The sequence below is a fragment of the Pagrus major genome, chromosome 6 (assembly GCF_040436345.1).
Source record: "Pagrus major chromosome 6, Pma_NU_1.0".
Lineage (NCBI taxonomy): Eukaryota > Metazoa > Chordata > Actinopteri > Spariformes > Sparidae > Pagrus > Pagrus major.
Window position 1 is genome coordinate 35,412,416 of NC_133220.1, and position 288,358 is coordinate 35,700,773.

Sequence of the window (288,358 nt, forward strand, 5' to 3'; positions counted from 1 at the left end):
AAGTGATGTACGTGCAGAGTGTGACATTAGAAGGTTGTTTTCACATCCATTGCTTGAAGTGGAAAGTTTTATGTGCTCACTAAAAAATTCAGATTTTAAGAGGCGGGCCTACAAGTATGATTTGTGACATCACAAGTAGTTTGGAAGTAAATCCTGGTCCACTAATCTGCATACACAAGTGTGAAACTCAAGCCTCCAGTGCACATACGCTGAGAATGGACTTTACAGTGAAGAAGAGATATCTCATGGGAAGTAAACCTTTGTAATGACACATATTTGCATAATCATTTTGCCCCTCTGATCCCCAGACTCCCCAGTCTCTCTGTCCCTGTTGGTTCTCTACATCCTCCTGGGTGTCGTGGCGGGCAGCGTGGTGCTCTGCTGGTGCTGCTGGTCACCTGGCTGGTTCCTGTGGCGTGTCAGCATCTGTCGCTTCTTACCCTGCTGCAACTCGGCCTGCGCCTCCTGCCAGCTCTGTGCCCGCAGCTGCACCCACAGCAAGGAGCACCGACTCGCAAAAGTAACCCCACACACACCCAGCAACGGGACATCGACAGGGGCTGTGGCAACTAACAGCAGTGCTGATGAAAATGTTACCATGGCGGCTGTTTAGAGCAGAAGGTCTGTTCGCTTGATCAGTCTGGCATATGGAGAAGGTAACAGCTGCTGAGCTCTGATCAGTGGTGAACATGTCACAGTGAAACATGACCAAGAATCTTTTTATTGACGGTTGGACTGGCATGGTTCAGTATGCAGACAGGTTCTGGTTAATCTGTGGTTTGTGTGCTTTAAGTGATGATGCAGGTGATGTGACTGCTGTGTTTATGCTGTTATAAGAAGGTAAAGCAGGGTACTGCATGACTATGAATTGTATGAAAAGTATGAATGTAACTGAAAGGACAGGATCAAGGGTTCTTAGACTCACTCAAAGGAACGTATAATGACTGAATTTTCATTTTCAGGCGAACTGTTCCTTGAAGAAACATTTTGCTCACAGCACATTTGACCTGTTTTGACATCATGTCTTACTGTACATACTATGATGGCAGCACATTCTGTTTAAGAGACTGCTGATGAAGTCTGAGAAGTGGAGCCTTATATGCTTTGCCAGTTTTCAGAAGAGACAAGAGTTTTAAGTTGTTAGCGTGAGCAGGTTTTTGGAAATATATTTTTTTCTTTCCTATAAATGTGCTTAGACTTCATAGAAGTAACATTTTAGCCCTGCGATGAAACTACACTTCCAGTCCACAGCTTTGACCTAAGTTGTCCATGGACACACGCTGAGGAGACAGCCACAGAACTACAAAGTCACCCACCTGGTGACAACAGCTGTTCTCCCCTGGAGAAATTCCTTCAAACTTTCCACTCTCCTCCCAGCAGTCCACTGTTGTTCTACGTACTAGCCGATATGAAGTTTGGACAATGCAGAGCACAAAGTTTTCTAGTGCCTATCCAACATTTTTAAGGGAATAACTTGCATGTTGCAGTTGCTTGCATAAAATAAACCGTACAACAAATGACAACAGAAATTCTTGATAATTTACCTTCTTAAATAAATCAAGTACTGTCAGCAGTAGTTGTTGTAGTGAGCAGATTTCTGAGAGTGAAATGAACAAATAAAAATGAAAAACAGTATTTTACTGATCATTTGTTAATGATTAACATTATTTCACCTGAAAATGAAAAAATAGGAGTCATTGACATGACAAAGATAACCCACTGATTTCCTTGTTATTATTCTGTCAGTGTTTTCAGTGGTGTGATTATTTGTCTTTGTATGTGCACTGGCCTTTGTATTGACCAGAAACAACCCCTCTACCATCTCAAGTGTTCAGGTTGGACTATGGTTGTCATCTACTGAACTATTTTAGTCTTAGCTGTTTCAGCCTGCCTATTTTCTACTGATGTGTTGTGAACTAGTAAACTGATAAGCAACTAACTCTCTGTCTGTCAACCTGCACATTTTAGAGTGGCCTTTTATTGTGACCAACCCAAGGCACACCTGTGTAATAATCATGCTAGTTAATAATCAGTATCTTGATATGCCGCACCTGTCAGCAAAGGAGAAGTGCTCACTAACACAGATTCAAACAGATTTGTTCTCAGATGTGAGAAAAGAAATCCTTTTGTGTGCACAGAAAAATATCTGTTATTTCAACTAAAAACTGAGTAAAACAAAAGCATTACATTTATATTTTTGGTCAGTGTAAATCAAGATGCAGGGTTGATCTCTTTCTAGCTCTGTCCTCTCCCAGGCTTCATATACAGTAATGAAGTACAGTAGACTTGACATCCCTGTCTTCTCCGTCTTTTACCCAGATTGATCTTGCTCCACGTTAGGGGCAGCATGTGTTCATGTGTCCAGCAGGCAAACTTTCTTTGTGGCATCCTCTAGATGGAGTAGCTCCATAACCTTTCCTCCCTGTGCCACTGTGTGTATTATGTGGCTACATCACATAGAGCCCCATGTACTGTTTCTTTAGTGATTTTGACTTTTGTCCCTGCTAAGGCATAAGGCCATATGTTTAAACAAACTAAGTATTCCTGACCTCCAGGTTGCCAGGCTGCAGCATGTTGAAGCATGCAGACTTCTTCATCCGTCTCGCTGTCTGCTAAGACTGTACAGGAATACACATGCATCTGTGCACCCATCAAACCACATACACACACACACACACACACACACACACACACCAAGGACAGTATAGATCCACTCAACTACGGCTCCCTCCGATGTGCATGTGCATCAGTCTTTGCAGAAGGTCAGCACTCCAGCTGGAGGTTTTTGCTAACAAGATTTATCTAAAGAGCTCAAAACTCCAGCAACTCTGGTTGTATATAGGACAACTTTATTGTCAGACCAACACACTCCGGCTTGTGGCCTTTATCAGGGTCAGAGACTTTTCTTACATTTTACTGTGGCTTTCATTTAATGAGGATTTAACAGTTTCCTTGTGTCATTTTATTCGAGTCTCACAGTTACAGGCTGATTTTATAGGATCTGTGTTTGATAGACACTGTGAGAATCTCTAAGTTGTACATGATTAAATCCAGGTCTCAAAGCGGCACTAATCAATATTTTTGGAACAATGGATCAAATGTGTAAAGTGAAAGGGGTCACATGAACCACAATCACAAAGAATAATCAACCAGTCTTGTGGTTCCCTTCTACAGTTTTTAGCCTCTTTAAGCTCATTGTTTTGGTTTTCTGATTCTCAGCAACCATAGCAGCTGAAAAACAGCTCAAAAATCCCCCCCATACACTACCTGCTCAAACAAACAGCAGACACACACGGACACTACACACATACTGATGAACATAGTGGAACATTTAGCGGCTGTAGGCAGATATTACCCTCAGGAGTTGATTGAGACCAAATAAGATCTAACACAAGTGTGAAAATTGGCCTTACATGCATCAGGTTGCTCTGTGTCTGCTGGATGTGTAAACAGGCATTATAACTTTACATTGTGGGAATGTGTCAGTTTTTTGTTTGCAGTGTTTCCACTTTACACAAATAGCAAAAAAATCTTTTAATCCAGCTTTTAAAGACTAAATCAAAGAATTCGAATGATTTGATTGAAAGGAATATAGTGTCAATTTATGTAACATATTTTATTATGTAACATCTGACAAGACATGAAATCTCTCCTATAAGCTGAAAAAAGATATTTGGTGTTTTCACCAAACTGCAGCATAATGTAAATAATGAATATTTGCTTTCATTATTATAGAAATAGGAATATTTGTCATTCTAAAAAGTCCAAGGTTTAGTCAGCAGTGTCAGTGTCATTCTGTTGTTGTTGTTTTGTACATACTGTAATGTTTTAATAAATACTGCAAAAAAATGTACTGCCATTTCTTCAGACCTGCATTTTCCACATTTGTCATGTTTTCCTACTTGCAGGTCAAACACTGTTAAACTGTTACAAACATACACTTTAACTGTCTAAAAACAACTGTTGGCTGTCACACATGGTGGTTTTCAAGCTACGCTCACAATTCAAAGCAGGATGTAATCACATCCTTGTCTGCAGCTCGGTGCAGCCTGTTGTTCTTTATCTGACTCACAGGCTGCTTGGTTGACTGGGGAGGTCTTGGCAAAGAGTCAGCAGCTTCACACTGTGTGTGTTGCCTTTGGTATCCACTGGCAACCTTTCAAGTCAAATCCCTGTTTCTATGAAAGAGAGACAAAAAAATCTTTCCCAACCCTTTTGTCACTTTGAGTTGACTGCCTGTAATTGACCTTTTGACCCCTAGTTAATTTATCTGCAGAGGCATTAATATCAGAAAATGATTTTTGATCTTTTTAAACAGATAGTAAAACCACTTTAACTCTTAACTGTCTGAGACGAGACACTCGAGAACATGTATAAAGTCACATCCTTTGGATTGTCACAGAAAATCTGACAAGAGACAAGAGAGAGTTAAACAACTTCAACAATTCTTCTAGAGGCAACCAAGAGAGACGGAAGGTCTCATTTTTCCCATCACGTTACAATCTGCTCACATATGGCCAACAAAAAAGTGATTAAAACACTTAAATCACTACAAATTGTTACATAGAGCCCCTTCAAATTGTATTAAATCCCCCTTAAACTCTGTAGAATTGAGATGTAAGATATGAAACCTTACAGGTCAAAGCAACTGAAACAGATCCTTTCAGACCACCTCTTGATTTAAGAAATATTTACATGGCCCATCGCCAAAGCTTCTACAGTAAGGAAGAACATGGAAGTGATTAAAGGGACCTTGAATCCTTTCTGGTTTTATGTGAATCAGCGAGAGTATAGTTTAGAATTATTCACCAGCTACATTACATCACTGTTGTACTGATGGATGTGCTGATTCACACACAGTTACACACAACTGTTTAAGGGGGCTCACACTCAGTTTAGCTCAGCTGTGTTCAGCGATGTATGGGTTTCCATTTCAGCCCTCATGTAGGCCTTCACTCAAACTATTCTTAGAGTAGAGAGTATCATGTTGACTCAGTGTTATATTGGCCTTACACTCATGTGTGTTCACGTGTCAGGCGGCATTGTCTCATTGTTGCTGTGCTATCTCTGTGAGCCATGCTGCTGGACCTGTTAGTGACTCAGCTGAACCCTCCTGTGACCCTATAAAGCCTGCAGTGAGCCATCAAAACTCCAGGGGCTCAGGCCAACACTGGAGAGCATCTTAGTGAGTGTTTCAGGTTAACACAGGGAACTAAATTCACAGTAGTCATACCACCTTAACTTGGTGCTCAACTGGAGCTCACTCATAATGGATTTACTAATGCTGAGAACAACCAGAGTTGAAGTTAAGGATGTAAGGTTTTTTTCTCAAGCTGTAAACATGTAGATGCAACTCATCAGCCTTGAGTCGGTGTAGATAAGCATGTATCAGCTTCACTCACACAGTCTGTTCTCTCGGCAGATTTACAGCTGTGATGTACTCCTTCCATTTTTAATGGCTGATTTAACTGTACTCCGGGATGTTCACTGACTTGGAAGTGTACTTGTGTCTTCCACTGATTTCTGCTCTTCAATCAGCTTTTGCTGAGTCGTTAGGGGTGTGTCTTTGTCCTAGTAGTAAAGTTTTGCCACAACTCTGACTCAGTAAAAGTTGAATGTTTCAGATACAGGTGTTTTTATACTACAGTATTATGTATAATATGTTTGTGATTCATTTCAACACAATCACCAGAATAAATGTTGGCAATGCAGGATTCTGCACACCAAGGATATGTTGAGACTTTACGTCCCTTTAGGTTCAGTTTATTTTTTCATGTTGTGACGATGCTGTGTTTATGGTCTGGTTGGGTTTAGGCACTAAAACAACTTGGTTAGGGTTAGAAAGGATCATGTTTTTGCTTAAAATTCCTGATTCTGTCCCACAAACACAGCTAGAAAATGTCCCGTCTTAATTTAATCTAAATGTAACAAAGCCATCATTAATGTTAACTTGATTTTATCCACCAGACAAAATGTTTTATGTGAGGACAAATCCATAAGAATGGATGAGTGAGCCCAAAGAAACATGATGACATGTTGGTTTAACACAAATATTGCATATAAAAATGTACATAATGATTATGATTTTGAAAAACAAGCAAAGATAGACTGCTTTACTAATGCAAACTCACTCAAACTCTTTTTAACTTCCCTGATAATCTTCATGCTCCAGTGATGTAAACTTTTCATATCAATGTGTCTCATATCATATGACAATACATTCAGCTGCCACACAGCGTCAGCAACAACTGAGCAGCAAACACTGTCAAATATTTGCCGCTGGGCAGTAGTTATAATATACACCGATCAGCCATAACATAATAACTGCCTGTCTAATATTGTGTAGGTCCCCCTTTTGCTGCCAAAGCAGCTCTGACTCATCGAGGCATGGACTCCACAAGACCGCTGAAGGTCCGCTGCAGTATCTGGCACCACGATATTAACAGCAGATCCTGTTGTTAACAGCCTCCGTGGATTGGACTTGTTTGTCCACATCCCACAGATGCTCGATTGGATTGACATCTGGGGAATTTGGAGGCCAAATCAACACCTTGAACTCATTCTTGTGTTCCTCAAACCATTCCTGAACCATTGTTGCAGTGTGGCAGGGTGTGTAATCCTGCTTGAAGAGGCCACTGTTAGAGAATACTGTTTCCATAAAAGGGTTTGCTTGGTCTACAACAATGTTAGGCAGGTGCTACGTGTCAAAGTAACATCCACATGAATGCAGGGACTCAAAAGTTTCCCAGCAGAACATTGCCCCAAGTGTCACACTGCTGACGCTAGCTTGCCTTCTTCCCGTAAGTGCATCCTGGTTCCAACTCTTCCCCAGGTAAGTGACACACACACACACACACACACACACACACACACACGTGGCCATCCACATAAAGTCAAAGAAAACGGGATGCATCAGACCAGGCCAGCTTCCTCCATTGCTCTGTGGTCCAGTTCTGGTGCTCACGTGCCCATTGTAGCAGCTTCCGGTGGTGGACAGGGGTCAGCCTGAACACTCTGACTGGTCTGCAGCTACGCAGGCCCATACACAGCAAGCTGTGATGATGCACAGTGTGTTCTGACACCTTTGGTCAAGAACCAGCATAAACTTTTCAACAATTTTTGCAACAGTTGGTCCTCTGTGGGATCAGACAACACGGGCTAGCCTTCGCTCCCCAAATGCATCAGTGAATGCCCATGCCCCTGTCGCAGGTTCACCGGTTGACCCAACAAGACCTGCAGTTTTGGAGATGCTCTGACCCAGTTGTCAAGCTGTCACAATTTGATCCTTCTGCTTGCCCATTTTTCCTGCTTCCAACACATCAAGTTCAAGGACAAAATGTTCTTGCTTCCTTATTTTTCCCACCCACTGACAGGTGCCATTGTAATAAGATAATCAGTGATATTCACTTCACCTGTCAGTGCTTATAATGTTACGGCTGATTGGTGTGAATGTTGAGAGGTTAAATTTCTACTTGTTTTCAGAGCTTCTTACAGGAATGTACTTCTCTGAAATGTGGGTCAGTATCTTGACACAACATGTAAGACATCTTTCTGCTCTAGTGTCAAGTCAAAAATGACACTTTTAGAAAATCCTAGTAAGATATTTTGTAATAACAGGTGAAACTATATCTCCTCACCGCACCAGTGGACCCGTTTTTTTTCTTCAGACTGATGTTTTAGCAGTGAAGCTGTCATCTTAACAATCATCTTAAAGTCTGTTCTACACCTGCTGTCGCTGCAAAGTGTCATGAGATAATTTTGTTGTAAATTGGTGCTATACAATTGATCGATCGATCGATTGATTGATTGATTGATTGGTTGATTGATTGATTGATTGATTGATTGATTGATTGACACTTTTCTTTACAAGCATAAAGAAGCATCTTGTAATGCATCTTGCTATATTAGCGTATGTAGGTGTGCAGCAAACTTTTGGAGACAAAGCAGAGGGAAACCTGACTTAATAAATAAAATGAACTTTATTGGTATGAAAAAGTATATTTACAGTATTTGCACATTGCATTATATTTTCAACAAACATTTCTCTCATTCAGCAAAGTCTGTGTGGAGTGGCAGATCAGATATACCCACCAGACAACAGGCGGCGCTACACAGCAGCTTACCGCAGCCCGGCAGAACACTATGCTGCCTTCAGGTTCACCTCATACACCTCAAGTTCTGAAATCCTAGCTTCTGATTGGACATTATGAACACAATTAACCCTGTGGAAAAAAGCTGTTGTTTTTTTTGTCTGCTGTTTTCCTTTTGTAACCAAAGTCATTGTTCCAAGAGCAGAATGAAAAAAAGGTTGACCCGTTTAGGAAGCATGCAGCCGGTTGGCCATGCTCCGTTGGCTGAGTCTGTGAGTCTTGGAGAGGGTCATGGCTTGGGTCATGGCCCCATTTTCATGAGCCAGCTCTTCCTCTCCCTTTTCCTCATCCTCCTCCTGACCCCCCACACTGCGCTGTATCTCAGCCTCAACAGTTCTCTGCTCCCGGGCCAACATGACGACCATCTCTGCGTCCATCATCTCACCGGACGAGAAAGGGTGACACACAGTCTCAACCAGGCCGATGACCGTCCCCAGCACCGCAAACACCGAACCCACCAGGTAGACCTTCAGCAAACCACGGCTGGGTCTCTGACTCAGCATCTCTTTGGCGAAGGGAATCAACTCCTGCATGTTTTCCATTGCCACTGGCTATGCTTCAGCTCAAAGGTAACGTTTGTCTGAAGGTTCTATGTAGACCTGTTGAAAATGAACCGAAATCAAATGAAAAAAATGTTAAAAACTGAATCATGTGAAACGAGCAGACAACAGATGTTTTAGCTGTTTTTAGATGTGCAGATATGTATTATTTGTTTCATAATGCAATACTTTTGGCAGTTGAAACAGTTTGACACAGAATATATTATCATTTAACCTGCAGTTTGGTAAGTAACTCAAACAGCTTGACATGCATGCAACTCCTGGCTATCTGAAAATACACTAATGTAAGTAATCTGATATCCCATTACTGTGTTTAACACACAGTATTTAGGCCTACACATTTTGCCACTGATGTTTTCAAAGAAAAAATCAGAACTTACTGTGATGTGGTTTGTTGTTTGTTCTAGTCACACGGTCGCCCTTCTCTTGAGTTCCAGTTTGTGACAAGGACACACCTTAACTGGAAACTGTGGTCATTTATAGTCCCCCTCTCTCCACCCACACATTGACAACAGCTGAATATTCATGAAGCATGGAGGCTAGTCTGTGGAAACTGAAAAAAGCAGGCTTTGAGCCATAAACTTTGACCCAGTTGTGTGTCGGCTTAATACATAGTCAACAGTTTCACAAAGGTTCTTACTTACAATGCCTTAGAGTGTGTGAATTAGTGAGTTCATACTGACTGCTGTACTTTGAGTTACATTTGAAAGTGTCACAGTAACTCAGTGTTGTGAAAAATTACCCACAGGTCATACTTGAGAAAAAATAAAGATAATATATTTACTTTTACTCAAGTATGACCTTTGGGTAATCAAAATATTACTCTAGTAAAAGTCACCAAAAGAAACCCAGTAAAAGTCTATAAGCATCTGATATAAAATGTACTTAAGTATCAAAAGTAAAAGTAAATAATGTGTATATTTACATGTATGTACCGTATATACTGTATACTGTGGGTCAACTGATTATTAGCCTGGCAGAATCTGATATTCAGCTGATACATTCTGATACAGTTTTATACTATTTTTTCCACCACTTAATCACACATTGCATTTATTTGCATTTTATTTATAAAAACATTGTTGGACATAAAACTTGACTGAATTGTTTTTGTTGGTGGTATTGGCAGTATCTCCAATAATATTGGTATCCCACAATCTGGATGTAATAAGCACTATTAGATTTCACTATGTATATACTAGCATGTATTTATTGAGTTTTAGTTTCAACATTTCACAAATCACAGAAAACCATTGAACAAAACATTAGAAAGCCATTAAGATGTAAACCCCCCTCCTAAAGGAAAAAACAATCATAAGATTTAAGTTTCTAAAGATTCTCCAAGTTCACAATTCTCCAAGAATGTGAGAAAACCTTCTGCATCGTGTATTAAACGCTTCAACAACAAGGCACACAGAGAGCTCGCAGAGAGAACCAGCAGCTCACAGAAGGGCTTTTTACAGCCTTCCAGAAAGGAGAGATTAAGCTTCCTGCTTTTAATAGACATAAATCAGTCATTTTCTTCACTTTGCAGGTCAAAGTACAATCCTTTGGGTACAAATTACGAATACAAAGTTTAGGGCAATGCAGGGACTGGATTTAAGGTTATCTAAGAAATCCATTTTATAACTTAAGCCCAGTCTGACAAATGGTGGATGTGTTTTGTCACCAGGGAAATATTCATTGAGCCCCGTACAATCTGTAGAACATTTCTGTGAATGTCTTTTTTGCTGATGTTAATTGCTTTATTTATATATATTTTACTTTGCCTTTGATTTATGTTCTAAAATAGTTAAAACTATGACATCTATTGACTAAATATGTTTCAAGACTGCTAAAAACGATGGTACTGGAAGGAAAAGAAAAATCTGAATCATTTTTATGCTCAGTCAAAGGTCAAGATGATATCAGAATACAACAAAGAGGAAGTAGGAATGAGCATGTGATGTGTCTAAGTTGTCTTGTTGTCCGGTCGGTGCAGTGTGGCAGTAGATAGGCTCAAAGCCATGCAGGTGACCAGGGGCTGTCCATGTGAATCTTCCAGTTCAACAGCCACCAAATCAGGGGAAAGGTTGTGTCAACCCAGTTACCCTTCAGCATGTCTGCTGCTGCACCAACACTGAGGAGTGTGGTCAGAGTGGAGCCGGAGAGTGTAGTACACAGAGTGGCTCCACACGTACCACACATACTCATGATGGTGAGTAAACTGGAGCAGCACAGGAAGTAGTCTCAGACACATCTGCTGATCTCAGAGAAGCACTGTTGTGACTCTCTGTTTATGCCAGCAGGGAACACATGACAGCACGTAGAGGTGTAGACACTACCTGATCACATCAACTGTTTTGTCATCAGTTTTTTTTATATATAAAAAAGAAAGGTGTTAGCTGATCGTTAATGAAATAATAAATTAAGATAAGCCTGTCATTTTTTGGTACAAAATGGCAGGTTGAAAAGGGCAAACATTTTTAACCATATACCAAAATCTTAACCTACCCTCCTAGTTTAGTGAAGCCAATCAAATTGCTTTTCTTATTAACACTGTTAGAACATGTCAGAGCCTTTTTTATTGCAGATTGAAACAGGTGTAGCTACTAACATCAATAAATGTTTGCATGGATACTCAGATTGGTCCTGGTTCTCCGCATGCTAGCTCACTGAGAAGGCTTCCTGGCACACCTTAATGAAATGGAACCATTATTGTAATCATCAGTATTAGTCACGCCTGTGAATTTGCTGCTATGGCAAATCAAGCACACTGTTCACTCTCCTCCAGTCTCCTCCCCTGGAGTTCTGTGATGTTCATCAACTCTTCTTCGGTGAAAAAGCTATGTGTACTAAAGCAAACAGTGACGCAGTTTTTTTCAACAAAATTAACACACTCCCCTGGGGAAAAGTGTATTATCGTCACCCCCCAGTCTCGGCTTGGCTGAGTTTAGTGTGTCCTTGTGGGAGTGATGATGTCAGAACCTGCATGCCAATTATGAGCACCTATAACCAAATTTGAGCAGTCCTTGTACCACATGGAAAGTATGATAGGTTGATATGTCTTCTTCATCTTTAGTTTTTATTGGTATCAACTTCAAAATGGGAATAAAAAAAACATGTTGATGCCAACAACACAGTATTGTTATTGTTCTAAACGTATTGTTCTATTGTCTAGCAGAAGTGTTTAATGACAATAATAATGATGATAATATAATAATGACAATAATAATAATAGTAATAATAATGATAATAATAGTAATAATAATAATGATAATAATAATAATAATAATAATAATAATAATAATGATGATAATAACGGTAGTAATAATAATAATAACAATAGTAATAATAATAATAATAATAGCAATAGTAACAATAATAATAATAATAGTAATAATAATAATGATAATAGTAATGGACAGATGTATGTCAGTTCTCCTCTTGTGACTTGTTATTGATTAATTCACATTCTTCTGTCAATTCAGATTGTAATTGTAGAAGACAGCGATGTATTACATGCAGACCCACCTGCTACAAACCACTGACTAATATTTAGAAGTCTACAGCTTTTGTCAGTAAATGCATCACATTCAGCGCCAAACTTTTTCTTTTCTCTACTCACCAGTTATTTTATCACGTGTACATTGTAGTTTGCACCTTGGCTGGACACAACTGTTTTCTGACAGCACACACAGACATTGCTCACGTTCCTCTACTTAAAAATAATAGTCATAAATTAATTTCAGGGAGAATATACATCAAAGAATTTCTTTGTTTTTATGATGGTCACCAGCAGTAAAATTTTGACCTTGCCCAGTTGGAACCAGTCCCTGGAGCTGATCCTAACTAGGTATGATTGCACAGGTGTGTGTGTGTGTGTGTGTGTGTGTGTGTGTGTGTGTGTGTGTGTGTGTGTGTGTGTGTGTGTGTGTGTGTGTGTGTGTGTGTGTGTGTATTGTAGTTAATCCATGTCAGTGCAGAAACATGGACACATGTTCAGTATGATGTGAGTTTATTGTTTATTATTATGGATCCCCATTAGTCACTGCCTCAGCAGCGAGTGCAGTTGTGTGTTGGGTCTTTTTCCTGCTGTCTTGGCTTGTTTCCTGCTTATCTGCTTTTCTTTGATGTTTACCACATTTTGATGCCAACAACTCCATGGCAATGTCTCCATCTCTCTGTGACCAAGGGCCAGTGTGTAAAAAGAGGAAACACCGCCAAGAAATAAATCATAGCTGCAGCTCTTATCCAGAGCGATTGAAGGCATGATGGTACTTGCCTGAATTTGATAGTGCAGTAACCTATGTGTGATGGTTTAGTCAGAAGACACACCCTGTACTTGGACTTAGTCAGTGTGTCTGCGGAGAACGGAGAAAAACATAAGGTGTGTTCAGCTGGCCCTCAGGCTACTATTTCTTTACACACAGGTGATGATGAGCCTGGCAGAGCTCAAACACTGCCCACAGGGCATGTACTGTGTCTGGGAGGGAGAGTGAGGTGAGGCGAGGTTGTTGCTATGACAGTGTTTCACCCCCCAGAACTGTGTTCTCTGAATGGAAAAGATCATAAAACAGTGTTTATACAAAGTCAAGTTACATTTTTCAAATGAAATCCTTACAGATAAATATTTCTGCGTTATGTCTCTAGACATGAGCGTATAATGTGACAGAGTTGGAGTTGGACAGGGTGAGACATGCTTGTTTCCAGTCTCTGTCAGCCAGGGGAAAAGTACCAGACTTTCACTGTGTCCATTTGTGTTGTACATACTGATACTTTAAGATATGCACTATGTACAAATATTGTCAGTTTTGGCACTTAGTGCTAGGGTTAGGTAGCCCCCCCCCCCTGTCTGCGTCTACGTCTGTATGTGTCTGTGTTGATTCATGGAGGGAAGGGAGTGGTAGTGAAGGGTGTGACTCTGACACACACTGTATCATACCAACCAGGTGAGAAGGTGTTTATAAAGCAGCAACCTGGCAGCAACTCACATTTTACTACAGCAGATAACAGAGCTGATAGAGTACCACTGCCAGGTGAGTCTCACATCAGGAAATACATTCAGCGGGCTTTGATTGAGTTTGACTGTTACTGCTTGCTGATATTCTTTTGTTTTCTCGTCCCAGACTTAATCGTAGGAGGAACACAACATGAGAATATTTCTACTTGTAGCTGGTAAGATTTCCATCTTTTTTTATCCATCTTGCTTTTATCTGTATATTTTTCTTTCTTTTTTAAAAGTTTGTCCTGGAATTTTTTTTTCTTTCCAAACCACCGAAACAATGCAGCAAAGGATTGAACGGATAACTTTCTAGCAGAGAGAAGAAACTAAGCTGAAAAGGGCAGCTGTAGTGATTGGTCGGACTGAATACCTGCATATTTTGTGTCTCTCTGGTCTGGTTGTTAACCCTGACTTTGTGTCTGTTTCAAGTTCCTCCACCACGACAAGGACATTACCATGGGGGAATACTAAAGACTTGGATTTTTTTTATTTATCTAAAGATACAGCGTATTCGTATCTGTATCAAAATTATATAATTCTAAACACTATAACTTATTCTAAACCACAAGAAATTGTCATTTTGAGTTTTATATATCCTAAGCTTCCACATAAGACACTTTATTTTAGCCTGTTTAGAGTGAGTCACAAGGTGGAGATAGAAAACCCATCAAAATGTGGTAACATCATCTAAGGGTTAGACAAAACTCTTTAACACGGGGTAAAGTAACAGCTCGGAGGAGTTGCAGCTGATGGACAGAAGCTCACTGGTCCATCAGTCTTGAAAGTTGGGTTTAGGCAAAAGCTTGTAAACTGTCATGTTTATGATGAGGTTAGGTGTAGTGAGGGTTTGGTAAAAGTTTAATGTAATTAAGGTGAGTGTAATAATTGGAGAGAAACTGTCCGTCTATAATTACTTTGGGTAAGACTTAACTGACTGCACAGTGTCTGATACATCTTCATAAAGGCAAGAAAAAAGAAACTCTTTCATCAGGAATACAAAGTATTTTAAATGTATGTGTTGTGTATTTTAGGTTAACATAAACAATCCTTATAGAATAGAAATCATTATAGGATTGGTCCGTCTTTGCTGTGACTTGATATATGTCAGCAGTGATTATGATTTTAGGGTACTGATGTAATACACCGGGATGCTGATGTTTTTGTTGACTGACGGTGGTCATTCAGTAAAACATTTCATTTATTTTTGGTCTGCCTTTCTCCTGACAGCCATAGCGGCAGTATCACAGGCCCAGACTGACTGCTCTCGTGGGGCCTGTTACCCACCCAGCAATGACCTGCTCCTGGGCAGGGCTCACCAGCTCCATGCCTCCTCCACCTGCGGCCTTACAGGCGCCGAGGTCTACTGCACCCCATACCAACAGGTAGGACAACAGGTTTACATCAGCATCAACCTCTGTAATAATAGTATAATAGTAGTACAGTAAGAGGGGACATTTTTCTGCATGGACTACTTTTACTTTTGATACTTAATTTACTACTTATTTACCGATTGTACTTAAATATTTGTATTTAAGAAACATTTCAGTCCAGGACTTTCCCTGTTCCAGAGTATTTTTACAGCATGGTTCAGGTTATAGAAGTAAAAGATCTGAATACTTCCTCCACTACTGGGAAAAAAACATGTGAATTCAAAGAGAGAAAGCAGCTTTGATACTAAAATATTGATATTGGTTATATAAAAACCCATATCAGTTAAACCAGAGCACAGTCACTGTCACTGCCTCAGCCAGCTGTGTTCACCCAGGCCACGCATGGGTGTCTACGTGAGGTTTGCATAGCCTGGAGGCGAGTGGTGCAGAGGTTATGTCTGTCCATTTATGAAGCAGTCTGATTTCAGTGCCAGAGCATCATGTTGCAACTGTACTCTTTGACCGACGTCTGAAAAACCACTGACCAGCCCATCTGCTGGCTCAGCACAAATCTCCCATTACTGGATTTAAGTGCTGATTGAGAAAGAAGACCGTTTTGACTTTCAGACCGTTTCAGACTTTTCCACTAGTTTTCACTACCTAATGTTGTTATAGTCTATATTTGGTATTGAGCATTTGATGTGCTCTCAGAATACCCCCAGACAGAGCTTTGAAAGGGATGTTTGAAGAGATATTTAATATTTTAGCTTTGTAACAGTGTAATGATAAGAGGGATGGTGCAGCACAGAGCAGGAGGGCAGCAGAGGCCAGCACTGGTCCCAGACTGTGGCCCAATGGTCCGTTGTCACGTTAGCATGAGAATTTCCTCGATATTGATTGTTAAGTCTTGATCTGCAAGAAGCTAGAAACTCTTGTCTTCAGATAAATGTAGTGGAGGACAAAAAGCAGTCTCCCGAGCTGGAAATATCTACATAAGTCAATCAAGTGCACAATACCCTGCTGTACAATGTTGTACATGGACCCAAAAGTCAAAGGTTACTTGAGTCAAAGTAAAGATATTGTGTTAAAACATTAAGACTATTAGCAGTACTATTTGTTCTGGTGACTTAGAGTACTTAAGAGTGCAAGTAAAATTATACATATGTTTACATCTATGTATCATCGGCCTGGCTGATTATTGGTTTCGATGTTCAGCTCTCTTCTTGTTATCTGAATTAGTGTTTTTTTTTCTGATTGCTGATAAAATAAGTTAATTAAAAATGCACAATGTTGTAAGTAAGTAGTAACTAAAATTATCAAATGAGTGTAGTTTAGTAATAAGTACTATATTTGTCTCTGTGGAGTGGAAGTATGAAATAGAAGAAACCTCAAAGTTGTACTTAAGTACAGGTCCTAAGGTATTCCATCACTACTACTGCAGCATGGAACTTTTCCTCTGCTAAAGAAAAAAGTTGTATTCCAACGTTCAGTGATTTTCATTATAAACCTAAAACAACCCAAATCTACCTGAAAAAACAGCAACTCTGAAAGAGAGGCAGGTGGACGTTATGTAACCTTCATACCTCACAGTGTTACAGTGTTGTGTACGTGCGCTGTGCTGAACCTGCCTCAGGGAATGGATAGCTGTGTTAGGCGTGGACTCTCTGATTGATCGAGGCCTTCCCTGTTTTAGAGGTTTTTTTGTTTGTTTTCTTTTTTTGTACCTGAGCCACACCTCACCAGACAGGGAGGGGCAGGAACACTCAGCTGTATCTCAGCACTGACACATGGCATGACTACCAGTAAAGACCAACAATGATAGGGAAGAAAGCTCACAGAGCAGTCAGAGAAAACTAGTCAGAGCTTGTTGGGTAAGCTTCATCGCACTGCTGCAAGTACCAGATTTTGTAACAAGTTATTCAGTGTCACAACAAAATGAATCAAGAAAATATAAGGCTGTCCAGCAGACTGTAGAGTTAACTGGTTGGCTTAGAGTTACCATGTCCCTGAAGAGTTTAATGATTTTGTAATAGTAATAATCATAATAGTAATAGTAGAGAATAGTAATAATAAGACATATTCTGGGAAACCTGGGAGTTTGTATTGCAGATCCCTGTAAATGTAGCAATAAAGTTTTTACATTGATCAAAGTTTATTTCTGTGCAGTTCTGTCGAGTGCAGTGGACCAGTGTGATTTATAGCTGCTGCAGTGTAGCTACACAAGGTTGTTGTTGTTTTTTGTAATGTGAGGTTATCTTGCTGGGGCTGCTACATCACATGAACCTGAGCTTCCTCTGTGACAGCTCAGAGCAGATTTAGTTTGGCTGACTAATTTATCATAATGTCCTCCGTAGACTTTAGACTTAGACTTAGAATCAAATGAAAGCTCAGTTTATGCAACAGTCAGCTGGCAACAACATAATGCTAACAGTGTGTGTTTGCATGTGTGCTGGAGGTGACACGCTGCAGTGTCAAAAGCCAGAAACCTCGGGGAGAAAGTCACGTTGAATCACTTTTAGCCCACATAAGTTAAGAAGAGTCTCCCTGTCATGCTTTACTGCAGTAACTGAGATGAAGCAGTGGTAAAACTGACATGGACACACCTGAGTTTGTGAGAGTGCTACATCTTTATCACCTGAGATTAGATAATATTCACTGTTTTGCAATAAGAAGAAAAAAAGACTTGCATACTTGCAGTTGCAATGCAGTGGTTGTTATGAATGACAGTTATATAGCTGGGATCAGTGCAGCGCTCATTGACGTCTGCATGTTGAGGGTCAACTGAATGTCAGTTTATCTGCTGGGTTTTATCTGACTGACATGTCTGTGGCCCTCATTAGTGAGGAGAGAGGTGATGATAATTCAGAGATAAACTTTCATTAAACCCATTTATTCTGACTGTTTGGGTTATTGTGTTAAACTCACCTGCAGCATCCCACTTCACATTCATGTAACTCAAACACTCCAACATTTTAGAAGTGCCATTAATCCTCATTAAAAACACATCCAGACTGATATCAATGTGAACACAATGCACTCAGTTTAGCATAGCTTAGCACAAAGATATATGTAGGGGAAAACTAGCTTCATTTAATCCAAAGTGGGAAAAAATCTTTTGTATTTACATGTATGTAAAAGCCAAACATGAGTAAAAGCCAAAAAATAACACACAATACAAATGTCCATTGATGAATGCATTATTTTTTTTATAAGGCTAGTCATGTAAACTTATGAAAGCATGATTTGTAAAATGTCATTTCTGTGTTGTCACAAATTATGATTGCAGTTTATGATTGCCAGCAAGTAGAAGCTAGTGACAGCTGAAATCTGAAACCTTCCAGCTACCAGAGCCTGTGACCATGCTTTATTATTGTCTTATTTTCATCACAGATAGAGAACAATAGAAAAACTAGCATTTATTTCAAAGCATTGCATACTGTCACAGCAGACATTCGTACTCTGTGTACTGTAACTGTGTGGGAGTTGTGGGAACATTTAGTTGAAGTTTAATATGCACAACAGACAACTGGCAACTAACAAAGTCAAAGAGTTGGCAGAAAATTTAGTCTGGCAGAAAGGAAAGTTAGTGCATCCTACAGTCTACGTCTAGATATTTACAGAGGGCAATTTTCCCTCCTGGAGAGTGACCTGGTGGTGCAGGTTTAAAAGCACCACCTACCTACCTGCTTCTACCACACAGTCTTAGAGACTACTAAATTCTAACTGAAAGCCTGTGTTATTAACTTGTGTGTCTTTTCAGACATAAACAGTGTTTATTAGACAGAGGGGGTCTAATGAAAGCCACTATAGGGTTGAATTACAGACATTGTAGTGTCCAACACTTTTTAGTAGAAAACAAATCAAAGTCATTTTGCACCCTGATGTGGATGAGTGAGTGGAGACACGTAGCTGGAGGGGAAAACAGGCAGTGACCAAGAGGGAACTTTTACCTACAGGGACAGCAGCCACGGTCTGTGTGCCAGAATGAATACAGACTGGTGACAGCAGCAGCCCAGCTGTCACTCATACAGATACTTACATACACTTTAATGTTAAAGGAAAATTTCACCCAAAAATGGAAATTTGAGCATTACCTGCTCACCTTTTTTAATTAAGTGCATTGATGTTTTGAGTGGGTGTGGGTGTGTGTGTGTGTTTGCACATGTACATGTACATGCAGAGGTACATTAGTCAACTCTTTAGTTTACTCTTTCCTCTTCTCTTTCTTTAAATATTGAAGAGCTACAATTGTTAAATGAAATTGTGTTGGTGGAAAGAATGAATTTTACCAACTTCAGATTCTCTCAGGTGGACAGATCCTGTAGCAGACTGTCTGTACTTTACAATTAATTTGTTTCCTTTGTCTCATCTGCTACTGGGGCAAAGTTTAACCCCAAATTGCTGACCAGCTCTATCTAAATATTGTTGAACACAATATGAAGCTAGGAGTGTTAGTCATCAGGCTTCCCATCTGAGGCGTATTGATTTTCTGTCCACTGTGTGACCTGCTCACTGACACAGCTTATCTAACTGGCACAGCAGGTGGGCAAAGAGACAAATTTGGATATTGGTCTTTGGCCCATGGCTCAGACACAGGACAAACACTTGACATTCACAGTGACACAATTCCATATATACATACACCAAATATAACAATTTGATTCTGCAGCAAAGTCCAATGTTACTTATTGTGTGTATTTGTGTGTTTTTTGTTTCTTAGAGGAGGATGAAGTGTTGTCCATGTGACTCCAGGAACCCAAGCGGTCAGCTGGCCCACACTGTCCAGGATGTCCTGTCCACTTCTGGACCAAACAGATGGTGGCAGTCCAAGAAAGGTGGGCAAAGGAAGGAAGGAAGGAAGGAAGAAAAAAGAAAGAAAGAAAGAAAGAAAGAAAGAAAGAAAGAAAGAAAGAAAGAAAGAAAGAAAGACTCTAGTGGCAGAAGTGAACTGATATAACTGTGCTGAACAGTGCCCCCTGGCTGCACGACACAAAACAGCATCATGTCTATCGGAAGCTGAATTTAAACCAAATCAAAGTGTGTTTCTGTGAATATATGTGGTGTACCTGATGTTAATACTGTTCTGCTTGTTTGTCCTGTAGAGGTCCAGAGTCCAGTCACTCTAGAGTTGGACCTCGATAATTTGTTCCAGCTTGACAACCTGGTGCTCAGCTTCAAGGTAGGATAGTCTGCATCACCACTGGATCACATGAATCTGATCACTGCTGTCGTTTCTGTTTAAAGTCTGATGAATGTTGTAAAGCATCTTCTTTTGAAAATTATTTTCATTTATCTTTATTATGTAGTTTATGAAACACATCTCAGTACAAACAGTGTATTTGTAGTGTTATTCCTCACACATAATTGATGCATTTGAAACCTGAACTCTTGTCTACATTAACCTTTTCTTCTTTGTAGGGTCCTCGTCCCGGTGCCTTCGTTATAGAGAGGACACAGGACAATGGCAGGACGTGGCAGCCCGCTCTCTACCTGGCTACAGACTGTCAAAAAGCTTTTCCTGGCGTCCCCACAACAACACCTCTCAGGATGGATGACACATACTGCTACACACTGCCCCCTACTGGAACAAACCCATACCAAGATCACATAGTAAGGACAAACAATGTGTTGTGCCTTGGATAATTCATCAAAATGTTTATTTATGGCCGATTGTAAAAATACTGTTTGCAGGAGAATCACTAGTAAGTTTTTATGATTATTACTTTGAAGAAAAACTGGCAGCACTTAACTTGCTTTTGTGTTTTCGTTTCTCTTTCTTGTCTTCCTGCAGCAGAAAAAATAGTTTGCTGCCTGCAGTCTTAAAATTTGGCTGATTCAGTTTAAGATGATATGGTCCTTTTAAAATATGGGAACAACAATCAGGAACAATTTAATAAAAAGATGGGCTGTATTTTTATTTATTTCTTCCTCTTCTCTAGATCCAGTTCAGTCCTTTGCATCAGTATGCTTACGTACCTGTTCCTAACAGCCGAAAAATTGAAGGTAAGTCCCTGTCTGTAATGAATTACTCTGTGAATCATATCTAATGCAGTTGTAGCCTGCTGACTGACAGCTGTCTCATCCACAGATGTGTCTGGGTTAACGGGGCTGAGGGTGAGGATGACAGAGCTTGGAGATGTGCCACGTTTACCAGGCAGAAGTCTCAGTAGATTTTATGCCCTCAAGGAGATGAGGGTGATGGGCAGCTGCATGTGCCATGGACACGCCAACCGATGCCTGCCAGAGACCTACAACAATCTGCTGCCCAACAGCATACAGGTATGCAGGTGTCTTGAGGTTTGGAGGTTTTGAGTAGCTGCCAGACAAATTCTTTGCTTTACACAGCTAGCTGTTTCCTCCTGCTTCCAGTCTTTTTAGGTTAGACTAACACATCCTGGACCTGCAGCACAGTCTTTCTGTACTGGATGCTCAGCTGTATGACTGATATTGAAATTATCATTTTACTCTCTGTAAAAGCAAGAGAATTATACAAACTTAGTAAGTTGATGGAAAAAGTTTACCACAAACCTGTTTGGATCACAGCAGGGTTCCCTCTTTACCACAAAGTTTGGTGCACAGTGTTGATGTGAAACCGAGTCAGAGGCTGCCTGGAGCGCAGATGAGATAAGCAGCTTATTGAGCCCCCATGGCTAACAGAAGGCCTTTCTTTGCTTCAGGCATAGATTTATAATAGAACTAGATGCTGAATGCAAAGAAGGTGCCTATTCAGTCCAATGAGATTTGCTCGCCTGGTGCATACACCAGCAAAGGTGTCTAGCTTCCAGGTTTACTTCCTGGTTGTGTGTCCCACTGAATATAGACAGTAAAATTTCTCCTGCTAACCCCACCCACGAGTTCCCGCTCTGCCCACAGACTTTACATTGTGATGGCATCACAGATATTTAAATTGCTTATATGGGCTTGAGGAAGTTTACAACTATGAAACCCTTATGGTTTAAAAATCCACAATAGAAAGAATCATAATTGAGCTTGCAGTTTGAGGTGTCCTGTCAACAGTTCTATAGACGTCTATTTTATAAAGGTGCTCTGTGGGGAAAATGCTTTGTGGCTGCAGGGGAATTTTTCCTGCAATACCTAAGTGGCCACTCTGCAAAACTGGTAGCATGGCTGTGTGGCGCAGTGTCCAGGTCTAGATAATAGATCCATGGCTAAGGCCCAAAAATCTTTTTGGCCACCCCTGACTTTGATCCTCATGCAGACAAGATACTGTAAATTCAGCAGAGAACCGTCCCCAAGATTACACTGGAGAGACAATATATTTAAAAAACTTAGAGAATTAATTTACATGCATTGTCTTCTGTTGTAACTTATTCACTTTCTGATAAGTATATGGACTTTGGAAGGTGATTTGTTGTGTCAGTGTTCAGTTGACCAAAGCACTCACCAGGGTTATTTAAAGGACATATGGACATAAGGACATAAATGCAACAGTAGAAAAGCTGCAAATTATCACTACAGCATCATCAATTTCATATCAAAACATATTTGTTGGCTGTTTGAACTGAAATCTGCTATGAATTTCATTCTAACTTCCAACCATGTGTTTTCATTGTCGGTGCAGGTTATAAGTGAGATGTATTTTCAGATGCTGATTAGGATATCTCAGTGATGTGATGCACATGTCTGTGGTTTCTGTGTAACATCTCTACATGGGCCTTTTTTCTGTGTCTCTTTGCAGGTGAATCCTCAGTGTGACTGCCAGCATAACACAGAAGGTGTGAACTGTGAGCGCTGCGCTGATCTCTACAATGACCTGCCCTGGAGACCTGCAGAGGAGGGCAACACTCATACCTGCCAACGTAAGACTTCACCCGAACCTGTTAGAACAATTCAGCATGATAATGTCAAAGCACAACAGAGAGGAGAAAACATGGTCCGTCTGAGGGCAACCACCACAGCTGAGTGAGAAAAGCTTAGAAACCTGTCAGTCAGGCAAAATACGTACAAGAACAGACTTTTCTGTGAGCAAAAATATGGAATCAATGCAGTAATGCCTTCAAATGCACCAACAGCAACCACATTACAAGATAAGATAATCCTTTATTAGTCCCACAATGGATTAAATACGAAGACTGATCACAGTAGGCAGACACTTTATTTGCTAGATATATATTCTAATGTATCTATTTATATTTACCATATTCATACACAATCGGTTGGGCATGCCTTTTATAGGAAAAATGTAACCCTATATTTTAGATTTCTTTTACATGCATCTTACATTTTCATTTATCGTGTCCTCACTTATACAGATTTAGATCATTAAATGTAGAACTGACAATTACAGAGGCTTTCTCAATGAAATACTTTTATTTCATATTGACACTTACATTGTGTTTGTGCTTTTAAAAAAAAAAATGAGTAAAAATTATATAAACATTGAAATAAAATTGTAGATTTTTAAAATATTTTAAAAACTATGTTAAACAATATTTGTAGGTATATCCACTCTATCTGGGCCCTCTAGTGGCAAGGAATGAGAACTCTAGAATGCCTGCGCCTGGGTCCATCCCAGGAAACAAATACTGAGACCAGAACTTCCATAAGAGATGGATTGTGGTTATTTTTTGTCTTGTCATTGTCTTATATTACCTGCCCCCTTCGCTAAGTAACAGGCCTGCCAATATTATTTTTTTTTATAGACATTTGTGCGCACATCAAATGAAATGAAGGAGTAAAATTCATGAAGTGTCAGATATCTCAGACTGTTCTGTTTTAGAGCCTCTATCATGTCAGAGCTACCCACAGTGTTGGCATGTCAATGTACTAGTCCCATTCATTTAAATAGTTTTCTGTCTGTTTGTAAAGTGTATTTGGGATACGTAAAAGGTCCATTTATTTTTATATTTTTACTTGATTTATCATCAACCCATGCTGTATATACTGAAGACCAATTCCTTTTACCTCTCCTCAGGCTGTGACTGTAACAACCACGCCCAGCGCTGTCGTTTTGACCAGGCTTTGTACGAGGCCAGTGGACGGAGGAGTGGAGGTGTGTGCGAGGGTTGTATGCACCACACCACAGGGCCAAAATGTGACCAGTGTGCCCCAGGCTACCAGCCAAACCCCCACAGCCGAATGGACCGCCCCGATGCCTGCATACGTAAGTGTTACATTAGTAAGAGCCGTCTGAGCTTTAAGTTAGGCCCCTCATACACCACAGCAGAGAAAATGCAACACATCAAAATGTGACAGTGACATTCAGGATGTAGTGTAACTTTAAAATTCAAAAATGTGTAAAATATTTCAATGTGGATGTAATCTTCTATGAGTGACTCATGTTTGTGTTGTTGTGTTGCTGTCAGGCTGTATCTGCAGTGCTGAGGGGACAGTGAATGGAGGCCGGTGTGACGACAGCACAGGCTCGTGTCAGTGTAAAGTGAATGTTGAAGGTCCCCGATGTGACCGCTGTAAGAGAGGATACTACGGCCTGAGTGCCTCCAACCCTCTGGGCTGCTCCAGTGAGTCTTCAAACACCTTCCTGTCTTTAATAAAACCACAGTCCTTCTCTTTCAGCTCTGTCTGATTTCAGTTAACTGTAACAGTTATGCTTGGTCGGGGAGATGTATTCACTGCACGTACATAAGTGCACAAATCTGACCTTTTACAAATTTTAAATTTCCACTTATAACATAGTTAAGCATACTTGTGTGGAATCTGATCACAATGCCCAGTGCTTCTTCCTAACTCTGTACTTACCCCTGCTGTCCAGAATGTTCCTGTTCTCCAGACGGGTCACGGTCAGATTTTTGTGACCAAGTGACTGGCCAGTGTCCCTGTCGTTCCCACTTCCATGGCCTGACCTGTGAAGAGTGCTCAAAAGGCTACTGGAAACCATTGCTGTCAGAACGCTGTGAGCCCTGTGGCTGTGACCCCACCAGGTCATACAGTGACACCTGTGACCAGGTATTACCTCCTTTATATTGTCTGAAACCCAAATTTTCAGACATTTATATTTTTAACAGAGAACAGCAGCAAATGCTTAAGAAACAATTGAGAAGCTATAACTAGCACATATTTGGCATTTTTGCTTGATAGATAAACTAGATTATAAAAACTAGAGCTGGGTTGGCTGATATTATCGGCTGATATTGGCCTATCACAGATATACAGGTATCGGCATATGTTTTTTCTGATATGCACCACTATATAACTTTTTTTTAAGGAACATAACACAGTGCTCTGTGCATCTGTAAGTTCTAGTCAGTGGTACACAGAAACATTTATTAATCCCATATCAGAATATTGATAAAGCTTGTAAACACATTTTGAGCAGGGGTTTTGCAAATTGTTGATGACAATAAGGACAGACTTTATTGAGTCCTGTATGCTGGGTTGTTAAATAGCAAATAGTAATAAGTAAAGCAAGAGGAGTTCTACAGACACAGCCCTAACATCTTTTTATTAACGTTTACGAGTTTATTCTTGAAAAATACAGTTTTGTACAACAGAATATTGCTAGAACTTAATGTATGTACAATAACAATGAATAAGGAATGTTATTGCTACTTCAGCTGCTGCTGGTCATGCTGCTGTAAGGGTTCACTAGACTGCCAGTTCTCTGAGGTGACAGGTGTTGTGTTGTTGAAGGATTTGTAGTTTGTAAAGTTTGTATCCTTTTTGTACTTGTCCTTTTGGTAATGACGCTAAAGTCAGTTCTGTTTCTTTCCTCCCAGGTGTCAGGCCAGTGTGAGTGCAGACCAGGCTTTGGAGGCCGAACATGTACCAAGTGCCCAGACAACACATACGGAGATGCTCTCTTAGGCTGCCAACGTGAGTCAGCCCTCTGTGATTACTTTATTGTTCAGGAGCCATTTGTTGCCTTGATTTTTCAAACAAAAAAAATACAATGAAAAAAATGTCTACACTGTCCTCTTATGATCTTTTCTTCCTCCACAGCATGCCGGTGTGATGTTGAAGGGACCCTTCCAGAAGGCTGTGACAAGCAGACAGGAGCCTGTTTGTGTCGGCCGGGTGTCACCGGGGCCCGCTGTGACACCTGCAGTCGTGGACACTGTGACTCTTTCCCTGCCTGTGAGATATGTCCCTCCTGCTACTTCACCCTGGACACCCAGAGACAGAACCTCAGCTTAGCTGTAGAGAAACTCTACACCAGCTTCCCCTCTCGTCCTGGAGGCGATGGTGATCTTGGATCTTTTGGACCTCGCATATTCAACCTGCTTGAAAAACTAAACCTGATCCGGAATTCCCTCGCCCTTCCACCCAGTACAGCCGAAGAGGTCGACGATGCCCTGTCCCAACTGGACAAGCTCAGGTGAGGGACAGCTGAGATCTTTAGAGGAAAACATTGTTTTTTTTTGTTTCTTCACCCCATTCTAACTCTTTGATGTAAAGTCACCAAGCCTAATTGAACAACTGTCTCACAGAGACCAGGTGGCCAAGGTTAATAAAGACCTATCACCCCTGGAGAGAACTCCTGGTCTGGACTCAGAGCTGGACAAACTACGGGCTCTGCTGGATCGCCTCACTGTGGAGTACAAAAACAAGAAAGAAGCAACAGACACATCCATCAGTCCCGACAATACAGGTCAGAAACAAAGACACACCAGTCACTGCTGCACTGACTTTTAGTGATGCGTCATTGATCGCATTGTCACTCAGACATAAGTTCTTCTTGCGTATTGATAAGCTGCAGAGTTTTACACACACACACCCTACACACTGCCCTGTTCCCTAAAGGTGCCACACTGCTCTGTCAACACCATACATCCCTGAAGACTCAAAGACTCACATTAGGGAGACACTGCCAGTGCCTCTACGGCTTCTCAGACTTGATCCTCAGTGCGCCTGCGCAAGCTTGGAGGATGACGTAGGACTTGAAGATTCTGCTCTAATCATACGTCATTGTTCCATTTTAGTAACAGTTTAAATTTCTTAAGTTGGAGCAAGACATTTTTTGTCAAAATGTATTTGGCGAACAGTGTGGCTAATCAACATTGTCAGGAAATTACTCACATATCATTAAAATAGCAAAATACACTGGAGTGGGCCTTTAACATCAGTTTGAGCAGAATATCTCTCTGAACCATCTCCAACACATCATAAACTAGAGGCCATCTTGTAGTGGGATCACGCTAGTCGCAACGCTGTCAACATGTTTAGGTTCTGACCCATGAGAATTCAGTAGTGATTACTATATTATTACATGAGTACTCAGTACTCATGGTTCAGACGACACCCATCTTAGAACTCATCCCTCCTAACTACACACCTGTAAAGTTTTGTGACTGTATCTTGCACAGCTGTGATGTTACCACACTGATAAAAATCTGTCCACAGACAGACAGACAGACAGACAGACATTTAAACACCAGGCACTACTCAAAACTGCATCTGTGGTAGTTCAATCTACGATAGGTGTCTCCAGGACCACACAAACTCACAACAACTGACAACATCAGCAGCCCTGCTGTTGTGACTGGTTAATATATGTTGAGTTTCTCTGTCCTTTTCAGGAGTGTTTTCAGCCATCCAGAAGGCTTATAATGAGTCTACAGATGCAGCTAAAAAAGTGGATGTCAGTGGGAACACGGTGAAGGAGTCAGCTGATGTCAGAGAAGAGACTAAGGACCTTCAAAACCAAGTACAGCCAGCCAACACCAGAGATCTGAACAAACTGAACCAGAGCATGGCCTCCAGACCTGACCTCACTCCTGTTGCCAAACAGGTGACTACCAGGCTTCACTTCATCAACATGACGCTGTGATGCTTGAAATCTTTAGCAAATCGATTTCGCTGTTTACATCTTTTACAACTTTGTGTGCATCTGCACCACCTTTAATATTTATTTTTTTAAGAAAATGCAAATCAGTTTATCTCCTGAAGGTAGCACTAGAGGAAAGGGCATTGGGGCAACACAAAAAGTGTGTATGCCTAAATTCAATATAATCTGTTCTAAAGGGAGAGGGTTCATCATCTGGGGAGCATAGATATCATTGGATCATTCACTGCATGTTAGACAATCCAACCAGAAGTTGCTGGGATACCTTTGCAATCAATCTAAAATTGCATCAACCCCTTACATCTAATGGCTAATTTGTTGACCATAGCTCATGTTTTTCCCCTTTAAATCATAACTGTGACTTTTCAGGTATGTGGCAGTGTTCGCTCAGAGCCCTGCACCCCTCTCCAGTGTGAGGGGGGAGAGTTGTGTCCACCAGAGGGAACCCGACCTTGTAAAAAGGGAGAAAAGTGCGTGGGCGCCCTGCCTCTGGGTAAGAGGGCTGATGCTGATGTCAAGGATGTGAAAGACAAGCTGGACAAGCTCACTGGGAAGATCACAGAGTCTGCAGAGAAGGTGCACACACACACACACACACACACACACACACACCCTTTTATGTGTTGGTTTTACCTCTGTAATCTCTTCAGGCAGATAACTGTAACTCTTTCATAATTCAAATTTACTCTATGATTAAAACAGTGTACAGATTCTAAATCATCATTTAAGTTCATATCAATTCCTTACAGCTCCAGAAAACACAGGATACAGCCGACCAGGTGAGACAGTCTACAGAGGAGCTGTCCAATAAGATGAAGCAGGCCAGAGATGAGCTTGAGGAAGACTTAAAGGAGACACGTGACACTGTGAAAGAGCTCAAAGATTTCCTGTCAGGTAGAGTGGACTTACATGGGAGCGAGGTTTACTTGGTTTTAGTAATAATAATGTTTCGAATGGATGCATCAGAAGGTGATGCCTAGGTCAGTCACTCCTTTACTTTGTCGTCTCCAACTCATTCTGTGTCCATCTGCACAGACCCGTCCTCCAACCTCACCCACATCCAGGAGGTGAGTGACTGGATCCTGAAAGCCAAACTGCCTCTCAGCCTGGCTGCTCTCAAGAGGAAGCTGGAGGAGCTGAAGGATCTGGCGGCCAATCTACCAGACAGCACAGCCGTGCTGGACGAGGCCGAGCCACAGCTGGACACAGCCAGGAAACTGCTGAAGGAAGCCCAGGACGCCAGGTGGGCCTTCACACTCTTATTACTGATCATTAATACTGTTTTCTCAAACAGTTACTTAAAATTAAAAATGGCCTGACAGAAATAGCATTTTTATTAATCCCAGAATGAAACAATTGACAAGGGCATGATTTAGACTGAATAGAACATTTTTCATTGAATAAATTGTTAACATTAAAATCTGTTTTAATCAGCATGCCTCCTATGCCCTTTTTTTGCTTTTTGTAAGGTTTTGATATGAATAACAAATCCAAAGTAACCAGAATAGTACTTTATTTTTGAAAAAACATTTTTCACAACGTAAATAATCATTCAAGAGTCAATGTTGCACTTACAGTTTTTATCATTGGAGTTTAGCAGAAATACTTTTTGAGGCTAAATCTAAAAATGCTGTGGTCTGTCTGATGGTCTGTAGGACCCTCCTTCAGCCTTCCTCTCCTCCTCAAGTGAGTCTATGATGATAAATATAACACTGATGTAAAAGATGTGTTCTGGGGTTGCACATTCACAGGGACACAGCACTGGGAGTAAAGACGGACGTGGACACGTTGCTGGAAGGCTTCGGCTCAGTGGAGGGCTCCCTCTCTGACCTGGAAGACAAACTACAGAACAGCGTGGATCTCATGGACCAACTGAACAAGAACCTGACTAAGGTAGGAAGCATGGATACATCAAACTGTCAATGACACGATGGCCCTTTGATTCTAATAAAAGCAGCTTGCGAAGTGTAACTGAGTTTTTGCGTGATTCTCTCCATGTAGGCCAAAGACCAGCTGAGCCCAGCAGAGAAGGCTCTGGATGATGTATCAACACTGATAAAGCCAATGAAACCTCAACTGGAGGAGCTCAAAGACCTGCTGAAGGAAGGAGACCAGCAGGCCCAGGATGCGCAGGAAAATGCAGATGATGCTGAGGGTGAAGCAGCCTCTGCACAGCAGGTGAGAGACCTGCTGGAGTTTGAAACATGAACATTTTTGGTTTGTTTGGATCAGGACTCAGGATAAAGGCTAAGAGTATAGCTACTGCTAGTCTTCTGTGTCTGTGTCTCTCTCTGTTGAAGAGGGCTTTTGTTGGCACCAGAACTTAGTCAGTCCCCCTGTATTTAGTAGTAATGTACCATAAAGACTAAAATTAACTGATAAATTACATTTAAATGGCAAGTTTTTGTTTTTAGTCAAGAGGAAAGGTATCATGGTCCGTTTGAATTTCAGTTGCAAATGTTTGCATTTAGAGTAAGTAACTGAAAAAAGGATGTGTTGAAACATGTGGGAACCATTTTAAAGTTGCTTATTAAATGCAGAGATTTAAAATGAGAGGGAATAAGGTCAGCAGAATCTCTTCATAAATGTACTCATCCAAATATGTGTGTGACTGTAGGACCTGAAGTCTTTGCTGGAGCAGCTTGATCGTCTTAAAGACTTGGCTCCACCCAGTGGGTCAGGTACAGAGGGGCCAGTGGGGGATCGCCTGGCGAAGCTGCAGCAGGATGCTGGAGTTCTGGCCAACACCACTGACACCATGCTAAAGGCTATGGAAGGTAATATAGCAAAATCACTCCACCACAAGTCTGTGTTTTTAAAAACACATTTTTTTCTAATATCTTGGAGGACAAGACCTTAGACAGACAGTAAACTTACAGATAAAGACACCAAAAATATATATTTTTTCCCTTTCTTTTTTACATTTACAGTATCTGTTCAGTGACATTTGCTGTTTCTTTTAATTAGTTACTGAGAGGTAGTTACTTGTCCCAGAGGAACTCTACCGGTCTAAATGTTTTGTTCTTGCTTATTTCTATTATTGACCCCTCTGGGCTCTTTTTAAATACAATTTTCTTGGTCTATAGATACACAAATTCAAAGATATTACATCTAAATAAAGCTAATGGCTGCATGTGTAACATGCACTCAGTTGTAGAATGTACATTAATTTGACACTGGTCATGATATCCCCTGAATTCACAGAAGAAAAGACAGAGGAAGTAAGCTTTGTGTCATGAGTTGGCGCTCAGGTTGTGTAAGGGGATGTCAGAGGATTTGCAGTGTTTTCATTAGATCTTTCATTAGATGAGGTAACTCCCTGTACCCTTATCCTTTTTCCAGGTAAAGGAGTTTCCCTCAAGCAGCTGCAGGACGAAATCCTTGAGAAGTCAAAAAAGCTTGATGGACTTGATGCAAAGCTTAAAGGCCTTTTGGAAACACTTCGAAAGAAAGCACACGACCTCAGCATCTGCCAGGGATAAAAGTCACCTGCTGGCAGGATCCGCTGCTGCTGTCACCACAACATGTCATACCAGCCCTAACATTAGTCACACCTCCTACTGTCTTCACTTTACTACAGAAGAATTCCTCCCTAAGCCTGGATCACTGCTTCAACTCTTCTCTATAACATAACACTGCACTTCTTCTCCGGCAGTTGTCAAAGAATTGTGGGAAATGTAGAAAATCAGTAACTGGTGTTTAATGAGATAGGAGACAGAAATGACTCTTCAGCATAAAATAACTCCTGGAATATTTAAGTTACAATGTTTTTCATCTTTAATCATTAATGACGGTACTGTAAGTTCTATTTACTGATCAGAAATCCACAATGTGCATAAATATCTTTTTGTTTTCAATATTACTTTTAGCATTTTATTGAGAAAAAGACCAGAGCCCTGACTGCCCTGCACAGCCAACATAAAGTCATTTATCAGCAGCGATACGCTTCACTGTGAACATTGCACCACAATTACTGTATTTGTCAGCACTGGAGACAGGGTGAATGATACATTATTTATTTGTCTGTTTTTCATCTGTTTGTGCAGAATCCATAGTATTTAAATAAAAGCCTTTTAATATTTTGATTTCTGTCTGACAGCTTCATGGGAGAGCCCAGCATGGTACTGTAGCTATTCATTCAACACAAGAAGAATCAGGACGACTAGTTACTGCATGTTTATTGAGAAAATAATACAAAAAAACATGATGTGTCACTACATTTGTGATTTCAGAATGATCCATGACATTACTTGTGTTGAGCATCTTTACATCAGCTTGTGGCACTTAATGAGTTCAGTTGTTTAACAAGAGAGCAGCTTGTGTACATGTCCCAGAAAACACAGCAAACAGCCGATTGCTATCTGTCAGTGAATCCACTTCAAAATAAAGTTTAATCTCATAAATGAAAGGAAGATTTTACATAAGGTGGAAGTAGGACTTATAATCCATCATTGTAATTCAGAAAAGGAAAAATAATAATACACATCCAAAGACCTGCCTGCAAGGTCCAAACACTATAGTTAAAGGTGCATACCCAGATTTTGTTATTGTGTGCAATGGTTAATGTGAAGTAATTATCTTTATTAAGATATGTAGGGCATACAAATGATGTGACTGATAGCTGATAAGCTGATAAGCTTTATCAAAACTTAAAAGCCATTAGAATTCAAAATATAGCCACGTCAGTCTTAAAAAAGGGATAATAAATTTGCTCACTTTAATCTATTCAAAATAAATACATTTTAATGGATGGTATTGAGTAACATACAATAGATAATAATAATTTTGAGAAAATAAATGTCATCAGCGTAACAGCATTTTGTATGAATAATGAATTCTGAATTCCTGCTTGTGTCTGTTTTAATAGGGCGTTCACTGCCTGTATAGTCATTCCAAGTGTTTTTCACAGTAAGATACTGTAAGTTTCTGTGGATGGAACATGTTATTTGCAGCAGCGAAGCACAACAGACATGATAAAGCTGAGCAGCAGATGTATCAACACCTTCATACCAAGGTGGACATCAGAATGCCGTCAACTCAAGAGATAAACTGAAAAAAAAAAGAGATTTTTGAAAACGTGTTAGTTACAGGCTGCTTTCGGTCAGTATTATGTACAGTCAACATCTAAATTGAGAGATGACTCTTTACCTGCATGAGATTTATCCCAGGTTAGCCAGCCAATCACATGACAGAACACACTCCGGACTGGAGTGGCTGGTCCTTCCTCTGAGCCACAACATCCAGACTGCAACACATCACACAATGGATGTTTATTACAATAAAAACAATGATGGAGAGTGACATAATGATGACGAATGATACTTTCATACTGATGATACTGACTTTCTCTGGGTTGAGGTATTTCTTATAATTGTATATGCACGACAATTTTGGACGCATGGCATGAAAATGTTTAAAACATTAATCCTCAAAGAACAGATTCACCCAGAGAAATGCACAAAACACAACTCTAGCTTCACCAAACCTCAAAAATATTAGGGATGCATGTTAATATCAGCCGGTCATTGGTATCAGCTGATAAATGCCTTACAATTAAATAATGTATTAGCCTGAAAGGGACATATCTGCCCATGTGACAGGCCATTAAGATGAGCTTTCATTTTACGCACACCATGCAAACCACTGAATGAGTGGTTTTCTAATCTTGCCCAGTGAATGTGTACATTTTTAAAAGCTATGTACTGTATATCTACATCTGCCAGTGGAGAGTATACCTAATAAGGTCAATCCAGCTCAACTGAGACTTGATGTTCTCTGCAATTAGCAATTAGGTGGAAAAAATCCAATATTCAGCATTCTTACAAAATATAGACTTTTATAGCCTTTAAACAACAGTGATATATTTTGTCAATACAGCTTTCAGAAAATGATTCAACCTTATGACAATGTTATGACTTTAAAAGCTTTTAGAACCAATAGACACTAAATTTTGCTTACTAAAATATTCATCACCAAATGGTAATGTTTGAAATTTGTTACTGATTATTTTTATTATAGACTTTATGTCCATGTTTAAAAGTATACCTCTGACACAGATACAGTGTAATCACTTGTGAGGTATCTCAAGGCTCCTTTCTTGGACCATGGCTCTTACCTATTTTCATACACGATATAGGCATTCTTATGTCCAATTATGCAGATGTTTAAAATAATGTTTTACTAAGAAATCCAATGTGATATGTTTTGGAGGTGTAAGAATTAAGTCAATTGTTATTTAAATAGCAGAGAGATCTCTAGAGTATACTTTGAAAATTACCTTAACGTCTGTCAATTTATAGCTTCATCTACCCACACCTAAATCACTGCATTATTGTGTCAACTTTTTCTTGTTTTTCTGGTAAATTTGATGTGCCAAATTTCCAAAAGCTGGATCAGGGCAGCAATTCTCACCTCTTGGATGGCCTGAAAGGAGCGTCTGTCTCTGAATGGAAGTTAGTGACTTTTCTTGTCTCATCATCAGTGAGGGTGTTGCCTGGCTCACTGTGACTCGCGGTCAGCGATGGATAGACACCTCCGCCTGACTCAGAACTACTGCAGGATAGAAGACTGGCAGCATGAATGGGATTCCCGTTTGGGTCGAGGCCGTCAGCCTCACCGTGGCAGCGTCCCAGCATCTCAAGGTCATTCTGGGTGGAGGACTGTACAAGGATGTTGGGCATGGAGAGGGGTAGGGGGGACGACTCGCTGTGGGACAACTGCAGTTTCTTCATGTGGTGGACTACTGAGGCTGCATTGAAGGCTTGCTGTTGGAAATGCACACAAAGAAACAAGGTTGTATTGGTGCTGCCTGCGTGTGACATCTGTCTTGAGTTAATAAGGACAATAATATGTCACAATCAGCTTTACATAATAAGCTCTTATGAACCTTTCTAATGCTCCTGTGACTGTGTCATGAATAATTTATGTGACCAAGAGTAAATTGGTACAGTTTTGAAATTGTAATGATGTAATTCAATGTAAACGTGTCAAATGCCATAACATTCTTGAAAGCCTTTTACAGTGTCAATACAGAGTTTACGGCATTTGAGGATACTTGATACCAGTGCTTTAAGTGTTTACATTTGTCATTGTAGTTGAAGCTTGAGCTTCAAAACTATGTCACCTTAGGTCACTGTAATTTTGGTCCAAAATACTTTCCCCTGTAGGCTTTGAACATCGTTGGGATTTTTTCCCTTTAAAGAGACCAGCAGCTGTGGTCAGCCTGAATTTATGATAGCTGCAATTATGGCGACATGTTGTCATAGTGTAAGAAATATTAAAATGCCCATATAAACTTCTCCAACACTCCTGCAACATAATCCACTTTGCAACTGTTAACATACTAACATACTAAGTTCCAAATGTTCATATTTTGCTCAAATTATAAGTCAAGTTTCATAGCAGAAAAATCAACTTTCAAGTCAAATATGAAGAAAAAAGTGTGATTTAGATTTGTTTTTGTTTTTTTCAATATCCATTATAGATGATTTAGGTCTGGCTCAGGTCTAAGACTAAGACACAGTCATTTGGATTAGTGTTAATTGTCAATGTATTAAACTGAATAAAAAGAGAATGTGCAGTCAGCTTATATATAACATTTTACAGTATGTTGGTTTGTCACTTACCTTCCATTTGGATTTGGCAAAATTTCTCTCCATCTGTTCACAGACAGACTGATAAATGTCGATGCCATTAGCTGCATTTCCAGCAATCCTGCAATCAAGTCAACAACAGTTAATGTGGAAAACAAAAACCACACGTGTGTGTGTGCATGCGTGCGTGCGTGTGTGTGCGTGAGTGTGTGTGCGTGTGTGTGAGACAAAGAGAAAACACTAACCAGGGGTGTCTGAGTGCCTGCTCAGTGAGGAAGCGTTTCTTGGGGTTTTTCTCCATCATATTCCTGATAAAGTCTTTGGCTGTTGAGACATGACATGGACAGCTGTTAGTTTCCGATTAGAATTCAATACTCTCAACTGCTGCATACAATAATACACATTTGATCATAGACAATGACATTACATACGTTACTATTACACAAATTTAAGGCACTGCTACAGTTACTGATTTGAATTTTCAGGCTGTAGACTAATAAATAACAGAGCACCTGTGAACGCCTGGATCTGTCTCCTTATCATGTATCTGAACCAAAAGTTAATGGGATCTTTTCTGAGGAAAGACCCATCCACCATCCAAGTTTCATGGAAATCCATTTAGTAGTTTTTGTGTAATACTGCTGACAAACCAAATACGGCGAAAATGTAGTAATGTTGTGGTAGTTATGTAGAACTGTAGTTTCATGTAGTAACATGTAATAACATGTAGTAATGTTGTAATGTAGCAATGTTATGGCGAAAACATAACCTTCATGGCGGAGGTAAATACAAGCAGAAAGATTCCCTAAACCAGTAATAAAACACAGAAAAGGGACAAATATATGATGAAGTGAAAAGTTCAGTGGTGTGCAGATTGAAGCTCATTTATAGGAAAGCTCAGGCTTGTGCATCGGAGAACAACTGGTATAAAGGAAACATGAACAGCGTCTTATCCTTGACCTTTATGTGGATGATATGACCCTCTGTAGTCAATACTTCAAACAACTTTTTCTTCAGTCCAAAGTTCTTTCAAAATCCAAGTCATCATATAAAACAGTTCTCATTGACCATCATATCAAGAGAAGAAAAACCCAACCTGTCTGTTCTTCACACCTAATATGGCATTTACTTTTACTTAAAAAATACATTTGTACTGGTTCCAGGTTCTCTGCGCTGTGTTTCTGGCTGTGGCCACTTTTTGTTTCGGTGGACTGGAGGTTATGTAACAGTGGGTGGCAGCACTGTGTTGGTGCTGCAGCTGCACAACTGGAAATAAAACAGGAAATGGTAGAAGTAGGTCCTGCAATGTGATGTTTTTTCAAATATTTATTTGCATTATTTGCATTTCTCTTCATCAGTATTTGACCTTTCATATTTTTTTTAATATATAAGCATTTTTGTTTTCTTTTTTTTGTATTTCCACGCAGAGGATTCTTACTCATTTTTTTGTTCTGCCTGTCCTTTACAGAAAGAATTTATCCTCCTCTTTTTCTGTAGGTCAGGAGAACGTTTGACATGTCTATTAAGAGCAGCTAATTTAATTCCCCGGCCAGGCTACTTGCATATTTAGTATCCACGGTGATCCAGCTGACCTAATCCAAACAGGTCAAACCACTATAGTTGTCCTCAGGAGGTGATGTCAGTGGGTATGCTGGTCTATATTAGGTTAAGCTTGAAGGATATATTAACAAATCCTGATCTATACTTACTAACACTAAGGTTAACTATAGTTATGACACTATTTTTGTCACCGTCATGAAACAACCCAGGCTGAATTTAAGTCTCTCGAGGCAGGTCACAAAACAAGTCCTACTAGGTAACTCAAGCATCAACACCACAGGTGTCACAAAGATGATTACAGGTGCTCAGAATTGTAGGTGGGAGCATGCCCATTATTTTAGAAGTTTCAGATCATCAAGCTTTCAAATCTCAGTTCAAGCCAAGTCTGAAGGCAGTCAAATATTAAGTCAAGTGTATTTGTGATTATAAAAATATTCATTATATTTAAGTCTGGCTCAGGTCCAAGACTAAGTCAAGTCATTTGGATTAGCATTGAATTGCAATGTGTTAAAAAAAGAATCAAACTCCAAAGAAGAAAGATCAGTCAGCTTAGATCTCTAAACATTTTTAAATACTAAGATGTCAAATGTTTTTTGCTGTTTTCATACCTGACTCAGAGATGTTGTCCCAGAAGGGTGAATGAAAAGCGTACTCAGCTCGCATGATCTTTGAAAACAGACGAGTCTCATTGTCTTCAAAGAATGGAGGGTAACCGCAGAGTCTGCAACACAGAGACAACCACAGAACTCAGCTGATCCCTTTATATGAACTGCTTGTAAATCCTTTACATGTGGGTTTTGGGTTAATTTTGGATGATGTTTATGGTGCACGTTTTGTTCCTGGTTACAGAATCTGAGTGTTATAATTATACTATCACTCCGATTTCACAAATCTGGTGGGAGTTCCTCTGCAAACAATCAAACACTGAGGCTCCTGGGTATTGTAATGTATAGTACAATTCCACAAACCAAACTGAAGGAAAAATTAGGATTTTAAAAAACAAAACAAAAAAAAACTCATAATATTCCCAAATGAGTGGGGACAATATCTCCAGAACCAATAGATTGTCTCAGTTCTCCAGTCTGCAATGACTATTTATGAACAGTAACATAATGTGCTATGTCATTGTGAAGGAACAGAACTCACAGAATGTACGTGATAACTCCGATGGACCAGCAGTCCACTGCTTTGCTGTAGGGTTTCTGGGCCAAAACCTCAGGGGCTGTAGAATGACACACAACAGAGGCTTTCATGAAGAGCAAGAAGATCACTATCCATCACTTTGGTAAAGGTTAATCTTTGTTTCATCGGTTCATAAAACTGTGTCCCAACTTATGAGCCTCGTCTCTGTACTTTTTGGAAAATTCCTTTCTGGCCTTTCTATTCTTACTGCTAATGAGTGGTTTGCATCTTCAAAATTGCTTGCTTTTCTCCCATAGACAGCTCTCTGGTCTTCATGTTGGTTACACCTTTTTAACCAGAAATGCAGTCTGCAAAGGCAAAACCCAAAGCTGAAACTGAGAGTAGACATTCAGCGCTATTTATTGTTTGAATAATCAATGTGATAGGACGCACCTGGGCAGCAAAAAACACCTGTCAGTCACATGTTCCAATCATTTTGCCCACTTGAAAAATGGGTGGGTTCAAACAAAAGGTGCTTTCTTCTCAGTTTTTTAACTGATCTGGGTGTAAATACTTGGAAATGGAAGCTGACACACTGATCTCTTGTCTCATATTCATCTTTTGGTGTCAAACCCAAATGTTTTCAGTGTACAGCAAACATAAAGGAATTGGCCTCATTGTTCCAATAGCTCTGGAGGGGACTGTATATGTATGCCCCTCCCCAATAACTCACCAACATATCCTGGTGTACCACAGGCTGTGGACATCACACCGTGCTCCATCGTCTTAGACAGACCAAAGTCACTGACCATGATCTTAGAGTTCTCATCTGTGTTGTAGTATAGCAGGTTCTCAGGCTACTCAGAGACACAGAAAGAAAGAGAGACACAGAGACAGAGAGAGACAGACAGAGACAGAGAGACACAGAGAGACAGACAGAGACAGAGAGACACAGACAGAGAGAGACAGAGAGACAGAGACACAGAGAGAGACAGAGAGGCAGACACAGACAGAGAGAGAAAGAGAGAGAGACAGACAGAGACAGAGAGACAGAGAGAGAGAGAGAGAGAGAGAGAGAGACACAGAGACAGAGAGAGACAGACAGAGAGAGACAGAGAGACACAGACAGAGAGAGACAGAGAGACAGAGACACAGAGAGAGACAGAGAGGCAGACACAGACAGAGAGAGAAAGAGAGAGAGACAGAGAGAGACAGAGAGACAGAGAGAGAGAGAGAGAGAGAGAGAGAGAGAGAGAGACACAGAGACAGAGAGAGACAGACAGAGACAGAGAGACACAGACAGAGAGAGACAGAGAGACACAGAGAGAGGCAGACACAGACAGAGAGAGAAAGACAGAGAGAGACAGAGAGAGACAGAGACACAGAGAGAGAGAGACAGAGAGACAGAGAGAGAGAGAGACAGACAGAGAGAGACAGAGAGACAGAGAGTAATATGATTATTTTTGCAGAGTCATACAATATACCGATCAATCAAACTTTCTTTGTATAGCACTTTTCATAAAATAAAGTAACACAAAGTGGTTCACACAGTGAAGCAATGAAAACAATACCTCCCACCCTCTCCCTATCCTGAGTACAACACATAAATAAAACAGCCATTAATAAAATACAGGGACAATACACTGTCATGAATGAAATACATAATTAATAAAAATAAGTACAGTACAGTATAACCCACCCAGCACATCTCCCCATGTCATCTTATAAGTCTTTACTAATAACTATTCACCTTATGAGTGTGTGTGTGTGTGTGTGTGTGTGTGTGTGTGTGTGTGTGTGTGTGTGTGTGTGTGTGTGTGTGTGTGTGTGTGTGAGTGAGTGAGTGAGTGTGAGTGTGTGTGAGTGTCTCACCTTGAGGTCCCTGTGTACAATGCTGTTTTCATGCAGGTAGCTGACGGCCTGCAGCACCTGTTTGATCACCATGCTGGCGTCCCTCTCGGTGTACACCCCCTTGTCTAAAATGTGATCAAACAGCTCCCCACCTGACACCCTAGGCACACACAAATACACAAAGTAAAACATCAGTGCATTTTTCTAGGACAGTTGTCTTCAGTGTCTTTCAGGCCAAAGACCTCTTAGCTTACCCCATACAACATGTATTGTATAAAATTCTGTTGCATATCAAACTGGGCCGATAATGTGTAGGGTGGTCTATAGTGCTACATATGAACATGTCAGCAGCAGTTATAGCATGACTGGGTTAGAAGGGTACGTCTGTATGCCACGATCCACTGTGTCTGTACACTCGGGACAGTAATATAGATAACTGGCTAATATGTTTCAATAACACACAGTTAGCTGACTAGTTCACCATTATGGACAGGTGCTGCGCAGTGATTAAGCAGTTAGGCTAGCTTGCTTACATGATTGCACAAGGAATCATGGGTAGACCATCATCAGTGTCAATCTTTGCTAACAATATGTTAGTTTCATGTTAATGGTTATTTTACAGATTTACATTTTGAAAAAATCAAAACTTTAAAATATTATCAAACATTCATTTTGCAGACCTTCTGCAGTAACTCTGAGGAACCCTGTGGGGTTCTGGACCCCCTGTTGAAGTACCAGGTTCTAGTATGCTGCCTTCGTTAACCCCTTTGACACCACCTGGACAAAAAGTTCTCTTGATCAATAAAGTTTTGGGCTTTTTAAGCAGAGATCCCACATTTCCAAACTATCCAGAGTATGTCAGGTTAAATTTTGTGTACTGTTTCAAATTATGCGGAACACATTTAGAATAACTCTTTTGATGGAATGGTACAGATATGAAAGTCATTGAACTTCATGTAGCTCTGACAAAGAGTTGGAATAATCTGATAGAGAATATTTATGATACTGTCAGACAGTGCGGAATAAGATATGACAACCATTGTCAATATAACTGATTGTCCATATTGTTCTACCCAATGAATTATTTGTGAAAAATGAGACGATAATAATGAATCCACTTACAGTTGCATGACCAGGTAATAGTGTGTTCGACTCTCATAGAAGTCCTCCAGTCCCACCACGTTCTCGTGCTTTATCCTGAAATAGTATAAGAGAGGGTGAGGCATCACTTGGAAAACCAAAATAATTAAGAATTTGTTATTGACAGCATCTTATAAAGTCTATTATGTTTTTCTTAATTCAACAACTCAAAATGTGTGATTTTATGAGCGAGTCTGGGGACTTTTTCATCTCCTTGCTGTTGTTGACTGTGTAGTAGCTGCTTAACCCATGTAGGTGATCAAGTTTGCTGTCTACTGTAGTGCAAAACATTCTCAAATTGTTGTTAATAACTGTTAGATAAAAGTAATCCTGACCATTCATAAGAATAAAAAACATGAACGTCAAACACCATTTACTATGATGTCATTGGGGTGACTGACCTCTTAGCACCCTCAACTGCAGGTTTAGATTTCAAATGAGAAATGTATGTCTTTTTACTCACAGTTTCTCAAACTGGTTCTTATTTAATGTACACACTTTTATTTTGTTGTGTTTTTTGTCATGTATGGGTAACTATTGTGTTTGAAAATTACTTTATATACGATCAACAGTAAAATTCCAGCTCATGATCCAGCTAAGCTGTTTGACAGCAACGCAAAGCACTAAAAATGTTTTAAAAAACACAGCTGTGTGTGTGTGTGTGTGCGTGCGTGTGTGCGTGCGTGCGTGTGTGTGTGCATGCATGTGTGTGTGTGAGCATGCATTACCTTTTTAGTACATTGATTTCATTTTCCAGGTTGGTATGAGCAAGGTGTTTTTTCTTCAGACATTTCAGGGCGTACAGTTTTCCTGTGTTCTTCTCCCTCACCATAAAAACCTCTGAAAAAGACCCCCTGCACAAAAACAGTAAAGACACAGACAGACACAAATTTAGGTGGAGGTTAACAGAGAGAAATGACATGAGTTGTTTGTATTTTTCATTACCATTAAGGTTAAAAGCACTAGTTTTTGTTCTGGTTTAATATTCCTTTACTTCAAGACATGACATGAAGGGAGCTGAGATGCATTGCATCTCTTCCAGTTTCAGGGATCATATTTTCAATTCGTTTTGCAAGAACTTTTGAGAGGATTTCACTGCCAATATTAATGAGACTGACAGGTCTATAAGTGCTACTTTGATCAGGTGATTTGCTTTTTTTATGTATCAAAACAAAATCTGCCATAGTTAAAGTTTGAGGCAGCCTTTGTTTTTGGAAAGAGTCAACATACACCGATCAGCCACAACATTAAAACCACTGACAGGTGACGTGAATAACATTGATCATCTCATCACAATGCGATGTTCCGCTGGGAAACCTTGGGTGCTGGCATTCATGTGAATGCCACTTGACACGCACCACCCATCCAAACACTGTTGTGGACCAAGTACACCCCCTCATCACAACAACACTACCCGATGGCAGTGGCCCCCCAGCAGGACAATGTGCCCCCTGACACACCGCAAACACAGCTCAGGAACAGCTGGAGGAACACAATAAAGGGCCCAAGGTGTTGACCGGGCCTCCAAAGTCCCCACATCCCAATCTGATTGAGCATCTGTAAGACGTGCTAGAGCAGGTCTGATCCATGGAGGTCCCACCCCGCAACATACAGGACCCAGAGGATCCACTGTAAAACACCCTGGTGCCAGACACCACAGGACACCCTCAGAGGTCTTAAGTCCATGTCTTGACAGGTCAGAGCTGTTTTGGCTGCACAAGGGGAACCTTCACAATATTAGGCAGGTGGTCATAATGTTATGCCTGATCGGTGTACATTCTAGTCAAAAGACCAGATATTTTTGCCCCAAACTTCTTATAGAAATCTGGGCTGTACCCATCCGGCCCTGCTGCTTTCCCACTTTGTAAAGAGTTAATAGGCTCTAGAACCTCTGTTTCCAATAAGGGTTTGTATAGACTATCTCTATATTCTTGGCTAACATATGGTAATTACATTTGAAGAATGCATCTACTTTCTCCATATCTTTACAGCATTCGCTTCTATATAATTTCTTGTCTTAACCATGCATGATATCACACAAGTCTTCATTTTTGTGATGCAGTTCTCCTTTATCATTCCTAAGTTGTGATATTAAGATTGTGTTCCCTCTACATGGCAGCAGTGAAGTGTTTTCGCAGTTAGAAACGTTAAGACGCCCAACCATGCCGTTTTCAGAGACTCCAGAGGTGTGAACATTCACAATGTACAACAGCCTGTCCACTCTACCCAATGAGCCTGGAGACACTGCAGCTGCAGGGAAGAGAGGAACAGCAGAAGACCAGGAGAAGGGCCTGAGAGATTAGTGTGTTGACCCCAAGCTACAGCTCGTAAACTGCTGTGAACAGAGCAGTTTGTGAGCCAGACCTACTGTGTGTCAATAAAGCCATAATAAATAACTTCTATCAGACAAATTAAATATCGAAATTAAATTCAGAATCTATCTTGATCTGAGAATACATAAAACTAGGCGTCATTTGTTTTTTGTATCACATTCATAAACAAATAATTAAATAACAAATCATCTTTTCATTTCTGATTTTCAATTCTTAATTGAATTACAGATTATCTGATGACATCCAGACCCTTTTAGCATTTTGTAAATGATAAAATCTCAGTTATATGAAACTCTGCTATGTACATGTTAATGTGCCTGAATGACCTAATTAAGTGGGCCAGTTAACTGACTATGCTTTGAACATGTTGTCAGCCAGGTAGAATATATAGGTCTGATGCTAGTACCTACCAACCTTTGATTAAAGACACCATATAACCTTCTGAAACAGACTGCATTTAAAAATCATAGCTCAGTCACTCGATCAGTCTATACCAGGCAGCCTTGACATGGCTAACAACACCATGTAACCCAGACAGTCGTGGCAGGTTATTAGCATGACACCTGTTTCTTTAGGCTCACCATCAGATGGCAGCCAGGATGTAATCCTACATTTTGGCCAGTCAATCAAGCATCTGTACCAATGCTATCAAGGCTCTGACCTCTAAAACGCGTCAAACCCAAGACCTGCAAATACTGTTATATCTTGTCATGCACTGTGTTCTGAATTAAGGTTAGACTCATATAATGTCATTTATTGAAAGTTACATCTCACTTCCTATCCAATTTCTCAGTTGGCAAGAGCAGGAAATAAGCCCTTGGAGCATATCTGATCTTAAATCATTTCATCAACTTTCATAAACTTGTAACAACACTACAGCCCTTCATACCATATCACTTTAATAAGCCTTTAATTCATCTTCAGCTGAGATTTTGACTGTTCTGTGGACATGCTGCTCTAAATGTTTTTTCTACCTTGAAAAAAGAACTTACTTTTGATAGAAAAAACACTTGGCAATCAATCACTTGACATTAAAACCACAGAGAAATTAAAATTGTACAAACAATCTGTTTATTTACAATTTCAATTGAAAACTGAATGCACCTTTGCAAAAACAATAAGTCCAGCTCTGATGGATTTGCAACGTAACAGATGTGTTGACTCAGACACGTTTGCACACACCTGCACCTGCTTATACAACTGCCTTCCATATACAGTACATTCAGTCCACCCATACACCAATATAGTCAGTCAGACTCTTAATCCTATAATGAAGTGGTGCTAGGATGTTCCCACACTGCTGTTCTGACGTCACTGCTCAGGAACCTCACACACACACACACACACACACACACACACACACACGCACACGATCATTCACAGCCAGTCGAGGACAGAGTGTTTTAAGCAGCTTTGACACTGCAGGACAACTCTGAGGAGGCAACACCTGTAGTCTACAGGTCATTGAGCTGACCAGTGACATGAAGACAAACTGCTCTTCCTCCATTTCTGGAAATAATGCAGATAAAGCAAATAACTTTTTCTGTGCAGGACAGAAAAGAAATACAGTTTGCTAACAATCATATTTATTTTATTTGTGTTTTTGTCATTTACTATAAATGACATATCGACACCACATGATTGTTCAGTCTGGTTTACTTGTTCATGTTCTTTGACTACGTGTTTTGTTACTTAAAACACAGTTTTATTTATTGTATATTGTATGTAAAGTTGATTCCAAACTGCTTGTGTCAAGCCATATATGTCAACGCATTTGCCAGGTTTGGCTTATTGACCTATCCATCCATTAAGTATTGTACTTCATTAAAGTTGGAGCAGGTGAGAGAAAGATCACAAAAAGAAAGGTCAACATTGATGCAGTAGAGGCTGAGATATCCCCACTTTCATTCGCTAGTATGGGACAAGCTGTCAAAGACATTGCACAACTGTTTTCACTGGTCAAGTGACGTTTCTCATGATTGCTAAATTGACTTTGACACTAACCACTTAATAGAAAATATAACAGCTTCCTGTAGATTTACACTCAGCAAACTAAGGTAGTGACAGAGTATGTCTTAGTATTAGTACTGAAACTCAGGTATCACATGGGCATAAATTGCAATTTAAGATCTAAATAAGCTCTGAAATTTTGCAGGCACTTTAGACACAATGTCAATATTAATATCACATCTAATCAACTTTCTTTTACTACAAAGTTGTCATTATGTCCATTATATGATTCATTGTTTGGGCCTCCTGTCTTCAAACAGGTTAACAAAAGTCCTCGACTAGCAGGTTCAGCTGAGAGCAGATTACCCAGACAGTGTAAGAGGCTCCATTGACAAAACAAGCTCTCAGGGAGGTAATGAAAGGGATTATCCTCATCCTGTGGGCCAATCTGAGCCTGGCAACTGGGAGATAGACAGCAGCCCCCCGTTCATTCCACTGAATCCAGTGACAGCCCTCTGAACTTGCGCAAAATAAATTAACAAAGATGTGCGTCCCATCCTTGATGATGGTTCATAGTACTGACTTGTGATACAAATCTGGACTCGAGAATGTTCTATGGGGAAAATCTCCACATTCAAGAGGAGAACCAAAACTAAAAAAGCTGCACAAAGCAAAAATGACGCTTTTGTGAATACAACTGCACCTGCCATTTTCAGTTGTGTCCACTTTGTGTTTCAGAATGTATTTGTTGGTCACTTATTCCAACGAGATTCTATTAAATGAGTTCCCTGTGTGACAAAGGCATCAGCTATAGTTGATAAACTGTCATATAACAATATGGTGTAACGTGGTGCATGGAGCAGACTGATGACTAACCTCACCACACCATGACAGTCAACATGAATACTCTTGCTTATCACAGACTTTGAAAAGAATCTGTTGTTAGTCACAATGGCCCTACCTCCATGCTTGTAAATATCACAAAACTTGCCCATGAACACAAATCAAATCACACCTGTCCAAATGACAATAAGCTAATTTGTTCAACAGCCAAGGAACTTTCATGTCCTTAATGCTCATTATTGTTGAATTGATTGTCTTCAAAAGTAACTTTTTTTGCAATTTGCAATGTCCTTAAATTGTGTTATTAAATATCTAAAAACTTAAAAACTACTTTTAAATGTCAGTTAATTTTGGCACTTACATGCAGGACTTGTCCTTTTCTTCTTAAGGTAACACACTGAGCAATCTACGGAAGAGGATTAGGGCCACTGTAAAAAAAGTATTTTGAGTTCTGACTTTAATCTCTGAGATTGAAGTCAGTATTCTGAGAAAAAGTCAGAATTGTGAAAAAACATTGGCTCTAATCCTCTTCCGTAGCAATTACCATTTATTCCTCATCTGTGTTTTATTTCAACATCAGTACTTACGATCCCATTTTCCCCTTGAAGTCAAACACTTCCTTGATGTTACTGGTGCTTTTCTTCCAGCTGCAGATGATCTCCTTCCGCCCCATCTTGGCTCTGACGTTGCCGTAGACTCCTGAAGCATAGATGAATAAATATTTACATTTCTTACAAAGTTAAAATATCGACAAATTGGATCCAATCATATTCTTAAAAAGCCACCAGAGTTGATTTCATTGCAATGATTTTAAGTTGATCAATATCACATAAATGTTTCTCTTTTCAACAAAACTCTTGTTCAGAGTACTGTGCGCCCACTTTAACATGTCTCCGTCCCTTACATATCAAAATACTACCAAAGTTTGGAACTATTCTGTGAATTGAAGCATCATTAAATTAAATCATGGGCAGAGTAAGAAATATCTGATGCACAGTATCTTTGCATAAAGAATCAAAATGGAATCCTGTGGTGGATTAAAGGATACATTCACTCAAAAATGAAAATTCAGTCATCATCTCCTCCCTCCATGCTGATGGAAAGTCAGGTGAAGTATCGTAGTCCACAAAACATTTCTGGAGCTTCACAGTAAAACAGCGTTGCAGCATTCTGCTAAAAAACTGAAGAAGCTGGGGACTTAAATGTAGTTTTTTTTTGTTTTTGTTTATCACTCTCAGATGATCTCTGCCTCCCTCCCACATCCCTCCTGCATAAGTAACGTTAGCCTAATGTCCACATGGGAGCAACATTGCGATGTAACTTCCAGCTGAGGCCGGACAATCAAGCATCAACATAAGCTGCAGACTATCCTCTGTCTCTGCATCGGTGTCCACATGTCTCTGCATCGATGTCCACATGTCTCTGCATCGATCCACATCTCATAATCAAGAAATTTCCACACCTCTAGAAGATAATGACTGAATTTTTATTTTGGGTGAACTAATGCTTCAAATCGTGACAACCACATTTTTTCTTTTAAATTTCATACAGCTCAGAGGCCTCCCACTGCAGGAAAACTGTCATATGCAGAATAGATAACCTCAGTATCTTCAAGTGCAACAACTTTTGCTTTCTTTTCTTTATATCATATTCTGTGATGCTCTCAGCCTCTGAGTCACATATTGTCCATGTGTTTTATCTGTAGGAAATATGCAGCATGGAAAAATAGATATTTCTTTTTGCAATTAGGATACTGTCTTCATACAGCAGCATTATGACTTCAACACCTGAGACTGCAGAATCCTGTTCATATGGCAGCAGCTCAGAAAATGCTTCCATGAGTTCTTTCGACATCAGTCATTTAGATTGTTTGGAAAGACGCTGTCAATGTACCTTCACTGATGACTGCTTGGATATTTGTAATGAAACAATTAACAAATTAGTTGATGAATAGCAAATTAATCTGCTAAACATTTAATAATCTATTCATCTTTTATCTCTTTAGTATTTATTCAGATTGTTCAAGCTTCTTAAATGTGAGGATATGTTAATATCACTGTAACTGAATACTGAGCTGAGTTTGTTGGTTGTTGGTCAGACAAAGACCATTGTATATAGAGACGTAAATAGATATTCTGCCGAGCTCTGGTAAGCTGGGTTGTGTGTCAGTATATCTAACACAGAGAATTGTTTAAAAATGAATTGATGAGGAAAATAATTGTTGGTGGTAACCAATCAGCTACCAACCCCAATCAGGGCTGCAGCTATTTGGGTATTCTAGGAAACTGAGGCGAATTTGCGTTCCACATTAATGGGTATTTTACAGGATGATTCCAGTATTTTTTTGTTATTAATAATATAGTGATTTTAAAGGTGCAATATGTAAGAATTTTAGTTTAAAACTTTTTAAATATTAACTGAAATTTTCAACAGTTTTGGTATAATGGTGAAGATGTCTATGCATTGTGCTGGAGGGGTTAGGGGTTAAGAGGGGTCTCTTGAAGCTAGCATGCTAACCAGCTAGCCCCTAGCCAGTTTGCACCTCAAGAGTTGATAGTCTGATAGTAAACAACACCAACACTCCCCTGGTTCTTCATCAATCAGCTAATACAATGGCTACCTGCACAGTTAACTGAGCTAAGTGGCGAAAGGGAGCAACAGTTGGCAGCAGTTAGCTGTTACTTTTGTGATATACTGCTCCCTATTTGTTTGGAGTATGACTGAACTGTTGGCCAATTCTTACATATTACACTTTTAACTAGTTTTAGTCATTTATCATTTATTTATGGGTTGAGAAATTGCAGAGTCGCCATGCTGAATATAAGCTTTCTTAGGTATTGAAAGTTAGTTTGGAAATACATGTTATTTGCAGGGCAGAGACAAGTTTGGAGAAAACATGTACAGAAAATAAAACTGAAATGTTTTTTTAAGGTCCAAATAATGAAAATAAAAATGATTCAGGCTTTATTAATATTTTTTGCTCAAATCTTTCTGGGGGATGGCGGACTTGAACTCAGGACCTCAGCATTTATTAGATCCTGGGCACAGCCCTGACCACAATGTAACCTGAAAAAATAAGTAAGTGGGAGATCATAAGCCTTTCTCTCACCTTTGCCTGTTCCACAACCCTTTAAGATGTCGCCCCACCTTCCCCTTGTTTTCTGGTTACATAAACAGTTTCATGTCCATGACTGAGGTCAGTCCTTGGTGGGTAAAGCCCATTTGTACCTATCAGTTACACAAGATTCAAAAAGGCAGAGGATTAGAGAGGTAAATAGCAGCGGTTAGCTAATCTTTCCAGCCGTCCCTCCTGCCCTCCCTCCTTGTGTCTGTTGAAGGAACAGATTAGCAGCTGATTCCCTGACTCGACTAAAACTGGGTCATTTTATATCCTCTGCCTTTGAAAAGCTAATGAACCCTGGCCTTCCAGAAAATATTGGCTGAGATGCACCAATACTGGGTTTTACATCATGAAAGTTAATATCTCAGAAAATAATTGTCATGTTTAATATTAAAATTTCAGAAAACTGTGTCTATCACATAAGGATAGAACATTGTCTTAGGTAAGGGTCTTACAAACAACAAAACACATACACAAACTCATGAAAGACTCACATACAGTCGCATTAGAACACAATGTTTTGAGATTACATTCTGATTATGTAAAAAGCTTTGATAAAATTCAACCATTTTGTAACTTCACTAAATTCTTCTAAATGAAATGACGACATTACATTTGAATTTTGTAAGAACAGCAAATTAAAGCAGACATACAATTTAATTAAGAGGTCTAGTTCTAAGTGTTTTTGTCCTTTAATTACTTCACAAACCAAACACCAAAACATACAGAGTGTAAAGCATGTCTAAAGCTGACGCTGTTTATCTGAGAGCATCAGATGTGATTAGTTTTTAAGAACTAGCCTCCCAGTTTTGTCCACTTGTTGAAAACATAACTCCCACAGATTATGAAATGGAAGTAGAAATGATCAGCAGACATCAAGAGCTGATTCTGTCCTGTTCACTACTTTGTCATCTCTAAGTTAATGGTTCAATTTTAAACACTTGTTACACAACCTATTGTGTGAGCTTAATGCATATTTCTGAAAAAAGTCAGTTAAGTCACTTAAAATTAATTGTATCCATACAGCCTAAACATGCCAATATAATGTGAATATAATGTCCTGCTGTGGCTCTAAAGAGTAATAAAGGTTTGTAGAGTTGTTACCTGAGGAGCGGTGTGTGGATGTTCCCTTGAGGTGCCGCAGATGGACCTGACCGACTGACTCAGGTAGCTGCCGCTCTGCATGCGCAGGGGGCGGAGCCACTGGGCGGGGCCTCGTCCATTCATGTCGTCAGTCTACGCAGTCAGACAAAATGCTGCATTCAAAGACGCCATGCCGCTAGCTGGCAGGTATCAGCACATTAAAGAGTATCCACATGCTAGAGGTTTTTACTGTTCATGTTGAATGTGAGTCGATATCTTTAATCAGTGGAAAACAAAAATCATGTATTTTCTGCTTGAAAACTTGCTTTGATCTTTCAGTTATGCATTAAAAGCTAAAATAAGTGTGTGTGGTATTTAATGGGCCAAAGGAAATTCCTAAATGTTATATATGTATTTTCTTTATTTAAGTGGGCATAATTGCAATTTATTGGACATGGAGTCTTAATGGTGATGAACTTAACTGGAGCCAAAAGAAAAAAAGTTCTTTTGTTGTGCTTGTACTCCATCACCACCAGCTACAGGATTTCAATTATTAAAATAAGTAACCGATTTCACAATCACAAACACTTAAAATCAACTCCGCTGCCTAAAGGAACAGCACAGGAAATCATTCCTACCTGGTGCCATCAGACTTTATAACACACACTCCATAACACACAAATCATTTTTGTGTTTTATATTATCACTGTAAATAAAACTGCACCTTATCCTCTTGTTATCATCTATGTTCCACTTACCTTTACTTGATACCTCAGCATTTTATTTTATTTACTTCAACTACTTAAGCATTTTATTGCAGTATAGTATAGTATAGTATCTATCACATAGGCTTTAGCTGACAATTAGAAGCAACTCACTGAAAATACAAAATGCAGTAGATACTGGACTTAAAGTACAAGCTGTCAAGCTATCTATCCTTATATTGTCAAATGTATTTAAATGTTATTGCCTACATATATATGTGTGTGTGTGTGTATATATATATATATATATATATATATATATACACACATACATATATAGGTAGATAGATATTTTAATCTCAATCTCAGTCAGGTTTGGTCCAACATGAGGTAATATTCACATCACAAGATATGACTAGGCTTAAAACACACTTTTGATGAAAATAAAGGAAACGTTATAAAGGATTGTGAATAACACATCTGACATGATAACATGTTTTATTGCTGGGAACACAGAAAGTTCCCTGTGTGTGGACTGTGGCAGCAGAGAGGCCTGTGGAGGCTCTGCGTGTCTCCGGTCCTCCCTCCGGTCACAACAAAGAGACGTCGCCTGCGTCACATGTTGACGTCGTGTTGATTTTGAGCGGAGAAATAATTTATTTATAAACTGACGTAAGGGCGCTAAATCTAAAATAAACCGTGAATAAAATGTGAAAATACATAAAATATTTTGGTGAAGCAGCTGCACGCATGAAAGGTTCGATATGTTTGACCTTAACACAATAAATTCGTTACGTTAGCGTCAGGTAGCATTAAATCGAAAATGCAGGAAAATGACTTGCTAACGCTGCCGGGTCGGGCTAGCTAATGCTACCTTTAGCTAGTTAGCTAATGTTAGCGCAAGGGTAGTCCTTACTCCTGACTTTACCCTGCAAATACTGTTTGTTGTAATTTATTGTATTTCAGTTCTCTGTGTATTGTTGCGATGTGTAGTGTGTTATGCTCACATTTTTAATTCAAATAGGGTAACGTAAGCGATAGAACTACTAAGCTAATACTAGCTGGCTATCTTAAGTAAGTTAGCACTAGCGCTACATAGCTAACGGTAGGTTGCTTCGTCAGAACCAAGCTAGCTAAGACCCTACAAGAACTTGTTTAGCCCTTGCTAGCCGGCTATGTTAGCATTCCTGGTAGCAGTTTGGCAAATGACAGACCATTGTATAGTAGTGCTTTCGACTCATATGCCTGACTGTGTGGTTAACTTTACATCGTAGGATTATGGCGCCCCGCTTACAGCTGGAGAAAGCGGCTTGGCGTTGGGTGGAAACGGTGAAACCAGAAGACATCAGACAGGAGCATATCAATTTAGCATATCGCATCAATCTCCCGGCCTGCAAGAGAGGAACCTGCAGGTACAATATTAACATTTGTGAACAGCATCCCTCTGTCGTGATGGCATGTGCCAGTAAAAATACCCGTAGCAGATGTTACATTTGATTTTACAGTTGCGGGCTTTGAGGCCAGCTCCGCAGAGGAATGCTAATGTGCAACAACAGTCTGATTGATTCTTTGCTTGGGGACAAGCCTTTACAGCAGCTTTGTAGACTTCGTATGAAAGGTCATGAAAATCAGCTCTACTCTTCACAACAAACTCATGTACAGACTGACTGTAGTCTGTAGGCATCACAGTGAGCACAAATTCGTACACTTAAAATGTTGCTTAACTTAATCTTGCTTATATAACAAGCTGATTTTGAAGGGTGCTTTGCCTGCATAGCATTTAACAGTCTGCTTTTTAGATTTCTGACATGACTTTTGTCTCCGTATAAGAGAAAGATGCGGTTATATGTCACTTCTAAAGTAGGCAGTGGAACAGTAGGTTCGATAATCATGACTTGGTTTTGCAGGAGGAACTGCAAAGGGAATCCCAACTGTCTTGTGGGTATTGGTGAACAGGCGTGGCTTGGGGACATTGATGAAAATGCTTTCCACAATATCGATGATCCAAATTCAGAACGTCGAGACAAGGTAGTTCTTTAACAAGCTACACATACAGTACTTCACATTGTTTACTCACTGACCTGAGATCACACAACTGTTGTAGATGGACTGCTGAAGTCCTGAAAACTTATCAGAAGGCCAGAGATGGAATAATGTCTCTGTCTCTCTCTCTCTCTCTGTCTGTCTCTGTCTCTGTCTGTCTGTCTGTGTCTGTCTCTGTCTCTCTCTGTCTGTCTCTGTCCCTTTCTGTCTCTCTCTGTCTCTGTCTCTCTCTGTCTGTCTCTGTCTCTCTCTGTCTCTGCCGTCTTCCAGAACACATTTGTTGGCCTGACCAACCTGGGTGCAACATGTTACGTCAACACATTCCTGCAAGTGTGGTTCCACAACCTGGAGCTACGTAGGAGCCTCTATCAGTGCCATAATTCCCGAGCACAGGAACACAACACTGAGTCTGGTATAACTGAAAACTAAATACTGTGGATGCTTCTATATGTTTGTTGTTTTCCTAGTTAAAGTAAGTGTTTTTGCAAAGTATTTTAACTTCTTGGTACATAGCTTTAAATAGTGCATGTACCATCATAGAATAACATTGTCCGAAATATGTCTTGGCTTTATTGTTATACACAATATATATCTCAGCGTTTCTGAAATCTCGTCAAAAGCATTTCATAAATGACAAACTAAAATATCATGACAAAGTACCTCAATAACGGTAGTGCACCAATATTTTAGGGACGACTATTGGTATGTTCACAAAATATTAACACAATGAGATTTTTGATGAATAATCATCAATAATGTGGATATAATGACTAAGTGGGTAAAGACAAGTATAAGAAATGAGTAGAACAGTCCGGTGAGTTCAGAAAATGACATCACTTAACTGTAGTGCAGCCTTTAAAACCAGGAAAAGACACTTATGCCATATCACGATATAAAGATATCACAAATCTAAGATGATAGTTTCATATCACAGTAACAAGACTATATGGACATATTGCCAAGCCCTATTCCAAACAAATATAATGTTCAGTAGATTGTTTGACATTTTTGCACAAATTCCAGCTAGATATTATACCCCAGAAAATCAACATTCATCTACATCAAATGTGTTTATTTTGATCATAGTCACTTTGTAAACCCATAAATCTTAAATCTGACAGACTGACAACTTGAAGTAGTTGCTTTGCTCTATCTCTTTCACAAAAAATGTGATCTATTCATGAGTTCTTGATTGAATTTGCTGACTGGCAAACTAACAGCAATAATTACTATTTTGTTAAGTAATAACGGTAAACTAAAAATACTTTTTTTGCACATGGACACTTACTGTTTGAGTGTGAGGTGGTTTTTACATTGCTCTATAGGTTTTTACCTTTTCATATGATAATATTTCAGTCTCTCAGACAAACTGCTCTGTCTTTTGCAGATTATGAGCCTCAGTCCATCTGTGAGCATCTGCAGTATCTGTTTGCACTCCTGCAGAACAGCAACAGAAAGTACATAGATCCTTCAGGGCTGGTCAAAGCACTGGGCCTGGACACAGGACAGCAGCAGGTAAATCACTACATAAAACCTATCATAGCTTAAACTTAGTAGGATAAGGCTGGCAAGGCGCCCCAGTAGCTCAGTTGGTAGAGCATGTGCCCTGTGTACAGAGGCGATTTCCTCGCCGCAGGTGCCCAGAGTTCCAATACGACCTGTGACCCTTTGCTGCATGTCACCCCTCCTCTCTCACACCCCATCTCCTGTCAGTCTTCACCTGTCCTATAAAAAGCCTGAAAAGGTAGAAAAAAAGAAAAATGAAAAGAAATACAGGGCTGGTTTCACAGTTTGAAAGATGATTCTAGATATTTATTAAACTGGGTGCTCCAGCATGTTTGGTAGTAGTTTTCTATGCAGTGCACTGAATTCAAACCTTTCAATTTCAGGATGCCCAGGAGTTTTCAAAGCTTTTCTTGTCTCTATTGGAAGACACTCTGTCTAAGCAGAAGAACACCAACCTGCAGAATGTCATCCAGCGGCAGTTCTGTGGACAGTTCTCCTATGTTACTGTGTAAGACCACTCATTACTTAGTGTGTTGGACATCAGATCTACTCATAATGTCATAATTTGTTTTTCATTAACTTCAGGCCAAAGTGAGCTGAATTTTGTTTACATTTCTGAAATAATCACAAAGAGTTTGTGTGTTTGGTGGAGGAGGAAAGTTTTCAGTATATTCAGCCAAGTTGTGAGGAAGAATGGAGAGAATGAGAAGGTGGCCAGTATATCCCATTTGTAGTACATAGCAGAAAAATGATAATACTGGCTTGTAGGGAGGCAAAGGAAACATCATACAACATTTCAGAAGGATGTTCCTCAGTATTCTGCCCCCACCCTTCATATTCTTGCAATGGTTCTTTTCCAGTGTCATCTTTCCCAGTCTCATATACTCTATGAAGATATCTGTGACTTAACAGTTAATAGTAGGTGTTCACAACTGTTGCAGATCCACAAAATGTGCCGGTGCTATGTTAAAACTGTCTTGTTTTTATTATGCCCCAGCAAGTGTCGTCTGGGCAGCCTCATAAAAATACAAGCTGAACCTCAATTTTGGGTCAGGTGTCAGGCCTTGGCTCATAACTGGGACAGCTGAATAGGTTGGCCTTTGCTATTTTATGTGAAAAATGTCATATATTTGCCTAGTGAGTGTCAGAAAATGCAATAATAAGAAATAAAGGAACAGGTGGGTTTTTGTAGAGAGGATGTTTTCCTGTTGCTCAGAGAGATGTGCTGTTATCAGACAGGAGATTCAGCTTAACAGCCATTTATTTAACATTCTTGAGGGAAATGGAAATTTTGTTGTCAAGAAGCTGGATACCAGGTATTTTTATAAGGCTCGGTTTAGGGAAAGTAAAGGTTATGTTTTTTGGATTGGGACCAGAATCTGACCGAGACATGCAGCTTCTTTTTGGTTGGCTTGATTTTTATTTGAGCAGTTGAAATGAGTGTAAGTGTTAGACCACAGAAATAGAGGTTCAAGTTTAGAAATGACTCTATTGACAAAACAATGTTGGACTATATGAAAAATCTGTTATCTTGGTTTTATTGTTCTCCAGCTGTAACCAGTGTGGACGATCATCTGCACTGCCGTCCAGATTCTACGAGCTGGAGCTGAACATCCAGGGCCACAAGAACCTGACCGAGTGCGTCACAGAGTTCCTGAAGGTAGCTTTCATTCTCTACCACACCCACACTGAATGTGTAACCAGAATCTCTTTATTAATTATTCATTTATTTATTTATTTATTTCAGTTTAATTTAACCTTTTATATACAGGTGATCTCATCAAGACACAGGCTCTCATTCTCAAGAGAGTCCTGGTCAAAACAACAGCGACAATAAAAACTCATAGTTACAGACATTCACAGAGACAAAGTCGAACAGAAATCATAAAAGTAATAAATGACAAAGTGTTTGATTTAATTTGAATTTGATTTTTTTTTGTGTGTTAGTCCCCGAGTTAAATATCTTGGTGTGTGTGTTGTTTTCACAATGGTCGCCCCCTCCCTCCGCAGGAGGAGAAGCTGGATGGGGAGAACCGCTACTTCTGTGAGAGCTGTCAGAGTAAACAGAGCGCCACCCGAAGGATCAAACTGCACAGCCTTCCTCCAACCCTCAACCTGCAGCTCATGCGCTTTGTCTTTGATAGGTCAGCCATCACTTGTACTGCATTGTGTAAAAGGCATAGCATGAATACAATATCACTTTGGCAGGATAGTATATTCTCTAATTAGATAATACTGGTCAAAGTTATTTTGATAACAAAACCAACAAAATATTTTTTCCTGATTTTAGTTCAGGAACTGTGTTACCTGCTGGTGCCAGGTGTGTCTTCTTCCTACTGGTATGAGAAAGATTTTTCTAAACCATGTTATCTTCTTCAGACAAACAGGCCATAAGAAGAAGCTCAACACCTTTATCAGTTTTCCAGAGCAGCTGGACATGGGGCCTTTCTTGGAAGGTAAACCAGGTTCCATCTCTGTGACAACACACAGACGCACACACCACTCATTTAGCAGTCAGTGCTAACTGGCACATGTCAGCTCTACAGAAGAAACAAAATGCCTACACTCCACTTTTATTCATATCTTAATTTAAAGGACAAAGACCAAGTCCTTTTGAATTTTAAAAGGAAGAATGAAATTTTAAATAGTGATCAGGGGGAGAAATGTGGTCAGCGGTGTCAAAGCAGGCTACCTTATCCATGTATGGATATCACCTGTATGGCTGATGGAATGCTTTCACAGCAAGTTCACCATGTTAAATCTATTTTCTAGGCAATCCACTGCTTCCTTATACTACATCTTATCTCCAGGCTACAGTAGATATTTTTTGTTGACGAAAAGTAAACATGTTGACATTTCTGTGTGTTTGGACTGACTGTTTCTCCAGACCAGAAGTGTGTTTATGAACTGAGTGCGGTGCTGATTCATCGGGGCATCAGTGCCTACTCAGGCCACTACATCGCCCATGTGAAGGACGCTCGTACTGGTGACTGGTACAAATTCAATGATGAGGAAATAGAGAAGATGGAAGGCAAGAAGCTGCAGCTTGGTATTGAGGAGGACATTGGTGAGTAGTACTAAATGAACACTATAATGTTGCACCTTTCTGACATCTACAGATACTTTATGTAGTGTTATGCTCCAGCAGTCTTACTGTTACTCAGTGTTATCTGTTTGTATATTTAAAAAACATCATTTTGTAAGCCAGACAAAATTGTTAAATAAAAAATATTAAGTTGGAGAGTCTTGCCTTTTACCCACCTACTGTATATATGTACACTTTCTCAAAGCTGTTGCTCTACCGTCTTCGTCTTCTTGGTCTGTAGCTGAGACAGTGAAGTCACAGACACGAAAGCCAAAGTGCAGTAAAGGCTACCACTGCTCCCGAAATGCTTACATGCTGGTGTATAAGGTCCAGGAAGAGGAGAGCTCAGATGCCTCCAGGACCAATGTCGAGGTGCCAGGTGAGTAGCAGAATTTTGACTTACTTAATGCAAACAAGGATGCAGCGATGATCCCTGATGTCTGCCTCTGTTTGCATCGAGGAATTAAGATATGCCCTGAGAAACATGTTTCATTAATAAAAATACAGCCTATCTGATGTTTTCCTTTATCTTTTTCCTGTCTGCCAGCCTTTCTTCAGAGGTTGGTTGACCAAGACAACCATAAATTTGAGGAGTGGTGCAGTGAGATGGCCGACATGAGAAAACAGAGTGTGGATAAGGGCAAAGCCAAGCATGAGGAGGTGAAGGAGCTCTACGAGCTTTTACCCGCAAAAGACGGTCGGTAAAAACATTCCCTGATCACCCACAGTCCACTTAACAGAAGCAGTAAAGAGAGTGTACACGTTTGTTGTGACTTTCAGTACAGTGTTATAAAGGGACAGTTAACGTAATGGAGGGTATTGCTTGACTAGTACAACAGCTCCCCTGTCTGCAGTAATACTGTTAGTACATCACATCACCTACTTAACCAAGAAGTTTTGTGATTTTTGACAAGGCACATTACTGTGTCTTGGTGTTGTGTATTATGTTAATATGAACAATTTGAAATGTCAGAGTTACAAAAAGAGTCAGGTGTTCATCAGACACTTGTACTTGCATTTGATTTCACACCTTTTTCATAACATGTATTTATAAATGGATATGAGGGATAATATACAGAGAGAAAGTTGTTATCGCAGAATAAGCCTGGCTTCAATGAATCACAACCAGAGGTCCTGTGTCTCTTTGTTTGATGTGGTTCTGTGCTTTCCCTCCTCAGGTGAGCCATATGAGTTCATCCCCCTGGACTGGTTGAAGAAGTGGCTGGATGATTCCACTGCCACAAAAGAAATTGATAACTCCCTCTTCTTGTGTTCTCACGGCAAACTGCACCCAGACAAGGTGGCAGAGTCCAAGAGGGTTTCCCTCCAAGCTGCTCAGCTCCTCTACGAGCGCTACAGTGGAGGGCCAAGACTAGATGGTTAGTCAAACACAGGGTGTGGTCTCTTCTCAAATCATGATCTTCTGCAGAACTGTGCTTCCAATTCAGTATTTACACAGGAGTAAGGATCACAGTGATCAGTTTACTATTCTACACAATTCTTAAAATCAGCTCATATATGTGCGCATGTTATCAACTTAAATCTTCCACATACTTGAAGAGTGAGCCTGTATTGTAGTGCTTATAACACACTTGTAAATATTGAATTAAACACTATACCTACATTTGCAGACTTTTCTGGAGGACATCACGTACACCAGACTAAACATGCTGTGTTCTTTTATCAGAGCCTCTAGATACCTTTATCAGTGCAAAAATTGATCTACTGACAACAGTGAAGTTCTTTGTTTTAGAATGTGAGCATATCTGCGTGGTCAGGGGTGAGTTATGTGTGCAGGCTGTAACTCTACAAAGAACTGGCTGTAAAGTTATAAAAGTGATAACACTGAGAGGAAAGAATAGTTAAAGAAGCAGCAACCACATCAAAAGGAACTGGTTAGTTGAAAATTCTTAACTGTGATTAATCAATCACTAACAAATCATTAACATCATGAGTTGACTGAAATATTAAAAGAGAAAGTAAATGTGCTTTCTTGTATTTCTCTCATTTTAGGAACTACTCTTGTTTGCAGTCAGATGGGACACTTCATACTAAAAGTTTTCTAAAATGACACTGAAACCACAATGTTGGTCTTATACTTGTTTACATATCCCACATTTGTGTGTTTGTTCAGGCTCCTCACTGTGTAGAGAGTGTGTTGGCCAGCGATGTAGGGTTCTACGGCTGAAGAACCAGCTCAATGAAGACTACAAGGAAGTCTCCAACCTGGTCAAACGCACGCTCAGGTAAACACATTCAGGATGTGTTAGGTTAATGGATTGTAGTGTTGTGCATCCTTAAATTGGGCTTAAATTATATTTTAATAGCCCCCACGTATGTTAATCTGATGGCAGTTTATTGTCGGACCTGAAATATTTAGATATTACTTTCAATACGGTGAATGTGATGTGGAAATAGTGATATGGATATGGTCGCTCATATTCACAACGTCATCAAGGCTTTAAATTATGTTGTGGAATCCAGTCTGTGAGAGAACAGAAAACACTCTTCTTCCTCCTCACGATCATCACTTTTTGAACTGACCGATGTGCCTCCCTCCTTTGCTGTTATGCAATGTTACTTATTCTATGTCTGAAAAGGACAAAAGCTTATAATCCGAGGTATTTTCAGAAGACACAATTCCTCAAAAAGAGAAAAACTAAGTCCTCAATGGGGCGATACTGAATCAGAATACAGATAAAGAATCACTGTCTAATATATTTATCACTGTGTGTGTCTGTGTCTCAGTGGTGAGGGCTACTGGGTGGGTAAAGCATCACTGCGTAGCTGGAGGCAGTTGGCTTTGGACCAGCTGGAGGAGGACGAACATGAAACCAAACACAGCAATGGCCAGACCAATGGACAGGGACCACACACAAACAACAGCAAAGGTAAAATAAATGGATATGATTTTGTTTCTCCTTCTGTGTTTGTGTCTTCTAGTTTATTTTTATAATTGTCAACCAAGCTGGAAACGGAAAGAAGACTATAAGTCTACAGCACTGCAAGCAGCTGTATGAGGACTTATTTAGCAGTGCTTTAAGCTAAATGCTGATGTCAGCATTCTAACATGCTCACAGTGACCGTTGCTAACATGCTGATGTTTTGCAGGTACAGCATGGCCATCTTAGTATAGCATGGGAATTGTATGGTAAACAATCAATAGTTGTTGAGACCTCGTGGTACTAAAAGAAAAATCGGGTCAGCTGGGTTCAACCTCTGGAAATCATGAACGTGTATCAAATTTCATGACAATTCATCATGATTCATCTAGATGTTTAGATATTTTACTGATTGACATGGGGTGCTTCAGGAAGTGTCATGGGATCATCAAAGTCAGTCAGTAGGATACATCCTCTGGGCAATATGGATATCTGCACCAAGTTTCATGGCAATCGATCCAATAGTTGTTGACATATTTTTGTGTGGGCCACATTGGTGGATGAACCGACTATGTCTGTCATATTATAACAGGATGTTGAGACACTGGCTGATTTACATCCACTGGATCAATCTGTTTGGTGTCTTTTCATTTTAGTATTAAATTCAACCAACAAAACTTCTGGATTGTAAGTGTTAACATTCTTGGTGAATTGCTTGATTGTAGAGTTCGGCCCAGAGCTCTCGGAGGGCAACGAGGACGAGATGAAGACTTTCAATGAAGATATTGTCTGCTGTCATGGTACAATTTTTAAACAGAAACTGCTTTGCTGCTATTACATATGCATGAATAGTTTACATATTAAATATGTTGGTTTTTAAATGTGTTCCTGCTTTAGAGGGTCTGAGTATTCTAGAGACTGAACGAAAGCTGGTATCAGCTGAAGTTTGGACCAAGCTGAGGGCATACTTTCCCAAAGCACCCGAATTCACCCAAAACCAAGAGCCGTGTCAGCAGTGCCTGGTGAGTAGTCAGTTACAAACCATCCAGTGTTAGACCACACTGATCTTGTATCTCTCTTTTTCTTTTTTGTTTGCACCAGAGTTCAGCAGATAGGGATTTTTGGGCCAGTGCTGATATGTTCATGACGGTGTAAAAAAATGTATATTGATATAACTGATATTCTGTTATATACAGAATATGTACATAAAACCACATTTATGCAACGATCACTCTGTTGTGGTTATCAAACACTCCTAACAAAGAAGAAGAGTAAGAGCACTGCGCCTCTCTGTCACTGTGTTATCATATAAGCAGGAGATTGTATGATCCTTTTTAATTAATGAATTAGTTAATTAATGCAGTTAACTTTGTAAAATAAAAGCTGCGGAGCATTTATTTTAATGCCAGTTATGTTCGATATTGTATTTCAGCAGAATAAGGACACCAGTGAATGGTTTGGCACACAGTATACTGTGCAAGAGACTGAAACTAATGCCCCCTTTTCTAATCATTCAAACTAGAACCGATGAATGATCGGTCAAATCGGACACCAAATAATCAGAATCAAAGAATCTCACAGATTCCCACCCGTAATAATCATATATCCTCAGAGTACACTACTGCTGTTTAGCCATAAACTGCATTAATCCTGTTTATGTCTGTTTATGTATGTGTGAGCCACAATTGGTACATGTGTGATGATAAAGTAGGTGAGTTGTGAAATTAAAACTTCCTTCTTGTGTGTCCAGACATTAGAGCAGGAAGAAAAGGACAATGAGGCAGTGAGTAAGATGATGGCTCTGGACCAGAAGAACCAACTGCTCAACCTCTTCCATGAGAAGAACCGGCCAACACTCACCAAGTGGCCTCAGGTAGACGCAAAGCCAACAGTCAGAGTCATGTGACCTCTTCACACCAATAACATTACTGAAAAAGGCAAGATGAGAATGATGCTTGAAAAATAGAGCAAATGAGGTTCAGTAACCAGAATATACAGTATATATAGTATTCACAGTGCAACCTAAGTTATACTGGTGTTAATACCAGAAGTCGATTAAGATGAAAGCAGTTATTTATATTTATGGTGATATTAATCAAAATCACACAAATATGATATTAACAAACTATGATTTTGGTGAATACAGTAAATCCTCTGTTGTTTGTCTCTCCAGGGCACAGATGTACTTTACATAGTCCCTCTTTTCTTTGTGGATGAGTGGAGAAAATTCATCAGGTATGTTTGTTTCAACAGTGAATGAACTAAACGACATTACTGTGTGTGTTGTTACATTGTCCAAATAGAATTTGACTGTTGCACTCAAGAACAGGGTCAACTTTAAGGAAGAGGAGAAAATAAAAACTCTTGGCATGGACATCAGATGTGTGTTATTAGTAATGACTAGGGCTGTCAAAATAACGCGTTAAGTTCGATTAATGCATTACAGAAATAATAACGCATTAAAAAAATAACAGATTAAACACACTCTGTGATGCCCCTCTACCTTCCATCACTGAACATGTTCCACAGCAGCTTTGTAAACATGATGGAAAAGTACTGAATGGAAAAGTTCCACTGCAGCCTGTTTCTCACTGTCAAACGGTTAACATTCTTTCTCAAACCAAGAAATGGCTGTGGTTAATAGTCGGTCATTATACTAACACTACCAGACACTGTCGTTTCAGCATGATTAACATCAATAGCATGGATAGCAATAGCATGGATATTAGCTTGGATACAAATAGCATGGGTATTAGCAGGGACAGTGATAGCTGTCACTCAAACATGAGGTCTTCTTGTGTATGAGGCAGCTGCAGAGTTTATTCATAGTCAAACTGTAACCTGTACTGTACATTAACTGCCACTAGGCAACTCTACTAAATGTTTGGTCTGCTCCAGTGGCTAACAGCTGTCTGCTCTGAGCTCAGCCACCAACATCCACTCTCCACTCACTACAAAGTGCCCTGTTCTTAAAGGAGCCACACCACTCTTAAGACACCAGAAGTAAAGCTTGGTGGATGACATAAAAGTCCCAGACTCTACTGTAGTCCGTTCCAGTTTAGCGACAGCTTAACTTTTTTTAAGTTCTAGCACAAAATGTAATTATTTGTCAAAAATATGACTGGCAGTAAAATTGCCCATTAACTTTTCAAATGCTAATTTTCCTCCCATCTGTGTGTGCATTTTCTAGGAGGCCCACTAAATCCTCTCCAGTGTCGAATGTGGGCAATACTTTGCTGCTCTGTCCACACGGAGGCTTCATGTTCACCTACGACTCCCTGATCAACGGAGATGCACAACAGTGAGTTCTGCTTATTTAAAATGAAACACAAAAAATCCTCTGAACATTTCAGAAAAGTTTATACTTCTGACAGGATGATAAAATAACTGGAACTGTCCTTTATAATCCACACTAAACACAAAACCCAGAGATGCAGCATTAGCACTAATAGTGTGTTCATGTTTCATGCAAGCACTCTAGAGCAGTGAATCTACACTGAGCTCATGATATGATTACAATTCACCAATTACAACACAGCAATTCTCAATGCATCTTGATCTCATCTTGATGTATTGCATCCTCAAATTTCTATATTACTGCACACAGCTACCTTTTCATCATTTAATACAAGCAGTAAGATAAATCTTAATTCCCATTTTATTTAGAAAGTCAATTATTATATTAATTATTAATATTTAAAAATATTGGGTGCATTTTGTATCACTTGCAGTTGATCACATCCTTCTGCGATGCGATGCACCTAACATAAGTAATGTTGGCCTGCTGTTAGCACGCAATTCAAAGCGTGAGAGTGACATTGCGACTTGACTTTACAGCTTTATTGTCCAGGCCGGAGAATAAACAATCAACATAAGCTACAATCTCCTGATTATGCTCTGCAGTGTTTCTCACACATTAATTTATTTGTAGCGGTCCGCCACAATATCAACATTGGCTGCCACATATTGATTTTCGCATCCCGTTCTCACTCACTCAAGACAGTGCACCCGTCAGTGAATAGCATGATGTTATATACTCCGATACAGTGGATGGCGATACAGTGGAGAGGAGGAGGACTAGTTAACACAGTTGGCTTGACCGTAACTTCCTCTGCAAAGAAGATGGCTGGCCTCATCGCCAGGCCTTGAAGCCAGTTTTTGTCATGGCCAAGCTGTGTAATTACATCGTCATGACAAGACACTGTGAAAAACACATCAGTAAAACGGTAATAAAAGCCGCACAACCCCCGCAAAATGATTCATTTTGCTGTCAGAATTTGAGCAATTCAGTCTAGAAGAGCCGCCCAATTACATTTTATCCCCATTCAAGTTAGCTGGGCGCTAAACTGGAAGTTAGCCAGTTCACGCCCTGTGGCACCCCAGCTGGCCAGCCACCGCCACAATTAAAGTCTGATTCTGTGGGAAACACTGCTCTGTCTCCACATCAATGCAGATTCTTCCGTGTTTGCATCGCGATGCATCTTACAATCGGGAAATCCCCACACCACTAATGCATGCATGCCATTTATTACATTTCCTGAGCTAATCTTGCACAGATTTTATTCTTCACAAAATACAATCATCAAGTCAGATCTGAATTCAAAAAGACGTGTAGCTATTATTTAAAATAGACAGGTTGCATGAATAGGTGAATACATAAAGAACCATGAACTGATGTATTACTGAGTATACACTGCTCTGGTCTCATGTTGTGCTGTTTGTCCTGCACAGTATAGCTCTGCTCTGGCCTAACGAATGGGAAGTAATCAGCCGACTCTTCATCGTAGACCAGCCCATCTCCATCCACTGCTTCAAAGACACCACACCCAGTGGTCCCACCACTCAGTACACAACTCAGCCTGGTAAGAGTTCAAAGTCACGGAAGATTCTTTCATCCAGCTGTGGAAAATGCACTTTTGAGCAACTTTAAGGAGATTCTCAAGACGTTTGTAGCTTGAAGCAGGGAGATGCATTTCTCTTGAGGGAAGGCTGAGGAGGAAGACACCAGAGCCCTAGTTAATTTTAGTTTGAAATATCCCACTAATTACCTTGGAAATAAATGTCCAGAATCTGTACATTAATTTAAAATCCTAGAAGCAGTGGAAATATGTCCCTTCAACAGATTGGCACTGTGCATAGAGGAGCAGGTAACAGGGGCGATGTGCAGCCTGTGTAGACTCTTGTACGGAGTCTCCCTCAGCCTGCTGCATGTAAATGTGGATGTGATCAAATCTATAGCTGCCTTCCAATCATCTCCAATATATTCAGTACCTAAATCTCTTTCCCATAATATAATATTTTATTAAATATTTGGCAGAAGTGAGAAAAGAGTAAGAAGTGAGTAAAATGATGATATCAAGTGTTTTTCATTTTGGCGGGCCAAAATAAATTTTTCAATGTCACTACGAGGGCAGTCAACAGAAGAAGAGGTGAGACATAAAATGTCTAATTTGCAGATACCATAAAAGATGTTGCTTGGGAATATCCAATATCTCGCGTAATTGCCAGAAAGACAGAGAAGCATTATCTTTAAATAAGTACACAAATCCCCTTGTCCTGCCAAGAAGAGAACACAGATGAGCAAGGCCATTTTGTGCTCCATGTTCCCCGTCAATACTCTACATATACCATTATTTAACCAAATTCTTCCAGCTGATGGTTCTAATGCTGTGGCAAAGAGGAGTAGGTTGAATGGGCCCCCCTGACAGACACCCCTTGCCACAGAAAAAGGCTCAGAGTGGCGTCCATTAGTTATGACGACACTTTACCTCCCTTGAGAGTGCATGTGGCTTCTGGGACTTCCTCTTTACTAATTGGCCTGCATAAATCTGCGTTTTCCTCATTGCATGGAGATGGGAACTTTATTTTGTCAAGAAATTCTGTTCTGACCTTGGCAGAAGATGTGCGTTTAGAGCTATAGAGATCTTTATAGAACAGACTTGAGGTGCCTGTAGCCATTTCTATCTATGAGAGGGGATTACATTTGGCTTAGTTATGCCACGAGCGAGATGTGCAAGCAACCGGTCGGGTTTATTACCTGATTCAAAGAGCCTGTGTTTAGCATAGAGAATTTGTGTCTCAGCTTTCCTGGCAGAACGGGCTGCATCCAGCTTTTTTGACACAGAACTATTGCAAGATAACTCGTCCTTAAGAAATTCACCCGGTTTTACACTTTTTCTGGAGAGAGCAGAGTGGGAGGGAGACGTATCAATGTTTTGATTTGACACAGTTTAAGTCACCTCCCAAAAATGTGTAAGTAGAGAAAGATTTTGTTAAGTCTGACAGTAGTTGCAGAATAATTAAGGACTCGTATGTCAAAATGTCCTTCAGTATCAGTTTGATACCTAAAACATTTTGGGTAGAGTGTTGCTTTGACCTTTTATCAGCTTCTCAATGTCTGATTCAGTTGATATTGATATAAGTATGGTTTATGTGTTCAGATCTGTGTTGGGAGTGCAGAGAGAGCTTCCTTTTCCAGCAGCAGAGGGACCTCCGAGAGTATACCCAAGCAACCATCTACATCCGCAAAGTCATCGAAGACAAGAGGGTATGATAAAAAAAAGACATTGTAGTTCTCCAAACATGTGTAAAATGAGATCCACTGATTTTCCATTGTTAATACAGAGTTTTAACTAACTTTGCGTTTTCACTTTGCTCCTGCATAGATGGTAAAGGATGCAGCTCCGGAAATGAACGCCAGCAGCTCTGAAGCAGAGGAGGAGAAGGAAGAACATCCGAAGGTGGATGGAGAGAGAGACCCAGACTTCAGCCAGGTAAGTCTATAGATGTTAACAGAAGGATGCTGCCACATGTACATCACACATTATATCAACGGACTGGTTCTGCTACAGCTAGCTATAGCAACAGTAGTTCAGGCAGCCAAATACTTCCTGGGTAAATAAAGCCAAACGAGGACACTCGCACAGGCTTCAGAGACTGTCTGCCATGTGACTGTCTGTGATTGGTTTCTAATATCACATGACTGGTTGTGTTGCCTTATGGGAAAGCTTTTTTCCCTTGTGGGTTAATTTTCTTTGTTTACACTAGTTTTAGCATTAGACAGGGAAAAACAACTTAAATCATTATTTGTCTTTGTTGCTCTTTCACTGCAGCTGTTGTTTTTTTCTCATTCATCACAATTTCTAGATTCTTTGCTTTTAATGTCATCAGCACTGTTGGAGTATTAATAGTCAATTAACAGTTGGTGTAACAACTGACTGTAAAAGAACCAATAAGGTAGCCCTGCACAAAGATCACCTTCATATTAGATCATTTTTGATTTTACCAAACAAGTATCTTGACAGTTCAGATACTTTCTTGTTTTTAGCAAAGATGAGAAACGGAGATACCATCTAATGTCAGCCCTAATGGCTACACATTTCTTTCAGTCAGAAGATGGTGCCAAGCGGCTTAAGTTGGGTGACAGCAGTGCAGCAGCATCAGCCACTGTTCCTGTGACCAAACCAGGTGGAATCAGGAGAAGCACCCGGCACAGGAAACTCAGAGGGGAGAAAGCACTCATCGTTTCAGCCAATCAGACACTTAAAGAGCTGAAAATACAGGTGAGCTAAATGCTGGATACAAGCCTGAAGCATGACATCTTGAGGATGGATAGATTAATAAAGTGGTTGTTACAGAATCAATGATTCTATACAGGTGTTTGATGCCTCAAACAGGCCTGATGTAATAGAATCTTGTAAGAGAAGTATTGTGAATATTGTGATTACTATACAGTCTTCAACTGGGGGTCCTCAGAGTTACTGCATGGGGACGGCCAAATTACGGTTTTGATGATATTTTGAAAGTTGTTATTTTTTCAATAGTTTCATTGTGTAAATGTGTGTTTGTTTGTATAAATACACATAAACATGAGTCCAATATATTGATAGCAAATATACATTTGTTTTAAAAAAAACAGAACAGTTTATTTACACAGCAATGATGATAGTCAACCCATGATTCCTCGTGCAATCATGTGAGCAAGCTACCCTAACTTTACTGACTTGTTTATACATGGCACTATACTATATATCCACCTACATTATTGTAGGCCCAGTTTTATATGCAACATAATTTTATACGATATATGTATGTATGCTGCTCTGTGCCATGGGCTCCTTAGGGGACCCTGCTGCACAGGTAATGGATATCCTGAATTCACTGAACTAACTTTGCTGATCTTCTGACCCTGTAGATTATGCACGCCTTCTCCGTGGCTCCATTTGACCAGAACCTCTCCATTGATGGAAAAAGTCTGACAGATGACTCAGCCACACTGGGCAGTCTGGGTGTCATCCCCGAAAGCATCATCTGTCTTAAGGTATTTCCTTTCTTTCTTAAAAAAAAAAAAAAGAGGTCTGTTTTACACAGAAACCATAACTACTGCATTATTAATCTTGACTCCCATCTGATCACCTTGATGGTGATTACAGACACTATCCTCTTCATCCAAAATATTTCCTCCCTTGTTTCCTTTCAGGCTGACGAGCCAATAGCAGACTATGCTGCCATGGATGATGTCTATCAGGGTAAGTGGCAATATCTTTATCTTTGCTATAGCTGCTACATTACCTTGATTAAAAAAATCTAAATAAGGATAATATTGTTTTCTCAAACATAGTCATCTTCTTTCTTTACAGTGAGAATGCCTGAAGAGGGATTCAAAGGTAAGCATGCTTTTTCTTCAATGGTTCTGAAAAGTGTTTTCTTTGTTGTCTTTATCCAGGAGGAAGTTAAAAGGAAATGCTGGTATTTTACATCTGGGCCCTATATGTACATGTGTTGGTGTGTAAATGATTCATACTTTCTGAAAGTTTTGGAATTGGTCCAGTAGGTTGCCTCAGCTGGCAGCCAGAAAATGGCTGAAATGTAATCCAACTCCTACTGTCAGTTACGTCCACTGAAAGTGTTTGTTTCTGCCAGTGACAGGCCGAGGTTGTTATTTTGTCTGACAACATTACAGAAACGATTCCCACAGAGAGAGACCTTTTCGTTTAAATAATAAGACAGTGGTTTTTAACTGGAAACACATGAAGAAGTCTCACTCTGTAATCTTGCAAGAGATGAGTCAAAAGTTGGAGAGAAGAGTTTGGAGTTTACCTAGAGGAACTGTTTAGAAGAATTTATTTCCAAATAATTCATGGCTGACTATTTAACTGATTTTGACGATTTACAACTGTAGCAAGTCACATTCTGAGATTTTAGATCTAGACTTCTCACTGAGGGAGACTTTTGTTTCTGGTTATAAATTGATGTTATTATTTAACAAAAAAGTCTATATGCAGCAATAGTTTCCACAATGTTTTCAGACACTAAGAATAACAACCTGAGCCTGTTGGTGGGGTGGCAAAAGCACTTTTGGTGGACGTAACTTTGACAGTCAGTGTTGCCCTGAAGGATTTTGTGGCAGCTGTGTTGCAGCTGCCAGCTGAGGCAGTCTACTGGACCATTTCCAAAACTTTAAGTATGAATCATTCACACACCAAAACATAAGATACAAGGCCCAGGTTTAAAAATACTGGAATTCCCTTTTATCATCTCTCTTATTTACAATGATGCATTAAAGCGAAGACAGATTCCTCCGGACTGAATTCACTTCATTATTCTTTTTGGACTGAAAAACACGTAAGGTTTCAGAGGAAATGAAGAGGTCTGGAACCAGATTAAACAGACACAGATTGCAGGAAACAGACGAGCACTAAACCTTGGCATAGTATTGTCAAATGGTTCTTGCCTCATTGAATAAAAGCACTGAAAGTTATTCATCATCAGGTGATTACATAAATTAAATGAGAGGGTTTTTTAAATTTTTTTACTGTATTTGGTAGCCAATTGTTTGTTTGTTTGTGAAAAGTGTTGAGGTACTAACTTGATCTAATCATTTCTGTCCCTGTCTGCAGGCACTGGGCTTCTCGGGCACTGAGGAAAGCTGTGCTGTAGCTATGCTTGAATTGGATGGACAACAGATGGAAATTTTAAAAAAAGCTTGAATTTGTCAAGTGTCCATATATAAATAAGTGCTTTAATTTGTTTTTTTACGTTTTGAGTAGGCGTTCTTAAAACAAACTGTGACTCTGTTGCAAAGCCGCTGTTTTTCTCTACATAAGGTTAGCTGGCCTTTGATATTTAAACTTCCTAATCATTCTGAAGGACTTCGTGGTAGTGCTTCTGCCTGACCAATAGAAACAGGTGGAGGAAGATAGGTTCTCTGTTTATTCTGAGGTTCGGCTTCAATTAACTTCTACCGTCATTCAAGAAAATGAGCTTTGTTTTTGAATTTTTAAATTATGGCAGAAGAAAATGCAATGTTCTTTCTTTCCATTATGTGGAAGCTTGTGTTCTCACTGCAGAGTTTTCAGGTTTGTCAAAAGAATGCACGAATTAACTGTTAAGTATTGCAAATATAACTGCTCCTAAATGTTAGAACATTTATTACCTCTACAGCAAATCTTTATCCATATACTCCATGTGGCATTTAGAGATACATAGCTACACGGTATGTATAGAGGCTGATTCCTGCACAAGTTTCAGCAGTGCAAACCTCGACAGCTGGAAGTGAGAAACAGAATGCAAGCAATGTATGTCCTGTTATTTTCACTGTTATTTCTTATGGACAATAAAGTTATTTTCAAAGCACCCTGTCCTCATACTCTCAATTATTAGATTCAACAAATTACCAAAGAGGTTGTGGTATTGGTGGTAGTGTTTATCAGAGTAACTTATTGTCCTCTTTCTTTCAGTCACATCAACACCTATGGAAAATTATTCCTGATGTCTCAAGAAGTAGTCACTGTGCAAACAGGCTACTTCTCTCATTGTTGAAACTACATTCCATGTATTAAGTGTTGGTTTATGATCAAATCCAAACAGTCATTCTCCCCTCACAGCTGTTAAGAGTTGCTCCTGTTCTTACTTTCGCTGTGGGTACGGTACGCACTGTAGATACAGTATGATCGAGTCAACATACTGTCATTATGTTTTATTTAAATTCGTGTTGTGCCCACAGGGCAAAATATTCAAATATGTGGGGCATTTATTATGTCAGTGAGTGGAGAGGGCAGAAAATGAGGGAGAGACAGTGATGTAGCAACGGGACAGCTCACAATTATTAACGCGTACTATGGACAGGTGGCACAGCTCATATTAGTGTTAGGGCCCATGCAGATACAGTCATCATCATCATCGTCTGTGCTATTCAAGGTGCTGTTTTGAAAAGGAAAACACGTTGAAACACAGTATCTGTCTCTGTGGATTACTTTGAAATGTATTTGTGATATTTACCTGCACTGTGCTGAAATGTATTCATGTTGCTTTGTTTCAAACATCAACTCATATTCAGAAGTAGATTAGTTTTACATACATTTTCTATTATTTAAAAGAAGCTTTAAACTGTGTCTGAACGGGTGTTTATTTATTACTTTAATTTTAGGTTTAGGTTAATTTTTAATTTTCTGTTTATAACATGACATATTTTCCATCAGCTGTTTTGACCCGCGGTGCTATGAGCTCGGCTTCATTATCCGCTAAGGCTAAATGTTTGAGCCCATAACGCTTCATTTTTGCCACATAAACTGACATAACTGTAGGTAACTTATTAACGTATGATAACGCAATTGTTTTTTTCTGACAGTCTTACTGGATAAATTTACAACAATAAAGTTAGAAAAAGCGAAGTCTTTGGAAACATTCGTAGAAATAGCAGCAGGCCTTTCCTTAACCGGAACTGTCCCCATTTACTTGCCGTACCGTGTCTCTCCATTTTCAAAACGGCTAAGCTTTATTGCGCACACCAGAATTGTTCAGCAGAGAAGTTTAAATAAAGAGCCGGATCGTTTGAATAACTGAAGGTAAAGACACCCACTGACTGGAAGCTGCATGTCGGATGGTAGTCAGGGTTTTTTCAGTGTTTATCAGCTTCTTTATCCTCATGAGTACCACTGACCGAACATTAGTAACCCTTTCTAGATTACATTAGCATTCGTAGCTAAAGCTAATGACGAATAGCCCGCTAGAGAAGGCTAGCTTGTGTGTTATGTTGTAAATATTGACTGCATGTCTGTGTGCATCACTGTCCTCCACCTGTCACCGAGCAAACAGTCGGCTGGTATCAAGACACTTGCCTTGTTGTGTTGTGGAGGCACCGTACCTTACAAAATATTATCTCACATGACACTTTTGCGTATGAAAAATGCTATTAAAATAGAAAGGAAATGCGGGGTTGCTTATTGCTACAGACACGTAGGTTAACTCCATGACAATGAGCTACTTGAAACTTGTTATGAATATTTGTGACCCATAATACAGCATAGGTACATCCAGTAAACTAAACGTGCAAATGACATTAATGGAGTTCCAACTTAAGCTCCTCACTGTTCCCACAGTTAACTTCAGTATGTGGAGTGTATGTAAGTGTGGTCCAAAAGTCTGAGACCACTGGTCAAACCCTATTTTCCATTTGTTCAAGATAATACTATTCTGTCATTACAATTGATAATATCAGCTTAACAATTTAAGTGAAAAGTTGAAACATTGAAAAAATGTCTATGAATTTCCCGCTTTTGCTTATAATGACAGCAACACCACAGCATCCACAGCACCATGTTTCACTGTGGGTCTGAAACACTGGTATCATTGGCTCTTCTGTTTGTCTCCTTACATACACCCTTCTGTTACCGACACCAGTCTCTAACTTGGATTCATCAGTACACAGGACTTTTTTCTCTATCCACTGTCAAATTCTGGTATTTTTTTTAGCCCACCTCAAGTGTTTGTCCTTGTTTTCCTCCTGAGAAGTGGTTTAGAAACTGCTGAGACACTACAGCCTTCTTTGGACAGGACGACTGCTGATTGGACTCTTGTGTTGTTTATTTAGTAAATTCTGTATCTGTGATGAAGCTGCTTTTCTATCTCTTAGGGAACTCATAGGTTACTAATAATGTGTTGATCATCTGATGGTGTGGTCACTTTGGGTCTGCCTTATTGTGCTTTGGATCTGCGTTGTGAGTTTCATGCACTGTCCCCTTAGAAACCTTTAGTCCAGCCATGATGTGAAGCTGAGGAAGCCCCTTTTTGCTTAGAATAGCAATTTGACTTCTGACACTTTGATTTACTTTCTAAATCTTCAAACTTTCTGATTATATCCAGAATTACATAACAATATTAGAGATTTTCAATGCTATCTCAGACTTTTGTACCTCATTGTTTATGTGTCAGGTGTGTGCCATTACTAATAGATACAAATTATATACACAGTATTCAGGTTACTTTCAGTACTGTACATGTTTGCTGATTTCTGAAAATGATTGTTTTAAAGAAACTGACATGATGTCCTCCATAGTATAGAGAACATAACGTTCTCCCCCACCAGACCATCAAACAAAATGATGGAGCTACCCAACTACAGCAGCCAGCTGATGCAGCAGCTGTGGGCCCTGAGGAAGGAGGGCCACTTCTGTGACTGCACCATCCTGGTGGGAGACAGCCCTCACCGTGCACATAAACTGGTACTGGCTGCCTCCAGCATGCTTTTCAGGTAGTGTGAGCGTGGAAAGTTAAAGTTGATCTGTGGAGAACTGTTTGGAAGTGATTTATTAAAGTGACATATTTGGTGGATTCATATTCAGCATTTCTTGCCTCATTCAAAATCAAAGGCGAAGCTCAAGTCGACAGTGAAAGATCATTCTTGACCAAGAAACAGGTCCATGTACAGGAAACTGAACAAAACCTAACTGACATTAAGGTGTGTTGGTAACTAGCTTGCTAGCTAACAGCTCCTTTTGCTAGCTCCTTTTTTTAGCTGAAGTAGATAGCTGTTCCCCCAACAATGAAACATGTCGCAGAGCGATCTTCTTCTTAACTTACAAACACTAAATCGTTTTCCTAAAAGATCGGAGTATTCAATTGGTATCAATGACTCCGGTCACAAACCTTATGTGCAAAACTGAAGTCAAGGAAAGCACGTCCTAGTTAGGTCTCAAGATGAATTAAAACAAGTACCAAGTGTCAAATTTTAACTCAGTGACAGCAAGTCCAGGTCATGTCTCAAGTCCTGTTACAGCAAGTCTCAAGTTAAGTCTTATCAGTCGAGACAAGTCCAAGTCAAGCTTTTCAAAGCAAGTCTTGAGTCAATTGTTCCAAAATTGACAGGCCAACGTCAAGTCTCACACCACTCGACTCAGTAGTAAAGGGTAACTTCACCAATGTTCTTCATTAAGGTGTGTTGACAGGTCACTACTGCTTAATGTGATAAAAGTACTATAAAGCCTTTTGTGGCAAAGAAAGCTCCATGTAATCTGATAAATTGCCTCCAGGAATGTCACTCAGTGGCTAAGTTGCATTGTGGGTAATGTAGACAGCAGGTTTTGAAAAGGAAGAAGAATGTGTTAAATAAAAAAATAGATATAGTTGAGTCCAAGTCCGTGCAATACATATTCTTAATAATATAATTTTGAAGTCATGTGGCTATACAATGCCTGCTTGACATTCTTATCCATTTTTTATTGTTCCAAATTTTTACCAGGTCTAAATGTGACTTGCTGACTTGAATGTTTTTGCCTTTAAAAGTCTGGTCCAGTCTCACAGCATTCAACTCCAAGTTTTAAGTCCTTTCTGTGACTTACATAGATCTACCCTGAGTCCAAGGCTCATATTTACAGCCCTAGTGGTAGACATCCACATTACACCTGTACTGATGAATTTGATGTCCAACTTTATTCAGTTCTGTTGTTTTCTTTCATGTAGCTCATCAGAAGAAAAAGTAATAAATGACCTTAATCTCTGTCAGGTCTCTCCTGGACGGCTCCGACACCATCTCCATCGACACGGCCATGGTCTCCTCTCAGGAGTTTGGCTGTCTGCTAGACATGGTCTACACTGGCAAGCTGCCTATAGGCAAACACAACGTCAGCCGCATTGTCGCTGCTGCAGACAGCCTGCAAATGTTCGACGTGGCTGTCGGTTTCAAAAACGTCCTCACCAGTCTTGTGAACCAGCAACCTCCAATCCCAGCCCCTTCTACACAGACCCCAAGCATGACTGTGATCAACAAAGCCCAGAGCCTGAACCCTGAAGATTCAGCTTCACCCAATGAGGACGACTCGACTTCAGACAAGATGGAGCCAATGGCTGAGCTGAAGAAGGAAGACTGTCCGGGTGACAGTGAAGACGCAGAAGAACCAGCATGTAAAAGAACCTGTGTGGAGCTCTCTGAGTCCTCAGGTCAGTTTCAGATGCTTACAGTGTCACAGGTCTGTTCTGGGGACTTCAGAAATATGTGTTAAAGGGATGAATACACTTACACTTTACCAGTTTATCAGGGCCAATTCAGTACAATAACTCTGCAATATACAACATGGCAACCTGTTACTGTCCTAACACTTCACTGCAATGTATGACAGCACTGCATGTCTTCATATGTGTGTACACAGAGCCTGCAGAAGCCAAAACTAGAGAAAGTGTAGAGGAAGAAAACAACACAACAGCTGCCACAGTGTCCAGTGAACCTGCCACTGGTTTTCTGGAACATTTCTCCCAGAGTGTAGCGCTCCTCTCCAGCATGTCATCTGTCCTGGAGCTGCTGAGCCAAGCAGCAGAGAGCAGCCTGGATGAACAGGAGAGACAGGTAGAACAGGTTTAAATTTCTTGTAAAAGAGTCATGCTTAAATTCATTGTTACTCACCATGTATGTAAAGCAGTTTTTTTTCAGTGTCTTTTTTGGTGCATTGCTGCATACCTTGGCGTGTTACCACCATGTGTCGATCATCAGTGGAAGAGGGTGAAACAATTGGCAGGACTGTGTATTGTGTCACAAGCGCGGACAAACAAGACCCACTCATAGAACAAAAACTCCAAAGCGCTACTAAAGGTCTACAACTTTACTGGCAACCTTTAAAACCTTAAATGTTTGAATATCTTCAACATGTTTTTACAAGAATTTTCTTCTGTGAATGATATTTTTTTTTTTTTACCTTTTAACCCTTTCTAGTATCCTTCACGTTCACATGTACACTTCCTTCCTACTTTTCTGAGGATAATTTGACTTAAGGTCCACTGAGTACAAGATACAATCACAATGCTTATTACATAATGACAGAATGTCAGAGTTTAAGAGATAGATGTATTAGGACTGGGTAATATGGCCTTAAAATAATATAACAGTGTTAACAATACAGTATATATCTCTCTATATTTTACAAATCCATTCTAAATCACTTCATAAATTCTAGGACTGAGTGATTAAATCAAACATCACAATATTTCTGACCAAATACCTCGATATCCATATTGTAACAATATTGTAGAGATGGCTCTTGGTACTTTTACAAAATATTGACATAATGACATTTTTGATATGTAATCATCAGTAATGGGGATGTAATGACTAAGTGGATAAAAACAAATATTAGAAAGGTAGAAGAGACTGGTAAGTTCAAACTTGAGTTCAAAGTTTTAAAATCAGAAAAGGACAACACTTATGTCATATCATCATATAACCATATCCAAATCTATATATACTCATCATGATAACGGTATAATATCCATATATTGCCCAGCCCGAAGAAGTATTGTGACTTAGGCAGCGGTCGAAAGTAACTAATTATTGCATGCATGTATGCGTTACACTATGTAATCTACTTAGTTACTGTTAAAATCATCATTGAGTACTGAGTACAGTTGAATTAATATTTAAACCTTTCATCAAAGAACAAAAAACACACAGAACTGTGCAGCAGGTTTGGACAGGTGACCACGGCCACTGAGCAGAACAGAGCTGGGAGTGATTTAGACTGAAGATTTAAAGAAACAGGAACCTCTTTGATTGAATCCTGGTACTGATTTTGCATTAAACAGCAACGGTTAAAAAGTAACTAATACTCTGAGTAGTGTTTGAGAAGAATACTTTATACTTTTACTTCAGTATTTTGTTAAATACCAGTAGTGTTATTTGTAATTGAGATATATTTCAGTAATGTAAAACTGTTTTCACACTTGAGTACAGATTTTCAGTTCTTTTTTCACCATTTTAGTATTTGATTCATATGTCTGCAGACATATGAATCAAATACTAAAATGAATGATGGTAATGCATTCATTTTGTAAGGAAAACAAAACCTTTGGCACACAAGAAATGGTCGAGGACATATTTGCTGTTCATTTGTGGCTTTTATTCTTTATGGATGGAACAGTGGATGAAAAGAAAAGTGACACCATGTGAGATGGAATTATTCATATCTGTAAACACCCTTCCCAAACCAACATTAGTAAAGTTAGAATGTATTAAGGGGTGTTTCCACATTAATGTGTGTTGGGGAGTTCTACTGCATATGTGCAAATGAGTAAAGCAGTATGAAGCCTTCTTTGGCTCCAGAGGAATCACTGGAGGCATTTGATCAGATTACATTCAGCTTCCTCTACACTACTTTTTACATATGCAGCAGTACTCCCCAACACCTGTAAACACACTTACATGTGTGAAATTGGTGGAGTTACCCTTTAACTGTGACTGCAGTTTGTCAGTAGTATTTTAAACCAACATGTAAAAACAGTTGAAGCAGGTTGGAATTGCATGTATTGTAATGACTCACAACATGAATGAATAATATACTTACACTTCCTGCAGGTATTTCAAATTAAAAGCCTACCAGTGTTATGTGTTTGAGATACTGGAAGCCCTTTATTTTTAGAAATCTGCAGGACATGTTTTTCATTTACAGTAGTTGAAAATTGAATGAAGTAACAGAAAAGTAGAAGTAATTGCAGATAATTTGTCAGTGTAAAGAGAATATCTGCTAGAGAAGAGAAACTGAAAGCAGCAGAATGCAGAGCATGACAAGACTGTTGACTGAATTAGTGCTGTGCAAATGTACAATGTACTGAATGTGCCAATACAACAAGAAAACACAAATGAATTTGTAGAGTTTGCATTAACATCAAACAGCTAATTAAAACAGAGCAGATCAGAAAACTTCTTAAATATTCTTATTGAACAGGTTAGCGAGGAATAAAGGCCTCTCTCTCTGATACAAGCACTTCTTTTTCAAATAAAGGTCTGGTTCTCTCTGTAGTTGAGTAAAATAAAGGTCAATTTCTGCTCCTGCCAGGTTGTGTGTCATTGCTGTGAGGAGGCAGATCCCAGCTCAGCACTGGAGAAGCTGATGACCAGAGTGAAGGAGGAGCAGCTCGGTGAGGGAGCGCTCCTCAGGCTGCTCCGGACTGTTCAACAGAAAGCTCCTTCCTCCTTCCCCACACCACTGCTCGCTCTGCTGAAGGAGGAGGAGGAGGGGAACACGCAGGAGCCTGAAGGAAACCAGAGTGAAGGTGAAGCAGAGCACTTTGTGACTCTGTGTGAGTGGATATCCTCTCTGTTTCTGTTTCCTCCAACAAAGCAAAAAACTGCTGACAGTAATTGTTCAAATCTTAACTTTAACCTTTTTAAATTTTTTACAGTTGACTCACAAAACAAGAATGGAACCATAAGTGAAGAAAAGCAGGAGGAAGAGGCAGAAGAAAACAGTCAGGAGGAGACCGAAGAGGACGAGAAAGTCATAAATGCTACGACGGACTCGTCCTCCCCTGCTCCCTCCTCCTCCTCTCCCTCCCCCTCTAAGCCCTACTCCTGTCGCTGGTGTAAGAAGGGTTTTGCCTATAAATGTCGAATGTTGGCCCACGTGAAGCGCTGTCCCAAGTCTCAGGAGTACGAGCATCAGTGTCCGCAGTGCCCTGCCAAGCTGCCTAACCAGCGGGCCCTGCATCGCCATCGGGCCGAGGCTCACCGCAGCAACGCACGAGTGAAGAAGAAGGTGGCCTGTGACCTCTGTGGGCGAACCTTCGCCCACCCATCAGGTGAGACTCGGCAGGTCCACAGAGAACCTTTACTTCATGCTGCTTTCATGTTAAGAATTTCACTTGATGCCAAGCTGAAATTAAACCAACTGCAGAATGGTGCTGTACAGTGGTGCTGTAAACACCTACAGACAGGAGCAACTCTGCAAACATCATAAATCGTAAATGTTTTACAGACATTTGATTTTTGTAAGTTAGTCGAGCTTCAAGAGATTAAATTGTGCAGTGTTCCTGCTCCCTCCTGTCATATTCCAGGCATGATCTACCACAAGCGCACCGAGCACTTTGAAGAAAAACCGTTTGCTTGTGAGGACTGTGGCGCAAAGTTCGGCGCCAACTCTTCTCTGAAGAATCATATGAGGCTGCACACAGGGGAGAAACCTTACCACTGCAAACACTGTGACATGAGCTTCAGTGTGGCTGCTGCACTCGCATACCACACCAAGAAGAAACACTCTGAGGGTAAGGCACACACACACACACACACACACACACATACACACGACCACAGGATATGTCTTCTGACAGGTTGTTTAAGAAATGAGAAGCTCCTCACTGCATCAGTTAGGGTTAAATAACTTGTTGCCAGCTGAAACATGTTAATCACTGCAGTAATTATCCAGTGGGAGGCTCTTGCCTAAAATCATTTATTTAAGACTTTGTCAAAAAATAACATGATATGTCCATATAATTATATTATTCCACTGGAAGTTGATCAGTAATATGTTTCTTTGTTTATAATACGGCTGGTGATGGTGGTGTTGTCTGCATACTCCACAGTAGAGTTCTCTCCATATCTGGCAGTGCAGTCATGGCTGTACAGTGTGAACAGGAGGGGGCTGAACATTCTGTTCATCATTGACTTTGTCTCTTTGTGTTTAGGGAAGATGTATGTGTGTCAGTATTGTAAGGCTGTCTTCGCCCAGTCCATTGAACTGACGCGTCATGTGCGAACACACACTGGTGACCGGCCTTATGTGTGTAGAGAATGTGGCAGAGGCTACAGCCAGGCCAGCGGACTCACCGTCCACCTGCAAACCTTCCACAGTAAGAACACGCACACTTACACTCATACAGCTGCTAGCTTTTTGTATGCAGCATTTACTGTCACATCGATTAGACTTTCCTCATCGATGTAGACGATTCCACAGTTCCAACAACAATAGAGAATCCTTTAGAGAATAATCAAATAATCACACTTTCAGCTAATCAAAATGCGAATCAAAGTGAGTGTATAAACGTAGGATGTTAAAAAGATTTAGAGACCAGTGCACACAAAGACATCAATACAAATGGGTGGGTAAAATAATAAAAGATAAAAAACAGAAGAGAATACAAGCAATAAAATAAAATTAGGAAATGTTACACATAATTAATTAGAATAAAGAAAATCTAAATTTCAAAATGTCACACTGACAACATGCATGTGTTTCCTGGCACTCCTTGACAGACATTTCAGAGCCTCATGACTGTCAGAAGTGTTGTCTCAGTTTCTCCTCGTTGGAGGAGCATCGGCAGCACATCCAGGACTACCACCCAAAAGAGTTCCACAAGTGTCCCACCTGCAACAAGGTGTTCACCAGCAGCGCCCTGCTGGAGAAACACAAGGCCACACACAGTGGAGCCAAGCCCTTCAGCTGTGACCTCTGCAACAAGTCTTACCAGGTAGGTGGAGATGGTTCAGCAACACAGCTCTAAGGTGACGGTCAGGGGTCAGTAGTGGGTGTATTTTATGTGTATGTCTTTCTCTGTTGCCATAGCAACTCTCCGGTCTGTGGTACCATAATAGGACCAACCACCCTGATGTGTTTGCTAACCACACCAGGCAGCTCAAGACCCTGGTCCAGTGTGATGTCTGCTTCAAATTCTTTCCAAACGCTGCCAGTGTGGCCAAACACCAGGCTGCTGAGCACCAAGGTGAGACAAACACAGGTGCACAGTATAAGGCAGCCAGTGTGATATGGGCCATATGTGACCCTCCACCATAATTATCTGGCCCCAAGACAAATCTGAGAAATCTTTGGCTACATCTCGACCTAAAGGTCTGTTTCAGAAATCTGCTGTAAATACAACAGTTTAAATAGCAGTAATGTGAATGTAAATCCATGTGAAGAGCTAAATAATACAGTGTATTGTTGCTGCCTGGTTCGTCACCATGAGCAATGGTTGTACAGCTCCTGGGGCTAAAATCACTTCTGAGGAGAAGTGGAGAACAAATGAAACATAAAACCAATAACTTGATTAAACAATACAGTAGTTCTGTTCAATGGCAGCCTGTGGGTCAGGTGCAGCCCTTTAGCAACCTCATTTGGCTCTTAGTTCTGTCAATTACCACAAAAATACAGAAGCCCTAAACGTCATGAGTCAAATATATTATTTTGTCTTGTTCTACCGTCATAACGAATATGATTTTATGTTTTTTATCGAGATTAGTTATTTATTTCATTATTACTGAATTACAAATGTTGCTTTTCTCGAGATAACAAGCTTTTTATTATATAATTATATGTTTGACTCATCACCGTTTAGGGCTTTAGTACAAAAATACTTTTTAACCCCGGCTGTTTAAACAGAGGGACTCAAACCTACTTAACTACTAAGATTAAAAAAGATTGAAAAAAAAAATAAAATAAAAACGTGTATCGTTTTTCTTTTACCTCTGTATAATATTTATGTTGTAACTATAATGAACTAAATGGGAAAAACAGCATTGTTTTAACATATTTGAATTGTGAGCTCTGCAGGTTAGACATGGGGAATGTAAAAGTCCCTTCCCTCTTTTTTCAAATCTGGCACTTCTTAAAAAGTAGTTGAATAGGCCTGCAGTACACTATCTCTTTCATTCAAAGACAAAGTTAAACCCTGAGAGAGAGAAGTTAGAGAGAGATTATATTACAACATTTCTAGTTTTCAAACAGCAGCAGATAGTTCTTCTCTAAAAGTCCAATTTGCATAATTCACTGTTATCTTCCACAGTCTTGAGACAGACAATGTTTTTATCAGCAGTAAAGGTGCTGGATTTGACCTTTTATCAAAGTTAATGGCAGATTTAATGACTCGCAGAAACAGATCATGTCTGGTTATATTAGGACTGCACAGGAGAGGACATGCATTGAATTAAGACAAGCAGAATCAGAATCAGAAATCCTTTATTTGTCCCGCAAATGGGGAAATTCCTTAGTCACAGCAGGGTTCAGACATAAACCAAACAGTTTGAGGAATGCAGCTAAAAAGGATGCCCCAAAGTTGTATCAGTGTTTTTATCTCCTGCCTTGATCCTCGAGTACAGTGCTGAGCACTGCTCTGTCACAACATGTAGATTTCAAAGATGAAACACATGTCTAGTTTCTGCTTTTGCTGATTTTTTAAAAGAAACTGTTTATCCCAAAAGTGTTTATCCTAAATTACATAGATTGTTGTAGAGATGATGTATTAGGCCAACCTGGAAGTTAACCTCGCCCTGGTTCCCTCTGTGAGATTTTTTAATTAAAATTTGGATTATTGCAGAAAATAATCTCTGTGACAAACACAAGTTTATGATACTTTGAACACATTTTGTTCAGCAAGATAATCTTCACAGATGAACACCACGTTTGTAATTTTTGAAGCATAAATGAAATCTCTAGCAGTAAAAAGCTAATGTTAGGCTATAAACAGACGACATCACGGTCCCATGACTTAAACGTCACCACCACTAAGCTTCTTACTACACAATTACTATACAGGTTTTCTATAAACTGATCAATGAACAGGTTGTAAAGTCAGAGTTAGAATAGTTTGTAACTAAAGTGGGCCTGTAAAGACGGACTAGTGAGTAGATGAGTCTCCGTGTTCGCTCAGATGACGTTAAATGTCCCGACAACCTCTGTAGTCTCATTTAGCTACCGCTAACCGTTTTTAACACACTGAAGAGCTTTATAATGAAACTGTGGGACATTTAATGATGGATTTTATACCATAGAACAAAACGTGTAAATATCTTTAATCAATCAAACAAACAAAACTCACAGACTGTGAGATGGAGGAACAGCATGTGCAAAAATGCTAAATGATTTCCAGGTCTACAAACTACACCACTCTGTACATGTTAATGTTGTGACTTAAGGCAATATAAATGAATGATTAAAGAACCACAGCGCCTCCTTTGCTGACATAACTGTCTGTCCTCCAGGCTCAGCAGCGTCAGCAGTGCACTGTCCCTTCTGCCCGGCTGTGTTGGGCGGGGAGGAGGAGATGCAGGAGCACATGAGCAGCCAGCACGTCAGCCAAAGCAGCGAGGCATTCAGCTGCCCTCTCTGCTCCCTGGTCTGCACCTCCCAGCTGGAGCTGCAGGAGCACCTGCTCTCCGGCCACATGGAGGCACAGGAGGAGCAGGAGGCTGGCGAAGAGCAGGCTTCCACCTCCCACACAGTAAGGAGCTCTGTACTCTGTTCTCCAGTCAGATGGGAAATCTCGCACACACAAGCTTCCTACATGCTTGTCATCTTTCTCATCTCTCTTCAGCTGTGAAATATAAGAAAATATTGTTCACCTAAGCTCAGATGGTAAATAGTGAAATGAATGAATGAAAAGAGGGTGATGCCTACACATTTCCTCCATGCTTTATATTTAATTTAAATCCTACTTTGATCTTCATCAGATCAGACTGTTTGAAAATTGGAAAACCAAACCCATATTTATACATCATGCACACCAAGAGGCTGACAAGCTCTATGACGGCAGGTGTGGTTAAGCATCCAAACTGTCCTGAGTAATAAACATTGAAAACATCACAAACAGTTAGATAACCAGTCAGGTACATAGAAGAAAACATCACACATACATCTTATATACAGATTTCACATCCAGTTATCTTAAAGATCAAGATTCAAATTGATTGATTAATTTCAGTTATTTAAACAGACAAGTCATCGTGACGTTCTAATAGTAACTGTAGAGAAAATGTCAAGGTGTGAGCTCTGAAGACCTCCTGGCCCGTGTTCATAAGAATCAAAAGAACATTCTTTATTAAGATTCCATAGTTCAACATAAAAACACCAGCCTTCAGTGATGCAATAATAAACAACTACAGATAGAAATTCAGTTTGTTACAAAGTTTGGCCTCTCAAATCTGATTTCACTGATTGAAACTGAAAGCTCATTTAGATTTTTGATTTAGAATGCAAATCGTGACACCACATCAGGTGACCTTTGTCTTTTCTGGGGTTTATCTAGCTCATCGTACTCTGTGAATCCTTTGCACCACCAGTACAAACTTTTATTTTATATTGTGCCTTACAACTGTGGCACGTGTACATTTTATATTTTGATATACTGAAAAATAATTATTATTATTTATTGCAGACATATCATAGCTTATTAGCATAGCATTAAAAGTATGTCACCTTGCATTTCACTGCACTTTGTCCCTCAAATTAGATAATTCCATCTAAAGTCATTTTCAGCTGCAGCCTCATGAAATAGCACCAAAACATGAAAGCAGATGTTTGTGTGTGAGTTTGACCTGTTCTAAAACATCAGTATTGAGTATTTAACCAGCTTAATGTAACAGTAAAGATAACAGTGATGCTACTTGTTCTCATTTATAAGAGGAATGCTGAGTCAGTGGAGTACTTTTAAAAAAAGAAATTACTCTCAAGCAGAAAACTCAGACATCACTGACTGGAGTGTAGTGAACACTGAGCCATTTTTCCTCTTAAAATGTGTTTTCAATTCAATTAATGTATGACTTCTCGTCCAATCAGGCGATTCCAGCAGATCCAACAGGCAGTGAAGGGACGGAGTCAATCATCTCTGAGGAGCAGGCGCAGCTGGCAGCCGCCCAACAGGTGTTTGTGGCTCTGGCAGGTGAAAGAGAGGGCGGATCATCAGCGGAGGTGGTGGAGGTCAACATGTACGACCTGCTCAACAGCTCCGTCACCTTCATCTGTGAGGACAAACCATCAGTTCCAGACTCTTAACCATGAACTTTGAGGATCACGCTGGACACTGAGCAGTTCAGTCTACAACACAGGCTGAGCGGACATCATTCACAAGCCAAGGACTCTTTGTATTGCACGTTCATATCTTGATGCCCAGAAATCTTTTCGCTGGTAGAAATGTTTTGCAAATTTAAATAAATGTGTTGAATTTGTGTTTACTTAATTTATACACAGAACCCAGGTTAACTTATATGGTTCATCCTGAAAGTCAAACAGCAGGCTGCCTTCTCTACATCCTCCGTCACTGCACTACCCAGACAACAAGCCCCTGCAGGTGGAATGTGGACTTGTGGTTTTAATAAAGTCGAGGGTCTGGCCATAATTACAGTGTGGACGTTCTTGTCATTGGAAAAACTTTCATGGAGAAAACTTTCACTGGCTTTTTTTTTAGGTTTCACCTGCAGCTGTGCAAACTACAACACTGTCTCACTGTGAAGCTGATTCATTTTTCAGCAAAACCTATGAAGAGACCAAAACCAACTATGTCTTAGTCTGTCTCACTGCTGTCACCTCCTCCACCCTGTCTGCAGCTCTCAGCCTTCATCACAATGGTTCCTACTGAAGATGTTAATCTTTAGAAACTTGTCACAGTGTATATCATTCTTTTAAAAAACACTCAGTGAAGCTTAACCTAAACCAGTCGGTCACTGTAGTTTTTAGCTATTTTTTACTCCAAGGCATGAGGGTAGAGTGTATTTCATCATCAGTGGTAGATTACTCCACATTTGATGTTGTAGTGCAGTGGTTCCCAACCTTTTTCCTTAAGGGGAGACTGTACCGAGCGTCCTTGTACCGAGAGTTGTTCCTAGAGACAGAATTCTAAGAAAATTCTTACAATTATGAAGTTTTCTAAGAATTTTTCCTTAAAATTAAGACTAACTCCTTGTAAAGACAAAAGTTATTGAGAAAGCGTCTCAGCCCTTAAGAGAGCGAAGGTAAAAATCTGTTAGGAGTAGGGAGGAGGACTTTAAAGAGCCTTGAGAATGTCTTAAACAGAGGAGGAGAGAAATATTCTCCAAACTCAATGAAAATGGGTTAACGAGACACTACAGTTTAGATCGTGCAGGGATAATGTTTGTGGGCGATCTCATTAGAGACACGCTCACCCAACACCTCCGACCCAACACAACGATATAACAGCAGAAATGAAAGTGATCACAACACTGAGATATTTTTCAACTGTGAGAATAAATATATATTTAAAAAATGTTAAATTGCAAAAGGGATTTCTGACTTTCCATCAATAAAGTTTGGAAAGCTTTAAAAACATAATATAAGTTGCCATTTATGCCATTTTATTTTTGGTGCGGTAAAAATGCTCTTTAGATGTCGGATCCCCAATTATAAATGATTTTTTATTCTGAGCACAGCGGGCAGTGTGGCACTAAAAGTTTGAGCATCCCTGATCTCATGAAATATAGATTCATTTGCATACACAAATCTGAGCTAAAAGAAACATCTGGATGTGTATTTTGGATGCTGTCCTTCCACTTGTCTGACAGAAGACATGTAGCTCAAATTAACCAAGCAATGCTTTCACCTGTAGTTACCCTGTTCTATGACTGAGTAAACTGATGATACCTGACTGACATATTTTAATGGATATCATATTATATAAAATGCATAACAAGAACGGTGCAGAACAACTGATTGGCTATAATTAAGCCAAATAGTGAAAACAATAATTGGAGGAAGTGTGTATGAAACAAGCAAACTGTGTGAATTCTAAGCAGATAAATTAGTTAATATTTCATTAGATTAGGTTAGATCAGGGGAGTGAAGGCTCTGTCAATATCACAGAAATATCACCTTATCCTGTGAGATTTTTTTTAAAGTTAATATGTTAAATAATAATTCAAACTTTAAAAATAACAATTATATTTAGTTTTCTTGACAGAAATAAATGAAATGCTGAGATTAAGGCCTACTGTATATACAGTATACAGTATATGTGGGTGGCTAGAGCGGTCATCAACCAATCAGAAGGTCAGCGGTTTGGGCATCCTTGGGCAAGACACTGAACCCCAAATTGCTCCGAGTGGCTCTTCCATCAGTGAGTGTGTATGAATGGATGCTCCTGATGAGCAGCATTGTAGCCTCTGCCACCAGTGTATGAATGTGTGTGCCAACCAGTTGAGGCAGATGACCGCCCACCATTGAGTCCGGTTCTGCTCGAGCTTTCTGCCTGTTAAAAGGTGTCGCCAAGTGCTTGCTCATGGGGGAAATGTTGGGTGTCTGTGAAAAAATTAATCAAGGAGTATGGTTTAGACCGGCTCAATTTGGAAAGCGTCATGAGATGACTTTTGTTGTGAACTGGCCCTACATAAATAAAGACTGATTGATTGATTGTGTGAATGGGTGAATGCTGACGTGTTGTAAAGCACTTCAAAATAGTCGCTAAGACTAGAACAGTGCTATAGAAGTACAGTCAACTTAGCATATATTTTTCTAACCTTTTTCCAACCCTTAAAATCAAGAGGGCCTCATGACCCTCCGACCCCCAGGTTGGGAGCCAGTGCTCTAGTGAGGCTCAGCCATGATTTTTGAAGTTTTGGACAACGACAGAGCTCTACGGCACACAGGAAGAAGAAAAAACAGCGTTTTGGCACACACTCAAGTAAGTAAGTAGAATACAAACTAGTGGCTGCATTGCAGTCTGGGTTATTCTCTGCTACTGTAGGAAGAGAAACTCCTCTTCACTGGATTTCATTCTTTAATGTCAGTGAACGTGAGGGGTCAAAAGTTATTCTCCTCTGACGTCTCTGCAGTCTGCAACGTGTCACAGTGTCCACATTAGTCACTGCAGTTACACAGGAACATTAAAGGACAGCATCAAAACAAATACATGAGTCCAGATAGTGACTCCCTCAGAACAATGCAGTGTTTAAAGGTGAATCTGTCTCACAAAAAATCAAAACAAATCACACATTTTTGAAATGTTTATTATAGAAGGTTCATAGGCAGAAACCTGCTGACAACCTACATTCTGATCGCCTCATGCACATTCTGAACAGGCTCATACAGCAAAGTCCTGAGTAGTAGGATGAACAAAGAATATGTGTGTGAGCGAGTTGTGCTCAGTAGGAAAAAGTACAATATTCTCACCATTTAATGAGGAGGGAAATATGTTCTTTTAAGTCACCTAAAGGTACTACAAGGAACTTTTAACTGGTTATGTCTCAATTTAATACCGATGCCTCTATCTGACCTACATACACAAACTGGACCATCAGCAAGAAGGCTATTTCTATCTGGTTAATATAGCTATTCTTAATAGAAGCCCCATTCACACTGTCCTGTCAGTGCGGGAATCATGCGCTGATACTCCACATCGCCGTCTGTGTGAAAGTTACAGATGCAGAGAGGGAAACAGATCCGCCTCCGGAGGTAGTGTCAGAGTCGCAGCTAAACAGATCCTTCACTCATTAAATGAAAGAGAAATGACCCACACTTCAACCCATAAAGCAACCTTACCGGACCAGACAACAGTAATGTGGTTACTGGTAGTGTCTTTGGCATCTTACATGAGGAAAAAAATACTGCATGTTTTGTGGGTCAGGATCTCAGTCACAACACATTATAACTGCATCCATATGATTATAAACAGTCAGCGGGTACATGTTTAGATTAACAGGTGGTTAACGGGGGAAACTTTTGGATCCACAGCGCCGGCGTGCTGTTTGAATTGACACAATGGTGCGGCTTCACGCCGGAGCTGCTCGGCTCCGTGTGAACAAACAAAGGTGGAGAGAAGGCGAGCCTTTGCTGCGGAGATAATGCGGAGTCTCTGTGTGAAATGGGCTATAGTCTCACAGCCTGAGGAGAGAAGCTGCTCTGTAGTCTGGTGGTACAGCACTAAATCAAAGTATACTTTGTTTCATGTTTCTCCACAGGGGGCGCCAGAGTCAACAAAAAATGTAAGTTCCCTGTAGCAGCTTTAAAAAATAAAAGAGCTGTTATAAAATTCGTATTAAATCTGGAGTTCCACTAAAGGAAATTTTGACTTAACAAAAGAATTATTTTACATTTCTGAACATTTATTGCATTACTGTTTCTCTGAGCTGAAGTGAAACCAGATTGAAAATTTCTTACAAAAGTAGCAACGAAGAACAGTCGAGGAGAAATTGTCTTCCTACCAGTAGAAACTTTGATTTTAATGATGGAAAGCTAATTCTGAATTACATGGAGTGACTGGTCGATTTTCAAATCTTCAAATCTGACTGATTTATCAGATATTCAGCGGACTTGACAGAACTTCAACTTGCAAGCATGATGGGACGGATTCCTTTGTGTCAGCTTGATTCTTGGAGGGACCGACTGATGACATCTTTGCTAGAAGAAAGCTTTTACCTTTGGCCTTGTATGAAAAAGCAACACAAAAGTGAGTACACACTCATTTTTCCTATTGAGAACAAAAGCAAACAAAACACAACAGCCCAGTCGCCTGGATATAATGTTAGCAGTTAACATTTCTGCAAACCACAGATAAGTCCAAGGTTGACATTTGTACCAAACGTGGCATGTCACATTCACATTATATGCTTATTAGCTGACTTTTACATCCGGAGCTGGAGGTGGTGGTGGTGGTGTTATAACAAGCCACAGGGGGAACTGTAGAACTGTGGCTGTGAATGGGTGACCGGCTATTTTTCGTGGGAAGGCGGACCGTCTGCAGCCATATTTGTGGCGACAAAACCGGATGTTTTTTTTAAGGAGACGTGGCGAAATTTATCAGCCATTTTTATAGTGACCAAAACAGGCTATTTTAAGCCAAACCCTGATGTTTTTCTAAACCTAACCAAGCATGGCTTGTGCCTAAACCTAAGCAGAGCACAGCTTCAATAGAAAACTGAACCTAAACAAACATAGGGTTGCAACATGAAGAAACTGAGTTTTAACTTATCTGTGGGTTTGAAAAAAAGTACTTTGCTAACCTTTATTCTGGTGATTGGGTTGAACATGACTCACAAACAGCCACTTTAAAGACAGAAAAGGGTCACATGTCCACACTGACAAAAATGACCAGCTCATGAACCAGAGGTGCCACATGTAGCTTTTCACATATGTGTCATTGTTATCAATGCTAGTATTTTTGCTAGGCCTCAGTGAGGAAACCAATAGTTAACACCGATGATAAAGACAATGCTAACATTCCAATGATCACTAATCTAATAAATCATTTTGCTGTTTGTCCTGATAAACATGTGAGGAGTGTGTTTTTCTATCAGCCCCCCCATGAGAAACTGAGAAACTTATCAGAGCTTTACTGTCTGACTGAACCAAACAGTAGATGTGCCATAACACCAACACAATGAGCTAAAAGAAGCTTGGTAATAATTCTCTATTGGTTTGCCGCTGTGAGTGACAGCACATGATCTGCTGACACCGTGTTGGTGGTGTAATGTTACTCCAGCACTATCATTGAAACTGATCAATCACATTTTGTAGTGTCATAGTTTAACAACTCGTGGGAAAAGAATGTGAAAGGTTCTATTTTAACCCAAAATGTTAAACTAAACTTAACCAAGCATTTTCATTCCTTAAACCAAACAGCCACAAAAAACTGAATGAAACCCGAAAGAAAGAAAAAAAGTGAACTTAGTGTTGAATGAGTGAACAATATAATGATGATTTCCAGGCTGGTTCATAAGAACAAATGATGTTCCTGAGGAAACATCAATCATGATGTTCCAGGAACAACACCAACACAGCAATATCAGATTCACACAAGCGATCTCTTTCACGTAACACTGCTTCATCTGGATCAGTGTTGATATAAAAATATTGACTGATGGAAGTTAAATGGTAAAATGCTTCATGTGGCACCTACAAGCAGCCAGACAGACACAACACAAAAACATCATTAATGGATAAATAATTAAAAATGTACATGCTGGTATATAATCCTCAACCGCACCTTCACCACTGAAGCTGTGTCCTCTCACAAACAGCAGTAGGTGCTTAGTATCCCTTCAGAAACCAGTCGACAAGCATGGTCTTTGACTTTTGCATATGTAGTGCAAATACTCCTCCGGAGAGGCAACAGACGGAGGAAGCTCCGAGGCATCCACAGGATCCACCTGTGCAACTGCCTCCAGTAGTTCTGTCAGGATAACGTACCTGTTGTGTCCTGGGTTTCATGTGTCCACGTGCAAAGTGTCATTGGATTAGAAAATTGCTTGCTTTTCTAATTTCAGTAGTTGCTTGAAGTTGGCTATGTTGCAATGTTTTAAGCTACACTTCTTCTACTGGCCACCAGGTGCTGGCTCTAAGAAAACTCTGCTGAAGTGTATCCAAGAGTCAGGGGAACCTTTTTTTTCATTTGGTGCACACAACCTAGTAATGCTTAACATCCAGTTATTGACTTTGAGCATTTTGAACCCTAAAATGACTTCTTTCATTCCTTTAATTTATCAAATAGAAGACCAGCTACAGCTACTAGCGACTTGCTAACGCTCTGGTTTTTGCACTAGGTATGGAAGCTTTAGTTCGTACTGTGACAATAACTTCCTTAGAGAAATTAAATTATCTGTGTGCACAAATAAGAAATTTGATGGTACAAATCGATCATTAGTGAGATCAAATGATCAAAATCAGATGTGATGTTTGAGATTCGAATTCACACCCTCAGCTTCACCCAGACACTGCAGAACAAGACCTTTCTGGCTCCAGTAACTGACAAAGAGCTTGACAAACAATACAACTAAATTCTAGACTTCGAAACTTCTCTTCAGGTGCCTGTGGGGTACAACCCCGATTCCAAAAGAGTTGGGAAAACATAAAAAAAACATAAAAACAGAATGCAATCATTTCTAAACAAACTGTTTACTGAAAACAGTTTTACAAAGTGTTCCTGAGCCCAGGAACTAAGTCCTGGTGAGGAGGCCCCTTTCACAGTCTTTTGTTGCCCCTTTCTCAACTTGTTTGAAACCTGTTGCTGATATCAATTCAGAATAAGCAGATATTTACAAAAATCAATAAAGCTGATGAGGTCAAAAATTAAATATATTATATATGTCAAAAAGAACTAGCAAATTATGGCTGTTCTGTTTGACGCAGCGTCCATGCTGTTATGGAATCAGGGTCATAAGACTGTACCCGTGTTTCTTCTACTGTCTATAGGACAACCAGCATGTGAAGCTCTTTGCTATACTTATTTTGTCTTCAAAGGCTGCTTTGGTGGAGGACTTTGCTTCCATTTGACTCTCTGAGCCACAGAAGTGAATCTGCCTCCTGCTATGTGCCTCTCAGCTGGTGAGCTTCTTACGAGGCAGGTAGGCATTGGTGATCTGGTTCATCACCACCAGGGCGGGGAAGAAAGGCAGCAGGAGAAAGGCCCACCAGGCTACCCCTTTCACCGTGGCCTGGAACCAGTCTGAGAACATGGCTGACACCACGGTCACTGTGGCCAGCAGGTAGACCACCAGACCACAGGTTGCGTGGTACAGCTTCAGCCTCGACAGAGTGGAGGAGAGACGCAGAAGCTTAGGGAAGATCATGCAGACACCGCAAGCCGCTTGGAGCACTGTGGCGGCCAACGTGCACATACCCAACAAACTGTGCCAGGTGACCAGGTGGGGGCGCTCTGACACATTCTTGCTGGCCACCATGAAGCCCAGCCCAGTGGCTGCAGCTATCAGCACCAGAGCCTGACAGAACCAGTGGAGACGGACTTTACCCTTCCGAGATTTAAAGCAGAAGGGGGATCCTTCAGCTGAGAAGACTAGGATGCCTTCAGTCATACACAGGCAGTACTGCAGGGGGAGAAGAAGCCAGGTGTTAATGAAGGGTTTTCATTATTCTATTTCAAACAGCTAGAGAAACAAAACAAGGTGTTCCAATGTCAGCAAACAAAGGATGATGGATGTGTTCGTTATGTTCTTACATCAGGACACCTTATGTGCATCATGGTCGCTCAACAAAGGAATAAATGCAGGCTGTGTGGAAATCATCATGTGACTGCTGTTTGTAGTCCCTTCAGCTCATACTTAGGTGAAGTGTGAATTAATGGATAATTACAGTTGGGTCTTGTTCTTGTCGTTCCAGCTGTCATTTCTACCACTTATGATAACACTGCACTCACTTAAGTAATGAATAAGATCTGGGAACAAGGTGACATGGCTGCATCAAAGTCTGACAGTTAATTCAGAAGATCTAAACCACCTTATTTGGAGGTAAATGTGAATGGCAGTGCAATTAAAATGCTATTAACAATTTCGAAAAGACCAAACCAACAGTGAATGTAACGTTCTAAAAATACTGTGAATGCATGCTCAGTCTCGTAAAGCTTCTATCTCTGTGCCATAGAGTTTCATTGTGGTCCACGCTGTTGCACTGGGTGACATGTTCTGTCATTACCACAAACACACACTGTAGTTTATTTTGACTCACACAGACACACCGTCCTGCTGCCAGAAACACTCAATTAAGCACAAAACGTGGATTAATTTGCCACTAGAAATAGTCCCCTACATCTACATTGTTTTTTTATTTCCTGTTTGAGTGACATTTTATAAAGACTTTGGTGACCAGCTGTTTTAGTACTTAAAGATTTACTTCAACTGAGTAGAAATCAGTGGTCTTGGTGCTGAGAGCCTGTTTGTCTTTAAATGTCAAGCAAAGGAACACATATTCATATTAAAGATGGCAGCTACTGAGTAAAAATGTTAGTTAGTTATAGTTAGTGAGTTATAAATAGGCCTCCATTGTATGTGCTTTGAATTGATTTCTGTGAAAGAAAACCAACACATCAATCAAAGATTCAGAGCTCTAGGGGAGGAGTTGTTCCTGACAGGAGAGGCATGATGTTTGTACAGTAAGTCATCATCACTCACTGTGATGACGCATTATGACTGACTCATCATGCCGAGCTGCCATGAGCTATGACAAACCCCAACATCAGCCTGTACGCCATGTCAGTGTACAAAGAAGTTTCCGCCAACATATTCTGGGTCAGTTTGTAACACAATCTCTGACTCGGTGATGCAACACAGTCCTCAGTGTTAGTTCTCCCTGCCATCTATTATTCACAGTGGAAAGAAGATGGAGACACAGAGACCAGAGCAGAGGGTGTGAAGGTAAAGGAATGCTGAGAGTTTACAGGAGAGTTAATATTCTACTGAAGAAACACTAGTGAAATCATACACTGTTCTTTTATCTGTTTACATTTGATTTGTTTATGTCTTATATTTATAAAGAATCTCACTGTGTTATCACTTTGTCAGAGAAACAATAGTAATCCCTACAACACTGTCACAATATCGATTAGGGGTGGGACAACATTTCAGCATAGTAATATATGAAATTGATTCCTCTTGCTATGCAATTATCAATACACTGGCACTGAACATCAGTAGTTATATTAAAACTTGCAGGTGCTCTAAACAGATTCTCCTGACAACTGACGCACCAGAGTCACTGCTCCATGACTCCTTGTGGTGTAAACTTCTGTATACTACAGATCAAATTTATACAGATTTTAGTCAGGCATAGTTATATCCTTGATAAAGAGGCACTAAGCTAAGACTATGTGCTTCTACAGACATTATTTCATCTCAGTTCATGTCAAATTCTGTGAAACTGACACCACAGTGTAGTGAATAATACATCATTCCTGCTTTTTGTTTATTAGGGCTAGTCTGTATTCTTCAGTTAGACATATCCTAATGCATCCTTAGATTATTGTCTTGCAAAGTATCAATTATCACAGAACCGCTGTATCATGATACCATCAGTATCGTGAGCATCATATTGTGAATCGCATCCTATCGTGAGTTACTCTGCGAGTCCCACCCCTAATATCAATATCAAGAATCTGGTCTTGTGTCTTTATTGCCCAGCCCTAATTAAAACATCACAAAGTAATAACCACACAGTACACCTTGAACCTTAAGGGCCCCTGAGGGCCTGGGGGCCCACAGATGTTGTCTGCTTTAGCAAACCAGCCAAGATTAGAAAATGTAATATTAGATATGAGCTGGCTACAAGAAAAAAATCTGCCATTCAATTCATTTGTTTCACTTCACTTCCTCCAGCAAGTAACAGTACAAGTGAACATTTACAAAGTACAGTCTATCTATAAGTAATGATTGTCTATCACGATTCTATTAAGATCATGAAAAAGAAAACTAATTTAAAAAAATGCTTATTATCTTGTATTTGTGCAAATGACCTACAAAACAACACATTTAATTAATATCATACTTAAGATAACAAAACGAATGTTCTTGTGTGATGAAGGTATTTGCAATGACATGATTATTTATTAAAATAATGCTGTATCCAAACTCATACAGCACTGCAGGTAAATAGAAATCAGACAGATGGAATTATGACAGAGTAGGTTGGAACCGTAAAGTGTTTGGCTGAACGTGAACTGTCAGAGAGACTGATATGGTAACCAACTGAATAAAAGCTGAACTCCTGCTCAGATCAGACTGCTGACTGACTTATTTTTCACTGTGTGTGTTTGGGTGGCTGTATGCATGAGAGAATGAGATGGAGAGGGTGAAGTCATGTATGGACTGTAAACTTACTGCGACTGACATACACACTGGATGCCAAGAAAACAGACCTGGAACAGAGAAAAACACCAGTCAGCATCTTACAATCGGTAACTAACCAAAGAAAATCCATAGGTGCTATATGTTCACGGATGACAAAACTATTGAGTGATCACAAAACTAACAGTGTTTCTAGCTTTGAGGGAAAAGTTGGACTTCAGTAGGACTCATTTTAACCTTGTTTATATTGAAACTAATGACCAGAATGATAACTAAATGATCCAAAGTTCAGGACCTGATAACGCAGACGAAGGAAACAGTAGGAGCAGATTTCACATTGACTGAACCCTAAATCTGCTCTAATCACCTGAGAAATGAGCTGGATGACAGTTGCTGCTACTACATCATTAACCGGTCCCAGCTTCTCACATGTAAGGATTTCAGAAGGTGTTTCACCAAACGGCACACTTGGCTTTAGATATTATAGAGATGGCACAATTATTGTTGTACCTGCCCTGTTTCATGTAAGTAATGGTGTTCTGCAAGCTGGAATTCTGTTTCCTTTTTTGTATACATGGATGACTAATGGAACCAACTGAACGAGTGTAACATAGACTGTCTTGGTGGAAGCTCTGTCACCAATCATCTGATGTGTGCTGATGACCTGGTCATTTTTAGTCCTAGTGGACTGATGCAAGTACTGAGGGGTGCTCACAGAACGGCAAAGATGATGATATGAAATTTAATGTCAAAAAGAGTAATAATATGACATTCAGAAGCAGAGAGGACAGGAATGAGTTTTTCCTGTATTTCACTTGTGTGATACTCCTCTTATGACATGCAATGGTGTAAAATACCCAGGTCATGTTCTGACTGATGAGTTGAGCGGTGACAGAGATATTCGGTGACAGTGTTGTAAACTTTATGCTCAGGCCAACATGTTGTTGCCTCAGGTTCACAGATGGCACAGTGCCAGTCTCAGCTGTATGCGCTCTCTAGTGTTCCTGCATGTGAGGCACTTCTAAGACATCTGATCTGAATTTAAGGTGTTGCCTAGGTGAGTCTGAGAACAGCATCATAGAGGCTTTAACCAGCCGAGGAAGAGCTGCTCTTAGTACTCATACAGGTGTAGAAAGCTCTGGTGAGACTACATATGAACTGTGTTTGTTTTAACTGAATGATAATTGTTGTGGTTTTAGCTTGTATGTCTCTTTCTTTTCATGCTATGAACCCTCTTGTGAGTCTGACATAAAGTTTGCATTGAAAATATTCCATTTGAAAAATCCATACAGAAATAAACATTAGACATTAATAATAATAAACATTATTAATTGCTACCCTGATAGAGATCAATAGAAATACACACACAAATACACAACAATGGCAGTGAAATGAGTCTAGCATCGGATCAATATTTTCAGAGTGAATAAGTCATATCCTGTGAAGTGTTGAATGCCACGGTCACTGATCCAGTGAAACTTGTTGAGGTACTTATCAGGAGGAAAGTTTATTTTTGAATTGCTCTTTTTTTCTTTTTAAATCAACCCTCATTTTCAGCAGCTACTTTTCCAATAAGAGCAATTCGGGAGGACAGAAACTTGACAAAAAAACTGCCTGATCCTTAAAGGTGCAGTATATTTTAGAGAAGAGATCCAAACTGTAATATTTACAATATTAATGATGGAATAACACAAACTTTTTTCCACAAGTGAATAAACAAGCTGTTCTCAGAGGAAAATAAGGTCCCAGAACACTGTCACTGACACTGAAGCTAGAAAGGTGGCAGGGTCCGCCACATATAAACAAAGTAAAACAGTATAAATTGTGTTGTCCTTTAAGGTCAGTTTGTTAATTCAGTTTATTCATCATGAAAACAAACAGAGGCAGAACAACTCAGCCAATGAAGATCTTTCTCTTCTCATTAACATTTCTCCCCCAAAACTACAGAGTGCTCCTTTAAAAGTCGTTGTTACACAGATGAAAGATAAATGAAGAGGTCTTGTCCATTAATTATAAACTATTAGTTAACCATTAATCCAAACAACAGGCAATGCATTTCTCGACCCTCGTGTCATTTATTTAAACTGCCAGTGTGTAAGTGTGAATGTTATATCGTGTGCATCAGAGATCCATATATTCACTCACTGGTTCCGGGTCTGGACAGCAGGGAGAGGATGAGGGTCAGGCCCAGGCCGGTGACATGAGCTGCTATCACCGCCGCCCTCCGCAGCCACACATAGAGCCAGTAGTCCCGCATCCCCAGCCCCTCTCCCACCGGGCTGTACTCCACATCAGACCGCATGCCGCTGAGCCACCTGCCCGGCTATCTGCCGGCTCCGGCGGGTGGAGAAGGTGCGCTGAGACGGACAGACGCGGCGCGTGTTCTGCCGGAACACTGCACGAGCTCCATAATCATTAAGTGACAGTGGAAGAACCGGACGGACGGACGGACGGACGGACAGACACCAAGCAGATCCGATGAACGTGCCCTACATAGACACAATGACAACACGTAGTACTTCCGGTATGTAGTTTTTCAAACTCGGCGTCCAGGTAAAGAAAGCGTCCAGTCCATCTCCTTTAGTTTACAGTAGTTACAACAATCACACCCGCCTGATCCAACACATGCAGTTATTACATGTGTGACGGATACAGCCTTGCGCTAAAAATAATATGTGTATTCGTTTGAAGAGGTATGTTTTGAAAAGAAAAACCAATTAACTTCCCCTTGTGTTCAAGGCTAGTTCTCGCCGACTTGACAGAACAATTACAGCGGGCGAATGTGGCCTGACTACGGATTAAAAACTAGGCCGGTCGGTGTAATAACTGCAGACAGACCCGCATCAGTAGCGGAGACTGTGCGGTGTCAGGCCTGACAAAGGTCGCTCTCTCACTGTCAGCTGGACAGGTGTTGGCCGCAGTGGTGTGACTGCTCCAGGCCAGGCTGTTCACCTGCAGCTGACTCTGCTGTGGCTTGTTTTGGTTTCACTTCCTGGTTTGAAGTGCGAAACCAAAGAGAATGACAGAAGTGAGATGCTTCACTCATGTTTCCGGTTTCTTCCGTTAGGTCGCCGCTTGTCTACCAAGCGGTTTGCTTACCTCCTCACAGTTATCTCAAAACTGGCGGTAGGATTTATCCACGTTCATATATGATCATTTATTAGGAGAGGGACAAACTATAGTGAGGCTCGTGGGCCAGCGTTGGTTCGCCATTGAGTTAAATGTAGCCTGCATATTTCTCTTGCCAGAAAAGAAAATCACTATATATACGCAGTTTTATTCATTTTAGGTAGAAATGCTCTGTAAACATGTAGGATCCTCAAGTATGAATTATGTTGCACAATCTGAGCCCAGCAGTGACACAGGAAGTCAGTCAGTTAAAGGAACTTGGATCCTAGTACCATTTAGCCCTTAACAATGCAGCAGCCTGGAGTTCAAGAGGTGCTTGCTCCGGCCCAGAAATCCGTTTTGGCTGTTCAAGGGAAAACGTTTGAGCACTCCAGGACTGAAGGGACCATTTCAACACAGTGTAACTGCGCACATTCATTTGAAAGGTGTTTGAAAGAACACACATGTATTCTCCAATACATGTTTGATTCAAGTCGAGAAGAAGGCCAGAGGAGGTCAACACAAAGAGGCTCCTCAGTCAACATTCCCCTTCTGTAGTAACTCATGATGGCCGGCCTGATTGCATTGTGCTTTTGTATCATGAACATTTATGGCGTCTACGGTTATTACATTAAATGCATCAGTTACTATTTCTGTAATAAATATCATGTCACCAAGATTTTGATGTTCAACATATTCCTTAAGTGTATTTATTTTAATGTTCATTCATTTTAAGCTTGTCAAAGCTGCAATACCCAGATGTATTCAGAAATGTGGGTTTTGCTATTTTTGAAAATAATGCATGCTGTTGCAGCTGGTGTCAGGTCCAAAAGGCAAGTCATCACATTGAACAAGGAGGGAACCGTTCACTATAGACACCACACAAAAAAAAAAGTTTGATACCTAAAGTTTTAAAAACATTGACAGATTCAAACTTATTTCAGAATGAGAGAATCTGAACATAGCTGTAACACCACAACAGTAATGATTGGCTGTAGCTCAGGAGGTAGAGCGAGTCATCCAGTAATCGGAATGCCGCTGTTTCATTCCCCAGCTCCGCCGGCTGTGAGTCGTAGTGTCCTTGAACAAGATACTGAACCCCAAATTGCTCCTGATGAGCAGCTGGCACCTTGCATGGCAGCCTCTGCCATCAATGTGTGAATGGGTGGATGTGACAAGTGTTGTAAAGCACTTTGAGTGGTCAGTAGACTGGAAAAGCTCTATAGAAATGCAAGTCCATGTACCATAATCTTAACATCCTGGATCAGGGTTGGCCAATATGGTGCCTCTGGGCCAAAATTGGCCCATCATAAGGTTTGGTTTGGCCTACCAGATGCTTCTAAATAAAAAAGTATTAATAAAAACATTATAATATGAATCCTAGTACTAAGGAAGCCCTGAGCAGCCAATGAAATACAAATTAAGTAACTTAAAACTCAAAAGATTAAACTGGCAAAACATTTTTTTCCACTTGTTCTTAAGTCATAAAAAGTCATTGTTTTTCAGGAGAGAAAACAATTTAATCAGATTTTTTCTCACTTGCTCCTCGGGGCTTCCATATAGTATCATTTTGCATCTCAGAAATATGTTAGAGTGGCTCCATCATACCACACATGTTATGGGGGCACTGTTCAAACCATAGTTCTAGTGGGGATCCAAAAGTTCCTAAATATACCAGATATGTCAGGCTGAATTTGGGGAAATCTGAAATTAAATGTTGCCCACAATATTTTACTCACTGTGAACATAAACTAGAAATAATGACATGTTGGAACAAGCAGATACAGAACATTACTGTAATACTGTCATACACTGGAGTTCACTAAATGTGAACAAAGTGAGACATTTAAGAGAAACATCAATGTTAAGTGCTGAGACAAAAAATAAGTCACAGAAACCAAGTGTAAAGGACATTTTTAATCCATTTTTATAAACCAACATATTTAATTTAGCAGCATAACCGGATGGTCTTGAGGTATTTCTAAATCCATACTCTGAATTTTAGCCCACCCTCCCACTCCCAGTTCTCCCTCAGACATTCATCCACACAAAAGATTCACACACCAACACATCCATACTGCACTAACTCTGCACATACGAACAACCTGACACACACATACTTGGAGCATTCATTCAATAGACAAAAGGCAGGTACACACACACACAAACACACACCCACACCACACACCCACACACACTCTTGAGTCCTGTTGCCTCAGTCTTGGACTGAGCAGAGCTGGCTCCCTCATAGTGGCTTGTAAGGCAGGCACACTTAATGGTGCAGTTTTGGCTGTGGGACGAAAGAAAAATTGAAATCATTACTTCTATTTTAACAATTGTTTTGTATATTCACGTCATAACTGAACTGAACATGTGGTAATAAAACCAACTGACATACACTGCGTCAGAAAAGTCAGAATCAGAAGAGAAGAAGAGGAAACATTGGATGGCTTTAGAAGACGATGGCTCTGTCCAAAATAACTCGCTACTCACCACAAAGTGGACAAAAGTGAGTTCGCCATTTGGTAGTGCTGTCCGCATGTATAGTGAGAATTATTATGCTCCATATAGTTGACTAAAAGTATCCCACAATGTAGTAGTGAAAAGTAGTGTATGACCGATGGTCACTAACTTATCATTACATACCATCATGCATTGCGCTGAGGGGAAAAAACCTGTTTTTTTGGAGAGTCAGAACCCCTGCAAATGACTCGTTTCACTGTCATAACTGGAGCAATTCGGTCTGATAAAATTTGGAAAGTCTAGCAGAGCCGCATGATTGAATTGTTTTATCCCAATTCAAGTTAGCCGGCTCGGTCGGCAGATGTCTCTAGTGGGCACGCTCTATGGGCCGCACAACACGAAAAATCCAGGTATTTTCACACCTGGGAAGTCAAGCTTTTTTGGCTTCAAAACACAATGATGTTTTATCAAATCGTCAAAACGTCGCACACAGCTTCAGTTAGAAGTTAGAAGCTCACACATAGTTCACGCACAGTAGGTAAGAGACTAATGAGAAATCATACAGGAGAGTTTGTGGCAAAACCTTTTACAGTGCTTACAGTTTGTTTGTGTCTTTTACGGCATATGATAATTCATACTCAGTCAGAAAGTACAACTGAAGTGACATTCACTACAAGATGATTACTAGTTAAAACATTTCAAAATGGACCTGCATTGTTTTGCATTTTGTGACTTTCGATCAAATACAATTTTTAAGAAGTTTTCTCAAAAATAGTGTTAAAATATCGACTCGTCTCATTCTCGTGAACCCAATATCTTGTCTTGTCTCGTCTTGTGAGCTGTATCGTCACACCCCTACGAGTGAGTGTTTCAAACTCTAAACTTTTCTGTGATATTTTCCTTTAGACTTACAGGCTAACCTCTACATGATCAATGTTTGTTCATGCCTACACCTCTGGTTTGCCTGACTTTAACATTTTGGGGTGCATACAATAAAGCTGTGTCATATGGCTTGGACAGCAGATAGCTGGTTGTTTCCTTAACAAAATAAAGGAAGGTCACAGGTCATGAAGACATGGTAAGAAAAGAAACCATCAGGATCAGTGTCTGGCAGTGTTCACCTTCTGCCTCTTCTTGCCCTGTAGAGGCTTTCAGAAGATGTTAACGACAGCTCTAAGACTGATTACAAATTAGGATGGGTGTTCGGTCAGGACATTTTTACTACTTAGGAACAAGGTTACTATTAGTTCACTCAAGAAGAGAAGCAGCATATTGTAACTTTGACTACCATATACTTTTTCCTGTTTTTCTGTGTGCTGTTCGATGTCCTGCTCTTCTCTCCTCCAGACTCACCTTCTGTGTGCCCAGTTTCTTCTCCACGCCCCCAGCCAGCCCCCCTCCTTTACTGTCCTTCCAGGGGTAGAAGTTAGAGCGTGGAGAGGAGGAGGTGGCAGAGCTGGAAGAGGAGGAGGGCAGGCGGTGCGCTGAGGGTTTGGAGGAGGGCGAGTGCTCCTCCATACCGCTCCCCTTTCGTTTCTTCACCAGCCCCTGGTGCTCAAAGCCCCTCCCACTGCCCTGCCCATGCAGTCCTGAGTCCCCCACGCCACCCCGGCTGTGGGAGTTGTTGGTGGCAGAGGAGGGGTCTGGGGGTGATGAATGGCCCAGAGGAGTGTGTGTTCGTCTGTAGGTCCACACTGCTTTAGCAGCTGGTGAGTGGGACTCTGAAGGGGAGGGCTGGGGGCGCGGTTTGCTGCTGGGGGAAAGCGTGCCATTGGTCTGTCCATGTGGGAGAGGTGAGGGGATGGGTGGTTTAGAGGAGGAAGATGAGGAGGAGGAGGAGGAGGAAGAGGAGGACGAGGAGGCAGCAGAAGGTGGGCGGCCCCTGTCCTGGAGGATAATGCAGTTCCTGTCGGGGCCTGAGTGCTCCCCTTCCTGGGACGGGGCTTTTCGCTTGCGTAGGGCAGCGGCGGCAGCGGCCTCCTCTCGCAGCTTCAGCATCTGCTTGCTGGGACGACCCACAGGGTTCTTGGGTCGTCCAGGAGCCACCTGACGGACCGCCACAGGCTTACTGGGAGACACCAGATGGCCACCACTGATACTGCTGCCACTGCCGCTGCCACTGCCACTGCCCCCGCCCCCGCCCCCGGAGTTCTCTGATTGTATGGCTGTTGGCGGTCTTCCTGGACCACGACTGGAAGAAGAGGAAGAGGATGCAATTTTGAGGGAGGAGCTGATATGACTTCCTGTGCGGACCTTAGAATATAACGAAGAGGAAGAAGTGGCAGCTATGGAGGAGGGAGACGAGGAAGTGATGGTCTTGGCTGAAGGAGGAGATTGAAGGTCTGTGGCTTGAGGTATTTTCCTAGATTCAGAGAAGATCAATCAATAAATCAATAAACTGTCATTAGATCAGAGTTAGGGATGCAAATTTTAAGCAATTTCCTTAACTGAGAGTTGGCTGCCTTAACAATAGATTATCTTTTAATAATTAATAATATATGAATGAGGCTCAGGAGGTAGAGAAGTAGTCCACCAATTGGAAGACAGGTTTTTTGATTCCCAGTCCCTGCAGTCAACATGTCAAAACCCTTGGGCAAGATACTGACCAGTGTTTCCCCTAGGATGGAGTTGTAGCAGTGGAGGTCTCGCATGCGCAAATTTTATTATGTACTTTTGCAAAGTGCGCCGTGAAGTGCATATGAGCTGTGATGAGCCAGTCTTTTTTAACTCATCTGAAAATTCAAACCTGCAGGGATGAAAATCTGATGTCAACTTTGTAGGGCACAACTACATGAACTCCTGAGTTGGACACCAAAAGTAGTGCTGTAACTCTGCTAACACTCAGCTAACTGTCAGCCAGCCCACTAAAGAAAACTACACTGCTCCTGCAAACGCTGCTACTTGTGTTAACAGTGATATACTGGGGAATCAAGTTTTAATTTTTCCCAGGATTGGGGGTCAAAATACTATTTGAACATACTATTGTTTTCATGTTGTTCTTTTGTTTGATTTAAAAACAGGGATCAAATAAGGGCTGCATGTCCTACACCATCCACCCAATATGTAAGATAATCTTAACACAATTATGATACAGTACTATCATATCTGTTCAAAAATATAGAAGTGGGTAGGGGGACAATCTGATTACTAAGAAGCCACACGAAAGCACAGATTTGCTATTAACTAGGTTACTGCAGGGCTCTGATGTTCTTGTGTGCATGTAAATGCCGTCGATATCAGCTGATATTCATGGAAACCAGTCTCCATCTTACTGCCAATCTCACAGACTCTTCACCAATGCTATTCTGGGCAGCTGAAAACACCATCTGCTTCATCTATTAGTGACTAAGCAGTGGGTTACACTCAAGTTTATCTGTTAGTGTTAACAATACACAGGATCTGATGCAACTATCCCTCATCCATTTACAAGTGGGAAGAATTTACAAAGAAACCTAAATAGGATGGAGGTGGAACAAGAGTGATGCACTTGATCTGGTACAATCCACCAGTTATCATTTGCCACCAAGCATTTCAACACGACACCGTGGGTTGGCAAATTTCAACTGTGATCAGGATGGTGTTAGAGTGTATGTCATTAAAAGTAGCAGCCAATTTGTATGGGGGCCGAACATTTGTAGTGTAGGCACGTCACCCATCTGTCATGACAGCTCAGTTTTGTCAGCGATTAGAAACACATCAATATACTGGGCAGGAAGCAGAGACAATTCCTGCCCATTGAAAACCTTTGGTAACCTTGTGACATTACTTTTGAATTGCTTTGTTCAACTGATATACAAGTGTGTGCATAAAAGCATATTCATACTTAAATATATTCAAATTAAAGGAACGGCTGGATTTTTTTTTTTAAATCAGTGAAACTCTTTGAACCCGTTGAAAACATTCAGCCCTATTTTCAGTGACCAGCATGGGAAAATACAATAAAGAGAAGCATTTAGCAAAGGATAAAGATTTGAATATATAACATTCAGTGAGAAAAGGTTTTTTTCCTCCTTGCAAAAAATGCCTGAAGGGCCAAGCAGTACTGTTAACTTACTTCCAAAGATGGGCACTGATGTGCTGCTCCAGCATGCTGCTGAGAGCCGACCTCAGGTGATGAAGTCTCCTGTCAAACGTGTAGATGCCGTGACCCAAAGCATGGCTGCCAAATGAACACACCTACAGAAAAGACAGAAAGTCATGAATGACAGACAGAAAGTCACGAGTGACAGACAGAAAGTCACGAGTGACAGACAGAAAGAAATAAATAAAGACTCAGACAACAAGTAAAACATACTCATGTAGGCTGAAAAAAAAACTAAAACAAAAAGTACAATCTTTTTCTTCCAAATCCAATTCAACAAATCCTGAATCATGTACAGCCCTATCACATCATCCCAATACACTGGTCTAAAAAAAAATTGTGGTTTATTTCTATGGTATTAACACAATGCGTATCCTGGATGGTCAAGCTTCATCTGTCATCATCGCCATCAGTAAATTCCAAATCAATCAGAGTTGATCACTGTGACAGTGGCCTAGCTAGTTAATTTACCAATACCAAGTTTGGAGCTGTGATTGTTGAAATGAATGATGAAATCTGAAACTTTAACATGGTAGCATTTTCCCCCCTTTTTTGATGGCGAGTTTTCTTTTTAATCATGTCAACACATTTGTTGTTCACAATGTAGCATTATCAGGGAAAATATACAATAGTGAGTTTACTTCAACCTTTTGGATTTGAATGTGTCAGAGACACAGGACACAAAGCTAACAACATCACTGATCATTGGTGTCTTGTTTTTGTGTATAGCAGGGTAAAACAGGATACAACCAAAAGAACAACAACCATTACAACCACTGCAGGGAACAACATGACAGTGGAACAGTTCTGCAAACCGAAAATACCCGTTATCCTCCATTTCCTTCTATCAACCTCATAAAACCATACATGAGGTATTGTAAAATGTAGGCCTAGTTCAGGGTAAACATTAAACCAAAATTCACACAAAGACACTTTCATCCTCTGAGTGACCATCTGAAAATAAATATCATATACATAAAAGACATAATGAAATAAATAAAAAGCAATGGCCTGCTGTAAAAAGATACATAGTCGATCAACCTGTTACCAGTTTTCATTTTCAACTATCCTCACCCACCCTATGATATGGGAGTAATGAGGAAATTAAGACAAGACCTACAAGAACAAGATAAATCTCCAATAGAGCTGACAGTAGCAGCCAGGTATAGAAAGCTAACACCACCATTTTACTTGAAGGACAAGCAGAAAGGCTGAAACTGGAATAGTGGTGCATTGACCCACTGAGCAGCGTTGTGTGCAAAAACATGATTCTCTGTGATCAGTTCTAAAAAGGAAAAGTTACCACCTGTGATCTCATCACAAGACACAATGTCTTCATTGCCCAACATAACACTCACAGCTTTCAGAAACAAAAGTGCTGCAGTCTGACGACACCAAACCAAACTGGTTTGGAGAAAAAACATTTGGAAAAACATCTGACAAAAAAAAAAGCATGGCAGTGGATCTAGTATGCTTTGTAGTAGTGTCGTTTTAAATGGATGTTAATATCAAATTTCCAAAGGATATCTTGGAAAAGCTGATCATAATAAAATATGCCTACAGAAGCTCAGAGTTTAAACATTTAAAAAGGTATTTTTTGCATATCAGGTGGACGGACACACCAGTTCATTGCGATAATCACATTCCTCCATTCTTGCTTTACTGGTATGTCCTGTTACTTGGGAAAAGCAATTGTTTTCCAACTCACTTTATGCTAGGGCCATTTTTTTGAGTTTGATTGAGACTTTATGCCACTGTTAATCCCAAGTACAAACTGCTCACCGCTAGTGGTTTAGGATGTGCAGCAGAAGATGAGAACTCAACAGGGTCTTCTGGTCCTTCTGCCTCACTTTCATCACTGGAGATTCGCCCATGGACGAGAGGTGAGGGGGCTCTGTGACTTCCCTCATCCTGCCGCTGCTTCTCCTCCTCCTGGGTGCTCTCTGACGCAGTTGTAGACCGACTGTAACACAAGCAAATTTAACTAGTTGGTTTAAAACATACTCTATATAGTTATAATATATTAACTATCATTAACCGTAACCCCTTATTGTCTCATAATTATTGGCTGTGCAATGCCACGCCACTAAGATCAGAAACATGATCTAGACAGTCTACAGTCTACAATAACTTGCTCCAACACTCAGCTCTGCCTCCATTTCAATTTTCTAGTTCCTCAGCATATCTTGTCTAAATTTATTCCATTTCCTATATTCTAGCAGGGTTTTGGAGTGAGGAATGTGTGCCATTAATTAGGATGATGATGTCAATGTTTAGGAATGAGCAAAAGAAATACAGAGCACAAGATAGTATGAGTACATGTGTGAGAACCCCAAACTGAACTGAAAGAAGCTATATTTGGTGATCATTAAGGGTGTCATCGAAATTAATTCACAATCTCGAACCTCGAATTAAAAAATAGAAACGTCGATGCTGCCACGCCCCCATGTCACATCCGGTCGGCTTGGCAAGGGGAAAAAAAAAAAACACACGTGTTGAAGTGCTGCGAGTCAACCTCCTCTAACTTAGCTACTAGCTAAGCCAGTAGCTATTAGCTACAGCCAGTCAAACGATAGCATGGTGTTACACCATTCCTGTTCGGCTCCCGGACCGTGATCGGGAAGCACAGGGGAGACGATTTCCTCCAGGGCCGAAGTTTCTGTTTACCTTCGGGGTGAACCCCCTTTCACGTGTTAAGCTGGTCGGGAAATAATACCAGGGAGCTTTGCTGTATCTTGAGGAGCCGTCGCCTTTATTCACAGCCAAACTGCAGCCTATATTGTACACTTTATTGCTGTCGCTACTACTGCTACTCCTTTCGCTTCTCCTTCCTCTCCCAATCATTCACTGTCCGCACGCTCCCGCACGCTCCCTCACTCTCGCTCGCTCGCACACTCACACCTTATGCACCTTGTGTTCAACTGTTCGGAAATAGTTTAATAAGACACTTAATTGTTCAGAGAAGACTATGGAAATGGCTGTTTTATTTTTTTGTTTGTTTTGTTGTGAACTTGAATGTAATCTTCTGTGAAGAAGACTGCAGTTACAAAAGAGAAACTAGATGGCAGGTTATTTTGTTTAAGTTTCCAATTGACTGAAGATATAAGTTATTGTTACATTATGTTGTTAATAAATGTTTTAAATTTGACAATGTAGTGTGGTACATTGCGAACAAAGGTCAGATATTATATTGCATAAAAGTCTAGTCTAAAAATGGCATAGCAACCTGTGCTTTAAAAAAAATAAATGTAAAAATCGAGAATCGAATTGAACCGTGACATTAGAATCGAAAATTGAATCGAATCGAGGATTTGGAGAACCGTGACACCCCTAGTGATCATGTGATATAATTCCTTGTTATTCTGTGGTTTCATAGTGAAGTGACTAAAACTGCTGACTGGAGTCTGGATACTGACAATTACAGTTTAACCTCGACAGTCAATAGGTCAAGTGTGGGTTGAACACTCGCTCAGCAGATTCGCAACACACAGATCAGTTGTATGTTAGTAGAACAAGTAAGCTGGGTAAAAAATATTTCCCTGTTTTCAGTAGCTGACCACACATCAAGCCAAATTCTCTGTTTGATTAACTAGGATGGATAAAATAAACAACTTTCATTAGTGTGTCTGAGTGGGCAGTAGTGTGGCTGTTTGAATTAAATCTTCTCCTCAGTTTTCAAACACAGCAAATCATTTGGTGGCCTTGTAAAATATTTTTGAATCTTTAAGATAAAGGTTTATACTGTCTAGAATGAATGCCCTAGATGCCACCATGCAAACTTGTGTATGCATCACTAGCTACCTTTAGTAAAGCTCACTCACCTGAAAGCAGGGAGGCTGGCCAGAGGTCTCCTACAGTGTGGAGCTCCAGCCTGCTCCCTGGGGGCTTCTGGGCTGGGGGAGCGTCCAGTGGAGGAGCCTCCCTCCAGGGATTGGGCCCCTTTCTCTCGCACCTTGGTCTTGAGTTCTGCCACTAGCTGGTCAAAGTTTTTGCTGCGGCCCACCACCTTCCTTCGCTGGTGGATTGAGTGGATCTAAGCATCACAACACAGTGTACAGGATGTTAGTATGTCAATTTCAAGTCAATGGTTAAAACTTGTACCTGGTGAGTGTCACAAAGTTGTGGACTGGTTGGCAGCAAAGACGGTGGGTTTATAAAGCTGTATTACATTAAGTTTGACCGAAGGTGTAAAGGTGTTTTCCGACAACAGTGCTGTGACAACCACCAAGTGACATCAATGTTTGGTACTTTGCACAGGATACAGCAGGGTGCAACTCCCTCACCACCACTGGCGGTGTTACAAATGACCTGCACCATAACTACTCTAATCTCATCACTTTGCCAAATACAGTGGATTACAGGTTAAAATAAAGGAAAGAGATATCAATATGACACACTTAATATAGCAAGTTTGGCTATATTGTAACTATAATCATCATCGTTTACCGCCTTAACCAGATAATCAAAATTTGGGTCTCATATTACTCCAAAACAGTTTAACTTCTTTGATTTGTTTGTTTTCTGGTAAGGAGATTTAGAATTCAGGGAACTCCGATATCAGTAAAATTAGCTATTTTATCAATTTCTTCGGGGTAGTTTTCTTGTGGTTGCCATGATGAGGGCAAGCTGAAAATATTTGACCATCATAAACTCACAGCAGCACCAAATGCACATTCAAGAAAGCAGCAGTTGACCTCTCTTTCTTTACTACTATCACCATGTTTACATTGTAAACAATGGCACAGCAACTGCTAATTGTCTGACCAAATCTTTGATGAACCATTTAAATCGCTGGAAAGATGGTCTTTTCATTATCTGGGCTGCCTATGCAGAAGAAAGATGCAAGAAAGACTTGTCTTCTCAAAAGTAGAAAAGCTAGAATGATTACAATGCACTGCGCCACACTGGACCGATAAAAGCAAAAATGCTTAAGTACAACAACAACCTTAGGGCCAGCAAAAGTCCATTGGGTGACGAGTTTCTTCGCTGGCAAATGAACAGAGGGGTTTTGGGTGCAGGCAAGATGGACAGAGGTTCACAATTGTTTTTTTTTGTTATATACAACCCACATTGTTATGGATCATATCATTAGATTAATAGAAAGTGGTGGCTGCCATTTATTTAGACAGCTTCATAGTCCACTTGCAGGCCAAAGCTCTGTGTGTCTGGAGATGTCCAGGTGTTTAACAGAGCAAACACAGGATCAGAAATTAATCAAGTTATTAACAGTTGATCATCTGTTATCAGAAAATTGATTACAGATTTATTCTATTAATGACAACAGAATTGACATGCACACCACACCTTGCCACAGTTAAGCGACATCCTCAAAGTGCTTATTTTCCTAAAACATCAATTTGCACTGAAATAAATCAGATAAATGAAGTTGATTCTATCAAAATCTGGATTTTTTTTTCAATGACAAACATTCCAATTTCTGTCAGACAGCTAAATCATTAACTGCTTCTAGGAATCTATGTTATTAAATAGGAGCTCGTTCAAGGTTTTATCAGGTGGCATTACTGTGGTTCCTTCCTAGTAGCAGGTGGAGTAGAAAATACAGCCGCCTACTGAGCGTCTGTGCACCTACAGAGCAGGTATAAGATGCAGGCTGTTTTCCTGCGTGTCTTTCCCGTCACTCCTGTCATTTCCTGTTAATCAGGTCATCCTGTCTCTGCTCAGCTGGATGTGGCCTCTCACACACACTTCCTCCTTCACACACCAGCCACCATATAAGGACTCTTCCTGTGCTGGGAGCCATTTTCACCACTCAGTATCAGTCAGTGCTGATCAGTAACAAGGAGTAGAGACAGCAGCTTCATTCATTGAAAATAATCTACTCTGATCTCACATTATCACTCTTATATTTTTCAACTGAGGTGATATAATTACTTACACTGCAGACAATGATGAAATGAAGAATACATTATAAATCTGAGTTGTGCATTCACCTTTACACAAAACAAAGCACCTATGGCAGAATACTGGTCAATTTTACATATAGACTTTGAAAGAAAAATCAATGTGCATCCCTGGAAGAATTATAACAACAATAATAACAATAATAATAATAATAACTAACAATAATAAAAAATATTAGCATGGGAACTTTTTCAAGAATGACACCCCAACACATTCAGACACTGCTGTCTGTCTTACTTGCCATTCTTGTAAGCTGCAGTTGGCCATGTAGATCGGCCTTTTATGCATTTTAAAAAAGCTTTCAGGGTGTCAATTTGTTGTTTAGTGCCTCCAGCACAAATTATCCATTCTCTACCAAATATACATATTTCTGCTTGAACTATCTGATAATAATAGGCACCTTGTCACAAAATAATATTTGACTTGTTGGCTGAATGTTAAGACCACAAACTCACAACCTACTTTACTGATGTGTACTAATTGGGTCAAAATTAGCAAAAGTGACAGAACCAGATTCTGAAATTCAGCCTCTCAACCTTTTACTGAACTAAACAGAGAAAATAGAGAAAATGAAAACCAGACAGAGAAAAAAAAATTGCAGAGACATGAGAATCCAAGGCAGAAGAGATAGAACTTTAGTCCTGAGAAGAGTGAGTGTGTTTGGAGCTTACATTGCATGTCAGGAGGCGAGTGCAGACCTTCTTCCTGTCGGGGTCGAGGACACCACAGTGTTTGTCCAAGTCACACTCCCTCTCTGAGGACACACAAACAGCATCTCAGCTACATCATCACACAGGCAATAGAAACCTTAAAACATGTCACTATCTTGATACTCCCACATAGTGCTGTCAATAATGCCAACTCATCTTGTTAAAACAAAACAGACATTTACATATTGTATGCATTTTTACCAGAGTGAAGTGTTCTCAAAAATATCGATACACAGATTCTGTGCAACAGTTTCAGTTTTTATTTTCAACTGTATCTATACACATGTACCAGCTACACTTCATTGCTCTCTCCTCTTTCTGACGGCAAGTACACACACACACACACTTTTTCCCAGTGGTATTGAACATCGTATCAAATATCAATATTTTTCAAGGTATTGAATTGAAGTTATAAAATCCCAGTACTGCAACAACAGTAGTCTGCACAAAAGGCAATTAAGCCACGTTTTTACAATTCTACTTAAAAGAGGTATTTCACAAATGTTCTGTGTTCATGAAAGAGGTGGGTGGCCCTCCTTCCCCAGCCCTCGTCCTTGAATGGGAGTCTGCAAAACCACGCTCTTTTTCAAATACATGCTCTTACAGACTTATCATTTACATTATTTTTCCAACATTGTATGTCGTATTTTTTCAATTTTGCCGCAATCGTTCAAACTTGTGCTTTTGATAGCTGTAGAAGCAGCACCAGACTGCATTCTTTCCGTTGAGGATCCCATGATAGACGACAGGGCTATGGCTACGTATTGACACATTCCTACAGGCGCACACCAGAGTCTCTAAGCTTCTATCTAAGGGACCCGTCAGGACCATTGGTGAGCATCTCTGGCCCCGGTTGTTACGGTGTGTCCCACACTGTTGGCATGAGTCAGGCCTTGTCTGCAGTTTTTTGGCTGATTGAACATGTAGGTAATAAATCGGTGGTGGAACCCATTGGTGAGAAAAATCACTCACTCAATCATTGACTGGCTATTCAGCTAAGTGAATCAGTGCAGGAAGAAGAGAAACGCACAAAGAAAGTAAAAAAAACCCTTTAACCTGTCACTGTAGTAGTGTTGTCAAAAATCAGCAATATCGATACTGAATATCTGAAAGTGTTTCAATAGTAATTTTCTACAGCATCGACTGATACCAGCTGTGCTTTCTCACTCGCTCTCATTTCCGACAATGAGTCAACACACACACTGCTGCACATAGGCCCACCTCCCCTATCTCTTCTAACAAAGCATACTACCATAAGTGCTTGACACACAGTACACAAGCCTTGTTATATTTATCCTTAATTTAAAAATAAATAAATTAAAAAATTGCTCTTAATGTTGTGTAAGTTTTTCTCTGTGGTATCAAACATGGAATTAAATCTTGATATTTTTTAAGGTTGGTATTGAAGTTAGAAATTCCAGTATCGTGACAACACAACACTGTAGTATCCATGAATTCACCCATTTAGTGCAGTTTCTCCTTATTTTTTGCCTCCACCTCTTCACCATTTGCAACTTCTTGTCAGACATATTCTTGATTAGAAGTGACTTTATTAGCGAGAGCACTGCTTTATCAAAACAACTGTTTGTGTATCTGCAGTCCTGAGTCCTCCAGTTTCCCTGTTTGAATGACGAGTAGAGACTACAGTTACCTGGCAGAATGGACTTACTTTCTCTCACACAGGCACAGATCTGCTGTAGCCTTTTGCCTGAGACACAGATGACGTGAGAAGGCACAACAGTCAGCTTTCGTCACCACTAGTTCTTTGATGTTGGTTTGGTGTGTCTGGGCCCTAAACCGCGAGCTCAGCTACTACACAGAAACTTTTTACAAAAGGGCCATTGATGTGCTTCAAGTGACTGTCAAAGCTCCAGCAGACTCTCTCTCTGTTTCCAGCACGGACACACAGAGTCTGACAGCAGCTGCTCACGGCTCGTTAGCTCTGACTACTGGCTCTTCCTGCTGCAGCGAGCGATGGTTAGTCTGTCAAAATTTCGCTCTAGTCCGTGTCTCTTTACCTCTCGTGTCACACAGTACGTTGCCAGCAGGTTGTCACAGTGGTTGTCATGTGCAGTCCTCTGCTGCATCTTTTAAATATGTTTGGAGGGAGGGAGCTTGCAGAATCTGGGTGTGTTTGGCATGCGCTTCAGTCACATTTTACACAACCTGAAACATCTTTTTGGGTTAGGTCTGTTCTCTTCTGATTTTATGTAAAAAGCTACAATAATTATGCATTTGGCACTCAGTGCTTCCAAAATGTACACAGCATCACTCTCCCTCAGTCCCTGAATGCATCATGTAGACACTCACAGAAAACTGAAGCTGCTGCTTCACTTGCTTTCCCTATGCACAGACACAGTTTATGCACAGACAGTATAAGGCTATGTTCAGATAGACATAGATGGCCACAGCAAAAAACAAGACAAGGCGCAGGTAATTTGAAAATGAAAAACATGCAACTTGGAAGTTTAACTATTGACGGTGTAATTTCACCGTTTACCTTGCCTTTATCATTCATCCATTATCTGAAACTGCTCATCCTTTTTGGGGTCACGGGGGGCTGGAGCCAATCCCATCACACATACATAGACATATAGGGACATACAACCATTCACACTCACACCTACTGACAATTTAGAGTAACCGATTAACCTGACTTTTTTTTGCATGTCTTTGGATTGTGGGAGGAAGCCGGAGTACCCGGAGAGAACATGCAAACTCTGCATCTGTGCACAGAGAGGCTGTGCCCCAGGCAGGTCTCGATCCCAGGACCTTCTTGCTGTGGGGCAACGGCACTAACCACTGCGCCGCCGTGCTGCCTGCCTTGCCATTATCAAGACTGGAAAAAAAAGAAGATTTTACCCAGTTGTAAAATCCTGCCTCATAGTATTATAAACTGCAGTGCAGGGTTTTGGCATATGATAAGCCTTCAAACCCACAGATAAAACACTCAAATCATTACACTTCTAAAACATGCCCTATCACTGCAGCTCCCACATTCCTGTTATCGGTCTGAACACCTAGTTAGCAATGTTGGTTGAGGCCCATTTTGCTAAGTGATCCTCAAACTCACATATGATCAAGGTTAACTTGCCATGTGCCTTGGATCTGAGCCTCAATACTGAGCTGAAACAGCTGAAACCAGTAGACTTCCAGGTATGATTTAGGATTTTGATGAGAACGCTACTTCAGAGCCACAGATTATATGACAATAATACACAACCTCTGGCAAATCAGGGTGAAGTATTCTTGAGGTCCGAATATAAACTCCAGCTGTTGCACAGATCATCCTATAATCTTATATTATACAGTATTAATCAATAGTTATAAATTCCTCTTAAAGACTTTCCACATGGATATAAGCAACAGAACTTTGATTATTTAGTGGGTAAACAGACTACATCCTCACTAAAGACAGACAGCATCCATTCTTCAAACGCTTGCTCTTTTCATATTAGCCAAATCTCTCCATTTGTACTCACTGGAAGCCACTTTGTTGTAGGGTCTTGGTATCCGATGGCTCGGCACTGTAGAGGCCAGCGAGGAGTCCTTCCTCTGGCTCTGGGTGGGGGGCCTGTCACTAGGTGAAGGTCTACTAGGCGGGGTGCCTCCGTGCGGCCAGGGCGGATCTCTGAGTGATGGAGGGGGAGAGCTCATCGGAGGCTCCAGAGGTGGTGGCTGCTTGAATAATGATGACTCTGTGTGGCTGCTGTGGGAGGACTTCTCCAGTGGGGAATGTCTGGGTCATGGAGGAGGGCAAGTCAAAAGTTAACTTTTGTCTCAACTTTGAACAACACTTACAAAATTCTCACTGGCTTTTATGAGAAAGAATCACATACTGCATGTAAAAACAAAATACAGCTACAGTTTTATCAAAGGCTGCCAAAACGCCTGCCTGTTAGGGGTCATTGTTTGGCTTTGATCTGATCGGCAGATGGGGGTCAGACAATCAGAGATGGTCATAAGCATAAGATGACCAGAAAATAAATCTTTCCTAACTGAGTGCATTAAAACACGAAAGGCCTTTGAGGCTAAACTAATTCCAATGCATACCCAACCAGCTAATATATAATAGTTATCTCAGCCAAGGAAGTTATAGTTTCACCAGTGTCAGTTTGTTAGTTGGTTTGTCAGCCTGATTATACATAAACTACTAAATGGATTTCCATTAAACTTGGATAGAGGATGGGTCTCAGCCCAGAATAGACCCTATTAACTTTTGGTGCGATCCAAATAAAGGGACGGATCCAGGAATAATGCATGGATCTTGGATGAAAAAAAAACTGCCATATGGGTGGCTGGTATTTACGAGCGAGTACAATTTGATGCTCAACCAAATTAAAATCCGGATCAGCATCAGATTTAAAGATCTTTTATTTGATATTAGATTAGGCTTGATTGACTTAAAGGGGACTTTCGGGCCTTGGTGGAGGTATGCGCTCAATATGTGCCATTCTAGTTTTAATTGGAAACTGATACAGCCAAAAATGTATTCAAAATGGTAGTAGTGAATATATCAGTTATCAGTTATTCAGTTGCAGGCCATTCAGTTTTTACTAACTGAAAAGAGAAGCAGTAGAATTTGGCTGCTTGACACATGCTTGATATTTGCCATTTTATTTGCCATTTTCTCCTGTTCCGGTCTTTATGCTAAGCTAAACTAACTGGCTAATAAGGCTAATGTAGCCCTATATTTACCAGACTGACATAAGTGTGGTATCCATTTTTTGCATCTTAAAGTGTAAAGGGGCATTTCCCAAATTGTCAAAAAATGTAATTAATCAAACCCTTTTTTTATTTGCATTTTGTAATATTACTTATCAGCCCTTACAGGCAAACATAACTAAAGGAGTTTTCAAGGTGAGCTGGTTGACATGGAATTTAAATAATATTGACATTTTTAAGTCATATTAAGATGCACAATTTATATCTCGATAATTTGAAATCTCCTCAAAATAATTTTTTAATGCTGCAACTGGGTGACAAAATCAAATGTAACAATATTTTTGACCAAATAACTCGATATTGATATTGCGATGATATCTGTAGGGATGACTGCTGGTACTTGCTGGTACTACAAAATATTAAGCACATTAACAGGATTTTAGATAAATAATCATCTGGATGGACTGGTAAGTTTAGAAAATGACATCACTTTAGTGTAAAGCAGTCTTTAAAGGAAAATAAATCCCACAACATAACAATAACCATAATCTAAGAAGTGTCTCACATCAAGATAACAATATAATAGATATATTGCCGAGCCCTACAATAGGGGCGACAAAACATGGGACTACATCTATCTACTTTCTTAGGAAGGCAAATTCTATGACCCCTGAGCTCTGGTAAGAACTGTCTCCCCAACTTGCCACACTCTGCTCTTACTAGTGTTGGGCCGATGAATGATGCCATCGTGCATCTAATCTCTGACCATCTTAACATCGTGATTCAAAGGCTCCCCACAAGAGAGCACAATAAGGTGGCATGTCCCCTCAGAGTTGCCATAGGGCAAGAGTTGTTGTTTGTGATATGTGGGGAGAGGAAATGACAAGAAGTATGTTGCTGCTCAGTGCACTAACATTACATCTCCATGTCCCGTTTACTATTTTCTTAAGCCTCAGCTCAGTTAGGCGATCCCAAGACACTCTGTTAAATGTATGGCAGCAGTGTTTCTTTTCACGCGGGCTGCTGTTTCTCTCAGTCATGTCATTTTCATACAGTTTTCTTAGCTTAGCTTCCTTGGCTAGTCAGCCAACGTTGTTTTATGCATGAGGCTGAACAAAGCTAAGTTACGGACATGTGCTACAGAGACAAAGGCACTTTTAAACCTGGCACAGGGATGTATGTTGGTGGTAAAGGGAGATAGTTTCCTCTGCAGGATGAGACAGTGGGAGATTCATGTCAGAGCGGTGGTGGGAAACAGCAGCTGCTACAGTGGTGACCTAATACGCAACTGCTGCCTTACAACAACACTGAGGGGACACGCTGCCTCAAATTTGTACACAACGATGTCATCGTCTATCATGATGTTTCACTGTTGACTTTGTTATATGCCAATTGAGCAGACATTGCCCAACCCCAACTCTTACCGTACTGCATCCTTGGAGCTCTTGGAGTGCCTGTACTGGGGTGGGGTGGAAGGCGAAGGTGGGGCTGCCCGTAGCTGCCCAACCCCTTGGCCACGACCCTCCCAGGATGAAGCGGAGGCAGCGTTGGTCCCATGGGAAGGAGAGTGGCCGTGATGGGGCCTCTGCTGGGGCTGGGGTGCAGGGGTGGGAGAGCGCAGTCGGGCATACAGCTTGGCCAGAGGGCCGTGTCTCCGCTCGCAGTGCTTTTCAAATGCCTGCGGCTTCACTACTTGGCCACAATGGCTGCACACCACCAGGTAGAAGTCATCATGGCCGGGGTAGAGGCCAAAGATGGACATGTCTGGGAGGAGAGGGGACAGGAGATAGGAGACACACATAAGAGTCCAATGGAAGTAACATAGCAATGTCACTTTGTGGGGCAGGCAGGGATGATTGCTGCCTGGTGGAAAGAGGGTAGATCTTCTCACTGTAAAGTACTGTCAGAGTCTGACAACAAAGGGAGAAAATACAGATGAAATCAGTTTTTAGTTGGTACGTGTCATTTGGTGACCTACAGTGTACCCAACTTCCTCATTTCTGGCATCTGGCTGGTAATACCTGTATTTATGTGCAGGTAGCGATATATTCATTTTAAAAAAAGAAGTCATTTACTAGGTACTTATACAATGCCTTGGATGGACATGCAGCAACTATGCTGAATGCATAGTGTGTTCTTGATATAGCACTGTGCATTGGTGATGTAGTGATTAGCCATGGGGCATTCTTGCCAAGTCTTGGGCTCTATCCCATTTACAATTTTTACCCCTACTCCCCCTTGCCCATCAGAACAGCGTTACATAGGGCAGTGGTTGAAATCTCCGCTTTTGAAATGGGACAAACCTTCATACATCAGTAGTCGTCGATGTGGTTTGTGTAAACGGATGACCAGACATTTCGAATATGTCGTCTTCAGCTATGTTGATTTCTTTTGCATTACTTTGGCAATCCTGTTATTATTATTGCCACTTATCTGAATGAAATAGAAAAGCATTGACACTTGCAATTTGTTCACAACTTCACACTATCAATCAAGTCATCAAATAAAAAAATAACATTGCTTCATTACCTGGCCACTAGCAGTTATCTAAGGGCTAACATTAGCAACCTGTGCTCCTACCCTGCTAGTCTGCACTGATATTAGAGAAGTGGTACCAAGTACAACAACTTTGCAGTTGGACTTTTGGAATTTTGGGCATCAGATGCCTCAAAGGGGGAAATGCAACATTGAAATAGGTCAAAATAGACACAATAGCACAAATCAGCAAAAACAATGTAATGTTGACTAGATAGCTATCGAGCATGCTAGTAGCAATTGTTTTATGCTTGTTATAAAAAAGGGACCATCATACATTGGAACAACAGAGTACTTATGGCTTTTAGTTTGAAGTGTGCCTCTGTAAAACCGCCGTTTGGTAGGCTATGTAGCCCTTAAAATTTCCCTTACCCTGCTTTTCCAACAAGAATCAGGACACAATAAGTGTGAATGTGCAAAACGGAGAGGTAGGACTAAAGGCTGATTTATGGTTGCATGTAGCCTTTCCACAGAGCCTATGGTTGGGCCTATGGCTTTGTGAGCATTCATACATGTGCACTGGCCTGTCTCGTTGCCAGTGATGCTGGAAGTGCTGATCCAGCTGATTGCTAGTTGTACTTTCCCCAGGAAGCAAATCGACCTCTTCGACTCGCAGTCATGTCTCTGGGCTGGGAGTGGACAGGCCAAGTTTCTGCAGCCCGTTAATACAAACCGAGCTTGGAAGCAGGACATTATTCGGTTTTGACAAGGTGATGGTTGCCACTGGGCTGCTCGTGAAGGGGCAGCCTTCAGACATCAGTGCTATCAACTCTCTAGCCAGAGACACTTTCGCAGCAAAGCTCTGGAGGAAGAGTATAACCCAGGAAGAGGAGCAGTGTATTTAGTGAGGAAACTACTGGTCCCAATCCCCGATATTAGCACCGCCATTAAGCACTGGAGAAGAAGCAAGACATGCGATGTTACCAAGCAGACCAATCACAGTTGTTGCGGTCTGCGTCACTGTGACATGCAGTTAAACTTCTGGGAAGTTGCACATCAGGCTACGGCTTATGCTATGACCTAAAGCATGCATCTATGCAGAATCTACGCTCAAAGCATAAGCATAAATCAAGCTTAAGTGTTAGGGGCAAGTGGTGTATACGGATGGGGCCTTGGAGTTTGGATGTTCTCACACTGTGAGTGGGTTCATTCCCATAGCCCAAAGACCTGCAGGCTACACTGACTGGCAAGTTTGGCTGCAATTGTGAATATTTAGCTGTCTTATATGTGCGTTACACCACCTCAAGTTTAATGTGTGAGAATTCAGTGCCGACGCCCCAGAGCAGAACAAGCAGGATGGCTGGATGACATGGAGAGATATGATGGCGCAAATTTATGGATTTCTATAATACATGAACTGAAACAAATCCCGCAGTAGATGTAACCTAAGTGAGAAGAAGCAGAAAGGAGGGACAGCTTTAATTAAACACCTACAGGCTCCAAATCAAGGCAAATGTGTGGACCCCAGCCCATTCTTCTTAATCATCATCTTGTGTTGGCTGTTATTCCCATGTGACATATTGTAGATTACTGTAAGTAAGGTGAACATACTTACACACATACGCACAATCAAAGACAGCTGCTGCTTCAGACAGCCAGGCCAGGTGCCAGAAGGTGCCTAAGCAAAACACTGCCCAACTTTCATGCTCATCCATTTACATAATATCAATTCTTGGTTTTTAATGTCCCAAACAACAGACTTATGTTACTTATAATATCTTGTAGATGATAGCAGATAAACTTACCTTCCTTACTGAGTGACATGGCCTCTGCAGCCTTTTTGCCATTCTTGCTGCAGTCGTCCACAACGGGCCCTGAAACATCACACATAATAGGCATGTTCAATAAGACCCTTGGAAGGTCAGATGTTTTCCCAAAGTTGTATGTCAGGTTCATCAGCAAGACAAAGCCTGACCTGACTCCACAAAATCTGCACATAAACCGGCCCTTAAGCTGTGTTATATAAAAGGACTGATTTGCAGGTCAACTGCTTCTCCACTGACTGCTGCTGCTGGTCATTTTTTTCTAGTCATGTGTGTCATAGTTTGTTGACAACAATAAGCAGCTAAAGGTATTGTGTGGGTGAAGAGGACTTTATTTGATAGTTATGGATAAAGTAGCAGTTGGAAGGATGCCAGACAATGAGTGAGCGCACATACTCAAAGCTGGGAAGGGCATGAGCACTTTTTGGGCTTAAGTCACATATATTGGGATTTCCTGTCGCATACAGAAATGTTAACATCAGTTAAATGGAGGCGGCGACGGTGGCAATGAAAGGGGAACATTAAAATGAAGCGAAAAGGACACAGAGTAACGTTAGCAATATCAAAGGCTGGGCCAGCATTTACATGGTGGCAACAGCATCAGACTCCTCCTCCGTCACCGGTGTCTACTCTCAATCCTCCTGCTGCTAGCATTAGCATGCTACCGCTAACTGCCTCGTCGACAACGCTAGTCTGGCTGGCTAGCTAGCCTAGCTTTCCACGGCAAGAAGTTGCTCGCCCAACCATCCACACTAGCCTCCTTCCGCTCTGATGCCACCGCTGCCCGGCTCGTTTCACTGAAATGAAACGCATCCCTTAAACACTGGCAGCTTGTTTCACGGCCACATCCGTAAAGCACACACTATAGTGGCTATATATTAGTAACTATCACTTATTTTTTCTTGAAGACAGCGTATGCAGTGAGACCTGGGAGAGAGCAACATGTTACCCACCCAGCACTAGGACCCGGCAGGGTCTTTGTTTGGGTAACATGGTTAGCACTGTCCTCCGTTTCCACGAAAATAAACCCCGGTGCTTTGGTTAAATGGCTTCGTAGCTGCCAGTGTTTGCGTCAATGTGCTTCCTTACCATCCGCCGCTGTCACACCGGCCCACTCGGTCCAGGCAGTCCAGCTTTGACCCACGAAATCATCGAGGCTAGGCACCCGCCGATCCAGAGCAGCCATTACTTTTACTGCGCGTTCACGCACCGCCATCATCACTGCGCGGCAAGCAACTTACGTCATATTTCGCGCTCTCGACAGGATAGGAACTTCCTGCGTGCGCGTTCTTGGGACACCCACCCACACACAGACAGACAGACAGACAGTGGACCAGAAAGACTCTAAATGATTCAATTTTTCTTTTCTTAACACTTAAAACATAAATAGCAATGGCCTTGGAGTGTTAAAACACAAAGTGAAAGAAAACAACCAGTATTTTTGTCCTGGAGTCCTACATGGCCCCAGGTTTGCTTAGTGTTTTGATATTTGAATTATTATTTGATTGAACACAACTTTATTTATGTGTATGAAATCAGTTGACACACATACGTAACTTTCGGGAGCCTATAAGGCCCCAGCAAACCAGCTCGCTCTCCTCTTCTGGTTCAGCATTCATAACTTATGCTGAGGCTCGAGCCACAGAGAGTAATTGATTAGTTGTCAACTTTTAAACTAACCGATTATTAAGTGATAAATAATTAATTTGGAAACACCAATCTACATTTTTCACCATTTTGTGGTGAGGCTCCACTAGAATTGTGTCTCTAGATTTGAGTAAGTTAAGGACTTTGCTCACAATCCTCAAAGCTGCGTAGTTTTTTCAAAGCGATGTTCTGCTACAATAACACATACTGTTTAGTGGAGAGTGAAGCAGGGAGAGCATTTTCTTAAATGGTGATCAGAAGTCACAGGTCCTGACACGTGAACACACCTTCCTCTTCCCTAATCCCTGTAAGTGGTTAAGCCTCACACAGCTAGTCAGAGATGTGCTGCGACATAAACACGACTTGCCATGAAGATGTGATGTAACTATACATCACAGGTACACTGTGTATGCCTCTGTGGTCTTGCATTGTCAACAAATAGCCTAAATCATATCATCATCAAACTCAAGAAAAACATGTGCATCTGTCAGTGGGAACAAAATATCACTTTGATTTGAAAAAAATTGTGATGTGTTTCCTAAACATGCTATTGAACAATATTGGATTTTGAGTTAGATTACATGAAAATAGCTTGGATTAAATATTTTTGGATTCATCCCTTTAAGTGATTCCTGAGTTTTAACTAAATCGTAGATAAATGCAACCTACCATGTGATCAAATTCGCCCATTGTGTCCTCTCAATCGTCTCACAGGCAGCAGAATTACATCCATCACATACAGCCGGAACAACTGTATGTCCCTTTGGTCAAGTTCAAAGATCAGTGACCAAAAAGCTTGGGTGTATAGACCACTGATGATGTCCACTGATGATTGCATATTTTGCTTGAGTAACATTAAAACAATGCATACAGAAATGGAATAATCCAACTGATACTAATACACTGACATCATTGGATACAAAACAGTTGTATACAGTAAGTGGAAATAAATACATGTTAACTCTTGTTGGAGATGTGAAGGGAGTGGTGCCTCTAATCTACATGTACTTTGGACGTGCCCAGTACTTAAATATTGGTGGCATAGTATCCAACAGCTTATTTTTTAAGTGCTGAAGAAGCAGTTCCAAAAGTCCAAAATTGTCCACACTGGCACAACCACTCAACTTTTCATGTCTATTCTAAAGTAACACATGCTGATTACTGTCCACAGGCCCCCCTAATGTGATTTCAGTGTAAGAGAAGGGGGACAAAATCCACAGTCCTCATTCTCTGCAAAAATGCTTTTGAAAGTTCAGCTGAGTGTCAGTAGTCTGACAAATCAAGTACCTTACAAGGGCACACAGTTTTAGTGCTAAATTCCCTCTTTCTGTTGTCCTGGACAGTGTCTTCTCGCTGAGCTGAAGTGGAGAGATATTAACACAATAAGTAGATTTCAATCACTGCACGTAACTCAAATTTTGAGGTGCTTATACTTTACTTCAGCATGTGACTTAATACTTACAGTATACCCTACTATAATTCAGAGCAACATATTTGACAGCTGTATTTTAGTTAATCTGCAGATTAAGATTTTAAAACATTTGACCATCTTATACACATAAACAATGGTTTACAACCATTTGACTTGTGACCCCTTATACAATAGACTGCTAGTCAAAATACTTCTATTCTGCATTCGTTTCAAATGTAATACTATTTTTCCACATCAGCTCAACAATTTGAGTCTTTTAAACATGTCCATGATTTCTAGAATACCCTAGTAATTGGTATGACCCCTTTTCTTTACTGACAGCGTGCACTCAAGCACACACTGCTTGGCTTTCTCAGTCTTCATGTGCCCCCGTAAGTGTTCAATGGGGTTGAGGTTGAGTGACTCTAGAGGGAAGTCCACGACAGTCAGACCCCAAACACACCATAAAGCTTCGCAAGAACTACTTGATGACCAATGAAGACCAAGGAGTCCTCGCTGTCATCAACTTTCCTTCAGTTCATTCTGTGGCATCACAAGAGGCATTGTGGAACACTGTCAAATCATGCTGGGATAACATTAGTCAGCAGGTTTTGTACAAACTTGTGGCAAGGTCGACTGCCTGCTGTCATTAAAGCAAAGGGACAAACCAAATACCAAGATATTCTGACATTCAGGGACATTTTTCAGGGATTCAACTTTTCACTCAAATTGTTAAGCTTATACCATTTGTAACGGGGGGAAAAGTATTGCATTTAAAACAAATTCAAAATAGAAATTATTTTGAATTGTGGTCTCAGAATTTTTGAGCCCATTATTTATCTTTTTTATAATATTAGATTATTTTACCGCTTTAGTAAATGTATTTCTTTCACCAATGCAAAGAATTGATAATCTGCTTGATTGTTACACTACTTACTGTACTAACTCATGACCTGTGTGTTAGGCAAGTCTAATGTTGCATATTTCTAACCAAGGTTAGTCCCACTGTGGGATCAAGCAAATTGTTCAGTTCATATTTGTATACTTTTTTAGCATTCAGTGTTAGTTTAAAAAACTTATAATCAAAATGTACTGCTTTTCTTTTTCATTTGCAATGAGCAAAGCCTGTGAAAGAAATACTACTAGCCAGAGCAGTGTGAGCTAATGCGAAAAAAGTAACCCATAGCAAGAAGAGGAAAAACACACTCAATGTCATGCCTTCTTACTGCCACCAATTTTGACTTAAATGTGCACTATGTCTGGGGGAAGAAATGTTAATCAGGAGAGAAAGATCTTCACTGGCTGATTTTTTTTTCTGCCTAAAAAAACTCTTTGTTTTCATGATGAATAAACAAACTGACCTTGAAGGACAACACAATTTATACTGTTTTACTTTGTTTATATGTGGCGGACCCTGCCACCTTTCTAGCTTCAAACAGTGTTCTGGGACCTTATTTTCCTCTGAGAACAGCTTGTTTATTCTCTGTATAATTACATAATTAATATTGTAAATATCAAAATTCTGAGTTCAAATTTCTTCTCCAAAACTATATAGCACCCCTGTAAGACAGAAGAGAGCTGGGCTCAGGAAAGAGTACATCATAACCACATTTACTTCTATGGCAGTGACTCCCAACTCCATCTGTCCCATCTGAGTGGTCCCATGATAAATCTAAGGGGTCACCAGGTGATTAAAGGATACAGGCTTCTAAACATTATATACTTTCAACTCTTCAGGCCTCCTACTCCATTTAATGACTCGGCCTGAGAAGGAAAAATCACACCTGGATTGAATTCCTCTAAACTGTCTTCTTTTTAAGGGGTCATACACTAAAAGGCTGTGGACCACTTAGCTGTAACCTCTGTAGCACGTTTATAATGGCGTCTGCTTCTAAACAGTCCTTCCCTCGTGGCCTCCATATTTGTTGCTGGTGGAGAGAGGAGGTGTGTTGAGGAAGGGGAAGAAGAGAGGAGTGACAAAGCTCTGGGATGAAGCTGCCATTGAAGGATGACACTGGCACCTCTTTTATGCTAACCAGTGACCCAACAAACAGTTGGATGATTTTATTTACCTGTACACACATCTGGCTGAATATTAACCCATTTGCAGTCAAAACAGGAAAAGTAATTCCTATTGTATAGAACTGCAGAATTTCTGAATCTGGCACCATCCAGTGTTAGTCTGAAACATATACTTTGGCAGACTAATAATAAAGATTCTTAAATCACACATTAAAAAATTCTGCACAGTGGCTTTAAAATTCTGTAAACCATGAGGGTTGGTGATAAATAAGTACAGACATACTAATTCATACACTCATTTTGCAATGTAATTAAGAAAGGAGACAGAATCCAGCAGTTGCAGCTCTCATGTTTGACACATGTCAATACAGATAAACCATTGTTTCCTTTTGCACAAACAAGGCATAAAATACATAAAGTCCAATGACAATATCTCATTGCATAAACATCCACGTCATTGTGCTCTAATTAAACTAAGGTTTAGCTTTTAAAATTGATAAAGCATCTTGAATAATTTGTGTCTAATTTCAATATGATGTGGAAAATATATTACTTTACTTATAGTGACGCAAATAGCCCCTCGTTTATTCCCTACAGAGGACGTGGCGGTGAAATTAAACAGCTGCCCACATGGCCCAATAACTCAAATCAAATCAACAGTTACTTCATAAAGATCATTAGATCTCTCTTAGTGCAATGCAAATATTCAAAGTGTTGACAAATTAGCATCAGCAGAGAACAATTGAAGTTCAGTACAAAACCTTGTAATGCATGGCACTGGCTGTAAAGTTGGATGAGGAGCAGAACTCTGGGCAGGAGTCATAAAGAAATACAGCAGGATTACATCACTTTGGCAACTGCATTTTGCCACGTTTGTTACTTGAACTATTGTTCATCACAAGATTAAGCCTAAGGCTACTCAGTGGTAAAGAAATTCAACAGCAAATGTGACAACATTACAAAAAAAAAATCAAAGAGAAGCTGCACACTGACGCGTTTCCATAAGGAAATACAAACAGAAACCCAACATTGTTTTTAAAAATATGCAATGGACCAATTAATGTAGATAAAAATACATATCAACTGTATATAAATAATGTCACTGCACATCGCCTTATGCAAAAGATGGGTCAAACAAGGATGAGTCTTAGTGTTATTAATTAGTGTGAATGAAACATGTAACAAACAGGGACAAAACATGGTTCGGCCTCATGTCTGTCAGTCACTTCCACTGTGAACTTGTGAACAGCTACTGGAGTAAACATGTAGAGAGCCCGCCTTGTTTTGGATACAGGCTGAAAATAAACAAAACAGTGAGTGACAAACTCTCATAATGATACTTTGAAAATTACAGTCTCTGCTTACCCACCTAAAGTATAGAGAAGTGTAATAGATTGTAGTGTCATTTTTCTTTTAACTTACAGTATGTATTCTTTTTGCCATCAACAATCAGTGCAAGAAATCAACGTGTGTTGAAACATGCGTGAAGTACATTTCAGTGTGTATCAGTAGATCTGAAAATTGGTGCAGGAATGGCATGGCCGAATCTAATCGTTAGATGGTGTTGTGCCTCAGAGGCAGAGATCAGAAAAGGAGGGGATTCTAGATGCATGTCTGTTTATACAACGGGGCTTTGGAGTCAGCTGCTGCTTCAACTGGAGGAAGAAGAGCACTCAGTATATTTTAACCTTCAGGCTAATCTATTGAATTTGAAATTACTGACATAGTTAGGATTACACTATGTGGAATCTGTACTGTAGCACTTCCTCTTACAGTTTACATAACAGAAACTGAACAGGCCCTTACTGGACAGAGAGAACTCCAGGTGTGCATTTGCTCCCATCTAACAAGTTTGCTTTTGAGGCCCTGTTCAGACCTAGTATCAACATGTGTCCTGAGTGATCCGATCAAAAGTGGACAGCTCTAAGTGCAGGTGTGAACAGCCCCAAGACGCTGTGAGGAGCATTTGAGATCCAATAACTCAAACCACATTCAGGTGGTGGTCTGGGCCACATGTGACCACGTTCTTTTATCATTGTGTATGCACATGTGTCAAGCCTTCAGTATCAAATGAGAACATGAAGTTGTTTGTTTCCTTGTAAAAAGTGTCAGTTTGTGGCAGCATGGCTGTACCAGCCTGTCTGCTTCTGTGTTTAAAGTACTAAAGTCTTACCAGCTGTTTGAACACAGTTTACACTGATTTCACCTTTTACACTCAATTTATGAAAGACACTAAACATGTCAAATTCTAAGAATATAGTAAACAGTAACCAATATAAGCTACGTTCTCATCTGTGGAGTAAGTCCCCAGACTCCCTTAAAGAAATTGCTCAATTCTGTGAGTTGCTGAGTTAGGAGAAACTTTATAAACTTTGGGAAACACTGTTACATGAGTAACTATGTGGGGCATTCTTGTAAATGCAGCAAATGTTAAACATGATATTTCTTTTTGTCTATAAGATATTTCTTTCTATGTGTAAAAGAATATTATGCTCGTTTGTTCCTGTGATGTACATGTTAATTTGCATATTGAGTGGGGAAGTGAGATCAGATCACTCAAGACGCATGTCAAGATGCATGTCAAGACGTATTTGAATGCCAGGCGTGAACTGACAGAGTTTTCCACTTGTGATCGGATTACTCAGGGCAGATGCTAATACCAGGTCTGAACTCCCTCTGAATGTTATTTCTAATGGGCACACTGGCTTTTTCTGGATGTGAGAGCTGTTTGATTTCAACTTCTGTGAATCTGTTGCCGTCTCCCTGGCTAAGGACAAGTAGAGACTCTTGTTTCTTACATCACAATTTTATCACCAGGTGACTCCGTGAAGGGCAGACATCCAGGGGGCACAATGTGCCAATGTGGAAGCAAATGCACTACGGGCTTGTTCTGAACACAGTTTTAGGTTATTATATTCACAGTAGCTCTTGTTGTACGTAGTGTTTATGCATTTTAGTGTGTGTTTGCACTTAGTCTGTAAGGCACGCAGGAAGGAATTGGGAGTCGACAGATTTTGACAAAAATAAGGAACATATTATAGTGATGCTTGGTCATTGGGGACTGGGTTAATTTCCCGGGGGGTTTAACATTAGAGACCAGTGTTGGGCACAAAGCATTTCTGCTGTGGGTATAGGGCTATGCTCAGGGACCCTCAGTGATGTGGCTAGGGCCCAGGGGCCCCTCCTTCCTCCATTGTAGCCGGAGGGTTGGGATCCTTGTGGAAAGGAGTCTCCTTGTAAATGAACCAGCAGTTGCCAGCCCACAGGATCAAGTTCAAAAAGCCAAAAATCTGTAGACAGACCGGGGAAAAAATGACATGATTAGTGATAACAAATAATGTTTACAGTGTACTTTAAAAACTACGGTGTTCGGGCTGTGTTGACAAAGTGGAGAAATGGTAATTATTAAACTGGTACCTTGTGAGGTCAGTTTGTGATGGAGTTTCATGAGATTCATTATATTCATGATATTATGTCTTCACCCTTTGTGTTCCAGTGCAGTAGTGCCATAAGCTTCAAAGGTTTCATCTTCCTACATTACCATGTTGATCTGTTGCAGTCATACACTGCTCAACACCAACACTCCTGGTAACACTATCAAACACACTATACTATTGGAAGTTAATTCTGAATTTGAATATTTGTGATCTTAAAGGAGCACTCTGTAGTTTTGGGGGAGAAATGTTGATGAGAAGAGAAAGATCTTCATTGGCTGATTTTTTTCTGCCTCTGTTTGTTTTCATGATGAATAAACTTAATTAACAAACTGACCTTAAAGGACAACACAATTTATACTGTTTTACTTTGTGTATGTGGCGGACCCTGCCACCTTTCTAGCTTCAAACAGTGTTTTGGGACCTTATTTTCCTCTGAGAACAACGTAATAAATATTTCGGAGTTTGTTTTATTACCTCATTAATATTGTAAATATTAAATATAAAAATGTTAAGTTTGAATTTCTTCTCCCAAACTACATAGTGCCCCTTTAAAGTAAGGCCTAAAAATAAGTTTGACCTGTACATCATCACTTTCATTTTTGGCAATACATTTTGATGCTAGGACATACAAATCTGAACAATTATTGTATTTACACATTCATTAGAACTCAAATAGTGCAGCTAAAAACAGAAAATAAAATGCTATAACTTCATTCTATAAAGTGCATCAAAAATGCATTGCATATGGTTAACTGACAATTCTAGCAATGGAGGGGAATGTCCATTTTTATTTTGAACACCAGATGGCACTGACTGCAGTGATACACAATCACAAGCTACTGTCAGCCAACCTCCAATAGGAAGTGGAATAGTTGGTAGTAGGTGCTACTCTGTTAAGAAAAGCAAAGACAGTATACACTAAATCTGTCTGATCCATCTCAGGTATGGATGAAGCAGTTATGCATCAAACATCCTACAAACGATCGGCAGCAAGGAAGAGAAATTGTCCTCTCAAAAAGAATGACTCTTGGTTTTAGTGTTTAAGTAGTAAAGTGTACAATAACACATTCCTGAACTTAATAATTTCCGTCAGACTTCTTTCAGTTGTTAGGCTGTGCATTAAACACATTTTAATGCAGGATAATTATATGACTAGAATGGCACTCAGTACAGCGCATACATCTGCCAAGGCCCAACAGTCTCCTGTAATTCAATCAAGCCTAATCCAATATCAAACACTATAGCCCTGTATAAATCTAAATTTTGAACCACCACAAAGTTTAATAAAATACTGTTCCCAGAGAGGGAATTTGTGGTCTCCTAAGCAGGTAATATGGTCTGCAGCACAATTTTACCACAACTCACCACGAGAGTTGTGGTAAAATGCTGATACTGGTATTAGGAAGTGAAAAACTCCTGACATTCACATTTTTGGCAATAATACATCAAATGTGATTATCAAACACCTCTGACTTATATGTAACAAAAGAAGGTTATTTTACAATTTAAGAATAAACTTTAGTGTACAAAATGACATCAGTGCACTGAACCAGTAAACTTAACTAGGAATTTAAGAATTACAAATTATCCTCAGCATCTTTTTCTGCATTACAATCTATTTTAAAAAAAAAAAGAAAGAAAAAAAGGTTTGATATCAGTGTTTATCTGACAACATATTTACTGACACCAATACATCTGATTTGATATTTGAAAGGCCGATATAGGCTGATATATCGGTCGGGGCCCTACTTACCACAGAGGCATTGAGGCGGCCCATGGAAGGAAACGCTCCTGGTTTACAGACATCTTTGCAGGACTCCACAAGGTGATCTGGGTTAGTGGCCCATTTAACATCAGTCAGACCTTGGGCCCAGGCTGAGGAAGACACAAGCCACAGGAAGGCAAAGGCAGCGGTCACCACCAGGTCCTGGCAGGGGGCGGAACAGAGCAACACTGAGACTGTTTGCATACACATTAATATCATTTAGACAGCTGTTAGCTCCTTTTGTATGTAAACTTTATCTACAATATAAGATGAGTATTTCAAACCAACAACAGATTTTATTTGCTGTCTATTTTTTCAATTGGAAAAGCCTTATGCTCAGATGTTCTGGCTACTGCCTGCATCAGTTAAACTTCAGGGATATCACTCTGTCCATTTAGGAAGCATTGTGAATCAAATCACCTGCTTTGGTGCAAATTAATGTGACAACAGGTGCAATGGAAAGGGAAAAGCAAGACAACCCATAAAAAGCAAATAGTTTTGAATGTGGTGGCCACAGACAATTGCTCTTTATCCTTCCTGACTGATTCTTCTCTAGTTTTGTGTTCTGCTAGTGTCCTTGTCACTACTGGTAGCATGAGGTGGTACCTGCAGCCCAATCAGGTTGCAAAGGTAGTCCAGCTCCTCCAGGATGGCACATCCATGCGTGTGGTTGCACGGAGGTTTGCTGTGTCTCCCAGCACAGTCTCAAGAGCATGGAGGAGATACCAGGGAACCGGCCGTTACACGAGGAGAGCTGGACAGGGCTGTAGAAGGGCATCAACCCAACAGCAGAACCATTATTTGCTACTGGAACAGGAGGAGCACTGCCAGAGCCCTACACAATGACCTCCAGCAGGCTACTGATGTACATGTTTCTGACCAAACTGTCAGAAACAGACTCCATGAGGACCTGTGTTCACGACCCAGCACCATGTGGCTCGACTGACATTCGCGAGAGCACACCAGAATAGGCAGGTCTGCCATTGGAGCCCTGTTCTATACACACTACACCATACACACTACTGAGTCACACTATGAGTTGCTGTGATAAAATTCATGCACATTGGATCAGCCTGTGATTTCAATGTTTTACTTTGATTTTGCATCCAGCCCTCAGTGGGTTGATGATTTTAGTTTCCATTGACCATAATGTCATTTTGTTCTCAACAAATTATACAATGTACATCAGTAAAGATTTTCAACTTGAATAATTCATTCATCAAGATCTGATGTGAGATTAAAGTCTTCCCCTTTTTTTGAGCAGTGTATAATTAATAATTTCACATTCCACTCTCTTTATTTCTATATTGATATTGTTCAGAGTTACACTAGGGTGAAAGGTCCTTCAAAAGAAAATTGGGATTTCCGGTGATGCAAGCACCTGAGTAGCCACGTTTCGCTGGAGCTCTGGCACGCTATCCTGCAATATTGTTTTTACTACTACTATCAGCAATAAGACTCAAAGTAAATGGGGAATATTTACTCCAGGTGAGGTCCTTAGATCAATTCCTGAGCAAATCTGCGGGCAAAATGCCTCCTAAACAACAAAGAAAGATACACCTGCAGCCTCCCCACAAGATGGCGATGCCAAACTAGCAGCTAACACTAGCTTGGCTCCTGACTCCAGTTTGACCAAAGCTCTCGAGGTAATGAACATCGCTGCTATGATGGACGAAAAGTTAGAAAAGATTTTGAATGACATCAACAGGAATATCTCTAAGAGTTTAAAAGAAGTCACAGATCGAGTCAGTGAGGCAGAGCAGGGGGTTTTGGTGGTAGAAAATGCTTCAGCTGATGCTGAGTAGTGCCTGCTAGCTCTGGAGAAAACGGCAAACGAATTAACCGAACGCCTTCAGGATTATAAAAATAGAGACCACACAAAAACCTGAGAATCAAGCTTACAGGAAATGCTGGAAGGGTCAGACGCAACTAAGTTTATGGTGACCTGGATTCCCCAGCTAGACACCAACGCTGTGTCAACCTGGAGAGGGAGCACAGGCCCCCAGGTCCTAAGACATCCAGATTCCCTCCTGCCATGATTATCAGGTTCCATAACTTCAGCGACTGGCAGAGAGTGATGTATGCAGCTTGATGTCTCAAATACATCTGTCACGATGGGGCAAGGATTTACTTCTTCCCGGATTTTGCGGCGGCAACCCAGAAAAGATGACGCGAATACGACCAAGTGACATATGAGGAAGAAGCTTCAGAACATCGCTGGGGCTCATTACGCCATGGTCTAACTGCGTCCCTCAGGATTACGGTGAATAATACTGTTAAAACTTTTCATTCTCCAGAACAGAGCATTTGTTGACACTCTCTAGCTGATTCTTAATGCACACCTGAGCTTTCTCTCTCTCTTTCGGGAGATACGTTATGGGACAATTAAAAAGAATTTTAAAAAACTCTGCCTGAAGGCGTCAGAGGATGTCATGCTGCTTCCCCTTTACTCCCTACTATATGTTTAGGTTGGGGACTTCTGGGTTAACCCAGTTAACTGATTTCTTTAAAAGAAAATCCTTTACGGATATCCTGACATTATCCTGGTGTATTTACAAATTAGAAAAGAAAGCAGTGTGTATGCACCCAATGTTTACTAATTACTTTCCAGGCATGTGATGTGTTTATTGTGCACTTCCAAAGACGCCTAAAATTTACGACTGAACTAAGTAGGGGGCAGGTAGTATCTAGGTTTTTTTTTTTTTTTTACTGATATTGGGATTATTATTATTATTATTACAATTTTTTCGTGACCTCAGGAACGGTACCATACCAAATAAGTCTTAACTTTCTTTTTTTCTGTTATTACGATTTATGAGTTTTAAGGATAAAGTTTCATATTCGGCCAATGCTTCTCCTAATTACTGTGCCAGCTAGGAAGGTATGCTTGCATTTAGCATTAGGCAAGGGGTCCACCCTAGAAGTAGGTTTGAACGTGCTCTTTGATGTTTGAAGTTCTTCAAATGGTTTGTGAAGGACCTAGCACCAGTATTTATAAATAGTTTTGTCTAAGTATATCTACACGCTCAGTCCCATTAGTGTATTATTTAGGCTGCTCAAAGATAGGGTGGATGATGGTTTTGAATGATGATAAATGTGTGACAGTGATGAGGGGCAACAACTTAGGATATCTTCAAATATATCTAATTTAATTTAATTATGACTACTCCAAGTATCAAGCTCTGTACTTGGAATGTATTCATCATCCAATATATTGTAATTAAGGGTCTGCTATATGGGAAATATATCTCAATCCTCCAAATCATCCCACTGACTTTATCACAAAGGCATTGTTGGAGTTGGAGCTGAACCTGAAGCTGAACTGGGGTGGGGTGGGGGTGGGGGGGTGGGGTGGGTGGTGGTGGTGGTTATGCTGGGTTTTGGTGAGAAAAATAGCAGGAATATCTTTTATAGCATAGCACATCTTTGAAATTGTTTTGACTTATTTTTCACAAACAAACAAAAACCCATCAACTATGAGTCAGAGTAACTAACTAACTAACTAACTAACTAACAACTCAGAGTCAAGCCTGTTAGAGGACAAGCACTGCACTTTGCTAGGGCTCTGTGACAGATGATATGAGTCACTGAATTTAGAGATATAATAGGTGTAACGCTGACTTCTGCATAAAAAATATTTAACAATGACTTGATCTTGTTGTATCTTTTATTGAGTTGGGAACTTAAATTATCCCAAATGTTTCTAAAAATGTTCAATCCAGAGAAATCCACAAGTTTACTCAAGGTAGCAGTGCGTTTATTTGATCATCTGTCGCTATAACTTCTGGGTCAGAGTGGGGAAGGAAGTCAGCGACAGAGAATAAACGTAATGTGAATAAAGGATGGAGGTCACCTCCACAGATCACTGCTGCAGTCAGGTTGATAAACAGGAGTGACGATAAATCCACTTTTTAATCCCAAAACTTCAAAAGTAATCTCTGAGCTCTCCTCTTGTCAGTAAATGGCTTCAGATCTGAGCAGCATCCGATGTGACTCTGGGTGTTTATTCCTCCAGAAGGTCTGGCTCTTGGCAAATGCTTTTGTTTTGTTTTGACTATATACTAGTATATTATTGGTCATATGTAAGTAGTATGTACAAAAGGCTTTTTTGACCAGAGGATATGTACTCACTATGATGGGACCGCGGGTGGTCTGGCGGTAGATGTTCTGGTAGCCCAGGTACAGGATCAGTGTGGCAGTGCAATAAAGGAACCCAAACACACCAACACACACAAAGAACTCTGCAGAGGAGGAGAAGTCGCCTTGCAGGAAGGTCTCAGCGGGTGCACTGCCGTTACATGACGGTATCAAATATCGGTTGGCGGACAACCTGAAGGGAGGTAGAGAGGGAGAAGGCAAACACTGGTTCTAATGACTCCTGTTTATACTCTCTTGGTGTGTGATTTCAGAGAAAACAAGTCCTCACCTGGGTTACTCTTCTATCCCACGAAGGCAAGAAGAGAAAATGTGAAAGAATTAAGGGAGATTTAAAAAGACTGTGTGCGAAAATTAAACAGAACCTTCAACTCTGGTCGTTAATCAACTCCATCAGAAAGAAGTTTCACAGTGGTTTGACATTTTCCTGCAATTATTTCTAAAATGATTAGCTGTCACGATAAACAATCATCAAGACCTTTTTCCTGTTATCAGAATGCCATTTTTTTAAATGTTCCTAGTTATATTAATCAAATTGCACTGCATGATAATAATAAACCTCTGCGCTTTAAAACACTGCCGAAGGGACATCAACTGAAAAGTAACTTTATGGTGCATTCTTTAATTTGCTGCCATCACTTAAGAATTGTCATCTGAACTACTGTATTAAAACTTCTTCTGATTGTTTCGATCTCACTCTGTCCATGCGTGACTGAAAAAACACTCTACAACTGCTTTTCACAGATATAACCTACATGTGCAAAACCTCAGTGCAGTCCTTCAGTAAATAAGAACTAATGCAAGTTTACTATTTAGAGCAGTGGTTCTCAACCTTTTTTGGGCCAGGGCCCCCCCATCCATTATCCAGTTTCCATTACCACCCCCAAATCAAATAAAATGTAGGCTAATTGTCTTCCCTGAATGTTTCATTAATCTGTTTATAATTAGGATTATTATCACGATTATGACTGTTGCTTTTATTTATATTATTAATCATATTAACTTGTAAAATTATTCATTTATTTATTTGTTTATCTATATATTTATTTGTATTCATATTATATATGTATTATTATGTTTCCCTTGTCTTACTTCCATTACCATTTATAATTTCATATTTACAAATGCTTGAAGAAAAGTTTCAGCATATCGATTTTAGCTTTTGCATTTAAAATTTTATTTTTTGCATTTACTCACCTTTGCCTACATTTTCAATTTATCATTTTACATTTTCATTTTCATTTTACTTTTATGTTTTAAGTTTATTTATGACATGATTATTTCTAGTTGCATCATAAAATAATCTTTTTAAATTGTGTTTATTTGACTTTTAGTTTTCTATTTGGACTTCAAATTTTTTCTTCAAAAATATTTTCCATACAGACACAAACTGAAACTTTGAATTTCTGAACAACTATTCCCAAATGAATTTATGAACGCACCATATTTAAAGGCAAATGGTTATTCTTAATCATTAGCAAATGTTTGAATAGTTAATGACATAACACACCCAAGGTGGATGAGGAAATGAGGGATGAACTACCAGCTCAGCACTCTGGCCATGTCTTTACCTGTACACAAATGAAGCACCTTGGCTAGATCCAGAAAAGAAAAAAAGAAATGGATATAGAAAGAGTTCTTGTGTTTCTTGTGTGCAGAAGACAACGAGCATTGTCTGCTTCAGCTTTAGTAACATTAAAGCAGCCTTTAGAGTGCACTGTCATCAGAGAAGGTCTGTTTGTATGCACACAGCACACTGATAACAGCCTTCTCCCAATGCCCCCTGTTGGGCAGTACAGCCCCCGTTGAGAAACACTGATTTAGAGCCTGAAAAGGTGGCAATCCTTTGTAAATTTCCCCCTGGTCTTGTTTCAAAATTACCCAACTGCTTACAGGCACAGAGCAGCGCTTTGAATGTTGTTTTCTCACCCTTGTTTCTTCTAACAATTTTGATGCTGTCAGCTCTGGTCGCTCCATTTTCCGCTTTAGCAAAGTTAGCTAAGCTACTAATAAATTTAATGCTGGCGCCATTTTCTCAAGTGCCAATGTGATCATCACTACTTCAATGAACAGCTGTGCCTTTATTAACTTTCAGGCAAGCTTAATTAACTAAACTAACAAGACTGACTATTTTTCTTTTTTCCATAAGTAATAAGATAGTTATGGTAGATTAAGATAGTTATGATTGATTCTTAACCACATGGCTCAGTCCTTGTTTTGATGGTGGATCTAAATGCAGCCGCAAGCAATTACTGTTCGCATTGATTACCTGGTAGCATTCATACCTACAATTAAATCATTATTTTATGCTTCAGCAACCTGATAACATAAAGATATGTTATTGCAACATCAGCATTGTGCGTTGGCCTACAGTGAGAGTCAAATTAAAGGTTGCAGAGGATACAGAATGGAGGTTTAACCAGCTGAGACCAAGTGGAGTAATGGTGCTTTTTACCAGATGATGGCACTAATGCACAACTGCGATGTTTACTGAAAGAGGAGAAAAATCTAGCAAGTGTTTGTCCTGGTGTTCTAGTGTGGGTCGCAAAATTTAAGTAAACATTCTAAAATCCAGTTTCATGCAATTACTGCAGATAAACAACAAAGCCTATTATGACTGGGAGCTCTAGTGCTCTACAGTACCTGAATGGGTATCCAAACACAGACAGGACCTCCTTCGCCTCAGCTCCAGGGCAGTTGACTGTGAAGTTGGTCTTCCCAGAGTAACCTCCAGTGGTGGCAAAGGCAAAGATGGTGAACACCTGTAGAGGGAGATACATATGAAACAGGGTTCAAAAGAGAGGCAAGTTTGTTTGACTGACAGGGGCATAAAAGCCAATCAAATTACTTTTAAGTCCTCAATTTGCAAACATTCACAACTCACCCTTCAGTGAAAAATGTGTTTTTCCTCTTGTTCTTATGGTTGAATGTTTAACTGTGTAGAATGATGTATGTGCAGCATTTGGCAGCAGAAGGCTGTTTTCACATTTGTCTGCTGAAAGTGGAAAGCTTCTGTTTTCATTGAAAAACTGATTTTAAGAGATGTGCATACGAGCATGATGTGTGACGAAACTAATCGTCTGGAAGTTGATCCTGGCCAAATTTGCAACTTGTACCATTATGATGTGGAACCTAGAAGCCGCAAGTGCACATACACTGAAAGTCGACTCTGCTGTTAAGTTGCAGGAAAACTTTAGAAATGAACTACATTTGAATGGCATTTTCATATTTTCTGGAATTTTTCATGAAGTAGAAGGAAGAGATGCCTTTTTAAGGATTTTCATATGGCTATTATACTTTTCAGTGGAAAAAAACATCTGACACATAGTTGTTCCAAGCAAAGTCTATGTTGTCATACATATCTGGAGGGGATCTATGACTTAAGACACTTTCAAACTGTACTGCTTTTTATGATCAGAGGTAAGCTTCATGTTTTAAATAAATATAAAATTGATACAATATTCATTTTCCCTTCCCATTAGGAGCAAATGTGATTTTCTTTCCACCTTCTGAACCAACTTCTCTACTTCACTATCGCTCTCTTCCCTGCTGTTGTTACATCCGTTTTCCACACAGGAAACTTACTCCCTCCCTCCCCCTCAGAAAGCTGAAAGCAAAAATGGCAAACACATAGCATGAAGCTGACAAACCAAACATTCAGATTCAACCAGTCCAGCTCTTACAAAAAGTAATCTGTTCATATTTTACATGTAGTTAAATGTCATATTCTGCAAACGCGTATAAAGCAGGACTGGACAAATATATACTGGGCTGATAGCCTTCTATTCTGTACATTTGACATCTGACTTGATGGATATCACAAAACTTGGTTCCAATTTTACTGAAGGTTTAATATTGACTAATCAATCAATAGTAGAAAAATATAAAATAGCAACAGCCACATCCAGGTGTTAAATTTACCAAATGTTTAATGGATATTTTAATGTTGAAATGAATTACTAAGCCACATAGCATGGGATAACAACATACATACAAGATTTAGACAAACTCATTTCGTGTTTTGGCTGATTTTCCCAAAAAGCTTATGAACAACTGACACACATTCAAACTACTGTATTTCCCTTATATCTTTGGGCAACACTCAGGTCTTTGACTTATAATTGCTCTACTGCACCTTTATTTAATTTGGGGGCAATATCTTGCTGCGTTATAGGTGCATAAAAACTGTATTTCTTATTTTTTCTCTGTCTGCGTTTTTCTACTTTAATGACTTATACCCCTTTTCACGTTATTCTGATGCATTTCTTAGCCTTACGTAATGTATTTTGGAAGTGCTGTTGTGTTTGGAAGGAGATAAACTTGCCTAGCTTAATAAAGGTGTATAAAAACTTAAAGATTTGTCCTGTGGTGACTGATAAAATACTGCTGCAGCAAGTGAAAACAAGATTTTTTAGATTTTGTATATTAACTGTGAATGAATATTTTACTCTGTAGAAGTTCTGTATTTTGCATTTTTGCAAGAATGAATGTCAGCAAAAAGTTCTTCTCAAGTGAGAAAAACAAGCTGATACCTTCAACTAGCCTGACAGAGTGCAGACACCAGCAGGAAGAATGGAAAGCGGAGGGGAACCCAGACCATTTCCTCTAACCTTTTACATGAACTGACTCTGCAGAAATACTGTGATGCCACTCAGCACAAACTGCAGTCCGGAGTTTCAATTTGTTAGAAGTGCATGTTTGGGTTCAAATGCGTCCAGTTTGTGTCCGTTTCCAACTAATTTCTCAGATAGGTCATGAATTTAGCAGTAAAGTTTGAACAAGATTTGAAGAGCCTCTCTTTATCTGCAGCTTGAATGCCACACGCTGACACTCGAGTCAGGTTGAATGTTGTTGGATGAAGGACCGGGACTGGGCTCGGACCTGAATGAATCGTGAAGGCTATACTGGGTGCTGTGTAGAAAATGTGCAATTCACATAGTACAAAAAGGTTTTCAAGAATAATCTCTGATAGAAATCAGAGTGATACTAGACAAAAACCTCTTACACCCTTGGGTAGCACCACTGGTCCATTCTGAGCCAGGAAAAACCTGGTTAAGGTACTATATTTGTGAACAGATTACAACTCGACTACAATGCTGTTGTGATCCTGATGGCTGCGGTTTCATTCTATTTTTAAAGGCAAGACATTATGTGCTAAAATAGAGACACGAAGCAGGCTCAGAGCAGAGTGGGATTTCATACAGCAGTTCTCTGTCAAATAGCCAACACTGGCACACATGTAATGATGAATGGAAATGTAATGGTCTAACAAAGTGAGCTTTCTAAATTGTTACATTGCTTACATGTAGTATCAGAGGTTGCTCAGTTTAATGCAGTTAATAGTACTATACGCCTTCAGAGGCTGACATGTATGTTAAAAATGCCCCTTTACACTAACTGGTAATGGTCATCTTGCAGGTTCATTGCTTGTTGCTCTTCCAAATGCTCTAATAAAAACCTGGTTACAAACTCTGTCAGACTGTATAATATCAGTGAATATCAGAATGTGCAATTAAAGCCTGTAGAGACAGCACCATGATGTAGCTACGGAGAAAAACAAGCCATTGCTCCTGTGGGCTTTTATTAAACTTAACACATAACCATAGATGTAATCACGCCAAAGTGATATATACAAGGTCTGATCACATTGAAAATCTCTTATATTGTCACATAAACCTGGAAATAAGTTTGAGGGTTCAGAAAGTAAATGAAAGTGTCACAAGTCAAATTGTTATTCTAAGCAAAGAGGGGCTTTCTCCGCATCAAATCATAGCTAGATCACAGGCTGGACCGGATAGAGTCCTATTTACTGATGAATCCAAGTGATAGATCAGTGTCAGTAACAGAAGGGTGTGTGTAAGAGAGGGACAGGAGAGAGAAGGATACCTCAGTGTTTCAAACCCAAAGTCAAACATGGTGGTGGGAACATTTAAGTCTGGGGCTGTTTTGCCCCCTCTGGAGTTTGACACCTGCACAGAACTGACTCCACCCTGACCACGGAGAAGCACCACTCCATTGTTCAGAGACATGCTCCACCCTCCAGTTTGATCTTTGTGGAGAAGGACTCATACTGCAGCAGGATAAGCACACCTCAAAGCTGTCATGGACTGTCCTCCACAGTCACCTGACTTCAACCACACTGAACATTTATGGGGGCAATTGAATACTGACAGAATCAAGAATTCTGTGACAAAGAAGCTTAGTGTAAAACCCAGCAAGATTATTATCCCATGGATTTGACAGTGTTACACAAACTGTCATACTGTGCATACTGTCATTAAAGCAAAAGGGAACATACCAAATACTAAGATATGCTGACATTCATGGACATGTTTAAAAGAATCAAATTTTCACTCAGATTGTTGAGCTGATATCATCATTTGTGATGAGAGAATAGTGATACATTTGAAACAAATACACAATAAAAGTATCTTGACTAGTAGTCTTATACTCAGATGAGTGTCAATAAAATATCCTTGGTCATATTTTACCATATTTTTCTTTTTTAAAGCTAAAAATCGATGTTTTAATAGACTTCCTGTCCGTCTTGCCGTCATCAATCCTCTCCCACTCTACGTCAGCACACTTGCAGGCATTTCTCCTTTCAAGGCAATTCTCCTTGACTATTACATCTTTTAAGCATTTTTCTTTGCTTGGCCTGTTTGGTAGACAAGCCATCCCCGGGAGCACTGGAATTGGTAGCTTACCCTGTTCCACCACTGCCGAGCAACAGGACGATCCTGCACTCGGTGCACACCCAAGCTGACAGGATCCAACAAACAAACCTGCTGCTGGATGACAGTGCATATTTGGCATTATGCACAACAGCCAGAAGGGTTTGGAAAATGACCTCAACCCGCCAAGGGCTTGTAATCCTTTAACTTAACTATAGGCAAACCTAATTGGAGGTTTGTGGTTTTCATATGACAGTGGCCATATGACATGGTCACAAAAAATGTTCATTTCACATCACCAAATGGAGTTGCTGCAGTAACTCTATTGTAAAGTATGTAGGGCACTACAGTACCTAGGAGTACTGAGTGACAAAGGGCACCCCCCTCCACACACACCCCCTTCCCTCCAGGACATCCTTCCTCCAATGAAAAGCCTCTGATTAGGGCATGTGATTCTTGCTTCCGTACTTTCTCTCAAGAATAATGCCCTTTGTTTACTTACGCCCACATCTTCGCAACGCACATTCCCAAATTCTCAGGATCCTTCTCAAATACAAGAAAGTTGTATACAATGGGCTGAAGCACAGGGTGAGCACAGCCACCGAGGTGAACAGCCTGCAGTAGTGTAATAACAGCAAGATAAACAGAAGAAACACGGAGAGAGAAATGGAGTGCAGTATTTAGCAAGCTTCAGGCCCACTGAGGCTTTTCAGGAATGGGTTTCATCTTTCAGGTGTCTCTGGATCTCAACAACATTTCTCAGCTTTCATCTCAGCCCTGTTTGACCCACCCAGGCTGATCTGACAGCACCCCAAATAAACCCTCCAGATAGGGCAGGGGTTCCCTGTCCAGAATCCAGTGCCCCACCCAGCCTCCCGGACTGATGCATTCCTCATTACCTCTCCTGATCAGGGAGTGGCAAGACAGATAAGAGACCGCAGCAGCCAGTCACAAGGCTCTGACATGAGCAATTTAGCTTTTTATATGACAACTTTTATTTGTATATAGCTCATGACATGGACGTACAGCGATAGTGATCCAGAAACAGCACCAGTGGGTCATGACCACAAAAGTAACTAGACCCTCACGTCCACCTGACACTGAAAAACTGTAGTTACTGGCTAATATCCTTGTTTACAGACTGTGGCATACAGACCATTAGACATCCCGTAATATCAATTATAAACATCTTCTAAGAGCATAGAGGAAGGAGAGGGGGGAGGCAAACTGTTTCTCCCAGCACTAGAATACTAAGAATGTCTCAGCGTGGAAGAATTCCGTCTATTTTAGCCTTGAGACTGAAGACTTACAACCAACTGCACTTGTTGCCGGGAGAAATTGGAGGTAGAGTTAAGAGTTAAAAGCGTGGAACAACAATATCTGCAGCTATGAACATCAGATTTGAAAGCACATTGACTATGATAAAGGAGCAAAGATCCTCAAAGTCAAAAAGGAGAGTCACCAAACCAACGACCAAGTTTCCACATAGACAGCAGCAGCCCAATTCCCATTATTTTACTGTGGTATGGCTTGCCTGGTTGCATTTTTCTAGGGAATTTTAGAAGTTGAAAGGATTTCAACTTTTCAGCTAAAGTTGCAGTTGCGTTGCTTGGGGTGAGCCAATGAACTACGGATGCATCAATCCAGCTTTTTCAGTCTAAATACAATACCTGGGCTTTGGGTATCGGCCGATACCGAGTACTGATCCGATACCAGTGTTGAATTAATAAACTGAATGCCCCACTGCTTGGGATAGACTGGGATCATTCTTTCGCACATACTTTTACCATATAACTTGGTAAAACATTAAAAATAAACAGAAATCAAACTTCTCTGTAAACATTTAGTGCAAATAGTAAAAATAAAAATTGTAATCCAATATAAAAAATTATTAATAAAGAAAAGTTGAAACTAAGAAAAGCTAAGAACTAAGTTTGCATAAACAAAATATCCAAACAGGTAGTCATTAACTTATCAGGTTTTTTCACAACTAGAGGGGACAGGCGTAGACTGACATCCATCAATGAGAGACTTAGAAAGTGAACATTTCAAATTTGCAGTTTTTGTACAGTTTGTTGTAGACACACTGTTGGAGACTGTGCTGAACAGTGCTTGATCGACGGACGTCTTTGCTTGTAGCATTGCACTGTGAGGCTTACAACTCATGTCCAACCAGTGTACAGTTAAATTTAAATGTAGGGCTGCACCTAGTGGCTATTTTTTTATCGATTATTTTTTTGGATTAATCTAACTATAATTTTTTATAACTCAATTAATATATCGACAGATGTACCTCAAATAACATTTTAAAAACTTGTCCTTTACATTTCAATATTTTATTCATTCATCAACAAAGACATATGACAAAGTGTGCATAATCCTAATATATATTACGTTTGGGTGGGAACAAAAAGTAACGAGTAGTAGTAGTAAATAGTAACCAGCATGCTTAACCTACTGTGGCAGAGGCATGACCAGAGATCATAAGCAGAACAGAACCTGTCAGTAGCAGGGCATGTTATTTAGCATGGATTAATACTACAGAGGGAACACAACAGATATTTCTGTTTCACTTTGGTTCGGTCTTGTGCCCCAGTTTAAAACACAGTAATGATCTGCCTCAAACTGGTTGTAAACCATTATTTTTAATCTGCCGATGAGGACAAACAATCACTAGTAGGATCAGCATGCCAGTAGCATAACAACATAGCAACTTAGTCTTTCGGCAAACTGATCAGCAGGGGTTCCCAACATGTCACATACATGGACCATGGAGTAACTCCCACACCGCTGTATCGCCAGATCCAATGTGATTCCAGCCGCCTCGGGATGTTTCCGCTTCAAGTGCTCGAGTACGGCAGTAGTACTGCTTACACCCAACGTGTCGATGCACATTATGTAAATTGCCTCATTAACATAATCACACTATCACTTAGAAGTTTCTCACGTGCATCCGCCAAACTTAGCTGCTTTGTCATATCTTCCCCCTTATTTAACTGGGTGAACTTAGCATGATGCTTCTGGAGGTGCTTGATTAAGTTGGTTGTGTTATATTTTGCAGTGCTACCACTACCCCTCAGAACACTGGCTTTGCTGATATTGCAAGTAGCTGTTGAATTTACTGGCGTAGCAAGTGTGAAGTACCTCCAAACAGCTGACCTTTTGGCTGAGTCAGCTCCATGCATTAACTTGTTGTGGAAAAAAATCTGTGGCGTGTTGTGCATGCCGTAGTAGCATGATGTAATATGCATCGCTCATATTGAATTGGAGTGAATAGATTGGCCCTATAGATCGGACCCATTGTCACGATACCTGATCTAGCCATTTAGTCAATACCGGGGCCAATACCCGATACCAATATCGGATCTGTGCATCCCGACGACACACGATAGCATCGTGCCTTAATTTAACCATAATGCAACCAAACTGTGACCCTTTCATGAATTTAACTAATCTAATGTACTTAACGTCACATAGCAAGTTCCTTTCTCATCTTGTTGTAAGGCACAGTGTGGTCCGCAACAGCGTACCTCTGGCTTTGCCAGACCTTAACACAACATCAAGGCACTGCGATGTCCAATCACACATGCAAGTGCACATTCCTGTTAGATTACTTGTAATGTGAATTTTGTATTTTTTGTGGTTTATTTCCTACCTCAAATATTCTAGGTTTTGCAAAGAATAATGCTGTCCTCTGTTGTTTTTTAGTAAGGAGTTAAACTAGTGCTGACTGTGTAGCTTCCACCTGTCTGCATAGAGCCTTGGTCGGCTTTGCTTTAAGCTGTGTCTCCAAGTCTTTTAGTTCACTTTCAAGCTTCAATTGGGTTGTAATTTCCTTCTCTTCTTTTTTTTTTAAGGCCATAAAAGATATAATGCAACCTCTTGTACGAATATGCTTTGGCAGCTTCCCATACCATAGATGGGTAACAACCTCTCTGTCACTGGATTTAATATAAATATCTAACTGCTCTGAAGATATCATTACTTAACAGTGATGGATTCAGCCACCAATGCCTCTTTGCAGGGTCTCTGTACGGTGGAGAAATTGTAATAAATTTAGGTGAATGGTCGCTTAATGTACTAGAGCAAATTGTACAAATCTCTGTTCTATTCAATATTGACCTAGAAGTCAGGAAATAATCAATTCTAGAAAATTATTGATGAGTAAGTGAGAAAAATTTATTTTGGGTTAAGAATTCTCCAAGCATCAAATAAATTCAGCTCCTAACATAAATTAAGTGTGGCCTCTGACTTTTTTGAGGAGCTCAGTTGTGTATGAGATTTACAATCAATTACAGGATTCAAAACACAGTTGTAGTCCCCTCCTAATATAACAAAGTCTGTTGAAAAATTTGAGACCTCGGCTAGCAATCTACAGTACAATTGTGACTCATATGTAGTAGGTGCATAAGCACTACAAATGAACAGATTCCTGATGAAAAAAACAGAAATACATACAATGAAGCCCTTTTCATCGCTGATTGCTATTGTGAGAGGCAGACATTTATGTACCCTAATTGCAACACCTCTGCATCTGAAGGAAAAAGGGGAGCAAGTTACTTGATCAACCCAACCATTAATCGGCTTCATATGTTCCAAAATATTTCAGTGTGTCTCTTGAAGTAGGGCACCTTGAGTGTCCTGTTTCTTTAGCCATGTCGGAGCCTTTTTACACTTTATAGGGTGATTTAGACCTTAAAAAATTCTTATTTTGTTTTATATATAGAGGTGTGAAGTCTTCAGTTTTAACCATTGTAAATGGGCTTTGTCAAAACACATTAACATATAATGTGCACACCAACATTTGAGACAAAAAAATAAAAATAAAAGACAGTACTGTAATCTAGGTTATGCAATACCAAGAAGTTTAACTACCAAAGGGCAGTCTGGGAAAAAAAAGTCTTGTCCCTGAACTCTCTTTATGGGGCATTTAGACAGAACACGACAATAGCACAGCTGTGCTCTGAAACCCATTATTTCTAATGGCTTGAGCCGAGCCAATGCAGGCGTTTTTTCACTGTACTGAACCCCACAGCGAGCAAGCTCAAACCGCACTATATCTGAAAGGCCCATTACTCTTGTTGTGTGATAAGTGAAATGTGACTCCTGCTAGCTTCTATTGTCCAATTAAGTATTGATTATAAAAAGCAAAATGACGGAGGGGGCGGTGAGCAAATCATGTAATGAGTGTATGACCACCACCATGTGACATCAGTAATACCGACTACTGCAGCAAGCCCATTTAACCATGATTGTTGTTGCCGGTTTGCTTGTTCCTCAAGTATTCGTCTGTCAGCACAAACCTACTTTGGGATTTACAGTCAGTTTCCTGGGAAGTCAGCGCTGGTCAGTCAGACTCAAACACCTGGTCAGATCTACATCCAACTGCCAAAAGTGGACTATGAAACCTTAGCACAGCCTAATTGCTTCTTTTCAAACATTCTATTTCCATTTTTAAGTTATACACCCAAAGTTTTTGCTCCAACTGTGAATACATGTGCAAACAGCCAGTCACATAAGCAGGGGCATTCCTCAGCTATTTTCTTTATTTAGTACACGGTCCATTCAGACTGCTTATTTAAGAAGTCAATCACTCAGACACACATGGTACTGATATTAAAGCATGTTCTACTTATCAGCAGCACATACTGTATATCCAAGATGCTTTATTCTCGCCAACTGGCCATCCTTGCAACAGCTGCATACATTTAGTTCAGAGCACTAACTCAGATCTCTGCTTTCAGTTTGGCCCATGACGCTTGATCATTTGCTTCACTGCGAATGGATTTTATTCTGTACCAACACATGACATCAACCACACTCCTCTTCTGGGGGTCACTGCAAATTACACAACAATTATTATGTTACTTGTGCCATTTCAATTTAGAACTCACAATTTCCAGGAATTTCCTGGTAATTCTTTCTGCTTCCAGTTTGGTCCACAAATATAAGCAGTACAAGTATAAGTAGTAGTATATATAGTAAGTGCATATTCAAATTTACTGTGGAAAGAGTGTAAGGATAAACAGCAGAAGTTGACATTCTAATTTAGTTAACATTTCACGTGGGAAATCAGTAGCTACATGCATGCAAATCCACAAGCTATGACACATTTTGCCCCAGTCAACCAGGTCAAAAGCCAAGACTCCACAGTTACAAATGAGCCATTCTCAGCCAGAGACAGAGGAACCTGCAATCATTTCTGAGGGGGGGTTTCAGCCTCGTCACTTTAGTATATGTACAATATTAACTTGATAACAACACTCTGAGACGCACTTGCATGATGTCTGGTGGAATTAGTGGAATGGACAAGTACGAAATATGAACATCACGAGGATCAAATGAGAGGAATGCCGGTGAAGTGGTGGCTGAACACATAAGAATAACTTGCAACTGATGTTAACGTGGTTTGCTGTCTGTTTTATTAACATTTAACGTACTTTTAGATTTCACTTACCCATTCTAGGACCCGAATAAATCCGAGAGGTTCTTTCAATGGTCCCAAGTCCAGAGAAAATCCAGACGTCAATTTCTGTGGATAACAAAAAGGTGTGTCAAAAGACAGATACGCAAACACGTACCTAGTTTGCCAGATGTAAACGAGTTCACATAAATACCCGAACAACTATCTTTACCTGTTTGTCACCTTGCAGCTAACTGGCCCTGCCCTTGTTAGCAAACTACTTCTAGCGACATGCTAACGCTAACACTTGTCAACCTGGGTATTCAGCTAACACACCCACCTGAACAGTGTCCATCGAGACGTGCAACAACGAGAAAGCAGTTCTTGTTTCCCTCCTAAAGTTGTGAGTTTGGCTGTGAAGTTAATTTAAAGTTATACTCCGTTTGCATTCAGAGAGGGGAAAGCGATACAGCTGCTACTGAGTGTCAGCGGGCGGCAGAAACAGCCAGCCAAGCGAGCAACTGATAAGACTTCTGTCAAACCGAACTGCTGTTACACTAACCAAAATAAAATACACACTTCCGGTTAGTGCTTTTCAAAATAACGAAAACGTATAAATGTTATTCAATCACAAACGAAACATTTGTTAATCCAGTTGTCTTACTTCAACCACAGAATCATACTTATTAAATTTACTCCATCTTTAGGGCAATAATTCGTTTTATAGAATGGTTTGTATGCTTTTCCAACATCTCAGCTTTACTGTCCAAAATTATTTTTTGCTATAAAATCTTAATAAAATTGGGGGGAAACCTCTGCTCAACTGAAAATGTGACAGCTGAATGGGAAGAAAACTCCTGCTACCCCATGATATGTAGGAGTATTTTTTTTATTATTCCTCCTATTATTGTTGTTGTTGTTGTTATTGTTATTATTATTATTATTATTATTATTATTATTATTATTATTATTATTATTATTATTATTATTATTATCATTGTTATTGTTATTATTATTGTAGTAGTAGTAGTAGTAGTAGTAGTAGTAGTAATAGTATCCTACAAATTTGATCAATGAAAGACATCACCTTGTAATTAGTTTTACCCAAGGACGTTACATTAAACCCGGTTTTACCCCACTAACTATCTTTCTGCCTTTGTTAATATTTGTAATATTTTAATTATTAGTTTCAAGTAGGTCTGAACATAAAGAAGGCTGCCACATAAAAGTACTACACATGCAGGCACATCCGCCACATGAAAAAGGGATTTCCACTGCTACCTTGTGGAAATCATCTTGATTGCAACGTGAACGGTACAGGTCCTAAATTAGCACATAATTACTTTACTTAATTGTACCAGCGCAACAAATGACATATAAAATATAAATATAAATCCTACTGTAGATTATATTGTTGGATTATTATTGTTGATGCAATAATGATTCAGTATAATTTACTGTTTGGTCGTCCTAAACTAATAAAGTAAATTTCCTTCTAAATCGTATTGGAAGTTATCAAGTGGCACAAAGCACAGCTAGGAGCACAAGTGGGCTCCAAACTTTAAGAAGAGTTGTCGAATTTACAATATTTCCATTTGACCCAAACGCAGCACACTTGGTGGTCCTGCCTTGTATTTTCATCTTGCTGCCGCCATTTTGCTTCAGTGCCGCTGCGGCAGTCAACGAGCAGGGACGGATACTTCCCAAGACCACATTTTAAAAAAAACATTTTTTAAACTGAAACTGGTAATTACCTCTGCATACATTGTTTTCACAATATACCTGGCTGTTACAGTATAGTGTAAGAATATATAAAAAGTGAATACCACAGTAATGACAAAATAAAAGCTAACGCTAACGATAAGGTCGCGAAGGATTGGTGGTTTCGGTAGGCCTCTGTTTTGTAGCATTAGCTAAAATATTCATTGACTGTACGATTATACTTTTTTCTCTTGTGGAGGATATAACATACACAATTTTCTGTTAACAGCCACTAGTTAGCCAGTGTAACTGAAATTAACACTTACTCTTATTATTTAGGATATTTAGCTGACATTCTAATATTTGCCAATCTCTAAACAGTAAGTCAGTGTCTTTCGTCACTGCTGGGAATCGCTCTCAGTTCGTTCCAGCTAGCTTTGGGCTACTTTTTATTAAACAGTAAGTATGTGATTGTTTTTTATTGACTGTCTTGGTTTATAAGCTTGACCATACATATTCTAAGGCAACATTGAAGGTGACCTGTAACATATCTTGTTTGCCAAGAAACGTCGAGTGCAGTCAGCTGTCGCAGATATTTTACCCGTAATTTAAGATGAACGACTAACGTTAATGTTGTGCCCCTAGACAAATAGTTTAAGTTCTACTTGTAACGCAAATCGGTACTTTTCTTAATTGTTATTTTCGTGTAAATGTTATTTTGTTACTTAAGAGTGCATTTTCCCTGTCCCTTAAGATGGAAGCCAGAGTTGTAGTTCTTCAGGCTGATCATCAGTGTCGAACTAAGGCCTCCATGTCTAGAGTAAATAAACAGCCCAGGCCTGGGCTTCAGAGAATAGCAAATTCAAATGTTCTCTATTCTATAGTAGAAAACGCTACTTGAACTGCGTAAACATGGGTTGATAATGCAGCATATTGACAGTAAGTTTGTCCACTAACCTGGACCTCTGTTCAAGGAAGTCCTTGCTGAGAGCTATTGTCTCATATTGCTTTCTGTACCTCTGTGTGGAAATGTCTTATTTGTATTTGTGCAAATCTGCCTCTCTCTTAATAACCTCTTTTCAGTTCCATGGGGAGTGTTTTTGATTGATTTATAGGTTTAAACCCATCCTCTTGGCCCTTTGTGGGAATCCCTGGATATGGATAGCTTGCCCCCCTTCAGAATACATTGGCAGAAGATTTTTTCTTTCTCTTCAGCATTGGTAATCAACAGCTGAAAATCTCTAGAAGCTTGAATATCCTGCCTTTTTTCTCTACTGCATCACTCAAATGTCACCAGGTGTGCAAAATCCTTCCAAGCCCACGAAGAAGCTGAAGATTTTTTTTCCACCCACCATCCAACGTTTATCCCCCCTTTTTCCACATCAATTTAAGCATTTTTGGATCTATTTTTTTTTTATTTTCTGGCTGTTTATGTCCCCATATTTCTTTCTTTTCATTGGTTACACCTATTAATAAAAAATAATAAAAAAAATCCCCAAAGGACTCTATTGCACCCACCATCAGTAATATTTAGCAGTCTGGCGGAGATAAAGATGTCTCAGAGAGTCTCAAAAAAGGGATGTCGTAGGAAGACAAGTGTCTCTGGGCGACCCACCCCCCTTTTCCTCTTATCTCACGGATCAAGTGTTCCTTCAGGACTCCATACCACCACGGAGACACCCTGCCAGCAGTGCGCTCAGGAGGGAGACATCTTCTCAGCCACCTCAGGTAAAGGTGGCACAATGCTAAAAACAATATCAAAACTGGCTTGTTAGTACTGATGAAATGACCAGTTAAAGACTGTATATGTGTGTGAAGGCATAGTGACCATTTTAATTGAACATGTTTAGGAGCTGTGTTTACTTCCCATAAAAAAAAACATCACTGATTGGTCAACAGGTCACATAATCAATTGTGTCCCATGTTTTCCTGTTTTAATTCTTGTATGATTTACAACTCTGTACACAGTTTCTTCTCCTCTGCTCATTTTATTCGATAAATCAGTCTTGAGTAGGACATTCTGAAATATAGAGATTTTTACGGTTTGCACACAGGGATTTCCAATACAAGCCCTGCCCTTGAAGAGTACTAAACCTGAAATCATATAATCAAAGAAAGAAACCCCCACACATAACTGCAGGCAAGGCCCTGTCAGAACAGTTCTACAAACTGTTCTGCAAACTTAGGTCACACTGAGGACATGTATGTTTGTTTCGAGCCCTATGGTTGACTGGAGTTTGCATGTGGTCTATTTCATCTTAAGTATACTACTGCCTTAAAATAACTGCTTCCCTTCTTGTCTCCCTAATCCCAGTTTAGCATCTCATGTGATCATAATTTTTACGTCTTTGCATTTATGATTGCATTCAAAGTACAGGAACGAGTCCCATTTTGTGTTGTCTAACTACAACATAAACTTAAGATAAAAAAAACACCTATAGGTTGTCTAAAACCCAAATAATATGATATTTTACTTGATTCCAGTAAGAATCCCTAATGTACAGGTCGGAGCAAGTCATTGTATTGTGTATGAAAAATAAATTTGCAGGTAGGCTTTGTTGGTATTAATGTTACATGTGCATGCATGTTTGAAGTGATTTGATATAATGGATATAAGATTTCTCTTCTTATGTGTCGCTGCATTCTGTGTTATCAGGGAGAGTCCTGTTGGCCCTGAAGAGAACCAGCTGCTGGATTTAAAGGTCATAACCTCATCCCCCCCGTCACTCAAGACACATACCAGCATTACTATGACCAACCATGGAGATGACTGCTACTTCTTCTACTATTCCACCTGCACTAAAGTAGGCAACATATGAGCACAAAACTCCAATGTTAACACTTTGTGTGACCAGAAGAAAGTGTTGGAGCCTTACTGTGTTTCATTTATTGTACAGGGGGACAGCTGCCCTTTCAGACACTGTGAGGCAGCTATGGGCAATGAGATCGTCTGCAACCTCTGGCAGGAGGGACGCTGCTTCCGTACTGTGTGCAAGTTTCGCCACATGGAGATCACAGTAAGAAAATTTGAACATGCATTTTAAAGTGAAGAATGCTCAAAAATATTTCCTTCAAGCTTTGCCCACTCAAGGCTGTGTCTGTCTTGAATGGCCATTACCGGAGGGTAGAAAAGTTTCCCTGTAATACTGGGCCAGGAGCTCCACTCCTGCCTCTGGACCTGTTGTGAGGAACACTAAATGCACTGTAAAAGCAATTACACAACAAGCCATCAAGTCAATATGCTACATCACAATGAGGGAGGTTCACAAAAGACTGGCATTAATATAAACTTACATTAACAGTTACTACTCAAAAGAAGAATTGAACTTTGTCAAGTCCGTTGCCTGTTGGTGAGCTTTATCTGTCTTTGTCCAGTAGATTTCTAAAATCTGTGATGAATCGAAATGCCTTCCTTGGAGATAAGGGCCGGTTGAAATATTGGCTCCTCCTCTATAATATCTGAGATAGTAGCTCCACCACACATAAGAGCTAACAGACTCTACCATGTATTCAGGCCACAGACTTGAATCATTTTTGAACAATCATCATTTTTTATACTCATTGCTAGGAGAAACAATAACATGATTATACTGAGCAAGAGCTAAATTAGGATCAGAATAGTAAATATTTTAAGGGTCCTGAAATTAACTTATACAGTTTTTTTTACACTCTGTTTAATTCAGTTGTGCGGTCACATATATTGGGGCCAATTTTATGGACACCTGATCTGACTCAATTGGGGTCAGCCTGCCTCCTCTCTGCATGCTCTTACATGTTTATCTCTTTCATCGAAACAGAAAAATCGAAAGGAGATATCTTGTTATTGGGAGAACCAAGCAGCCGGCTGCCAGAAGCCACACTGTGCCTTCTTCCATGAAAAGCCCCGCTACATTGATGGCGCGTTTGTCCCACCTGATAAATGTGAGTGGGCTTTGTTTAATCAATCAAACTAAGAATTGAAATGTTGATTTGCCATCCACCTGTGAAAGATGGTAATGAAAGATGGTAATGATAATCGATGGAATTCTTCCAGCTCAAAGCAAGAACAAGGAACAGCCACTTGAGGAACCAGCTCCCCCACCAGCTGCCCCTCTCCCCACTGCAGCCAATCCCCAGCTCAGAGGGATCATCAAGACAGAAGCTCAGGAGCCAGTCCCGAGTCCCACCCACCCACCAGTGGTGATTAATCCAGCAGATGATGATGAAGATGAAGATGGTGAGCTGAATTTGATCTCAGAATGACTTTTTTGTCTCTTCTAGCCTTCATTTTGAGAAAGGATATTCCTTATGGTCTTTACAACTCATGTCTTTATGTTTCTAGATCCAGTCTCAGAGGAGGGAGAGGACAGCAGGGTTGGACCTTCTCCTAGAAAACTAACCAAATCAGGTGTGACTGTTGTCAGTGACTAAAGTTTGGAGTCATAATTCATCAGAATTTGTGACCAAAGCTGTACTATTCTCAAATCCTGTGTATGTGCTCATGTTGTGTCTTGACAGGTGATTCATTGAACTTTGGAGTGAGCACCCTAGAGGAGATCAGGCTGAGGAAGGCCCTGAAGGCCAGCATGAAGAGAGCTGGTTACCCCATTCAGAGTACTGATACCTTGGCCAACGGAGAGAAAGAAAACAGACAGTCCTTTTTTCAACCAGTTCTCTACGAGGCGAGAGATGGTAAAGAGCAGGAATTTGTGAGATTGTTAGGTTTGAGGGAGTTGGAAACCTAACTATTAACTAATATTAAACCTAGAAATCATTCATGCTAGGTTGACAGTTGGATAGACAGCTATTGCTAATGTTTATAACGGTAGCACTGTTAATGTCAAACAGATTTAAAAAAAAAAAAAAGATTCAAATAAACTGATGATACAGTAACTGTTACCTTCAGTAATAAAGCCAAGTGAAATCATTAATACCCTCTTCTTACCCAGCACATGGTCCCTGTTTTAACCCAGGTCCCCTTGTCTTTGAAGAGACTGTGAGACCAAGAGGCAGTGTGGCTGAAAGGCTTGGCAGGAAGATTCCCTATTCTGGTAAATTTTCACTCTTGTTGCATCTTGTCAGCAGATATCAGTGCAGTGCTAACAATGATAATCTTAAGAATTCAGAATAGAAGCTCATGACTTTTCCTTGTTGTAGATGGAATAAGTGGAGAAGCTGTTCCACTGAAAAGGAGTCTGGCTGAGCGTCTGGGAAGAGTTGTGGACGAGGAGAAGCCATTAATGCCCCTGCAGAAGGGTGAGTACGAGTCCACCTGTAGCCTTTTACTCCATGCGGATGATAGAGGATGTATCTTAGGTTGGAAAGAGCTATGTTCTGATGATGAACATAAAGGTTGTTTTCATGTGGCTCATAACTTACAGTCTAGAATTAATTATGTTTATTTAATCATTTCTCTTTCTTCTGCTTCTGTAGCTTTGAAGCCTATTAAGGAAAGACTCGGATTGACTGCTGGATCTGTTGCAACTCAACCAGGTAACAAATCTGAAGAACATGAGAGGTTGACATTGATAACTATGTCTGGAAAGATGTTAATCATGCAGAGTGATTAAAACATTGTTTATTATTGTCCCTGGGCTTTCAAAGCAGCTGAGACCAACGCAGAGCCAAAGAAAGCTCCTGAGCAGATCCGCATCAAAACTCTGGAGGAGATCAGACAGGAGAAGGCAGCAAAGTCTCAGTCCAGAGACAGCCCTTCAGTTGGGGCTTCTGAAATCAACAATACCAAAACCACCAAGGGTGTCAAACGAGCGATCAGCGTTAAAGACCACTCTATCACTCACATCAAAACATTCTCTGAGATCCTTCATGCCAGGAAGAAAAGACAGGATGAGCAGCAGGAGCAGAGCCCCAGCCACAAGAAAGCCAAGCACACTGTGGAGAAAGCTCCAGGCAAGAGCCAGGGAGAGTGTGACTCAGCTGGACCTTGTCCTAAGGCAATAAATGTGGGGGGAGTCAAAGTAAAGACCCTGGAAGAGATCCGCAGGGAGAAGGCAGCAAGGCTTCAGGCTCAGCAGGCGCTGGAGGCTGAAAACAAGAAGAGCTCTGATACTGAGGAGAACGGTGCAAAGAAGCCCCGTCTACTGCGCATCAAGAAACTGGCTTCCCAAAGTAAGACAGTGCTTGTCTTGAGCTTTGTAGTTATGTTCCTTGTGTGTTGACACAAAGAATGTATGCAGAAATGTTGTGAATCGTACTATTGTAAATATCTTTCAGATTGAATTGAATTTAATTTTGAATTTGGTGATCCTCATCTGACCATGTACCATGTTGCTGAATTTCTGTTGATCTCAGCAGGAAACATCACATCAGAAGAGAAGAGTGCTGAAGTGACCGAGAAGCTAATGAAAACTCCCATTGCTTCTCCTGAGGTATGGCATTAAGACACTGCAGTATTAGCTGTGATTGCTTGTAGAGCCCGACCAATATGGGATTTTTAAGACTGATACCAATTTAAGAGTGGAAAATCTGACAATTACTGATATGGCAGCCGATATCCTGAATTTTTGAGCTGAAGTAAAAATAGACCTTTTCTGTGTGGTTTGTTGAGTTGAAATTGAGTTAATTTTAACTGATCATATATTGTATGTATGAAATATTGATCTGAAGAATAACTAGTGAGTATAGCTGTGTAATAATTAAAGCCTTGGAGTAAAAAGTACCATATTTCCCTTGGGAGTGGAAAAAGTAGCAGAAAATGTCAATGAAATACTCAAGTAATCTACAAGTACCTGTGAGATGGCTGGGAGATTCATGCTGCAGCTTTGTTCCGAACCTTTATTTCAATGAGCTCCAATCGGAAAATATTTTTTCTTTATTATCAGTGCATGTCATCTTTAGCAATATTTCACTGTTAAAGCCATCAGTTATTTAGCATTAACTAGTATGATAAGCTTGTTTTCACAGAGAGTAAATAGATGGGGACGTTGTTTATTTACTTACTAGGTTACAGTACAGCATTAAGTTAACGCTCTTGTCTCAGACTTAAACCACTGTACTGTCTTCTCAGCTGCAGAAAGATTCTGACGCTTAGTTTCAATCTGCTATGTTACTGACTGTAATGACTGTACTATAGCTGGCTAGCTAGTTAACCTTGCTAATGTTAGCAAGCAGGGACAGGGTTAACAATATATGACGATAACTAACTATAACTATAACTATATATATATATATATATATATATATATATATATATATATATATATATATATATATATATATATATATATATATATGCAGTCTCCTATATGTGCTGCTGGCACTGCTGAGTCTGAAGTGTTGTTAATAATGTAGTTGAAGTGCACTCTGCTGCACAAAGTACATGATGCCACCATTCTAAATATAATATCGGTGCATATCGGTAAACAAATCAGCCGATACCAGTATGTCTGTATCATGCCCATGTAAGGGATCAAATCGGCAGACTAATGAATCGGTTGGGCTCTATTTGCTTGTTATTCTGTTCACTTTGTGTGATTGGAATTCTCCTGTTTCTTTCTAGACAAGCATTGCCTATGGTAACAACGTCAAGGTCAAGACCTTCGAGGAGATCATGCGGGAGAAACGCTTTCGCAAGCAGGAAATGGAGGAACAGGCCAAAGGCTCCGCTGAAGCAGAACCCTGTCAGAAACAGACCGCTGAAGGAATGCTGAAGAGGAAGTTTCCTGCTAAAGACAGTCTTACACCGCCAGGCTCTTCATCACCTTCCTCCACTACTCCGGCCCCTGACAATACCCTTCCAGACCAAAAGGTCCCTGTTCGTAAACTGATCCCCCTTAAATCCAAGACTGCCTCACCTCTGAACAGCAACAGTACTCCTCGTACACGAGGAGCTGCTGTTAGCTCAGCCCCTGTGAAGCAGAGCTCTTCTCCACTAGAGGATGAGACTGAGTCTTGCTCACAGAGCCCCAACAGCTTGAGGGAGATCCCACACAAAAACACAAGGAGCTCCACGACATCTTCACCAGCCAAGCAGACCAAAGCAGCTCCTCAAGGTCCTGCTGCAGACGCCACTACTGCTGAGCAAACCCTCAACAGTAAACAGAAGAATTCTCCAGAACACACTACAGACACCAAAGGTACTGCACCTTAAACTGTTGTTCATGCTTCATTTTGCAACCCATGTTTCTGTCAAAGATTAAGATGGCTCACCTTGGACTTGGATAGGCAGGGAAAACAGGCACCCAATTCCCTAAATCTCATATACAAGAAACTCAGTTTTACTTAATTGGGATGAGGGAAAGACCTGATTGTTTGTCTCACATAGCCAGACCTATGTACACACTGTGTTTTAGTGCTGAGTGAAGAAAGGTTGGCCATGATCATTCTGTCAAAAAGGAAAAGCACTGTGGCTCGTTTGTATTTCTTTAAACCAATCACAACAGTCTTGGGCAGTACTAAGCCCAGGGTGCAGCAATGGCGCCCCTGCTAAAAGGTAACATGCAGCATGCAGATAGCAGAAGGGTGTGAGAATCTTGACTGGAATAGTCAGCCAATAGCAGGCTTATACCCACAGCCTGCTTCCTGTGTACCAGACTAGTACTAAAGTACATGTGTGTAACAAATCCTCCACAGGAACGATAGAAAAGAAAGATGAAGAATTGTTAAACCTATTAGTTATATATCATTAATACTTTGCTTTTCAGTGAGGCCCAAACTGAATGTGAAGCCGTCTGTCATGAAGCCTGCAGTGCAGGTGAAACCAGGCCAGAAGAGGAGGGGAGCAGCACGGTCTGCTGTGGCTGCTGTTAAACCTCTGAACAGTGCCTCCACACTGCTGGAGGAGCCACTGCAGGAGACAACATGCAGAGACACACAGGTAGGCCGGCACACTGATCGTACATCTCCTTTTTCTTCAATAACGTCTTTCATGTTTCATGTCTTTAATTAGTTTGATGTGGCACATTTATTTTTTGCTCATTTATTATGATGTTTTTCCTCTTTTGTGTATGTTTCATTCATTTTTATATTTACCTACATACATTTTTTAACCACCAATTATTTTGCATACCTCCCTTGTTTTTATAACCCCCACATTTTATTTTTGCACGTTCACTCAACATTTCCTTCACACATTGACCTTTTGTTAAATAGACATACTAACATCGTTTCTCTCTGATGTAGCTTGTCCTTTTTGTCCGTTTACAGTTCAATTGTCATTCAGTTTAAACAATGTATTGCTGTTACTTACTCCAGTGACTTCCATTGTCAGGTGTTCCCATCTTCCAGTGCAGAGGCTCAGCTGAGCTCTGCTGTTCCCTGTAGTCCCAGCACCTTGTTGGACTCGGGTTCCAGCTCCAGCCCACTGAGAGAGGAGCTCCAGACTGTCCCTGTCTTCAAACAGAGTCTGAACCAAGAAACCAAGCCGACTGTCAGTGTTGCTGCTGCCAGAGAGGCCTGTACAGTCCCCCAAAGGTAGAGCTTAAAACCTTAACTTTAAATTTAGTAACACTTACTTATTTGTAATGTCAGATTTAACCAAGCAAATATCTGTAGGCAGGTGTGGGGATGCTCTCCGGTTATCTCCTGCTTCATTTTCAGCATTTTTTAATGGAATTTGTATAATTTTGTGATCACAAAGAAACAATGGTATTACAACAGACCACCATAACAGTTGTTTCCTGTTGACCTTGAAATGTTTGGTTGACTCTAGAATGTGAACTCAAATATTTTGTCACTCCCCAAGTGAGGAAAGTGAAATTTTGATTAAGTACAATCAGTCAGTTACGCTTTCTTAAATAAATTACTGTTTTATATAACAAAAGATCTCCCATACATCAGTGTTTAATTTCATCCATACCAACTTTTACATCAAACATGTGTAGTGTGTAGAAAAATTAGACAATTAAAGGAAGATGTTTTGATGTTTTTTTCATGTATGACATGAATACAGCATTTAGGTAAATAACAAGACTCTCTGTACATTTCAGCCCAGTCCTGAAGACTCCTGCTCAACCCAAATCACGGAGAACGAGCGTAGCTGCATCCTGCACTGCCTCCACCTCCAGCGCCGCTGCCTCCAGCTCTGCTGTGGATGACTTTGAGGAGCTTATCAATGAATTCACTGAGGACCATTTGGAGGGCGAAGACGTGGACCCTGGCATCGGAGAGGATGACCTGCTGCAGGAACTGTCGGAGATGATTGACAGCTGAGGGCTCCATCAAGCACAATCAAGGCCCCACCCCAACTAGTCACCCACATCCTTGTCTTGTGACTATATTTCCCAGAATTGAAGACCATCAACAACTATCTTCCATGGAGTGTTTTAGAAAGACTTTTTTTTTCTTAAAAGTTGAACGTATTTTAAGCTTTAGGTTAATATTTTTTGTTCTTTGCATTTGAGACATCTTCTCTTTTTCATTTCCTCCCCATTAGATTATCTGATGGCCCAGGGGTTATTCCAACGGGCTTAGATGTTTTGTTTTGTTTTGTTTTTTTAATTATGTCGTTCCATGATCAGTGGGAAATTTTTCAGGCCCCTAAAAGAGAAAATGAAAAAAGCTCAGCTCTGGTGCTGAGAGATGTGAAGAACATCCTGTCAGGAACTCCTGGAAGTTAAATGTTGGGAATGATGAATGTGTCACCTGAGAGAGAAGTCATTTGTGTATACTGTGTATGCAAAGGGAATGGCAAGCTAATTATCGAAATAATACATTCTGCTGCACTTAGAGTAGCCTGCCCGCAACAACATGTATTTTTTTTTAAATATCTGTGAGTGGACAAGACATCTGTTGACAGCTAAATCCCAGATTATGACATTTAAATCAAGGTTACTTCAACTATGACCCAGTGAACAAAGCTCAGGTCAGAATCTAAGAACATTTCCAAAGTTCATCAGTCTTTTTACTGTTTGGTTGTTTTATCCATCAGGTATATGTGGTCTATAAATTTTCTTATGAAGTGCACCTTCTGCCTGTGACTTTCCTTAAGTGGTTTTATAATGTTTGACTATAATGTGTGTACTTTTTTAACCAGTTCGTTTATTCAGTGGGCATACTTTGAAATAACTAGTCTGGGATAAGTGCTCTCTGGTATTTGTAATGAACACCTCAGGGACTTCTGATGTTTATATGTTCTGTATATGATTGGCAAACACTGTATTTCAGTTCAACAATGCTGTCTTCAGTTGCCTTTTTCTCCTCAATGTTGTTGAGAAAAGAAACTGATTTTTGGTCTTAATACATGTTTGCTCTGTCCTGACCCTTTCCCACAAATACACTGTTCGAAGTGACTTGTACAAACTACCATGTAAATAAAAAAAATGCTTCTAATGACCAGCAGGATCAATAGCTGACTGATGATTTAAGACAGAAGTCAGTCAGTACTTTGTGTCAGGTTTGGTGACTGACATCAGGCTGAGATGTTGGAAGTATTACAGAAATGTATAATTGGTTGTTTACTTTTAATGGCCTATGTTTATATCATATCAGACATAAAAATACAGTTGGGTAAAAGTAAGAATTAGATCAACAGCTGCACGAACTGCAGCCTCCTAAATGATCATACAGTTGAATCAACACTTCTTTAAAACAGTCTTCAAAAACTTAAAAAAAACACTATAGCCTTCATGAGGACAGGATTTACTGCAGGACTACCCTGCATCAATTTTAGCAAGCAATACTTACTAATCTTGCAACTAAGTGTATACTCAAGGGTTATTGCTATACTAGTTCCCATAAGTTCACCATGATAAGAAAAAAATAATGACACCCTTTTCTACAGCTGAAATCTTCACTGAAGCTGCAAAGCTAAAAGCATTAGCATGCACCCCTTCTGTAGTGTGTGCACGAGCTCGACCATGTCTGTTCAAATCAATTTAGGAACTTGGGGCCTCCAGAGACTTGGATTATGCCTGTGTGGAGCCATTTTATTGATTTATATTTGAATTTCTTTTCTACATTTTAAATCAAGTCTCCAGCTACTTCAGTTGTTGAGCAGAATGCTGTTTTGCTGTGAAGCTCCAGAAATGTTTTGTGGACTGTGAAACTTCACCTGACTTTCCATCAGCATGGAGTAGGGTGACCACATTTGTCCCGCGTCCCACATATTGAGATGATGTCCCGCAATTGAATTGGCTCTAGTTTTCAAAGTCAAACCACTGCAGGACAGATGCTTCCTCTAAAATGTGTCATTTATCCAATGGCTGTGAAGGAAGGAGGGACGGCTGTCACCCCCGGTCTGTGTCCGCAGCTGTCAATCAAACTGCGCAGTCAGTCAAGTTAACCTGTCAGTCTCCGCTGTCCCGCCCCCGCAATGAGGAAAACAGGATGCAGATTTTGGAAACTACCACAAAAAACGACGATGCAGCTACAACAGAGACTGGGAGACTCTTTACGATTCTCACCGAGTTTTTTTTTTTTGCAAACTTTGCAAGAGTTATTTCTCTATTTCACACGGAGGGGAATACGACCTGAAGCGGCACAGCACCTGCGAGTCTCTTAAGAAACGTGTGGCTCAGAAAGATATGAGCCAATCTATGAAAACATTCCTCCTCAAACCCAAAGATGACTGCAGGACAGACAATTAAAAACACCAATGGTTCCCGCACGAAGTGACAGAAACACTCACACGACATTTATTTCAGTGGCTTCAGATGCTTCTAAAATATAATAATTGTTAAGTCCTTGACATGGTAAATAAAGGTCTTACCTGTAACCTGTATAGTCTATTGTGTGCTACTAAATCAACCAGAAGTTTAAGTATATATGTTATGAGCTACCAGGCAGAATAGAGGAGTTGAATCTGTCTCCTGGGCAGGGACTGCAGATTTAAATGAGTTTATAACCAACTCTAGTACAGCTAAGAAGATGTGCACTGTCCCTGTCAACTAAACAAATGGATAAATACATTTACAGTTTAAAGAAACAGCAGAAAACCAAATGCCACAGAGAACCAGGTGATCTGGGAGGTCAGGGCCCCAGGGCAGTTTCCTGTTTTGCTGGCTGTAATTAAGCCTTGTCATTTATGAGATTATTTTCAAAGCACTTCTGGAGAAACAAAAACTTCTTTACAACAAATGTAATATGGCGAAAACAGAAAGTATAACTGGGATCTGACTGGGTGCAGTACATTTATATACCATCAGTGCTGTGTCGTCTCCTGTCCAGCAGGAGGCGCTCCAAACCACCACAGTCCCTGTGAGCGCCATGCTGAGCACTGACAGCACGCACAAGCCGGTCTGCTTCTACTTCCGGGTGAGTGGATGTAAACAGAAGGACGTTCCGCCTCTGGAGACAGCGGTAGGAAAGATGACCAAACTGGAGCTGTTGAACGTGTTTCTGAACGACAGGCTGACAGCGGCCGCAGAGGAGATCTTTGGCGCCATTAAAGACACGGTGGTGGAGTATCAGAGCGAAATCCTCCGCTCCAAAGAGGAGAACGAGCGGCTCAAACGGCTCCTCAATGTAGCCGTCCAACGGCTCCTGCTGCAGCCAGGTGAGGAGCAGCAGCTGCTGGCTGTGCTGCCTGTCATCGATATGCTCTGAATGTCACACCAAACCTCATTCAAAATATATCCGTTTTTAACGGGGCTGTGCTCACGGAATCATAGAATCGTGCTGACATCAGCCTGTGTCATATGCATCTTATGTATTGTACTGAATGGAAGCGGACAGTAAAACTGTAAAAGAAGCTGAGCATTAAAGCAATACCAACAATTATAGCCAAGTATTAATAATAGACCGAGACCATCATGATTCAGCGGCCAAGAATGTGGGTTTGTTTACAATGTGTTGTAATAATGTCACAGCAATGAAAATGTTTCGGGCTGAGGAGTGATTCAGTGTGATCAAGTCCTGTCCGTCATTAGTTATTGTGCAGAAATTCTCCAACGAGATCATGTTTACAAAGACAGGCAGTTTAACATTTCCCAACATTCCAGCCTAAGTTAAAATGCTGTAAACCATGTCTGTCTTGAGGATGAGTGATGGACAGGATGACTTGTGTGTGTGTTGCAGTATTGCTGTGACACTGGTTGTGATATTGACTTTGTGTCTAACTTCATACAGCCTTATTTTATGAACTTGGTTCTGTGACTGTAATATTTGGCTAACAGAACACATACAGTGACATGGTCATAATAATAATTATAAAGTTATATTATTACATGATATTATATTATATATATGAAAAACTAAGCAAACAAAGGCGGCTAAAAGTGATTACAAGAATCTTTCTAGCTGGTAGAATCAGGAACGAACCAAACAATTTACGTGCTGTTCAAGAGTAAAACCCATTGTAACACCTAGGTTATGGAGGGCCGGTTAAACAGAGGAGGATAAAAAGCCAAGGTGTCCAACCGCTTTCAGGACAACAGCACCCAGGGCAGAAATAAGATCTTCTGTTTTGTCAGTGTTAAGCCGTAGACAGTTATCAGCTATCCAATCTTACATAGTTAAAGCACTAAGTGAAAGTACTAAGAGTTTGAGACATTTTGAGGCTTAGAAGAAATGTGTGTCGGTAGAATTGCTTCTCATAGCATTGAAACAATTATGGAACAACAATAGCGCGTTGCAATTATCATGCTGTTAAGAATCTGGATCTAATTGTATGATCGCATAGTCTACATATTTCTTTCCAAGAAATTGTCTACAGACCCATCCCAGAATAAAGTAGCATAATCTTACAATATCAGCCTGTTAAGGACTTAATATAGGGAATATTGATACATGACAAGTTGAAGGGATGGTGGGCCTTTGCTTCAACTAATTCATCTCTTATTAAGAAAAGAAAAAACAGACAAGAGTGACTGAGAACCAAAGACAGAGCTATCTTATGTTAGAGCTCAAGTGTAAACAGATGAGTTCACTGCAGGTCAGAAACCAAAGCAAAATTATGTTTCAATGAGTAGTTTGGTAAACAGATTATTTCTAACTGGTGTCATTCTATTATTTTTCTTGTTGTCAGTGAATTATAGGAAAAGACCAAAACCAGCAATGTGTCCCTACTCAGTCTGTGGCTGTCACTGAAGACTTCAACTCACAAATATGTAGTTTTTTTTTTAGAAGGCTTTGTAATTTCCTGAAACAGCTGGTCATTGTAGTTTTCAGCAAACATTATTCAAACAGGAGAAAATAGTGCATTAAATAGGGACTATTTTCAGCTGTGGATTAATCCATAATTGGTGCTCTCATGTGCATTTATGGCAGCAGGACAGTGTATGTGGGATCGAGTGAAAAAAGCACAGATATAGCAGTGGGACCCCCGCCAACCCATTCTCAGAGCATAGATGAAGAATATGTATGCTTGATTTAGCAGTGCAACCTATCAATTCATCTTAGAACTGAAATTGTTTCATAAGTCTAATGGTGATGTGATTTTAGCAAGCAAGGTTAAATTAGCTGATTTTAGAATGGACTTTAGTCAAAACAGTGAAATTGGAGCATTGTTTTCATGGCATACTGAAAGAAAAAAAACAAAGTTGGTAACACTGGAAAATCCATGGTAAGTAGGTGCATCATATTTCTTGAATTTACACCCAAATTACTTCAGTAATCACAACAAAATGTATTAAAAATTACCCCAATATTATTTTTACTAATGGTCTGTTATAATCCAATAAGCAGTTAATGAATAGCAGGTGATTCCATTAGTACATATCCAGGAAACGTCCAACTAGTTTCTGTCTCTTCAGTCTCTCTCTCTCTCTCTCTCTCTCTCTCTCTCTCTGACCTGAACAATGTCCTGGAATAATAGATGAGATGTACACAGCATTTATTATTTGTTTCCAATGTGTTTTTACTTTTTACTTGCGGTCCTTCTGCTTTCCTTCTATAGTAAAATTAAAGGCTTTTGCAGCTGCGGTGTCTTTGGGCTTTTTAGGTGAAGCAGATACACCGGGTAGCAGACAGTCGGCCTGCTTGCTCCACCTAAAGAGCCTAGAGACACTCTTGCAGTAAAAAGCTGCTCTGGAGAGTGAGTGAAGAGGTCAGAGTATTACTACAGCTTAAACACCGCCGAAAACAGACATTAGAGCGTCTGTGTGAGGTAACAGAGTCAGGCATCGAGAACTCGTTCAATGAAGCCAACCAATCAGAGGCGGAGCAGGGCGGGTCTTATGAGAACAAGTCTTCTTGAGCAGTATGACTGCGCCCTCTGCTGTTCAAACAGAACAATACAATGACAAGGAGACACAGGAGAATGCATTCATACTGATTTCCCTTGTTAGATCCATGAACTGTATGAGCAAAATAGCCACAACGTAGGTTGTAAGTATCAACACTGTCCCATGACATAATCGTAGCATTTCGTCATCGCGATATTAAAAATATTGCGATGACGATACGAGGCTTACTGTAAACATAGACATTTAGTAAAATTGTTCCACAGTTGGACTGATCTACTGAAAATACAGAACATGTTTCCTGTAAATGTATTAAAGAAATTACCAACTATTTTATAACTTCTTGTTGAAAAATAGAAGAATACTATTATCAAATAATGTTGGGGTTATTTCCAATACATTTTGAGTTAATGTGTTAATTTGGGGGTCATTTCAAAGAAACTTCAAATATGTTGCATGGTAATGTAACCTGCTATTTACCATGACATTTGCAGATCTGTAATGTGTTACCAAAAAGTCTTGTAGGTAATTCCTGTCCTGGACAGGGTGATACCATATGTATATACACCTAGCATGACTGTGATGTTTGTAACCTTTCAGAGCCTCACTCTGTCCAGCCCCAAGAAGATGATCAGCGCTGTGAGTCTGAGTGGAGAGGCAGTGTGGACCTGCTGCCACAGATTAAAGAAGAACCAAAACTCCGAAACATTCAAACAGATAGTTCACAAGAAGAGAGAGACTCAGAGGAAGGAAACTGCAGTCATGTCCAACCACTACCGAGGCCACATCCTGCTCCAACCCAGACTGTGTGTGGCAGACAAAGTGTCTCCCCACCTCCACCAACATCCCAGGAGATTAAGGCAGAGAGTGACGGTGAGGACAGCAGGAAACAGCAGCCAGCCAACAGCGTACCATCCTCCATGACTGTTTATTCACACTGCAGAGCAGCTCAGAGCAAACAGACTCAGCAGGTTAAAGGGTTACTTCGCTCAAACGGAAAACAGAGCACACACATACTGCAGATGAAGAATGTGAGATCCCTGAAGCCCCCTCCACCTCGCTCCTCTCACCCAAGCCAGAGCATCCAGAGGTGGCACAATTGTAAAGAGTGTGGGAAGGGCTTCAGCTTTGCCTGCCAGCTGGAGGTCCACATGCGTTGGCACACCAAGGAGAAGCCGTACAGCTGTGCAGTGTGCCGAAAGAGCTTCACCACAGTCAGCATGCTCAAGAGGCACCACCGCATTCATACAGGGGAAAAGCCCTTCCGCTGCCATGTCTGCGGGAAATGCTTCAACCAGTCAGCGCACCTCAACACTCACTTCAGGCTCCACACTAGAGAGAGGGCCACTTGGAGCCGAGCACCACACTCTAAGTGAACAAAGACTCACAAGAGGAAGCTATACTGACCATCTGTAAACTCTGAAATGCTTCAAGTGGCTAAATTTCAGTTTCAAACAGTGTAGAATAAAGTTGTTTGACTGTGCGTCTTGTCTGTTGTGCAATAAAGTGCGGTACATAAAGATTTCTCATCCATTGATTGTGTTGATGGACACCACAAGAAATTATAAGGATAATTTTAACATTTTACCTGCCAGTGTTTTTCTGTGTTTTTTTTATATCTAAAATGTGCAGACACGTTAACAGTGGTCACCACAGCAACATGAGCAGAGAGACAGACAGGTTGTAGGTTATTTGGAAATGGAAATGAAATCAGCATACATTAATGATTGTCCACTGCATTGTAAAACTGTATTTGCCAGAGAACAGAGTCCTCACTGGCTTCCCACCCATAAAAACTGACAACAGACCCTTCTCACAGCACATTTTGACTTGACTTGTGTAACATGACAAAAATGTCTGTTTTGTTGCTGAAGGTGTCCCAGTAAGTATTGACAGTGAGCCAGCACACGCAATACCAGAGCTGGAAGTGGCTGACCTACATGGAAAACAGCCATTACATTTGCTTACGTTACAGCAAGTCAACATGTCTGCTGTGCTGCAAGAAACGTCTGTTTATTTATGTGACCAAGCCAGAGGCACTGCTGTCAGGAATTCTAGTAAGCAACCTCTATCTTGAAGAAATATACGGAGGGCAGGAAATGAGGGAACCAGACACAGACAAAATGAGAGTGACAAAGTAGAACAGGAAACAACAAGACATGAAACATGAGGATAAGAAAAAGGGGAACTTAACTAACCTTGACAGGTCATGACACTTGACCTACAGTAACTATAAAAAGTATTCACCCTGTCGGATGTTTTCTGCTTTTATTGTTTTTATAAATGGAATCATGGTCACTATTCAAAAAATATACAAAACAAAAAAATAACTAATGTCAAAGTAAAAGCAGATTTCTACAAAGTAATGCCAATTAATTAAAAATATATAATGTAAAAGTGATTGCGTAAGTATTCACCCCTTTCAAGTCAGTATTTAGTAGATGCACGTCCTCAATAACAGCACTGAGTCTGTGTGGATAGGTCTCAATCAGGCCTGCACATCTGGACACTGCAATGTTACTCCATTCTGTTTTACAGAACTGCTCCGGCTCTTTCAGGTTGGACAGTGATCAGATGTGAACAGCCCTTTTCAAGTCCAGCCACAAATTCTCTATTGGATTGAGGTCTGGCCACTCTTCTGGCCACTCCACAACATTCACCTTGTTGTCTTTAAATCATTTCTGCATAGCTTTCGCTGTATGCTTCGGGTCATTGTCTTGCTGGAAAATGAATCTTCTCCCAAGTCGTAGTTCTCTTGAAGACTGAATCTGGTTGTCCTCCAGGATTTCCCTGTATTTCGCTGCATTCATTTTACCCTCTACCTTTACAAGCCTTCCAGGGCCTGCTGCTGAGAAGCATCCCCACAGCATGATGCTGCCACTACCATGCTTCACGGTGGGGAGTGTGTGTTTGTGGTGATATCTGCAGTGTTTGGTGTCCGCCAAACATAGCATTTAGTCTGATGGCCAAAAAGCTCCATTTCGGTCTCATCAGACCAAAGAACCTTCTTCCACTTGACCTTGGAGTCTCCCACATGGTTTTGGGTGAACTCTAGTGGAGATTTAATGAGCTTTCTTCAACAGTGGCTTTCTCTTGTCCACTGTCCCATAAAGCTTTGACTGGTGAAGAACCCAGCAACAGTTGTTGTATGCAGAGTCTCTCCCATCTCAGCTGCTGAAGCTTTTAACTCCTTCAGAGTAGTCATAGGTGTCTTGGTGGCTCCCTCATTACTGTCACTCAGTTTGTGAGGATGGCCCACTCTAGGCAGATTTACACATGTGCCATAGTCCTTCCATTTCTTAATGATGGATTTAACTGAACTCGGGGGATGTTCAGTGACTTGGAAATGTTTTTGTATCCATCCCCTGACTTCTACTTTTCAATAACCTTCTCACAGAGTTGCTTGGAGTTTTCTTTTGTCTTCATGGTGTAATCGTAGCCATGAATACTGATTAACCAGTGACTGGACCTTCAGACACAGGTGTCTTTATACTTAAAAATCACTTGAAACACATTCACTGCACTCAGGTGATCTCCATTTAAGTAATTGTGAGACTACTAGCACTGATTGGCTGGACCTCTGTTGAATTAGGTTGGTTACTTTAAAGGGGGTAAATTCTTATGCAGTCACTAATTTTACATTGTAAATTCTTAATTAATTGACATTGCTTTGTAGAAATGTGTTTTCACATTAAACAATAAAGTTACAGTTTTTTTGGTAATTTTTTATGGTATATTTTCTGTATATTGACCATGTTTCCATTAATAAAAGCAATAAAACGGGAAAACATCCAAGGGGTTGAATACTTTTTATAGACACTTTTCATTCAAGTCATGAAAAAGCAAATTAATTAATAATAGCAATAATTAATAATAACTTTGAAGGTGCAATATATAAGAATTGGCTCCCTGCCAAATTCATACAACAAATAGGGGGCAGCATGTAAGCAGAGTAACTGCTAACTGCTGCTAACTGTATCTGCCATTAGCTAGGTGGCTCATTTAGCCATACAGCTAGGGCCGGGCCTGGGACGGGGAGGACCCAGCGTGGAATGCTGGCAGGGGAGTGGCGACTGAATGGGCAAAGACACAGGAGGTTCAGGTTCAATGACTGAATATTCATTTTTGAATAAACTTTTCTTCTAAGGAAAAAAGGCTAAATTGATGTATTTTTTACCTGTATTTTCTGTGTTTCTTGTCTGTGTTTTCTTCATTTTTTCTTTTCTTTTTTTCTACTCTAGAGTGGTAAGCCCTATGAGCACTTCTTCTTCCGTGTCTGCCTCTGAATGTCATCACCATTCATTGATATTATCTTTGAACTGTGCCAAATTTAGTCCGTGTCAAATTTGTCCAAAAGGGACCCGTCACACAAAAGTTATTTATGATTACAGCAAGAATTGTTCCACAGTTAGAGGTAAAAAAAACCCCCAACTGTCTGGCTCCACTCTTCCCTTGCCTGACTGCCCGGGGGGTTACCACCTGGAAAAAGCTATTCTCACCAGACTTTCAAAATAAAATAGTGCAGTTCCTAGCAAATGATTATCATAGTTATCGACCTCCAAAACATTACAGATGCAATATAAGTGAGATTTTACATGTTTTCAGGTATTTTAGCACAGAAGTGCTACTTGTCCAAAAGATTGAGTCATGAAGTTCCAGTTCAAGTCTTTCTTTAAAAGCTTGTCCATCTTGATTGCAACTATAGCTGCAGTCAGTTCCATTCTTGGTATGGTTGGATACTTCAACGGTGCAACCCTTGCCTTCGCCATCATCAGGGTGGATTGAGTTTCACCAATTGCAGTGCGTAGCAGTAGTTGGCTTGCTGTTCCATTGGCGTCTTCACTTGTGTCTGCGAAATGATGCAGCTGAGCAAAGACTGGTGCACCGAACTGCTTTGTCTTGCCGCATTTGTCAACCCCAAATTACTCAAGCTGTTGCAGACCTGAGATCCACTCTTCCCAGCTCTTCATGATATTTTCCGGCAGCTCTTCGTCCCAGTCACAATTTTGCTGGCATATATCCTACAGGATTCATTTGCCAGGCAGCATTACTGGAGCAATAAGGCTCAAAGATGGAACTAACGAGGTAGAGCAGGCCTTTCCTAATGTGTGGCCGTTCTTTGAAGTTGATCATAAACTTGAAGTGGTCTTATTCAGCACACCACTGGATTCCCAAAGCTCTCTCCATCCACAAGTTGCTTTCATCCAATTCCAGATCTTGAAATCCCTGTGCTCTATTCTCTTCAAGAACTGAGTTGAGCAACTTTCTGCTGTTGTTTGACCATTTTGTCAGTCAAAATCCACCTTTCGCCAACATACTCCTCGAGTCAGCGCAAAGGGTGATTGCTGTGTCTTCATCAGTAGTTGACTTGAGACAGTCGTCTACATACAAATCTTTCTTGACTGTTTTGGCCGCTTTTGGACCAAATTCATCCTCAAGGTCTGTAGCTCATTTCTGAAGCGCAAAGGTTGCAATGATTGGTGATGATGTTGCGCCAAAGATGTGTACTAACATCTTGTGTTCAACCAGCTCCTGCTCGTAGTTCCCTTCACCACCATAGAAATCTGAGCAGGTCTGTGTCTTCATCGCTGACTCTGACCTGGTGGAACATGGCCTCCACGTTAACCATGACTGCCACAGTCTCTTGTCGAAACCTCATGATGACCCCCACAAACAAGCTTGTTAGGTACGGTCTCTGCAGGAGCTGTTGGTTCAGCGACATTCCCTGATAGCTTGCTCCACAGTCAAAGACGACATATAATTTTTGTTTGACTGGATGTCTGACTCCATGGTGAGGCAGATAACATGTTCTCCCCTCAGCTGGCTTGCATTCATCACTGTCAAGCTTCACTACATAGCACTTCTTGAGGTCATCCATGAATGCAACATATTTTGCATAAAATTTGATGTCTCTGCTGAATCTTTTCATTACGTTCAACGCATGTTGCTCTGCAACTGCTCTGTTGTTTGGCATGCACAAGGACTTGTCCTTCACCAGAAAGCAAACCTTGTAATGACCATCAGCAAGTTTTGTGGAATGAGACACCATGTTAATAAACTGGTGATCATCCTTGGACATTTCAATGTCTTCGTTTTGTCCAGCATCAGGAAAGTCCTGCTTGAACTACAGTTACCAAAGCTCTTGTAGCTTAACTACTGAGATTTGATTTGCAGTGCCTTCAGTCAATTTGTTCGTCTCCTTCGCATTGCTTCAATCCAACCTCAGCTTGTATTGTAGGAAGTTTCCTCTCAGAATAGCATCAGACAGTTTAACTTATCTCGGGATAGTAATCACTAAGAAGTATACTGATCTTTATAAGGCCAATTTCCCCACCCTGTTAAATAAGCTAGCAAGCAGTATACCATTTTGGAAAATACTCCCCATTTTTCTATTGGGCAGAGTGAATGCTATTAAGATGATTTTTCTCTTTCAAAACCTGCCTATATACCTTGCCAAATCTTTTTTCAGTAAACTGGACTCAATCATTCTCCCTTTTGTATGGAATTACAAGTCTCATAGAATAAAAAAGGACCTTCTTTGTAAACATAAAACCAATGGGGGGCTGGCACTGCCTAATTTTATTTTATATTACTGGGCCACTGGGATACGCTTTATGGTATACTGGTTAGATGACAACCCATCACCCTATGATGGGCTAGAGATGGAACGGGAGGACTGTCTACCATACTCTATTAAAGCAGTTATACTATCACCCATCCCAGTCAATAGAACTTGCTTTAAAGATAACCCTGTAATTTACGCTTTAATTAGGATATGGAAACAACTAAGGAATCATTTCAAGCTCAAGGCAGTATCATTTTTGCTACCGATGACAGCAAACCCCTCTTTCACTCCCTCAGCTCTGGATGGGGCCTTTACCACCTGGAAGCGACTAGGGATCTGTATTGTTGGTAACCTATACATAGAAGGGACTTTTGCTTCTTTCCAGCAACTCCAAGAAAGATATAATTTGCCAAGGAATCAGTTTTTCGGTTATCTCCAGATTAAGGACTATGTTAGAACACACCTTCCTAATTTTGAGAAGGCAAACCCAGACAAGCTAGAGCGTTTATTTAATCTGTTCCCCAACCCACGTTACATAATCTCGCAAATATATGAGACACTACAAAACATGTGCCTTCCCAAAATGGACAGGATAAAAGAAGAGTGGGAAAGAGAGATTGGAGCCCTGATACCTCCCAGTGTGTATGCACTGTTGTTGTGTTTTTTTTTTGTTTGTTTGTTTTGTTGTTGTTTCGTTTGCTTTGTTGTTGCAGGTTTCTGTTTGTTTATTTGCTATTCGTTTTTGTCATTAGTCATTGTTGTCAGGGATTACTTTTTCTTACTTTCTGTAAAAAACAAAAAAGGAAACATAACTGTCGATTGTTAATTTCTCTGTTATCAGAATCAGAATCAGAATTCCTTTATTTGTCCCGCAAATGGGGAAATTCCTTAGTCACAGCAGCCAAAGGACAGTATCACACTTAAAGAATAATAAAAAGTAAAAAATAAACAATGTAATAAGAGATAAGAAATAGAATTAACTCGTATATACATAGTATTTACAATATGAACTTGGTATTTACAATATGACATAGTATTTATAATATCAACAGTGTAAGTATAAACAGTTTGGTATTGTTATTTACAAACAATAAATAATAAATATGGGTCTTAAAAATTGTCCAATTAGTGCAAACCAGAAAGTGTGTGGATATGTGTAGAGTTTTGTATTGCACAGTGCACATGTGAGGTCTACTGGGAGCAGTGCTGGTTGTACAGTCTGACAGCAGCAGGAAGGAAGGCCCTGCGATAGCTCTCCTTTTAATTGATTGGTTTCCCAATAAACATATTTGAAAGCAAGTATTGTAGGAAGTTTTACCTCCTTTAGGTGAGGCCAACTGGACTTAACATCCTCTTGACAGGGAATATTGTCTTTGGTTACGCGAATGGTTTTCTGTGCATACACCTCTGCAAGCTTGACAAACTGGTCCAGGCTACCTATTTCCAGTCCAGTCACAATAGAGGTGTTGACGACTGACTTGTTTCCTACAGTTCGCAATGAGATGCTTGTATTGCGTCCATTTACATTAAGCCTGTTTATCAGCAACACTATAGCATAAGTAGATATGCTACCTGGATCCAAAAATGCCTATGTTGTCACTGCATCAGTTCCTTTTTGTTCCTTAACACAATTAACACTTAATTTTCTGCAGACTGTGAGGCAGTGTTGTTTCCCTTTGCAATGAAGACAAGTGTTGCTACTTTGTCTGCTGAGATAGGCTATTTTTTTTGTGTTGCTCGTTTGTTGATTTCTGTCTTGACTTTCTTTTCCGCCGTAGGGGGGACAACTGCTGTTGTAAATACTTTCTTTGGTTTGAATGTCTGCAAATTGTGGGTTTGGTTTCTGCCAGACTGAGTCTTTCATGCTTGTGGTGGTTTCCTTTATGTTTGTGGGGTATAATATATACTTCATCTGCTTGTTGACAAAGTTGACAAAATCCTTGAGCCTCACTCTTTTTCAGTCGTTTCTTGTAGGTTGGAGGTGTACGTTCTCCACGTTTCTTTGAGTTTGTATGGAAGCTTGTAAGCTAGTGCCTTTATATTGGCTGTGTTGTCCAAGTCCTCCATGTAGCTAATATTTGTCATCGTGTTGGAGCAGCCTGTAAGGAATAATGCCAAAGATTGTAGTGCAGTGCCATCTTCTGGCTTGATTGTCTGCCAACGCAAAGCCTCCTTTATGTACGCTTCTGCTTTCTTGTAGTCATCTCCAAAAGGCTCCTTTAGCATCTGTTTTGCCTTAGCACAACCTGCTGAAGGTTCCATGTGAATACAGCTCTTAACCAACTCATGTGGTTGTCCACTTGTGTACTACAACAAGAACTGTAGACGATCACAACTGTCATCAGTGCGGCCTTCAATTCCATGCTTAATGGCTCTGATAAAGGATCTATATTCAAACAGATCACCCCTTGAACATTCAGATAGTGAGATCAGGAAGTAAAGATGCCTTGTGACTCTTCACAAGGTACTCTGTGACATTGACTTGCTGGGAGATGGTCTTGTATAAACTATCAAACCCTAGTCTGTCATTGTGTTCCAAGTTGATTACTGGTGAGGCTCTTTGAGGCTATATCGTAGGCAACTGGACTTGTCTCAGTTTCTCGAATACGTTTCACCAAGAGGCTTCTTCAGTTCTAACTAACTGGAGGGGAGCTGCAGGCTTTTAAACTCTGTGTGGGAGTGTCCTTACAGAGTCGTTAAAGACACATGTGAGCTTTGAGTTTCAGACTAGTTAGGGCCACTTGTGGGTCGTTGACCCAACCGGCCTTCATGTGGGTTGCCAGGGCTAGGTGAGCCCAGGTGTAAATGGTTGTTATGCTGTCTGGGGAGTACTGCATTGTAGGTGGGTGATGTCGTAGGCCACATCCTTTGAGGTTTGACATAGATGGATTTTTTTTACTCCTCTTTCAAGAAGCCTCTTGGATGAGAGGTGAAACGTCCTCAAGAAACTGAAACAAAGTCCACTTGCCTACGATATAGCACTTAGAATTACCATGACCTGGATTAGTGAGAACCTTCATCGACAGGCTAAACATTGTTTCACATTAGGTGAAGGTGAAGCCCGCTGTGGTGGCAGTTGAAGGTTAGTTTTCACCTCTGTTTCACCAACCTGTTCATCATATTCAAAGATGCTAATGTCCGCTTGTATGTTTTCATATTTTTGTAAAACTTTCATCTTTGCCTCAGACTCAGCAAGAGCAGTCTGCATTGCATGCATTTCCTTTCTAGCCTTTATTGCAGCTTCTATTCTTTTTTGCTCTTCCTCAAACTGTTTCTCTTGGTTTTTCTTCTGCCTCCTTGCATCATTTTTCTGCAAACCAATCTGCTTCTTCTTTTTCTATGGCCAACTTCTCCTTTAAAGATGTGGACAACGTGCTTCCAAACTGTGGTCCAGATCTGTCTGAGCGTTTGGTGGTAGATTTTGATAATATAATAATAGACCTACTGTCTGCATGCATTACTTGTGTATCACACTATTCAACCTTCTCAGAATGTTTCATGACTTCTTTCATTCTTTCTTCACATTTCCATAAGAAATCATCCATTGGTTTATTTTTAGGATCAAACCAATTCTTTTGATTATCCAAAAATTCATCTTCTGTCATAAATTGTTGCAAACCAGAATTTAAGTTGCAAAATTTTTCATGGAAAGAACAAAAGTCAACTCGCAATTTTTTTGTAAAATGTTGACATTTGCGTCATCTTTCATGAATTGCTCAATATGCTTTATCATGCTGGTTAGCTGGGATATCTTGTACCTGCGTGCCTGAACTTGTGTTCACCTACAGCCTTATCTGTCATTTTGGCTGTCCGTTTTTTCCCTATTCTTTTCATCCATGATAAGCAAAAACTTCCACACTTAATTAACAAAACTGTCAAAGCACTGCAGAATCAGGTTCATCCACAAAATGCATTCCACTTGACATTTAGCCCAACAATGTCCACTTCAGATATGATAGACACACTTATCAGCACTGCCCTGTCGTTTCTTCAATTAGTAATCCGTCACAAAGCATGTCAGATAGGACTCACGGTTTTGTTGTCTTATTTTTCCAAACCATCTGGCTGTCCGTGCAGTTTTCTTCTTCCATCCTTCATTTGAGTCAGGCTGATTTTTTCCACCTGTGAGGAGCAAGTTTTTTGACTAAAGTTTAGGTTTCCACTGAATGAAGCCTTAGTTTTACGCTCTCACGATTTCCTTCGTCTTCATCCACATCAGAAAAAATACATGTTGAGCAGTTTACTTCAACAAAAGAAATAGGGTACAGAAAAATGATCTGTTCCAAATGTATTAATGACTAAAGCAAGAATTGTTCCACAGTTAGAGGTAAAAAAAAAAACAACTGTCTGGCTCCACTCTTCCCTTGCCTGACTGGCTGGGGGGTTACCACTTGGAAAACAAAGCTATTCTCACCAACTTTCAGAATAAAATATTGCAGTTACTAGCAAATGATTGTCATAATGACAGACCTCTACAACATTACAAATGCAATAGAAGTGATATTTTACACATTTTAAAACTGAATTATCTACACAATTTCCACCCGCTTCTTAAGCCCTGTAAATTTATGTTTTACAAATGAACTTAAATTATTAAATGTAAATTACTGAAACATCAAATACACTGCATTTAGGTTCCTACATTCACTATAAAACACACAATAACTAATGACCAAGTCACAATTATCCATATATGCCACATTCTCAACTTCAACACCATGTCAGCAACACATCTACACAGAGCCCTAGTGTATAACACTCAGCCATTTGCATTTGTCATTTCTTGGAACATGGGCAAGAATAAAATTCAAACCCAGAAAGGCAAGAACCATGGTCATCAGAAATGGGAAGGTGACCAGTAGGTTCCAGCTCCAAGTCCAGGAGGAGGCTATACCATCTCTGTTGAGGAAAGCCCAAGTGCCTTGGGAAGTGGTATGATGCCTCACTCTCTGAAAGTAGTAATGTATCCCAGACAGAGAAGGGGGCGGATGAGTGGCTGAGGAAGATCAAGGGATCTGGTCTACCAGGAAATTTTAAGGCCTGGCTCGTTCAGCATGGTCTCCTACCAGGACTCACATGGCTACTTACAATCTATGAATAACAGATGACATCAGTGGAAGGAATCGAGAGGCAAGTGAAAAAACACCTTTGGCAGTAGCTCGGCATCCCACCAAGGTTATAAAGTGTAGGGCGGTGATGATGTTCTGTGACTCCAGCGATCCAAAGGTCAGGGATGCAGGCGTCACTACAAGATTGGGGCGCAAGTTGGCAGCTGACATCAAAGTGGCACAGGAGGAGAGCATGCTGAAATTGAAGGTTTTATCAGTGTTTCATCATTTTTGTGATCTGCAGGCATGGCATTTTTGAAATTGTCAGTTTTTTTTAGTGTTTTATGCTGGTGGTTTGTGGAATTTCTATGGCTGATTACAATACTGTGTAGACTCACTTTTATCAAATTTGAATGACTAAACATTCCATAGCCATAATACATCGCCTATTTAAAGCAATTAAAAAAAAATCCAAAGTTTTTTGTGACTGGTCATACAGGAGCCATTAAACCATATAAGCCTAATAGACTATGTGAAAATAACTTCTATCAGTGAATGCATAAACTTTGAAATTAGGCCTGTCTGTTGTAGGCCTATATATGCTGCACTATGTCCTTGTGAGGCCAATTAGCTTTGTTCTAACAGACAATGGTTTCAGAAGGTGCCATATCTAAATATATATATATATATATATATATATATATATATATATATATATATATATATATATATATATATATATATACACATATATATGTATATATAATTTTTATAAACATAGCACAAAAAGTAAGGAAATTAAATTTAAATTTAAAATTTAACAATTTATGTTGTTTGGTGGATTGGATGATTGAAGTCTGAAGAAACAAGACATATTGGCAATTTAACAATTTATTAATTTAACAAACAGGAGCCTCAGTAGCGTGTGGAAGAACCATACACAACCACAACAGCCTGGCACCTCCTCCTCATGCTGGTCACCAGCCTGGTCACACATAGAGCAGGGTTTCTCAGAGACTACCTCCAGAATTTGGGAGTGGAGAGGATGGAATGGCCTGCCAGCCGTCCTGACCTCAACCCCATTGAACACTTGTGGGATCAGCCTGGGCGTGCTGTTCGTGCCAGAGTGACCAACACAACCACATTGGCTGACTTGCGACAAATGCTGGTTGAAGAATGGGATGCCATCCCACAGCAGTGTGTGACCAGGCTGGTATGGTTCTTCCACACGCTACTGAGGCTCCTGTTTGTTTAATTAATAAATTGTTAAATTGCCAATATGTCTTGTTTCTTCAGACTTCAATCATCCAATCCACCAAACAACACCAAACAAGAGTCAATAGCAGAATAAGATGTTTGGCAGAGAAGATTTGCAACCCACATACTCAGCTCTGCTGCTCATACCACAAATGCATGTTCCTTACAAATGTGGCACCATTTAAAAGGAAATAAACAGGCTTTCCAACAGTATAAGATTTATTACCAAGTAGCATCGTTACAACAAAGAAATAATCTACCAATGCAAATTTCCTTACTTTTTGTGCTATGTTTGTATAAATATTAATCATAAATGACTGATATGTTTTGATAAGCTTCCCTTAATAACTGACATGCACTATTGATATATTTATAAAAATAAGATGAGCGAACATTTTTAAGAATTTTTAAAACAATAAAAAGTTTACCTGTCACAGAAAGAATGTAAACAAACAGCATTTCGATAAATATAAATAAATAAATGAATAAAAAATGATCTGAGATGATTGTTTGTTCTTATGTAAATTTACAATGCCACACTGATCCACCATGTGAAAGCAGCCACTGATGTGCCGTTGCTAAATAACAAGGTAGCCACTGCTAGCAGAGTTGCTTAAACTTTAGCCTACCTGAAGCTCCTGTCCGTACAGTTTAATGTGCAGCTGACCCAGCTTTTTCTGTCGAAAGGTATGCTAATGTTAGCTAGTAAAATGTCAAATTTAATTAAACAGCTAACCTAACCCATATTGGTTGCTAGCCTACTGGAGGATTTTAATATCTAATATTAAAGGTGCACTCTGTAGTTTTGCTGAAGACATTTTAACCAGACAAGAAATATCTTGATTTTTCTGCTTAAGAAAATAAATAACCAAAAACTTTTTCACTTTGTTTATATTTGGCGGACCCTGCCACCCTTCTAGCTTCAAACAGTGTTCTGGGGACCTTATTTTCAGCTTGTTTTCAGTTATGGAAAACCACATTATTTTTGTAAATATTAAGATTTTGAGTTTGAATTTCCTCACAAAACCTACATACAGTAGTGCCCCTTTAAGCTATCTGTTAGTGGCACACAAGAAGCATGTAGCTAATGGTAGCATAACACTAGTCATATTTTAGCAAAAAATATGACTGCTGGAAAGAATGTAACACCAAACATCAGCGTAGAGAAGGTGTTTCCTGAAAAGTTTTAATGGACCATGCTATTCAAGCTGGAGTCAGCTAATGCTAACATTTCAGAACCCTTTCAAGTGGACAGAGGGTTAACTTATTCTATCTGTATGTGTGATTTAATGGCATATCTCCGCTGACGTGGGTTTGTCTCATGAGTTTTTATGTGAGATTTTCCCATTTCTATTAAAACCACACATTTCACACGGAATCTTGCAGGTCATGATTGGAAGTTTAGGTTCTGTGCCTTCAGAATGTAACTCTAATAAGATCAAACTATAACGTTGGCTTTGTGACTAAAATGACTAATGTCCTTCATAATGACACTTTGACCAAAGGGATCTTCGTTCTTGCCCTCCATCACCACCTGCACCTGCACCTGCACCTGCCTGCCAACCCCTGGCAACGTGTGCAGCGTGTGGACGCGGCGTCACACCCGTGACCGAGGAGAGAACAGCTGGGGGAGAGAGAGAGAGAGAGAGAGACACAGACACAGACACACACAGAGAGAGAGAGAGAGAGAGAGAGAGAGAGAGCGCTGCACCGCATTGACAGGAAACACGGAGTCAGAGCTCCGGTAACACCGACCGCACGGAGGAGGAGGTGGATAGTGTCTCTGATGCCGCTGCGGAGTTGACGGTGCCCGGTGCAGCAGCGGGGAGAGCAGCGGCGGAGCAGAGCAGGTAAGCGGACACTTTCTACTTTCTACAGTGATGCTCTGTAGTTGGAGCTCCCATTGCCTTGACGCATCGGGTGGTGTCCCGGTTCTGGCGGGGCTGGACCGGGGTGATGACGATAACCGAGGCTGTGAAAATGACAGCAGTACGGGCTGCTGCTGCTCTGGTACCGTGCAGGAGGCTCGGGACGGCATGGCCCCGTCTCACTGCAGTATTTTCCGGGAACCTGGTGCACACGGGCCCCCGCCTCTCTCTGCGCATCTTCTGGATGATGCTGCGGTTTCGTGGGATTTTTGCTGCTCTGCGCAAATCGCAAATAAAGGTACGAAAGTCCGGGGAAATGACCGGGCCCGGCCGCGCCGCCTGCATCTGCAGAGGCCCATCAGTGTGTGATGTGTGAGGAGAAGTGTCATTGCAGAGGACGAGCGAACAGGACATTTAAAGGGCTGTCAAGTTGGGCTTGTTTGGTTAGGCCCCGGGGCTGCAGCCTGGGCTGCACACAGGGTGAGTCAGGTCTGTCTCTCAGCGCTGGATGAGAGCACATCTGAATGTGAGGGAGGAGACTGCCAACAAAACAGAGCATTTAGAGTCCATTATGTCATGTCAGCCAGTGGACAACACACACCTCAAAACAACACACACTGGTCACAAAAAGTCTGTTCCTGTGGTATTATTACAGTGACATGTGTGTGCTTCAGTAGTGCATTAGCTACATAGTGACCTTGGTGTATTTTATGGTATTTTAATACCTTATGTGGTTTCATAATTCTTATAACATTCTTATAATATATCCACAAAGCCTGTCTGCACTCAGGAGCCAGTTTAGTTACATTCTTAAATCACTTAATAGGGATTGGTAATATTCACAGTCACAATGTTTCCTGAGGGGGTTATCATGAACAGTGAGCTCACAGTGACATGAAGGATGTTACGTCATGGTGTTTCTTCTCTTCTAACCTAGTATTTGTATCGACTTCTGGAATAGTGCAGTTACTGTAGTTACTTTTAATTGTGTTTTGAGCAGTGGTGTGTGTACTGTGCCATCCTTTGGATTTATCTCCTGCAAACCATTCACTTTTACAACTAAAGTTTAAAATTGTCTTTGTTTGGGATTATAAATAATGAACAGTTTTATTTAAACTTTTTACCCCAGGTTGCTGGAGGCAAAATCTCAGAAATGGTTGCCATATCTCGTCAAACTTCTGAATGGAGCCACGTGTTGTTCCAGTTTAAGGTGAGACATGACGTCACTAACCCACTGTGTGTGGGATGGGAGTGCTGTCGATTTCCATTTAAGGAGGACAAGGCGTCGGGCTAGGAGAGACGAGAAGGCCACTGCCTCTGTTTGGGAGTTAGGAAAGGAAATGCCCTCCCGAGCAGTCCCGAAAATGCCAATAAAGGGGTCAGGAGTGATTACCTTTCCACCCATGTAAGAGAATGTCCCCAGTACTGGGCATGACCAAAACATATGGAAATGTGTGGCAGGGGCTTGATGGCATCTCACACATGTCAGGTCAACGTCTGGGTACATTTTGGCTAGTATACTTCTACAGAGGTGTAAACGGTGAAAGACTTTAAACTGCAGCAGGCCGTGGTGTATACAGATAGAGGATGAGTGTACCGATGTAATAGCAGAGAGCCAGGCCCTATCAGAAATCTCTCCCCAAAATTCCTCCTCCCACAAAGCTTTTAAGTGGTCAAATGAGGGTTTTCCCATGTCTTGAATGATGTCATATAATCTAGATATTTGTCCCTTTACATTTGGATCCATGTCCAGGAATTCTTCGATATGGCCCGATGGCAGGGGGGATGGGAAAGAAGGGAAATTTTGATGCGTGAAATCTCGAATTTGGAGGTATCTGAAAAAGTGTGACTGAGAGATGTTGTGCTTTCTTACTAAATGCTCAAAGTGGGCAAAAGCATCATTATGAAAAAGATTTCCTATAGATTTCAAACCCACCTGAGACCAGACACGAAAAGCTGAGTCTATGAGAGAAGGAGGAAACAAAGGATTGGATGTAATAGGCATGTAAGCTATTGCTTGTTTGGGTTTAAAGTGTAGTCTAAACTCTGACCATATTCTCAGTGTGCCTTTTACAATCGGGTTGTTTGTGTAATAACGTTTGCTTAGAGGAAGAGGAGTGCACGCTAAGGCAGCTGGAAACATTGGTTGACATGAGAGCTCTTCCATTAGGGCCCACACAGGACCATCCCCCATTTTAAATGTTGATACCCAGTAAATTATTTTGTGAATATTAGCTGCCCAATAATAATGCAGAAAATTAGGTAAGGCCAGACCTCCGTCTCTCTTCTGCCGTTCCAGGTAGGCTTTGCGTATTCGAGGGATAGTTTTATTCCAGATATAAGAAGAAATTATTTTATCCAAATCTTTAAAAAATAATTTTGGGATGAAGACAGAGAGATAGAGAAAATTTGACCAGCGTGCCAGATCTTGCTTGGATTTCTCTAGGGCTTTTGTGAAGTTAGATTTAAGTAGGTCCTTGTACTCACAGGTCACACAGACCCCCAGATATGTGAAAGAGTCACAAACAACCTTAAAAGGGTAGGGATCATAATTTAAACCTAGAGCTGCCTGATTAATTGGGAAAAAGCAGGCTCTTCGTGAAGTTAATTTTATATCCTGAGACGTTGTTGAAGTTTGAGATAACATCTAGAGCACTGGGAATAGAAGTATGAGGCTCTGAAATAAAAAGTAATATGTCATCCGCATACAGAGACAGCTTATGCAGCTGCTCTCCTCTGCAGATCCCCATCACACCTGTATTGGCCCTCAGGGCGATGGCTAAGGGTTCTATTGCTATATCAAATAGGAGGGGACTTAAAGGACATCCCTGCCGAGTTCCCCTGTGTAGGGGGAAGTATTGTGACATTATCTTGTTTGTATAAACTGCTGCCTGTGGCGCTGAGTACAGCACTTTTATCCAGGAGATGAAAGACAGGCCAATTTCAAATTTCTCTAATACTGAAAAAAGATAGTCATATTCAATATGATGAAAGGCTTTATGGGCATTGAGTGAAATAAGAGCTTCTGGCGTCTTGGTCATCTTAGATGTGTAAAGAATATTAAATAGTCGACGTAAATTACTAAATGATTGTCTACCTGTGATAAAGGCTGACTGGTCTGTATGAATTATTGTGGGCATAACAGATTCTAATCAAATAGCCAGGGCTTTGGTAAGAATTTTATAATCGCACCCAATCGAACTTACTGGACGATAGGACTCACATTTATGTGAGTCCTTATCCTTTTAAGAAGGACTGATATTGTAGCTTGAGACAAGGTCAGGGGGAGTGATCCCCGTTGGAGCGCTTCAGTATAGACATGACAGAGTAAAGGTGATAATTTACGCGGGAATCTTTTGTAAAATTCACTCGGGAAGCTGTCAGGACCAGGGGCTTTACCAGTCTTTTTATCGCCTGCTCGATCTCTGCCACCGAGAGAGGATTATCAAGGTCTGCCCTAAGTCCTGCATCTACATTTGGATGTCTCAAGGTTGGCAAGAAACTGAGAATGTAAAAACTTCTCCTTTGCTTCCGAAGCATACAGTTCCTCTTCTGAAGAGGCCGTTAATATTCTTCTGATCAGTAGTGAGATCACCTGTGGGTGTTTCAATTACAGAAATCAGGCTAGAGGCTGCAGATTGCCTCAATTGGTGACTGAGAAGTTTAACTGCTCGTTCCCCATGTTCGTAGTAATTGTGCCTATATTATAGATGCATGTCTACTGCACTGTCAGATGTAAGCTTGTCAAATTCTGTCTGCTGCAAAATCCTTTCCTTATAGAGGTCTCCCGACGGTGCGCTTGCGTGTCTCTGATCGATGTCATTCATAAGAGTAATAAGCTTGGTTAGATGTTCAGATGTTTTCCTATCTGTGTCTGCTAGGGCTGAACGATTTATCGTTTTCTGATCGAAATTGCGATTTCAGACATCATGTGATCGCCAAAGCTGCGGTTTTTGCAGTGCTCCTGACTGACCCAGGATCTGTTGTGTCAACTATTTTACACATACATGCTGTCTCCCTACCATCCTGCTAAGCTCACCAATCAGAAGCGGCATGCTACTCGTGGACAGGTCACGCTAACCAATCAGTATTAACCTGATCCTTAACGTGTTCTGAAGTGGCTTCAGCTGGACCAGAAGCGGAGTTAGGGGATTTAATCCCCAAGAAAAACAGCACGTCGGTCATTTGGGAGTATTTCGGGTTTGAGGCTGAAGACGTGCACCAGAAACAGGTACTGTGAAAAACCTGTCGCGCTAAAGTTGCAACATCCAGCGGAAACACAACCAATTTATACCGGCACTTAAAAAATCACCACAGGCATTTGCATGACAAGTGCATGACGAAAAAGTCCGGTGAAAAGTCCGGTGAAAATGATACTCAGGCCCACTGTAGCAAACAGACTACAATTACAGCATATTTTGCCAGTGTAACTCCGTATGATAAGAGCAGCCACGCCGGGACACCGGGAATTGTTTTGTATTTTATTTAAAGGAACTTGGGGCAGGATCAAGAAATAAGACTCAACAGTGACACGACGGCCGGTGCGGCCGTTAGGGTAACTGCAGCCATCAGCTGTGCTTCTTGTTAATAAATACATTTGGAAGCAATTTTTAACTTTAGTTTTCATCCTTGCATTAGAGTAATAGCATTTAATGTTTTAATGTTGCTGTACATTGTGAATATTGCACTGAAGCTTGATTTGGAGGAAATCGTGAATCAAATCGAAATCGCAATATCTGCCAGAAAAATCGCAATTAGATCTTTTCCTAAAATCGTTCAGCCCTAATGTCTGCAGTATATGATATTATCTGCCCCCTCAGATATGCTTTAAATGCCTCCCACAGAGTATCAGTGTCCATCTTGGGCCTTTGGTTGACTTCAAGAAAAAAGTCTATTTGTTCTGATATAAAATCCACAAAGCCTTTGTCTGACAGAAATCGTGGATTAAAAACTCTGCCTTGGAAAACTGAAAACATAACGACTGGGCTATGGTCAGAAACCCCATTACCATCGTAGTCGGTAGATTTGGGCATCGAGAGGAGTCTGTTGTCCAGCAGAAAGAGATCACTTCTTGAGGGTTTGTGAGCCTCCAAGGGTCCGTCACCCCATACATCTGGACAAAATCATTGATAACGTGGGCAGATTTGGAAAGTGGCCCAATTGGAGCCTTGGAACAGTCCAGAGTGGGAACTTCCAAATATTTAAATCATAAAACCTCTCACCCAGTCCCCCTAATATCAACAGCAGGGATGAATAACGAGAAACGAAAAGAACAGCAGTGCCCAACCTGCAAGATCACACTGGTTATTTATGCATTTTCTATTTTCATTATGTGTATTAACTTAAAACAGCGGCATAAAATTATACAGCCTCAAATCTATCATCATCAACCACAGAGAAATATAACAGGTAAACACAAAATTGCCAGACTCCCTTGAAATTGCAGCTGGTTGTCTTAAAAACATTTATCAACGGAATGCATTTGTTGCCTTTAACCCAGAACTTAAAGCAGTAACATTATGGCAGTATGCAGTGTATTAAATAGAACAAAGTAATCAAATATTCAATAGGTGAGAAAGCATAAAGAGATCTAAGCCAGGTAGCGCCATAAACTCTGGATGGTGCGGAGATTAGAAAAAAAAAAGCGTTCAAGTTGGTATGCATGAAGAAATAGTTGCATAGTAACATACCCATATCTTACTGAAATAATAATGTCCTCGCCGCAGCACACAGGAGTCCGATTTCTCTGGGGGCATCCCTAAAGTCAGGCGCCTTAGTTAGTCCGGCTTCAAGTGTTTTTGGAAAGCAGGTTGTTGCTGACTCGCTTCCCGAGTCAGCAACAGCTGGGTACCACAGGCCGTATCGTACTCGGTTACAGCCTCGCAACATTGATCTGACCTCCTGGAAAGCGGCCTGGCGTTTGGAGACCGCCTGGGTGTAGTCCAGTAGAATACAGATCTTATCCCCATCCGCGGTGGTTAGCTGCCTGATCTCTGCTGCCTTCCGTAGGATCGCCTCTTTTTCTTGGAAATAGTGGCATTTTATCACAAAAGCTCTGGGTGGTTGATCATCTCCTGGCCTCTGGCGTTGCGTCTGATGTGCCCGGTCCAGCAGCGGAGGTTTATCCAGACCGAGTGCCTCTTTAAGCATCTCCGAGATGAAGTCGGCCAGGTGCTTACCGTCCTCTCTGCGCTCTCTCACGCCTGTCACCTGGAGATTGCATCTGCGAGACCTCGATTCCAAAACTTCGTTTTTCTCCTATAGTTGCTGCATTTCTTTCTTAATCTGGTCGACTTCGCGTACCAGGGTAGTAATCGTGTCGGAGTGATCAGTAGCCACGGTCTCCAAGCCAGTGACTTTGCTCTTCATCTCCTCGTATCTGCCGTTAGCCTGCTCCACATCTTGCTCTGTGTGTGCGGTCAGGGCATTGCGTGGAGAAATATGCTACAGCCCACTTAAATACGGGTTATGAAATAAACTGGGGGGGCTAGGTAACCTATTCCTAAAATTCACTTACTCAAAGCGAGGTGGGAGAAACAGAAAACGTGTAAGAATATGGGTCTAGTGGGGAGCTCAGAGACATACGTCCTCACATGGCGCCGCTCAGACCGGAAGCAAATAATGAACAGTTTTAAGTGACAAGTTCAAGTTCTCAGAAACTTAAAGTTCCAACGTCTCACTACAGAACTACTCCATTACAAGAAATGGCCATTTATTCACAATTTAATCCAAGTAGTAGTACAGAAGTATAATCAGCAAAATATACTCAAAGTATCAAGGATACTAGTCATTAAGAAAGACTACTTTCAGAGTGTTGTATTATTATTCATATTATTGGGTTATCATTACTGATTCATTAACATAAGAGGCCTTTTTATGGTCTAGCTAGTTGAGTTGAAGCTAATTTTAGCAACTCTATATTCTACTGGGTAGTTCAATCTATTACAATATATCATAATGTAAAAGCTCATCATATGTTCACAGTCTACAGATGGAGTAAAGATTACTTTAATATGTAAGATTTTGTGAAGTAGATGTGTAAAGCAGCACTGAAGTACAAGGTAATGTATAAGTACCTAAAGTACAAATATTGTACAGTACTGGAGTATATTTACTTTCCCCCACTGATGCTGCTATACAAACTTAAAACATATATATATGAAGGATGAGTTGTGATATTGTTTATTATATGCAATTTCCCCATTTTTAACTAGACATGTTTTGTCACCTTAGTGAATTTTGTGCTTGGCCTTGAACGGGTTGATGAGATAAGAACTTGTCTGTAGTGAGTTTCCATGAACTGTTATACTTGCAGTATTCAGTCATCTGTAATATAGCTGTGATACTCCTGTAGTGTCCTCAGTATATAGGGGCTGTGGCCTGCACTGTATGTGTTTTGCTGTTACTGTGTAACTGTACAGAAGGGTTTTCTTATTGACTTGTTATGAGAGCCTAATGCATGTACTGCACCATGGAAAGAGGAAGATGTATGTGAGAGCATGAGTTACTGTTTGGTTGTGTCCCAGCTGAACAACAAAGGGCATTTGAAGTGCAGCATAAATGAACCAATAATTTTGAGAGCAAATGCATTCCTCATATCACCAGCTGCAATATAAAAACATTGTTATAGGTTGACTTTGCTACTTCAGTAGCTTTGCATTCATCGTAAATTTGACAGATGACATGTGCTTATGGCTGCTACATGTGAACAGTTCTAAGTGTGTGTGTTTTCTAGCCTCATCTTACAATTATGCTGTTTAATCACGTCAATATTATATAAAATGTGAATGAGAAATTGTCTTTCTTATTTTCAGAGTAAAAAAGTTGTATTTGTTCATTTGGAATGAATTGTAGCAAATTTTAATTCAAATATTTCTGAAAGTCATTGTTGCATCTTTCCCAGTGACTCGTTTTATAATAATGTATATTATATATAAATGTATATTTTTGATCCAGCAGATTTGGTCACATTGTCAGAAGACCTATAATAAATTCATCACTGAACCAAACTTCATGAATGTTTTTGTGACAAAGTAGTTTGTGTTCCACTCATTCATCACAGAAACATGAGAGCTGTAGAAATCATTGGAACTCAAGACTGTCATGATATCCACTTTACAGGGGGATGGAAACTTTTGACCGTGACTGTTTCTGTATATTTGAGTTTGTGTTTTTTCACATCAAGCCGTTAAAATGTTATAGCCTGGCCTCGATGACCTACAAACACTATTCTGCTCAGCTAATCTCATCACAAACCTCATTTCAAGTGTTTGTTGTTGATAGTAACATAACATTATCTCTAATCAAAATGGTTTTGAACAGTGATAAAACTCTAACTGCATTTTTAACTAACCTCAGCCAAATATATTGTAGACAAACCTTACAGTAATACTAGCTTTAGTTGTTTTATTTTACCAATGTTGTGACCAAAGTTGTTACATAGATATTGTCAAAGCTAATGCTTAGCCTAACCTTAACAAATGTGTCTTTGTGCACTGATTTCAATCAAAATGTTTTTTACATGAAAGTCTGAGTCACACAGTTTCACAGCACTAGATTTACACATGAGTATATTCATATTCTCTAAGTCCAACATTTTGACTACCATCTCATTTCTTGCACGTCTTTATTTTGAATGTCCCCTGGCACACGTGTCACCTACTCTGTCCCAGCACCGCTCCTTCCTAAACATTCAAACAGTGCTCGGGTCAGGCAGATAATGGCGAGCAGCAAAGAACAAAATGATAAGGATATTTACTCCCCTCTCAGAAAAAAATCATCAGTAAGGAAATATTTGGGATTTTGCAGAAAAGACTAAAAGACAAAAAAAAAACAGGATATCTCAATCAGCAGTCCGCTTACTTAGCTGAAAAATGTGCATGCAGGCTGAAATTCATTTCATTTTCTGAAATACATTCAGCTTTTTAAGCAACGAGTATCATGAGGAAATCTGATTTTAATCAATGTCTTTGTTGAAAGTAAGGCATCAACTTCCTGGGGGAACATACAGTCTGGTTGAAAACCGGTTTAACCAATCTGCTTTTTTTTTTTTTTAAGATTAAATTGGTTGTTTTTCAGTGAAAATGTGTCAAGCAATCAGTCTTTACCACAACCCAAGAATATATGCAGAGTTGTCAGTTTGCTCTTGCGCTAATGCGAACAGCAGTTTGACTAAGTGTGAGGTTGCTGGTCTACACACACACACACACACACACACACACACACACACACACACACACACACACACACAAACACACACACACACACACACACACACACACACACACAAATACATATACCTTTATTATGATCATCAACATACGTTCTGGTGCGTGGTTCCTGCGGTGGGCAGTTTCCAGTCAGATGACTATTCTGCTCTCTCTAGAACTCTGTGATTCCATGACTGGTCTCAGATTCCTGTAATGACATATGATATACTGTAATGTTCTGATCTTTGTCTTTGTCATCATTTTACACATCATTTATATTCATTAATGTTACTTAAATCCAACCTTGAATACCCAAAGGTAAGAGGTTAGCACACACAGAGACCTCAAACAAAGTTTCAATTCATTCTGGCCATGTCAACACACATGCAAATGTCTCAGCCTTGTGGCCTTCATCAGAGCATGGCCATAATGTTAGCATGCTTGCTGACATGGCCAGAATAAATTGGTGAAATTGAGATTAGTCAGCTTTGTTTGAGGTCTGTGTGTGTGCTAAACTCTTACCTTTGGGTATTCAACATGGAGCCTATTATTCTGATTTTAATCGGTTTAAAAGCCAAAACAGAATAAACAGGCCCAAACCGACTAAAATTTAATTTAAATTAAAGGTGCATGTCACCCATTTTACACATGAAGGCTCAGTTTACTTACCATGAGGCCTGGTCTTAACAGAAAGCCTATATTACAAGGATAATTTGTACATTTAGGGATTAAAAGTCAGGATATCTCTGCCTCTGCTGCACAGATTTTTCTATCTTTCTTTTGTAAGTCACCTAACTTAATTGCCAGACAGACAGTAGAGAGAAACAATGGCTGGAAAATAATGAGAGAACATATGTTATTAACATATTAACATATGCACTTTTCTTTTAAATCTGATGTTGTTTGGACCCTCAGGCCTTCCTCAACAGACAGGCTCTCGTATGTTATATAGGCCACACTGTAATAACACATGTGATGGCGATCAGACAGTCATCCTCCACTACTGCGGCTGGAACAAACACTCAAGAGGCCTTGAAGGACTAAAAATGTTGAAAACAGACAGGGACAGGATACTGTCAATCAAATTACCTCAAAAGTCAAAAGAAATACTGTTTCATGCCACATGTAGATATTTCTTGTAAATGCCTTCCAAAATGTTAAAAGATACATTCATTCTGGTAGATTTCTAATAGAAACATCACTTCTTAATAAACAGCCTTTATGTTAATATCCAATAAATAGACATTACTGAAAACACTTGACGTAAACATTAAGTCACTTTCAGTGATCAGCACTTCACTATACACCTCGGTGTGTGTGATTTCTTTTTTATGTAGACAGAATCCCTGTGATGTTGCGCTAACAACAACAGTCACTTCCTGGTAGAAAACTGACAGCTGATTTGTGAATTTTTGAAATTGGCAAACTTGTTTATTTCTGTTCTCGTTTTTATCGTGACTGTGATGTGTAAAGATATATAGTTAAGACCAACTGCTGGTTCTGGTTAAACTCAAGATGTCATTTTCATTGACAGGTTCATTAGGTCTCTGTTAGTGAAAATGTTGTTATTAATGACGTATTAAAGGATCAAACATGTATTTGTAGGTGTATGAGATGTATACACTTTGAAATAACAACATGAGTAAACTGTGATTCGGTCTCTTGGGTGAAAAATAATGGCCATATTCTGAAGGACACCAACAGAAATGCAGCCTTCTTTTGGACCTCTTTACTGTATCTCTCTTGTTCATTGTGTACCCAACATTATCAGTATTTGCAACTTCCTTGTGATAAATTTGAAAAATGTTATACTTAACAAGTCGACAAGAAGTGCCCAAATGCACTCGTTTCTGCACTAGTGAGGAGGCTCACATTCAGCCTGACCTTCAGGTCCTCTGAAGGACCCATCCTCAGAGGATTATGTCCTTAAGAGGATCAAGTCCCTGAATATGGACACAAGTAAGAAATCAATCTTCCTTTCTGATAAAGACAACATGGAGGTTTATACACATATCCTTTGCTTATTACACAAATAAAAAATGGCTGTAAAGACTCTCAGATGAGAAGATTAACAAAAAAAAGACCACCCCGTGTGTTAACGACACACTTAGATAATGCCCATACACAGTTGCAGATATACTGTAAATGTAGTATGTTAAAAGTCGAATGAGATGAATTCCCTTCCTGTCTGCTATTGGCATACTGGATATGGGCCACAGTGCCCTGGGAGCTGCCAAATCTAGATCTATCAGTGCATGCCCTCCTTCTGAACGGAATATGTTTTTCCACTATGATTTAAAGATGTCAGGGCAGTCACAACATCTTCCATGTTACCGTGACATGGAGCCTAGCTTTGTTTGGTGGGCTCCAGTGTGCTTGTGCTATCTGTCAGCAGTGGTTTCATGGTCCGTGGCTACGAAAGACGAACACGACGTGCTTTGAAATGCACCAAACTCATATCCAGATGCAGGAGGATATGTATATGTTCCTGTACTGAGAGATCTACCCCAGGGTGTCTGGTGTCAGCAGTCTGACTGACTTCCTTAATGAACGGCATGAGAAGAAGCGGAGAGGCATATGAATGCTTTGGACATCCCCTCACAAATATGTCAGGCTTTCTAAATTAAGGCCAGACACTTAAAGCCTCTCCATGCTTCAGGAGAACTTTGTTCTGTGATGTGTAGTCTAAATGTGTCTGAAGGGAAAAGTGTTTATTCCTGTTCTGCATGTTCACACTGTTTCAAACGGCTGCCATAACCTCCTGCTGGCTGTGTCCCACTTCTCCCCCATCTCTCTCCAAGAATTAATTTTTGCTTGTCCTTGTAGTCTTGATGTGATGAAAGTAGTGGAACAGTGAGAAAGAGATCTTGAGAGAAAAATGTAAACCTTGCCAACTTTTACAGCTCCACCCACCTGGCCAATGGCTTCATACAGTGGGCATGTTTGTCGAGTTGTCGACATGTTGTTGTAGAAGACTTCTCAAATTGATGAAGACAGCTGCAGATAGAGGCTGTCCTCATCAGAAAAATCACCAAATAGGTCAACTATGAAGGCGGGTTATTATGACCCATTAGCATTTCTTTTCTAGGCAGTGACCTCTATACATTTTAATGCAGTTTGAGAGTTAAAATCACTTAAGAAATAATGTCAGTGCCAACACATTGATGAAATTTAAATTGATAGAACAATTAGAGCAACTGGACATGTGATGAAGTGCTGAGGGACAGAAAAAAGTACACTGTCTGTGGACATACAAACATGCTCACATATCTTGGTGTCTACTGGAATTGGTCCAGTAGATTGCCTCATCTGCAAAATAGGCTGCACATAATCCTTTAGGGCAACTGTGCCAATCAAACGTATGTCCACTAAAAGTGGTATGACACTTGAGGTGGTTTAACTTTTACGATGGCTGTCTTTTTTAAATGACCTGAGCAAAATAATCAAGTTACTGGAATAAATGAAGGGACAGACTCAAACCAGATGAGTTTTATCATGCTGCTGAATTTTTCAGGTTGCATAAATTCTGGAGCTGAACAGAGACTGGACCGACTGTCCGACAGGGCAGTGACGGAGACGCAGCTGGTTAACTAATAGGACAATTCCACATGTGCTAGGTTGGCTTGACTTGGCACATCAGTCCAGTGCAGCTGGGAGTTATATCTCCATGACAACAGGATACCTGCTTCAAGGTGTGTCTTTAACTAAAGAGCACTTGTCTTGAGTAGAAGACGTTTCAAAGCAGTGGACTGGTCCATGGCTGTGACGAGCAGTCAGAGGAGCGGCTGTAATAGAACAGTCTTCCTCCCTGCTGTATTAGCTCCATTTATTCCTTCAAATGCACATTTAATTCCATATAAATTGATTGATTAAACTCCATTTAACTTTGATTAACATACTGTAAATAAACTGTGCTTTACTAATCAGAGATGAGTTATTAATGGTGCAACAGAGCTCTGCTTGATAATTACATTTTAAATCTGGATTCACTCATTTTAAACCTTTAGAGCTAATCTTAGATTTTCCAATCCTTGTCTGTGGCTGACAACATTATAGAGAGAACGTTTGAGATTAAAGGTTCAATACGCAGTTGTGGAAAAAGATAGTTGATTGTTGAGTCTCATTTGCAGGAAGGGGTCAGTTTGGGTTGATGGCCTGACTGGACTCCTGAAGCCAAGTTTCTACCTTAGAAGCATTCAGAGATGGATGAAATCTGAAGCCACAGAAAAAAAAGAAAGATGTACTGTCAAAATGACAATGTGATACACTATCAAGAAAAAATGACCACCTCGTGTCTAAACAACAGGCTGTTCGATCATTTTACATGAGCTTAGTTTAGTGCCCTTTGATCACGAACATAGAAAAAGAAAGAGGCCATGTGGATGTGAAATATCTAAGTAGCCATAATCCTGTAGTAATTTCCTTAAAGCTTCTCTGTGAAACCCTCGGCTCCTGCTGAAAGCTGTTTAATTAAACAATGCTGCAGTTCAGGTTTTTGTCAGCAGATGTCAGTGTTGTAATGCACAAGACATGTTTCCTACATGCACCGACACAGACACAAATACACAGTGTAATTCTGAGTGCATCCATTTGTGTCCTATGGTCAAACTGGTCTGTGAAGTTGCTTTGTGTATTAAAGTGTTTTGATGTGTATGCTTCATGTCTGTGACATATTCTACAGATACAGACATTAAAACTGCAGTGAAACGCTGTTATGATGTCAATATGACCGTCTACAGGTCATATTCAGGTCTATTTTTGCAGAGAACCGTGCGTTTGTTGTGGTGGAAATAGGACTCCAAATCTCAAGATGAAGCACCGCCGCAGTCTCACTTGACATGCACATGAGAAGTGCTACTTACGCCGACAGTGTGGTTGCTCTAACCTGTTAAAATGGACACCAAAATGAAAAGCAAGACATAATGCCGTGCACATGCACCGCTCACACAGCCAGTGTATCCTGCCTGTTGGAATTTTCAGCTTTTCTTTGTCATTCCTGATAATAAAAGAAGTGTCTTTGGATTTTGGACAAAGGAAGCCATTTGAAGACAACATTTAGAGCTATGGAAAATTGTGAGCATATTTCATTTTTTTTTTTTTCATTTTATGGACTAAGCCATTCAATCATTCAATCATGATTATTAATTGTGAAAATAATCGTCTAATTTAACAATAATGAAAATAATGGTTAGTTGCAGCCCTAGAGTAAACCCAGTTAAAAGTCATTAAAATAGTGGGGAGGCATTGTTGTATTACTTTCAGTATTACATAAGCTTTTGCGTCTCCTGGTGGTGTTGATGGTGTTTCAGAGGCTGTTCCACCCTGACAAGAACACACGCTAAATACATCAAAACAGACGAGTTAGAAATAACATATACAGGTACAACAAATAAATGTCAGCCTTTAAAACCCTTTATTAATCCAAGGACAGAATGCAGAGAACATAGTACGTAGTACACAGCAGCAGCAGCAGCAGCAGCAGCCACAGCAGGCCGTATGGCTGCTTTCCCAGTGATCCCCTCTCCTGGCTCCCATTCAGCTAAATGGAGCAGCCAGTGCAGCTGGGACATATCCAGGCCAGGTGGATTGTGGGTAAAATGGGGAGGTGCCTGATGATGGGTAAATTAATTCAGCATTAGGAAAGCCTGCTGGCATCACTAAGATCACCTGGTATGGTGTGTCTGTCTAGGTATGTGTGTGTGTGTGTGTGTGTGTGTGTTGCTCACCTGGCATGGGATTTAGAGGAATTGCCCTCCCGGGTGGATTTTAATTCTATACCTGGCATCAAACATAGTCTGAACTGCAGGTCACAATCCAGTCTGCCTCTACCTAAAAGAACTGCTCTGGAGTCATTCAGTCAGACAAAAGTATGTAGCTAGACGATTTGCCATTTAATTCGTAGTTGCTGAATGACTTTGTCATTTAGAAGTATAATCAGGTAGACTTCTTTAAGTCCACCAGCTGGACATTTGAGCAGAGATCCTTCAGTCAGGCGTCTTCAGAGAGCCACAGTGGAGAGACTACTGGTACTCTCAGACTGGTCTCAAGAGTAAGAAAACCTCATTCAAAATCACACTTACATTTGTAATAATGTGAATAAGTTCAAATCTAGACTAACAACATCACCTTGCTCAACAGTATGTCATGCACATGTCTCCGTATTTGAGGGACTTGTGACAGGGATTGTCCAAGAAATGTATATTTGGATATCATGGATAATCAGTAAGCAGAGAAACACTTACAGTGACATATCATGTGCAGGCTGCTGTGCTCCACAGATTTAATGTGAGTTATAATTTCAATCAAAATATGTTGTTTTATCTTGAGACAATAGGCCCAACTTCCCTCCAGAATTTCTCAATCCATTGTGTATTCAGTCTCGGATTGATTGGGAAATGGTGAAATGATAACATTGTCAGATTCACTGCACTTATAAGACTTGCAACACTGTCCAAGCATTCAAGCTTTCTACCCAGAGCGTGACCTCAGAGGAAAATGAAGGAGTTTTTCCATTTACCATATCAGTCCTCTGTACACATTTATTTTTTACGTTCTCACATTTCTACAGAGGCAAATTCATTACCCTAAAAAAACCCTTTAAAAGAATAAAATAAACGTGTACAGAGTGATTAGATAACATGTCATAGAGGCTATTTTGCATGGATATGAATACAGGTGTGCCTTAAGATTTTGGTTTGCCCTTCGGTGTGGCTTGGGCACAAAAAGTTTGATAATCACTAGTCCATCGGCATCGGCCCCAAAAATCCAGTATCCGTTGGGCTCTACCCATTTAAGCTAGTGGAACGGCAGTCAGCTTGGAGGTGATGTCAGGACTTCGGGGCCAGAAATCTAAAGAATATGTACACACAAAGACCATGCATACACGATTCCCACACTTTAACTGGTATTTATAAAAGAGGAGTTTTTACTAGAGATAGCTGCAGGTGATTTGATAAAATGGAGATGAAATAAGGTGATAAGATGTGGTATTCTACTGCATTGTTTGTTCAGGTTGTTTGTTGGTTTCACTGATATGATTATTATTTTGCAATCTGCAGAATTCTGTAAGATGTCAAGTCAAACGTGCATTTATAAAGTTAATTTTAAGTAACATTTGCATCATTATTTTTATTTACGTCATCATATTTTCGTTGTTAATGATCTTTTTTAAAAGAAAATATTTACTGAATTTGTCACATACAACACAGAACCAAACAGCTCAGAGGTCATGACAAATATAATACAAGGGTCGGGCCGTTATATCCTCTCTATACCTAAATGAATCTTTGAGCCTTTGTGCATACACAGCTTTAGTGAATGTGTGGGCCAATGCAGGCCAGTGGTGTTTGTGATTGGTTCCTGTGAAATATTTTTCAACAGAACCCCATAAGAATTAATGTCAGTTAACCCAGTTAAAGCCACCAGTTAAAGTCCAGTGTACTTTAAGTGTTGTATTCCCAAGCTGAATGCACTCAGTTTAAACCTGATTCACTCCTTCTCACATTTTGATCGGTACTCTGTGTTATCATTTACTGTAATTACTGATTCCATCCTGATTCCTTCTCGATTTGCCATGTTAGTGTCTATGGCTCGTCCCTGCTGCATGCGCCACATCGTCCCACCCTACAGCTGTCCTTCAGTGGAAAACCTTTTGTCCCCTCTCCCCCTCTGTCTGAACTTCCTCTCAGGTTACCTGAGCCGTGCCTTCAAGTGTCCATCACTTTTCGCCTTTCAGCAGCTTCTATTTTTAAACGCCTCACAGAAGCTGCTGTTTCCTCAGAGGGCAGGGAGGGATGAGAGGAGCGACAGAGAGAGAGAGAGAGAGAGAGAGAGAGAGAGAGAGAGAGAGAGAGAGAAAGAAAGAAGATAGATGGGAAAAACAGGAGTAAAGGGAGACAGATGAACATACCAAGATGTAAGAATGAAAATAGAAAGACAAAGATTGCGAGTGTCTGGAGTGAAGGCCGATGGCTCAGCGCTGTCTGGCAGGCTCCCAGGTGGAGAGGATAAATAGAGGATGGAGAGAACAGAGGGGGGGGGGGGGGGGGGGGGGGGCGTCCTGGAGTCTGGTTCTGCTCCAGGCCTCAGTCTCCACTGAGACCCCTGACTGGATGAACAGAAAACAGGAACAGGGAGGAGACTGTGTCTGACCGATTGGATTCCAGTGCTGATACTGTTGGATTATTGCTGGTTAAAATTGATATTAAAACACATCCCTCTCACATACCAGAGGATTTTGAAGATGAAATGATAATTCAGTATTTTACCATTGTAGTCATTGTACTAACCACCATCTTCATAGAGAACAGACACTGAGTTTTCAAAGGAAATACTACAGCCATTTAAAGCTCTTTCTAGGAGTTTTTTTTAAGATCTCAGTGATTTAGAATTCAGACTGAAAGGGTGTTCTGTTTCAGGTGCTGGTGAAGGGCAAGATATTGTTATATTGTTATCGTGGTATGAATGTACTGTGTGATATGACATAAGTGTTGTCTTTTCCTGGTTTTAAAGGCTGCATTACAGTAAAGTGATGCTATTTTCTGAACTTGCAAGATGGTAAAGTATTAGAACAAGTAGAACCGAGTCTTTAAGTCTTTAACCCAACCCTGGACAAGAAGTGATGCAGGAAGTCCACTGTAAGTAATAGATCTATTAGGTTTCTGGCTTTTCAGACACCAAAACCAGCACACAGGGCTCCACGCTAATGGAGAGTTGGTCAGAGCTGCTGACATACAGGAGCAGTTATGGGTTTTGGTGAGCTTTCAACAAGTCAACGTCACTAACGAGACTGTTGGCTGTGTAGTCTTTACACTACACTGTCTCCAAAAATGGTTGCGAAAAAAAACATTAATTGGCAAGATGTGAATCTTTCTAATGTGTCATTTCATTGTGTTACGTAAAGACATTCCATACAGCCAGTTCAGATGATCAGTTCTGAAATTATTACCAAAATCAGTCAGACTGCATCATATCAGAGGTGTAGCTCACTGACTGGTCCACGTCTTTTTTCAACACCCCAGTATTGGCCCCATTTATCAGTGTATCGCTGGAGGAGACAGAGACAGGAGTGGTAAGGAACGCCTGATGGAAGACAAAGGTCATAGCTCTGCTCAGTTGATGCACACACTGATGATATTTTAACAGCTTTGCCACAGGCTACTTTCCAAATGTAGCTGCATGGTTAAGATTAAAATACAGTCTGCAGATCTGATCCTCTGAGACAGAGCGTCTGATTGGGTAGAAACTCCTACTCAGGCAGATGTTATCGGGACAGTTAAAGCTTTGTTGGTCTAACTCTTATTTCTGTCCCTCTTGTAATGCTTTAACCCACTTACTCTCTTCGTATTGCTGTTTTTTCTAGAACACTATGTCTACTCATAATTTGGTCTTGAGTTTTACATCTGTCGTGTGCATACAGTGGAAACATGGTGTCCTTTAAAGTGGCTCTTTGAAGTGCTGCTGCATCAAATAAAGGGCTGCAGAGCTTTCATATCACATCCCCTTTCCTTCCCTTTGCCTTCTCTCTTTATACCCTCTCTGTTGGTATTGCTACATCCAGGGTGGGATAGATGTATGTACAGTAGGAGTATAATGGTTAATTTTATGTGTTATGTCACTTTGATAAATGATGTTTATGCAGGCCCAATTTAACCTTAATCCAGGGTGATTCTGTCAGTCTTGGTGCACAGTTGTAACTTTAAACTAAGTATTCTCTCTCTCTCTCTCTCTGTGTGTGTCTTGCTCAACATTAGGCCATGCATATGCATCAAGGACAGAAGTGACGCATGGCCTTTTCAGCTGTGATAAGGACAAAAACTAGGAGAAACTCTCACCTGATCATTTTCCACATAACTCCACATGCATGCTAAACAGGAGCTTTGTGGCTCATTTGTCCTGTTCGTAGGAATAACATTCACCTTGGTTTTCACTTAGAAAGCTGTAGTCAAAAAATCTAGTAAAACTGTAGACTTCTTGTTTATTATCAAGTTCTGTTTGAATGACTGCATTCCCTGATCTCAGGAATAATACTAGTGTGTTTACAGTTCAGCTTATAGGTAACAAGAGAAAGAGGCCCAAATACAGACATGCAAGTAGAGCAGGCTGAAACACTGTTTCTATTTGTCTTTCTGTATGTTTGAATACGTCAGAAAAGAAACATCAGCACGTGATAAAAGCTGCATTCAGTATTTGTTCTGTCCTCTGATCAGTAAACCACAGAGTGTAACTTTACTTCAGGTAGCAGCAAATCTGAAAACAAATACAATCTTGAGTTCTGTGATTTCTCTGTCTGCTCCAGTATATATCTGCAGTGATTTAGTATCAGATTGGTCCAATCAGCTGCAGCATCCAATCACTCAAAAGACTTCTGAGAAGGTTGGTCCTCACTGATATCTCCTCCAGGCAGCTGCCTCACTCTCCAGAGCAGAAATAAGGCCATTAGAAGATTAAGGAGCAAAGAGTGATCAAATAAAATAAGGGAATTGACATATAACCTGTAGCGCCAGTTGAAATGAATGAAGCTTTTACTGGTGGTGGGCTGAAGTATTTTATGACCTTGCCTTACAATCTGACCAACAACAACGTAAGAGCTAAGATAAAAACAAATAAAAAGCCATCAGTCCATACATCTATAATTAGCTTGTGGCATTTAGCTTTACTTTACATAAAATTAACTTAAATTTCAACACAAACATAAATGTACCATAAGCCTTTACCTTGTTGCCACTTTCAACCGGGCTGATAAACCACTCTTGTAGTTTATTTTCCTTTTATCCATGTCATGCTTGTTTACCTTTCTCTATCAATTTACCGTCAATTAGCTTCTTTTCCGTTTACCAAACCCTTTCAAAATAAAATACATCCGTTTAACAGGAAGTGTCAAAATAGAATACCTAAAATAATACATAGTAAATAAAAACCCACATGCACTATGTTGATGTCCTTTACATAACCTATGATGGCAACTGGACAGGTGTGGCATTACGGTCCATGAAAAGAGGTGTAGGAAGCGGTTGGGAGACTGAGGGGTAGCGCAGGGAAACAGGCCAGGTGTTACCGTGACATGATTGCCTGTGTGTGTGTGTGTGTGTGTGTGTGTTTGTGTGTGTGTGTGTGTGTGTGTGTGTGTGTGTGTGTGTGTGTGTCTGCTTCTGGCTATAAAGAGGAAGCAGATGTTGGCGTTGTGCAGAAGAGATGAGCCCCACTAAAAAGCCTGTATGGTTAATCATTAACTCAGTTCATTGACTTCACTTTATCACCTTTAGTTTAGAGCGAATCTGTCCCACTTTGTGCTAATCAATCAGTTTGTGTTCTCTTTGGTCACCATGTGCAGTGATTCATGATTCAGACAGTACTAGTACATACCATGCACACCATGTGCAGACCATGTAGCCCACATACACTCTAAATGTTCTTTTTTCTATCTGAATGCTTGTCTTGATATTACAGGGTTTTCCACAGTGTAAGGTTTAGGGGCAGCACCGCCTAAGCAGAATAAATGTAAAATTAATGTGGATAGCATCAAAACTAACTAAATGACTTTCCCCAGATCTAATGGTTGTAGTTAGTCTTCAGGGGACGTCTTTAGCAAGTTTTATCCTTACGCTTTGGGTCTTAATTTGGGTCTATAATTACCTGCTTTCCCAACTTTTTGTACACAAATATGGTAATAATATCGGTCCACAATGTAGTTATATTGCATTTTTCTTCTTTATTACACTTTATTACGTGTTTTGTTTTATTTCGTCGTCAAGAGAAGATGATTCATGAAATGCACTGAGCACATTCATGTTCCCCAATGGACGGACAGACTTCTAACTGTCTCACAGTTCAAGCCACTTCTGTTTTATGTGGTGTAATGAGTACTTGGCATTTTTAATTTAGTTTGTTCTGATTATTTTCCTTAATGTTATCTGAATAAATTATAGATGGTATAGTGCAGTTGTTGACAGAAACTGTTAAATTCACTGTTTCTGTTTGTCATAGAACTAAAAAACTTGCATGGCTGTTTATATGAGCAGTATTAGAGGTCAAAGCTGTTCTTTCTATCTCCACATTTCTGTCTCACAATAGTGACACACACTGAGGAAAAAAACCTAGTGTATAATACTTGGGAATATAGAGCTGAATAAATGATGGTATTCAGTTAGGTCTGCAGTTCAGCTGCGGATCATCCTTTCAGTAGAAATAAGCCTGAAAAAGACAGCGTATGTTGGACACAGTCGTGAGTCTGATCTGTTGAACAGAGCTGTTCAACCTGTTTGAGTGAAACTAAAGCTGAATGTCTAAAGGCCTGTTCCCACCACATATCCCATCTGCCACTGCACTGTGAGTGTCATCCTTCAATTGATGAACTGCGTCTGGCAGGCAGGTGAGGATAGTCTGCAACAAAAGCCTTTCTTCATTATGAAGCTGAACCATCTAAACCTGTTAACCAAGGGCAGCCTTCCTGCTCAATGCAGTAACCCTGCAGGGGTTTCCCACTGCTCTCTGACTAGCTGTCACAGCTCTATTGATCAAGGTTAAACCATTGCTGGATCAATAACACTGTTACGAGCCTGCCACCTGATATGATTGCCTTTGACACCTTAGAGCTGCAGTGGAAGGGTGGGGTTTGTCACACAAACACACACATGCAACACACACAGATACCAACAACTCTGGGTTAAAGTAGGAGAAACATCATGATCCTGACCTGACCTGAGAAGGAGACAAAGATAGAGAGGGATGATGATGATGATGATGATGATGATGACAGTGCCAGTATACAAAACATTCTTAAGGCTCATTGAGTTCAGTTTTCCCCGATATTTGATTGTTTTAAACTTTCATTGACTCAGTTTTTATGTCTAGCATTCACATACATTTTCTGCAAAAAGAAGATATCTTCCCTGACCATTGGAGTTTATATACTGTACAACAAGGTGATGTTGGGGCAATACTCAAATGGGCAGTTTCATATGTGCCAGCTATCTAGCTGATTATGAGTTCCTCCACAGTGAATAGTTAAAGTAAAGTAAATCCAAAGATCTAAATCTATAAAAAAGGACTCAAAATATATAGTTTCAGTCTTCACCTAAAACAGCAGAACACTGCAGTTTTTAGCACATGTTACTCAAACAGAAGTATTTCTAAGGGATTATTTTCAACTGGTCCTCTTGTGAGTATCAGGACAGCAGGACGGACTATGTGGGATTGAGTCTAGATAAATAAAAATAATAATAATGACAGTGTGATTGTGTTCACGGTAGGAACATGCCACTAAGTGTAATAGTTTATCTCAGTGATGTGTTTTTAATAGTCTTTGCACAACAATGGAACTCCATGGCACGGAGGAAGAAGATATATCAGGGTTTGATACAAACACTACTTAGGTATAAACTTTCATGCTTCATCATGGTTGGTTCTGGTATATTTCTTAACATGCAGTACAGTTGAGTCTTATATAGTCTTGCTGGTGTGGGCTAAAGCTTGACCTACAGCTCCATGACTAAAGCCAGAATACAGTGCATTACAATAGTGAAAATGAAAAGAGAGCTGGGATAGATGGCATAGAGGATGCTGGGAGAGAGAGTTTGGTTTGATCACAGTTTTGGAAAAACAAGCAACACAAATTTGTAAAGTATGTGTGTGTTTGTGTGTTTAATTTGTTGCACTTGTATAGAAGATGACACACACACACACACACACACACACACACACACACACACACACACACACACACACACACACACACACACACACACACACACACACACAGGCCATTAGCAGGCAGTGTTAATGGCTGTGATGGGATAAGGTCAGAGGCTGTCTGCTTTACCATTAGTAAGCCACATGTTAGCGTGGAGCAGATGTGTGTGCATGTGTGTGTTGTGTGTTTGTGTGTGCATGTGTGTGTGTGTGTGTGTGTGTGTGTGTGTCATCTCTGTATACAAGTGCTTTTCCTAAAGAGAGGCAGACCATCATTATTAGTTTAATGTTCCCTGTGATTAATCAAACTAGGGCCTGGAGATCATGCACACACTTTTAGCAGATGTGCTGCTGATAGTTCTGCTTCATTAAGGTGCTCCAGCAAAGCAAAGTTATGCTAAGGCACTATGTATATTAGACTGTAAGTGTGTGAGATTTTGAGTGTTTTCTCTCCTCATGCTCGACAGATGCTTCAAATCAAACTGACTTTTGCTGTCAGATGACAAATGACCCTCCTTTATCATTTCATTTCTTCTTCCTAAAGGGGCACTCCATGGATATATTATATCGCTTTACGAGGCTCCAAATTCAGCTCATTGTTGGCATTTGAGTTTTTAAATGTTAAGGTTTTGATGGGTAGGAAGAAATGTTAACACCTGAACAATCCTGGGTTATCGGGCCACAAATTCAGTGTGACCCTATGTGATCAAGGGGGATTCTGTTTAAAATAACTGCATTCAATAAATATGCCAAAAACCAATTAAAACAACCATAGTCTGGAGCAGAGTGTCATGTATTTGCTGCCATACTTCATCAGATTTTTCTACTATGCATCATTCAGCATAAGCCACAGATATTCAAATCCCCAGCCTCAGACTTCATTCTCCTAAGAGTAACAAGTAACTGTGTCTGCTTCCTTATAATTTCCTTTATCTGTCAGCTGTTTTGCCCTAATATGAATAAATTAGGGGTAAACTGACAATCAGTGAAATGTTATCCTTAATGAAATTTGTTTCCCTTGCTACAGAAGAATGCTATGCTTCTTCAAATTATGAATACAATTATTCCTATTATTGTATATGTATATCAGCAAAAGGACCTCAGATAAAGGGCTTGATGCAGCAGGGTCTCACATAATAAGGCCCAGTCTCAACTTAAATCTCCATTACACATTTACTCTTGAGCCTTGAATCTTTCTAACAAACTATCAGTGTCTACATTCAATGAAAGTCTTATGGCATACATTAACACCACATCCACTGTAGCCTGCAGTCCTGTGCTACTGTAGCTTCCACTGTGTGGATAGATACGCTACAGTACGCATACAATGCACTCACAATACATGCGCACAGCACAATGCTCACAATACATCTGAACCCCAAGACATACTGTGGTCCTTTCTCTCTGCACAATGCAGCAGTTTGAAAGAACCATATAATGTAGAGAAAAGTGAGCAGTGAAGGCGTGTATGTGTGTGTATGACTGTGTGTGAGTGTGTGTCCATCTGACAGAGACTGGCGTGATATGCTCCATATGTAACAATGAGGAAGTGAGAGAGAAACTCAGACCATGTCCACACCAAGTGTTGTTTATTAGCAGGTTTTTTTAAGTTTTTTTTTTTTTGTCTTTTGTTAAAAACCATCTGGTTTCCTTCCTTTGACAACAAAATAATACACTATGACCATAATCTGTGCCACTGAAAGGATGCTCTGCTTGGTTTCAGTAGGGTAATGCTCTTATTTCTTGTCCAAATCATAGTAAAAAATGACTGTCTCAGTGCAGCTGATCACATACAATGACCATATAGATACAGATTTGAACTTTTTGAACACAGAAAAGAAAAATGGTAGAAAAAAAACTGTACACATTAAATTTTTATTTAAGAGACAAATAAAAAAACGAACTCAAAATAAAGATTTCTTACTTATTTCTAAGTAACATACTGTATAGAATAGATGGCCACAGCAATAAAGTTGTTAAAATAAACCGTAGTTTTCGTTAACCCTAACCCCAACCCTTTCAGATCGTGGCTCAAGTTTGGATGAAACAGCTACATCACAGTCTTTTGTTTAGATTTGCAATGACAAGGTTAACCACAGCTCTGATCGTATGTGGCATCATCTTTTCTACAGCAACAGAGACTGAGGCTGCTGGATGTCATAGTGTATAAAACCATCATCACCTTACCAAACTGACAGAATGAACTTAAAATATGACAGAACATAAACCCATTGTGTTAAATTATAGTGTTTCTATATTGAGGAACACTGAGGTAATAATTCAAAGAAGGCTCTGAAAGGTAATTTACAGCTGTAATACAAACTGCTGGACCTGCCCATTTCCCACCCCTATTACATCAATGTGTGCATCTGCATAGTGGACATGGACCATAAGAGACAGACAGACAGTGGTAGAGGGAGAATGGAGTGTGTCACTGTCCTAAGCCTAACCCACCCAACACACACACACACACACACGCGCACACACACACACACACACACACACACACACACACACACACACACACACACACACACACACACGCACCACAATCACCTCACTCTGTCTCTGCAGTCTGTCACCATCCTTTATAGCCCCCCTTCTTTCCTTTCAGCACCTCAGCAGATGGGCAGTAGTGCTCCCTCTCTCTGTCTCTGTTTCTCTCACTCGGTGGGGAGCAGTCTTTTGATACTTGTACTGGCCCTGCGATCTACATCCCCTCCCATCGCCTCAGGGACTCACTCCCCTTTGTTTCTATTGTTTCGCCTTGAAAGTGGGTTAAGAAAGACAGCAGCAGCGGACAGAAGGGACAGAGGGCTGAGAAGGATGGGGGCAGTTATCAAGAGACACAGAGAAAGGCTGAACGAGAGGGAGAGGAAAAATGACCAAATCAAGATGGAGGGGAGGAGGTGTTTGATTATATGAATACATGACAGGGAGATGATGAAATGGTGGGGGAAGGGAGGTGATGGGGGTTGATTTGTAAAAAGGGTACAGATTGGGGGAGAGATGTGATATGGATACCAGAGGGAGGTTTATGGAAAGATGGAAGGAGTTGGTGAAAAGTAAAAAGGGGCAGGTCCCACGAATCTGTGAATAAAGTGGTAACAGACATCAAGAAGATGGTTTGTTTGTCAGTTCCTGTACCCCATTACATATTTGTAAAAGTCAATGAATTTAAAAAAATGAATTTAGAGGTTTTGAAAGTTCAAAAGAAGAGTGTGTTTGTGGGCGTTTAGATGAAAGAAGCACGGGCTTAAAAAAACACAGGATGAAATGTAAGTTCCAGGAAGTCCAGTTTGTGTAATATATCTTTGCATTTTACAACTCTGGAAAGACCATAGAGCTACTGTGAAGAGTATAATTAAGCCTGGAATGTGCTTCCCTGGACAACTGAGTTATTTTGATCTTTGCTTTGCCGAGATGAATTCGAGGGAAGAAGATACCGATGACTTTCAAGGTGCATTTCAGCAAAAAATATCCAATCTCAGAGCTTAAAATTCTGTCATGTGCACCGCTAATGGTTGATGGAAGTTAAAAATTATGCTGTTGATTCAATAATATGCAGCTTAAATCAGCAAACTTTTAATTTCATAACTATGGGGCCATCTTTTGTTAACAACTGCATAAAACAAAACGTTTTGTATTTGCTTCTGTTCTGATATGCACCTCTGACTGGATTTGTCCCTATGATGACATCAGCCGAGGCTCATGGCTAGTATCTAGAGCTGTCCGCCATGCGGCCCCTTATGCTTTGCACCTGAATGCTGAAAACAACCCAAAAGACAGCAATGTCTTGTCAGGAAGCCAAGGCTATGGCTGCTGCTCAGATCTTTCGGTACAGATGTGATGCGTTATGTCATTTTCAGAATAAGAGGTCAGGCTTTGTCCAGGCCACAGATGTACTTCACTCACATTTAAAAAGAAAACCCTGCCAAATTCAACAAAGTTCCATCTGTGGAGCAAATTCACACATACATGATGAAACATGCAAATGCAGTCATTGCTCAGATTTCCACATTTAGACATTTTTAGGATACAAAAGAATAATATATCTGATACTGTAAGTTCTGGCTCCCCACTGCTGCTCACACTGGTTTTTATTAAGAAATGTGTGCATGCACACACACACCATAGACACAGACACACACGTCTCTGCAGTGCTTGTTAGCTCTCAGTGTGTCTTTCAGGCTGAATGCCTTTTCACCACAGACATACTATTTGTCCGCTGATTTGCCTTTCATTTAACTCTAGCACCACAGTGAATGTATGAGCGTGCATGTTTGTGTGTGTGTGTGTGTGTGTGTGTGTGTGTCTCTCTCATGCTTTTTGTTCATGCTGTTCAATATAACACTTAACCAAACCAAATGACACGTCTGTCTGCTTTGATTTTAAGAGTAAATTACCCATCATTAGAGTCAATGTCATTCCTGGTCAGAAAATGACATCCATTGCTTTGTGTAATAGTGTTCTGCATTTATGTCAGTCTGCTTTGCAGCTGTTCCACAACAAATTTCAAGGTTGCTTTTTTTGAAAAAGGGCTTGAATGCTCCTCAGATTACTGTGAGCTTAGCTGTGGTATCTTTTAAAACAGGCATGTGATAGCTCCACAGCAGTGGAAGTGATATTGATAGAAGTGATATTGATAGTGGAAAACTGTTCCAATCAAAGCATGTGAATGCATGTGACTGAGAATGTTTGAGACAGTTAAAGTTTTAATGGCAATCAAAGAAACATGTGCTTGCTCTTGCTGTAGCTCTATAAATCTCCTCTAACCTTTTCCATTTTTGACCATTTTTTTTGCCATACATTAATTTACATTCTTGAATCACATACTGTATGCCCATGCATTTCTTGTTCTGTGGACTAAAATCAAAAGGCATAGAAGAAGAGATTTTTGTCATGTCATGTCATTATGGGCTACATTATAGAAGGCATAGGTCTATAGTGTTTCATATGACTCATCCTTCAATTAAAAATATTTATTCCTATCTCATAATAAATCAGACTTTGATCCTCTGTCTGCCTGCTCATCCCTGTGTCCAAGGCCATTCCTTTATTCAAAAAGAAAAAAAGCTATTTACTTGTTCCATAGAGGTTATTTGGGCATTTTGTTGAAAGTTGCTAAAAAATAGTGTAATGAGTAATATATTACTCTACGCAGACAGTAATATTGTAACGTAACATATTACTTTAAAATGAAGGTAACTTGCCCAACACTGGTAACTGCTAACTGTAGCTGCTGTTAGCTTGTTAGCACAGTTAGCCGCGCAGCTAGTGGTCTGAAATGGGAGTTTGGAGTAGTAGTAGGAGAAGACGAGCTGGGGAAAGTTAGTTAGCATGCTAACTTCAGTATATATCTCTTAAACACAATATTTAGATGTTTTTTAAATTAAGCTAAAACTCTCAGTTCTTGACATTCTGTTGATAATTAATTAATTATTTTTTTTCTTTTTAAACAGAAACTTTTACATATCGAACCTTTGAGGATTGTCATCAAGATACGTATTGAGCGTGACATTTTACAGTTTAGATGCTGAAAATAAATTCATCACTGTTTTCTTTAGAATAAACTTGGCAACACTTTCTAATTTCTTAAATGTAACTTTTGCCTTTCTGTACTGCAATTACTGTACTGAATTCTTTACTGTTACTTACCTTTTGATAAGCAAAAATACCACAAGCACTAAGGAAAGCACATTGCATTAGTTTCCATTAGTGTGGCCTAAAAGGTTTTTCTATGGAGAACTTCATAGAAGGAACAGGCTTTAATGGACCTGGGCCTCATTTTGATTACTGCAACTGAACACATCTTATCTGAACCAAGACCACAATGTTCCCCATATAGCCGTAATCACCAAGTTCTACATGGAGGCCAAACAATGATTCTATGATTAATTAAGGTCTTAATCCCAGTTTAAGCCGTGTGCATAATTACTGAAGTGCTTCATACACAGTAAAGAGGCCATTGAGCTAATTTGAATTGGGGTTGGTTCGTTCACTCAGCAACTAATCTGATGACTAATCTGTCAGCTTGGTCTATCAGTGGTGATGTGCTGTCAGTCACAAGGGACTGCAGTGTTTGTGTGTGTGTGTGTGTGTGTATGTGTGTGCCTGCAAGCCCTCTCAGTTGCATTTCATGTATTCTTCATTATGTATTCATATGTGGCAGGGAGTGTATCAGTACTGTGAGTGACAGACGTTCAGCCTGGCCCCAGGCAGTGAGCTGTCATGGCAATCTGTGTGAATGGACTCTGGGTTACATGCTGAAATTAGTAATCCTTATGTCCCTCTTGATTTTGTTTTATTTCCTCCTTTACTGCTAAGTGGTCAGTGCTTTGTATTTTATATATCTTGTCACTAATTTATTCATGACACAATGTTGTGTTGTGCTCTATTAGTGCACTTTCTGGACATCCCTGATTTTCTGTATGTGTCATTTCTTGTCTGTTTGACACAATGACTATAGCTGCTTAGACTACCTTAGTTTTTTTCAACAATAAAACCAAGAATTAGGACTTTTAAAACCATTAGTGTGATTTCTAACTTATATTGTCATGCCAACATAAAAAATGACAACACTGGACTGTTGGAAAAGCCAAGGTGCAAAATTTGCTTTTATGTCAAGTGGTCAAATGGTTAATGAATGTTAACATATTACCAGCACTGTTTTTTGGCAGGTGATTGCAGCAGATCTACCAGTTACCAGCAAACTTTTCCGTCATTTGATTGGTGGCTGGGGTCAACTTTCGAGAAGCATTGGGCTGCACAATATGGTTTAAAAAAAAGCAATTGTGATTTTTTTTTGTGATTATGATTGTAGTATGATTCAAAATTAGGGGCAAAAATCATTTTGATCATTCAAACAATCAAAATGATCAGGGTTGGTTAAGGTCTTAAAATATTGCTTTTTCGAGAGTGCAGTCATATGATGTGATGCTGCTTCAGGCTGATTTTTCAGGGTGAAACTGGTTTACGAGAACTGGTCACCTTAAATTTAAAATTCAGTCATCATGCATTCTCGCCAGGCTGAACATCAGGTGAGTCAGAGTTGAGTAGTAAGTCCTCTATATGGTTGTATGGTTAATTCCCAGCATGCATTCAGTAACCCAGTTTGCTTATGAAGGTTCTCAGTCATCCAGGTTATGCACTTAATTCTAAGTGCTGTATTGTAGGCAACTGGACTTGTTTTAGTTTCTTGAAGACGTTTCACCTCTCATCCAAGAGGCTTCTTCAGTTCTCACATGCATAGTATTTTTTTGGCCTTTTCATGACTTTATTGAGAGAACAGCTTGAGCGATGACTGGTAATGGTATGTGAGAGAGGGGTGATGACAGGGGTGTCAAAAGGCCACAGGCTGGATTTGAATACTGCAGCGAGGACAGGGCCTCTGTACATGGGTCACACGCTCTACCACTGAGCTACTGGGGCGCCCTGCAAACCAACTTTTAAGCGGCATAGCTCCACCTACTGTATCCGGGGAATCATAGGCTATAATCTCATTATCAGGATAATAAATAAGAATTAAAATGTACTGTTATCGGGCCAATAATTATTGTGCATCCCTTATAGTTTGTTGAGTTTTTTATTCAGATTATCCCAAATGTTTCCAACAGTCTGTAAACACAGAGACATTTTATTCAAGGTAATAGTCTGTTTCATTTGGTCAACTGTCAATGGCATCAAATCCCCTTTACCTCCTCTAGTTGCAATAAGTTCTGTAAACATCAGATGACACATCAAAGAGTGAGGAAGAAAACTGGCGAATGAGCTCGCTGGCATCTCTATTGCTTACTATTGTTTGTACTGCTCATTCTGACTGAGCACTGGGAGTTGTTTAACAATGAAGACAACATCTCCCATGATCGAGCACTACTTCATGTCGTCAAACAACATCTATTGTTATTGTTTTCATTGAAATACCCCTTGATCCAGCAATGACATACTGCGTGTTGAAAAATTTAACTTGTCTAATGTCTTGGTCCTCATGAACTACCCGAAACAAATAACATCCCTAATGCGTCTTACTTTGACAATATACAGAGACATGCTGAAAAATCTAATGTGACATGTGAATGGCAAAAACGTGACAGAGAGAGGGATGAAAAGAGAGAGAGTGAAAGATGAATCCAAGAAGAGATGAGAGATGAAAGCAGATGAGTTGTCCGGAGGTCACCCGTCTGTTCCTGTGGTCCTCGCCCACCAATTATTCCCTGGACCTCGTTATCTCCATGCGCTCAATTTAGCCAGCCCAGGCCATCCACTAATTTAATTGGACAGGGCCCCGTCTCAGTCAGGGTGGACAGCCAATCACCTCAAAGGTCGTACTCCTGAGGAAAATGGGTCCCCAGGATTGTCTTTGGTTCAGTGATGATTGGGACATCAGAATACACAGACGGACAGGACAGACATACAAAATGAGCTGGAGTGAAAATATACACACTGATTGATGTGTGATTGTAGCTACTTATAAGGGCATGGTACATGGTTGTATTGTGGTAAACCTAGCTAAAGTTCACTGCCATGATGTTGAAGGTCAGTGGGTATGGAATACAGATGAATATTGCAGTGAGGTCTAAAGAAGTCACCATTATTCACAAACAGTACAATGCAGTACTTTTCAGTTGCAGATCCATATATAATCACTAGTGATTCTCACCTGCAGGTGCAATATGAGAAAAAAAAATATTAGAAATTCAATTTTTAGATAATAATAATAATAATAATTTTGAGTGACGTGTTAGGGAGTGCTCTCCACCACCATTATTGAAATACTGAAGGGGAAATCATTTTAAAGAATGCTGTTCCTTTTACTTGGAGAATCGAGGAGAAAAGATTTTCCTTTGTCACCCATCAGTAATCCTTAGTTTGTAATCACTTTAATTCTTCATTAGGTAGTACTCAACCAGATACTGTTGTAGCTTTACTCAATAAAGCTTGATGTTGTTACTTCAGATCATACTGGAAGGTCGGAAGGAATGTTGTGGTAACGACTGGAAGTGAACTAATCAGAGCTCTTAGAAATTCATGTATCAAACTTACTGAACAGATTGTGTTTCTCTCTACTTACATGCATACAGCACACACCTGACTACACCTCTAATATATGGACAAGGTAATCTGTTTCAAACATTGCGTGTGTGTATGTGTGCGTGCTTCCAGTGTTGTGTGTACAGTAATCTGAAGTCAGTGGAGCATGGCAGGTCAGAATTGAATGCCAAGATAGGGATTAGAGAGAAGTCAAGGACATCAAACCGATCAACCAATCACTTCAGCTTGTGACCTTCAACCACACACACACACACACACACACACACACACACACACACACACACACACACACACACACACACACACACACACACACACACACACACAGCTATGGCCCAGTGTGGACAGGTTAACAGTGTGTGAGTGATGGAGGTCAGCCCTAATAGACTGATCCTTCACCTAATACCATTCAGAGTTACACATGTAATGTAATTCTGTGTTGTGCAGCGATTTTTATGACGTCTTCTGGTGACCACAGCTCAGTCAAGTGTGCAGATGGAATATTTTGTGGTAGAACCACCTCATGTACAGTACCATGACTCTAAGCACGGTCTAAGTTCAGCACTGCTGTATATGGAACCCTCATGGAAAATCAGTAGAATGTAATATAATATGTTTTTTCCACTAGAGGTTATACTGTGACCTACAGGTGTCTCTTAAAGGTGCATAATGGGACAATTCAAACATTATATAACCACCTTTTTAAATCAGCTAAAGTCAGGTACAGGGGAGCTGCCAGGGATTTTGGGCCCCATGAAAAAATATCACATTGGGCCCCGTCACCACAGGCCACACAAATCCTGTGCAATTGCTAAAACCACATCTTCAGGACCCAATCGACCCATTCAAAGCTTTACATAACTCTACCTTTGCAACTCTCTTGTCTCTTGTAGTCCAATAATTACAGTATGATGTTTACTGCCAGTGAGCTGTGCAAATATACACTGTGCAGACATGCACATGCAACATTCTGCATACGGTGGATTCACTATTAGACTAATATGCTCTATAAGAATGTGCTAAAGGCCATCTTTGGTGTATTTGTAATTGTATCCATCACAATGTTTCTCACCTTCTTGGGATGGTTCACCTCGTTGGGGGAGGGGTATGCTGAGACACGGCTGCTGATGATTCTGTTGTTGGGTCTGGTAGGAGGGGCAGGGACAACTGATTTAGTCTAATTAACTTGCTAAACGCTCATCTGCACTGATTAAATGTAGGTTAGAAAGGAGTGAAATGTAACTGTGAAATGTAGCTTATTTCACTGTGGACATCAAGCTAACAGGTTAAGTTCTTGGGTGACATACTGTTGCCTTTCTTTATTTCTTCTTTCCTTTGTGGAAACCAGGGAGCATGACTGCGGTGCTCCTCTCGGGCTTACTGCGCAACTCCTATCTGCTAGCAAGCAGGCGCTCTGGCAAGCACCATTGGACTCAGGTGGGACCGTACCATTTCATGCAGATACAGGGGGGTGGTCAATATGGATGTTTATCCTTTTTGCCAAAAACAAGTAAAAACACTGTAAGTTGTTTTAATTATATTTTAGTATCGGCTAAAAGGTAGTCAATATCAATCCTGTCTGGCCCCACAGAGGAAGCTGCTAGAAAATTTGAATTTCATCTTGTGCATTTGATGATATGTTCACGCATGTCGTGATTATCTTTTCCGAACTGTAGTTCATAAACATCGTTGCCCGCTAGCATTTATCAACGTAAGAAATAGCATGAGTTGTACTCAGTCTCATGTTTGTAGGGCACAAAGTCTCAGAACACAGTGCTGGATGTGGCTGGAAAATAAAACAAAGAAGGAATACAATGGCCAGCTAGTTAGCAAACAGACTAGAGAGTGCTTTTCAAACATCACTTTTGGCTGTGCCGAGTTGAGCTGCGCCGCGCCACCTAGGATCGACCCTCTCCTGCGTAGGTCCAAAATGCACCTGCCCCGCCTCCGAGCAGAAGGGTCGTCATGATTAGTGGGCCTGAGATGTCACCGCGGCCCACTCATCACATGTCTGTGCAGGAAACATGAGAGAAAGGCGTTTTTAGTTAAGTTCTCTTCGGTGTCCTGGACCTTTCAGGCCTCTGCTGTATTTTACTGTTTTATTGTGTTTGCTTTCAGCTGTTTCAGGAATCATTAAGATCCTGCTGGTGAAAACCCAGCATTCCCTGATGTTGGTTGCTTCGTAATAAATAAAACCTTTTATTATGTTGAGTTTTATTGTAAAGAATTATAAGAAATGAATGTGTTTGCTACAGACTTAAAGGAGCTTCGTTACTGTTTTTGATAGTGCTGCAGGGAGGATGAGTATTTACAGCAGTTTCACTGACCACTACAGAAGCCAAGCACATCATCAGTTAAGTCAAAGTGAGTAGAGCCCGGCCAGCAGTAATGGAAAAACGCCAATGAACTGCATGCTAGCACATTAACTTAATGCTACTGTTATTTGAGACCTGATATTTTTTTTCATGGTGTTGTTTTTCTTTTCATAATCAGAATGATAGTTTTCCATTTAAGTTGAAAACATTGACAACCACTTGGTACGAGGGGGGGACAGTGTAACAAGCGGGGCCTCGGACTGGAGTATGTGTTTATATGTGTGGGTGTGAGAGAGAAAGAGCGCCTGCGCATAATCTTATTTTTGACCCTTAGTGTGTGTGAGATGTTTGTGCGTGTTTGCGTGTGTGTTCCCTTGCTGGCTGAGTTAACATGTGTGATGACCAAATATAACCCAAGCCTAGGGGTCTCCTACACATGGAACTGACACATATAGGTCATCCAACCACCTACAAACACACACACACACACACGCACGCACACACGCACACACACATACAGCTCCAGGGTCCATGTCATTTTGCCTCTTTCTGCCTTTTCTTTGATCTCTCACATCAATGTCTTCCTCAGTCCATTTATTTATGACACTTGTGCTGTCTGTCTGCGAATGTGATCTGATCTCAGTACTGTCACAGTCTTTAGACTTTAGAATATTTTTTAAAATCATAGAAAAGTAGAAAATGTTCAATTAAAAAGGAAAGCCTGCAGGAAATAGTTTGGAGAAGATTGTAATCCAGGCAGACTGTGATGTATCTTGTGTGTATCAATGGTTACATACGTTTAAAATACAGGATATCCTGAAGGATAATGTTTACTTTCATATAATGTGTATACTACTTTCGTAATGTTAATGTAGGTGATATTTATTTCTGGTGAGACCACCCACCTCCATTATAAAGCACTGCACGAAACAGGATAACTTAAAGCAGAATTAGAGAACTTTTCAATTTGCCCCCTCCTAGTGTTTCCCTGGGGTGTTACTGTTGGCACCATAGAGTGGTGTAGTCAGTAGTAACCCCTGTAACCTGGACATCGGTTAGCAGTTATGCACTTCCGGTTCCCTTTCCTCAAAGTCTATAAGAATTTGTGAATTGGGTTTATGTTATGTGCCTGAAATAAGGTCTGTGGTTACCAGCAGAAATATCTACAGGCTGAAGATATTTACACATTTTGTTCTACGACATAAAATCCATCATTAAATGTCCCACAGTTTCATTATAATGCTCCTCTGTGTGTTAAAAACGGTTAGCGGTTGCTAACAAGCGTCTAAATGAGACTACAGAGGTTGTCGGGACATTAAACGTCATCTGAGCGAACACGGAGACTCATCAACTCACTAGTCCGTCTTTACAGGCCCACTTTAGTTACAAACTATTCTAACTCTGACTTTACAACCTGTTCATTGATCAGTTTATAGAAAACCTGTATAGTAATTGTGTAGTAAGAAGCTTAGTGGTGGTGATGTTTAAGTCATGGGACCGTGATGTCGTCTGTTTATAGCCTAACATTAGCTTTTTACTGCTAGAGATTTCATTTATGCTTCAAAAATTACAAACATGGTGTTCATCTGTGAAGATTATCTTTCTGAACAAAATGTGTTCAATGTATCATAAACTTGAGTTGTCACAGAGATTATTTTCTGCAATAATCTAAAGCAGATAATTGCAAGATGGCAGATATGCTTCCTTTGTACCTTAAGTCATCCTCCAGCCCATTGGCTGACTAAAAAAGTGAAAGTGAGGTTTACAGGGAACCGATCTATATGTGGATGGTGTCATTTTTCCACAGCCATTATACTTCAGAATGACAATTTAAAGCAAAAAAGTTGTCTATTGCTAGTTTAATGAGCAGACCTTTCAGAAAAAAGTAATCTCATCATTGGAATCTCATATTCTACTGTTTAGATGTAAGTGGCTAAACACATGCTCCCCAGTGGAGGAACCCATCTGATTTCCATGTAAGACCACCCTCAGGACAAGTTTTACACGATTTTGTCAGCACAATTGCTCAGGCTTTATGAATAGAACATTGACTGGTATGGTGTTTGTTCTGTGTCCAACCCTTTTGTTTCACTGGCCTAATGAAAACTGTACCCTGGGGGGATCATTAGTCCTCAGAGGCTTTAAGCCTGGTTTAGATCCAAGTTTCTCTAATGTTGTTTTATTACAGCTTACAACATGTAAAATGTTCATTAACAGAACATACGAATAATGATGAAACTATGATCATTCTTGATTGATCACAGGATTATAATCATAAATCACATCACATGTCAATATTTTCCAAAACCAGTTGCATTGCATCTTAAATGTCTGTGTCCCCCTCAGCTGCCTCTTGGATCTGTTAATTAAGTCCTAATGAATAGAGCGAGACTTTAGACTTAAGCTCTAGATGCATGTTGTTTTGTTAAAGGAGATAAGCGGTGTCGGAGGAGGTGTGTGTGTGTGTGTGTGTGTGTGTGTGTGTGTGTGTGTGTGTGTGTGTGTGTGTGTGTGAGAGAGAGAGAGTTTGTGAGCAGTCTCTAGTCTAATTATTTAAGGGATGTGTGAACTCTGTCCTGGCACATGTGTTCTGTTCCCCAGAATAACAAGCATGGCTGCAGGTGTTTCCCAGAAGTGGGGGAGGTGTGTGTCTTTCTATATGTGTGTGTGTGTGTGTGTGTGTGTGTGTGTGTGTGTGTGTCCACACTGATGTCTTTATAAGCAACAGACGCATACATATACTATATCTTCTATCTGTAGATTTTAAGTGTGTGATTGTGGATTGTAATCGTCGACCGATGAGCTGTTTCATTACTGATGGTAAAAGTGAAAGGGCTAAGCACACTAAGCCAACGAGTTCCCTGACTAAGGTCTGGACAAAGAGCAGAAAAGGCTAACACACAAAGATTTAGTAAGAAACTACCACACTACTGAGAGCTGAACACAGAGACTTTTAAAAATGCCTTTAAGGTCTGCTACACAGACATGAGTTGAGTCACAAAGCACACGCTTGTTTGAGGGGAAGACAAGGGTCGTCACGGGTTGAGAGATGTCACCATGGCCCATTTGGAGGCAGGGCAAGCGCACTTTGGCCTTACTCAAGAGAAGGTCCATCCCACGCATGGCTCAGCTCAACTACACGGCCAAAAGTTTCAGTGGAAAAGCCCCATTAGATTGTCCAAGGTCTGACTATTGTTTTCTATGTGTTTTATAAAACATGCTGCTGATGAAGAAAGTCGACAGATCGGACACATACTGGGAGTTCTAGATAAAAAGTCACATTCTCAGGTTGTCAAATACTGCCCCCACCCATGAATGAAACAGTGCACTGTGATTGCTTCTCCCCAAATGACCAGGGTAGACACTACAACCTGTACCAACTTGCCCTGCAGTCACAGTAAACTGACATTATTTTATGAGCCTGAATTGCCCATTTATGTGCACAAATTAAATGCACTCCTGACACTTGCAAGATTCTGTTTTCTAGCAAATGGGCAACAGAAATGAAAAAAAAATCTGAATGTATGCATTTGTTTTCAGCAGGGACTTTGCTGGCTAGCTAATGCTGCATTCCAGTTACATGGGAGACCACTCGCCCGAGTTGCTCTTACGCGAGAACGTGACGTCATTTCCTGGCTTGTAGCACAAATAGCGTTCCCGTTTGTCATCGCTACAGGACGAGTCGGAAGAACATGGACGCCATCAGGGTAGTAGCAGGCTAGTCATTGTTATTGTTATTGTTAGCTACATTAGCCTCTTTAGCAAACCAGCTCGAAAACAAAACTTTACATTGTATTGCACGCACAGCAAGACCGTGCAATGCATAAATTGGTGACCGGATTAAAGCAGCAATGTAATCAAATGTGTAAGAGCATTTAAAATCAACATTAAAACGACCAACTTGGTACAAATACAAAGAAAATACATCAATTACGGGCGCAGCCATCTTTGTTTGACGAGTCGTTTGTCTATCCTCGCTCAACTTGGTGTACTCGCAGGAGCACCGAGTCGGACAGTGGATATTCCGACCAAAAGGGGGCGTGCCTCGTGAAATGTCGCAAGACAGCTGCGAGATTTCCCACTTTGCAACTCGGGCGAGTGGTCTCCCATGTAACTGGAATGCAGCATAATGTGCTAGTACGTCATTCTGGTGAGATGGAAGTGCCTTTTCCCGTTACTTGCTCTCTACAGTTCCTGGCTCACCAATTGCATTGGTGGCACTTTGGTTAGGTTTTTTTTAATCGAGCACAGCTGACCTGGCTAAAACACATCCCCAAACAGTGATTGTCCAATCGTGATATCTAAAGAGTGTGGAGGATGGTGAAATTATTTTTTTGTATTTTATTCAACCTTGTTCACAAGGTTAAATTAAACTGTGAATACAGTGACAGATAATCCTGCAGAGATAGTTTTCCCGTTAAACATATGAAAATACACTACTGTAGCTTTATGTGCCTTTGTCAACAAACATGCCTGAATTGGTTAAAATGTTTTCTCATGCATGCCTTCATTTGCAAGTGTGTCTGTGTGTGTGTGTGTGTGTATGTGTGTGTGTGTGTGTGTGTGTGTGTGTGTGACAGTGAGTGTGTTATTGATTGGCGCAGATGTTCCACATGGCCTCCATGCCACAGATGGCCAGTCAAGTTGTCTTCTCTTGTTCTTATGTTGTCTTGGCACGTCATTAGACATGCAGGGGCTTGTACATGTTGCATGTTTGCGTGTGTGTGTATGTGTGTGTGTGTGTGTGTGTGTGTGTGACTCTTATAGCTACTGCTGACCACCTGCTACCAGAAGCTATTGTGTCACCAGACGCCAGAACTATATGGCTGTGTGTAGGCTGTGTGTGTGTGTGTGTGTGTGTGTGTGTTGACAGTTGGAAAGAGTTTCAGTGTGTGTTTTCAGAAAGAAACAAGTATTTTCTCTGTAAGTTAAATTTGTGCTTTCACCTCACCAGCAGTAATACTCATGTATCTCTGTGCTATGATGTGTATAATCTGTGTAAGCGTGTGTGTGTGTGTATGTGTAGGGGGAAGTGGGCTAAGGAGGCTTTAAAGGCTAAATGAATGAGTGACCCGTGCCTCCGCTTGGCCCTCGTGGCCCCACCAACTCATTAACTGTATAAAACCGACCACACCTCCTGTTTCTGAAGACATGGGGGATTGAAGTCTTTGTGTGTTTGGGGGGGGTGAGGCATGGTGGTGAGGCAGGTTTTTTTTGGGCGGTGGGGGTCAGTTTTGGACAATAGGCTTGGCGCACGACAACCTTTGTTTGACTTGACAATCAGGGAAGAAGTGTTTAAGGCCTTCTACACACACACACACACACACACACACACACACACACACACACACACACACACACACACACACTGCTGCCATACCCTGCTGTCACTGTGTCTGCTGTGGGCTCAGTTGTCTCCTGCCCCCTCGTTGTTTAGGTCAACCTTTTCATGACTTTCTATGTTGTCTGGATTCCAGTGCCAACACTTATGTACTTGTCACTTGTTTCAATTGTTTTTCAAAGATAAACAAAGACATTAGAGAAAGACATTATTTCTTTAATTTTATTCAAGAATTGAGTCGCCCTGCAGCCTGAAAGATATGTACAAAAGAACAGGTTTTCAAAACTAGTTTGATTGCTTAAGGGAATATTTTGAAATGTGCAACGTACATCTTCGTGGGACATTAGGATACACAGTCATTGGATATATATGTCAATTATTTTTCCATTAGATGTAAAAAAAATATTGCTGTAGGCTTGATACCGGTGAGGTTGATTTTTTGTATTTGTGGCCATTATTTCTATCCTTTGGACCGACTGAGATCTAGATATGCAGCAACACCTTTACAACAAAGGCTGGCAGGGTAGTGACCAAAGACGTCAACTGTCCATCACAATACACCGACCAACTTCATGGATCAACTTTCACCTTGTAGTTGTGTAGTTGTCCTGCGTCATAAGGGAATATTAGTGATATTTCAGGTCTGCTCACTTTTTCAGTTTGACCTCCAGTTTGACGTGTTTCCTGTAAAAACAGGTAGCTGGGGAGCAACTTGCGATGGATATTGATTGCCTTTTACAGTAGCCAATAGCACTTAATGTGTGTAACGCCGTCACTGTAACTGGCCTCCATCCTTCTGCGTATGACCTAGTCTGGAGGCATTCATTGGGAGGCTGCTGGTTAGCAGCAGTTAGCAGTTACTTTAGCAACAAGTAAAGCTATCTGTCTAGAGTTGAGGCAGAGCAGCCAGAGGACAGCAGAAAATACTTTGACCCAAATCAGTGAATAATGTTATAAAGTTATGTTTTTGTACAGTAATCTTGCACAGATTTTTGCATGGTCCCCTCAAACATCCACCTTGGCGGCGTCCTTCTCTTTATACATCCATTGCAGCATCAGCGAGTGTTTACTAGACACAAAATTAGTATACACCCAAAGTGCAGGATGAGTCATCAACATTTAAAAAAAAAAACATTTTCCGGGAAGTTAATAATTCTAAAATACCACAAATGTGATAAAAAAGACTTACCCACCTAGATTTTGACCTCATGGGAAGTAAAAAAGATCTCATAAAAAATCCCTGGATCTGTATCACAAATTGGCATGCGCTAACTTTCTACCAACCTTGAAATGACCAACTAACAAACTTACAAATCAATTGACAGACAGACAAACAAAGACATCAACAGAACTGAAAACACGAGCCATAAAGCAAAGGCAGTAAATCTGCATTTCATGATTGGTGGTGAACAAAACTTACCTCATGGTCATCAATTCTAAGTCAGTGCGTGCTTAAACGATCCTGCACACCTGTACTCACTTTATTAACAGTGTTTCAGTCCTCATAGGTGTATTCATACACACAACACATATATGAAATAACCTGGGAAATCAAAACACAGTTTTAACATGTTGTATCATGTTAAAGATGCTGCAGATACAACATCTGTAAGGCTTTATGTCCCTGTCCATGAAACAACATTTGCTGGTTAATAGGATAATTGCAAGTATGCAAACCATTTACATACTAAATGCATTTATACTCCAGCTAAGTTGTTTCTAAGAAGATTGAAGTCACCAGGTATGAGGTTAAAAGCTGCCCTGTTCTATTTATTAGCATTCATGAGAAATAGTGAATCATAAAGATTTTCACTGATGTTAAGTGTGTTGCTCAGCAAGTACAGAATATTTAAGTGATCTTTGAGGACTAATGAGCTAAAGCTTCAATACAACTTTTATGTACAATAATTTTGCTGCAAGATAACATGACATTTTTATATACAACATAAATTCAGTCCTTTAGAAATATGGACTGAAAAGCTTTTAAAAATGTCAGTGTCCTGTTAATAATGTCTCACAGTTCACATCATATTTGTCTCTGCACTGTATAATGCTGATTGTTCTGTCCTGTTGTGTACTGTACCTGTCTCAGTGAGACAAACTGAATTAATTGAAGAAGGAAACGCTCATTTGAGGGCTGTTTTCAGTGCTAAGACTTCTCAGCCTCTCAGTTGTTTTGGCTTGTGTCGAGCTTCTGTCAAAGCACTGGATTAAACCTGATTGTTGTTGTTGTGTATGTATGGGTGGATATTCAGCATCAATGTAGCCATGGCAACGGTTGCTTAATTACCGGTGTGTGCCTTGTTTACCTCCAGACAGCGAGCCTCTGTCTCTTCCTGGAACAGCTGCTACCTCTCTACTTCCCGTCTCTCACTCCCCCTTTCACTGCCTCTCTCACTGTATTTATCTCTCTCGCTGAATTTCTTTTCTCTGGCCCTCATTTTTTATTTCACACATCACAAAACAGATTGAAGCCTTTATCAGTCTGCAGGCCAACATTTCTAAATGTGCAGAAACAGATTCATATGGAAAAAGCAACTTGTGCAAAAATATGTATTTCAAGGTCAGGAAAAGACCAGACTGTCAGTGCTGCTTCCACTGAATGACCCAAATTCTTCTCTACAAATGAGAAGCCTGATGGAGCTCAATGGGAAGAAGCCTTTTCTCAACTTTGAAATGTCCTGTAAACTATATCTAGACTTCACATGGCCTTTGAATTGCTCCATTTCCACCATTTAATCACAATAATGCTGTAGCAATGGTTCTTTTTTGCCAAAAGCTCCTCATCTTCCATGTTGCTCACTGTAAGTCACGTTGCATTGTTTACAGTACCCAAGGAAGAGCAACGTGAGGTAAATCGTCCAATCAGCATGGACATCTCGTTAGCCACCTAGTTAATCACTCTTGTTATGTTCATGTAGTACAGGTCTAGTTGTCAGTGACAGTATGTGTAGCTTGGAAACAGAAGTAAGAGGACATTAAATACAGCGATCTCTACAATTCACCTGAAAAGTAGATTGAACACCTTCAAGATCGATCACAATCTAAAATCATTGTTAAATGAAACAGTAAACAAGTTGTAGCAGCCTTATGTTTGGCATTTGACCAGCCAGTAATGTTCAACACTACAAACTTAGCTACAATTATTCCTGAGGCACCCTTGAGGCAGGGACTTTTATGGCACCAGGAGTTATGGTTGAAGACCCGATTCCTCCGTTCAAAACACAGGTGAATCTGATGTCTCAATCTTCCTTTACTAGCTTACTTACTGCCTGCTTAAATAAACCCTGAATTAAGTGATTACAACTGTTAATGGTAAATCTAAATTCAAATTTGCATCCAATGATGTTGATAGCTAAGCTTCCTGTTTCTCTGACACATTAAAATCCGAAAGGACACAATGAAATCACTATCCATGTGTCAAGTGTACACACCATATTTGATCCCTGATAATGCAACATCGTGAACAACAAATCTGTATTGAAATAATTATAAAAGGAAACTCGCCATCAAGACAGAAAAGAAAATCAGATGGTAATCATTTCTGACCATCTGCACACTTTTTACATATCTCATTCATGGTGATATGATACTTTCTTCTGCAACAAAACCAATCCTTGACACACAGATTTCAACAATCAAAGCTACAAATGTGGTATTGGTGAATAAACTAACTGTGCCACTGTCAAGAAATTAATCGATTCTGCATTGTCTCGTGACGATTACAATGGATTATGCTTTACAATTCAGGAGACGCGCTGTGTTGAACCCATAGAAATAAACCACGGTTTAGTTTAATTGAATTTTGTGGACAGGTGTATCAGAATGATATGATAGGGATGTACCCCATTTTGTCAGGCTAATGGATTTTCCACACTAAATTTCTTTATCAGCCTACATCATATGTTTTACCCGCAGCCTCAGACTCAGTTTAACGCCCTTCTTCGTCATCTGTGATGTGAAAACATCAGTTTTTCCAAACAGTCAGAGAAAGTAAAAGTGTGCATCCTGCTCATAGTTCAGTTATAAAATCCCAGAGCAGGTCAGATTAGGATTTGGTGCCGCTAAATTGCAGTTTCTCTAATCTGTTATATCTAATTTATAACTTCAGATCATCCCTATTCCCACATCCTTCAATTGGCACATAAGTTGAAAGACTACTCTAAATGGTTGACTATGACAAAGAATTAAAACAATTGTCTTATAATATTACGAATGTTATTAACTTTTTACAACTTTTTTACAACTTTCTCTTGACTTTACTCTTGAAATTACAGTCTTATTCTCAAAAAATTTCTGTATAATTTTCTCACAGTGGCCCCAATAGTTGTAAAGTATAATAAAGTCTCTGTACACGGCCTGACAACTGAATAATACTAACGTATGGCTTTTAAAAAATTGGTCGGCGTATTGTCTCATTGAGGATATATAATAATAATCATCTCTCGAAACAGTAATCTCCTGTTCTGGTGCAGCTCGCATGTGGAGCACCAACACACACACACACACACACACACACACACACACACACACACACACACACACACACACACACACACATTTTTGGCTCTCATCCTAAACTTGTTTGCTCTAATAAAAGAGCTCGCTGGCTGCTTGATCAGAGTGAAATAAACAACAAAGGATTATGGGAAGGTGTCCTCCTGTGTTGTTCTCCTTAAAAACTGCACTGCTTGCGGTGAAAGAACTTTAATCTCTCTTACTCACCCGTGCTTTCAGTTTCTCACTATAGTCAACATGTGTTTGTGTGTGTGTGTGTGTGTGTGTGTGAATATTAAAGTGACTTCCCAAACAAGTAGTTTAATCTCATGCTCCTATGCTTCTCCTTCTCCCACCATCTCCCTTTATTTGTCTGTCACTGTAAATTTTTAAACAGCTCAATTAGTGAGCTACCTGATACTGATGAAGGGGCTGTTCATGTGTGACCACACATGTGTTGGGAATGTCTGTGCTGTATATGGTGGCAATTGCTATGTCAAATGATGCAACGTCAGATTGTTTTACAGGAACTGAAAAAAACATTGAGAGGATCATTAGAGATACGACAATTTGATATAAAAATGCCTTGGTGCCGTGATAACAAAATAAATTGCTCTTCTTTGTTCTTCTTATAAAAAGTTCTTGTTTTAATGAGAGCCTTTTTACATCATAACAAATCCTATTTCATCTTTCATGACACATTCAACCCATTCTTTTCATAACTTCATATTATTTTGTATCATACGATTTTTCATTATTACACTTACACACAGAAATAAAAAGTCAAAGCATGAATGCAAAAGTCACAACATCACAACGTAAGCAAGCAACAGCAGATCTTGATGCTTTATTATGGATCATCTGGCAAGACCTGCCCTACCCCGCGTCTGATTGGTTGGCTGTGTTGGTTGTTTTTTCTATGGGGAGGGTTGCACGAATGCCTGAAAAAGACAGCTGACAGCAGAGAGGAGAGCGGTTTTAAGTTTGACAGCAGAGACATGATTGGCTGATAGTGTTCGTGGCAGAATCTGGTTGGTTAAATGGAGAGAGCGTACATGACACACCAGCCAAGTGCAATAATTATACGCCGTATGTGTGCCAGATGAATGTGTCTTGTACAATGTTGCTATCTGGATCTTGTTATAAAGTGAAAAGGAGTGTTAAAAGCAAAATAGTTTCTTGGTTTACCAGAAACTGGTACCAACCAAACACATTTTTGTCATGGAGGCTGTAAAAAGGACCCATAGATCATATCTCATATTAATTTAAATAAAAGCAATCCAATCCAATAAGCTTTTTTTTTTATTGTTTTACACTGTCAGAATATTTACTGACAGAATATGCCTCACATACAGATATTTGTGGTATGTTGAAAACAAACATCATTGTCATTACACAACACCTAATGGAATAAAAGTTTGTAACTCCAGTACAGTTATTTAGGCTATAAACCAATATAGCCTACATAAATGTGTAGGCCTATACACCCAGGAATTAATTCTTCCGCCCATGAGGTGCAACAACTTGAGGTGTTGTGGTGGAGACAGGTCCTTGTAAAGATGTGGGCAAATTCTCTGATTTCCCATTGTTTGGCCAACCTGAGTCCCACATCGAACCTATTGCTCTGGTTATGTAATCAGCTTTAAACAAGGCTTTACACACTGTCCCTTAGTATTAAATACTCAAACATTGCTCCAGCTTGCTGAAATAGACACTAGCCGCATTAGCCATGGGACGTGCTAACCCTTAGTTCAACAGGCTAACCTGCAAAATAATTTTAGCAAAGAAAACAGTAGTCCCTGGATGTAACTTTAGTTCTATGAGTGTGTTCAGCCATTTAACTACATGTTATCACATTTATGACGGTAATGACGGTATTGCAGAATCCATGTTGTGGCCAAAGTGAGGAAACTGGGATACTAATTAATAATTAATCAATAATAATGCCAACTGATGGTATTTATGAGTAGCCAAAATGATTCTGACAATAACAATATATGACATGCCTAATCAGGACATGTGATGACTACTGCAAGTTAAACCAAGCTGAGGGTTTTGTGTTGAAATTGCGGTGTGAGGAAAGAGGCTTTTCTAGGCAGAGATGTAGAGTTTTTAACTGTTTTCCTTAAATAACCATCTTTTTTTATTCAAGTCATGTTGAATGTTTTTCCCCATAATAGGGTTCAAATATTAATAATAAGTATTTTTCCCCTGCTTGAGAATCATTCCAGTCTGCTGTAACCACATTTAATCTCTGTGAAATTGTGTCTGTGACCATTGTAACATGCCCTCATGTAAAAACACCTTCACGTGATGCATAGAAAGGTCTCGGTGTGGGTATGTTTCTTTGTACTACAGTGTGATTCTTTGGGGAATTTGCAAGGGAAAGGAGCGGGACACCATTTGTACAATAGTTGCAGTCTGTTTGTCCTTCATATGGTTTGGCTCAATCCACAGTCCTCCATCCACTCAACAAAGCCTTATTGATAATAGCCCACATACTGTATCTGCTTACCATGGCCCACCAGCTCTGAACTACACACAGACACACACAGACACACAGACACACACACACACACACACACACACACACACACACACACACACACACACACACACACACACACACAGAAATCCTGACATCAGAATGGGAAGGAAAATGGAAAAAAAAGTTGACATTTCCACACCCATACATAGCTAACAGAGTGTGTCTGTGTGTGTGTAGATGGGTGACATTTCACATTGTCAGTAATGATGTGGATCGCAGTCTGATGTATGCAGGTAGAGGACACACACACTCATACAACCACGAGCTCCCTCTGCCACTAATTTTACAAAGTCTAGTGACTAATGAGTGTTTCTCCATTTCCATGACTTGTGTGACCCTCAAACCACAGTTTTCTCCTGAGTCATACAGCAATGTGTTCTATAGTGTGTATGTGTGTCTGTGTCTGTGTTTTTTGCTGTTATTTAATTGGAAAGCCAAACTCTCCCAGTGCCCCCCACACCAGGTTCAATAACCACAGGACATGGATGTACTGTGCTTCTGGGTGTGGGGGTATGTCAGGGTCATCGACAGAGTTAATTAACAACCCCCCCTGCATACACTAAGTGTAAGTCCAGTTATTGTCTAGCAATGACATTGTCCTCATTTATTCTATCCTATGTCCTCTGTTTCATTTCCCTTTACTCTTTACTCATCACTGTTTCAGAGTAAAACCAAAGTAATGCTTTACTTTGCTGGGTATAACCTTCTTATAGTCCTCTAAGTCTTTGAATGCTGGCTGTGATAGCAATTCGAATGTTTTCCTTTCAAAGCTCAGCTTTGGTTAGTCATTATGAGAGCCTGACTGATACTCGATCTTTGTGGCTGATATGATATTTGCGGGAAATTCTGTGTAACAAGCACTGTAATAAAATAAGTTAAAGTTCAACATATCCTTTATTGTTAGCGATTTTTTGAGTGTTTACTGTCATTTTAGTTTGATAATTCAATATTCTGCCTCCAAAATATTGAGTTAGAGCCCCCGCTCAGCGACAGACTTGTTCAGCGAGCTAACCCAGTAGCACAAAGAGACCAGCAATGGAAGAGAGAGGCAGTCCAGATAAACAAACAATGTGTACAGCATTTTTTTTTAAATTACAAAAGTGGATATTATAAACATGTAAATAACTGGAGATCTGAGCAGAGTCTAGTGTGACTCAGGTGTTTATTCCTCCATAGAGGCTCCAGCTCTGCCCCCACCTCTCTCCTCCACACCTCCCCAGTGCTCAGTAGCTGTCTGTTACTGAACAACAGTTCTGTATCTTCGCTCACCCCGGTTTTGTCCACACAACACTTTGTAAAACTCCGGATTATTTTCACACCTAACTTGGTGATTTAAGGGATTATTTTGACCAGACCAGAGTTGGTGTTTGTTTACCATGGCAACAGTGGCACAAGTAGATGCAGTGGCTGGCTGCTCCTTAAAATTTGGCTAGATTCTTATTTTTTTCAACTTTATTGCTGAAACCAGTGGAAAAAACTCTACTGTGCATGTTCAGTAGAGTAAACTTGGAAGCTTGAAAACGTCTTTACTAGCTCAGTCCGATTCACTCTCTGCCAGATTGTTTAGTGTGGTATCCTAGCTCCCTGCTGGTCTGTTTTTCTGTTCTCCCTGCCTGATTGGACCCTCGCCTGATTAACCAGACTTCTGATTCCACTGCCTTCTCCTTGTTGGATTTGTTTTGTTGGACTGATGTCCTGGTTTTGACCTTTTACCTGCCTGAACTTAAATAAACAGAACTTTCTTGCATCGGATTGTTCCTGTGCCATGGTTTTGGATTCAGTTCTGCTTCACAGCACTACAGTCTTGGTCATTTCAGTGTGTATGTTGGTTGTTTCAGTGTGGCCTTTTAATAAAATATGTTTAAAACAGTTTGTGGTGATGCAAGGCTTGGCCTCTGCAGTCTTTATTTTATTTGTTCAATGATTTAACCAGGTCAGAACTTGAGATTGAATGTTATTGAGCATGAAAGTTTATTCTTTATCTTTGGAAACAGTGGCTTGACAAAACAATCTCAGTTCAACTTTGCAGTATCTCTGAGCTTTTAACTGCACCTCTCAGTCTTCATCAGTAATAGCTAGAATCTTCTCAGTTGTCATGGACATGGTGCAGTTGTCATTACATCTGAGATGTATGGAGCTTCTTTCACATGATAACAGGTGGTTACATACTGTATGTAGAAGATGTGGGTATCTGGCGTCAATATGTGATTGACATCAATCATAATCGCGTATGTCCAGGGCCGTATGCAGGATTTTAGAAATACTGTGGTCCAAAATTTAAATTTGCTATGTAGTAGAGGGTTTCTTTATATCGGATATCTTTGTTTTGGAGTTCGCATAATCTGGATTATAGAAATGTGTCTCAGACAGCGCAAGTGAATATAATACGATATTATATTTTAACTGTTATGTCTTACACTTCCATTCTAACATATATTTTTTAAATGTGAAATTTATACCACCAAATATATAATGTGCTTTTGTAATCACTCAGAAACATTTGTAAGCCTATTTAATAATTAGGTCTATAAATGGCCTTGAATTGTTTGAATATGATGGGGTTATGATCAGGTTTGGCTGTTTTTGTTTGTTTTGACCAGCACAGGGACACAATGGACAATTACACCTATCTGTCTCTTTCTTTCACCTCCATTACCTCTCTTTCTCTTTCTCTCAGTCTCCTTTCCAGTACAAAAGTTCAGCTTTGCCTGATGTAGTCTTTTCATTTGCATCTGTCAGTGGTACAATATTTTTGCATCTTTCAAGTAGAGTTATGTTTAGGTAATTATTGGACAACTTTTATGATGTGTACTTGAAAAAAAAAATACTGAGGCCTGGACCTTGGTGACCTCAATGCTGGGTACGGCCATGCCTATGTCAACATGTTACATGCCATTTTACTCCTTTGCACTTTCAAAGATGGGGCCATAAGACATTAAACACATATTTCATGGTCTTTCTTTTGTATGCTGACCTTCATCTGTATCATATAAATTCTTAGTATGTTACATTAAATAAGTGGGAGTTATTGGACACTAGCATAAGTAACAGGAAGATTGATGAGCTGTGTGTGTTTGTTGAGATATGAGGGCAGCTCAAGTGCACTCGTCTCGATGTCTGTTTGTCTGTTTGCTTGTCTGCTACAGATCTGAGCACAGGTCAACTGACTTGAGTCCATCTGGGCACGAGTTGATTGTCTTTGCTTTTGTTTGTGCACTCTGTGTGTGTGTGTGTGTGTGTGTGTGTGTTTGTGTGAACGTCTTGGTGCACGTCTTAAGAAAAAAAAGAGGGGGGCTTGAGGTTATCCTATTGTTGTCAGGGCATATGTTTTAATGATATGCGAGGGTCATTTGCATGTCACAGCTAGCGGCAGCGGGTGTGGGGGTTATTGATTGTTTGGGGGTGTGGCTGGAGACAGAAGGGAGAAGAAAATGCTGGCCGACGTCAGGAGGTCAAGCCTAGATACATACACACACACACACACACACACACACACACACAAACGCACACACACACACACAGTGCAAAACACATAGATGCGTAAAACTGAAAACTGTCTTTGTGTCTCAGCAGGCCTTAGGTCTGCTTACCCTCAGCAGGAGGGGGGTGTCTTCAACATCCTAATCTTCCACCCAACCCCCTTCTCACTGTCCTCCTCTCTCCCTCTCTAGATTTCTAGCTCTCTCTTCCTTTTTCTGCATTTTTTTCTTCCAACAAGTACATTTCCATTAAAACTAATGAAAGTGTCTAAAGTTTTAATATTCAAATGATCGTGTTGACTGAGGTATGAATGTTGGCATATGCTTGATTCACATCTCCCTTATTCACCTGTTTGTTTTGTTGCACATATTTTTGCAGGAAATTTTTACACCTTTATTATCTCTGTTATGTGTGGGATTTGGTGACCTCCCAAAGTTTTCCAATATTGCTTCACCCATTTTTCGCCCAGAGTTTCCACATCATGCCATGAGTCATGGAAGGTAGAAAAAGTTAAGTTTCACATTTAACATCAACTCAGTTTTGTTGTGTGATTGCAGAGTTTGTTGTGTGAGGCTTTAAAATAATTTTCATTGAAAGGAAAGCACTATAACTACTACATTTGGGTTTATTACTTTGAATGATTGATTGACATTTGTTTGTTTTTTGAGGCACTGGTAATTACAGCAACTCTCATACAGTATGACACACATGTAAACGTGATATAATGCACAATAACTGAAACACCTCTGCCTGTCATGACCTTTAAGAAACTACAATTTATTTTAAATGGATATAGACAACTTTCAACTGTTGGCACCCCTGTCGCAAAGACAGCGTTAGCAACATGGCTACTTCTAGCAGCCTGGCTACTGTCCCAAGCAATACGAGACTTACCAATTAGACTTAGAAACCCTGATCTCAATGCTATCAAAGGCAGAGTTAAACACTTTATATTTAGTGGGTAGGTTTTATCACTGATCTAGTAGAAAGAATGCCGTAAAGAATTAAACTGTCTCAGGTCCTGGTGGTAAGGGGAAACATATCAGTGGGGGAACATATGTCTACAATGCCTCTTCCTGTTTTGGTTGCGCAATGGCATGCTTCCATTATTGTAATTTCACCTTCATTTTTTGGGGAAAAATCAAGCCCAGTGGCCGACCAAAAAACATAGTGAAAATGAAGGACGCAATGTATATGTGCAAGGTGTCGTTTTTCTCCAGTCTTTAAATTGTGCAGTCAGTATTTACTTCGGAACGATAAGTTAAAGCCAAAAATGTGTCTTTTGTTTGACAACTCCACAGTTGAAATATCTGTCACTTCAAAGGAACATTTATTAGTACATGCTTACTTACTGTCCTATCCAGAGTTAGATAACAAGATTATTATCAATATAATGCCTGAGAAATAGCTCCATAGTGAGATTAGTTCAGTTGGAAGCACAAGTAAAAATATGTCTATGATATACAGCACAACTTAACCCTAACCCTCAAACAGAGGGTTACGGCTTAAGTGGCACCTATTAGTCTTTAGGCCAATGTGAAAACTCTAATGGACAGCTGGATGCAGGGACTGCATGCAGCATCTTAAAGATCCTGTCCTCATAGTTGGGTTACCAGGTGTGAACTCTGTGCTAAATTTCATTTAAACCAAACTGACTCTTGAATGGACCGGTAACTAGTTTGATATCTAGATTCTAGATATACATGTATTCATCTGACTTCAGTAGTGTTCCTATATATTTGTATCTGTCCACATGCACACACACCCGCACACACACACACACACACACACACACACACACACACACACACACACGCACTCACACTGACACATACCCTTTTTCTGACTGACCTTCCTTCCAGCCATGTCTCGTCCATGAGAAAACTCTGATAGCCTCCAGCTGAGGGGGGCTTCCTCGCCTGCGCTGCATGCATGGACAACTCTCTGTGTTTGTGTATGTGAGATTTTGGTGTGTGTGCATGCGTGTGCTGCATTCATGCATGATCGGCCCTGTCTTCTCCGTGACCTGTGTTGTTTTGCATGTGAATGTGTTCATGCATGACTGATGTGTGTGTTTGAGCTTTTATGGGATGCATGTACATGTGTGCTGTGTGTCATCAGATCACACCAGTCTTTTTTTAGTCACTTTTTAGGACCACTGAAGGGCTTAAAGGCTGCAGAATGTCAAGTGATGTAGTCAAATTACTTACTTCTGTGAGCAGTAGTAACAAACCCTATTTTGGATAAAACAGAGACAAGCTTCTAAATTCTCATGTTTGTGAAGCTGTATGTGACTTTGTTTGCTAAATGAAATACTGTATCGCTTGTGAAATTATCACAAACGATACAGTATTTCATTTTCGTGATTTATTTTCTGTTGATTGACTAACCAACTATTCAAATTAGTCCTGACCCTTTGTTTCTTAAACATTCACATTCCTATAAATCACATTGACTTTCTCTCATTTTAAACACTTTTTGGATGTTTTCAGATAGTAATTTTTTCTGAACTTATGCATGATTGGAGCAGTTTTAAAAAAATACCAAGTCTCAGTATTTTAGAGCCTTTACTTGTATAAATAATTGATAGGTTCATCCCTAGTTTCATTTACAATTCTTGTGTGTAACTGTCTTTTTCAATTGCTGGACACACAATAAGTAGTAAGTAAGTAAGGTGCTGACCTGCTCATTAGGAGGACGACACACTCTACTTCCTGAGCCACAGCCAACAATTAACCAATTAACAATGCAAGGTTAGCTAGGTAACTAGTTAGCAAGTGATACATCTGCAAACATGTAGCAATTGTTTTATGCTTATTATAAAGAAAAGGACCATAATAATAATAATAATAATAATAATAATAATAATAATAATAATAATAATAATAATGATGATAATAATGCATTTTATTTAAAGGCGCCTTTCAAAGCACACATAACATAACAACAGTACATCAAACAATATAATCAGGTAACATTGGTGTGGAAGTTAGTGCAATTTTGCAAATATAAATAAATAAATATGAAATGCAATTACATAGTGCAATAATACAGAAAATAGACAAGAATGTGATTGCATAGTTAGTGTGAGACAGAATATGCCACTTGGAATAAATGCGTTTTCAGGCGGGATTTAAAGGTGGAGACAGTGTCAGAAGTGCGAATGTCTGGTGGGAGAGCGTTCCAAAGAAAGCTCTTGACCCCATGGTGGTTAGGTTGGCAGATGGGGCAAAGAGCTGGATGGGAGAAGAGGATCGGAGAGTGCGGGAAGGTGTGTGGATATGAATAAGTTCAAAGAGATACGATGGTGCCAGGTTGTGAAGGATCTTGAAAGTGAGGAGTAGAATCTTAAAATCAATGCGGGATTTGATAGGGAGCCAATGGAGTTACTGTAGGGCCGGAGTGATGTGTTCAATAGAGGGAGTTCTGGTGATGATACGAGTGGCTACATTCTGCACCAGTTGGAGTTTATGAAGAGATTTCCGAGGAAGACCATGGAGGAGAGAATTACAATAGTCAAGACGGGATGTAAGCAGGGTGTTTACAAGGATAGCAGTGCAGGTTGGTGTAAGTGAGGGATGGAGACAATTGATGTTGCATAGATGGAAGTATGCAGACCGGGTAACATTATTGATGTGGGCTTCGAAGGATAAGGTGCCAGCCAGGATGACACCCAGGCTCTTTACCTGAGGTGATGGAGGAACAGTGGAATCGTCGATGGACATGGAGAAAGTGTTGTGTTTTGCTAGGGTTGATCTGGTACCAATGAGGAGGACCTCAGTTTTGTCGCTGTTCAGTTTAAGGAAGTTGAGTGAGAACCATGATTTAATTTCCAGTAAGCAGTTGGATAGAGCTGTGGGTGGCAGAGTGGAAGTAGGCTTAGTGGAAATATAGAGCTGGGTATCGTCAGCATAGCAGTGGAATTGAATATGACATTTCATGAGACTGTGTCCAAGGGGCAGAAGATAAATAGTGAACAGGAGGGGGCCAATGACAGAGCCCTTGGGAACACCACTGTAGACTGGGGAGGAGCTGGATCTTAGGTTCTTGAGTTGAACAAACTGTGTGTGACCAGTGCGATATGATTTCAACCAAGCCAGAGGGATGTCAGTGATTCCAATGGAGGCTAACCTGTCCAGCAGGATGTCATGAGAGATGGTGTCAAAGGCAGCACTGAGGTCGAGGAGAACCAGGATGGAGAGTAAACCAGAGTCAGATGCCATCAAGAGGTCATTTGTGATTTTCACCAGGGCTGTCTCAGTGCTGTGAAGGGAACGAAAGCCGGACTGAAATTGTTCATAGAGGTTGTAGTGGGACAGATCGGTGTTTAGCTGAGCTGCAACAGTTCTTTCTAGTATTTTGGAGAGAAATGGCAAGTTTGAGATGGGACGAAAGTTGTTCAAATCATTCGGGTCTGCGCCAGGTTTCTTGATAGCTGGAGTAATTGCAGCAGTCTTTAGTGATGATGGAACAACACCAGAAGTCAGTGAGGAGTGAATGATGTCAGTTATTAGAGAGGACAGGGCAGGCAGGCAGCCTTTTACCAGGTTGGTAGGTAGGGGGTATAACTGGCAGGTGGATGATTTGGGTTTAAGGATGAGTCCGGTTATTTCAGAGACAGTTAGCAGTTTGAAGCTGGCAAGCGGAGAGCTGATGGAAAATGTGGGCAGAGTGCAGAGAGGATGCAGAGTTATTTGAAGCAGTCAGTGTCTGGTGGATATTTTCAATTTTGGCATTGAAGAAGGTCATGAAGTTATCACACTGTGTAACTGTGAGTAAGTGAGGTGGTAGAGCATCAGGTGGTTTTCAGAATATTGTTGATAGTTGAGGAAAGGGCTCTAGTGTTCCCATCAGCTGTCCTGTTTAAGGTTGAGTAGTATGTGGTCTTGGCTGAAGAAAGAGCATCCTTGTATTGAAGATTAGTGATTGTGATACATTTCTTTGTGCACTGCTAGGCCAGTTTTGACATAAAGGCGTTCCAGACAACAGCCTTTAGTTTTGAGCTGGTGTAGTGCTGGTGTAAACCAAGGAGCAGAGTGGGTAAAAGAAACAGACCTTGTTTTCAGAGGTGCAAGAGTATTTAGCAGTCCATGAAGTCCAATATTGTAGTGAGATACCAGTTCATCTGTGGTGGATAAGTTGTCTCTGCTAGGAAAGTCATCAATTCCATTAGGGAGGGCTGACAAGTCGATATTTTTGATGTTTCGAAATGTGATAGAGCGAAGCATGTTAGTCTTGGATAATCTTAGATTGACCTTGAAGGATATTTCACTTTTGGCCGCACCGAGTCAAACTGAGCTGCGCTGATTTGTTTTCCATCACGCGCCGCACCACGCTGGCGATGGACCTGCTTCTGAGTAGAGCCAAGCAGCTATAGCGCCGCCTCCAAGCGGACCAGGGTGACGTCTCACGACTGCGGCCAACCTATAACAAGCACCCATCTCTCCTTCAAATCGATACTCAAAGAAAGATATTTAAAAAGTCAGTGTGTTCAGCTGTCCGTACTTTAGTAGCCTCTAACTGAATCTGTCTAGTTTCTCTCGTCCTGTTTGTACTTTCAAACATCTACTGTTTCGGGAGCCATGTTTAGTTACTGCTGGTGGAAACACAATGTTTCTTGTGATGCTGCTTCATAATAAAAGCTTTTAAATGTCTAAATAATGGGGGGCTTTTATTGTGTACAAGTTATAGTAAATGAAACGTGATTGTAACTGAATTAGCGGAGCCACTTTGTCAGCAGTGATTCTTAGATAGAACTGCAGGGATTGAGATAAATGCGTCATTGGTTTAAGACACACCTTCAAGCAGGTGGCCCAGTTGTGATGGAAAAGCAAAACCCCAGCCACGCCAGGCTGCCGTGCTGAGTCAAACCGAGTAGAGCCAGGCCGGCAGATGTAATGGAAAAACGTCATTAGTTTTTGTTATCTTTACCTACAGTACGCCAAGAAGGAAGGTATTTTTGTTTGTTGGTTGGTTGGTTTGTCAGCAGGATTACAAAAAAACTATTGAACGGATCTCCATGAAACTCGGATGGATGATGATTCTCGGCCCAGAATAGACCCCAGTAGCTGTTGGTGCGGAGATATGGCATTTTTTTGACATTTTCGTACATTTTTCAGGGAGTAACGTATGGATCTTGATGAAAAAAATCAGCCGTATTTAGGTGGCTGGTATCTATAATTGAGTACAATTTGATATGGATCCAAAAAAAAAGATCCAGATCATATCTTTTATTTGATATTGGATTAGGCTTGATTGAATGAAATGGGACTCTTGGACCTTGGCGGAGGTATGTACCCTACTTAGTGACATTCTAATTTACTGTATTATTTTTTATTATAGCAGCCTGCAAAGCTGTGTCAGTCATATCTACATCGTATGCATTTTCTGGCACGTTTTTGTGTGGTTACAGCAGGGAAATAGGTATGTAGGAAGCTAATGTCACCAATCCTGCCTACACAGTGCTCTGATTGGTCAATTGATTCCCCAAACACGGGAAATCTGTTGCTGAATTATTCTTGTGGTTGTATGTTGTTTTGGTTAAGGTTGCTGTTGGCAATTTTAGTCGTGGTTTTGCTACATTTGCCATTAAAAACATCCTGGTGGAGTCTAAATAACTCTGTATTTCTTCTGAAATCAAACAAACATGCCTCTGTGGTGTCAAACTGCCATAACAGTGGATTGTACAATGGCTGTCTACAGTAACTGTCTTGCGTGTGTGTGTGGAACATTTGTGCATAACTTGTAACGTGTGTGTGTGTGTTTGACAGCAGTAGAGCATGTGTGCCTCAGGCTCATTAATAATTTATGAGGTGGGAGGGGTGAAGGAGAGGGGGCGGTGACAGATGGAGAATCAGTGTGTGTGTGAGAGAGGGAGAGAGTGTACGGACGGAGAAACAGCGAGAGCAAAGAGAGAGAGAGAAAGGGACAGAGAGAGTGAAGAAGAGGAAAATGTTGAATGAAAGAGAGGGATAGATTGAAGTGTTTTTGTAGTGTTTCCATTTTTACTGATGTTACATCTGTGCTGGATAAGACTGACCAGACACTCAGGCTTTGTGTTTGCTGTTTTCTGTCTGGTTTCCTGGATGCTGAAGGATTGATGGGGATGGAGATACAACACAGTCACCCAGCACTACTGTTCACCTGGACGCAAGAGCTGCACTGACAGAGGTACTGATACATGTCTGCACACCTGCTGTGTGTGTGTCTGTGTGTGTGTGTGTGTGAAGGGGGGAATAACTGACCTCCTTTCAGTTTTCTATTTTTATTTTCCCCGCAGAAGTAGAGTTTAGCAACCTTTACAACGAAAATTAGAATGTCACATCCACAGTAAACATTTTTTACAAAGTGTTGAGAGACAGTAGCAGTTATTAACTGTATGTGGGAAATAATTAGATGAAAATATACAAATACAATCATTTAAAGCCTCACAGAGAGACTTCTTTGTTGAGAACTTTAATTGAATTTCAAAGACAGCAGTGTACTGTCCATATGGATCAAACAGAGTACAGTTTACTGTACGTGGTTGTGGGTTTGACTCCCTCACAGCTCACAGCCTTTGTCCCCCATTTAGTTTTTTTCTGTAATTGCTTTCATCTCTTCACTAACAATCACCCTTAAAACAGAAACCACTGCAAAATATGTTCAAAATGTCATCAGGCTGGTGGTGCTTTCTGTGTGAGTGAATGCAGTTGTGAAACTTTCATTCATTCATCATGTGCTTTACTAGATTTAATGTTATTATGGTGGAGCATGTGAGCTGTTGCGCCCAATTATTTCACACATTGATCATTTCAGATGTTTGATCGGTAATCAATGTTGGATATTTCATCTTCTATTTGGCTTTTTGTTTTTAAATGTCTTCATATTGGCTGTTTCAGTGATTATTTGGTTTGGGAAATGAAGAGAAATGCAATGTGGTTTCAGCTGTCTTTACCGCTAGGCTGCTCTCTCTCTCTCTCTCTTTCTCACACACACACACACACACACACACACACACACACACACACACACACACACACACACACACACACACATACACACATGAACACACTGATTAGTCTGTCTGCCACAGTTGATTGGAAAAATATCGATTATGTCTTGTGTGCATGTTACCTCATTGGCCACAATTACTCTAAAAGCTGCCTGCCTGACTGCGGTATTGGCTCTTCTACATTTGAAATTGACATGTATTTAGAGATCAGCCTCATTATGAGACACCTACAGTGAGATCAACTGCAGAATTAGCTTCAGTTCCTGCTTTACTCCCAACACTCAAAATATGATGTGATGCGGCCACTGTAGGCCATACTGGAGGTATTATTTGCTACTGTGTTGATCAAGTGTCTTCACAGAGCCTGTCAGCCTATTAGTGTGTGTGCGGTGTGTGTGTGTGTGTGCGTGTGTGTATGTACTTATATATATGTGGTTGTAGGATACATTCTTGCACCTTGATCCAACTTGGATCAAAATACGGCCTTTTACTGTGCAGTAGTTCCTTTTTTCATCGAAGCTGCTTTTCAAACAGCTCACACCTACATGATGTATAATTATAGTCTGACATCACACTATGTATGCTGTGTATCAGACCATTCATGTCTGATTTACTGTACCATTACTGAGTGACTGCGGTCTCTCACCAGTTTCTATCATGACTTAGTGTGGTCTGACATGGCTCAGTAGACATGAATGAATTTGTTTGGGAGTGATACCACTTCTAGTCTTGAGTAATATAGATGAATAACAACTGAACAAGCACTTTTCCAACACCACACTTTGAACTGGGGTAGTATGTTCTTTTTTTTTTTTTTACCTTAACAGACAAAGCACTTTACAGTCAGCGTCTCATTCACCTATTCACACTCACTTACATGTGGACAGGAGGAGCTCGGGATCAAACCACCATCTCAGAGATTTGCCGACAGCCCTCTGAGCCACAGCCACCCGACTGTCATCTAAACACTCTACATAATTCTTTGACTGATCTCGTTTAGGCTCAAACAAGAACATGTTTTCACACATTTAAAACTTGTAGCCAGAACAAAATTTACAGGTTATAGTATTGCTTTGCAAAACGTTGATATTACTTATTATAACATTTATCAGATGATATTTTTAAATATATAGAACTAGAACTAGCTAAGCTAAACTTGCTAAGCTAAAAGCTGACAACCTGTCTGAAAAGGATGCACGAGCTCAACCGCCTGTCCAGGTGGTAAATGATGTCCCATGATCAGCATGAGTAGTAGTAATGACTGAATGACCTTCAGTACAATTTAGTGTCAAGTCTGTGCCTATATTTAGAAAAGGGCATTAAAAAGTCACACACAATTCATTTATTCATGGTGTGTGTATGGATATCTGTGTCTTGTAATCACTGGTTGGCTGTAGTAGAATGAGACATTCACCTTGCTCTTCTGCAGCAGTAGCAGCACCATGAGTGCAGTACTTTGACCTTTAACCTCCTCTGAGTGACGCAGGGCTGTCTGAACATGCTGTTTGTTTGTGGCGTAGGAGGATTTTAACATTGAACACATTACACACATTCAGAGACAGCTCTCTCACAGCTCATGTTTATTGTGTGTGTGTGTGTGTTGTGTGAGTGTGTGTTGCATATGCAAGTGGGAGGATTGTTGCATGAATACAAGTGTTTTACAAGTGCATGTGCAGGTGTGTGACTGCGCTGTGTTGTGGATAAGTGTTTGTTGAGGGATGCAGGGGGGTGGACAGCAGTGGGAGTGCCAGAACATCAAATGCACACACACACACACGCACACACACGCACACACACAAACACAGTCCTTCTTTGTTCGGGAGCATAGTGAAGAGGAGGTTAATGCACCCAGAAAACAGAAAGAAGAGAGAGAGAAAGAGAGAGAAAGAGAGAGAGAGAGAGAGAGACCCTAATGGACAACGACGGGCCTTTCACTGCAAATATTTGGTCGAGAGGTCTAACACTAACCATCCCATCCCCCTTTCTCTCTCTCTCTCTCTCTCTCTCTCTCTCTCTCTCTCTCTCTCTCTCTCCCCCCCCCTCATGGCCAAAGGGAAAAGATCAGAACAAATTGTCACTCTCTGATCTACCCACATTACATGGTTTCTTTTCTAGAAAGAACAGTGCTCGAGGCTATATATCTGATGCCAGTCATGTTGTTGTTAGGAAGCAGAGGAACTGATGTGAATTTTTGAATTGTAAGTTTGAATCATTTTGACTTCAGTAAGAGACATTATTATATATAGCACAAAGTTGATGAACATTTTTAATTTAGTTTGTTCCATAAATACTGAAAATGTTTTATGCTCTTCTTCTTTCCCCTGAACTGAAATGAAATTATAAGCAACTCCTCGATATCTTTTACATTAACTAGAAAACCAATGTATAAAGTAAAGTAAAAATGTATAAAGAAAAAATCATATTGATAGTTTTGAGTAATGACCAGTAGACCAGTAAAGACCGGTAGAAAAAAATGTAATCCATCTCCTTTATTTTGAATTAATTTTTTTCCACCTCGTTTAACATTCTTGTTTTATGATGAAAAAGTCATTGCCATTATTTAAATATAAAGTTTAAAGGTGCAATATGTAAGAATTTTAGTTTAAAACATTCAGGCTGTGGAGTCCTGTTTCGTTGCCGTCATTCAGGCGTCGCTTTCAGCACTCCTCACTGTGCCCCCCATGCCCCGAGCATAAAAACCCCTTTCTCTCAGTGGTCCAAATCTCCCGTGCTCGCAATATTAACACCAACTATCAACTATCAAGGGACCAACAGTCCCCTGATAGTTGATAGTTAGCTGAACTAGCTGCTAACCTCTCCACACTTTGTTTTAGCACTTTGGCAACCTACCCTTTTTTATTAACAATTTCTTCATCGTCTGCACCTCTAGATGCTCTTTTTGTTGTTGTATGTTGATGGTGCAACCCTATAACACACCTGTTAAATGATTGGCTGTTTGTGTGCCATTCATAGCATGCTCCATTATCAATGGATGTGATTGGCTGTTTGTGAGCCAGGAGTAAGTGTTTTTATTGCAGTCTGCATGTGAAACTACTGAACATTCGATTGTCTATTCTTATTCATGTGTGTCGAATTAAAGTGTCTATCGCAGTACATATTGCTATGATTTTCACCAAGGTCTAATAGAATAGAAGCAATAGTGGGATTACAGAAACATATTTTTTCATCTGTTCTCAGTCTGTATTTCTTCTCCATTGCTGCTGCTTGGATGGTTATGTTTACGTAACCGTAGAGATTTAGCTGTAGATGACTCCTCTTCTGCCATGTCTAGTTAATCTGTTGGCTCAAAGTGTGTGTGTGTGTGTGTGTGTGTGTGTATGTGTGTGTGTGTGTGCGTGTGTGTGTGTGTGCGTGTGTGGGTGTGTGTGCGCGTGTGTGTGCCCGTTTGTGTTTTTTTCTCCTGCACATATGCAAGTGTGTGTAGCTAGATAGCACCAGATAAGCCCTCATCAGCAGAATATTCAAATTAAAAAAGCATTGCATGCAGCAGAAATCAAGTTCATGTCATGAAATATTCTCTCTGAAAGCTGTGTGTTGTTAACAGAGCCAAAGAGCTGAAGATTATCTTCTGTGCTAACGGTCCGTCTCACATGAACAAAATAGAAGATGCATTGGATTACACGTCTTTGCCCTGCTGCTAGAAGTGATGCTGTAACTTTTATCAGTGCAAAGAATTACTGTTCCAAGTAGAAATAATCTCACTTTTGTATCACCTAATAATTCTATTGCTTTATATGTCAAGATCAGGAAATAACATACTGACTCAGTGATGTTGGGTTTTCGATATAGTGAGTCCCTGGGACCCACAGGTGTCATTTGAGAGGGAAATTCAGCGGGGCCCCAATAATTTGTATGATTTCTGACAAATTGTGGTCAGAAAATGCTGAAAATGTATCTGGAAATTAAACAATAAATAACGAATGAAATCCCAGTTATGAAAACAAACCACTGGCGCACTGGCACTGCTCCCAGAAAGTTAATGATTTGTTCAGTCAGAGTAAATTACGAAGACAGGATTAAACATACAAGCTGACTTACTTACTGAATGTGTAGCGCGGACCCGGCTCTGACAGCGTTGTCAGGAGCCCGACCAAGAATACAAATCCAGGCAAGAGGAGTGAGAAATTTGAGAACCAGGATTTGTGTGATTTCATAATCAGGATGGTAATTTACCAGGCACTGTTACACTTTTACACAAATTGTCTTATGAAAGACATTTTAACAAATATACGTTTCCCCATGCAAATATGCAGGGAAATGTAGTCAATGATCATAAAAATCAGGTTAAAAATGGAGGAAAGTAGGTGAGTGAGAGGTGCTGGACTTGCCTGTTTCCAGCCAAGGGATACAGATGTTGTGCCCGTGAGCCAGGTACTTAACCTATATTACTGCACAGGCGTCCATCCGTGTGTGTGATATAAACCCTGGGGACAGGTCCGTCTGTGAAACTACACACAATCATAGATTAACACTTAAACACAAATGTTCTGGAGCAAGAGATGGTAACCTAGAAAAAACAGCATGTTACTGAGAGTATTTGGACGCATATTATTAAGCAACATTGTAGTCCACATTTCTTATGATATATAGAGAAAGAAATGTGGTTCCTCAGGTCAGTGCTCCTAGTACAGGTTTAAGGCAGCAGCATGAAGATAATTCCAACCATTGGTCTGCTCAGAACATGACAGGCATGCATTAGGATTAGGGCATACTGACTGAATGGAAACATGGTGGTTAGCATGAGCAGTGGTAGCTACTATGACTAACAAGACACGCTGACCCCTGAGGTGATCCATGGGAAATGCAGTAGAAAATGCACCATACAGAAAGATTGAGACCAAATCACAGTAAAGGAACTTGAGGATCACTCCTAAATAATAATGAAACAGTAAATCAGTCCTACAGGCACATTTGTATGAAGCTCTCTTTAAAATGCGTCATAAATCTGTTCTAGTAAATGGGGAGATGGCTGCCCTCAATCTCAAAATGCAATTTGGGGGTGACTTGTTCTCATGTATTTTTCCACTCAATGACTCTCTTGATTGGTTAGGTTTCAGGGCTCAGCTTGCCATTGGCCATTGCTCCACTCAGTCGTGAAATGGTTCCTTTCATTTGTGACCAACGCTGCTGGGATAGCCATTGTTTGATCTTCTCTTGTTTGAATTTACTCAGCTCGTAAAATATAACATATGAAAAGAGACGATATATGCTTCATGATCATTTTATACATCCATCCATACTAAGTGATTTGTAGTTTTTATCAGTGCTACATTCAACAATGTTGACTCTGGTATCTTTCTTGATAGGCTCATACAGTTGTCAGAAAGGGAGATGTCCTTGTTTATTTAGCAGCTCCTGAAGTGTGTGGTATGTCCCATTAAGTGGGCAAAATTTGAAAATAGTTTTTTGGCCTTTTATGCAGCTGTATTCACTAGAGCCCGACCGATACGGGATTTCTGAGACCGATACTGATTTAAGAGGGAAAAACTCCTGATATGGCAGCTGAAATATGAATTTTTGAGCTGAAGTGAAAATAGACCTTTTCTGTGTGGATCAATTTTAGGTTTTAGGTTTTAAGTTAATTTTAACTGATCATATATTGTATGTATGAAATATTGATCTGAAGAATAACTAGTGACTATAGCTGTATAATAATTAAAGCCGTGGAGTAAAAAGTACCATATTTCCCCTCTGGATTTAGTTTCATTCCACCACTGCTTTCTACTAAACCACTTTTTTCAAGCTGGCTGTAAGATTCATGTTCTGAACCATTATTTCAATGAATTTAACGGAAAATATGTTTTCTTCATTATCAATGCACCTTTAGCAATATATCACTGTTAACATGTTGTCATTGAGAGTAAAAGATGAAGACGTTACAACGGAGTGGCTGTAAATAGTCTTCCTCCCTGCAGTATTATCGAAGAACAGCTGTTAACAAAGCTCAACTAATTTGGTGATAAACACAATTAATATCCTATAAATTCTTTACAATAAAAGTCAGCTGTTATTGAGTTATATAAACATTTTTATTATGAAGCAGCAAAATCAGTAAATGTTGGGTTTTCACAGAAGTAACTTACAGTAACAAGACATGATGAAAATACATTGTTCATTACAAAGACAATACCTTTTTTTGTGTCTGATTGTCAATAAAATAAATGAATTTAAAAATTCACTACTTTGGCTCTGAGAGGAAGTATAAAGTAGCAGAAAATGGGATTACTAGTACCTCAATATTGTACTCAAGTATAGTACTTGAGTTAATTGTAGTAAGTTGCATTCCATCAGTGGTTATTTTCAACTTTGACACTAATATTTTTATTTTTACTGCAAATGTAAATCAGTTCCAATTATTGGTTATCGGTCTCTTGATTACTAATAATCTGTATCGGTATCGGCCCTGAAAAAAACATATTGGTTGGCCCTAGTGTGAGTCATAGTGGAGGTCTGGCTAGATGTTCCGGTTAGTTTTAGCTTAAAACTAAAGCTTAACATAAAAAACTTAAATTTCCTTGACTTTGAAACAAAATCTCTGAAGCGAAATCCAGGAAATTTTCCTGAATTTTGTTTTCCTGAAAATATAATTCAATATGTCGGTGTTGTTTATTTAACCCTCTCTGTTTCTCTTCACACTGTTCCCAGAGAACTATAAATGTAGTTATTTATTTACTTAATTCTGTCATAAATGCCTTCTATGAAAAAGCCCGCTGTCTCCTGTAAGGGAGAGATGTGTGTTTTATGTTGCGTGTGTGTGTGCATTTTGTACCTGATAGATATCTCCAAAGTGCTAATTAGATTTGTCAGCAGCCTCCAAACACTCAACCAGCCCTGGTGCCCAGTGTGCGCGCGCACGCATGCACGCACGCACACACACGCACGCGCGCGCACACACACACACACACACACACACACACACACACACTCACTTTTACAGACTCAGCAGCCCCCCCCCTCCCAAAGAAACCCACCCACTTTTACAAAAGCTTGGGCACACACATACACACACACCATCATCCCACTTAATCCCCTTAAATGTGTGTCTGTGCACACACACACACTCACAGACATACAAAGACACACTTTATCACACTTTTTAACCACTCCACCGGAGCAGTAATCACTACGCACACACTCTCACACTGACTTGTCAGTCATTTTAACACCATGGACCCCTGGGAGGGGTGTGTGTGTGTGTGTGTGTGTATGTGTGTGTGTGCGGGGGGACACACACTGCTGCTTCGAACACTTATGGTGTTCAAACATACATGTGCACAGATGCACTTCATCTCACAAATACACAAGCACACAAACATCCTCACACATACTCACAATGAGCTGTGTCAAGAAAAAGCCAAATAAGGACATGAGGTGATGAAACAAAGAGGACATGTGGTTGTTCTCCACAAATGTAAAGTTTACAGATTCTACTATCTTTTCACTGAACATCTAAAAACAGGATTAGAAAGGGCATTACAACATCACAAGGAAAGAGATGATCACGAAAAGGGCAGAAAATGTGATCATAATTCTGATGGTTTGAAAATATATGAGACTGAACTCAGACCAGCTGTAATTTCCATCGGAAGAGATGAAGGAGAGATGGGAGGGATTGATGTATTATCATTCTACATAATAAATGAATGGAGAGGGAGATGGAGGACAGGGAGGTTTCTGTTCACTGTGCCCCTGTAGGTGGACACACGCCTGATAATGGACTTAATGTCATTTAACAGATTGTCTGTGAAGAGAAAGGAGGAGAAAATGAGCGGAAAGGGGGAGAGAAACCTGGGAAAATTAAATTTGGTAATGGTATAATTATGCCAGAGAAATTGGAAAAGACAGCTGTGTGTGTCTGTGTGCGTGTGTGAGCGTGAGGTTGTCGGACAGACCAGCCAATGGCAGAATTACTTAGAAATTACTGTGGTAACCTCAAGGCAGATGGGCCCATGCTGGCAAATTAGGCCTGCAGAGCAGCACAGATACACACACACACACACACACACACACACACACACACACGCACACACGCACACACACACACACACACACACACACACACACACACACACGCACACGCACACTTACAGGTGCGTCTAACACATACAAATGAGAAAGAGGCAGATTTAAGAGGCTATTTCAGTGTTTCAGCTCCTCTAATTTTGAAAGATTTAACAAAATGAACAAAACATTTTTCTAGTAGAATGGTAAGACTCTGAGTCACTCTCAAGTCCACCGGCATGAAATAGATTGAAACTGAAGTAAAATTCAAATCATTTTGTTCATACACAACACAAAAAGACCTCACAGGAAACAGGAAGTCTATACAGCCATCCAACAAGAAAAGCAAAATATAAAGCAAAGCAATACAAAATTCCAAAGGCTGAAAAGGTGCAGAATGAAGCCTCATCTTACAGTAGCCACAGTCAGGCATCAATCAATATGCCAAGGTCTTACCCTGCATAAGAGATCTCAGTAAACATCAGATACAGTCAGTAAAGCTAACCTCCACTTTAAGTTGTTTAAGAGCTGCATTATTGTAAATTAAACAAAAGCTAAGAGAATTAAATAAGTTCTGTATGGAATAAGAGTAAAGATGAGGAGAAATATCTAGAAAAGAGTGAACATGACCTTTAAGCTACATTTGTGCTGTGGAATACCACATATACAGAGGACCTGTCCTTTAAAGCAGAAATAAAAGGTGTGTCCTGCATGAAGCCTCTTCATGACATATTAATGAGGGCCCTTCACCTGACCTCAGCAGTCCACTGAGGAATCACACACACATGCACATGTCACATTAATGTCCAGCCTGCACTGTGTACTGTATGTGTGTGTGTCAAGTCTTTGAATTGTCTCATTGCTGAAATGAGAACTGATGTTATTAATGACATACATTAAAGTTACATAAGCTTTTTCTGCCTCCAAAACGCTCAAACATCAAAGGCTATGGTTGAAACCGTATGTTGAAGAGATGATTTTACACGGAACAGATTTTACTGTTGAATTGTTCTTCTGGCTGCGTGTAAATATATAAAAGGAACAGATACATGTGCAGTATATATGAAGCTACTGCTAGTGAAAAATAGAAAAATATCTACATTATCAAACTTGAATATATTTTCCTCACTCCCCAGTGTTATAAAACTCAAGTTTCAACTGTCGATAAAAAAGCACTGATGAAGGGTTGATGTCAAACATACAGTAGGTTGAGGACGTTTGAAAGTTACTGCCCGTGCCCAGGCTGCTTCCCCTCCACACCTGCCAACCATCAGCTTTTTTAGCCCTGCCCTGTTCCTAGTGTTCTTCCAAGCCCATCAGCTCATTTCCTGCACTGTTTCATCACATCGTTCCCCTCACCTGTGCTTCTGCACCTCTCCTTAGCTGCACCGCATCCCCTCATCAGTTTAGTTTGTATTTAAGTCTAGTCATTTTTTACTTTTTTTGTCAAGATGTCTGTTCAGTTCACCTGCTCCTGCTGTTGATTTTGAATAAAACTGCCATAGATCTGCCTGCCTGCTGTTTCCTGCATTTTGGTCCACCTGCTTTCAGCATGGTGGTGTGCCCTTATGTAAAATGTGAGGTGAGGTAGGAGGAGGTGGAGATAGGCTTGGGCTGTTTCCTGCCATGATGTTGGCTGGTTTCTATCAACAGCTTTTACCGGACAGAACAGTCACATTTCCACAGTCACACAGTTCACACTTGTGTCCCTGTTATGTGTAGTTACATTATCATGTGTCATGACTCTTTCCTTATGATCTTTTATTATCTGAGTGAACTGCTCAGGTTAGTAATTGCTTACGCTGGTGTTTAGTCATAAAAGGACATATATAAGCCACGTGACCCTTAAGAGTGTCTACAATCCGGGCATGTTAGATTCATGTTTATTCATACACTTTTCTATAAGTCACTTGGGGGCTCAGCAGGCAGTCTGCTTGTTGTTCATATCCCTCTTCTTATTGGCTGTTTTTTTTTCATTAATTAGAATATAAAGTAGGAACACTGGCTTTTTATGAGAGGATTTTGTTTTGGTTCGTACAGAGGGAGTGTAAGCCAGGCAGTGAAGTATGACCGTGGGGTATGATTGCTGGCTGCACCTAGTTCCTGAGTCAGGTCTAGGATGCATGCATACACACACATTCACATTCATACACACATTCACAATCCAGCTGTTGGCTAGACTTTGAAATGATGCCCTCTGGATTAAACATACAGTACCCTTTTTGGCTCTGTGTTGCATTAAAACACACGCACACACACGCGCACACATGCGCACACACACACCGACACACACACACACGTACACACACACCGACACACCGACACACACCGACACACACACACACACTGATAAAACACAGTGATTGCACTTTTGCTCCATTCCTTTCAGGCCAATACTGAATGTTCTTCCCTTCTCTCCCCCTGCCACACACACACACACACACACACACACACACACACACACACACACACACACACACACACACACACACACACACACACACTCAGATACAAAGCTTTGATAATGGTAAACACACCTGCAGCCTCACACTCCCACTGGGGTTGGTCTCTGCATTCACCTCCTCCTCCTCATCTTCACCCCCACCCCCCCATTATTTCTCCCTCCTCCGTCCTCCTCCCACCTCCCCACCTCCATCCCCATGTGGGGCTGTTGCTAAGGAGCCCTGGTGACCGGGGAGTTATTTCATTGGACAAGGAGGAATGGTGGTGGAGCAAAGGAGAAAATAGGAAGTTGAAAAAGGAGGAGGGATGGAGGGAAGGAGGTGGGGGGTTGATGGAGGGACCAATGGTTGGAGGAGGAGCACAAAGTGAGATCCAGATGTGCTAATGAGGTGGCATCGTGAACTGACATCACCACAGCGGGTGATGGAGGCATGGAAGAAAAGATAGGATGGATAAATTGATGGATGGATGGAAAAAGTGAGGAGAGATAACAGGAGAGGAAAAGAATGAGTGAAAGAGGTAGAGTAGAAAGGACATGGACCAGGAGTGATAGAAATAATGCAGTATAGAAAATGTAGTGACGAAACAAGTTAAAAAAAGAGAGTGAAGAGTGAGCGAGTTTTGCATTAGATGGAGACAAACAACAATCAAATATGATGAGCTCATGTCTGCAAAGAGAACAAACGATTGACAGAGATGAGATAAAGGAGAGGAGAAGGAGGATAAAGGGAGAGAGCAGGAGAGGTAATTTAAACAGGGGGGTGGGGGGGGGCTTGTGCCAGCCCTTTCATTTATTTTGGCTGGCACAAAGGAACATTACCACAGACAAACACACGCACACATATTCTTGTATCACTATACATGTGAGGGCCAGCCATTGCGGCTCATTTCCTAACCTTAAACTAAGACTAATTCTAATCTTGAATCCTTCAAACCTTCATCATTAAAATCCTTTCAGACAATATATACACATTTATTCTGGTATACTTTAACAATTAGTCAATTAATCTGATATTAACTTGATAGAAAATGTATCAATTCTGATAATTCATTTAATTATTTAAATCACTCATCAAGGAAAAACACCAAACATTTTCTGTTTCTAGTTTCTCCAGTGTGAGGATTTGCTGTTGTTCAGTTTTTCATTGTACACATATCTTGAAGATAGATTGTTATCCTTTTTGGGCACATTTTCGCTATTTTCTGAAAAAAAAAAAAAAAGATTAATTGATAATTTAAATAATTGCATAGAGTACACAATATCCAAATCAACTTTAAGTTTTAAATTAGCCTGTAATGTAATCAGTTAAACTGGAGATTGCCACTGCTTAAATTTTTGGTCAAAGATTGTCAATTTTAAGGCTGCATACACTGGCTTACAGTAACACTGAGATAAACATAAATTACACAAAATACAAAAATTAAGCTGATCTTGGCTTCTGTCAGCCCAGTAGGACTGCATGATATAGTAAAAAAAACATAACCACCAACCTCAAATATTTGAACCCTTAGCCCCTGTATACTAGAAGATGATGTCATTCATGGTGACATTTTATTTATGCTGACCTGCTCTTTTTAGAACAGACCGGTCTGTTTTGAAGGACACTAACTCCTCATCAAGAACAGAGGCACACACACACACACATGCACGTGCACATACATAAACACAGGTAGGCAGGCTGCAGTAAGGAATCAGCCTTAATAAGCCATTTCCGGTGGAGCAGAGCAGCAGCAGTCTTGTCGTGAGGCTCTGGCTGAGCCCTCAGAGCCGACCTAACATTTATTTAACCTCCAGCTGGCTGCAGCCCTCTCATCTGCTACAGTGCATGCTCACTGATTCACTACTAGCACTGTCTGATAGCCCGGTCGTGCAGATTCAAAGCTAAAGACATACAGTAAAAAGAGCATAATTTCATATTAAAAAAATATACTAATGTTCACTTCAAACGGAAATATGATTGTAATGAAATAAAAAAATGGTTAAATCATGTTTAAGTCAGTATGGAGTGGTATTAACAAGGTCCATTCAATCGTTGATCTTTTAATACTGTATTGGAAAGCCTTTTATAGTGCTGGATGCTCACCAATAGTGTGAGGGGCTATTTTAAAAGGTATACTATTTGGGCGGCTGCCAGCTCCCAGTGGGTGGGTGTGGTTTTTGACTGCGAACAGTGAGCCTGGAGGGATCACTAAATGGCCTCTTTGTTCGTCATGAATACGTGATGTCGTGACCAAGGTGAGAGGGTGTGTGATTGAGTGTCAGCGGGAGGTCTTCAATATTTCAGTGGAAGGACAGTTTTTTTTAAGTCCTGTTGAAATATACAAAATAAGGAAGCTGCCAGGAAGACTTGCTGCAAGCAGGTCCTGGAGATTTTTGTTTCTTATTGCTTTTGACCTGCTAATGAACAGGAAGTCTGACATGGATGTAAAGCACTGTTTAATAGTCTAAGCATATCTGTGACGCACACACACACTCGCCTGCGCACACACACAAACAAAAACCCAACCTAAAATCAGAGATGATGTGGAGAAATGAATTCAGTATCATGACTTTTGGTTTACACCTAAACCTTAAGCTTTTGTTTTCCTGTTTTTGAGTGGAAAGGGAATGCAGGGGGGGATGGGACATTTACATCTCCAAAACCCAGCAGCACCAACAGATAGACCACAACTCAATTCAATATTTGTGAGGGTGTGAGTGTGTACATGCGAAAGACTCCTCCATGAGATCAATCCACTTGGTAAATAGTCCATTTTGAATTCCCCACAACCACAAAACAGTTCAGTTCAAATCTAGTTCACACAACAAGAAAGACAACTCAAAAAACGTGCTCCAGGTTTGAGCGCAGATCCTCGAATAAATAGCTCCAGGTAATTCCTGAGGAAACTCATACTGGGAAAAAAATACATCCACTACATGAAGTGGGCCAGTATTCACCCTACGCACTACCGGCACGTTTACATTTTTTTCAGTTAGATGTCGATGCTGAAACGATATATCGTGCAGCCCTTACATCTATTAGATTAGAATTCATGGTTCGGTGCGTTTTTGGCACAGCAGCGAAAATATAATCTGTCGCTCATTTGTGTTTGGCATTCAGATGGTAGCAGCATCACTTGAGCTTGAGTAATGTGGCTAATCAGGCTAAGTCCATGAGCATCAGCCACAGCTGATAGACAACAACTGGTGCACAGCCAATGCTGTCCGGGTAACACTCGAGCTCTAGATTCTCTGTCCTGTTCTATTTTAACAGTAAGTGCTTGATTCACAGCTTGTGCTGAACAAGGAAGTTACTCACTGAACCAAATGTCCAGTACTGAACGATTTGAGACATACACCCCTAGTGTCATCTAATAAAATAATCCTTGTACAACCGGCATGAACAAACCACTAGGATGATAAAATACACTTACAATTTATTTTGTAAAATTAATTGTATTAATTAATTAATTAATTAATTAATTAATCTTTCACTTTCACCTCTCTCCTTCCTCTGTTCTCTAACACAGCATCCTTTCTGTCTCTCTGTTGTTTTTCTATTCTCTGGTCTGGTCTGCTGATCTCTTGCTGTCAACATCTTTAACCTCTTTCCCTCTTGTCTCTCCTCCCCCCGCCTCCCCCTCTGTCTGCCTGCCTCCATCCTGTCTTTGTGGATGTGATGGGTAGAAACTGACAGGGGGTAACAAACTGATTGGGGTCCCCCAGCCTCTTGTATTTCCTGTTCAGTATGACCGTCTGAACTGACTTTGGTTCACAGTTCTGGAAGAGCTGCAGAGGATTTGGATGGCTTTGCTTGAAATGGTCTTGATGTCTACTCTGCTTGTGTGTGAGGTGCTTTTGTGTGTATATACTCCATATGGTGTTATCGGGGGTATGGTCATCTGTTGAGTATCGTTGGAAATATTTATTGCTGATTAGGGCTAGAGTGATACAGGGTTTGTGGCTGATATTAATTTTTATCAAAGCTGGCATCTGATATGATGATTATCTATCATTCCAGTGATTATAGTGTTCAAGCTGCCCTCTGCCTCACACCACTGTGGTGTGGTTTGTAATCTGCAATTATCAGATGTTGTATACAGTTTTTATGGAGGACATCTTCATTTGTAATTGCAAGATAAGCACAGGTGTAACAAATAACATTAATGATGGCCCTGTTCCATTTTGGTGTACCAGGAAGCAATGACAATAATCAATAACAGAACTCTCAAAGGAAGCGGCTAAATGCATCACAGCAGTCAGTGATTCAATTACAGCGCAAGTCCGCAAAATGACAACATAAAAATTGCTTGTTCATTCCAAAATTGTTACAAATCACTGTTAAATAAATCTTCTGTCTGATGTGACAACACTATGTTAAGATTTAATTAGGTTCAGACACACAAACAACTTGTTTAGATTTAGGGAAAGACTGTGGTTGGTGATAAAATGACCATCAAGAAAGGACCATCAATATGATTACAATAATTAACACATGCTTAGGATATAGAATGATCAGGATTAGGATCTCGATTTATGATTATTCCAAGAGGGTTAGGGTTAGGGTTAGCTTAAAGATAGGAAACAAAAGCACTTGAGTTAAGGTTAGGGAATGATGATGGTCTCTGTTAAATGTTAATATGTATTTCTGTTTTTCTGAGTATGTAAATATAACCATATTTAGTCCCTGCAGTCAGATATTGTCTTTCACAATCAGATGTTTTGGTGAAAAAACGAATAAAGAAAGTTGTCTGTGAACATTCTACTGATATGTTTGGTATCAACATTTTTATCACACGTTCATTGACAACATTTCTCTATTATGTTAATACAAGATCTTATACGCACAGCATTATGTTTTCTCTCCAAAGTGTTTGCTGTTGCAAATGAGTTGTATATACATGTAAACATTCTGCGAGACAGGCTTGTCATTCCTTAAAGTGAAGGTTACTGGTTGTTAAATTTGCCTAGCTTGCAGGCAGTGTCAATATTATAATTCAAGCGTACCATAGAAGTAGTGCTTCAGCAGTAATAGGATTGTCAGATTTAATAGTACTCTTCCACATTAAAATAACTTAATCTATGGAGTGCTTCATTTTGTGTCTTCAAGAAGTTTTAATTACAATTCTTACAAATATTCTCATTGCTGCAGGTGGCAGTCATCATTTATTAAGAAGCCTCATAAAAGAGGCTAAAGCAAGTGCTTCAGCTCATATCATTCAGGGAACTCTGGGATTGACTTATCTGGGATCGACCTGCAGGGCGCTTCCCCTCAGGGCTGGAAACAGCAACACACACACACACACACACACACACACACACACACACACACACACACACACACACACACACACACACACACACACATGCGTATTTGACCAATCAATCAACGTGTCCTCTCCTCTCCTCTTTTTACAGCTTCCCTCTTTGCTGTCTCTTCCTTTTCATCTCAGCCCCTTACTTGACCCTCTGGGACATCTTTCTTATTCTTTATCACTTCTCTTTCTCTCCGTCTGTCTCTGCCTTCCCCTCCTGCTCTTTTCTTCTGTTTCTTTGAATTAAAACCAGTGAACCTGCTTGTCTTCCCACTGCATCCCCACTCCTCTCCTCTCCCACTCTTTCTTTCCCTTTCGATTAAAAGTAGGTCATTCTGCAACATCAAGCTACAGCTCCTGCCAAGCATGACATCCACATGTACACACGTATTGCCTGGCAACCACGCGTTCACCCCACACCCCCCTCCATCCTCCATCCTAGTTTCCTCCATCTTACCTTCCCCGGAGGAGGTGCTCAGTACAGAGGGGTGGGTTTGCAATCTGACACCGCTTTGTTTTGTCCCTGCTCTGCTTCTATAGAGGGTCTGAGGGTTAATTGATCAGGGCTTTGTTGAGGAAAGGAGGGTTAATTTCGCACATGCACACATAATGTCTACAGATGTTTAGTGGAAGGGTTCAGTAACATTAACAACACTGAATCTAATGTAACCATTTTAAAGGGAACTAAACCAATTTCTGTAGAGTTGAGATGAGAAATTAAGGGTGTTATTGATAACATCCAGCCATTAAATGTGGCATTCCATCTCCCATCATTCCATCTCCCCCCTACAATTGCATTCACACCACAACGCCGCTGTTGTTCCAATACCCTGCCCCCTCAAGTGGTTCCCAGTTTGTTGTAGCTGATGTTGTTAATACTAGCTAGCTATCGTTGCTAACGCTTACACTGCAACACTTATGTCGCTAAGGCTAGATAACGTTCATCAGCCATTTCTAATTTTTTTTCACAAACTGGTAATTCCCAGACAGTTGATGCTGACCAACCACAGATACCACGTAATACCAATGCCGTTATACTACTGGATGAACAAGCTTACTTTGAGACATGCATGAGGTGTTTTGGTGCTTTGAGTGAGGTTTGGAGGTGAGATCAACTGTGTGACCAAGATGCATGTTGGTAATTACAGACTGAATGAAGAGTTTTGATTAACTGGTTTCAGTATTGACCAGTGCTTGTTAGCAATTAAAGAACTATAATATATTGTCACCAGTATCATGCCAATTGACATCAAACAGTATTGAGAATAAAGTGGCACAGAGAGACTTTTATTTGTCTCAAGTGGGAAAAGCTTCAGCAACAGCATTCAAGCTGCACAAGAGAGTTCATTTTAGACCTTGGAAACAAACAAAGAAAACAATCTTAACTCAAGGTCCACTAACCCGCTGTTTCCTAAGCTTTCAATTGCATCTCAAGGTCTTCCTTAATGAGTGGTTCAAATGTTGAGATGCAGGTGAGCGTCAGGAAAAGAGAGATGAATAAAATAAACTTCATTGTCCAGCCAAGGCAGGAAAATTGTCTTTGGGCTAACCAGAAAAACTATAAACACAAACATGTCCATAAGATTAAAAAAATCAAATTAACAGAACAAAGATCTCCAGATTACAACAGTCAGTGTGTTCATACTTACTGTGTGTACAGCTTACATTCTCCTATTTACTGTAGTAGGTTGACCACATTGATTGCATTTAAGATAAAAGAACCCTTGTTGACCCCTAGTTTTTCTTTGCTTGGGGTATTCTGGAGCAGGGGGTATGTTTTGTCATTAATGATTGACAGAGCTTTATGCTGTAAAGATCATCTTGTGGCTTTTGTTGGTGGCCTACTTTCTTCCCTGAGAGTCCAAGTTTGGTTATTGTGTGTTTTCTGGATTTGGTCTACTGTCAGTAACACAGAGCTGTTCAGCAGCCTTCACATCTCAGATTTCAGAGCCCCTCACCAACACTAAACGCATCACAAGTCAAAGGTCATTTTTTCAACTACGTCACCACTCACAGAAAATATTGTCACAGATGTTATCAGAAGATATTTTCATGTTGGATTGATGGATTACTGCTGATTCTCATAAATGAACTAAAGTATAAATGGCAGTCTGTAAGGTGTAAGTTTGACTGCATTTTAAATCTGGATTGACAGTTACGACTTACTATGTCATTATACACATACATGAACCCAACACCTTCCATGCTTTTCCCAATTATCCCAGCAGCTTGTGAGAGTGGATGTCATGGCAACCCCTTTAAGAATGATCTATAGCAAGGAAATGATGTCATTGTCATAGACATTTCCCCCACAAGCTCTTTAGCATGTGACCCGTGACCTCAGCTGTGTGTTTGAGCCATTCATGCCATGACCTCTCAGTGTGTGTGTGCGTGTGTGTGTGCGCACGCGCGCCTGTGTGTGTGGGGCACAGTAATGGACTGGGTTCAAAGGCCATAGCTGGAGGGTGAAAAGGAGGCTGGTGTGTGGGAGGTAATATGCATGTATGGAGGTAAACATAATACACACACACACACACACACACACCTCCGGGACAGTCATTAGTGAATTGGTGTGTAGTAGACGTGTTATAGGTCAGCAGGGAATAGCAGGTGATAGACTGGACATCAAAGTGCCTACACTGACATACACACTCACACACTCTCCTTATTGTCCCGTGAGGCTGTTGAAAGCAGGTCAGAGAGAGCTACACTGGGGTGTGTTTGATGGAGAGCATCAACAACATCAGTCGTTTCTTTATTCACTTCACATATTCAGTAAAGTAGCGATGAGCGCGTCATGGTTTTTTATGATCCGCAAGCCCATTATGAGAATCAACAAGTCCCGCCCAACCCATTAAAATATGTGCTAATCAATGACCCATACCAAGCCCGACCCTCAAAACAACTCCATGCATTATATGAGCGCAATTCTTCAGACCGAGGAATAAGACAAATCCTGTTGCACTGTCCGAGGTGCTGATCCGGCTGATAGGGATGGAGGGGTCCAGTACAGAGTGCTCTATCTCTTTTGTCTTTCCTCTTTCTCCCCCACACACTGTAGTGGGGAGATCTATGCTAAATAAAAAGAATAAATGAAAAAAATAAATGAATTCCTCCTAATGGTGATATTTATTGTTGAATGGTAGTGAAAGTAAAGTTCAAACTTTGAACACAGACTCTGCCTCTCTTTTCTCTCTCTCAGACACAGAAGAACAACACATTTTTCCATCGTAGCGGTCAACTGTTACAAAATAGTTAGTCCACAGTTCCAGGATTGAACCTTTTTCAAGCTGAAAGCACTTTAAATGGATGCGCTTGGTACTGAAATGTACAGCTCGATTCAAGCCAGCATGGAGAGGAGAGGGTATGTGTAACTCTGATCGCTCTAAGAGACAAGGCATTTGTCAACAGTGAAGTGGCTCTGCAGGTAACGCTGCTTTGTCACTCATTGCCTGCCCACCCGCACCCGTAATTAATTTCTTGTAAGCTGACCAAACCCACCCAACCCAGGGGTGAGTTGGTAGGTCCCGCAGTTTATGGGTCGGCTTGCACATCACTACAGTCTTTACTGTTTGCTGTTACTGTCTGTGGAAACAAACCCTGTTTACTGTTGGATGTTTAATTTAGACGGTCCCTGCATTCTGGCCATTTCTGTTTCTTAATTTTGAAGGAACACCCCAATATTTGAAGACATATTAATTGTTATCTTACTCAGAGTTAGATGAAAAGTAGATCAATTTAACATCTGTGAATCTGGTACACAGGTATGTTAGCTCAGTTGTGGGTGAGACAGCAAAATGTCGGAGTGCTCCTTTAAAGGTCCTTATTGTAGAAAGTGAGATTTCCACATCCTTTTTGATTATAAAGCAGGTCTAGGTGCTATGTAAATACCGTGAAAGTATCAACACGCTTAATCCTCCTGAAGAATGCCTTTAAAGGAGCACTCTGTAGTTTTGGAGAAGAAATGTTAATCAGAAGAGAAAGATCCTCATTGACTGATTTTTCCAGCCTAAACCAACTAAATGAGCAAACTGTCTTTGTTTTCATGACTGAATAAACTGAATAAACAAACTGACCTTAAAGGACAACACAATTTCATTACTTTGTTTATATGTGGCGGACCCTGCCATCTTTCTAGCTTCAAACAGTGTTCTGGGACCTTATTTTCCTCTGAGAACAACTTGTTTATATATGTATGTAAAAATAAATATTTCTGAGGTGGTAGTAGTACCTCATTAATATTTGAAATATGAAAATTCTGAGTTGGAATTTCTTTTCCAAAACTACACAGTGCCCCTGACGAGCTGTCAGGACTGTAAGGTTGTGATGTCACAACTGTACAGTCAGCACTCTCAGGTTGTAAAAAGCAGAGCTGAGGGGAAAAAACAGTGGGAGGTGCCTGTTCAGGTCTGTGAGGGATGACCTATCAGAGCAGATTGGGCTTGCAGGAGGTGGGCCTTAAAAGAGACATGCACTAAAATGAAGCATTCAGATAGTGGGACAATAGAGGTGTGGTGGCTATGGACAGTAAGAAAAAAGGAATTTGTTGTATGAACATTAAAACATGTGAACACCTGAAATAAAAGAATGAACCTGAAAATTATCTTAATATGGAACTTTAAACTTTAACTTTAACAAGTTCACAGAGACGCATTGTATTAACTATACAGAAGATGCCTGGAATTAGAAATTTAAAAAAGTACTGAAAAGCTAAAAATATAGGCTCATGGTGATAAACATACACTAAATGAGGATTGTGTTTTAAACCACAACCACTGCTGCCCTAATTTTTCAAATCTTTGACATTTTTTTATATTGTGCTGCTGCAGTGGTCAGGTCAGCTTTGGTTCAAAGACATTGTTGCTGGGGTGAAGTTGGGTCAGGTTCAGAACCTCGAGCTTGTTCCCAAGCACAGCTAAGAGACTGCTGCTGCTAAACAAGATGACTAGGAGAGTTTCTGCTCTGCATGTCAGTAGTACACAGCACTGCAGTCTTACTCAAATACACTGTCTCCTCAAGTAGGGCATAGTACTGTGCCCTTTGGCAATGCACTTAACCCAGTTAAACATTTCTCCTCCAGATGTTCAATACGTGCCATACTGTAGTCAGAGGCAATGTACTGCTTAAACGCATATTGAATTAACTCTTGAGTCATCAGATTAAGTTAAAGATGATGTAACAGCTAGTAGTGATATTTTAAAAGTTTAATCTCTCTAAATATACATTTTATAACCCAGCTCAGTACAGTGATAGATGCATTTACATTCATACAGTATTAAGACTTTAATCCTAAATTGAACTAGCAGAAGAAAGAAAATCTTAGTCTGAAATATTGATGTGCTCTGAATAGCCACTGAAGTAACATATCTCTGATTTTCAACCATATCCATATCAAAGCAGTGGTACATCTGTAAAATCTTTATTACATTAGGTTACAGAGATCGACTTATAATAGCCCCCAATAGATACATGCAGAGAACATGTGTTTTTATGTTCAGTAACATTGTGTCATAGACTGAGAGTGTATTTGTGTTATCCAGAGAAAATGTAGTTGCTGAGAAATGTAACCAAATGAGACAGAAGCTCAGCAGCACTATAAGCCTGCATGAGACCAACTGAGCTGACTGGTGCAGTTTGTGCCCCACCAGGACCAGAAACACATACCAGAATGCTGCGCTGGTTTTCACCATGAACAGCAGAATAGTTTTTGTTGCTGTGCAAATTTCAAAAGTGTGTTCACAACATTTCTAGTTAATTTTTTACTTCCAGTTGATGTGCAGTGTTGGGGACTGAAATTTGCTGTTATACTGGTCATTTTCGCAGTAACCTTATATTTTGCTCACATGGTATTAGGCAAACAAAGAGTGTGTTAATAAATTTCAAAGGCAAAAAACAGAAAATGCCATAATCAACACATTCTCATATCTAAACAACTGATTAGGTTGTTTTCCAGTGACTCCCTAAGTAGGAGTCCCATGACAGGCAGCGTACTAAACCTTTGTGTTCACATGGTTAACTTTGTGAAACAGTTGCTGTTTGGTTAGGTTGAGGAAAAGATCATGGTTTGAGCTGATATAAGTTAGTTACGCAAAAGTTATGTTACTAACATGGAGTAAGTTAAGTACTCATCATTAACTAGGGTTAGGGTTAGAGGTCTTTTTGGGGACAGTCCTGTGTTTGGGCCATTGATCCACCCCACCACCTCCATCTGCAGAGTTTGCCCTGCTTATACTAATTTACCTGACCTCCTACTTTTGCTTCATAATTATTGAAATCATTAGAGGTTGCTGCCTAACAATAAAGATAAATATGGGTCATAATTAGCGACCAGAACACATGACCTACATTGCTGTTTTTCATGTGAGGATGGGCTGGCCATAATGCATGACTTACGAATAGCTGATTAGCTGAAACTTGTTTAAAAAAACAAAACCAACAAAAACAATGAAAAGCTTATATGCAATTTGCTTTTGAGGAAATGTAGTGGATTCAGTGTGAAAGAACTTTACTTATCATCCATCCATCCATCCATCCATCCATTGCCTTTCGCTTATCCGGGTTTGGGTTGCGGTGGCAGCAGGCTCAGTAGGGTATTCCAGCTCCTCCTGGGGGCTATTCTCAGGCCAGAAGTGCCCTTTCAAATGCCTGACAATATCCCCAGTCCAGGTCTGCAGTTCTCCTTGCCTCCATGCTTCAGCGACCTCCAAGGCTGCAGCCTTTCTGGCCTCCTGGTACCTATCTGCTGCTTCAGAAGACCCTTGAAATTTAGAGTAACTGATTAACCTAATATTTGCATGTCTTTGGATTGCCCTGCCCAGTCTCGAACCCAGGTCCTTCTTGCTGTGGGGCAACAGTGCTAAACACTGTGCCTCTGTGCTGTCGGCCTCCTACTCCACCAGCGGGTTCTTAGGTTGCTGCCACGACAGGCACCAAAGACCGCAGCTTCTAGCAGCTGGCTCTAAAGTAAACGGCAGTTTTTCTAAAAAGACTAACGTTATTGGTGTAAACTTAACTGTCAGCTGTGTTGCATTTCAAACTATTGCCAGTGAGCTGGGAAGTCTGGGGGTGTGTAGTTAGAAAGAAGATAACTTATCAGACCTCTCTAGCCTTCTCCTCACACCTACTCCAGGCCTCAGGCTTCATTAGTCGCTACTAACAATACACCTGAATCTCTGACCGATTCAGCATCGTGGGTAATGTAGATGTGTCGCCAAGTTTTGACAAGGAAGAAAAATGTGCACAATACAAATGTGATATCTTTGGTGGTGCTACATTGATTTTGGTCCTTTTTTTAACCGACTCATCGTGAGTCTGAAAATGTCATAAGAGTACAATGCTATAATTATGAAGTTCTTTTATCGACTTTGAACATCTAATAACGTGTGGGCTTAAAATGGACTAGTATCTCCTTGGTGCAGCTGAGTGTTAGGGTAAAGGGGTAGTTTTGTGTGAAAAATGTACTTTTCACAGTAGTAGTTGGTTTAATTTTAATGAAACATTTTTGTCACTGTAGTACTAACTGTATTCGAGATACAGCGTGTTTTATATTACCATAGAGGCTTTCCACAGACCTCCAGGCAGACTGGGTGTTAGTGTGTGTTTCTGCCTCTGTGTGAGGTTGTGCAGCAGCAGCAACACAGACATGAAGGACAAAAAGAACGAGGGAAAGAGCATCCTATGATCCTAAGGGCAGTGGCTGGCGTAGAGACATGCTCTTTGAAAGCACAAACACACAGATGAAGAAACAACACTGCTGCAGACAGTCCGGAGGCGTGTATGTGTGTGTGTGTGTGTGTGTGTGTGCTGCTGTCTGCTGTACTGTATCTTCCGCCTCTTCCGGCACTCAGACTAACAAAGACTAATGAGCAGTCTGCACATCTGACTGGAGTCTTCTCTTCAGACTGATTTTATTGCAAAGTATTTCTCTTTGCACAACAAAAATTGAGCTTCTTAGCGGTCAACATTTTCAAAATTACACTATGGCCAGTCAAATGATCCCACAACCTTTGATATGATCACAGATATTGCTTGTTCCATATCTTTTGAATTCTCATGTGAAGCTCCCTCTTTAAACTGATTAATGAACTGTACATTGTAATTTGTTTGCACAACAGGATTCAAGAGGTCTTAATGTTGTTTATCTGTTTTCTTTGTCTCTCATCAGGTCTGCTAAGTGGTCACAACAGAGTGGGTGGACAGACAGAACATAAGTGTCCACATCAGTGAACGTAAGTCAGTCAGGTTTTTTTCTATGCTGGGTACTATTGCAATCAACACATCTTTAGACAGGAAACATTAGACCATTAGACTCTGTAGATCCCACACTGATAAGCAGAGACTCTATTACAGAGTGGATCTAAAGTGGTTTAAGAATTCTATACATTTTTAAAAAAGAACTCAGTATGTCTTGGTAGACATACACACCCTCACTTACAGTAAACAAAGGTGACTCAATCATTTATATGGTGGCACCCTCTTTGAATCGAGCCATAAAGCTCTTGGAAAGGAAGATGTGCAAAGCTCATTTCTATCTTTAGTAGACTATGGTGATGTGATTTACATGCCTGAAATGTTATCCCTACTTAAAAAACTGTGTTATGCATATGATGCTGCATAAAGCTGCCTGCAGATGATAAGGTATTTGCTCTTTGCTATAGTAAGGTGCTGAGCACAGTGCAGACACTTGCAAAGCGCAGTGCTGGTATATGTCACCATCATTCCATTATTTCTTACTTTCTTCTTCTGCAAAAACAAATCAGAATTTCTGTTTAATGACATGGTGAGATATACTGTTGCTACACCAACGTTTTTTCTGTTCACCGACTGATTAGAGAGCTATGCTTGGGATGATCATAGCCCCCGTCACCGTGTCTGCCTTGACAGCTAAGCTAACTTTTAAATTGGATGAAGCAAAGTGTGTAAAACTATATGCACACTCAAACACTTGGAAGTCCCACCTGACTGCTTACGTACTGCAACGCATCAGATTGTGGCATGTTTTTAGTGTTGATTTTGTGTTATAGAGTTTGGGGAACTCTTTCTTTCTTCCAACAATTGCTAGCGCCCTCGCTAGGATGTGTCACTTCTGGCTACATCACATACAACTGCTATCTCATTGGTTGCTGTGACAGTTCCAACCGAGGTTGAAGTTACAATAATTTGAACTTTGACTGACTGCAAAAGGCTAGTGCTTCTGCCTAGTTTGGTGCCACCACTTTCCCGATACGGAACGGTTTTACTGCTGACCATTTGGGCACCTTGTGCAGGCTCACATTAATCATTTGTATGAGTCTTAATGTTGCTATTCATTGCCAGGACATTGTTAGATAAACTATCTATTTATATCTCCAGCCTTTTATCTTATCATACCAGCAACTATAGCAGGAGATCTACTTATCGGAAACGTCCCAAGGGTGCACTCAGAGCTTGGTAAAACTGCAAAATACCATTACCTTAGTAGCACTCCCTTCTTTGACAACCTTAAAAGGCCTTTTACAAACTGCCCTGAAGGAAACATCTTGCTGTTCTACTAAACCCTTGTGTTGTGGATATCACTGGTATGGCCTGTATACCTCTCGTCTTTTACTTTTCCCCTTGTGTTGCCGTTATGAATAGCATGTGCAATTTCTTTGTCTGTGATAATGCTTTAAGTTTTGACCTGGACTCCCTGGAAGACATTGTGCCAAAAATGCCAGTGTTTCTGTTAAGTTGGTGCTGTATGTGAGACATGAGTATTCAGAAGAACAGACTGGGTAAACTACTGGCAGAGATGGGCCTCAGTGACTTGAGACTTGACTTGGACTTGAGATTTGGGACTCGTAAATCGTGAATCTTTATTTTTTGGCCGATCAACATTAAGAAAATGTCTGATGAGCTGAAAGTCATTCCCTCATGCGTAACCCTATGCACAGTGATGCCGGCACTGGTTACCGCGTAACGCGTTACTAAGTAACGCGTTACGCGGTAACCAATGTGGCTACACGTTTCATAAAACATGGCTACACGTTTCATAAACGTGTAGCCATGTTGGTGGTGATTTCCAGTGGTTGCCATTTTGCACTTCTTACTTCCTCCAGTACATGTGTGTGCAGTGCTCCCAGCAGCCATGAGAATACTGTGTTGCTGAGGGTAATTGTGTGTGATGGTTGGGGCTATTTTTGGGGTGGCCCAACATCCTTACCTTCTCTAATTCATAATCAAAATTTCGCATGAGCACTTCAATGTTTTATAACAGTTATAAAAAGAAAACTAAAATTGTGTAGTTAATAGTGGGAATGCAGGTCCAAATCACTGCGACAAACAATCTGATCCTTCTGCCAATTATTCTGCCTTGACAGAGAAGTCTTGTGTAATAGAAAAGCATTCTTTTAGGGATACGTGAGAGTGATATGTGAGAGTCCTGTACTCTAGGAGTGTAATCATACATCATCTGCGTAAAGACTGATTTTGTGGATGTCTGTAGACCCTCACTGTTTGCAGTTTGCCATATTGTAGCTGCTAGCAATTAAACAAACACAGCAAAGAGTAAAGGAGAGAGAGGACATTCTTTTCAGTGTCCCCTGTATAGAGTAAAACATTGGGAACGTTGGTGAATCCATCTATTCACAATAATAGTGGCCATAGATGATGTGTATGGTGTCCGTATCCAATAGATAAAAAGCAACATTTTCACAACAGAGGGGACACAACATTTCAACATTTTGTGATTATCTCTAGAAAAAATAAATTCCCAGTTGACTCTGTTGAAAGCTTTTTCTGCATTAAGTGACAGAATCAAGAGATTTTTGAGATTTGAAAACTGCATGCACACACAAAGATACAGACCTGCTCTGTTTACAGGCATGGGCTTTAAAATGCATGTGTTCTCACACCATTGCATGAGATTCAATTGAAAATTAGGGATTTTTCAGTTGTGGGACATTTGTACACACACACATATACACACTAAATGCACACTCCAAAGCTCTACTCCAAGTTTGTCCCAGAGAGCACCATTAGCACTCAGCATCATCCAAAATAGCTCTAATGGAATCTCCAAGTGCTGGAAACAATGGAATAGTTGGTACAAAAACTGTGTGGGTGTTTGTGTGTGCTGGATTGGGGATGGGCATAACTGAATATGAATGATCACTGCATGGACAAAGAGGAAGCAAAACAATGACCTTCATGTGAAATTGCATGTGGTTAAAGGAAAAGATGTCAAGAGTAAAAAATATGACAATAAAAGACACAAATGGTTACAGATGGTTCATTCCTTGCAAGTCTTCGGAAAATAATCCTAAAATGAGCACACATGAAAAACTTCAACAGCTGATTGGGCCATGTCTTTGTAAGTTTAATAATCATGCTTCAATCATGCTAATCATGCTAATCATGCTTGCCTTCACAGTTCAGTTGACGGTAAAAATTTCTAGCTCATGCATTTTAAGTGGCCTCTCTTAAGAAATGTAAAACCTGTGAGGGCTGTGATAAGGAAATGAGTCTCAAGATTAATTGATTCATTCTACATTCGGCCTGACAACAATGGGAGATGTAATTTACTCCAGTAGAATTTACAGTACCAAGGTGTTTATAATAAAATATCTGTAGTCTTAGTGTGTATTAATGACAAAGGGGTTTCGTAAAGCAATCACCCTCTCATCTTGAATAATAGAGGTGGAAGTCATACAATATTTAAGGAATAGTGTTCTTAACAGTCTCATTTAGCAAATTTATGCTATTTCCCTGCAGTTACTAGAAGTAGGTTATTTCCACTCTAAGCCTGCTTCTGGCAAAACTCATGGAAGGTCGCCAAGCAGTTTTCATAGATACACAATACATACTGCATACACATCACGCAAATGAACATGTTAATTTTAGAAATAGCCTGCAACAGGCCAGTCTGTTTCTGTTAGATGTAGCATGACAGGCAGAAGGGAGAGGCCAGACACAATTTCATCCATTTGTCTTAATGGCTTCTATGATGCACCCATTCATGTAATGTTAGGAGAAATACTCAGTTTGTGTTTGTGTGTGTGATGAGAATGTGTGCCTCAGGTTGTGGACCTCAGGATAAACTAAGGTAACTGTGACCTGGTTGTGTTTTTGTCTGTTAGGTGTCCTTTCTCTCTCTCACTCTTGCTCTCTCTCTCTCTCTCTCTCTCTCTCTCTCTCTCTCTGTCTCTCTCTCTGTGTGTGTGTGTGTGTGTGTGTGTGTGTGTGTGTGTGTGTCAGCAAGTGTAAACCAAACTATGTTAGCTAGGTCAACTATAAATGTGAAACACACTGGCAGAGCAGCCAGCCAAACCAAACCTGCCAGCACAGTGCAGGACTTGTGCATGAATATTTGTGCCCCCAGACTGCCCCGTACAACCATTAACCCACACACTGACCCTTAATTTCTTTGAGCGACTGCCATGACCAGGGCTGCACCAGATCCTCGTGACTGACACCAAGAGAAGGCAGAACACTCTTCTGCTGTTGCTGCCCTGTGACTGGGCCCTTGAAACAATGTCAACTAGTGCCAGTGTACTGTGTATGGTCCTTGGCCTGAGGAGAGTTTAGACAATAATGTGTCTCCTCAAATGCACTTTAACTTGTCAGCCACTTCCACCTTCCACCTGCTGGCGAGGTCTAATGCCTGGACTGTATCAGCATGATAATGACCAGATTTGTCACACATGGGGCATCAGGAATGAAAATAGGCATTGAGCGCGACAAATCGTCATTTATCCTGCGTAGTTTTTCATAGTAAGAGACAAGTTATTATAGGTCGCTTTTCGCGACCCCACCCAGTGAGCAAAAAGTGGTCTAGATCATGTCTTTTAGACGCCATTTATGAACATCCAAGACGTCTAAAAGATGTCCTCTGGGGAGCCAGAATGAAAGTTTTTTATATGTCTTTTCTGGACGTTGTATAGACCTTTATATATGTTTATTGACTAATTCTGGCTGTCAGTGGACGTCCAGATCATGAACGTCTATTCTCAACTAATTCTGGATGTCAGTGGATGTCTAGATTATGGCCTGACTATTGACATGGCCAGGCCATGATCTGGATGTCCATTGACAGCCAGAATTAGTTGATAAATGACGTTGAGAAAAGACGTCCAGTCAGGCCATAATCTAGACATCCACTGACATCCAGAATTAGTTGAGAATAGACGTTCATACTGGCTATGATCTGGACGTCCACTGACAGCCAGAATTAGTCGATAAATGATTTATAAACGTCTATACAACGTCCAGAAAAGGCGTACAAAAAACTTTCATTCTGGCTCCCCAGAGGACGTCTTTTAGACGTCTTGGATGTCCATAAATGATGTCTAAAAGACGTGATCTAGACCACTTTTTGCTCACTGGATAGTAGCAAGACCAGGATGCAAGAATTTGGTCTGTGATGCTTTGGATGCCATGTTATCGAAATTCCTGATCCTAGATGTCTGTCTCTGGCCCGTCCTGATTAATCATCCTTACATGTCAACGCCAAAACCTATTATTGCTCAGGTTCAACATGTAGTCAACGTGATATGTCTCGTGACCTAGTAATGGCAAGAATAAGAGGTACCATTATTACCTAATGTAACTAAAAATGATTTTATTAAACAAGTACGAGGAAAGACTGCAAAATGTTGTTCTTCATAAGGAGCAGCATTAGTATAACTGTGGCTTCTGTTGTAGTCAGTAAATCTTACATCTGTTCACATAACTCCTGAAAATCCCTTTAAATCTCTAGATAATTGCTTAAAATCAGCTGTATTCACATGGCATTGTTTCCTCAGCTGTACTGTCAATCCTTTGGGTGTGATGACAAGATGAGCAGAGCTGTTAAATAACCAAATGAGACAGTGCAGCAAGAAATGCAGTATTTAAAATTGAACCCAGCTTAGCATTATACTTACCTCCAAACCAGCTCGATGTGAATATTTACATTCAAAGCCTTAGCTTTGCATTATCCAACCATTAGTTATATACTAAACAGTCCTGTCAAATATATAGATTTTTTAATACATATTGATTTTAAATAATTTGAAATGATTTCATTACGCATTTTCTGTTACCAGCTGTGCCGTCTCTCTCACTCATCTCTCCAACAGCTAATTAACACACATACATCAGAGTTTCTGCCAGTGTGCCAAGGATTGAGGAATCTTTTTTTAAAATATATTTTTAAAATGTAATATTTTTGAAAAACTAAAATGTGTTATGCAACTTGCAAACCCCTTTCAGGAATAACTCAACTGCTCATATATTATCCTCTGAAGCTCTCTCATTATGTTTCACTCATGTTTGCTTTGTTTGCTTTATCTGTATTAAATTGAAATGTTAAAACAACAAGATTTAGGTTAAAGGGGATTTATGTGGGGGACACTTTCTTGGCCGGGTGCAGTAACCTCAAGTATCTGCTGGTTGCCTTACAACCTTACAGTGACAACAAGACATTTTGGACCTGATCCAGAAGTTGTGCCCCAATTTGTGAATAAGAGTTCCCAATAGGGTTAATCGCCATGTAAATGTTGAACCAACAATGGTAAGAGAACACTGGGGCTTGAACATTTATCTGCAATTTTCATGTGATTTGTAGACCCTGATGTGGCCCACATCTGTGATCAGACTGTAAAAGCAGTTAAAACATAAGGTTTGTAAAATGGGCCCCAGGTTTTTGCAGCCTGCAGTGTAGCTGCTATTTTCCTCTGCCATGTGAGGTAATGTGTAGAATGTAGTATGTGACGTTCACTGACCCTTTTTCTCGCCTACATGTGCACTCAGCCTCAGCATATCACTGTGTGCTATCATTCATAATGCACAGCAGTGTGTAGAGAGGGTTCCACATGTGGAGAGAAACGTTGACCTATTTCAGTGAAAGTGAACTGACAAATTCTTTATTTTCTGTCCATCTCTCTCTCTCTCTCACACACACACACACTGTCTCTCTCTCTGTGTGTGTGTGTGTCTCTCTCTCCATGACTTTGGGACTGTTGGGAATAAATCTGCAATTCAAAGCAGATTTCTGTCTTCAGGCTCATATTGGTCTATGTGGCATGTTTTATTTCCTAATCCCTTCCCTCTACTATTTTCCCTCTCTCGTGTGTGTGTGCGTGTGTGTGTGTGTGTGTGTGTGTGTGTGTGTGTGTGTGTGTGTGTGCTGAAATGGGTTATAGTAATTAACAGATATTGGGTGATACGGGTCAGGTTTTTATAAGTGGGCTGTGGAGTTGTATTTATGTACGTATGTGTGTGCATGTTTGCCTTGTGGAATGAGGGTGTGTTGGGGTGTGTCTTCATCCATGCGGGACCTTATGTACAGTACATGGTCCCTGTGCATCTGCATCCATGCATGGTGTGTGTGTGTGTGTGTGTGTGTGTGTGTGTGTGTGTGTGTGTGTGTGTGTGTGTGTGAGAGAGAGAGAGAGAGAGAGAGAGAGAGAGAGAGAGAGAGAGAGAGAGAGTGATTGGCACTTCATGCCAACCAATGCGGGGTATCAGCTCCCCAGGGGCAGATTAGCTATTTAGTTGAATAGTGTTGAATTGACATACCACCAGATGGTTTATGCATAATGTGTGTGTGTGTGTGTGGTAGGTGTTTGCAGGTTTTGGGTGTAATCTGACTACTGCCCTCAGGCCAAAAAGCTGTTGTGTCCCCACTGTTGTGAAATCAGGCTGTTATTGCACCGCTCATAGTTTAACAAGACTGGCTGAGGCTGATAGCAAACAAAGTGTTTTTGACCATTTTAATCAATTTTGTCTTCAGCTACTGTAGGGAACGGAATTTGCAAGGTATTATTTATTTATTTATTTATTTATTTTTACAGTTTCCAGCAGTGATTGAGAATGAAAATCTACAGAATTCTGCAGATTTTTTTCTTTACTTGTAAAGTGATAGACAGTATTCATTTAAGATAACAAAGTTTTTGAGCAAACATAATACATTTAAACAACCTAAATTATCTCTAGCAGGTGGAAATTAATATTTGGTATTTTCCTCAACAGTAGTTCCTCAGCAGTAAATCCATTTTCAACATATTGTCACACTGGACCACAAACTTTGATCTTAAATATAACTGTATGACATGAGACTGTCCCACACACGCACAAGGGGGTGGAGATGTGTTAATGTTCTTAGTTTTACAAGCACTAACTCAGGATATAGCATTGTAAGAATGACCATAACGGAACATCACATTGAGGACTTGCTTCATTGTACAGGAGGGTGTTAGCAAGTAGTAATAATTAGCTCACCATTGCACAGTGCATCTTTTTTCCCCTCTTTTTTGGCTAATTGTTATTTTATTTAAAAATTGTAATAAAATATATTACTTTGTTTAATTGTAATGCAATAGTAAACAAAACATATTTTCATATTCATGTTCATATTGTTTACTCAATAACAGTCCTTTGTGTTCCTTTGTATTATGTCACATTCTCCACCCTCATTTTGTTATATTTTCCTGGAGATTTGAAAGGGCAACCTTATGGTAAACACCCACCCCCACACTCCCACCTGTTTCTTTTTTTTAATTTATCCTGTTGTCGTAGCTTTGAACTCTGCTGTGATTTGAAGCAGAGTGAAGGATTGATCCTGGTGGGGGATGGCGACATGGGGGACAGGGATTAACAGTGGGCAGGTGGTCCTGGTATGGCTGCCAGTACACAGACCTGGCAGTCATGTGAAGGTGGTGGGGAGTAAATTAGAAATCTTTGGCCTGTGGGCTGACAGCTGAATAATGTGGCAGGAAGAAGAGTTTAGTGTAGAAAAATATTGATGTAGTGTCCATGCTGTCACTGGCCTTCAAGTTCCCTGTTAACTAAGTTAACTGTTATGAACTGTCTCAATGTAGTACTGATGCCACTATATGACCTACATATACAAATAAGACCAACACAGAGAAGAGTGGTTACTTCCATGTAACTTTAGTTTTCTTAACAAAATTACTATTATGGAGCAACCACATCTAACCGAGGCTAACCTAGGTAAATAAAAGGCATTTAACATATTACAGTTATATTTTACATGGCCACAGATAGATACATTACCTCATTGCCATGCATCCTGCAAAAAGCTCTGTGCTTTTTCTTTCACTTCCAAAAGAAATACATGCCAGATCAAAATCTTTTCCACAGGAGGCAGGGGTGCACATACCACTTTTTTCCACAGGGGCCGCAAGAATAAACACTAAATTAAAGTTCCTTCCAGCCGCTTTAATAGTGCGATAAATATCACATCATTGTCTTGTTAGAATATTCAGTCAGGTCCTCAATACTGAATTATGGAAACACATTCATGTTTATGACAATTGGCCAAATGGTGACATTCATTTGTGTAAAATTGCATTTTGTCTTTTGCATTATGAATTAAATATATGCTCCAAATGCACTATACACTAAATATTTAAGATAAGGACATTCACTTTGTTGATTTTCATAGAGATGAGACCTGTGACCAGAAATTTCTTGAGAATTTTGTCACTATGGTGAGATGGTAAGTGGTAAACAGAAGTATCCCCAGTTCTATAAAGTCAAAAGACACCTATAAACACCCTTTTGTAACATCATGTTGAAAATAAATGAAAATATGCATTGTGCCAAAGACACTGGAATGATGAGATGATCCTAATAATCCATTCTCCATCATCATCTCTGGGCAGATAATTTAACCCACATTTAAATGTTATTTTGCTGCTGTGAAGCAGCCTGTGATTGGACTCACTTAAAGAATCAGTGCCACACAGCTTCTCCTTGGCTTTGTTTCTAGGCTGCTCTCTCTAGGGAGCCACACAGGGACTCAGCTGTGAATGTAGGCCAGAGTCGACACACACTGTCGTGCCAGTATACATACTGTACACATCCACACACGCAAATAGTTTATACTGTAGATATACTGTACGGTCTACTACACTGTCTTCACCCTAACCATCTGTCTGTGTGTACACACAGGTCCTTGGTGCAGCGGTCAGGAGAACCATCTAACCAATCAGGAAGGGTGAGGGGAAAGGCCGGCCAATCGGAGGGGGAGAGATGTTGGGGCAGGGTGGGCATGCGGCCCTGGCTCTCATGTTATTACTGCTGCTGCTGTGGCGCCAAGCAGCACCCATTGAAGTCCCACAAGACCGTAAGTCACTGAGCAATAATCACATCCACTTTTTGCAATATGTTACAGCAAATGAAAAAAGTACAACAATTAATTTGGGTGAAAGGAAATTGGCTGAGATAAATGGCTCAGATAGGTTTGTAATTGGTGTTACACAAGGATGTTCAGTGCTGCTAGGGTTGCTGCAGTCCTGCCGATGTTTGGAAAATAGCACTTTGGACAAACAAAGTGTGATCGGAATCTGCCAACCATTTTAAGCTAGAATTTATACAAATCCTCTAAACTAAATTATATACTGCTGACACAGAACTAAAAGTTGTTTCAGTTCAATTTTATTATTTATTTTATATATCCTAGCTTTTAGTAAAGGACAGACTATTGTAGGACAAACTGCAAGAGAGACATATTTTGCAAGTCCATTAGTCCATGTTTTGTTAACATTATGAGCTTGCAGTGAAGACACAGATCGGAAACATTGTGGCATTGTGGAGAGAGAGGTGCATGACTACAGCAAAGGTCCACGGTTGGACTTCAATGGGACACAGTAGTCACGGTTTGGTGGAGGACAATTTCTATATTACACTGAACAAATACTGAGCATTTTCCCAATTAAGTCAACAGGTCAGACAAAACTAAAAAGCATCTCTAATGCAATGAAAGTGTGAATACAAAATCAGTAAAATGATCAAAAAGAATAAAATGTGTGCATTAGGAGGTACTGTATGTTTCAATTACTCTCACCGTGGCCATATTTAAACATTTAAAGCACCCAAACATTTGCACTGTATTAAGCAACAAAATTGCAAAGTAAACAAGAGTAAACGTTCTCTCAATTTAGTGAAGTTAATGCACAGGTTCCATAGCATTTTTGCATTCACTTTTAATATATGAAAATAAATGTGTTGCTGGAGCTGGAGCAGTGATGACATTAACATTTGATTATGAGAATAGACTGCTTCATATCAGTGGGTAATAGTGTGTCATTTTTGGTGCCTCCCCCCCTTACTGCAAATTCAAATGTGATAGGTCTTCATTGATTCCAACATGCATACAGATATTTTCCCAATACACACCACACACACATTCTCATACCTGCCCATTATGAGAAGTATAATAGTCTGAATGGATTCTGGTTAAATGGATTCCTGAGGGAATTGGGAACAAAAGCACAGAGGAGGGACAGAGAAGTCATGGCTTCTCTTTCTCTTCACACACACGCACACATGCACAGATAGACACACACACACACACACACACACACCCGCAGCAGTCAGCTGTCAGCTGCTCTGTCTTCTATATCTCCGCCCCCCTATGGTGCCATCTCTCTCTGTTTTTTTATAAGCCTGACCTTTCAACCCTTGACTTATGATGCTCTATTGATCTGATACACACACACACACACACACACACACACACACACACACACACACACACATGCACACACCCAGCCTCATATAACCCAGTAACCTCTCCTTAATGTATTCACCACAGTGAGATAAACTGACAGGCAGTGATTTGATTTATTTCTGACAACAATATAATCAGTGGTTTCAGATAGATTCACAGTACAGGTTTATGTGTTGTTTTAACTTGGTTCCAACATTTTCCACAGTATATCAATGTAGACATCATCACAGAAAAGGGTTATAAATTTCTGTTCAAAATTTTTAAGTCACATAATCAGAATCAGGCAATTATGTCTACACATACAAGACATGTGACTTGATTTTGGCAATCCAGCAGCTCTCTGTGCACCTGCACATAGTTCCAAGAACAGTATTAGTTTTTGTTTTTAACCATCAACAACTAATACAGCTGCCGGCAGCTAAAAATAGCTACTGTTCTAAAATGTTTAACAATAACAATCCTATCTACATGCTTTAAGAACCCTTGTAAAGGGTTCTGCACACTGATTCATCAAGGAAACCTACATAGCCTCTCCTCCTGGGCCAATGAGTGATGGTTGTTGCTAAGCTACTTTCATTGTTCATGTTCACTGAATATTATCACCCTGAAAAAGTCACTTTTGCTTTTGCTGTCCAGTGGTATGATTTAATAACCTTCATCTATGGTCAGTAAATTAAATACAGGATTACACCAGTTTTTTGCTGAAAAATGCCAACGATAAAATGATAATAAACTGCTTCTTGGTACGGAAAGGCCAGATGACGGAAAAAAAATCATATGAAATCCTAACACATCCAAGTACATCTTTTTAAATAAAAATAAATTAAAATTCCTGTTTGAGTTCAGGGCAAAAAACAAACAAACAAACAAACAAAAAAACTTTTTTATATTTATTTCTGGTAAATGCATCTATCCTCAGGCAAAGCAAATGTAAAACTGCAACATTATATGAGCCAGGTTGATTAATGATTGATTAAATGATGTAAGGCACTTGATGCTGCCTGCTGCAATAGGATAGGAGAGTCAGACGTCCCAAAAATTGTTCCAGGTCCTTTGTCCTTTTGGTAGGTGTACTGATCACATTTAGTTGATAACAATCCATTTTTCAGGTTTTGCAATGCACGCAGCATTGTTTTAAATCACAAACCGATGCTATATGACATGTTAAACCCCTCATTTTGAGATAACTATGGCACCACATGCTTCACAGTATGTTGTTCATTCAGTAGACAGAACGAGAAGCCCCATCCCCCCTTTTTTCCTTATGTCTCCTTATCTGCTTCACAGCAAACTGCACTCATGACCTTTATTGATGGGAGCTTTCCTCACATCCCTACAGGACACACACACACACACACACACACACACCCATCCACCCACACACACGTTCACACACTCTCACACAGTCTATCGCTGCATAAAAATATCTGAAGGGCATATGATGAATAGTCCGCAGACTTATTCAGTCTGTGGAGTTGTGGCTGTAGCTGACAAAAAACAGTCATCATTATTAACTGGATGAAATATACGTACAATACATGCAGGCAAAACACAAGAGTGCATAGCAGCATGGATGTCAGCATGCATACATGTGAACACATAGCACACGTATCAATACTCATCTGTAACTGTCAATCAAACACAAGGTCAGGCTCCTGACACAGGGTCACTTCATCATTGTGTGTATGTGTGTGTTCCTGTGTGTCAGTGGGGAGGGGGCTTAAATCACATAAACAGTCTGGTAAGTCCAACTTCCTGCTTAATATCTACACATACAGGCATTTAGTACATTTTTGGGATGGCATTTGGGAGGTAGAATGGTTTGTATTCAAGCACTGCTACAATAGAACTAGACAATCCATTATAGTAAACATGCTTTGGTCTGGTCAAATGTTCTTTTAAAATCTTATTAACTTGTGCTCCTGTTGAAAAATTCTTTATTAGTGTTGCATTATATTACACTCACAGTCAATCACCTAAACAAATGTGACACCTTACAAGCAAAATAACCATACAAATATAAAGTAGATTTATACTTTAATCATGTATACACCAAATGAGAAAAAAAATGACTTGACCTGACTAATGGTCTTTTGAAATTTTCTGACAGACATTTAATCAGCTCACTATTCCACAGTTACCAGTTCACTGTATACTGTTCACTTAACTTTGTCGCTGCGAAAAGCAACAACACATCTGAATCACATACAGAATATGGCTGCCAAAGAGAAACTTCAACACTCACTGAGATGAAAATGAAAGCCCGGTTAATGTTAAAGAAATGTTAATGTATTTGATCTGCAATGCAAAGCTTAATTTGTGTGTTGTCTGTCTCTTCGTCACTGCTGCTCATCCTTTACTGATACTGGAACTCCTTACAGGTGAGTCCTCAGTCATGGTTTCTCTGTTTTATTCTATAGATCATAGTTCTCTCTCTCATTTTTATAACAACTAATTCAGATATTCTATTACATACATGTAAGCTTGAACAGTGGTTCTCAACTCAGATTTTCCCCTAAACATCAGATCACTGTCCACACACACTGTAGACCCACTTCATGCCAATTCAGTTTATTTCCATCCACCAATTCTATCTGATACAAACCTTCTTGCTGTGAGAAGACAATCTTACAATCATTGTGCTGCCTCTTCAATTTAATTTCACAAAATGACAACTAAAGTGGGGCTTAAAACTCAATGAAATTGGCAAAGCAAGAGAGTACAATCAGAGCTTAAAACATTTATTTTTTAAAAGATTATTTTTTTTATTTTTGATAGGACATCTAGGGGGTGAGGTGCAGCAAAGGGCAACAGGTTTGAATCGAACCTGGATCACTGCTGAGGACTCAACCTCTAAACATGGGTGCACACTCTACAGAACAACATTTAAAGAAACATAAGAAGCATTGCAAAAGCAGTTGCAACCAATTCAGGCTTGTTCAGACTAAAAACTATTACAATTTGCTCCAAATGCTTGTACAAAGTATTTGTATTTTTTAATTTTAAGTTCACCCATTCAAAAGGTCTGATGAAAGGAACGGCAATACAGCTGCAAGTGATGAAAATAATAAAAAATGGTCTCAGGTGGGAATCAACCCAAGCCATCTCCTCACTGCATAATACTTTTTTTTGTTCTGTGTACAGTGTAAGTTGAAATGTTGTTTTCACCTGTACTGTAAAGTTTCAGGTATCCAATAAGATGGAAACTGTACGTCAAAATAAAAGTGCTGCTCTGGAAATTCACAGGTCAAGTCAGTTGTATTTAAATAGTGCCAATTCACCCAAAAATTATCTCACTTTTCAATGAGACCATACTTAATAAACTACATTTCAAAGTAATGGGTTTTATTAATTTCTTTAAGACAACGTTGAATCAGTATCAGAATCAGAATCAGAAAAACTTTATTATCCCCTAGGGGAAATTGTTTGTGTTACAGCTGCTCCCATTCAAAATTCAGAATATGCAGAAATAATAATAATAATAATAATAATATCAATATCAACAAAAACAAAACAAAAATACAAGAAATGTACATATATACAGAGCAATAATGCCACACTCAGAGCGAGGAATTAAACAGTTTGATAGCCACAGGCAGAATCACCTGCCCACGAAAAATGCACCCAATCAGTTTTGAACCACTGAGCTCTGACATAACATAATATAACATGATGCAAAGTTGTTATCTGTAACATAGTGCTAATAGATATGATGTCTCTAATATGGTTAACAATCACATAACATTTTTTCCATCCTTGTCTGTGTCTCTCTTTGGCTTTACATTGGACTAACAGCAAAGATCCTGCAAGACCGTAAGTTTTTCCTGTCACTGCTAAAATCCACCAACTCATTTATAGCTTAAAGCTTGTGATGCTGCAGTAGCACTTGCTAATTTGACTGTGAAAACGAGCTGAAATTACAGACTCAAGAGTTAGTATTTACAGTTTGTTTATTCTCTTGCTCCATACAGACAAAACACACTCATACAACAGATTTTAGGAAACATTCTGTTGATGACCAAATGATACAGTGGGACTCACATCTGCTGACACTTTGCAGCCTATGAATTATTGAAACACGCACATATATTAAATCTCCAACATTTGAATGAATAACAGCCAATGATAGATCGTTATACTCTAACAGATCATTGGTTGTAAGAACAGTAATTAATGTGTATGTGAAATAAAGTAATATCTCAACACTTATATGAACATTATATTAAGCTATATAGAATTCTTATTTCAGAGATGGTTTACAGAATATGAGTCTTAGAGGATCTTGTATAAGCTGATATGTTGAGGGGTAATTTCCATAATAATTATCTGTCATAGCCTGGCTTTTATCACAACCAAGCATACTGTAAAAATACTCCTATGGTTGCCATGGCAACATGAGGGATGTGTATTATACGCTCCTTTTTCAGTTATGGATTAAATTAGCTGGAAAGCTTCAGTTACAGAGTCCTCTTAGTTAGACAGGAATTCATTCTCATAGTCCAGTCACACCACCTTCTTTTCAAGCAGAGAGCTTCTCCTTTAATCCTGCAGGAGGACGGCCCTCTGAAGTGCTTGTTATCTCGTGTTGTGTGTGCAGTATGTGTTAGTGTGTATGTATTTGTGTACAGTGATAGATTCAAAGCCCTGCAGGGCTCAGTGAGCTAGAAATGCAGAGGGGCAGAGAAATGTTGGCTGCATGGTGTGTCTGTGGTGTTGAGAGGTTTGGCTTAAGTGAGCCATTAAATATGTACAGCAGACTGAACACAGCTGGGGAGGTGGAAACTATGATCTGTTTCTTTCTTTATCAGAATGTAAAGCAGGTTTAGACTGATGTATAGGGCTGATAATAACCTTACGTTAAAATAAAAAAATGATGAATGATTAAGTTAAGGGGATATTCTATTACTTTCCTATTGTCAGCTCTATTGTGTGTATCTATAGTGATACATATTCTTCCTCTGTACCATAGAGTTCCATTATTGACCAATAACTATTTAAAAAACACATCAATCACACTATTATGAATGTGTGTGTGCAATCTCTATACACAACCTTTTTCCCAACCTTCTCTTTGTCTCTCTCCTCCTCCCACAGTGAAACAGCCCCCCACTATAGTCAAACAGTCAGTGAAGGACTACATTGTTGACCCAAGAGATAATATCATCATCGAGTGTGAGGCCAAGGGCAACCCGGTGCCAACGTAAGCAGTACACATACACCCACCCACCCACACACACACACACACACACACACACGCACGCACGCACGCACGCACGCACGCACGCACGCACGCACGCACGCACGCACGCACGCACGCACACACACACACACACACACACACACACACACAGTGCCCACCTCTCTTTTTAAACCCATTTTAATCTAAGCATTAAAATGGCTTTTTCTTTTATATTTAACATATAGACTTTTATCCTGCTGAGTACCTCCACCCCAATAACATAGAGGTGAATGAAATTTAAACCAGCTGTTGACTGTTTGTGTGTTCTGTGGATTATCCAGAGTAACAAGGTCACATAATTAAAATCAGAACTATGTACAGGACTAGATACCAACAGGGGTAAGAGAGAAACTATTTCAAACTTTTTATAACTTTTCAGGGGTTCCCCACACGTCAAAGAATGTGAATATTGATAATAATTCAAATATCCACACGTTTAGTCCTTAATAAGGGCAGAAAATGATGGGTCCTACATTTCCCATAGTATAACTATGGCACATCTTTGTACAATTTTATACTGCATTCCATTTTAATACAAATACTGTCTTCTACACATAGTCTACACTCTACCCCCTCCCCATGTGTGCTGCCATTGTTGTGTGACATCAGAAAACTCTGGTAAAGTCGGGATAGATTGATGTGCTGTTCCAAGTTGTCTGGAACACAACATTAGCCAAGATCATCTTGAGTACATTATGTGGGTTATTGTGTCTTCCCGAGTCACTGGCGAAGTTTTACTCATGATAGGTAAACTGTATTCTATGTGTAAAGTTGTGCAGCACACGTAATGGAAATTAAATTAGGATAGCTGAAGTTAGTAAATGTAGAATAGTTTGCCACTTAATAAGAAAGTTGAAACTATCCCGCAGGTAACCCACAAAGCAGGCTGAAAACCTCACAGTAAGATTGATGTGTCAACTTGACACACTGACAGGCTGCAGACTGTGAGCACCAATCAGACGCAGCTGGAGTGTAATCAGGAGAATGTAGCACAGCTGAGGAAAAAGCAGTCCAGGGACAATTCCTATGATGCTGATGGGGGCACTGATGACATATTGTTTCACCGTCCTCTTCCTCTCCTTGCCACTGTCCATCTTTCATTCTTTTCACTCATTGTCTTTCTCAGTTTTCTCGTTCTTGCCTCTCCTCTACTGCCTTTCGCCACCCTGGTCTGTCTGTCTGTCTGTGGTGTCCCTTTGCCCTCTTGTCTCTCTCTCTCCATCTATCCCTCTGGCAGTGAGACTTAGGAGCAGTGACAGTGCCACTCAGATGTGCTCTTCTGCCACTCCGGCCCCCTCTGTCTGTCTCTCATAAAACATTTTTACCTCAGCCTGCCCTCCCTTCACTGACCCCATTCCCCTTCAGTTGAATGATGTTTTACCCCCAAGCTCCTTTTCTGCCCTCTAACAACCTTATAAACACAGCATGACACCTGTCTGCCTGTCCTTCACAGCCGTAACCTGACATGTTGTCTGCTGTGCTTTTTGCTGTGCTGTCTCTCTCTGCCACCCCCCATCCAAACATTGTCCTTCCATTAACTCCATCACTCTGTCTGATGTCTGCTCCAGCTGCTGTGAACCTAATCAAATCTCCCTGTCATTCCATCTTTGAACTCTACTTGTGGTTGTCTGGAAAACGATATGTCTCAAAAACCCATATATCCTTTGTTTTGTTTTCTCTTTGCACTTACCTACAGACTAATATGCAGTGTAGGCAATAGTAAACATGTCACAGTTACTGCTGTAAACCTGCACAATAAAGCGGTAGTAATGAATGCCCAAAGGATTCTAGTTTCTACCTGCTTTTTTAGAGCTTTTGCCAAGAAATATGTAGAGTAGATCCTCCAACTACAGTTGAAAGCCAGTGTGTTTACTCCATTTACAACTTACATCTACATGATCTATAGCTGGATACAGCTATAGATCAGCTATAGTTATAGTATATACATACATATACAGCTATAGTGTGTGTGTGTGTCGGTCACTCACTGTCCCTCAGGTTGTGGCATGTTGACACATATTGGGCAGCAGATACGCCCTGTCTCCTTCTCCCAGGAGTATTTTTTATTTTGATATGTCTTTCAGCTCTTTGAACTCTGAGATTACCGAATTAAACTTATCAAAATAAATGTTCCTGGTTTCGTTGAATGTTTACATTGCAGGAGAAAGTGCATCTCCGTCTCAACCTCACCTGTCGAGCAGTGACCACATGTTGTGTTGTCTTTTGGTTGCCATGATTGTTTGTGTCTTCCTGTTTGGATTGTCAGTTTGTGGTCACTGAGCCTGTACTTGGTGAGGATCTGTCTCTGCTTTCTATCTCTGACAGTAGATACATATTCTGCTAATTCATCATCTCTTTTTGGGGCTAGATAACATTCTAATCTACTTTGGCTTTTAGTTTCTTCTTTCCAATGTTCCAGATCGGTTTCTTTACATTGTGTTATAATTTGCTTTACTCTGATTGGTGTTTGGAGAGCAGTGTTGTTGTGAGGCTGGTCAGACTGTGTCTGAGGGGCAGTTAGCCTCAGTACCAACTGACATAGGGGACTCTTTTCTGGGCTCAGATACCTTCTCTGCACTGAATGAATAGATAGATTTCTGATAACTAGAATGGCACACAGAAAGAGCGCATACCTCTGCCAAGGCCCAACAGTCCCATTTTGTGCTTACTCATAGATAACAGCCACCTAAGTGCCATCAATATCAATTAATATCAATATCAGTAGGATTTTTTTCATCAAGATCTATGCATTATTTCCTGAGATATAAACAAAAATGTCAAAAGACGCCCTATCTAACAATGTTAAAGGAAGTGTGAAAAAAATCTCATGGGGTCCATTCTGGGCTGAGACACATCCTCCATCCAAGTTTCATTGAAATCCGTTCAGTATTTTTTGTGTAATCCTGCTGACAAACCAACCAAATGACACAGGCGAACACATAACTTCCTCAGCAGAGGTGATTAAAAAATGACAAGCCTGATGGAGTCATTTTAATTGGCCACAGAGGAAAGAATTCTGCTATTTACAATTTGATGTGTTATGGCTCTACACTAGGGCCATCACAATATCAGATTTTGACCGTATGATATCATGGCCAAAATAATTCATAATAATGATATTATCGCAATATCTACCTGCACCATCTCGCTTTCATCAGTCATCTCCATCAACATGATTTTGTCCCGCAGTAGTAGCCACACACTGTGGTAGTAGCAAGCTAACAGTTACTGCATTGTCTTCTTCTTCTTTTCTGCATTTTATAGCAGGTGGCACCCAGTGTTTAGATACATTAACACCACTGCAGGTGTAATGCTGCCAGAGCACACCGGAGCACAGCTCCGCCATCTCTTTTTCCTCTAAGTGAGGAAATACAGTGTTCACAGTTTGCATAATCCAGCTGAACGTTAAAATATTAAAGTGATGGATTGCTAAATCTACTTAGTTGTATGGCATGTTTGAATAAAGGTCAGCATCTTCTCACCAGCAAAGCTGAACAGCTCTGCATGCACAACTCATTAAACACACGTACAGTATCGTCCTGTCATTCAGTCTGTGTGAGGACCGAGGGGCTGCATTTCACCGACCTACACACTCAACACTAGTAACTTAGAGTTACAGATGCAGCAACTGCATTTAGGACCTGAGCCAAACTACTGACCTATATAAAAAGTGGCATGTCCAGCCTCTGCGCACACAGTCAATTGGGAATTTCTTCTCTGACATTTTCAGTGGCAAAAATATTCACAGTGACAAAAACATTATGACAAAAGTGAATAAACAATTGGCCTACCTGCTGCAGTCATACTGTCTGTTATTAACAACTGCTCCAAAAGTGTCCAGGCCAGGCTTATGGTGGAGGTCCATGGTGATAAATATGGTTAAAGAATAGGATAAGATGAAAACTAAGCTTGATGAAAATAATATTCCCATGGTCAGTCATAATTATGAGATAAAAGGAGGAAATGATGAGATAAGAAATTCATAAATATGAGATAAAAATTGAAATTGAGATACAAAAGTCTTAACTATGAGATCAACATAAAACTCATAATTTTGCCTTTATAACTCATAATTATGTCTTATTATGGGAATAGATTTAACTGGTGGAAATGGGCTTCCATAGGAAGGATCATATCATATAAGTCATGTATGCATAAGAGAGAAGTCAGTCTCTTCTGAGTCAGTGTGCTGCAAAGATTTTTTTAATAACAAAATGTTCTAATTCCATTTTAATGCTGCTCCTTCTAGTACGCATGACCTCAGTATTTATAAAATCCTGATAACAGCACCACATGCAAGAATCGCAGTTTATAGCTAGCTAACATTAAGTAGGATAAAGACTGAATGATAAAAACATCCTTTCATTTTTTGAGACAGCTAAAAAGGTCACGTCATGTGCACACACACATCTTAGGTGCTTCAACAAATAGCACTACACCCCTGACTGCCACCTACTGTGACAATGCAACAAGGGAGACAAATGGGAATGATTTAAGAGCAGCCCCATTGTTTATCTGCATTATCAACATGATAACAATGTTTCACTTTGAAGTATTGTTATTATATCAGCCCCTACTCTACACACCCACACACACACAAAGACATCATGTACACACATAAACCTATATGCATCAAAATATTCTCTCGATTCACATTAAGAAGCAGGCCTACAGCCACACACTCTATGTGCACACACACACACACACACACACACACACATACACACTGGGTCTCCAGTAGTTACATCACAGGGGGTATGACCAGCTCAGGACAGTGGTACATTGTTTATTTGGAGACAGATTGGCTTTACGTAAGACACACAACCACACACACACACACACACACACACACACACACGTACACATGCACGCTCACCCAGATTCTTGTACATAAACACACACACACACACAACCTGACAATAAGGCACTCACTGCCACTCTCCCATGCACACATACTGGCTCTCCCCTTCCCAGGACAGGCATTGTGCTCCAATAATGCACTCAGTTGACTATTCATGCTCATGAAACATTCAGCGAAAGGGATCGTTCACTTATTCACTCACAATCAGTCTCTCACTACGCAACACATGCCACAACACACACACACACACACACACACACACACACACACACACACACACACACACACACACACACACACACACACACACAGCTCTGGTCTCCAGTTCTTCAATAGTGGCCCATTGTTCAGGCTCAGCAGTGTGCTGCACCTCAAACAGGCAGAGCTCAACTGTAACTCGCCTAAAAATGACATGAAACGTCTTTTTAAATCTCCGCTTGTCACTGAAAATAGAGGCGGGTTATGTAAGCATATTCAGTGTTCTTCACTAATCAGGGAGCCCTCTGGAAACGCCACATGGAGCAGGATTAAGCTGGAGCACTATTACATGCACATGGGGAGAGTGTGCTGTGGTGGATTTTTGTCCTGCTGTCGTGTGCCAGTTGAGTAATGTAAGATGGCAACCACATGACAAGCAAAAGACTTTCACATTTTCCGGATGTTAAAACAATTAAAGAGTGCATGTTAACATGTTGATAGCCCAGTGGGCAAAACCTCATGCCAAGATAACTTTTGCCATGCCTCACCTGCCTCCATTGTCTCCTCTTTAACAAGAGTACTGGTGTTTTTTTTTCATGTGTGAGCCCATAGACATAAAACTACATACACTTTTAATTATTGATTAATTCCAGTAAAACAGTGAAATCATACTCCGTACTCTACTGGCCTGATTTTCCTTTGAATGATCCCATATTGTAGAAAGTGAGATTTGCTGACTTTTTTGATTATAAAGCAGTTCCAAGTGCTTTATGAATATTGTGAAAGCATGAGCATGCTCAATCTACAGAGAAGTGTAAACAGCCCATATTCAGGAACTGTGCCTTAAATGAGCCGTCAGGATTTCTGTGACGTTGTGATGTCCTAACTATACAGTCATCCTTTCCCCCTTCATGACCATTGTTTCAACAACACCAGCCAAGAAATGGTTAAACACAGTGAGTGGTGCCTGTTCTGGCCTGTGACAGCTGACCAATGAGAACAGACTGGAAAGGGGTCCTTAAAGAGACAGACACTTAAACGGACTGCTCGGGCAGAGGGTGAAAAGTGGAGCTATTGTTTTAGTAGACACCCAGAATAACAATATGAACCTGAAAATGAGCATAATGTGCAACCTTTAACAGAGTCACGGTTTTCATTCACCTTTTAATTCTAGTGACTTCTTTTCAAGAGCTGTTTAGTTTAGTTTACATTCACCACAACTTTCTGCAGAGGTTTAAGAACTGTTAGTACTGTCAGGTCAGGATTAACTGTTAATAACTGAAGTGTTGAGTTTTACTGACTGTAGCTTAAGACCACTCAAAAAACAGCAAAATGGAAGTGACAGGAATTAATTAGTGAACTGTCCCTGTTCCTGGAGAGTAGAGATAAGCCTGAACAGTAGAGGGGTGAGTGTGACATGACTCTGTTGTTGTTCCTATAGAATCAGTGCTGTGCACTGTACAATGAATTTATCAGGACGACAGATAAATGTGGAGAAGTTTTGAATTCGTATTGACACAGCTCTCAGTATCAACAGCACAGATCAGGTAAAAGGAAGGGTCCTCAGGTAATGTAATAAGAAATAAGACCAGGAAATAAAATAAGACTTAACACATACAGAAATACACAGATATAGTTTTTGAAACAGGTTACATTAATTTCATCAATTTCTACAGTCTTATTAAAACATTTTCAGATTCTGTGACTACAGGGGAATATGAGGTAAGAAGACTGGTAACAAGTCAATAGAAGTTGGCTGTGACCAGACCTTGTGTATTAAACTCAAAATGAGCATCACTTGAAGAGCACAACAGTAGAATTAACATTAAGAGGTATCAGCATTATTATCATGCTAACTCTTTGATCTGTTGTCTCCTGGCTCAGGTTCTCATGGCGAAGGAATGGGAAGTTTTTCAACATCGGGAAAGATCCCAGGGTGACGATGAGAAAACGCTCTGGAACTCTAGAGATCGGTTTCCGTAGCGGAGGACGACCGGAGGACTACGAAGGAGAGTACCAGTGTTTTGCCAACAATGAATTTGGAGTGGCTCTGTCCAACAAAATCCTGCTCCGGGTCTCCAGTAAGAACACACAAGAACACACACGTCATGACACAATATTTGGACATAATGCACACATTGATATATCATCATAGGCAGCAAAGAAATGTGTTGAATCTAAGCATTATGCTGTCATATGTTAGAACATATGAAAAAAAAATGTATTGTGATGAATTATGATGATGTATCTGTTGAGTGCAATTGTAACCACCCGAAATTCCCCCTAACCCTGACCCCCACCCAACCTTGTCCGACGGAAATTCAATATTCAAAAGATATGTACAGTATGTATAATTCTTCTCATCTCATTCTCTCTTTCCTCCTTCTCCTCCTTCTTCCGACCCCCTTCTACTCTCCTCCCCCATCCCCATCCTCCAGAGGCTCCTCTGTGGCCTAAAGAGGTGTTGGAGCCAGTGGTGGTGACTGAAGGCTCCCCGCTGGTTCTGCTGTGCAACCCCCCACCGGGTCTGCCTCCTCCGTTCACCTTCTGGATGAACAGCGGTGAGCACCAATTACACACAAATATACACTGAGTGTATTTCTCTGTCTCTGTATGTAGTCTGTTTTATGTGTGTGTCCTGCTGATTTTCTTCACTGCTATCTCTGTAGTAGCCAGTAAAAATGACACTATCACTTGTTATCTGGTATAGTTTTATCACCTTAAGGTGGACTGATACATGTGAGTAATATTTTTGGTGCAGCAGTGGGAGACAACTGCATGTGTTCCTTAAATACAACTTTGTTGAAATGAATTTTGCTTCATTACTAAGCATCTGATTAGCTTGAAAGATGACTGCATTATTCAAGGGGATGACATGTTTACTGTGACCTTTTCAAGTCAGGTCTATCAGCATCCCCATAGAAATACAATGGTGCTGGTGCTGAGAAGTGCATTTTATTAGTTTTTACTCCCTTTACATTGTGATAGGCAAGAGGTCTTTCAGGCCATTTAAGGGACAGACTTCTGTCCCTCTTCTCATAGCAGTTTGTCTCCAGTGACCTCTACGCTTAATGCTCTAATTAAGTCTTTTATCCCATGTGCTCTTGTGTCTCTCAGTTTCTCTCTATCAGCAGCTTTTAGAAGACTTTTTAGTCTCAAACCACTCTGGCATCCCTTCCTTCTGTCTCACCTTTACACTGTATTGTCCTTACCCCAGTCAGGTTACGCTACAGTGCTGTGTGTGTGCATGTGCATATGTGTGTATGTGTGTAGAACTCATGTCCAACCAGAAAGGGTCAGGATTAAATTGTGAAAACTGTGTAGTAAAGACTAGTCAATATCTGAAAATGATCAAATCACAGACAGTGCAGCTTGGTCCTTTAAACTCATGTAACCTCAGTGAATAGCTTATATGACACACACATTTGTCCTCTAGTCATGTCATGTAGCCCAGACACTG

General features: G+C 40.3%; 11 protein-coding genes across 25 annotated transcripts in view; 6 read left to right on the forward strand and 5 right to left on the reverse strand.

Moving 5' to 3' along the window:
- Positions 1-7,960: 7,960 nt before the first annotated feature.
- Positions 7,961-9,170, reverse strand: LOC140997943 (G0/G1 switch protein 2-like). Its single transcript, XM_073468040.1, has 2 exons — positions 9,091-9,170; positions 7,961-8,749 (listed from the first exon to the last, which is right to left on the reverse strand). Exon 2 carries the CDS (start codon positions 8,690-8,692, stop codon positions 8,318-8,320), a length of 375 nt encoding a protein of 124 aa, XP_073324141.1. The 5' UTR covers positions 8,693-8,749; positions 9,091-9,170; the 3' UTR covers positions 7,961-8,317.
- Positions 9,171-13,680: 4,510 nt separating this feature from the next.
- Positions 13,681-31,912, forward strand: LOC140998376 (laminin subunit beta-3-like). Its single transcript, XM_073468645.1, has 23 exons — positions 13,681-13,728; positions 13,819-13,867; positions 14,922-15,076; positions 19,785-19,899; positions 20,167-20,243; positions 20,483-20,674; positions 21,004-21,067; positions 21,153-21,343; positions 22,764-22,884; positions 24,000-24,188; positions 24,391-24,546; positions 24,798-24,991; positions 25,762-25,858; positions 25,985-26,360; positions 26,473-26,633; positions 27,562-27,773; positions 28,197-28,403; positions 28,577-28,721; positions 28,863-29,070; positions 29,579-29,720; positions 29,829-30,005; positions 30,445-30,604; positions 31,170-31,912. The coding sequence occupies exons 2-23, from the start codon at positions 13,843-13,845 to the stop codon at positions 31,307-31,309; spliced, it is 3,504 nt and encodes a 1,167-aa protein (XP_073324746.1). The 5' UTR covers positions 13,681-13,728; positions 13,819-13,842; the 3' UTR covers positions 31,310-31,912.
- A 76-nt stretch (positions 31,913-31,988) lies between these two features.
- On the reverse strand, positions 31,989-50,485 carry LOC140998423 (calcium/calmodulin-dependent protein kinase type 1D-like). Its single transcript, XM_073468716.1, has 13 exons — positions 50,444-50,485; positions 46,806-46,917; positions 41,821-41,946; positions 41,075-41,149; positions 39,974-40,112; positions 38,835-38,958; positions 38,126-38,201; positions 37,588-37,700; positions 35,665-35,743; positions 35,453-35,540; positions 34,239-34,591; positions 32,976-33,072; positions 31,989-32,876 (listed from the first exon to the last, which is right to left on the reverse strand). Exons 2-12 carry the CDS (start codon positions 46,889-46,891, stop codon positions 33,009-33,011), a joined length of 1,323 nt encoding a protein of 440 aa, XP_073324817.1. The 5' UTR covers positions 46,892-46,917; positions 50,444-50,485; the 3' UTR covers positions 31,989-32,876; positions 32,976-33,008.
- A 1,242-nt stretch (positions 50,486-51,727) lies between these two features.
- Positions 51,728-71,277, forward strand: usp48 (ubiquitin specific peptidase 48). 3 transcript variants are annotated; one of them, XM_073468374.1, is made up of 28 exons: positions 51,728-51,883; positions 52,401-52,538; positions 53,034-53,154; positions 53,440-53,581; positions 54,557-54,684; positions 55,059-55,183; positions 56,227-56,335; positions 56,686-56,819; positions 57,055-57,131; positions 57,563-57,742; positions 58,002-58,139; positions 58,308-58,457; positions 58,939-59,139; positions 59,895-60,006; positions 60,509-60,651; positions 61,368-61,442; positions 61,540-61,664; positions 62,393-62,515; positions 62,816-62,877; positions 63,833-63,943; positions 65,374-65,504; positions 67,083-67,189; positions 67,308-67,415; positions 68,031-68,204; positions 68,837-68,962; positions 69,122-69,170; positions 69,282-69,308; positions 70,542-71,277. In XM_073468374.1, the coding sequence occupies exons 2-28, from the start codon at positions 52,405-52,407 to the stop codon at positions 70,562-70,564; spliced, it is 3,135 nt and encodes a 1,044-aa protein (XP_073324475.1). In that variant the 5' UTR covers positions 51,728-51,883; positions 52,401-52,404; the 3' UTR covers positions 70,565-71,277. The 3 variants fall into 3 exon arrangements, with proteins under 3 accessions (XP_073324475.1, XP_073324473.1, XP_073324474.1); XM_073468372.1 differs by having other exon boundaries at positions 51,798-51,883; positions 57,966-58,139; positions 70,542-70,658; XM_073468373.1 differs by lacking the exon at positions 51,728-51,883 and adding an exon at positions 52,187-52,231 and having other exon boundaries at positions 57,966-58,139; positions 70,542-70,658.
- A 1,139-nt stretch (positions 71,278-72,416) lies between these two features.
- On the forward strand, positions 72,417-85,785 carry zbtb40 (zinc finger and BTB domain containing 40). Of its 4 annotated transcripts, none has more exons than XM_073469231.1 (12): positions 72,417-72,488; positions 73,979-74,173; positions 75,425-75,858; positions 76,068-76,261; positions 78,741-78,984; positions 79,087-79,482; positions 79,738-79,944; positions 80,365-80,529; positions 80,933-81,147; positions 81,243-81,399; positions 83,654-83,892; positions 85,227-85,785. In XM_073469231.1, the coding sequence occupies exons 2-12, from the start codon at positions 74,022-74,024 to the stop codon at positions 85,440-85,442; spliced, it is 2,619 nt and encodes an 872-aa protein (XP_073325332.1). In that variant the 5' UTR covers positions 72,417-72,488; positions 73,979-74,021; the 3' UTR covers positions 85,443-85,785. The 4 variants fall into 4 exon arrangements, with proteins under 4 accessions (XP_073325332.1, XP_073325336.1, XP_073325334.1 ...); XM_073469235.1 differs by having other exon boundaries at positions 78,741-78,957; XM_073469233.1 differs by having other exon boundaries at positions 72,469-72,488; positions 73,984-74,173.
- Positions 85,786-88,389: 2,604 nt separating this feature from the next.
- Positions 88,390-98,854, reverse strand: cyb561d1 (cytochrome b561 family, member D1). Its single transcript, XM_073469095.1, has 3 exons — positions 98,111-98,854; positions 95,999-96,036; positions 88,390-93,217 (listed from the first exon to the last, which is right to left on the reverse strand). The coding sequence occupies exons 1-3, from the start codon at positions 98,265-98,267 to the stop codon at positions 92,711-92,713; spliced, it is 702 nt and encodes a 233-aa protein (XP_073325196.1). The 5' UTR covers positions 98,268-98,854; the 3' UTR covers positions 88,390-92,710.
- Positions 98,855-100,970: 2,116 nt separating this feature from the next.
- atxn7l2a (ataxin 7-like 2a) lies at positions 100,971-122,431 on the reverse strand. Its single transcript, XM_073468838.1, has 10 exons — positions 122,302-122,431; positions 121,195-121,263; positions 118,339-118,678; positions 115,732-115,988; positions 112,211-112,293; positions 109,439-109,650; positions 107,400-107,580; positions 105,591-105,712; positions 102,890-103,898; positions 100,971-101,363 (listed from the first exon to the last, which is right to left on the reverse strand). The coding sequence occupies exons 1-10, from the start codon at positions 122,429-122,431 to the stop codon at positions 101,346-101,348; spliced, it is 2,421 nt and encodes an 806-aa protein (XP_073324939.1). The 3' UTR covers positions 100,971-101,345.
- A 4,190-nt stretch (positions 122,432-126,621) lies between these two features.
- sypl2a (synaptophysin-like 2a) lies at positions 126,622-149,225 on the reverse strand. The gene is made up of 6 exons (XM_073468239.1): positions 149,067-149,225; positions 148,781-148,855; positions 138,293-138,411; positions 135,626-135,824; positions 131,483-131,656; positions 126,622-129,582 (listed from the first exon to the last, which is right to left on the reverse strand). Exons 1-6 carry the CDS (start codon positions 149,079-149,081, stop codon positions 129,457-129,459), a joined length of 708 nt encoding a protein of 235 aa, XP_073324340.1. The 5' UTR covers positions 149,082-149,225; the 3' UTR covers positions 126,622-129,456.
- Positions 149,226-150,389: 1,164 nt separating this feature from the next.
- zc3h11a (zinc finger CCCH-type containing 11A) lies at positions 150,390-161,699 on the forward strand. Of its 10 annotated transcripts, none has more exons than XM_073467647.1 (18): positions 150,390-150,472; positions 150,809-150,886; positions 152,084-152,155; positions 153,084-153,231; positions 153,325-153,444; positions 154,225-154,348; positions 154,461-154,643; positions 154,749-154,814; positions 154,925-155,098; positions 155,380-155,457; positions 155,564-155,662; positions 155,840-155,899; positions 156,011-156,535; positions 156,719-156,795; positions 157,926-158,502; positions 159,070-159,242; positions 159,636-159,838; positions 160,354-161,699. In XM_073467647.1, the coding sequence occupies exons 4-18, from the start codon at positions 153,178-153,180 to the stop codon at positions 160,574-160,576; spliced, it is 2,736 nt and encodes a 911-aa protein (XP_073323748.1). In that variant the 5' UTR covers positions 150,390-150,472; positions 150,809-150,886; positions 152,084-152,155; positions 153,084-153,177; the 3' UTR covers positions 160,577-161,699. The 10 variants fall into 10 exon arrangements, with proteins under 10 accessions (XP_073323748.1, XP_073323750.1, XP_073323749.1 ...); XM_073467649.1 differs by having other exon boundaries at positions 156,722-156,795; XM_073467648.1 differs by lacking the exon at positions 150,809-150,886.
- Positions 161,700-163,644: 1,945 nt separating this feature from the next.
- On the forward strand, positions 163,645-168,007 carry LOC140998490 (uncharacterized). The gene is made up of 2 exons (XM_073468796.1): positions 163,645-163,859; positions 167,086-168,007. The coding sequence occupies exons 1-2, from the start codon at positions 163,673-163,675 to the stop codon at positions 167,859-167,861; spliced, it is 963 nt and encodes a 320-aa protein (XP_073324897.1). The 5' UTR covers positions 163,645-163,672; the 3' UTR covers positions 167,862-168,007.
- Positions 168,008-238,264: 70,257 nt separating this feature from the next.
- Positions 238,265-288,358, forward strand: part of nfasca (neurofascin homolog (chicken) a) — a 102,964-nt gene continuing 52,870 nt past the window's right edge. Inside the window, exons 1-7 of the mRNA XM_073468137.1 lie at positions 238,265-238,523; positions 263,291-263,354; positions 273,040-273,214; positions 278,396-278,413; positions 279,695-279,800; positions 286,783-286,979; positions 287,337-287,459. Of these exons, the coding sequence (XP_073324238.1) occupies positions 273,121-273,214; positions 278,396-278,413; positions 279,695-279,800; positions 286,783-286,979; positions 287,337-287,459 (538 nt within the window). The 5' untranslated portion in view covers positions 238,265-238,523; positions 263,291-263,354; positions 273,040-273,120. The remainder of the gene's footprint in view (positions 238,524-263,290; positions 263,355-273,039; positions 273,215-278,395; positions 278,414-279,694; positions 279,801-286,782; positions 286,980-287,336; positions 287,460-288,358) is intronic.

Excerpts from the sequence above, each read along its gene's own strand:
- zbtb40 (XM_073469231.1), top strand. The coding sequence starts at position 74,022 with ATGATGGAGCTACCCAACTACAGCAGCCAGCTGATGCAGCAGCTGTGG. Across the intron at positions 75,859-76,067 it reads GGAGCTCTCTGAGTCCTCAG|AGCCTGCAGAAGCCAAAACT; the intron begins GTCAGTTTCAGA and ends GTGTGTACACAG. Across the intron at positions 80,530-80,932 it reads CCACCTGCAAACCTTCCACA|ACATTTCAGAGCCTCATGAC; the intron begins GTAAGAACACGC and ends ACTCCTTGACAG.
- LOC140998423 (XM_073468716.1), bottom strand. The coding sequence starts at position 46,891 with ATGGGGCGGAAGGAGATCATCTGCAGCTGGAAGAAAAGCACCAGTAAC. Across the intron at positions 41,150-41,820 it reads GAAATCAATGTACTAAAAAG|GATAAAGCACGAGAACGTGG; the intron begins GTAATGCATGCT and ends ATACTATTTCAG. Across the intron at positions 40,113-41,074 it reads TATTACCTGGTCATGCAACT|GGTGTCAGGTGGGGAGCTGT; the intron begins GTAAGTGGATTC and ends GTGTGTGCCTAG.
- atxn7l2a (XM_073468838.1), bottom strand. The coding sequence starts at position 122,431 with ATGATGGCGGTGCGTGAACGCGCAGTAAAAGTAATGGCTGCTCTGGAT. Across the intron at positions 121,264-122,301 it reads CGGTGTGACAGCGGCGGATG|GGCCCGTTGTGGACGACTGC; the intron begins GTAAGGAAGCAC and ends GTGATGTTTCAG. Across the intron at positions 115,989-118,338 it reads AGCTCCAAGGATGCAGTACG|ACATTCCCCACTGGAGAAGT; the intron begins GTAAGAGTTGGG and ends TCCATGACCCAG.
- LOC140997943 (XM_073468040.1), bottom strand. The coding sequence starts at position 8,692 with ATGGAAAACATGCAGGAGTTGATTCCCTTCGCCAAAGAGATGCTGAGT.
- cyb561d1 (XM_073469095.1), bottom strand. The coding sequence starts at position 98,267 with ATGCGGTCTGATGTGGAGTACAGCCCGGTGGGAGAGGGGCTGGGGATG. Across the intron at positions 96,037-98,110 it reads GCTGTCCAGACCCGGAACCA|GTCTGTTTTCTTGGCATCCA; the intron begins GTGAGTGAATAT and ends TCTCTGTTCCAG. Across the intron at positions 93,218-95,998 it reads CAGTGTGTATGTCAGTCGCA|TACTGCCTGTGTATGACTGA; the intron begins GTAAGTTTACAG and ends CTCCCCCTGCAG.
- zc3h11a (XM_073467653.1), top strand. The coding sequence starts at position 153,178 with ATGACCAACCATGGAGATGACTGCTACTTCTTCTACTATTCCACCTGC. Across the intron at positions 153,445-154,224 it reads TTCGCCACATGGAGATCACA|AAAAATCGAAAGGAGATATC; the intron begins GTAAGAAAATTT and ends TCATCGAAACAG. Across the intron at positions 155,099-155,355 it reads TCTCTACGAGGCGAGAGATG|CACATGGTCCCTGTTTTAAC; the intron begins GTAAAGAGCAGG and ends CTTCTTACCCAG.
- sypl2a (XM_073468239.1), bottom strand. Across the intron at positions 138,412-148,780 it reads TTATTCGGGTCCTAGAATGG|GTGTTCACCATCTTTGCCTT; the intron begins GTAAGTGAAATC and ends CTCCCTCTACAG. Across the intron at positions 135,825-138,292 it reads GTGTTTGGATACCCATTCAG|GTTGTCCGCCAACCGATATT; the intron begins GTACTGTAGAGC and ends ACCTCCCTTCAG.
- usp48 (XM_073468372.1), top strand. The coding sequence starts at position 52,405 with ATGGCGCCCCGCTTACAGCTGGAGAAAGCGGCTTGGCGTTGGGTGGAA. Across the intron at positions 52,539-53,033 it reads TGCAAGAGAGGAACCTGCAG|GAGGAACTGCAAAGGGAATC; the intron begins GTACAATATTAA and ends TTGGTTTTGCAG. Across the intron at positions 53,582-54,556 it reads GGAACACAACACTGAGTCTG|ATTATGAGCCTCAGTCCATC; the intron begins GTATAACTGAAA and ends TGTCTTTTGCAG.
- LOC140998490 (XM_073468796.1), top strand. The coding sequence starts at position 163,673 with ATGACCAAACTGGAGCTGTTGAACGTGTTTCTGAACGACAGGCTGACA. Across the intron at positions 163,860-167,085 it reads ACGGCTCCTGCTGCAGCCAG|AGCCTCACTCTGTCCAGCCC; the intron begins GTGAGGAGCAGC and ends GTAACCTTTCAG.
- LOC140998376 (XM_073468645.1), top strand. The coding sequence starts at position 13,843 with ATGAGAATATTTCTACTTGTAGCTG. Across the intron at positions 20,675-21,003 it reads ACCCATACCAAGATCACATA|ATCCAGTTCAGTCCTTTGCA; the intron begins GTAAGGACAAAC and ends CCTCTTCTCTAG. Across the intron at positions 21,068-21,152 it reads TAACAGCCGAAAAATTGAAG|ATGTGTCTGGGTTAACGGGG; the intron begins GTAAGTCCCTGT and ends TCTCATCCACAG.